General features: G+C 45.4%; 1 long non-coding RNA gene across 1 annotated transcript; it reads right to left on the reverse strand.

Moving 5' to 3' along the window:
* Positions 1–52,658: 52,658 nt before the first annotated feature.
* LOC146855409 (uncharacterized) lies at positions 52,659–179,429 on the reverse strand. Its single transcript, XR_014980833.1, has 3 exons — positions 179,345–179,429; positions 167,293–167,396; positions 52,659–52,767 (listed from the first exon to the last, which is right to left on the reverse strand). It is a non-coding gene; the product is annotated as an uncharacterized LOC146855409 (long non-coding RNA).
* Positions 179,430–288,358: the final 108,929 nt, after the last annotated feature.

Raw genomic sequence — 288,358 nt, forward strand, 5'->3', positions numbered from 1 at the left:
TATAGCGGTAACTCGACCGGAAGGTATGGACTCTTTACATGAGCACCAATTAAGTTACACAACCACATTAATTTTTGGGTAGACACGGGGAGATTAAGTGATTTGCCCAGAATCACAGAACATTGAGCAGACGCCGAGACTCGTACGTGCTTCCCAGCTCCAAAGTCGGCCGCTCTGGCTGGAAAGCCACATCCGCTCGTCTATGCCTTTCCTAATAACCCACATACCCAAGAAGTGGTGCTTGAGTGAGTAGCACTTCTAGACTAGCCTGTCCAGATAACGCTCACGCTCGGGGCCGAGAGCCCGACGGCAGTGGAGCGCTTCGAGCCCCCTCATTCTGCTCCAGTTCCCGCACAGACCAGAGCTGAGCACCGACCGAGTCGCACTCTCAAGCCTGCCGCACACACTCCATAAACCCTGGGTCTTCTCCGTCACGTGGCTAAGCAGATGTCTCCAGTAATCAGCCTCACGCCGTGACAGAACAGTAATGGTTTTAGACCAGCCCCTCGCTCGGAGAACCGTACAGTGCCATCATCTCGCTGAAACAAGGCGGCTTTAAGCCCAGCTACCGAAGCTTGACTTGGCTTCTGGAAGCAAAAGGATTTTTTGTAATTTCTGTTGAGCATAGCTTCATCACAGCTGAGACTTTAACCCTCCACTCACTGAGAGCACCGCTCAAGTACGAAGGCTCACCCGAACAGATACAATAAATATACAGGAAGCAGGGTACAGCACCTCTTGCAAGTTAGGTGGCATGCTTCACTATGGCGAGGTGTGCTTCTGCCCCAGCACCTGTTGGTGTCTTTTGTATGTGTAAAGGGTCAGGGAGAATCAGCAATCTCAGTCTAAGTTTCATTAAGGACCCGGACTCAGAGGTACAGCGCTTTCCACAAGTAAGCAGCAATATTGTGTCTGGGTCCTTGTAAAACCGCTGGAGACTGGTCACACGAGTCCCACAGAGTCGCTTCTAATAGGCCGAGATGTATAGCCAATCAATGCATTCTCGATTCTGATTGGTCTTCCTGATTTTACCTCAAACTGACAAACTGCGGTGGAGGTGTAGTTTAAACTAGCTCGTAATATAATGTGCAGGCGCTGCTCTACCCGCACACCTGCTCCCTATCCACCCTCTCGGCAATGAATAACGCGCCATTGCTCATATTCACCAAGAAGGGCTGCTTCCTGTCCCCGGACACGAGCTTCAGCCCCCAGGAGTTCAGCTGAACGAGGTGGAGTCCGAGGTCCTTGGCGAGGTGTGTGCGCGCGTTAGGCAGCCGGGGATGTGGTGAGGGGGATCGGCAGCGGTGAGGTGTGTGCGCACGCACGCGTGTGTGTCTGTGCGCGTCTCAGAAGCACGTCCACAGACCCCGATCGCTGCGCGTGCCCTGGTCTGTCTCCCTTGGGAGTAAACACGGCGACAATAAGTCTCATTGGCGGCAGCGCTTCGCGCTGCAACGCCAGCGAGACCTAAAAAGGGTAATTTTTAGGTCGAGCCTAGAGGCAGCCCACATGAGCTGATCTGCGAGGCATTTTTGTAATTCCTCTGTAGCATGAAACATGCCCACCACCTTTTGATTGGTTGCTTGGTGTGCCTTTATAAATTCCATTGTTTTGGTTGGTGTACAGGGTACATTTGTCCCGCCTTATGGGTGTTTTGTCCCAGCCCTAGCTATTGCCCCTGCCACATGGATCCTTTCAGTTTGGTTCACGTATTTGCTTTCACTGCACTACTTTTTCTTTATTTTTTGCACTTTGTGCAGGCCAACATAGCCTCACATGTACGCTCCACTTCATCTTTAACAAAGTGTGTCGTATGTGTGATCAGTCTCGGCCACATACAGCTGCTGTGCGAAAGTAGAACATAAAAAATATTAACATGAAGCGTACCAGCCGTCCGTGAAACGGGCGCAGTGCAACAAAAGAAAGTTTGTTTACACAGGCTGTGGGTTGGAAAATGCACCTTCACGGACGGGTGCCGGGCTTCATGTTCATTTTTTTTTTCCTTTAGCACAGCGGCTGTACATGGCCGAGACAGCCTCACACATACGCCACACTCAATCTTTAATAATGCTTGTTTTAAGTGGGGCCTATTTCATGAGATTGTTGTCAAGTTTTTTTGGGACCAATTGTAATTCCTTTTGGTGTGGTCATCAGATGCAGATTAGATTCTTTGAAACTTGAAGACTCAATGGATTTAATAAAAGCATTAGAAACTCTACAATTAGTGTGTTAACCAAATTCTCTATCTGATTGAAATCTCTGTCTATGAAATGGCCCTCTATGAAGGAAACCTAAACATCACCACAATAATATGAGTTAGTGGACTATAAATCTTGTTGCTCAGAGGCGTGTCCCGGAACGTTCAGCCTCATTGGGTGCCTGCATGTTTTATGGATTGTTGTATGCTATTAATGTTGCCTCAGCATCGGCAAGTAGTTAATAACAAACTTTGGAAATGCCAGTCTGTCACACTTCCCTTTATATACAAAGTGAGACAGATTGCCATTGCCAATGCTTTTCTTCCAAACGTTTATCCGTGCTGCACAGCAGTCACATTACTGTCTACAGGGCTAGGAGCCATTGGCAAAGCTAATAGCTCTCACAGAGGTAAGACCTATTGGCTTTGCCATTGCTTGTTAAAGCCTTCACAGTGTACAAACTTGGCCTTCTATAAGACAGGTCCTAAATAACTGCACAAAAGGATGGTTGAACACTGCCCTAAAAGATCTCTGTGCTCTCTGTCTGCTCAGCTGCTGATCATTCCCTACACCAAACGGTAGAAGCAGGCGGTTCAGCCTGCTCAGTTCTGACAGTCAAGTACTCCCCCTCCCATTCAGATGTATTCCGGATAAAAAAAAAGTGTCAAAGGCAACTGAAAACTCATGTATTTAAATTGTAGGGTGGTTGTTATCCTCCTTGTCGATATCTGCCTCTGTGAAGGAACACTCTTGCAGTAGCTGAGCACTCTAGAAATCCTTTCATTCATGTATTCATTCATCTCTCCCATAGGCTTACACTGGGTTACCTTATTTGAATTATTAAATGCTAACTTCATATTGGGAGCAGCTAGAGAAATACTGTTTACACTTACATAATCTTTAATGGTAAAGTTGGAGTTTAGATTAGATTTTTGAAAATGTTACTATTAGAAAGTTGGCAATTTCCTGCCCCAAGGTTTATGAAACCTTACTTGGAGTTGCAAGGCATCTGGGCCTTTTAATGGTTCCTCTATCAAGAATGTGTAATGGGCCCAGTCAGTAAGAAATGGGACCCGAGTATAGCTGGGAGAGGGCCTTCCTGGCAAAATGGCTGCAAAGGAGCTGTACTCTGCCATGAGTACATTTCAAAGGACCTTGCCCACAGCACACACAAAGGTACCTGACACCAGGCCTGCCCTTGCCTTTGTCACCCTAGACAGACTGGAGCCAGGGAGGGGAATAACTGCCCAGAACAGGTTTTAGGGGAAGGTCATAGAATTCCCCCACACACAGGTTGGCACCAGGAATAAAAAAGAGGACCTTCAGACCTACTCATCAGTAAACTCATGGACCTGTGGAAGATTCAGAAGAAGGACTGCCCTGCTGCTAGAAAGACTGTCTTTCTCCTTGCATGACTGCCTTGCTGTCTGAAGAAGAAAGTCTTGGCCTGGTTGCCTTGACTCCAGGATACCTAGAGTGACTCCAAGGGTCAGTGGCTGACCTCCATGTGAGCTACAGGGACACAACAAGCTTCCAGAGGCCTCCCTGCAACTGTCCAGCTGACAGCTGCAACTGGACCTGCCTCAACCTGCTTGCACCTGCCTGAGCCCTGCTGCTGGACTCTGCTGGAGTGAGTCCTGATCCCCAAGAGGTGCCCCACAGGTCCAATACCCTTGGCTAACATCAGTGTGAACTCCTCCACAAGACAAAGCTGAAAGTTCTGAAGTTTGGACTCCTCGTGACTGCGAACAGCCACCATTCACACCATGAACCTGCCGCCTGTGATGACCATCAGCATGAAGCTCTGGCAAGACCCGTTCTTTGTGCCGACAGTGACCATCTGGGACGATCGGCAACACAAGACCTACACTTTGGACTAAACCAAAGACAGCCCGTGGTGACTAACCTGGTCCCTTTATGCAACTGTCCTGCATGCATTAGTATAATATGAAAGTCCTGCCATGTACAACAAGAGATACCACAGTCACAGTCTTATTCAGAAGCAGTCACAATGCAAGCACAGTAGCTTTTAGAAACGGCCCTTTGTGAGCTCAGAAATAACTTCTCTTGATTCCATCTGTCCCGTGAGTGTTTTGTGCTGCTTCTTCTAGTAGTTTATTGTGCAATTGGTTTTCTGTTATACTGAAAAATAGACGTTTCCTATTTAGACCAATCCATGTATGTTTAGAGGTCTGTATCAGTGGTGTAACGACCCCCCCTCCAAGCACTTTAGCAGCTTACGTGGGGGTGGCCACAGTCATTGGTGTCCCAGTGAAAGTTGATTCCTTTAACATTAGGCCAATTCTGGAGGCCGGCAGACAATGTGCCATAAAACATTCTAAGGCAAGACCAGGGCAGTGCTAAGAGGTGGAGGTCAAGTGCTGTGAATTGAGCCCCAGGAAAGGTAAAGGAAATGATGCACACATTTAAAAAGAACAAATAAAGAAGCAAATAGAATGAGTGAGGGATGAAGGACAAAGGAGCAAAAATACGAGAAATTGAAAAGAAATTATGGTAGATAGAATTTGAAAACAAAAGGTAAAGGACTGAAGATTGAAAACAAAAGAATGATGCATGGATAGAGGGCTGGAAAGAGAAAAATTTGGATGGAGAGGTGAAAGAAATGATTAGTGAAAGATTGGAAGGGTGGATGAAAGGCTGGACGAAAGGATTTCAGGACAAATGAATGGAAATGTGAAAAGATGGACCAATGTGTGAAGGAAATGGTCATTGGATGAATGGAATGATGAAAGGATGTATGGATGCATAGATGGAAAAGTGAAAGGGTGGGTTTGTGAGTGATAGGATAGAAGACTGAATCAGTGAACGGATGAATGGCTGGAATATCAATGGGTTGTTGGAATAACGAAAGGACAGGTTGGAGGATCAAAGAATGGGTGAATGTAAGGGTGGATAGATAGGAAGGTGTACACCTGATGAGAACAATTCTAGGCAGTGTCAGGCTTACCTGCTTCACAAACTCACTGTCATTAAAGATTTGGTTCAAAGTGGGGATTATTTTAATTTTCTGGCTACTCTGCTGGTCTGCAGTTTGCTGCATTTCTGTTTGTAGTGGTCAGTGCTGTTTTGTGAAAGATGTTTTTTTGGGTGTTGTGTTGCTGCAGATGAAAATAGCACCACTAATTTATGAGGCCACATAACAGTACCAAAAAGGAATTAAAGCATAATGGACCATTAAAATAAGTAATATGGTGCTATGCAGCATCTCCCTACAACCCACCACCACTGACCTGACAATTAATATACTTCCTTATTTACAATAGATTGTTTCCAATTGTCTATAGTCGATAGTAGTTGTGGTTATGCTACCTCCGCTCTTTGGAACTAAATGCCTTTTCATCTTAGGTCACAGGCAAACCTCACGACTTTCAGAAAGCAGCAAAAAACTTAGCTGCTTTCATTGACCTTGTAAACTGCTATTGTATTGTTCTATTATCATTTCTCTGATAGGCAAGTCGTGCAGACCTAGCGCCAAGACACCTTAGAGTACACGCCGTGCTGTCAAAATATAAATCAAATCAAATCTATAGTCAAGACCTAAGCTCTGAGCATTACTGACTACTAATAGGATATTAGCATATCAAATTCTGACTAATGAAACTTCTTTTTCTTATTCAATATATCAACTAAATCGGCTATACATCTCGAAAGTTCTAATGTGAATACTGTTTTAATCAAAAGGACTCTTCCTCTTTCAATATTTAGTTATATTTACTCCACAGTGGCACCTTGCTATAAAAATGTAGCGTAACTACTATTTGCATGTTAAAACTCAAATAGTTATTTGAACACACACTTCAGGTTTGAGGGTATCATTAAGAGAACAAAGGTAAGGGAGTTAAAAGTAATTCCATAAACTCAACCCTTTGAATGTCTGGTCATGGGCCTGAAGCAGATGCTCCTGCACATCCATGGGTGACCTATATGTATTAAAGTACTTTGTGGCACTTTCTCTTATACTCCAACCTTCCTAAACTTAAGAACACATATGTCAAACAGAGGTCTAAGAGGCAGATATCTCCTTCTTGTAGATTGTGATTATCTTATTGAAATATCTTGATCATTCAACCCTGATACAGCCATCCTGGATGTTGGACCCCTAGTTTAGAATCAACAATTCCAGTTTGCTTAAGGTGAGGAAGGTCATAGTTTCAAAAATGAAGCTTCTCCGTTCTCTGTGCTCACATGAGTGTTAGAGGTTAACGTCTCCTCAAGTGCTGGCTTTTCTGAACAATGAAACCAACATGGTCAATGTATCATCTGAAATTCACTGTGCAACTGAGGGAGACACTGCTGTGTGCCAATGGGTGGACTTGATAATTTAGACAACCCCAAGGTAGAATTTTTTATATTCTCTGCCACTTCTGAACCTTAAAACGACTGTAATGAGCAGAAGAGGTTGAAAATCAGGCATGTGTGCATAATACTGCCAATGTAAGGCCGAGCTAGGAAAATGCTCATCTGAGGTTACGTTGAAGATGGGTTTTAAAAATCTGTATCTAGACAGGAATTCTGGTTGTACAGAAGGAAGGATGAGCTTGAAAGGTAATGACAAGTGGAAGATAAAGCACCTCCTCAGAAGGAAAAAGGGGAATAGCTTGTATGCCATGGCCTAAGTGTTAACTGCAATCCAGGGTGCATCATTACGATCCTTAACTTCCTCTTTGTGACTGTCAATTTTTCCACAGTACGTCTATAAGCAATTGTCTAACAAAGCCTTGTCAAGCTAAATGCTTCACATCATTGAAGCCATGTTACTGCCCATAACCTATTTTTTGTATCAATCAATCAGTCATTTGTAAAGCGCACTACATACCCGCGAGGGTCTCAAGGGGCTGGGGGGGGGGTGGGGGGGGGCACTACTGATCGAACAGCCAGGTCTTGAGAATCCTGCTGAAGGTCAGCAGGTCTTGGGTCTGTCGTAGGTTCAGTGGGAGGGTGTTCCATGTCTTGGCAGCGAGGTGGGAGAAGGATCTACCGCCGGTGGTTGTTCTTCAGATTCGCGGGACTGTGGCAAGTGAGAGGTCGGCGGAGCGTAGCTGGCGGTTGGGGATTTAGAAGGAGAGCCGTCTGTTGAGGTAGGCTGGAACGGTCTTGTGGAGTGCCTTGTGTGCGTGGATGAGGAGCTTGAAGGATATCCTCTTGCTGACAGGGAGCCAGTGCAGGTCCCTCAGGTGGGGGGTGATGTGGCCGTTGCGTGGTACGTCGAGGATCAGTCATGCCGAGGCGTTTTGGATGCCTTTTAGTCGTTTGATGAGCTTGGTCGGGGCTCCCGCGTAGAGAGCGTTTCCGTAGTCGAGTCTGCTGCTGACGAGGGCCTGGGTGACTGTCTTTCTTGTATCTGTCGGGATTCATCTGTAGATCTTGCGGAGCATGCGGAGGGTGTTGATGCCGGAGGAGGAGACGAGGTTGACCTGCTTGGTCATTGAGAGAGTTGAGTCGAGGATGATTCCCAGTTTGCGTGCGTGGTCGGTATGAGAAATCTTACTGGGATGGACATTAAAACTTCTGTTCTCTGTTCCACTAGAACCTGTCAGGTAGGCCCCATGCACATTTGCCATAGCTAAAACTATCATGGCAGTAGTTGTAAAACCTGGAAAAGTACACATTTGAATGACTATTCCACTCTTTATTTATAGGTCTTTGCGTTAGGAATGGGGTTCAGACTCTGTGCGTTTCTTGCCAGATTCACCACTTTACCTAAAAAATATTACTTGCTGCCAATTGTTGAGATTTCCTAACTTGTAAATACAATGAAAAGGACAGCAGTTGTAATCGACTGGAGGTAAGAAGAGGCCGAAAAATGTTTTTTAACCCGTGCAAGTTACACCCCAGGTAATACACCTATGACATAACAAGCCACCGAGGCCACATCTCATCTGTGCTATAAAGGTCCCAATTACTCATTAACAGGGTGATCATGTGATGGAGGTAAATGTAAGATTCTATTTTCAAGTAGGTAATCTACAAGGAAAGCAGACAGCAATATATGCAGTACACTGTCAGGTTCATTGAGTTTTTTAAATCGTTCTTGGCAATGACATGACAGAATTTGCTAATGACAATATTTTACCTTTTACACCACAAAGTACAAGTAGTACTGTTAATTATATAACTTAGAATCACAGCCAATATTTACCCAGTGCAGTCATTTCAAGTAAGAAGTCTAAATAGGAAAGATTCATGATAAAAGTATTAATGAAAGACTGTAGGAATCTTAACACACTGTTCCAAAAGAAGAGTGATTACTCGGTTAGAGAAAAGAGATTGTGCCAAAGTGAACTAACATAAAGATGGTCATTGTGGGACCAGAGTAATTTTGAATTCTACAAACAGATGACTACACTCTCAGATAAATGCAATAGGCAAGAGTTTGAAATGACACATCACACAGTTTTATACTACTTGTCCTCTATTGTACAACTCTATGAATCAAAGCAAGTTAGATGCCCATATTCAGAGAACCACCAATTAAATCAATTGCTGTAACCCATGTCAGAATAGAGCCAGACCACACTGAACCCGTTCAAGAGAAATGTAGACAACTTCTATTTAAAGACTGGTGGCAGACAAAAGAAAGGAGGCAAGGTAAATCCTCCTTACAAGACACCTAAACAATGTATTTGTTGCAAAGAATTACCCAATTTAGTTTTGTGTGGGCTACTGCAGGCATGCACAATGTGAATGCAGAATCTCTAAAAGTTAAAACACTCTACTGGTTGACTTGCAGCCGGAGTGCGTTTCTATATGACTTCGAATTAATGCAGGAAATTATAAAATAACATTTGTGGCAATATATTGAATTAATTCAGAGGAGACTGTCACATTACGTTTTGCAAACTCCAAAAAAGAATGGAATGATGTTGGCCTACTGGGTGACGATGAATACGGTTATCTTAAGATAGAACATTTAATCAGACCAACACAATACTTTTTAACAAAGGTGCAATAGAATATAAGAACCCTCCAGGCCAACCTTATTGTGAGCAAAAGTGGCTCATTTTTAGAGAACACCGCTAGGTTCATTGACATTTTAGATTTTTCCCATGTACGTAACCTGCTATCATATCTAAGAGATTCCATGTATTTTTTTAACTTGAATCAATGGAATCCCCTAGAAGTCAAACTTCCTTATGGCAAAAATATACGTTGCTTTCCTGTACATGTCAATACAACACTCAGATGGAATGAAGGCATGTAGGCACTTTCTTAGATCACTCTGAAATGTTGATGGAGATGATGAACCTCTGCCTCACATACAGTGTTTTTGTTAATTTGATGATGACTAATATTTACAAAAGCAAGGAACCGCAATAGGTACATCCTATACCCCCACATTTGCAAACCTGACAATGGGGTTGATGAGTACAGGCCCCAGCCAGGCCCGCAAAGCACAAGGGTTCGCTCTCCTGTAACAAAAGCTAGAAGGAAGTTGGCACGGAAACTGCAAATACAAAGACAGAGTTTATTAACCCTTAAGGGTGGTCCTACAACCTACACAACACTCTTCAGTATTGTATAGAGTAGCACAAAGAACTTGCATACACAGTCCCCTTTTATAAACAACAGAGGGGCTCATAAGTGGGTGGATACAACATAGAGCAAAATTCATTACCATTTATGGACATTTTCGATACAGGATCAATATATGGGCGGAGTTACCAATTTCCTGAGCCCGCGAAAACATGGTCAAACAAGGACTAACTGATAACAGATGTGGTCAAGTCTGGACATGCGCCAGACGGACAAAGGAGCTATTTATAGACTGTTACTAGGCAGATTACAAGAGCAACTAGCGAAAAGGTAGGACTCTTCTCGTGCAAAGCACGTGGAGACATGACAATACAAAATGGAGTCCAGACATTAGTCAACATAAGACAAGAAACATGTTTTAACTAGAGAGAATTCATGTCTTTAGTGAATGCTTAATCATATCGCTGTTTTAGTTTTTAACAGACGACCCTTTCAGCATTTACTGAAGACATTCGGCTTATTAGGATAATCATCATATATGTCAATTTTCATCATCTCTTCCACCTCTTTGTTTAAATGTTTCTGATAGAGAAGTGTGGCTCACTGGTTAGAGCAGGCAGACCCTGAAGCAGAGGTCAGACCCGGGACCAGGGTTCAATTCCCGACGCGGCAGGGTCTTGAGCTCAAATGTCCATGGACTCGATAATTCTCGCTTCGGTGCCTGACCTAATCATGGGTTCACACTCTGCAACTCTGGGCATTAAGCTTGCTTAATCTCCACAACGGCCCCCCGCGGCGGGATGCCTGGCTTTCACCTTGGGGATGCCCTGTAGGGGCTATCTCACAGGGAAAAGCCAGGACGGGTTCCCAAGGCAGTAGTACGAAAAACAATGGTCCTGGACCATGAATCAAGGTAGGCCGTAGTTCCTAACTTAGTGATATCATTCACATATTCTGTGCTACCTATAATCTATTTTGGTAGCTCTTAGTATCCAATACAATATTATTCATACGGTCAACCATGCAATAAACCAATATCAATAATTAAATAAAGCATTTTATTTTTTTAATTTCCATTATCAATTTTTTCAAGGTTGTTCCAAGGGGAACGTGCAAATAGTAAAGGTGCTTTAAGTAAGGAAGAGTGAAAAGGAGAGAAGAAGATAGTTTGGAGGTTGTGACATAGAAAACTTAAACAAGTTGAGCAATGGATTGGTTGTCATTCACCATCCAAGTGCATAGACCTGGTCACGTGTATCAGTTTATGCGATAAATAAATCAGGCAGATATACATTCATTAGAAGTCAATTCTTAATAGGCACGTGGGTAAGTAAACGTATCCCAGGTTCATGTATGGGGGCGTCGACGTTTCGATCCGTCTTAATGGCCTAATGCGGAAGTTTGAACCTTGGCCGTGCGGATCTTCATCAGGACTTAGGGAACAACCTGGAGGTGGTATAGGGCCTGGTAGATTGCCTAAAATTAATAAGAATAAGGTAAGGTGTTGCATGGGACTATGATTAACAACCCAATTAATGGGCCTATAAATGGCTAATAAGGGCTTACCCGCTGCGATGTATGAAGCGAGTTCCTGCTTATGAATATTCAGTGGTGTACATCATATGGCTGGCCTCCGTATGTGGGGTGCCACACAGTAGTACTGGTGGGGGCTGTAAAATTAAGGAGCCTGCTATCAATTTACAGAACCATTCAGGTAGAGTATAGAGTACACGTATGAGGAGTAAAAGAGGATTACCTCAATTGCGTGGTGCCACCCACTTGCGATCAGAATCTTTTTCCAGTGGAGTCAATCCAAATCTAAAAGGGGTATGATGGAGTGTAGTTAAAGGACAAGTGTGACCAGATATTAAAAAAACGCGGGTAAAAAGCTCTCTCATACAGGCTAATTACCTTATGCCGCTCAAAATCCGGCATCCATCCGTAACGCGTGTGTTTGTTTTCTGGACACCGCGCACCGCGAGGACGTCTATTTGAGAAGGCGTCGACGTAGGGGCTACGGTACCGGAGCGTGTAGAAGAAATAGTTAAAAGACTCAGACCGGGTTGTCGGTTTCGAGTCAACCTGATGTTTGTTCAATTATTGATATTTAGAACGCGGGAACCTTTACATAGTTAAAGGTAATACTTACAAACGCACCGAGCTATCGGTATTACACCTCAGATATAATTACTTCAAAAAAGGGAGGCGTCCCTTACACTTCTGTCGAGAGTGTGGGCCAACATGGATTAGGGCACTCAGGGAAGATTGCAATTTATTTACAGTTTTTTATATATATATTACAAACCAACAATTAGACGAAAAAATGATAATAATAATGAAACAAACTAAGACATAAAGGTTAGCCAATTAGGTCAACATCATCTACGTACATAGAGCAGTGTTGTACATGGTAGTTACAATTATTGGTGGAGCATTATGTACAACAAGAATTGTCAAGAACGTACAATAACCAGAATTACAAGGTGTACAGCAGGGGTAAGTTAGCATGGCAGTTGTGTAATAAGGGTTTCGGTCATGACTACCGTTGGTGTGTGTTACACGGTTATTATGAGGCATACTACAGTGATACTTGTCAGTAAACGGAGTAATGTTTTAATATAACTCAATAGTTTACAGAAAGTATATGCTCCACTACGGCCCTAGTGACTTCATAACCGGTTGTACATGTATGTCACAGTGTTGGATTCATCCGATCTGCATAATCGAGATCTGCTTGCTAATTTCTTCAAATTCGTTCAGGCCCTTGGCGATCGTGTCCAGAGAATGTATCCACCTGCACTCTCGTTTACTGAGTATACTGTTGAAATCACCACCTCTTGGGTTGGGTTTAACCTTCTCAATTACCCACCATTTCAGGCTATCTGCAGTGTGTTCGAATGTAGAGAAATGTTCCACAAGGGGGGCGCCTGGTGTCTTGCAGCGTATGCGGCTACAATGTTGCAAAATGCGGCACTTGACTTTCTGGATAGTCTGACCCACATACATAAAGTCGCATGGGCAGACAATGGCATAAATGACTCCCGTAGTATTACAGTTGCTGTGTTCGTTGAGTTGGTATGTCTGATTATTATGTGAAAATTCCGTTATATCTTTTGTCAGTCTACAGGCCTTGCATGATCCACATTTATGATGACCTCTGATTGGTGGAATTCCCCAAAGTGTGTTTTGGCTTCCTGTGCGTGGTGTAGGGAGTAGAGATTTTACTACATGATCTCTTATATTCTTGCCTTTCCTGAAAGCATGTAGGGGTGGTGGTAAATTACCCAAGTCTTCTGCTATTAAGTGCCAGTGTTGGTTGATAGCTTTTTTGATAGCACTGCTTTTCGTGTTAAATGTCGTGACACATACTAGGCGTTCTTCCTTGATGTTTGATCTGGGTTGTGGGATTAGTAAAAACTCTCTATGGTTGTGCCATGCTCGTTTACGTGCCTGTTTCAATAGTCTGATGGGGTATCCACGTTCTAATAATCTAGCTAGGAGGCTAGCAGATTCATCAAAGTAATCCTCTTTTTTTGAACAGTTCCTACGTAACCTCAGGAATTGACCAAAGGGTAAGTTATCCCTGAGGTTACGTGGATGGTGACTAGTGTAACGTAGTAGTGTATTCCGTTCACTGTCTTTCCTATAGAGACTCGTGTGCAGTTTGCCTGATTGTGACTTGATGATAATGTCTAGGAAGTGCACCGTTTCTCTATTGAATTCTAGAGTGAATTGGATGTTATCGGAGCATGTATTAAGCCAGTGATGGAACGTTACCAATTGTTCATCATTGCCTTGCCAAATGATTAGTACATCATCGATGTAACGACGCCAGAGTGCTATATTGGCCCTATATGGGTTGAGGTCACTGAGGACAAAGTGATGTTCATACTCGTTCATATAGATAATAGCCAGATTGGGAGCAAAGCTTGCTCCCATCGCTACGCCCTTCGTCTGGTTGTAGAAGCTACCCTGAAATGTAAAGTAATTCCTAGTCATTGCAATCCTAAGTAGTGAGATTATGAATTCAGTGGGAACTTCATGTGGAGCAGGTCTGGTGTTAAGTGCTGATTCCATGCTGGTAAGTGCTAAATGTTGTGGAATATTAGTGTAGAGGGACGTTATGTCCATAGTGGCCAATAAATGTGTATTGGAGTCAAAAGGGCGCTCGTCCACTAATTGGATTGTTTGCATTGTATCCCTGAGATACAGCCCCCACCAGTACTACTGTGTGGCACCCCACATACGGAGGCCAGCCATATGATGTACACCACTGAATATTCATAAGCTGGAACTCGCTTCATACATCGCAGCGGGTAAGCCCTTATTAGCCATTTATAGGCCCATTAATTGGGTTGTTAATCATAGTCCCATGCAACACCTTACCTTATTCTTATTAATTTTAGGCAATCTACCAGGCCCTATACCACCTCCAGGTTGTTCCCTAAGTCCTGATGAAGATCCGCACGGCCAAGGTTCAAACTTCCGCATTAGGCCATTAAGACGGATCGAAACGTCGACGCCCCCATACATGAACCTGGGATACGTTTACTTACCCACGTGCCTATTAAGAATTGACTTCTAATGAATGTATATCTGCCTGATTTATTTATCGCATAAACTGATACACGTGACCAGGTCTATGCACTTGGATGGTGAATGACAACCAATCCATTGCTCAACTTGTTTAAGTTTTCTATGTCACAACCTCCAAACTATCTTCTTCTCTCCTTTTCACTCTTCCTTACTTAAAGCACCTTTACTATTTGCACGTTCCCCTTGGAACAACCTTGAAAAAATTGATAATGGAAATTAAAAAAATAAAATGCTTTATTTAATTATTGATATTGGTTTATTGCATGGTTGACCGTATGAATAATATTGTATTGGATACTAAGAGCTACCAAAATAGATTATAGGTAGCACAGAATATGTGAATGATATCACTAAGTTAGGAACTACGGCCTACCTTGATTCATGGTCCAGGACCATTGTTTTTCGTACTACATTGCACCCAGGTCCTTGACCTTTTTTGGGTTACCCCATTGTTTGTAAGGGTTCCCAAGGTAAGCGCGGAGATACCCCTTCGGGGGTCGATTCAGGCGCTATATAAGAAACATAATAATAATAATAATAATAGGTGACATTGGCAATAGCTTTCTTATCAGGAATACAAAATGACACACATAAAGAACAGAGTAAAGGACCACACTGAACACAGATGCAACAGGAAAACAAAACTGCTACAATAATACAGAGACCAGTTAAAACTTTCCATCCCCATGTAGTGATCAATGCCCAAAACCATCCAGAAAAGGTGCCATTTTCTGTATGAATCTCAGCTGCGATTTTATGCAATTTATTAATAGCGTTATAGACTGATGGCGTGTGGTCAAGAATAAATACACAACAGCTACTTCCGATAATCCTACATGCTCCACCTCTGTCTGCTAACATAACATCTAATACCATACGATTCTGTAACGCAACAATTCTAGTGATTTGCAATTCTTCCGTAAGATTCCCAAGAGCAGCAGCAGCTTGATTTGTTACAGCCTCAACAACTCTCGTTAATCGTCGAACCTTCCTACTATTCAGAGCAGCTCCAACAAAGAAAAACAATCCTAAGTTAAAATCAACATACTGCTGTAAGCTAGTGTCAGTTTGGTCAACATCATCAATAGATAGAGTACGTTTATACCTATTTACAGTTACATTGTTCAATAACTTCAAGTCTTTATGATAGGATGCAGGCGCTAAGAATACAGGGGGTAATAAGAACGCTACATAACATACTCCGGACCAGCCGGCTGGTAAGCGATAATAGCCCTTATTCCCACATACGAAATACGTATTATGGGAAGCTAAGAAAGTACTATTATTTAATCCATCTATATTCAAAACAATAATACAGTCACTAACACCAACAGGAATATGACCCACACACTGGACACACAGGTCCGCTTGAGCTTGTGCCACTTGAATCACAAATTGTTCATTCCCAGCAGTGTCTCTGGTGTTCGTGAAGATGTAGGGGATCGATTCATTATCTGGTCGATATTCTTCCCACTCCCAAATTGTCCCATTCGCTTGTGGATAGCCTTCTTTATCTTGATGACATTCCCTATTAAGTCTAAAAAGTAGTCGTCCCACTGTAGGTTTCCGTGTGGCAAAAAGCAAAGTGTACCATGCTCTACAAGAGCCATTGTGAGAGAAAGGAAGAGATATAAACGGCGTTCCTCCTTTCTTCTGATGAGCTGGCATCATACCACATATCCAACAGTTCGTAGCATTTGTAGCAACATGGGTATGATACAACATCTGAATAAAAGTATTATTCAAATAAGACTGGCGATGCTTCAATTCTTGATACGGAAGGGTGTAAAAGTAGTGCTCCTCAGGCACTGGAGTAGTCAAAACAAGTAACTCACGGGCAGGAGTCACATCCTCAACAAACCACGTGGTTATACCAACAATAGCTACAATGATAATAAAACTTGTCGCACAAAAAATCTTCTTCTTCTCCATTTTATAGTAAAAGTCAATATCTTCCTGAAACTAAAAGGTTGTCAGAACTCTTCCCCTTCACCAGCGGGCCAAGACGGGTGTCACTACACTAATGCAGGGCTGATCCCCCCCCCCTTGCCTCATTGGCTCTCCGTTTCACTAACCTAAGGGCCGTCCTGACAACGTGTCCTGATACAGAAAGAAATCACTTCCTTGGTCTGAGATGATATCTTCTGCCTCCAGGAATCGCTTGGTCCGGGAAGAGCTCCTTAGTGTCGTTTGGTTCCACAGCACGGCTTGTCTCTGCAGTCAGGATTTCTCGATGGTCGGTCAATACAGCAGGCTCCACTAATCCAGGCGGCACTTTGCGACAGTGCAAGGAGTGGATCCAGTTCTTCCGATTGGAGACTCGCACAGCTGTCCTCATTGCGAGCAAGACTTGCTCAGGACCAACCCATCTCGGCTCCAGACTGTTCGTCCTTTCAAACACCTTGATCATAACATGGTCTCCAGGCCGGAGGTTATGTCCTTCACCTGTGGACCGATCAGGGAGCGCTTCTCGAACCTGTTGATGAATAGAAACCAAATTATCCGTTAACTGTGCCAGATAATCATTCATCATTACACAAGGTACATCATACACTGACTTCGGTTTCGGTGGACCCCAAATATTCATTGGGCGTCCAAACACGATCTCGTATGGTGTGAGACCGGTCCGAGAGTGCGGTATCGATCTAATTGACAATAATGCCAGCGGTAAAGCGTCTGGCCAAGTCAAAGAAGTCGAAGCTTGGATCTTAGCGATCTTAAGCTTCAAAGTACCGTTATATTTCTCAACCAATCCCGCAGACTGAGGGTGAAACACTGCATGGAATTTCTGGGTAATTCCCAGTCCTTTCAGGACATACTTGATAACGTCTGCTATAAAATGAGGTCCGTTATCACTCCACAACAATCTACAAACACCATATCGAGGGAAGAACTCCTTCAATAGCATCTTGGCCGTAGTCATTGCAGTATTGTCTTTTGTAGGGTATGCCTCAACCCATTTGCTGAAGGCACAAACCACTACTGGAACATACTTCAGATTGTTACAGCGCTCAAGCTGAATGTAATCCATCTGCAAAACCTCAAAGGGTGCAGTAGGTGTTGCAAATCCTCCTGCTGGAGTTCGTGTACCCTTTCCTGGGTTATACCTCAGGCAAATCATGCAAGTCTGCACTACCCTCTTTGCCGTACTAGCAATCTCCGGATGCTCCCAAACTCGTGTGAGTAATTTGACAATTGCGGAAGCTCCGACATGCGCTAGTCCATGTGCCATCTGAACCATAGGTTGTACGAAAGCTGTGGGTAACTTCCATTTATCCATCTGCTTACTTCTCCAACACCCTTCATCATCTAATTCTCCATCATTGGACCATTGCTCCCGTTCCTTATCGGAAGCGGTCCTCTGTATCTCCAGCACTTCTCTCCTAGCATCGTGCCATCTTTCTGCCTGTGACTTCACAACATACATTACAGTAGAGCCAGGCTGCATCGCAGTCTCTCGTGCCACCCGGTCTGCCAAAGCATTCCCTTCTCCAACTTTATCAACCACCTTTTTATGGGCACTACATTTAACTATAGCAATCTTCTTTGGATATGTTAATGCAGTCAAAAGGTTGTGAACTAACTCTCCGTACATTATCTGTGCTCCATGTGACGTTAGGAACCCTCTCTCCTTCCAGAGTAGGCCAAAATCGTGCGCTACTCCGAAGGCATAGCGGCTATCTGTATAAACATTCACACACAATCCTGCACTGAGCTCACATGCTCGTGTTAATGCTATCAGTTCCGGTGCTTGAGCTGATTTCTGCGGTATGCGTGCTGTCTCCACTATTGTTTGTAATGTGGTAATTGCATACGCTGCTGAAGTCATACCATCTGGTAGCTTCAGGCATGATCCATCCACCCATAGTTCTCCATCTACATCTGTAAAGGGCGTATCCTGGAGATCAATACGACCCTTTGTCTGTTCCTCAGTCACAAGAATACAGTCGTGTGCTTGTCGTGCTTCAGACTGAGTTTCCGGGAACGGCAACAATGTGGCTGGATTTAACGTTGCACACCTCTTTAACGTAATATGAGGAGCCAAAAGAGTCAATTCATATCCCGTTAAACAAGCACTGGTCAAATGCTGCGTCTTTGTCTGATTAAGCAGAGCATCAACAGCATGGGGAACTAATACCAACAGCTGATGAGATAACACAATTCCCTCGCTTTGGCGTATTGACACAGCTGTCGCCGCAACCGAGCGAAAACAACCAGGCAATGCTCGGGCAACAGGATCAAGTACGGCCGAAAAATATGCACAAGGGCGCTGCTTGTCGCCGTGCATCTGCACTAAAACTGATAATGCACATCCATCTTTCTCATGCACATACAGTGTAAAAGGCTTCGTATAATCAGGGGTCCCTAATACTGGTGCTGAACAAAGGGCTTGTCGCCATTGCTGAAAGGCAATTTCACACTCATTTGACCAGGGAAGAGGAATTGGGGTATCTTTTGTCAAAAGTGCTAACAATGGCTTAGCTATGTGTGAAAACCCCAATATCCATTGCCTACAGAAAGAAGCAAGACCCAAAAATGCACGCACATCCTTCTGTGTGGAGGGTACTGGCGTGTCCAAAATTGCTTGAATACGATCTGGTGTGAGTGCACGCCCCTCCTTAGACAAAAGGTGACCCAAGTAAGTCACCTTTGGTCTACAAAATTGCAATTTCTTCTTCGACACTTTGTGATTGTGAGATGCCAAAAAGGAAAGCAAGGATAACGTGCACGTCTCACACAGCTCAGGAGTGTCGGCCGCTAACAAGATGTCATCGACATATTGTATAAGGGCTACACCATCAGGCAGAACAAAGGAATCCAATTGTCGTTTCAATGCTTGACTGTAAATACTAGGACTCTCTGTATAACCCTGAGGGACTCTACAAAATCTATAAGACCGATTATTCAAAGTGAAGCCGAAGAGGTATCGGCTATCAGGATGAATAGGAATCGAAAAGAAAGCATTTTTCAAATCGATAACCGAAAATGTGGTCGCCGTTGGTGGGACCAGAGTAAGCAAGTTGTGATATCAGAAACCACTGGATACTGAGGTATCACTATCTTATTCACCTCTCGTAAGTCAATAATAAAACGATAAACCCTAGTATCAGTATCTTTCTTCAAAATGGGTAAAATAGGACTGTTGCAGACGTTGTAGGGAACTTCCTCCACTACTCCCACCTTGATCAAATCCTGCACAATCTGTATGAGTGCCTCCTCCCCCTTCTGAGAAATACGATACTGAGAAAGGCGTGGTAACACAGCACCCTCCTGGACACTAATGTGGACAGGCGGAATCACCATCTGTCCCACATCAGTATCCGAAGTGGCCCATAAAGTACGAGGAAGAGAAGCTAATACAGTATCCTCTGCAACCACACACATCCGTTCTGACATAGGGTGATTGTCATTTAATATCACACGTACCCCAGTAGGGGAGCAGCGGATCGTAGCTCTGAAGTGCTTAAGCATATCAAGACCCATAATGTTGTCAGACGTGTTCGGAACAAGCAAAAACGGACAGGGTGCAGAAAATTGGTCAACATGAAATGCAAGGGGTCGGGCTAGAGGGCTTCGAGAGAGTGTACCATCAAACCCTACCGATGTAACCATGAAGCCAGATGGGGGAGCCCTCGGAACCAATTGTTTGGACAGCGCACTGCGAGTAGCTCCTGTATCAACTAGAAACCGATCAGTAGAACCCAGAACATTTGCTGTAACAGAAGGACCCTTCTGATCAACTGGCACTTCGACTGATTCCAACCCCCACCCAACGCAATCCTATGCATGCTGCGAATCATGGTACCCAGGGCGATCATTCCCAGACATTTGATACTGATTTTGCCGATCAAATACATTAGGTCTATCTCGTTGCTGCACGTTAGGCTCAAATCGAGCACGATCATTGGAATTCCCTCTAAAATTCGAAAAGCCCCCTCTACCTCTCGGCGGTCCCTGACCACGTCCCTGACGGGGTGCATATAGTACCGGACAATCCCTGGCTCAATGACCCAACTGTTTACAATACGCACATTGATTTCTATTAACATCCGACCGACCCGAAGGGGGACCATAAAATCCTCCTCTACCTCTCTCAACACCCCGACGAGGCGGACCATACACTGGTGCTAACATCACCTTAGTTTTCAAATCTTTCGATTTCTTCTCCTCATTCCCCTTCGCTTCTTGTTCCTGACGCTCATAATACTGAGCTATAGTCAGGAGGGATGCCGGAGACGAGGTGGACCAAGAACTTTCACTCGCTTTTAAACGAGCTGCTATTCCCGGTAATAAATTCGCCACATATTTATCAACAAAAAGATGTCGACCCGTGTCATCTGTAAGTGACTGACCACTGAAATCATGAAATGTTTCCTCAAAGCGCGTAAAGAAATCTGAAAGTGATTCATCAACCTTCTGTTTACACGAGGCTAGCATATTCCAGTCAATCTTTTTAGGGGGGATAATCGTTTTCAACTTGGTCAAGATAGCAGCAGGGAGATCTAAAATAATCTGGGGCGGTTTTTGCGCGGGTTTTCTCTCCCTATCCTCATCCTCAATCTCAGACCACTTAGCCTTAAAAGCGGCTTGATCATCCACCTTCTGCACAGATCGCCACATATCCGGTGGTAAAATGAGCCCAAAGAACAAATCTCTATCCGCTAAAGTCATAGTACAAGAATTCAAGGCCCCTTCGACCTCTTCATAAAAGGCCGCTGGATTCTTGCGGGGGTCAGGCAATGCATTCTTTAATGCCATAACATCAGTCCTATGCCAGGGAATATAGACCCAATTGTACACAAAATATCCCCTAGCATCGGGGGAAGACATGTCTGAACTAGTTCCTGCTTCTTTAGGAGGAACATACAAAGGTGCCGCCTCTCGCATCGGTTTAGCATGCACTAGTTCGCTCTTATCTGAATGGGGGGTAGACGATTGTTTCCCGCCGACGTGTGAATCCGATTGCTCCTTCTCCCCTGTCTTTTGGCGCGCTCTCTCTTTAAGTTCAAACGCCGCGTCCCGCAATGCAAACAGCCGTCGGACCGCATCGGGTACCTTAGAGGGAGAAAAGACACTATTACGTAATGCTTTAGAATCTGATACTACATCATCAGGCTCAAAAACATCAGAATATTTCCGAAAGGCAGTAATCACTTCATCGGAAAAAGTTTCGACAAAATGCAACTTTTCTCTATCCTGCCAACTTTCCAAAAATTCCAATAATTCAGTAAGAGATAGCTTGCCTTTAAGCGCACAAAAAGAAATTTTCCGAAGCTCACCCATACGATCAGTTGATAACACGGACCGTGTGTCTACCTTATCCGAAACCGATCCAGAATCCCGTGACCTCGGGGCAGACGCACCAACATAAGGGGGCGGAGAGCGATCTAATAAATGAAAATCATCTTCAAGATTAGTAAGGACAGGATAAAGTGGCTGGCGAACAGCATATTGACCCGAGACTTGCAACCTACGCTCTTTCTCTTGTCTCTCCGCCAGTTCTCTTTCCTCCCGACGCTTCGCTTCCTGTGCTCTCACATGATCATTTTTCCGTTGCTCTTTATCAATCAGCGCTGTCTCACGTTTCTCTCGCTCACGCACTTCCTTCACCCATAACCGTACACATTCAAACATGTCTTGCCGAGCACACCGTTTACACATACACTGTTCCACATACTCAATCTTACGCATATCAAACGATCCATACAAAGGCCATCGTAACTCAGGATCCTTTTTGGTGTATTTCCTCCACACTGTGCTGTACATTATAGAGGAAATACCATGCTTCACATATATATCCCTATTAGGAGTCCCCTCTGGGGGGGCTGGAGCGGATTCCTCAAGATTTAACCGGTTTCCAAAGCAGCAGCAGCACCACTTACGGAGTGCGCTAAAAGCAGGCATGCTCAAAAATAATGCAAAGTATGCAGTATTATCAAAAATGGCACTTAAACTTTGCGCCGTTCAAATTTAAACAACTCCGGAGAAATATTTCCACATTACCTGCCTATATGTGTTGCAACGCATATATTCTCACAGTAATCAATACAAAATATGACCGGTCATCACAAATCATACTCAAATAGCCAACCCAGGCTTCAAAACTCGGAGCAAGTACCGTACAACGGTTCTTACCAATCAAGAGCGTCCAGATTCCAACTGCCAAGTTCCAAAATTCGCCCAAACGGCTATCACACGGCAAACCGACAGAAGAGGTCTCAGTCGAGGACCGGCGCCACCCAGATGGTCAGCTCGGAAGGGAAGGAAGAAACCTAGGGATGCCAGGACTAAAAGATGCCGCTGGCAGTGATCACATCCCCGGCCAAATTCCTCACCTTCGTCACGACCAGTCCTTCGAGCATCCGAGTCGCCGATGAGCCCCACGTGACGGGCGCCAATTGATGAGTACAGGCCCCAGCCAGGCCCGCAAAGCACAAGGGTTCGCTCTCCTGTAACAAAAGCTAGAAGGAAGTTGGCACGGAAACTGCAAATACAAAGACAGAGTTTATTAACCCTTAAGGGTGGTCCTACAACCTACACAACACTCTTCAGTATTGTATAGAGTAGCACAAAGAACTTGCGTACACGGTCCCCTTTTATACACAACAGAGGGGCTCATAAGTGGGTGGATACAACATAGAGGAAAATTCATTACCATTTATGGACATTTTCGATACAGGATCAATATATGGGCGGAGTTAACAATTTCCTGAGCCCGCGAAAACATGGTCAAACAAGGACTAGCTGATAACAGATGTGGTCAAGTCTGGACATGCGCCAGACGGACAAAGGAGCTATATATAGACTGTTACTAGGCAGATTACAAGAGCAACTAGCGAAAAGGTAGGACTCTTCTCGTGCAAAGCACGTGGAGACATGACAATACAAAATGGAGTCCGGACATTAGTCAACATAAGACAAAAAACATGTTTTAACTAGAGAGAATTCATGTCTTTAGTGAATGCTTAATCATATAGCTGTTTTAGTTTTCAACAGGGTGTGGAAAATGGGTGGACTGAACAAAATTCAGAAATGCTACAGCAGATAATATGTTGGGTCTACTATATAGGTGATTTATTTGTAATACGGGAATGCAACAAAGAGGACCTTGAGGAATTTATCAAATCATTGGACATGAATCCACAAATATTGCAGTTTACTTGCAAAATCAATGCAACAGAAATTAATTTTCTGGACACAGGAATATACATTGTTGACAAAAAGATTTGTACCAAGATCCATAGAAACCCTAAAAGGTGCAATAGCATATTACATGCTAAGAGTGGACACCCCCAGACATTAAAACGGAGTGTAGCATATGGTGAGTTCCTTAGGGAGAGACGCAAATGTTCTGAAAATGATGGCTCTGATCAACAAGCCAATTAAATGTACAAAAGATTAATAAACAGGGGCTATCCAACTATGGTGCTAGATGACACACTGAAAAGAGAGAGGATCTCCTGCCAGCAAAAAAGAAAGGTCCACAAAATACAACGAGCCAGGAGGAAATAAGATACATTATGGACTAAAATATGTCTCATCAAGACATGATGGTACTCCTAAAAAGTAACTAAAAAATATAAAAAAATTGATGAAATCCTAAAGAAGTTGTTGCCATATGTTCCTAATGTCATATGCAAAACACTGCCATAGTGGGAGACTGACTCACAAGAAGATTTATGATTTATTATAAACTGGAAACATCTTGTTGGGTAACAAAGAAAAAGAATGGCTTCTGCAAGTGTTCAAAATGCAAGGCATACCTGCATAGCTAAATGAAACAACCTTGGAGCTTCAATATGGCCAAACAAAGGAGTCCACGAAGTGGAATACCTGTGGGACAACACATGTGGTCTATGTGCCCGAATATGGATGTGGGAAGAAATATGTTGGCAGCACTGCAAACAAGTTAAGGCTCCATATTTTACAACACTTATGAGCTACCATAAATAAAGATTTCACCTGTACAGTGGCCAAACACATTTGGAAAATTTGTGAGGGATATAAAGGGGATCTGAGATTTTATGGCATTCACTATGTGCTGAAAATGCCCGGAGGTGGTGCCTTTGAATTTCTACTTAGAAGATTAGAGTCAAAATTGATTATTTTAATGGAAACAGTAAACTCATTTGGACTGAATTCAGACGCTGAACTCAATATCTTTTTATAGACCTCCCCAGACTGAATCCATGGAATGTTTTATGAAAGCATTAATACAGATGTGAAATTTTACATGCGTCTCCCTTAGAAATTGCACCAGTTTATAGCGATTTGCCTGGGTGCTATGGTTTGCACATTCTTGGAATGCATACTCTAAGGCAAGAAGTTCACCTGAGAGTTATTTATGCACTTTATATTTTTGGCGTGTTTGAGTAACGGGGATTGTTATTCACCGTAAGTTTTCCCCGTTTGTCTTCACATTATAGCTGTTCTGGAGTCCCGCCACCCACCGTTTTGCCTAAGGAGCGGGATTACTTTTTTGTACACGTACGCCCTGTCTTTCTCTTCTTTCTCTTATTTGGAAGTGTGTACCACTTTGTTGTAAGTGTGTTCCCAGCATTGCTGGTTTGCCTAGCTTTAGCGTATTTGTAGTCAAGTCCTAGGAATCGTTTCCGTCAGTTTACATTCGATAAACTGTTGAATCGAGTAGATTTACTCATTTTCTGTGACGAATCTGAAGATTAGCATATAGAATTTTTGTGTTTCTTCTGATTGCGTCCAGTTTTGGCAGATATGGAGTAATGTCTGCTTGTATGCCCAAATAATGAGCTTATCATAGATTGGAATTTTTGCCTATGACATTTCTTCCATTTTTCTTACGTAGTAATCAAACATATGGATTAATGGTTTGCAAATATATATCTATATGCCTCCTGACATGTATGTTTTTATACAGACATCTTATGGCTTTTGTGAAGTGCTTGAAGGCCTCTTCAAAACCGTGAGTTTATTCGGTTCTTTTGCACCTGAGGTCAGGGTAAGCCTTAGCGAGCTTATACCGCCAAGGTGCCCCCTTTTTTGTAGGTCCTAAAGAAAGCTTTGTGTAATTACGTCCAGAAGCTGAAACATGTCGACCAATACAGTGATCAATACATAGGATGTACCTGATCAATTTACGTCAGTGTTTACCATCCATTTTTGCACTTGTTTTTATACAGTGCCAGGTTCACCGCCATTAAAACTGTTTCGGACGAATCCCGTGTACTTTTTAACCAGCACAATTATTTTTATTTTTTGCACTTATCACACATAAAAAAATTCTAGTCTGATATTTGCGCTCCGCTATAAGTAAGCGTCGAAGCACACCAGAGGTGCAGTAGGCATCCCTGGTGGAACCCTATGATGAAGCATGTCACCAACCAGGTTGGTGAGTGAGGGTTCTTTATCTACATTTGATTGATTTGTCATTGGCACATTATTACACACAGATACTTTTTTGCTTTGTATATATTTGTATTTCTTTGTACTTACACACTCTTTTGTTGTTTAACTACTGTTTAGGGGGATCAAGAGTGTGTCTCTACCCACTCTCTCTGGTTGTTTTTTCATATGCGCTTTATTAGACTGTAATAGTTCTGGTTATGCACTTTTTTACATTGTACTGTATATAGCTATGAATAAGTGGCAACAAGTGCCCCTGATAATCTGTCTTGATAATGCAGTTTATCTAAATGCAATGTGCATTGATAAGAATAGTTGGATACTGATATGCATGGAATTATTGTCTATCTGCTTTAAGTTCGGGCTCCAATCATGATCTGGTGTCAATGATTTAGCACTTTATATAAAATAATAGATATGGATTTTATTTTGGACATATTTCATAATGGTTATCACGTACTTCACCATTTTTATGACACATCAAAGAGAGCTCTTTTAAAACAACCTCTGTACTTGAAAAAGTAGTTGAACGCGGATTGTACCCAGATTGTACAGAATTATGGACCAGGAAATGTAATACAGGATGGAACCCGAGAACGAATGTTGATACCATAAGATATAATGCATATGCACTTTAGACCTAATAGATAACGTGATTCCCAATAGGTGAACACTATGGGGTTCTAAAGATCTTGCAACTTAATAGATCAGTCATGCATTTTATATACAAAACACTTTACCATGACTGGGTCGGAATATATGAGGACATATCACACAACCAAATGGGACAAATAATAAAGTGTAAGCACTTTAAGATTGGATTGATTAAGAGAGCTTGTAATAAATGGAGGTCTGTAGTTGGGAGAGGATTGGCTAAATACTTAACATCCAGCAAAATGCACTTTAGTATGGATGCACTTTATTATGAATGCTGTGTACTTTACAGGGTGCAGACTGTCTAGAAAACCATTACTCTTTAATTTGGGAAATGGGGATCTGTAGAATGGATTATATAGTACAGTTTATTAACCCCCAAGGGCAATTTGGGGCAGTATAAAACATCAAGCACATGCACTATATAAATTAAAAAAAGATGAAATAGAACAGACTCCCTAATCCTTTGATCTGCTAAACAACATTCAGAACATAAAATATTAGTAATAGCCATAAAAGGTTAAAAAGAAAAAACAGGGAGTCGTACGTTGTGGTTGGAGATGGAATATATGGTGTTGAATACAATATCATGGTTGAAACAATCTCATTTTTGCCTTCAAGTCCATCACTGTATGTTTATTTTGAAAGTCCTGTTGTGTTACTTTAAAGAATATATATATATGTGTGTGTGTGTGTGTGTGTGTGTGTGTATATATATATATATTTATTTATTTTTACCATAATCTAAAGGAAGAGAGCAGCACTCCTAGATTGAGGTTGTAAGTTGACAACCAAAACACATTGACTCTTGCTTAGGCCTTGTTTAAGCCACCTTTGGGTTTACAGAGATGAAAATTGTTTCATGTGTGAGGTTCTCAGAGACTCCTCAGGCCAGCGGCATAACAAGTGCCTTGGCAGCACTCCAGCACCTGCGTAGTGGTGATATAAAGTGTCTCTGTTTTCTCTCGTATTCTCATTTCTCCTTCTATTAACCAATATATTGTGTATTGATGGTGATAGATGTGAAGATAGCCTGAATAGTGAATTGCTGCTTTTGGATCTGGAATATATTGTTAACCCGATCTCATCATCCTTAAAGGTGCTCATATTAAACACCTAAAAAAGACGATGCTCTCAGAAAAAATACATAGTCTTCCCTTAGGGGTGAGTGGCAATGCTATAAATAAACTGAAACATATCTCTGTGGTGGAATATTCCTTTAATAAAATGTTATAATACCTTCTCACATGACTATCAAGGCTCTCAAAAACTTAAATTACTTATTTCTGGACAAGGTGCACAATAACCAAACTGAAGTTGATTTGTCCTCAAGGATATAAAACACAATTCTGCCCTTTCCACCAATACTTATACCTCTTTCTCTCTCTCTTGCAACAAATGCCTATTTCAAATGATCAGACAAAATACTTATTCTTCAAGGTCTGGATCTCACAAATACCTGATCATACCATGTCTACAAATGTGATCAAAGAGTATGCATGCTTATTGTCTGTTCCAGTTAACAGAATGAATGTAGATATATGTGTGGTATTTCTATAGCACAACCTCGCCAGAAAGCAATGGAGCGCTGTATAGGTCAAAGACAAGCATAAAGTCAAGAAGTGATACAAGAGGTAGCTGATTTGTGGACTAATAACATAAATAACAATACCTTCCTTCTTTTAGGTATTGTTGTGTGCACCTTTACACACTTTTCTTTACTATAAATATGTTGTCACTTTTTTGGGAAATGGTTTGGTGCACAAATATTCTAGTAAACATGGTCATCGTGAATTTTTATATCTTGAATCCCACTATATTCTCAACAACTGCCAATTAATAATATTCTTAGCCCAAGAGACAGAACAATTTTGGTTGCACTCTAAAAAGATAGCCTCACTGGGGTCAATGAGGACAACTTTTTGATACTTATGTTTCTGTGATGTTGACATTAGGCCAAGTAGGCACAGGTAATATCGGTGGGGTGGTGGGGCAGGGTCGGGGAAGTCCACAGACAACGGGATAGGGAAAGGAAAATACAAAAAATTATGAAACCACTTACCTTGCGCTCGCTGCATCGCCGAGTCGGCGATGCGGCGAGAGCAAGGTAAGTGGTTTAATTTATTTTATTTTACTTTTCCTATTCCATCATCTGTCAACTTCCCCACCTCCCGCCTCACCACTGTTAACTGTGCCGGCCACGTCTAGTAGACATCATAACACAACGGCATCCAATGAATTGCAGAGGCATAGATCCAGTGGCCTAAGGCAATACTTCGAGTTGCATGAGCACTTTTCTTATCTAAAACTCATGGCTAGCAAATCTCTCCCCACACCAGAAATAAAAATTGAAGCAGTCTGTGAGAAAGTGGGTTGTTGGTTGACTGAGATGTGAGCCCTGGTCAAGAGTCACTAAAGTAACCTGTGCTTATCCCTGGGTAGCTTGGCACAAAAAGCATTCAGGTTTGACTTAGAGGCAATTAGTGAAGTACTTATGCAGAACACAAACAGTAATACATTGAAAACACAACACAAGAAAAATCCCAAACCAATTTAGTGAAATACAGCAAATTTTAATAAATTATTTGACACCAAAACAAAATAAAATCAATCAGTATAACCACAGTTCTGAATATTTAAGTTTTTAGTTAAAAAAAACTAGTGCCTAAATGATCAAAGTGCCAACTGCAGACCTCTAGTCATGCAAGACCAGGTCAAATGCAAAAAATATGGCTGACCGCAATGCAGTATGGTTTGGATACAAGAAGTGGGTTGGGCCCGGTCAGCGCTTACTTTTGGGCTTAGAAGAAATTCTAAGAAAAAGTGCCTGTGAAGGTAAAGTTCAGCGGGGCAAGGTGTCCGAGGAGGGAGATTCGTTGTTGGATTCCCTTGGCTGGAAGCCGCGTTGAAGATTTCTAAGTTCGGACTTAGTCGCTGAAATAGAAGTCGACAATCTCCAGTGGGATGAGGCAAAGGGCTGTGGTTGAGACAGTTTCACAAGGCCGGAAACCCCTTTAGCAAAGGCCTGCTGAAAAGAATTTGCTACTGCGGAGGAGAACATAGAGAGAGAAGCTGCAAAGTCAATCTTACTGCCGATGCACAAGTTTAGCCTCAGGCTCCTCCTGGTCCTCGGAGCAGTTTTAGGCCAAAACGTTTACTAAGTACTCAGTTTTGGGACTTGTCCCACTGGGCACTTTTAGCACCACAACCAAGAGTCCAGGATTGGTGGGACACCTCTTGGGTTTTCCAGACTCACTCAGGCTGCCTTTTCAAACAAAAGAGGTTGAGAGCACACTGCCTCACATTCCAGCGCTCAGTTTGCCCCAAAGCATTATGGTAAATGAAGTGCATAATAGCACTTACTTTAGTGACAGTCTTTAGTTTTTCACCCTTGTTGGTGCAGTCAGTACGTACTGTGTTAGTCTAGATATGTGTTTCTGGATTTTATTTTTATTTTAATTTTAAGTTTTATATAGTGTGAACCAATACCCTAAGGCATTTTAGCGCTAAGTAACCAGGTAACGGAAAGACCACAGTTATTGTTTAATAAAAAGCCAGGATTTTAAAGACTTGCGAAAGCTCAAAAGGGAGGAAGCAAATTTTATTTCCAGAGGAATCCAAGTTCCAGTTCCGAGTAGTGCAAACTGCAAAACTCCTACATCCCCAAGAGGAAAGTTAGTAGGATGGCACCACTAAATTTCTAGCTGCACTGGAACGAAGAGTCCTATCAGGGACATACTTTCTACATTTTTTTCTTGCAAAAGCTTGTCCTAGTCCCTGAAGTGCTTTGTAGGTGATATAAAGAATTTGGAACACTATCCTCTTGTGAACAGGGAGCCAGTGTAGACTCACCAAGGCTTGGGAGGCAGAATGGAATCTCAGGCTTTTCATCAACATCCTGGCCACTAAGTTTTGAATAATCTGAAGTTTTTTCAGGGGAGCTTTTTGGCTAATTTAGATATAGTCCATTGCAATAGTCCACCCTGGACATTACAAGGGCCAAAACAAGAAGAAGGAAGTAGAAATTACCTTATTTACTTGATTGTTATAAGTAAGCTTGGCATTTATAAGTATCCTAGATTTTTCACCTTTTTTATTAGCACTGGAAGCAAATCTATTTAGTCTGGCCACCATGAAGGGTTCTAGAACAAAGTTTTGTTTCCAAATAGAATAACCTCTGTTTTTGAGGTTTGGTTAGGATAGCTGTCCTCATTAGTAAACTTTGGGGGTGCTGGAAATGCTGCCCCAAAGTCTTCTCAGGTCTCTGTACCCCTCACTGGGCACAGGTGCATCAGTCAGAGCTCGCTAGCTCATTAGATCAAGGGAGCCTTTTCAAACAAAAAGCGGGCGGGAGCACAGTTCCTAACATACCAGCACTCAATTTGCCCCAATGAATCCTGGTAAATGCAGGCTGGATCCAGGTTCAGGTTCAAGGTATTGGGAGCTACTTATGTCCCTGTAGCTCTGCACAGGAAGCCAGCAGACTAGCCCTTGGACTCACTTCTGGTAGTCATGGGTGAAGATGAAGACATATGACTCAACTGCAGGGATGGCCTTTGAGGGTTTAGGAGAGGCTCCAGGTAGCATAGCAGTCCTTCTAGGTACAGCGGTAGTCTGGCAGAGTACACAGCGGGCCACAGTGCTCTGAGAGTCCTACCGCAGGTCCAATAGTAAACTGAAGAGTGAGTTTGAGGGTCCTATTTTTATAGCTTGGTGCCCTTCTTCTGGAAGGTGGGAGAAACATCTGGAAAAATTATTTGAAGTGCATGGATTTCCTGACTCCCCTGCCCTGGCTCTAAGCTGGCTGCAGTGGAAATGCAGGGTCACTTTGCCTTTTGTGTGGCGGCACAACACAGGGATTTCAGTAGTAAATGAAACTGTGCTCAGCTTTGCTCCCCATCCTGCCAGCAGATAGCCCGTTGAGGCACACCTAATCCCTTTATTGTGTGATTGTCTGGAAGAAATTCACAGAGTATAATTATCAGCTACACCCAGCCATGGGACTCAAAACAAGCTGCAGGCACAAAGGGCTGAGGACAGGAAAATGACAACTTTTTAATAGTGGAATTTTCAAAATTGTAATGAAAAAACTGACTTTACCATTAAAGAAGGTTTATCATTACAATTTCATAGATACCAAACATGCTGGCCTCTATTGCAGACGTGATCAATCCAGCAGTGAACCTCGTCCTGAATTTGTCTCTATCTGAGGGCTTGATGCCTGAATGTTGGAAGCATGGACAAATCTTGCCACTTCTCAAAATACCTTTGGCAGACCCCGATATAGTCAGCAACTACAGGCCAATAACATTGCTACCATACTTCTCCAATGTTTTGGAGAAGTCTGTGAATACTGTGTTCACTGATTTTATTGAGACTACCCATGCACTGCACCCCAGCCAATCTGGGTTCAGGTCAAAATATAGTGCGGAGACAGCATTACTGGAAGTCTCTGACACCATTGAAACCACTCTGGACAGTGGTGGGAAAGCGGTATTGATACAGCTGGACCTTTCGGCGGCTTTTGATACCGTGCCCCACGAACGACTTTTGCACAGGGTTCAGGACTGTGGTATCGGGGGCACCTTCCCTTTCTCCTTTCTCGAAACTCGCCAGCAAACCATATGGTCCTCCCCTTTTACCGCCCGTATCCCTCCTATGAGGGTTGGAGTGTCACATGGTTCGGTCCTGAGCCCAACTTTGTTCAATCTATATATGGCTCCCTTGGCACTCCTGGCAGAGCATCATGGGGCCAAAATCATATGTTACGCTGATGACACGCTGCTGCTGTTCACCTATGAGAAAAATGTGGTGTTTAGAACAGATGATATCAACAATTGCTTGTCCAAGGTGTTCTCCTGGTTCAGACAAAACCAACTGTTGTGTAATTACGATAAGTCCAAAATTATCTGTTTCAGCCATAGTCCCGGAGTGGAATTGTGAAATTGGTGGCCTCAGGACATGTCCCCCCCACCTGTCCAGTCACCACCGTAAACAATCACGGGGTAAAAATGGATGCGTACATGTCCATGAAGGCACAAGTTCAATCTGTGGCCGCCACCTGTTTCGGGCTACTGAAAATGATGAGGAACTTTCTCCCTCTCCTCTCAGTTCCCAATAGGAAAACAGCGGTCCAAGCTTTGATAACATCTAGGCTTGACTACGCCAACGTTCTGTATCTCGGCTTTCCTGACTACCTACTTGGTCGTTTACAGGTGGTACAGAACACGGCAGCAAGGGCCGTCTTGTTTGCTGACCTTAGAACTCATATGATGCCTCTCTTGATGTCCCTGCACTGGCTTCCGGTGTGGAAAAGGGTGATCTTTAAGGCCCTGGTACTAGTCTTCAAAGCCTTTCATAATTTTGGAGCCACCTACATTAGGACAAAATCCAGCCTTATGCCCCTATCAGAACTCTGCGATCCTCAACCCAGAAGTTGACGGCCGTGCCAAAATTTGCACGTTCTCAGTTGGGTGGTCGCTCGTTTCAGGTGACCGCAACTAAGCTGTGGAATAGCCTATCACCTCTTCTGAGACAGGAACAAGTTCTCCTCAGTTTTAGAAAAAAGTTAAAAACCTGGTTGTTTCAATGAGAGTGGAGCCACCCGTAGTCGCTTCTGATCGTTCTGTTAACAGGGTCTAGTTAGTGCCGGGACACTCTTAGGAGTAGCCGTGCGCTCTACAAATACCCTTCATAACATAACATAGCTACCAGCTCCCAATTTGAAATTACTGCTTATTAAATGTAATAAATAATTCTAAATGTTATCCAATGTGAGGGGTAGGCATCACAGTCGTGAAAAATAAATGTAGGAGTTTTTCCACACCAGGACATGTAAAACCTAAGAGAGCATGTCCAACCATTTAATTAACAGCACCCTATGGGTTACTTAGGGTCTACCTTAGAGGTGACTTATATGTAATAAAAGGGGATGTTAACGCTTGGCAAGGGGGTTTAAATGCTAATTTAACATGGTAGTTTAAAACTGCACATAGGGTGCAATGGCAGGCCGTTGACATGTTTTAGATTGCTACTTAAGTGTGTGACACAATAAGTGCTGCAGGCCCATTGGTAAAAGGCACACAGATGATGGATGGAATGCAGAGCATATCAAACATTCACGCCCAGTCAAGAGATCAGGGTTAAATCCATAATTCTTTTGCTCATCATGCCACCCCAGTTCAGACCCAGCCATATGCAAATCAGTCTTGACCCTCTGCCTCAGGAGAACAGTCCAGTCCGAATTGCCAAGCCAGGTCCTCCTTGGACCAGAAACAAGCATCCTGGGACCGGTTTCGGGGCATCAACCCTCATCAGCCAGGCTAGCTTGAATCCAATGGCACAGTGAGCCCGGGACCCACATCCGGACATACCCAGCGCACTTAGGGCGAGAAAGCGAAAGACACACAGATTGTGGACGGAATGCAGAGAGAATCAAACATTTAACCCCACTCAAGAGATATGGGTTAAATCCATTGGGTCTGGTTCACAGAACCAGTCTGAGACAAAATCCTAAACTTACTACTCATGGTATTCACAGAATGCACTTACGACTGTCCTAAGTTTGCGTCCGCACTCGGGACGGAATTTCCGCACCCGGAGTAGAAGCTCCGCATCCAGAGTGGAAGCACCACCCCCAGAGTGGAATTTCCACCATAGGGCCGGAATCTCCGCTTCCGGGCCGGAATACCCACAATGCAATGTCGATCCTCTTCTCCGGCAATGAGCCGCAACAGGCCCTGCAACACGCTTCCCGGAGATGCGGCGGCGTCTGCTGCGATGTCGATCCTCTTCTCCGACGATGAGCCGCGACAAGCCCTGCGACACGCTTCCCAGTGATGCGGCGGCGTCTGCTGTGACGTTGATCCTCTCCCCTGGCGATGCGAGGTGCTCCGGTGGCCCTGCGATGACTCAACGATTCTTCTGCGACATGCTTCCCGGTGATGCGGTGGCATCTGCTGTGATGTCGATCCTCTTGTCTAACAGTGGCACTGTGAGGTAGCTGGTCTCTAGGACAACATAACTTACGGGGGTGCCTGGAATCAGTCTAGTCACCTCACCTAATGTTGTCCACAAACGTGCAGATCCGACAGATTAATGGGAACTACACAACAGTGTGACTTGCCCTGGGTCCTCGGGAACATCCACAAACATGGAAATTTGTCGGTTTTCCCAAACCACAATCTGGTCCATTCCCATCCTTGAACAGGACAGGACTGGCATATCTCTCTTTCCAGATTGAGCACCCCACATTTGGGTGGGAGTGTAGTGGAAAGACTCACTCCACGGGGAAAAATATTTTCCCTGTGGATAAAAATAAATAAAAGAAAAGTGCATTTGCAGGGGGGACCCCATTCCCTTGTACAGAACAACAGGGGCAATGGAAAAAAAAAGTTTTGAGTCACATGATTCCCAAAGGAATATGCGTGAAAACCTGTGCTAGGTGCAGATTTCCATTTTGATTCCAATTAGAATTGCTGAACTCCAGAAAATAGTACATCTGCACCTGCACGTTGAAGTAAAGTTGCCGGGGCAGATTTCCTGCATCTTTTGTAAATATGGCCCCTATTTTCAAGATTGCCTCACAAACCTGTGTTGTACAAAGAGGTGTATACTCTTTCCTGTGGCTTCTTGTATTTTTTGTACACTTTTTAGAGCTTGTTGGTTTACTTACACAAACACTTGTTGTTGAAAAGGTTTTTCGCCACATTTGCTTTTCCACCTGAAGATTCACTGAATGGTCTAGCCTGCCGAGAAACACAAAACACATTTCAAAATTCCATTTGAACCTCCCTTTCTCATGCATAACTGTTTAATTGTTGTTACGCGAAGCGGCAAGAAAACAATTATTTTCCTCTCTCTTAACTGGAACTGAAAGGCACAAACCAGATTGCCTATTAAAACTGAAAATTAGCACCTACTGGGTCATTTTCTCCATCAGACGGAAGTACACCCGAGGCTTTGTATGCCTACTTAAAGCTCTGCATTTTAAACAAGATTTTAGAAAAATTGTATGCAAATATATCATTAATACTTCAATAGCTTTATGATGACCTTTAACATTGTTTATGTAAACCAATAGTGAAGTCAGACATTACTTTTCAAAGCTGGACAAATCATAACATTTTTTTTAACAAGTAAAAATGTACATTGTTGATTTTATCTTTAAGGCTACTATATAAAACAAAGACAGCAAAGATTGATTTCATCACATTTAACTCAGTGGGAACAAAGCAAGCAGGGCCCATCATCCCTGCCACAGAGGCCTTTCCTAGGACATGGTCAGTAGTGCAAAGCAATAGCTGTAAACAACAAACTGCCCTGTACATGCTAACTGCCTTTTTTAGGTCTCGCCTAGGCAGCGCTTGCGCTGTCTCGTTGAGACATGCAGTATACACTATAGTGTATATAAGCTCCACCCACTCTCCACCCATCATTTTCATTGGCTGGTGTCCTAAATGGTGTCTTTCGATTGGTTGTAGGCTTGTTAGTCCCTCCTTATGATGGACATGTCTTCATTTGTGTCCTTCCACAGCTATTGGCCCCTTTACTGCACAGACTACTTTCTTCCAATGCCTTCTCACACCCCCATTGCATTGCCAATGCTTGTTTTATTTGTCTCTGCCAATGCTTGTTTTATTTGTCTCTGCCAATGCTTGCTTTATTTGTCTCTGCCAATGCTTGTTTTAATTGTCTCTGCCACTGCTTGTTTTATTTGTCTCCCCACAATGCTTATTTTATCTGAGATCTCTGTTTAATTATTTAGGATTAATACAGCCCACGCCACGGACCTTTTCTTTAATTATTTATAATTAATACAGCCCAAGTCTAGGATCGAACTCTGCTCTCCAGCTCCAACGTCGGCAGCTTTATATGTTACGCCACTGCCGCTCGCTTCAAGACAAGCTCCCTTAAAGGGGTTTATCTTTGTTTCCATTGCGCGCACTTTACAGTGCCCCTGGGGCAAAAGCAGGGACCAACTAGAGTGCTTCTCTATCAGAATGCACTTTGCGGTCCCCCCGGGGTACAAGCAGGCATCCACTTCAGCATGCCTAAGCAAGCGTGTGATGAATGAATGTGTGTGTGTGCGTGCGCATGCGAGGCTGCAGGAGTGGACGGATGGCGAATTTCACGCCAACCAGGATGTTTTAATTTTTCTGCTGTCATTAGTGCATTACATGTATCCCATTACTCAGTCGCCCTCGCAGCAGCTTCAGATCTGCACCATGACTCATCCATTTTGAATGCTTCGTGAGATTTGCACTTAGAAACATGTTGAAACGTGGAACATGTGGTTTAATGTACAAAAGCCACTTGATTGCCTTTGTGGAAGCCTGTTTAAATTGTGACTGAGTGCAGAATAAAAGAGTTTGTATTATATTACAAGATCACCTACGCCGCACCCTAATTCTCGGGAGTAGTGCTTAGTGTGGGAAGCTGCAGCTCCTGACATCAGATTAAGAATGTGGAAAAACACAAATCTAATACTCGTCCTACTCAGTAACCTGCCATACCTGCCTCGAAGGTAGGTTTAAGGTTACAATGGTGACGAGTGTGCCTAAATGTGTTATCAACTCCAGGCATGCAGTGTCAGTCATGAGCCGTCACTTCAAAAATAAGAACAGAACAGGCCGTACTGTCCAAAACATGACGAATCTGACTGAGACTGTACCCTGATTCTCTAGATTTAGGCTTCTGGCATTGCTAAGGAAAGATGGCCGGCGACACTGGTTTCTGGAAACACCATTCTTAGAACGCCATTCTTTCTTAAAAATACATTCTTTCCAGCATTAACCAGCAGGTTGCATTGAAGTCAAAACACAAAACCATACGTAGAATTTTACTGGCTAAGTAGAAACGTAGTGTCAACTCACAGGCGCCTCCACATAACCCTCCCACCCCTTTTTTTTGTGTGTTGTATTTTTGCATATTTATATAGCGCAAACTCGACCCGAAGGTATTGGAGCGCTTTACATAGCACCATATTTACATTACACATTCAGGCACGGGGAGATTAAGTGATTTGCCCAGAATCAAAGGATGAAGAAGCGACCTCGAGGATCGAACCCTGGTTTCCTGCACCAGAGGCGGCAGCGCAGCCGACGGACCACATCCTCTCCCTCCTTCGCCGCTGCTACACCCACACACAAACACGTTTTCAGAGAGCACGTCCCATTTAGCCTTTCCTAAGGTATCTGAATAGTATATCTGTCCTCAAATCTCCATGGTATATTCTTGTCTTCGCGCACATTCTGAAACAGGCTGGTAAAGAAGAAACCCATCGACAATCGATCTCATTGTATGGGAACTGCATTAGGATTCTAAGGTCACTATTCTCTTGCATACCAATCGATCCTTTCCTACAGGCCACAGTGCCCGACGTACTCCAAGACAAAGATGGATGCATCGAATGCCGCCGCTGAAAGCCACGAACCGACTTATTGTTTTGAGTGGCATTGGAGGCACGCAGCAATTGGGGTAGAAAAAGACGAGCACAGTATTAAAATTGATAGGGACAAAAATAGGTGTTCTTGAAAGACAAGAGGAGACACTCATAATAGCTGGGAGAAAAGTAGGTGTATGCTGGACGAATGTGTCAGGAAATTGAGCACAATTAACTCTTGCATTCAAAAAATTATAAATGAATGTTTTTTTGCCGAGTGCGCATCAAAGATAAGAGACACTGTTCCATTTACAACATTTGATTTCTCGAAAATGCATTTGTCCAGTGGTCCTTTCAATAGGGAAATACAAATGTACGCTGTCTTCTAGGAGTTCCCATAATAGTATATCATGGTGGTGGCTTGTTTAGTGCTGACACCCTCAGGCCATTTCATAATGCCCAGGGAGACAAAAAAGTAGATAGGTGTGTAATGCAGTCCCAGGACTTTTACTGGGCCTGGTCTTACTGTGCTGAGTACTGGCAGTTTTTTAAAGGGGGCCTCGATATGTGACTCTATCTGGCTTTGTTTTGTACCCTGGCATAGGCCGTCTGTTTTTTTCGTTAATCTGTGAGGGGGATTTCATGGTAATTCGAAACCTGGATTACCAATCCATGCCTTTCTGCTCCATTTCATCCACCTTGCTTTTTTCTGTTTTGCTCTGCTTTGATTTGTTATTTTCTTCTCCTGTTTCTATTTATTCTTCTCTATTTCCTCCTTTATTTACTTTGTTAATCTTTGGACATTTTTGCTTTCTTTATTTCTCTTTTTCATCATTCTATCTTAATTGTGCCGTTTCTATTTTCCGCCCTATTTTCTTTTCACTCAATTTATCCCATTTCCTCAGTTTCATTCCATTTCTGTTACATTTTCCTCCTTTCTCTAGCATCCTTTCTGTATCAAGATCTCCATTTGCGAATCTCAATTAGCGATTTTTTGAGAATCGCTATTTGAGAATTGCAAAACGGGATGTATTTAAAAATTCGCACAAATTTTGAGAATTCTTAATATTCCTTAATTGCGATTAGCAAATTGTGAAATCGCTATTAAGAAATACCTTCCCATTCATTCCTATGGGCCAGGAGGCCCATAGGAATGAACGGGAAGTCATTCTCAAATTGCGAATCGCAATTTGCTAATCGCAAATTGAGAATAATTTCAAAGGTGCAAGGGTGTCATGATGACACCCTGATGCACCCCTGAAATGAGCATGTGTGCGCATATGGCGCACATACATGCCCTAAGGGCATGTATGTGCGCCACATGGCACTTTGAAAATGCCAAAAAGTGCATTTTTCAAAGTTGGTGGTAATTTGCGATTTCTTAAGGAGAAATCGCACAACTCGGGTGCGTGTTACATAGCATTTAAGGAATCGCAATTTGCGATTCCTTAAATGCTTACGCAAAATTAAGGAATCGCAAAACTAGCGATTCCTTAATAATGCGATGCGAAAATGGCTCATACATCTCATTTTGCGATTTTGTATTCGCAAATGCTGGTTTTTTGCGAATCGCAGCGTTTGCGATTACAAAATCGTTTGATACATATGCCCCATTGTCATTTACAAAGCCAATACCTCTAACTCTCACAAATGCGAGACCAATTTGCATTGCAAATGCTTGTTTAATTTTATCGCTGCCTGTTTTGCCCTGCTTGTTTTTATATGCAGATCTGAAACCGATCAATAAAAAGATTTCATAAATAAATAACTAGAGAGGGTGCCACAGTGACTGAATGTAGGGCCCTGTGGGTGAATGAATGCACGCCAGTTCCTGCTTGTGGTCTCATTTATGCATCAAGGCAAGTTATATACTAAAACTCTACCTTGTAGATACCACTTGTGCATTGTTTTGCCACCTCATATTGCATTTTTAACTATTAATGGGGAATAGTAAGTAAGTGGTTGTGCCTATTTTACTCTCCCTTATGCCGGTAGTGGTAAATCGAAATTGTTGTAGCTTAGCATGTAAGTGAATACTCTTTGAGAGTGCATTTAACCAGGGTACGGTACCTGTATTCTGAGTGTGTTTGTGTGTTTTGTATGCTTTCAGATGGGGAATATTCTAGTGCCCCCAGACCAAAGAGACACTGTTACCATCCTAGAATGTTGGGCTAGTGATGACTGGTTTTTGAATGTGTGTTAGATGAGATGAGAAAAAAGGCTTGGTGTTACAACCATGGTGGGTACTAGGACAGGAGCTGTGTTTATTCACCTGTCCTGAAAATGTGTTCTATCAAATAACTAATGTGGTTGCTCATAATTTAGAGTGCTACCCAGGGCACCTCTCAGGCTTATGCCAGAAGAAGCACCAGACTTTCTACAACACCAGCTGTGTCAGTAGAGTTGAACCCGCAGCAAAGCGCAAAGCTGTGGTATTGAGGAACACACTGTTGCAATAAGGACCAGGCAAATCATCAGGTTACTCTATGACGTTGTTGAAAAGAATGGAGATATGTTTATGAATAATGTAGTGCTCTGTTTGCTGTAAGATCATCTGTTATTGATTACTCAGAAGAAAATGAGCTAAAACACTGATCAGAGATGAAAGTACACAGTTAGTAGTTTAGTGACATCAGAATTCTATTTAAGGAAAATAGACGCAGGTTATCCCTTCTTTTTTCACTTTATTAACTCCAGCAGTCAACATTAACAACACCATATTTCCCAACAGCCACTAGGAACACAGTAGTTTAAAAATCAGAAATCACAGTCCATAGCTATTCACATAATCCTGTTTCTTTCACCCTTCCAGCGACGGTCCATGCAGGTAAACGTGGTGAGGCGGGCGGGTGTGGGTGGGTGGGATCGGGGGAAGTCAACAGATGATGGAATAGAGAAAATTAAATAAAGAAATAAATCCTATTCTGTCATCTGTCGACATCCCCCTGTCCCACCACACGTACCTGCACGGACAGCTGCAGCGCTCTTCATCTTTCTTCACTGCTCTCACAAAAGATAAGTAGGCCTCCCCTTCTGGGTCTCCCTATTTCTGTATTGCTGATTGGCGAATGAGATTTTTTTATTGGATTGTTGTACTTTTGGCAGGTGCAAACAAGCGGCTTTCCTTCCCCTGTGGGTGTGACTTTATTTGGCCACCTGCTGATGATAGTGTGCTCTGCCGACCACAAGAGGTAGCCGGTGAGCTCTTGTTCTCAGTACCATAAAGCTCCACATTGTAAGCCGCTGTGCTCTAAGTGACAGCCATGTGTAGTTCTTTACCAGGTGGTGAGTGGGGCTTGTGGAGTGTCATTGGGCTTTGTGTGTTTTATGCTCCAGAGGCTCTGTTTGGTATTTACCCTCCATAAGTTATATAAGCCTGCATTGTGAAACCCCTGAAGGGGTCTGTACTAGACCTACATAGGATCCCTGTGTAGGAACCCAGCTCAGGCCAACTACTATTGGTAAACTGCTGTACTCTGGTTGCAGTGTCCCTTCTTGTTGTGTGTCCTCCTGGTGTCATGATACTGGGCAGCTTGTTGAGGCATTTTTTATCTTAGTTCTTAGGCTCCATGCAGAGAAGTCAACATGTCTCCTTTCAGGAGGAGGAAGGGTTCCTCCCCTGGGATGAAATCCACTGAAGGTTGTAGATGCCTCCATTCATAAAGCAGTGTCCTGTGCCCTGGAGCCTTCGGGAAGACGTTATTGACATGGGCAGATGCCCAACTTGAACAAACTCCTCCCTAAGAGAGAAAGACTGATCTTAACTGTTGGAGTTGATGAACCCTATAGGCCAGAAGGTTAGACTCATGCGAAAGCCAAGGTCAAACACAAAGATTTTGGATGGGGCAGAGGAGGCTTCAGGAACTCTGATTTCCCAGAGGTCCTGTCTTGGTGGGCTCAGAGAGTTGTTATTTTCATGAGCAATGCCTATTCAGGGTCTGGGAAAGGAAGAGGACACTCTTTCCACTGCTTTTCCAACCAAGGCCTTCAGTGGCAGACTCATGACCAATTAGTTCTTTTCTGGGGAGCTAGAAGAACCCACAGAGGATGAATCTCCAGCAGAGGAACTATCAATCCGTCAAATGGATAGTCAGGTAAGTCTTATACCTTCTTTCCAGGGGGAAGATTTGCCATGTATGTACAGTAATGGCAACATACCGACAATGCTTGGATTCTCCAGACGTTCCATGGTTGTCAGATAGAGGTTTACGACTTGCTGAATTAGATTACATTCTCTGACTAACACTCAGACTTAATAGACGAGGAGGTGTTTGCCTTGGAAGACAAATGGGCCATGAAACCTACAGTGGTCCATCCCAGAGACTTTTTGATCAACATTTTCCTTCTCCAGCGGGACCAAGCAGCAGGCTGTGGAGGACAGGGTTCCACTAGGCCCGATAACCCTTCTGAGAGGACCAGCTGAACAGGATTTGCTGCTGCAGAGTAGATTGTAGGCCGACCAACGATGCAACTTGGGCGGATCAGCAAGCAGGTAGGTCCCAGTCTTCTGTTGGTTCTCAGGCCACTTTACTACTTGGGTGGGTCAGGACTCACTACAGGCAGATTTCAGGTGCAGGGTTCAAGGTCTCTGGAACTTGTTATATCCCTGTAGCTCACACAGGTGGACAGCCAACTAGCCCAAGCAGCAAGGCAGGCCACAAGTAGGCAAGGCATGCCTCAACGAGCTGAGCAGTCCCTTGAGGGTACAAGGCAGGCTTTAAGCAGCAGGGCAGTCATCTGGTAGCAGCAGGGCCATCCGCTGAGGTACAAAGCAGGCCTCAAGCAGTGGGGCAGTCCTCTGAAGTATGAGGCAGTCCTTCTTGGGGCCCTCCACAGGTGTACTGTAGAGTTGGTCTGAGAGTCCAATATTTACACCTGGTGTCAGTCTTTGAAGTGGGAGAAACGTTTAGGCTGTCCCCCCATCTGGTTCTGGAAATTTCATTCCATCCCCTGCCTAGGCTCCAAGTGGTCTGGGGTAACAAAAGAATTATGTCAAGTTAATTTGTGTGCGTGCCAGAGGCAGCCCCTTAAAATGTAAATGGGACAGCAAACAGCTCCACCCCACCTATACTGGAAGGCAGTCCCCCTTTTTCACACTGTCTGGGAAGAATTCACAACGGCCAACTGCCAAATATTAACTGTCATGTGACCCAGGACAGTCTGCAGGCACTAAAGTTTAAGGACATGAAAATGTCAAACTTTCTAAAAGTGGTATTTTCAGAATTGTGACATTACACAAGATTTTAAATTACAATTCTTTTAAAACCAAGCATGACATTTCTACCTGTTCCCAATCAAACATTAGCACTTATAAAAAATGTAATAGATAACCAAATGTTATCCTATGGTAGAAGTAGACTTCACAGTAATGAAAAACGCATTTGAGAATTTATCGCAATCAGGACAGGTAAAACTTAAAAGCCCATGTCCTGCCCTTTAAAGACTATACAAACTACCCAATGGGATGGTTAGGCCCTATCTTAGGGACGACTGATGTGTATTAAAAAGGTAGGTTTAGGACTGGTAAAAGGTTTGGTTTGCCAGGTCTAATTTTGCCAGGTCAAATTGGCAGTTTAAAACTGCATACAGGCTGCAATGGCAGGCCTGTGGCATGCTTAAAAGGGCTACCTACATGAGTGGAACAATGAGTGCTGCAGGCCCACTAGTAGCATTTAATCTCCATCCCGTGGGTACATGAATTACCACTTTACTAGGGACTTATAAGTATATTGAAAGTGTCTCTTTAGCACTGCTTAACACTGAGTCCTATAGCCATCAAAAAGGAAATTCAGCAATTAGAAGGGGAGAAGGCAAAATGTTTGGGGAAAGCTGTCAGATCTAACAGACCCAGGGCAGGCGACTCTAAGACTTCCTCAGTCAAAGATCACAAATATCAAGAAGGAGCATAGACATTACTTCCTGAGGACCACAGTTTTGCTATGCCAGACTATTGGCGTTATTCATCCAAGTGATATTTCTAGAGTTACTCCATTATTGTACCATTACAGCAGATGAAAGTGTCACATTTGAGAAGAGGTCTGACATACTTGGAGAAAGTGATCTTCACACTCAAAGCCAGTGAAGGAATACAATGGTGGACATAGCACATGGAGGCCGAGAATAGCAGAGCTATCTTCGGACCAACTCAAGACATCATACTAAAGTCAGACACCAGTAGCTCAGGATAGGAGATCAGGTGCAGAGAGTTGTTACCAAAGTCAAATGGTCATGAAATGAACTCGCAATACGTGTTGTTTAAGAGGGACAACATCTCTGTGGTTTTCTACATACACTACTTGGGGAGAAGCCACTTAATGATGCTCACAGAGCAGGTCACAAATTTCTGTCATTCCTTCCTGATGAGTCAAGTTAAAGAAATGGCAGAATATCTCCAAGAGTGGTAGAATGCTACAACGTATTGGCAGTCAAGACACTTCCAGGAATCTAGTGCATGTGCTTAGCACCCAGAAGTGTTCAGGCATGCATTAATAGATTGGGACTATGTATGAAAGATCTGTTACCCTCCCTGCTGAAACATCAACTACTGTAATATTACAGCTGGGGACCAGATCCAGAAGTGGCCCCACCAGATAATCAACTGTGGTAGATGAAGGACAACTATGTATTCCAGTCATTTGCCATGATAGCAAGTGTGGTGGCTCAGGTAAGGAGACAGAAAGTGAAAAAGGCCCAAGCATGCCAATTTGGAGGTGCATGTGTGGTCGCAAGTTCTAATGACAGTTTCATGGGATTTACCAATCTTTCTCTCCCACCATCAGAACATTGTAATGGATTCACAAGGATCTTGTCACCACCTTGTGTTGGAGGGACCTCTCCAGCCAATGGCATGGAGAGTTATAGAGAACACTGACAATCCCAGGACTTTTGGCATAGGCTGAAGGTCTCATCAGGTATGCCTTGGACGACAGCAGTATCAAGATATACGAGTCGGCTTGTGAAAGATGAACCCATTGGTGTGTGCAACAGGATCTCAATTCCATGGGGTCTCCTAGAGCATGTTCTAATTTTTTAGTCAGCCTTGGCATCTAGGGGAAGAGCTTACATGTCAGTGAATGCTTTTAGGTATGCCATTCAAGAAAGCCATGCCCCTGTGTGCGAAGTATCGATTGGGAAGCACCTGATGGTGTGTAGATTTTGAGGGGTGTCAGCTAACAGCTCCCCCAGAACCCAAGTATTTGGGCCAGTGGGACATAATCCTAGTCTTGAATTTGTTCCTGTCTAGCCAACAGAATGGAATCCTGTCTCAAGAAGGAGTTAGCCGGTATGTTTGCCATGCTTCTTTCCTTGATTTCATGTAAGAGAGTTTCTGATGTGAAGGCACTGGATTCGTCAGAAGGGATATTTACTCCTCATGGGGTTACGTTTTCCATCTCAAAACATACAAAATGTAATACCAGTGTGATACTTTATCCAGAGTTCAAGAGTTTTCCAAAGTTATATGTGTTGAATTAAATCAAGTCATATGAGATGATGAGGGAGGAGTTCTGGCCCCTTGGGGTGACCCAACTATTAATGGCCACTAGGAAGCTTTTTGTGGCTGTCTTATCTCCTACCATAGCGAGATGGGTAAAGTGGGTCATGTAGGAAGCAGGGATCAGTATGTCAAGATTTGAGTCTCACTCAGGGGAGTTATGGCCTAAAAAAACTTTACATTGGGTGCCCACTTGTAGAATATTATAAAGGCAGCGGATTGGTCACCTGCCTCAACCGTTACACATTTCTACTTCACACCAGTGGGAGATACGGCTTCAGCGGTGGAGAGCAAGCTTTTCACTAATGTAATCCTTAACTCTGATATCAAATAAAATAGTTCCTAGCTAACATGAAGGACATTTTTTATTCTATTAAGGACACTTAAGTGAAATTATCTCACCCGGCACATGTATGAAAGAACACATATACTTAGTAGATGACGCTACCCCTTGACGTCTCATTGATTAAGTAAGGTTGAATATTTAGACACTAAATAATATATATGATTATGTCCAGATTAATGTGGGGAAAATTCTTGCATTTCTATAAAGGCGATCAGTACTAGAGCTCAATGGTTCATTTTATTTTGCAAAAGGTACGGAGTACAAACAGGAATGACTATGGGGTTGACAGAGGTGGCTAAGGATTCATGAACAAAACGAGAGATGGGCTCAAAAAACAGGGTTGCATACATAGCGATGGAATGTGATTGGTTGGTTTTAAACTAGTGTATTACTAGTGAATCTTGGGAACTACAGTGTTTTTAATGTTGGCTGCTGGAGTTGTAAAAACTAGTGAAAAAAGAATGTATGAACCTTTTCATTTTACACTAAGGTCTAGTGTTTCCAATTGATTAAGTAGGTGTGTCTTCTCTGTGCCAGGAGGCAATGAATGTCAATAAGGAGATATGTAAAAGCAAGCCCATGCGCTATTGCTGCATGTTGGCATGCAACACTGATCCTTGTTTTAAAATGTGTCATACATAAGCCAAATCACTTGTTTGCCTGGGGCGACCTGGAATTAGGGACTTTTAATGAAGTTGACAAACTTGGCACTGACTAGGATTATTTTTGGCATCTCTGCAGCAGTTGAAATCATTCCATGACTCTAGGGTATAACTTACTTCCTGTGTTAAAATGCATTATTTATATTTCCAAGGTATTAAGTAAGTAAAAGTATTGAAGGGCATGTATAAGCACAGTGCAAATACTCGAGATACTACAGAGACCAATATTGTTGGGATGACCGTTGTGAAGAACAGGATGTCCAGCCAAATATGGCACCCCCTTGTGTCCTCACCATAAATCCTTTTACCCTCTCCACATTCTGGCACTACATCATGCTTTGTTTTATTGACCCAGGAAACAAGACTGAGGCTCATTTCACTTCTCCCTTTTTCTCTTTCACAGGCACGCTCAATCTAACACGCAAACACCTTCTATCCAGTCACACTGATCAAGTGTGTTTTTGAGTTAGTCATATTCTTGATTTCTTATATATGTCCTTCTTCTTAGGTACTATTGTAACTGGCACAAGACAATACACAGTTCACCCAGTGACACGTGGAAAGTCCAAACATACTCTCATTACTTTCACTTGCTTTTCCACATCCCAGGGATTCATTTGAGCCGGTCTTTGCTGGTGGGGCCCGCTGGCGGTCATTTTTGGGGACAGGCACTTATTTTTACTCATCTGATGTTGACAGAGAGCAAGATAGGGAAAAAGAAACAACAGGGAAAAAGAGTAAGAGAAATAAAGAAAATCTATCAGAAAAGGAGAAAGCAGGGACCCTCAAGTGTGAAATAAAGGGGCAGCCACTGTCTGGTAGTACATGAAAAGGGCCTGAGGTGAATTAAAGACTACCCAGCTTTGGTTTTCAGCATGCCGGCATTTATTGGCACTGGTTGTGGGCTTCTGAGAACAGCTTTGGACACTAGCACTCATTATTTCATAAATTAAGCACTGCCACATCCAGATTCTGTTTTCCTGCATTTCAGGCACAGACCTCATGCTTGGTAAAAGATGCCCATAGGCCCCCATTTAATAAACAGCATTAGCTAATTGCTGTGCTCCTTGTAAGCTAACCCATGCAACGATCTGTCATAACCTATACCTATAACCCCTTAAAATGGCCCACATTTAGAAAGGTTTCTTGTCAGGTTTGTGTTACTTTTGTAACACGGACCAGATGCAAAATCCTGTTTGGGATTAATAAACCACTGCAAATGGACGATTTGCGTTGGTTTGTAACACAACACAACTGTGTTACTTTGCATCAGGGGGTCGTTCCATTCGTGAGGCATGGTCCTTCTGACGAGTCCACCCATGGATTTTGAAACAAACCCATATATACAAAGACTTGTAGACATTTACGCCAAAATTATGCGCCTGGAGCAAGGGTGCGTACATTGGTGCATGGCTGTACAAAGTGCGCCAGCACATGGAGAGACCAGAACTTCACCATTTCTTCAAATTATGGCACGGTTCTGCTCTCTTCAATTCATTAAACTGAGTGCGGCAACTTTGCTTGCTATTCTGCCAGCCGCGTAGCTAGGGGGGTGCGGTGGGGGCGGTCCGCCCCAGGCGGCACTATTTTGGGGGTGGCCGCAGCCGTGCGGCACTGGTGGCTGGCTCTACTATAGTAGTATCTGTATTGGTCTATTGGATGGCGGCCGCGGAAGTAAAAAGAAGTGCGTCCTGGCGTTGCGCGCGCGCGCGCGAGAAGTGTGACTAAGGGGGATAGGCCTCACACTGCACCAGAGTGAAGGCGGGCAAGGTAGGAGACAGAGAACCGGATACATCTGCCGAAGGCAAAGCAGGGGCCTGTGATCTTGCACTGCTTTCACCGCAGTAGAGGGAAAATAAGAGGTGAGATCTGGAAGTGAGAACAAGAGCTGTTCTGCAAAGCAGGCGCCGGGGGATGGAAACAAAGGCACTGTGTTTTCTTTGTCACGTCGTGTTTGGGGCGATGGCAGAAAGTCAGCGGCCTGTCCTGGCACTGCACGCACTGTCATAGAGGGGATCGGATATATTTGGCACTGCGTGATTTGGCGTCAAGGGGGAGCAAGGAAGGATGTGTATTGGAACTGCAGGCACTATAGTGAAGGGAAATGTAGGGGGGCGTGTTGTGGCACTGCCGTACAGTAGGGTGAGGTGGACAAGCCAGGCAATGCGGGTTAGGGGGGACAAGGGAGATGTGTTCTGTACTGCTGCATGCCCTGGGTGTAGGTAGAGGCCGTAGAGCAAGATGGATGTGTTCTGACACCCCCTAAAGTGAAGGGCGGTGCTCTCGTGCTGACACGTGACGGCATGGATTGGTGTCAAGGGTGTTAAGGGAGATGTGCTCTGCCCGCATCGTGTCATGGAAACATGGGGGCGTGTTCATATTTGGCATACACCGTTTTATTTTCAATTTCTGTGTTTGATTTCAGGAGCCTTTCTGCTGCGGCTCTGCATCCTGATGGGTGGGGTGGGTTGGGGCACCGCAGGACATGCACACGATCCTGGCCGATAGCGCCTGCGGTGGTCCGTGTTTGAAGTGGGCCTCTTTGGGCGCCCATTACACATCATGTTGCAGGTCCTCCCACGTTTTGTCCCTTCTTACTCTATCAGGGTGTCCAACATAGACCCAGGAGAGCAGGATGCATGTCAGATGACCACTGGCTATGCAAATATTTTATTTTAGAGTACTGTGGCTAAACTTGTCTTATGGGATCTTCGAGAAAGACGGGCAAGGATCCAACCATCCTGAACACATTTTGGACACCTTTAAATCCATCGCGCCAGAGTGGCTCTCTTCGAAAATGCCCTTTTCGTGCTCATTGAGCCAAGGGGCGTAGCTTCCGGTAGTGCCTGGGGCCCAGAGACACGAGGAGCCCTCTGCATCATGGTTATTCCTGTATTTTTTCATTCAAACAGCTTGGGAAGGGGGTCATTCCCTTTCTTGCCCCAGGCCCCATGACACACTGACTACGAGGCTGATTCAGCCCTTTCTTTCTCAAGGGAAATCCTGCACTCCCCACTCCCACCTCCTCCTGTGGCACTCTGGGCAGCATCCTTGGCACAGCGACAACGAGAGCCATACATCATTATTACACATACGACCACTAGCCGGCCTCAACACTTTGTACAGGTGCAGCGCCTAGGATGGGACTACACAGAGCCTGATGTGCACAATTCAAAACCTTTTTGAAGAGGTTGGCACCTGAGTGTCCGTCATACTTAGGCTGTGTCGTGGTGAGGCTGCTGCAAATAACGCTGCCCTGCCAGGTTACTGCAATTTCTCAATAAATGGAAAACAAAGGAATTAAAACAAACACTGGGTCTCTGAGTGATGGCAGCAGGATTTTCAGAATGCTGACGTGGAGCACCTAAATGAGAATGGCGTGAGAACTCGCACATTCACTCACATCCTCCTATACTCCTCTGAGTGAGTTAAGCACTCCATACCTGCCAACTTGCAGACCAATCTCACTGTGTGAATAGGGGGCAGGGCCTTGAAGGGGGCTCCTGGCGAGAAATACCTACAAGGCAATTTTTAACCCACCCTGCACCCAAGCCCCCATCCACCCCAAAAAAAGGTTGTTGACATTGATGCTGATGGCCTGGGGTGTTTTCACACTCCTTAATTGATGTCGGCAGTTCAAAGCCTCCAAAAACGAGCTGAAAACCACTATTTACAGTGGTTTTCAGCTAGTTTTCCCAGCCAACGTGTGATATAGGCTCCTCACCGGGAGACAGTGTGATGCTAGCCAATATCGTGTGTCAAACGGTGGCACCGTGTGAGTTGGCAGGTATGGCACTCGTTCTAGAGATCTTTCTTTAAGCTACATACCACTCACACCTTAAATGTACATGTTCTGTGGGCGATCAAAGCTTGTACAACTCTGCCCTGCTCGATCTGTTCTGCAGGAAATGGAAGACTGCACTTTCTGCCTTCTGTGAAAGAGGGAAGCTTGCTTTGCAACTGCCATCCTTTCCCTGTTGTGTGAGGCAGTGAAGCTTGCACTGCAGTTGCTTTATTTGTACTGTCCTGTGATGGGAAAAGCTTGTGCTGATGCTACCACTGGGGTAGCTAGGGGGTGGTCTGCCCCAGGTGGCACTATTTTGGGGGCAGCGGCCGCGCGGCACTGGTGGCCTGTTGCAGCGGTCTTTATCCTTTATTTGGGGATACTCACTGACACCACTGTCAGTCATTACAGTAGTGTCAGTGTCCCCAAATAAATTATAAAGGCCACCGCAACGGGCCACCAGTGCCGCGCGCGTCGCCCCGTTTAAAGTGCAAGCGCCCCTTTTTGCAACTGCTTCCTGCAGCGCACGCATCACCACCTAGCATAGTCGTGGTGTTGTGGTGCGCGACCGGAGCGAGGTCAGAGGGGAAAGACTCCAATCAGCCAATGAGCTCTCTCAGCTCGGAGATCCAGCCAACGAGCCCTCCCCTTCGTAGGGTGCAGGCAATTGAACGGAGGCGCGCAAGGGTCTGTATTGGTACAGCAGGCTTTGAATTTCTCTGTGATTATTGCCGCCCCGACGTACCGCGTTTGTTGTGGTTGCTTGTGGGTCCATCCCAGGGCCCAGTGTAGGACCACAGCCAACCCGAGAGGAACTTCTACAGTGCATCACAGGTATCTCCACAGTTGTTTGTTTGGAACGTCTGAAGACGGGAAAGAAAAGAGAGGAGCAGACAGGTAAGTCCATCCGGCAAGCGTGTTGAAAATTATGCAAATGTCAGTTTTGCCCCTCAATACCACACATGATGGTTGGCGCCTGAAAGGATACAAGCATCCATGAACATGGGTCCCAGTATGCTATTTTCTAGTTTTCTTTACCATTAAGGCATTTTCGAGATTTACTATGATATGGATCGGTGATCCCACAAACATCCTTTTATTTATAAGACATGTCCCTGTCATGAGTGTAAAATCATTTTGGGGAAGCAACAGTGTGGAGATTTTAGTAGCAAAGCATTTATTGTGGCATTGATAATGCATTGTTGGGGAAAGCTAATACTACCTGGAATCCGAAAGCACTGATAAGGCATTAGTGGAGTAAGATCATGCGTACCTCAACACTGATAAGGCCCTTCTGTGGTAAGGCCATACTGCTGAGGTCCTGTAGCAATGAGGCGGTGCTGGTAAGGCAAGTTGGCGTGCCTGGGATTCTCAAGGAATGAGAACACATCAGTTAAGAAGCTGGCACTGTTGATAGGCCTGGATGCTTTGGTGGATGGTGATGCTGTAACCCTGCAGGGTCGGACTTTGTTGGTGCTATAGTGGCTTTAGTGGCTTGCTGCTGTGGTGGGCCAGCAGTGCGGCTCTCAATTAATGCAGGCAGGTGCTAGGTTGGTGACAAGATAGTCAGATCTTAGAAATCTCCCTTGACTTGAATTGAACTTAGCTGTTGCACACTCCAACTTAGATCGGCACCAAGCAGTAGGCACTAGGAGTTTGGCAGAAACTCTCTGGCTGCAATGGTGTGGGTCTGACTGATGAGACTGGTGTGACTCTGTTCTAAGGCCAGGCTATATGTGTACCACCCCGCCCCCACCTCCCCTCAGTAGTTCATGCTGTTCTGAGTTTGTCATTGCATTATTGTACCTCAAGTCAGAGCACACCACGTTGGTGCACGTCCCCACTGCTTTAATGGGGGACCATGATGCTTGGTCATTTAATGTCAGCTGTAGATGATAGATCCCCGAACAGTGTCATGTATGTGCATGTTTCCATTGTGCTGATTACCAGGTGATCGTTCACGCAGCTCTCTGATGGATGCCACATGCGGTTTTTCTGAGTCCCCAGAAAGAGCATGCAGTCTGGGTGTTCTCCTTTGTACTGCCGGTCACCTTTGTATTCAACTGTGTAGCCTTGGACCGTGTCATGTATGTGCATGTAACTTGCATGATCAAGGTACCCATTAGCGACGAGACTACGTGTCTCTCGGACCTCTTTCAAGTGCTCACCGTCCTTTTTCCTCAGCACCCCTCCACCCCCCCCCCCCCCCGGGGCGGCAACCTGAGGGATAGCCCCGGGCGCCACAAGCTCTAGCTACGCCTCTGTATTCTGCATTGTTTGAACTCTTAGTAAATCTGGGACATGATATGTATTCGCACCCATGTCACTCTTTTGCTGTCTGTTTCTCAAGTGTATTTGCTGATCTGAACCCTACATTCATGCATACGTGGTGATCCCCTTTGAAACTACATACCTTTAAGAAATGAATAACTTTCTTAATGCTGTATGGCTACATCTCTCAGAGGGGAAATTCTGTCCGAGAGGCCAAACCAATGTTCGTTACAATGTATCATTTTTTAAACTTTCTGAACCCCACACTTCAAGATGCAAAGGTTTGACGAGTTATTTTCCAAACCCAGAGTTGAGAGGTTAAACAAACATTTGCAAGTGTGATTAGAGTTATAGAAAAGCATGTATGTTTACCTTTTAGAAGAATTCCTACAGGAAGCCATTTTTGGTGATCCGCTCTTTTTACAGCCAGTAGATGAATGTGTTCTCTGATTAGAACAAGACATGGCGTTTGTTATTCTATAAATCCTATCTGACATCTCACCTCCTAAAAACATAAACAGTTGTTTCACACACAAATCTAAAAATACATTGTTTTAAAAATAAATGTTTACATTTCTAAAGTTGTAAACGTATTCAAACTAACCCTGGGCGTAGTTCGCGAAGTAGCACTACGCGAAGCTACGCAAAGTGCACTTCGTACTGCGCGAACTACGCATAGCACTTTGCGAACTGCGTAGTATCCTGTTCGCACTGTGCAAGATGCCGTTTTCAATGATTGCACAGTGAGGACAAGCATCCGGCACTGTGCAATCATTGAAAACGGCATCTTGCACAGTGCGAGCTGTAGCTTTCTGCCGCTCGAGTAGATTTTTACTCGAGCGGCAGCTTTCTCAACGCGGACTGGTAGTTTCTCATCGCGAGCGGTCGCGAGCATACGCATCCACTCACAATGAGAAACCTGACCTCCCCGCATTGAGAATCTCGCCGGGATGTTTATTTTCCACGCTTGCGATCGGGAACTTGATGTTGCCGATCGCGAACAAGGAAAAAGTCTCGCCGGGATGCCATTTTGCTTGCTCGCGGTCGACAACTTGATGATGTTGAGGACCGTGAGCAAGCAAAAAATGACCGCTGCACTACGCAACGCTACGCTACGCATGTTTGCACTGTGCTACATGCAATTCGCGTAGTGCAAAGTAGCGCAAACTTCGCAAACTACGCAAGCGTAGCGCAGTGCTTTGCCCAGGCTTCATTCAAACACAAAATTAAAGGACACCCTAATCAGAACACAAGAAACTTTTTCATTGATCTCCATGTGAATTTAAGTTTGAATATCTGCTGCATTTTGGACAAGGAGTACATTTACTAGAGAACAAGCATTTAGAAAACCAATCAGTCCTGCTTTGCCTGTGCATGTTTGCTACTAGTACTCGCGAGTCCAGTGCTTGTATGATTTTTGGCACAGCTAACAGCAGTTGAGCATCTTCAAATAATATTTTGTTACTTCGAAGATATCCATCACATTGCACCTAGATGCAACGTGACCGCCATCTTGGAATTATACAAAATATTATTCCGTAATGGATGCCTGCATTATTAACTATCCTAAAGCTTGCGCTGTAATTCAACAAACAATCGCAAATCCAATACTGGGAACGGCAGGTCTGGAGTACGGGGTTAGCACTAGAGGTGAAGGGAGAGAGAGGCAGGGAAAGGGGACAGAGAGCTACCTGGCAGTAGCAATGCTCAGTGTCAGCAATATAAGCTGGGAGGTAGGTAGATGGGGCAGTAGATAGGGCCAGAGAGAGCAATGTGAAGGCAATATGCAGAGGGTAGTTATTGAGGTTGGCTGGGGCGCTGAGGTTGAGGAGAAAGAATGAGAAGGACATGCATTCCCATCTACAGGATGAAGCCAAAATCCTTCAGGGACCGGAAACAGTAATATTAGCGAGGAGAACCATCAAATCAAGAGCAGAAATGTGAATTAAAAAAATAAGCCATCCAATCATGCAGACCCAATTTAAATTCCAGGAATGTGATAAAGCATTGTTTACAGTGCTGTCTGTGACAGACAGCTAAAGCTTTTTGTAGGGAAGGCACAAAAACCTAGGAAGAGAACAAACTGATGAAATGTGGAATGATTGAATCTCTGACACTCGTAATTACTAGGGGGCACATTCCTCTCCATCCTTTTTTTGCTTACTACGTCACTTTAAACAGAGACCAGCCTTATGCAAAGCAGCGTTGGTCCTACTTCAGCGATGGTCCGGCTCCAATAGGTCAGCCTGAACTGCCAGACTATATCCCTTTCAGAGGAGAATACAATCAACCCTGGACCAATTTCAACCTATTTTAGACTCATCAGTAATGTGTAGCTTGGTTTCTATGGTACAGTGAGCACAGACCCACATCTGGGCATACCCTTCTCAACTTAGGACTTTGTGCGGAATGAAAAAGAGGTGATGAGTGAAATGCTGGAATTGATCGCAGCCTCTGGTAATTACAACACACATCTAGTACAAGACAAGGAATGAACTCAAGATCTGAGAGTTGGAAAGTAAGCTTCCATTTTCCTCTATCAAAATGTATACTGTAAAGGACTGATTTAGGGTTTGGCAGACAGGCATTCCATCACAAAAGTAACAGAGTACTCCATCACAAAAGTTACAGCCATACCGTTTGCTGTTTTAAAAGTTAATTTGGATATAATGTACTCATAATAAGACAGATGGGAAAGCTGCCAATTTTGTGATGCAGTACCCATCCACCCAACTCTAAGCCAGACCTAAAATCTTCTACTAAGTATGTGTGTGAGAACAACCTATAAAGCTGCAAATATAACATGGAGATTTGCCATAATAAATCATTTTCTAACCCTGCTTTGAGCAAGATTTTAAACTAGAAATATTCTTTCAAAGCTGTTTGTAATAAGAAACCAGAAATCTAGTAGATGAGACAAGAGATGAACTTATAAGATTGTTGGTTAAAATAGGGCCCACATTACCATTGGACTCAAAGTACGGCCCGGGGCCGCTTGCAGCCCTCTGGACCCTTACATGAGGCCCTCAAGGTGAACAGCAGCCGAGCTGCTGTTCTGTTGCAGAACACTCATACTTAGGAAAAAATGTTAAATAAACGTGCAAGCATTTATTAACCTGCAAATAAATGCTTGCCTGTTTATTAAACTTTTGTTTAGACCTCCTCACACAATCCCTGGCCTACCCAGGCCCCCTTTCGCCACCCTGCTGGCATCAGTGCGGCCGTCGGTCACACCACAGACCGGACTTTGTGGCCCCTGGGCCAATGTTTGTAATTTTCGAACCCTGCTGTATGCAGTATTGCCAATTAAACAGGCTATTCATGGTAAAAACGCAGTCTGTCTGCCAATATTAATGCATACATCTCCTTTCCTGGGTCATTAAAAAAAAAAGGCACCACCATTCAATCCTTTTTCAAACCATGCCAACGAAACAGATTGCAGCTGAGGCAGAGATTCTTTGTGAAGTATTTGCATGTGTGGAAAATATTTAGTGCTCTTCCATATCTTCTTTCTTTCCCCACCTAATCTGTATATTCTAGTACCCCTTGTTTGTTACTGCATTCTACTGCTTTTGCATTTCTGATGGATGGTCGCAGTTGTTGTTTCATTCCCTAGAGCCACATGCTGCCAGCACCCACTGTCCTTTATATCTGTCTCTTCCCTGATCATATCATACCAGGGCCACAGATATGCAGGTATTCTCACCTGCGATCACCACACAAGATTTTCACCGCTTGTTCAGGTACCCCAATGTGTAGATCCTCCCTTCATTGTTTTTTTTTATTAAACCCATTGTATTTTCCTTCACTCACTTTTTCTGAGCTTTCTTCCTCCCCTCTGTCTGAAACTTTGGATGCCAACAAAAATAAAAAGTCAACTGATTTCTACTATAAATACCGATAGATTTACAGAAGCAAAGAGTCATGCATGTCAATTCAATTCAATTCAGCTTTATTCGGTACAAATTAATGTCCATAAAAGCATACATAATCACAATTACAAAATATGAACAGCTTATAGCAGACATGATTACACATCGTTAAACAGTATTAATAATTAATAAAAACCAATAATTTACACCTTAAAAATGACAACCACATCTAAAAACACATGCTTTTCCTAACATTGATGCATTTGTTTAAAAAGGTAGCAGTATAAAAACAAATATCAGCCGATTGTAAATTAAAAATCAGTTTCATAGCTTGCTCGACCGTACGTGTACCATATTTAACAAACATGGGTTTTAGCAGAATAATACGAAAGTTAGAGTAGAGCTTGCAGAATAATATAAAGTGCATTGTGCTCTGCTTGGAAATCCCGTCACAACTACAAGGACCTACAGGGTATTTCCTCATTACAGGTTGTGCCACCAGATGATGCACTGTTCCAAATCTCAATCTGGTCAGCACAAATTTATGTGTCGGCCTGGTGACAAGAGTTAAATAGACAGGGAATCCATCCATGGACAAATATCTGTTATAAAACATTACAGTGGACAGAGTACCAGCAATAACAGTTCTTTTCCTCTCGACAAAGGCAAGAAAGACCCTTTTTAACTCGATCTTAGGGATTAATAGGACAGCGTTCGGATCAGTTACAATATTCAGGTTAAAAATGTCCGAAAAACACATAATAATGTATTTAATCCAGGGTATTGCTAAAGCGTTATCTAATCGCATACAATCCTGGATAATAACCCTACTAAAAGATTTTTCTTCATTCAACCAAATAGACCGCCAGACCATCAAAGGTCTAAGTGACAAAAGATCGGATAGATAGTTCATATTTAATTCTTGGTGACATAATGCATTAGAGGCCGAAGTGGGTAAACACAAAACTTTTTTAAGGAAAGAATTCTGTTCCAGTTGCAATTCACATACATCACTGTAACCCCAAATTCCTGCCCCATATAATGCAATCGAAGCACATCTTGCCTGATAAATTTTTGTCATATCTCTGGTCCTACGATCCCCAATTTTCTGGGCAAATCTAAAAATTCCATGTGCATTTCTAGCCATTTTATTGCGTATATTATTAAATTCATGTTTCCACTTTTTATCTTCAGCAAAAGTTATGCCTAAATAACAGAATTTGTCCACCTGCTGTACTTTTTCTTTATCAATAAAAAACCCTTTCGCTGTATGTTTACGTTTCTTTGGGCCACATATCATTGTATAAGTTTTGCTTTTGTTGATAACAAGTTTTTTATCATTAATAAAAGAAGCAAAACTATCCATTAGTCGTTGTAACCCTATCGGGGTTCTTGATAACAATACAGCGTCGTCAGCATATAGTAACACTGGTACTGGGACACCGTTAATCATAGGAGCATCCGCAGGTACTTCTTTTAAAATTGCATCGATGTTATTTATAAATAAGATAAATAAAAGTGGTGCTAAAACACAACCCTGCCTTATACCTCGTTTAACGCTAAAGTTCCGGGTACATTCGCCCTTCTTACCAAAACGTACACATGTTTTTAATCTCTCATACATCCTGGCGAGAAAATAGATTATGCCCTTTGGCGCCCCTAATTCCAACAAGGTTGACCACAGAATAGAGTGGTCAACCATGTCGAAAGCGCTACTTAAATCTGCAAAGCACATATAAATATGGCCAGATTTGGCTTCGCTATATTTCCCGATCAATAGTTCTAGATTAATGCATTGATCGAGTGTACCCCTGCCTTTCCTAAAGCCATATTGGCTGTCTGACAGAATACAGTCCTGTTCTACCCATTCTTCGAGCCTAACTAGCATAATCCTACTCATAATTTTTACCGAGGCATCCAGTAATGAAACTGGTCTATAATTTTTTGCATCTGACCTGGAACCTTTCTTATATATTGGTACAATTATAGACTCCTCCCATGTTAACGGAGGGTTATACAAACCGCGGCATTAAAAACAACAGCCAACAAAGGGCCCCATACATCTGGGGCATCCTTATATACATCACTAGGGACCCCGTCTGGGCCTTGGGCCTTCCCACCTTTACTTGCCCTAATCCCCATTTCCACTTCTTCCACACTGATCTCCAGTGGTATAATCGGCCAGCTATCTGTCCCGACATTAGTGTTTTTATCTGAGTCAAAAATATTTGAGAAGTGGGTAATCCAACCTTCACAGGAAACATTTGATGTTAACTCAGGCATATTTGTTTCCTTAAGGAATGGGGAGTTGACTGTTGCCCAAAATAATACGGAATTAGAAAGTTCTGCCGCCTGGTTAAGAGAATCCCAGGCCTGAAGCTGTAGAACCTTCTTCCTTGCTTTAATAGCACTTTTATATTCTAGCCTCAGAGTAGTTACTAGTTTTTTATCTCTAGGTCTAATTGCAAGGGCCTGTTTAAGATCAGTCAGGGCAGTAGAGCAGGTTTTGTCAAACCAGACCAAACCAGGTTTTTTACTACCCCTACCACTGCTTGTAAACTTAGCGTTAATGGCATTGTTGATTTCTTTAAAACTAGATAAGACCCGCTCATGATCTAATCTATTCTCTAAAATAAAAACCATGTCTGCTAAATTCTTTGTAATGATAGATTCCCTTAGTTCTGATGCTTTTGCACCTATCCACCTCAACCTTACCCCATTAACCCGGTGTGCCTCAATGTTTCCAATCGTAGATCCTGTCTCTCTATCATTCCCTTCCCACAAGGACATGGGCACAATAATACAATTATGGTCACTAGTGCCCATTGTTTCCATTTCCAATGGGGCAAAACAGTCAGCAATAGTGGAGGATACCAACACATGATCGATTACAGAGTTGGCACGCCAATTCCTGAATGTAGGGATGGGTGAACCATTACTATCCCTGCAGCAATCCAAAATTTCCAGGTCAAGGCACCCCATTAATGCATTCAAGTTTTCCCCATACATATCATGCATAAAGTGTGGGGCCTCCCAACCAGCATTATTTGTGACCCCACACGCTTTTGTGGATAGTAATTCACATAATGAGACATTGAAATCCCCACACCAGATAATATCAAATACCTCATTAGAGTTCAAACTTAGATTCTCAATTGCATTGGCCAATTCAGTTACGATTCTTCCCCTGGTGCTATCAAAAATATTGTTATAATAATTGATCAGAAGGATATTACGGCTTTTGCCTTCTCGGATCCAAACCATCTGTATTAGATCACCTACCGGCACATACTTTATAACCATCATCTGTCGATGGACCGATACAAGGGTGAGTAAACCCCCCTTAGCTCTTCCCGGTCCCTCTCCATATGCTGGTAGGTTATATGAAACAAACCCCTCAAAATCAATATTATCTTTGCACCAGGTTTCCTGAAAACATAGGATATCGTACCTATTAATAAAGGAGTTCCAACCCGGGTCTCTGCTTTTGGATTTCAGACCAGCTACATTCCAGCACACCAGCCTGGAGCATATACCTGTTCTGATAATAATCCCACCAGTAGGACCTCGAGCGTTTCCCTCCGTTATGCTTTCCTCATAGGTTTGGCCCGTTTCACCTGTATTCGTACTACCCTCTTGTGTGATCTCCGCCTCATTCAGTTTAGACACAAATCCAGGAACCAAGGTTGTTACTACAGAAATTACAGATCGACATTCCTCTCTACAGTTCTCCAAATTGGGTCCTTCTTTCCAGCTTGCACATATCCCCGTCTCTTTTGTGCGTCAATCATTAGAGTCCAAGGTACTAAGTGCAAGAAATCTGTTCTGTGTAGGAATATCATTATGGGGTTTACAAGTGAGTGGATAAGTACTTCTAGTATTGCTTCTAGTATTGTCCCTCCAATTATCATTAAGGTGATTATAAAAGTATCCTAGTGCTCGGGCGCATACATTGCCATCTGAGAGTGGGAGAGATGCCGCTCTCAGTAGGACTGTAGTAACATGCTGTGGGTATTTAAAATTAATAATTACACAGTCCCCCTTTAATCTTTTCCTATCGCTCCCAATCCAGTTGGCTCTCCTTACTGTCAGAATATTATCTGAGAAATTCAATGGGAAACCACATTGTCTATTTAGCCATGACAGGCATTTATTTTTTAGGGAATCATGGCTTTCTTGAAAACCCCTGTCATCTAGCGGTGGCACATTAGTAAGTACCACCACATAAGGGGCACACTCAGGTGGGAGATTTACAGCGCCCTTAGCGTTCTTTTCCTTCCACTCATTTATGTTATTCTTAACAGGCAGAGTATTGCTAATTGAAGGCGTGCTCATTTGGGTCGTTATCAGAATAGCACTATCATTCCCTTTATTCCCTGTGCCTTCCTTAGCAGTGCCTCCCTGTGCTTGGATCTTATCTTGATTGTTAGTGGTGTCAGTTACAACAGTTGTAGCAGTAGTAGCAACAGACACGTCTCTTTGTTTGTCTAAGACCCTATTTAGCAAACCACCCAATCTCCCTACTTCCTTTGTTAACTCCTCTATTTTTGAGACCAATGGGTTTATGATATCCCTAATCTTGATACCGATAATCTTCTCAATGTTAATAGTAGTACTATCCTCAGTCATCCCCTCATAAATTTCCCTCTGGACCGAACTTTCCGTATCTGGTGAGTCAGCCGGTTTCTGCCTTTTACGCAGTGTCCCCTTTTTAATCGGGAGTTTTCTACATTTTCTGACTACCCGTCCCTTTGGGGAAGATATACATTGCTCCACCATGTCAGGGCCGTCATCTATTATAGACTCATTGGGGATGGTTTGTATGTTCTCGGAGTGTCCCCTCTCTGTTGACTCTGCCACTTCCCAGGTACTAGTGTCGGAGTGATTATTCGCACCCTCCGTACTAGGTGTTGATAGACCTCCTAGACGACTCTCTAGATGCGGAGTACTACTTTTCCCCAGCGATTGTCGTCTTTCTGAGTTAATTTTACTGACCTTTTGGACCAAGTAATTATCCATTGTACGTGGCCCCATAGAGGGTTTAGATCTAGACATATTGTATATTATAAATCGTACCACCCCCCGTCTGAAACTAGCTGAATAGAAATAACGTGCAATCCGTTACTCTTTCACTTGAATTTTTAAAATAATTAACAATAACAAAACATTGGCTGCAGTTAGCAGGTATCTCTATATCACCCCCGCAGCTTTGTGCCACTTATCCTCGCAGAACCAGCGTCCCTGGCCCAGTCCAGTCTCCTCAGGCCTTAGCCCGGCGCCGCCCGCGCGCGTCCGCGACGCGGAGGGAGCCTCGCAGCTTTAAGCGCCTCCGGGCGCGCAGGGGCTCTCAAACAGGAAGTGCCGCTAGGGCTTCTGGGGGCTGTAGTCCCCACGCGGCGTCCAGCAAGGTCTTGGCGGTAAATGTGGAGAGCAGAACACCACCGGACCCCCGGGCTATGCAGAGTGCGCAGCGGAGCGTCCACCAGCCAGGTAAGCTCTTTGTTGTGCCCCCGCTCCACCGAGGGAGCCTCGCAGCTTTAAGCGCCTCCGGGCGCGCAGGGGCTCTCAAACAGGAAGTGCCGCTAGGGCTTCTGGGGGCTGTAGTCCCCACGCGGCGTCCAGCAAGGTCTTGGCGGTAAATGTGGAGAGCAGAACACCACCGGACCCCCGGGCTATGCAGAGTGCGCAGCGGAGCGTCCACCAGCCAGGTAAGCTCTTTGTTGTGCCCCCGCTCCACCGAGGGAGCCTCGCAGCTTTAAGCGCCTCCGGGCGCGCAGGGGCTCTCAAACAGGAAGTGCCGCTAGGGCTTCTGGGGGCTGTAGTCCCCACGCGGCGTCCAGCAAGGTCTTGGCGGTAAATGTGGAGAGCAGAACACCACCGGACCCCCGGGCTATGCAGAGTGCGCAGCGGAGCGTCCACCAGCCAGGTAAGCTCTTTGTTGTGCCCCCGCTCCACCGAGGGAGCCTCGCAGCTTTAAGCGCCTCCGGGCGCGCAGGGGCTCTCAAACAGGAAGTGCCGCTAGGGCTTCTGGGGGCTGTAGTCCCCACGCGGCGTCCAGCAAGGTCTTGGCGGTAAATGTGGAGAGCAGAACACCACCGGACCCCCGGGCTATGCAGAGTGCGCAGCGGAGCGTCCACCAGCCAGGTAAGCTCTTTGTTGTGCCCGTCATGCATGTCTTTGTGGATACTAAAGCACGGAAGGCCATTGGCTTAATAGCAAAGTAATTGACATTTAATGACAATATCATACATGACACATCAAATCTAGGCTTTAGAGAAACAAGTAGAGCTTCAACAAGAAAAGATAAAATGAATAGATTTGAAAAATCGATGTTGATAATCAGACATGGTTCAGATTAATGCTGGAAGAAAATGAGAGGAACAAAAGCAGGGATGACTCCTTGGATAGCATAATTAAAAAACACAATCCATAAAGAGATACCCTGCCCTCTCCGGGGGTGAATCCAAAAGAACTGATTGTATTGATATTTTATTAGTGTGCGTTGTTGAGAGGTTTGAGACAATAGCAATGTGGTAACTGAATTGAAGATTTTGTTTTCAGACTAGGAGCTGAAGGGAGTACACAGCACTCCAGCACGCATGATTCATCATCTTAAGAAATGGGATATTTTAGGCTATGAACATGAGGCTACTGGATGGAAGTAAGAAGCATTTGTACAGAAATGTAAATAATGAATAACTGAAGGGAATGGAATGGAATGAGACGAGCAGAAGTTTCTAAACCAAAACATCTCCTTTGCATTCCCTAGCCCCTTTTTCTGTTTTTCTCTCTCTCTTTACTAGATATTCAGAGACACCGAGATACTGTGAAAGGATGCATTGACATTAAGAAAATAACTTTTCAGTCTGCAGGCTACTGTAATCCCAAGAAGGACTCCGTGTCCTGGAAGGAAGGCATCCGTAGAATTCCAAAAGGCTGTACTATGTAAGATCGGTATGTTTAGGTTTCACCTAGTTCAATAGGAGGAATGAATCATGGAGAGGCTGGATTCGGTGAAGGGGAGTGTGAAACATAAATGGCTTTGAAATTACAAAGAAATTAAAGGAAAAGGAACAAGCATTTGCAATGCAATAGGTCTCGCAGTAACACGAGTTAAAGCTATTGGCATTGTAAATGACAATGCCAATAGGCATTGTTATTTGCAATGTCAATAGCTCAAACTCGCGTAAATGCGAGACCTAATGCATTGCAAATGCTTGTTCATCTTGCAGCAGATTTGTAAAGAGCAACTTATCACCTGGAGAAACTGAGCGATTTGCCTAGACTCACAGGATGTTAAGCTGTTTAGACTCAAAACAGGATCCCCAGCTCTCAAATCAGCAGCTCTGTCCCCTACGCCACATCCTTTCCACTCCTGAGATACTTGCCAGGAGCTCTTGTCTTCGTCCTGGTAGGTGATTGATAAAAACAGCTTATTAATTCATCATAGGCGAAACCGATGCATTACCAATGCTTGTTTAGATCTGCTTTGTCGTGCAGAATAAAGCTCATTGCCAAGCTAAATCGCATACTCTAGTTCAGTGATTAGTACTTTTTATTTCTTTTAATTGCTGTTGATTTACTCTAAAAACAAGCATGCCTGGAATTGAAAGAATTCCAACCGTTCAGAAATGGACCTCAACGAGGTGGCCATTTTTGAAGGGACTAAGCAATGCCATCACTATATATTCAAAGCAAGCGTTACTATGCCAATTAATTTTCTTTCCTCTATTATCCCAATAAAAGTATACTAATCTATGTTTTTATCTTTCTCTCACAAAGAATACACATTTTCATACGTTTACACTTACACACAGCGATACACATTCAGGTGTATTTTCTCAAACTGCATATTCATATTGATCTTTCTTAAACCTCGTACATAGATAGCACATTTGTCGATCTTTTTGAAAATAGGCAGTCTATCCACCCGCGCTGTTAATTGGAGAATGAACACGCTACGTTTCAATATGGCAGTCATTTCTCTCAATACAACACTACATCGCCTCGCTTGTGCTCTTTCATTCTAGTTCCGCTGTTTCTATGGCGCTTGCCGCATGGTTACCATGGAGACCCATCAACAAACTTTCTGCGGCACGAGAGTATCGGTGTGCACTGAGAGAGGGGAAACGGGAAAGTGACAGAGGAAAGCAAACCAGCCTAAGCTATGGTAAGATGTGTTTGTGGATGTAAGGTATACCGGTATGGACGCGACAGGCATCGAGGAAGTTCGTAGTTTCAAGCTCGGATCAGCGCAAGCGCTGAATCAGGCGAGACCTAAAAAATCACGGCGAGTAACGGGTTACTCGGCTGTTGTCAAGAAAACCGTACAGCTGCAGCATCCCCCCTCCCATAAATGTGAAACTGCAGTCGCGCCTTTTCGCAGCGTATGGCTAACCATAATATTACGCAGTGTGTATATGTTATGAAACACACGTTCTTCACGTGACCCTCTCAAGGCAGAGCAGATAACAGATCCACTGACTGCATGATCGGTTTGTGTATTGTTGTCAGTCATAGAAAAACAAAGTGAAACAAAAACGTACCAGATGGGCGGGAGGCGGCCGCTGCTGTCCTCTGGGCAGTGGGAAAACGCAATGCTTCATCTTTAATTGGCATGGCACCTCGCGAGGGCGGAGCCAACGGGAAGTCGCGAGCAGCTCTTACGTACACACAACATCGCCCTGTTTACTGGGGGAGTTCCACGCTTTCACGTCACCCGAAAACGCAGTTATCTGAAAGAAAAATATTCGCGGCCGCCTCTCATTCCGCAGTGCGGTGGCTGACGCTACTCTGACACACTAGCAACGTCTTAAAAATAGAAAGGAAAAATCCTTCCCTTGTTGGTTCATGGAGTTTTTGGAATGTTTTCAGTTCAAGCTCTCCTATCACTGGCACTTTCCATTCTACGGGGTATGAAGTCATCTGTTTTTCTTACCGAAAGTGAAAGTGATCGCAATCGGGATTACGATCGCGTGCAACGGAGGGCGCGCGTGCACGTTCACGTGCACTGTAGCTTTAGGCCAGGCAGCACTTTGAAAAAGCCTCTTTACAAAATGTCTCGGCCAGATCAGCGCAAGCGCTGAATCAGGCGAGACCTAAAAAGGGAGAAATAAAGCCTAACTGGAAAGGGAAAGGAGGAATGAGCAGGAAAGTAAAACATGTCTGTTCAGTTAGTGGGATAAATTCAAATGGTCCAGATGTACAACGCTATTTAGCATTTCTTAAGGGGCCGAATCCCTATTTCGAACCGTTAAAACATGCTAAATAGGTTTTTGGCATGAACAAAGGCCGTTTGGGAATCGCAAAATGTGATTTGTCCCCAGGAGAAATCAAATTATGCAACACCTAAATAGAAAATTGAACATAGGGATTTCCTATTTGTGATTTCCTATGCACATGTAAAAAACATTGCCCAAATGTGAATTGGACATTTAGGAAATGCTATTGCCATTGACTCAAAGTCGAGGGTAACCATGTGCAATTTAAAAAAAGCATTCTAAAATGCTTTTTTTTAAGTTCAATAAAGCGCACACATGCTCTAGGGTATATGTACATTTCACATGTGCACCACTTTTTTCAGGGTGCTGCCAGGGGACACTTAGGCTGAATGTCATCCTTGCTTTAACATTTCCTAATTTTGGATTTCCTATTTGGAAATCGTAAATTAGGAAATGCATAACCATTCATACCTATGGGCCTTTAAGAACAAATGGTTTGGTATAACCTAAATAGCGATTTCCTAATAGCGATTCCTACTCTGTAGGAATCGAAATTAGGGAATCTCTATTTTTGTACATGCCATTTGCATTTCCTAAATAGCGAATTCTAAGGAGTAGCTATTTAGGAAATGCAAAATAGGTATTTTGTACATCTGGCCCAATATGAATAAGCTCCTCTGCCATTGTTTGTCTTACTTACTTGGGGAGAGGATGTTGTCCGCCGGCTAGACTGCCGACTTTGGTGCTGGAAACCAGGGTTCGAGCCTCGGGGTCGCGTCCACATCCTGTGATTCTAGGCAAATCACTTAATCTCCCCGTGCCTGAATGTGTAATGTAAATACGGTGCTCATGTTAAGCGCTCCAATACCTTCGGGTTGAGTTCGCGCTATATAAATATGCAAAAAAAAATAAAAAAAATTCACATAATGGCATGAGGGTGTGAGTGCCACTGACTCCGTATTGGCAACTGAACTATTTAATAGATTGGGGGATAAAATCTAACCTATTGTTTATTTTACGTTATATTCATGAATGGTAAACAAAACCTGAATATTCCAGTTCCAATCAGTGTCCATTGTTAGGCACTCCTTGCAGAGACCAGTCACAACAATATTTCCATTCTAAAGAACGATTGTGTTTTGATATAGCTAGGGTATTTTCTATAATCCAACATTTGCAAATTCACAAGTATGTAATTAAGGTGCCGATTCCGATCCTGTAAAACCCGGGTACGAATGGTCGTACGGAGCGTATTCTCCGTACGACTGGTACCCGGGAAATCCTCCTTACAAACCAGCAAGTACGATTCGTACAGAAATACCATTTCCGTACGAATCGTACAAAACTCCGTGCGGCTAAAAAATACCAACAATTCCGATCCGGGACATCGCGTACGTGACGTCCGGACGGAGTCAGGCAGCGTTTTACGGACCAGCAAGTATGATTCGTGCCTACGTCACTCCGCACGGCTAATATTTTACGGCAGCCAAAAACTCCCGGGAAATTGAGGACGACGCGAAGAAGGAGCACATGTACGCGACGTACAGCCATGGACCCCATCCCACGTGTAATCCCGGCCCTCCTAGCCTACGACCTGGTGCACAGAAACCGACGTAGACGCCGCAGAAGGTCAGAACAACACCCATGGTCAAAGGGGGGGGGCGAGGGGCATGCAACTTAACCCCTACCCATATTATACCACATATATCATGTACATACTGTGCCTCCAGGGACTGGTCACTTCGGGGGGCGTGTCCACCAAGGCCTGCGTCCCGCCACATCGGAAGTGGACGTGGACGCGTCCTGTCACCACAACAATGGTGGTACGGGCCGTACCCATGCCCTCAGAGCGTGGGTACGGACCGCATCACGCGTACCCCTAGGGCACCAGTACATCAGTGATACAAGTTGACACACGCAACAAATGTTGTCATAGGGCCTGGTGCAGCATCTAACCAGTATATTGGGGAGTGTGTATGCCCAGAAGAGCAGTGTACTGCACCAAGGGTGCAGGCGGGTGGGTGGGTGTCTGCCTAGGATTCACATCAGTGGACAGAGACATGTGAGGGGTGGGTGCATATCACTCCCAGCAGTGCTCAGAGACATGGGGGTGGGTGCATATCACTCCCAGTAGTGGACAGAGACATGGGGATGGGTGCAGAGGAATACCAGCAGTGGACAGAGACATATGAGGGGTGGGTGCCTATCACTCCCAGCAGTGGACAGAGACATGGGGGTGGGTGCAGAGGAATACCAGCAGTGGACAGAGACATATGAGGGGTGGGTGCATATCACTCCCAGCAGTGCCCAGAGATATGTGAGGGGTGGGTGCCTATCACTCCCAGCAGTGGACAGAGATATGTGAGGGGTGGGTGCATATCACTCCCAGCAGTGCCCAGAGATATGTGAGGGGTGGGTGCCTTTCACTCCCAGCAGTGGACAGAAATATGTGAGGGGTGGGTGCATATCACTCCCAGCAGTGCCCAGAAATATGTGAGGGGTGGGTACCAATCACTCCCAGCAGTGGACAGAGACATGGGGGTGGGTGCAGAGGAATACCAGCAGTGGGCAGAGACATATGAGGGGTGGGTGCATATCACTACCAGCAGTGGACAGAGACATGGGGGTGGGTGCACAGGAATACCAGCAGTGGACAGAGACATATGAGGGGTGGGTGCCTATCACTCCCAGCAGTGGACAGAGATATGTGAGGGGTGGGTGCATATCACTCCCAGCAGTGGCCAGACATATGAGGGGTGGGTGCATATCACTCCCAGCAGTGGCCAGACATATGAGGGGTGGGTGCATATCACTCCCAGCAGTGCCTTGAGATATGTGAGGGGTGGGTGCCAATCACTTCCAGCAGTGGACAGAGACATGGGGGTGGGTGCAGAGGAATACCAGCAGTGGACAGAGACATATGAGGTGTGGGTGCATACCACTCCCAGCAGTGGACAGAGACATGGGGGTGGGTGCAGAGGAATACAAGCAGTGGACAGAGACATATGAGGGGTGGGTGCATATCACTCCCAGCAGTGGCCAGACATCTGAGGGGTGGGTGCATATCACTCCCAGCAGTGCCCAGAGATATGTGAGGGGTGGGTGCCTATCACTCCCAGCAGTGGACAGAGATATGTGAGGGGTGGGTGCATATCACTCCCAGCAGTGCCCAGAGATATGTGAGGGGTGGGTGCCAATCACTCCCAGCAGTGGACAGAGACATGGGGGTGGGTGCAGAGGAATACCAGCAGTGGACAGAGACATATGAGGGGTGGGTGCATATCACTCCCAGCAGTGGAAAGAGACATGGGGGTGGGTGCAGAGGAATACCAGCAGTGGACAGAGACATATGAGGGGTGGGTGCCTATCACTCCCAGCAGTGGACAGAGATATGTGAGCGGTGGGTGCATATCACTCCCAGCAGTGCCCAGAGATATGTGAGGGGTGGGTACCAATCACTCCCTGCAGTGGACAGAGACATGGGGGTGGGTGCAGAGGAATACCAGCAGTGGACAGAGACATGGGGGTGCGTGCCTATCACACCCAGCAGTGGACAGAGACATGGGGGTGGGTGCAGAGGAATACCAGCAGTGGACAGAGACATGGGGGTGGGTGCCTATCACTCCCAGCAGTGGACAGAGACATGGGGGTGGTTGTAGAGGAATACCAGCAGTGGACAGAGACATGGGGGTGTGTACATCATCTTCAGATGACCACAACTCCATGGGTGTATGAACGCATCCACAATGTGCGACTATGTTGAGAGTGCCATAACAACACATCACTGACAGCAGTGTCCCACTCCCATGAGGATGGATGTCCTTCCCCCACTACATGACACACCATATGTGTGTGTGATGACAAATGACACATGCATACCCACCCCGGGCGGATGCAGCACAATACACACACTGAGATCATGCCACAAGACTGTATAGTTATGTTAAAGCCTACTAAACTAAGAGAGCCAAAGGGAACACACACTGTCACGCACATTCCAGGACTGATAGGAATGTACAGGTGCTGGGGCAACCACCAAGTTGTTGTCTCCCATGGAAGGAATAGGGTAGAGTTCCCACAGATTTGTGAGTCAGGTGCCCAAATCCCCTGCAGAACAAGTAACATATGTGTGCTAGGCTGGGAGTACACACATGCATAGTGCGCAAAAGGGACCATTTCTACATGAAGGCATGGCAACATACTCCATACGCAAGTACAGTGACTACCAAAGATGGCACAGACGATGCAGGCGGAGACATTGCTCAGCAGGCATGGCCATAGTTGAAGGGATCCGTCACCCACCAAGGAAATGTAGACACAGGTCAGCACAACAATTGTGCAACTCCCTACAGGGAAGATGTCAGGTGCCACAGAGGAAGGAACACTCCTTGGGACAATGTTTCCAAACACAAAGAGCATACATTACCAAAGATTATTTGCAGAGACCTTGTGATGGCACGCAGATACCAGGGTCCACCCCATGAGCAGCACACTACAACATTTCCCAGTCACCTAACACATTATCACCACCCCAACTCAGGGAGCATCAGCACCAACATCAATACCAGAAAAGAAATAGTGTGCAAAGGAAAAACAAAATGCTTTATTCAGCATTAAATTAAAATGTATAAAAGGACACTATTTACAAAGGCCATAGGCCAACCAGATGCGAAGTCCTGGGGGGGGGGACACATGGCCATGCGTCTCCCCTAGCTTGCCTGCACATTTGACACTTCATGTTCATCCACTGGGGGGGGGGCATCATAAGGGGAAGGACCAGGCACCGCAGGGACAGGAGGGGGAAGGGTAGGTGTTGTGGGTGCAGGGACGGACGACTCCATCACAGGGGGTGGGGCAGCGCCAAAGGTGGTGGTTAGCAGGCCGCTGTACACGTCCGCAAGCTCGGCCCGCGTCTCCCCTGCACCCGAAGAAACCCCAGGCCCCATGGAGGGGGGGGGTCGGAGGGATGAGTTGCAGCACTACTGGGGGAGGTGGTGGACAGGGGGGGGGCTCAACTCCCCTACCCATGGAGTGCCTTGCCCGTTTGCGGGCTGGTGAACCAGTGGGGCTAAGGCCCAGCACAGCCAAGTAGGTGTCCTTCTCAGATTGTGGGGCAGGGGAGCCAGGGTAGTGACATTGGAGGGACTGGGGAGTGAGGAATGCGGACTCCAACTGTGGCTGCGTGTCTGCCTGTGTGCCCCAGACCCAGTGGGTGTGCCTTCTTCCCCCTGAGTGTGCGTGACAGGAGGTGTGCGCTTGCCCTTCCGTGTTGGTGTGCTGCCTGTGTCTGGTGGGGTGCGTGCCTGGGAACGTCTGGGTGTGCTTGGGACAGGCATGGGAGTGGGAAGTGTGGATGGTGCAGGGATAGGGCGGGGATGAAGCGCTGCAGGAGACTCACTGCCGCCGTCAGTGAAGAGTCCATGGACCTCAGCAACATCCGTTGGTCAGACATCGCTGATGACATGCCCTCCATGTACGACACCATCTGTGTCAGCAGTCTGGTGTGGCCATGGAGGACACTCAGCAGCGATGTCTGGCCAACCTGCAACTGCTGCTGAATGTCCACAGACTCGGCAGTGAGGGCAGCAGGGGAGACAGGGGCAGGGGGTGCGGTGCCTGGCACGAAGGAGACATGTTGTTGCCCTACACGGACAGAAGGGACCGGAGCAACTGGGAGGGCGGTGATGGGAATGGAGGGGGTTGATGTAGTGCTGCTGCCAGCTGTTGGAGCAGCCTCCGCACCCTCTGGGAGTTCAGCCTCGGACCCGTCAGCGTCGTAGTCGGTGTTGGTACTAGACAGGTCCTCCGCCTGCCTCCCCTCGCCCTCCGTGCCACTTGCTGCGCCAGACTCGCCAGCACTGGTGGCACCGGTGCTGGATCCCTCCTCCACGTCCGTGCAGGTGTCTCCCTCGGTGTTCCCCGACTATGCTGTGGGCAAGGTGAAGAGACAGGAAATAATCAGACACCTGTATACATATGACACATGAGTCCAAACAAAATAGGTCACAGTGCATATCATGAAAAGCATCATGAGTAACATCTACAATACTCCGCACATATGTAAGCCCTGCACTCCCCAGTTGGTTGACCCATCATGCCCCTTGGAAACAATGAAAATCCGGACACAACAGCTAATAACTCGATATCCTATTAGACAGAGGATATGGTGTCTGGGAATTGTTGAGCACAGCCAGACTGTGAAGGCATGCCACCTCTTGTTCACTGTCAAAGAAACAGTATTGGTGCACCCAAGGGCAAATAACTGACGCCAATGCTGAATGTGTCCCCACACTCAGAGACCTGTGAGTAATTAGGAAAGCCAAAATAAATACATTGTGAACCCTTGGGAATCACAACACTTTACACAATCAACGTGTTTGGAATGTGTGAATGTGCCACTTTTTTATCACAACACACATGTGCCTGTATAACAGAAGTCACACAAGGAGGTGCACAGAAAACTACTTTACACAGTCATTGTATGAGCTGGCAGCCCAAATCAAATAAGCCACAGTAAAGAAGAAATGGGGTATCAGTAAGTATATATACATGGCACCATGGTGGTCTGGATGACTTGACACTTGTAAGTTGGTATCATCAACAACCAAGGACTTACCCAAATGCAACCACACAGTGGGAACATGTATATGTATAATCTCTAAACAAATATTTTTCGAAACTGTGCCTTCGTTTTTAATGTGCCAGCGTGTCCAAGACAAGGACAGAAGGGACCGGAGCAACTGGGAGGGCGGTGATGGAAATGGAGGGGGCGGTGATAGATGTAGTGCTGCTGCCAGCTGTTGGAGCAGCCTCCGCCCCCTCTGGGAGTTCAGCCTCGGACCCGTCAGCGTCGTAGTCGGTGTTGGTACTAGACAGGTCCTCCGCCTGACTCCCCTTGCCCTCCGTGCCACTTGCTGCGCCAGACTCGCCAGCACTGGTGGCACTGGTGCTGGATCCCTCCTCCACGTCCGTGCAGGTGTCTCCCTCGGTGTCCCCCGACGATGCTGTGGGCAAGGTGAAGAGACAGGAAATAATCAGACACCTGTATACATATGACACATTCGTCCAAACAAAATAGGTCACAGTGCATATCATGAAAAGCATCATGAGTAACATCTACAATACTCCGCACATATGTAAGCCCTGCACTCCCCAGTTGGTTGACCCATCATGCCCCTTGGAAACAATGAAAATCCGGACACAACAGCTAATAACTCGATATCCAATTAGACAGAGGATGTGGTGTCTGGGAATTGTTGAGCACAGCCAGACTATGAAGACATGCTACCTCTTGTTCACTGTGAAAGAAACAGTATTGGTGCACCCAAGGGCAAATAGCTGACGCCAATGCTGAAGGTGTCCCCACACTCAGAGACCTGTGAGTAATTAGGATGCCAAAATAAATACATTGTGAACCCTTGGGAATCACAACACTTTACCCAATCAACGTGTTTGGAATGTGTGAATGTGCCACTTTTTGATCAGAACACACATGTGCCTGTATAACAGAAGTCACACAAGGAGGTGCACAGAAAACTATATTTACACAGTCATTGTATAAGCTGGCAGCCCAAATCAAATAAGCCACAGTAAAGAAGAAATGGGGTATCAGTAAGTACATATACATGGCACCATGGTGGTCTGGATGACTTGACACTCGTAAGTTGGTATCATCAACAACCAAGGACTTACCCAAATGCAACCACACAGTGGGAACATGTATATGTATAATCTGTAAACAAATATTTTTCAAAACTGTGCCTTCATTTTTAATGTGCCAGCGTGTCCAAGAAAAGTGTAAAGGTGGTGTTGGACAGGCCACACAGAGGGCTTGCTCCCTCCCCGCACGACAGGGCCCGAGCTCCGGCCCACCAGGCATACCCCCGCGACAAGCACCTGTACCCCGTCTCCCGACGGATCTCCTGCCCTCGGACCACTACTCCTCACGGGGTCCAGCCCCACCGGCTTCCCCGGCCGGGTCAAGCCTCCATCTTGGGCCCTGCACCACGCGGCCGCGTGGCCTCACCCCGACCCCAACCCCGGGCCTGGCCGGCCCCGACATCCCGGCACCACCATCCACCCAGGAGGTGAGCGGACCACTTGGCAGGTCAATGGGAGGACGAGGTGTCAAAGGCTCTCCCCCGCCAGGTGCCGATCCCCCAGGCACTGGCTCCACCCCCTGCTGGGTGTCTGGACACCTTCATCCCGGACCCTCCGACCTCCAAGTGCGAGGGTCCGGACATCAAAGGGCACCAGCCCTATAACTGGGGCAGCTCCGGAGCAGGAAGGCAGTTGTATCCTGGAGTCGAGAGACACCGAGTGAACTCAGCCTTGACGGTCTACTGGCGCTGCCGTAGCCCGCTCTTGTGACCCATCGTTCTGCTTGCTGGCGCTGCCGTGGCCTTCTGCAATCTCCATCCTCACCGGGACCTGCTGGCGCTGCCGCGGACCGTACATCGACCATCTTCCTGGGACCTGCTGGCGCTGCCGCGGCCCGTTGTACCAACCATCTTCACCGGGACCTGCTGGCGCTGCCGCGGACCGTACATCGACCATCTTCCTGGGACCTGCTGGCGCTGCCGCGGCCCGTTGTACCAACCATCTTCACCGGGACCTGCTGGCGCTGCCGCGGACCGTACATCGACCATCTTCCTGGGACCTGCTGGCGCTGCCGCGGCCCGTTGTAACGACCATCATCACCGGGACCTGCTGGCGCTGCCGCGGCCCGTACCCCCTAACCACCAAGCTCGAGGATTGTGAGCTCATCATCTCATCCGAACTACCTGACTGGTAAACAGACTGTCCCGCTACCCCCTTTCCTACCTTGCGAGACTCGAATCGAGGGGACCCCTGAGTCCAGACCTCCTTGTACCATTCAACCGTACCTTAAGAAGTGCTTATAAAGAACACTGAACCTTATCCGTGTGTGGTATCTGTCTGTGGGGGGGAAGTTACTTGTCTGTACGATCGCTGGAGACGGTTCTCCCCGGAGACCTCTCCTCCTGACCCCGGCCGACCCTCCCGGTCCGTCTACCTTTTCTAACATTGGTGGCCAGCGGCGCGATCCGAATCAACGCGTAATCGTACAGAGAGTAGCTCACCCCACGACAAAAACACGATGTCGACCAAAGATAGCAGCCCCACCGAGAAATTCCAAATGGAGAAATTAGAAGAATACAACCACCGCGAACTAAGACAATTTTGCATAGAACTTGGCATTGCTACCACCGGCCTAAGTACCAAGGATGATCTAAAGCGCGCCCTTGAGTCATGGACAGAAACTGGGGTCGCAGGACCCTCCGACCAAAGCAGCGTCACACCAGACCAAAACAGCATCACACCAGAGGGGAACGCCACGGCTCCCGAGGAGCGGGGAACGGGCCTCTCACAAGAGGAGATCCGAGAAAGAGACAGAATCCGATTACACGAGTTGGAGATGGCACGACTCAAGATGGATGGGGAACTCAAGTTAGCTGAACAGAAACTCAACCTCGAGCACATGCGGCTCCGAGATGAACGAGAAGAGAAGCAGAGACAGAGAGAGCTGGAGGAGAAAAAAATAACGCTCGAGCACGAGCGCCGACTAGCGGAGATAGAACTGCGAAAACAGAATAAGGAACTGGGGGTGCCTGAGCGACCACACACCCCAGGGCCAATTGAGAAAAAAGTCCATATCCCCAAGGATGTTGTCCGCGAGTATGTCCGAGAAGACGACATACAGCAATGGTTTAAAGCCTATGAGATCGCCATGACCTCCCACCGGATCGACCGGAGTGATTGGGGAGCCGGACTTTGGGGGAGGTTTATCAACGAGGGTCGCGATGCCCTACTGCAGCTCCCAGATCACCAAATGTCGTCCTACGACCACATGAAGGCTGCCCTCCTCACCCGCTACGGCCTCACACCCGAGATGTACCGCCAGAGGTTCAGAGATTGCACCCGGATCCCAGGTACAACTTGGGTAGAATACGTGAACTATTTCAGCCGTGCCTTCGAGGGTTGGATCAAGGGGAGTCAGGTCACCACCTACGAACAACTCTTCAACCTTATGGTATGGGAGCACCTGTCAAACAACTGTTTCGTCGAGCTCAGGCAGCACCTCCTCGACAGTAAGCTGACTGACCCCCGGCAGCTCGCCGCCGAAGCTGACCGATGGGAAAGCACCCGAGTGGGCCGGAAGGGGCCACACGACCAGAACAGAAGCAGCCAAGGCCAGCACCGTCCTCGGGGAGGAGGAGGGGGCCAGGGTCGAGGGAGAGACGCCTTGCCAGCAACCCCCGTGGCCAGCACCCCGCCTCCGGCCGGCCGGGGCAACCCCCCGTTGCGGCCCGGGTTCCGAGCCAACGTCACGTGCCACCGGTGCCAGCGACTAGGCCACTACGCCAATGACCCGAGCTGCCCGCTAAACCAAACACCCAAGCCCCGCCAGGTAGCGGCCGCCGCCCTGGGGGAAGAGCGATTATCGGAGGAACCCGAAGAGTATGAGCCGGCCCAGCAAGGGTGGGAACCGGCCGCCATGGTCCTGGCGTGCCTAGGGGGAAGAGACATGGTCCCGCGGGCTCCCCTACCCGCCAACACCAGGAAATACGGTCAGTGGGTGACCATTAATGGACAGAGGGCCGAGGCCCTGCGTGACACCGGCGCCAGTGTGACGGCCGTCCGCTGTCACCTGGTGAAGCCCGAGCAGATCCTGCCGAACATTCTCTGCCCCGTCCGCTCGGCAGATAACTCTGAGAGTATGTGTAAAATGGCCTGCGTCCCATTCGAATGGGGAGGGGTCTCCGGCCTGCTGAAAGTGACGGTCCGGGACGATGCCCCCGTGGACTGCCTCCTGGGGAATGATCTCGAGAGTTCCCCGTGGGCCACCGTCGAGAGAAGAGAGCACCAGGGGATGCTGGGCCTCCCGGACTGGGCCTGCATAACCACCCGGTCCATGGCCGCCCGTGCCGCCCCCCGATCAGAAGAACCCGAATGGCCAGCACCTCCGCCCCCGGTCGCCCCAGGAGAGGGCAACGGCAAGGCCGGCCTCCCGGACCCGACGACCGAAGAGGACGCGCAACCCCAGGACCTTCCGGATCTGGCTCAGTGGCGTCAAGAAGGGGGGCCCACCCAAGAACAGTTCCGCCAGGAACAAAAGACCTGTCCCTCCCTCGAGGGACTCCGCCAACAAGCCAGCGCCCAAAACGCAGGGGACGCCACCGGAACTCACTGGGTCTACTGGGATAACGACCTGCTCTACAGCGAACAAAGAATCGCCGAGCTGGGGGCCGGTCGAGTTCTGGTGGTACCTCTCCGCTTCAGAGACTTTCTGCTCAACTTAGCCCACGATGTCCCCCTGGCTGGACACCTGGGCCAGGACAAAACGTACAGTCGCCTAGTGACCCACTTTTTCTGGCCAAAAATGAGGAATGACGTCCTGAACCACTGCCGATCTTGCCCCACATGCCAAGCCAGCGGGAAGAGTGGTCGGAAGCTGAAAGCCCCTCTGCAACCCTTCCCTGTGGTCACCACCCCGTTCGAGAGGGTGGGGATAGACATTGTGGGGCCTCTGGACCCCCGCACGGCACAAGGACACAGGTTCATCTTAGTGCTAGTGGACCATGCCACCCGCTATCCCGAGGCGGTGCCCCTACGGACCGTGACAGCTCCGGTGGTTGGCCGGGCCCTAATGGGGATCTTCTCCCGGGTAGGCTTCCCCCGAGAAGTCGTCAGCGACCGAGGCACAAATTTCATATCCAAATACATGAAGTCCCTCTGGCAACAATGCGGGGTCACCTACAGATTCACGACCCCCTATCACCCCCAAGGGAACGGACTAGTGGAGCGTTTTAACCGCACTCTCAAGGGGATGATTGGGGGATTGGAAGAGCCCCTCCATCGCCAGTGGGATGTACTACTCCCGTGCCTCCTCTTCGCCTACCGGGAAGTTCCCCAGAAGTCCCTCGGTTTTAGCCCTTTCGAACTCCTGTACGGGCACCCTGTGCGAGGGCCCCTCAGCCTAGTCAAGGAAGGTTGGGAGATGGCCCCCCTAACAACCCCTCCAGACGTCTTCAAATACATCCTGGCCCTACGAAACCAGACCCGGCACTTCAGGGAGATGGCCAAGGCGAACCTCGAGGCCAGCCAGGAGGACATGAAGAGGTGGTATGATCACAATGCCTCCTCCGTTGAATTCGAGCCTGGTCAGCAGGTATGGGTGATGTCCCCCACCGAACCATGTGCCTTGCAAGATAAGTGGACGGGGCCCTTCAAAGTGGTCGAGCGCAAAAGCCCCGTCACTTACCTCATCGACATGGGGACCTCCCGGAACCCCCTTCGGGTCCTCCACACCAACCGACTCAAACCACACTTTGTGCGCTCAGAACTCAGCCTCCTGATGGCTACGGACAGTGGGGCAGAGGAAGACTCCGAACCCCTCCCGGATCTTCTGAAGACTCAGGAAAATGACGGCTCCGTGGATGGGGTCCGGCTCTCTGACGCCCTCACTTCGGAGCAACGCCAGGACTGCCGGAACCTCCTGCTGCAGTTCGCTGCCCTGTTCTCCCTCACCCCCGGGGTCACCCCTTGGTGTTTGCACGACGTAGACACCGGGGACAGTCCCCCTGTTCGACACCGGGCCTACCGCGTACCAGATCGGGTACGGGCCTGCATACAAGAGGAAGTGGCCAAGATGCTCACGATCGGGGTCATCGAGCCCTCGGACAGTCCCTGGGCCAGTCCGGTTGTATTGGTTCCCAAAGCCGCTGCCCCCGGCACCGCACCTGAACTGAGATTCTGCGTCGACTACCGGGGCTTGAACGCTGTCACCCGGACCGACGCTCATCCCATCCCCCGAGCAGACGAGCTGATCGACCGGCTGGGGGCCGCCCGCTACCTTAGTATCTTCGACCTAACAGCGGGCTACTGGCAGATCGGCCTCACACCCAGGGCTCAGGAACGGTCAGCCTTCTCTACCCCCGATGGCCACTATCAATTCAAGGTCATGCCCTTTGGCATGAAGAATGCCCCCGCCACGTTTCAACGCCTTGTGAACCAGGTCTTGGCGGGGCTCGAAGAGTTCAGCGCTGCCTACCTGGACGATATCGCTGTATACAGCCGCCACTGGTCCGACCACCTCCGTCACCTCCAAGAGGTCCTACAAGCCCTCCAGCGGGCCGGCCTCACCATTAAGGCCGGCAAGTGCCAAATTGGCCAAGGGTCTGTGACCTACCTTGGGCACCAAGTGGGGAGCGGGCTGGTGGCCCCGCTACAACTTAAGATTGCTGCCATCCAGTCCTGGCAGCCCCCCGTCACCCAGACCGAGGTCCGAGCCTTCTTGGGGCTCACCGGCTACTACCGGCGGTTCGTGAAGGACTACGGCAGCATCGTGGGGCCCCTCACGGGTCTCACGTCCAAGAACCAACCGAAGCGGATTAACTGGACTCCTGATTGTCAAGCGGCCTTCGAGAAGCTGAAGGCCGCCCTGTGCACCGCCCCTGTGCTCCAGGCCCCCGATTACAGTCGGGAATTTGTGGTGCAGACCGACGCCTCCGACCACGGCATCGGGGCCGTCCTCTCTCAGTTGAACCCCGAAGGTCATGACCAGCCGGTGGCCTTCATCAGTCGACGTCTCCTGGCCCGAGAACAGCGTTGGAGCACCATCGAGAGGGAGGCATTTGCAGTAGTGTGGGCCCTCAAAAAGCTCCGACCCTATCTCTTCGGTACCCACTTCCGGGTACAAACCGACCATCGACCCCTGCAATGGCTGATGCAGATGCGGGGGGAGAACCCAAAACTCTTGCGCTGGTCCATTTCCCTGCAGGGAATGGACTTCACCGTGGAGCACCGACCAGGCCAAGACCACGCCAACGCGGATGGCCTGTCCCGCTTTTTCCGCCTCGACGAAGAGAGTCCCCAAGGAGATGGGTGACTCTCCCCACCTTCAGCTGGGGGGGACGCATGTTGGACAGGCCACACAGAGGGCTTGCTCCCTCCCCGCACGACAGGGCCCGAGCTCCGGCCCACCAGGCATACCCCCGCGACAAGCACCTGTACCCCGTCTCCCGACGGATCTCCTGCCCTCGGACCACTACTCCTCACGGGGTCCAGCCCCACCGGCTTCCCCGGCCGGGTCAAGCCTCCATCTTGGGCCCTGCACCACGCGGCCGCGTGGCCTCACCCCGACCCCAACCCCGGGCCTGGCCGGCCCCGACATCCCGGCACCACCATCCACCCAGGAGGTGAGCGGACCACTTGGCAGGTCAATGGGAGGACGAGGTGTCAAAGGCTCTCCCCCGCCAGGTGCCGATCGCCCCCAGCTCCCCCAGGCACTGGCTCCACCCCCTGCTGGGTGTCTGGACACCTTCATCCCGGACCCTCCGACCTCCAAGTGCGAGGGTCCGGACATCAAAGGGCACCAGCCCTATAACTGGGGCAGCTCCGGAGCAGGAAGGCAGTTGTATCCTGGAGTCGAGAGACACCGAGTGAACTCAGCCTTGACGGTCTACTGGCGCTGCCGTAGCCCGCTCTTGTGACCCATCGTTCTGCCTGCTGGCGCTGCCGCGGCCTTCTGCAATCTCCATCCTCACCGGGACCTGCTGGCGCTGCCGCGGACCGTACATCGACCATCTTCCTGGGACCTGCTGGCGCTGCCGCGGCCCGTTGTACCAACCATCTTCACCGGGACCTGCTGGCGCTGCCGCGGACCGTACATCGACCATCTTCCTGGGACCTGCTGGCGCTGCCGCGGCCCGTTGTACCAACCATCTTCACCGGGACCTGCTGGCGCTGCCGCGGACCGTACATCGACCATCTTCCTGGGACCTGCTGGCGCTGCCGCGGCCCGTTGTAACGACCATCATCACCGGGACCTGCTGGCGCTGCCGCGGCCCGTACCCCCTAACCACCAAGCTCGAGGATTGTGAGCTCATCATCTCATCCGAACTACCTGACTGGTAAACAGACTGTCCCGCTACCCCCTTTCCTACCTTGCGAGACTCGAATCGAGGGGACCCCTGAGTCCAGACCTCCTTGTACCATTCAACCGTACCTTAAGAAGTGCTTATAAAGAACACTGAACCTTATCCGTGTGTGGTATCTGTCTGTGGGGGGGAAGTTACTTGTCTGTACGATCGCTGGAGACGGTTCTCCCCGGAGACCTCTCCTCCTGACCCCGGCCGACCCTCCCGGTCCGTCTACCTTTTCTAACAGGTGGTGTCTTGTGCACTTCCTTGGGAGACATCTGTCATGCAGGCACATTATTGTCATTCACCACAAAACATCAAAGTCACGCATATCAACTATTGAGACATGTTGACAAGTGTAGTGAGTGCCAACGTCCAAGACTGCTTGACTAACAACTTGAATCATGCCACCTGTCACATGGCCATCCGTAACATCATGACACATTTGGCAACACATCTGACCCACTACCTGTCATGTGGAGTGGCACACTTGTCCAAACACAGGACAATACATTGGCTAATGGCCCTGCAATTGTGTCGGAACAAGGAGCACCTGCACTGAGGAGACACCCTCATGGGAACCAAGATTGTCCACACAGATGTCAGCACACACAGACCAAACTACGTAGCATCTAAACCACACACCGTTGCCAAAAATGGATGAACAGGAACCATGTCTTTTAACTTTTGACACATGCTGCAAAGCACAAACATTAAACCCTGCACAATATGACTGGGTCACTGCATGTTGAGCGTCTGTCCAGACAATTATCACACACAGGTCAGACCTGGCAAGGAGACATAAGGTTTGGACATGTAGGCCTTGCCCACACAAACCCCCCATACCTGAGACAATGTGATTGAGACAGATCAAGAAGTTACACCTCTTAATCTGGGTTTACTAAAACGTGCATCAAGAACTCCTAAATGTACTCAACATCACCTTGTGAGGCTGACCACACATATTAATGACAAACAACCATCATCAGATAGTTGTACATAGACACACAGGCACTGGCCAGTGTGAGTATGCACAAGCCAAATGGGGTCACCCTGTACAGTGGACACATGTAGCACACTTTACGTAAATACAAATGAGGCCAGGGAACAATGCCACAGAGGCCAACCTATGCTGAACACACCGAGAATGTCCACAGTGTTGGATGACATACATGATTCCTAGGAAAAGGTGTCTCAGGGGACTGTAGTGGGCACACTGCTCCATGGTCCTGGAATGATCTGACTGCAACAGGAGCAACCGTCCCGGCACTATGCATATCTCCCACTCATGCACATCATGTCTGAGGCCAATACATCGGTCATGCATGCTGCAAGTCTGTTCATTTTAAGCCTCACACTCCTATGTTGAGACTCAGCATCAGTGCCAACAATTATGGACCCCCAAATGACTGAATAGGACAGGGCACAGGCAAGGTATCAAGACATGTCACAGACCACCCCCACACATGATGCAGCAAGCATTGTGCACTTGGATTAAAAGAGTGATTACACACAGACCAGGGAACACATGTCAAGGAGGGTAAGGGAGGAAGAACAGCACCGGTTGACTTGGGGGAACAGGATATGCACTGCACATATAAACCCTGGCAGTGTATCCAGGTGACTGAGCACTTCCAAAAGCTGGTGACACACAACAAACACACATGTACCTACCCCCTCCTTGCTGCTGTCTCTCCTGTAACTGCCTATCCATGTCAGGGAAGACCACCGCCAGGACACGCTTCATTTGGTGGGTCAGTTGTCGACGCCCGCCATGGGGGTGTGGAGGTGAGTCCCCCAGCAGGACCCGGGCGATCCTCCTGGTCCAGCACAGGATGTCCTGCCAGCACTTCCTCACTTGGGGTAGGCGCCGACACCGACCCTCCACCGACATCACGACCCTGACGGCCCGCTTACAAATTCTCCCCTTCTCGTAGGCGGTTACCTGTGAGGATGACAAAGTGAGACAACATCACTACACCTGCTCCATGTCACAGAGACACACATTTGAACATCTTTGTTTTTTTGAGCAGGGCAAAATTTGAGCATCATGTCAAGTCAACAACCACTTTGCAACATTGTATATTGTCTCCAACCGACTTTTGCTGGCCACCTGATGAAAAAATTTGAACTGGAAACTCGGTCTCCATGACAACCAGCATGCATTTAGGCCATAATACTTGTCCCTCATGTGTCCCCTATGTAATTTGACAATCCACACACAGGTACGGTGCGTTTGACATGTACCCCTACTGCACCAGTTGCACAGTGCGCTTGACACGTACGTGTACACACTGGTCGTACACGTACGTGTACGACCAGTGTGTAAAAGTACATGTACTACCGTAGTACACGTCCGTGTACACACTGGTCGTACATGTCCGTGTACACACTGGTCGTACACGTACGTGTACACACTCGTCGTACACACTCGTCGTACACGTATGTATACACACTGGTTGTACACGTACGTGTACGACCAGTGTGTACACGTACGTGTACTACCGTAGTACACGTCCGTGTACACACTGGACGTACACGTATGTGTACACACTGGTCGTACAAGTCCGTGTACACACTGGTCGTACACGTACGTGTACGACCAGTGTGTACACGGGCGTGTACGACCAGTGTGTACACGGATGTGTACGACCAGTGTGTACAGGTATGTGTACGACCAGTGTGTACATGTACGTGTACGACCAGTGTGTACACGGACGTGTACGACCAGTGTGTACACGGACGTGTACTACCGTAGTACACGTACGTGTACACACTGGTCGTACACGTCCGTTTATCACTGGTCGGACACGTACGTGTGTACGGTCCTTACACACACGCGTACTCCTATGCCAACACCAATATAGTGATATGTACCGTACACATGCCCTCAGAGCGTGTGTACGGTGTGTTTCACATCTTCCACTGGTGATAGGAGGTGCACAGGACAGGAATGGAGGTCTCACTCTCGTACAAGGCTGAACATCAAGTCATTGTCAGTGCAGTCCTTCTTGTGCAGGGCCTATGTGTGTCAGGCAGTGATATGGCACTTTTCTCCTCATGTTTTTGCACAATAGATGTGTGATGACCTGTGGACAGATGGCGTGTGTGATGAGGCACTATGTGGCACACTTCCCCATCACATTTTGCACATGTGTGCATGTAGTACAAACGTGTCAAGCACTGCATCACTGGTATGGCACAGTCACCAACACCCACAACTGTCCCCTGATGCCAGGGACAGAGACACTGACACCTGACATCTGACTACCAGCGTGGCCCGATGTGACTATGTCGTGTGTGTCATGTGTTCCCATGAGCTTGCTGTTGGTGTTCCGTCAACTGCATCTGCTGTTGCTGCATCCAACATGTGTCTGTGCGTAGATGGCCATGGCACACATATATGCACACCATGCCACATGTGGATTCACACGTTACGTGTGTCTGGATGCTTCGAACATGTTCTTTTGACATGAGGACATATCTGCGTCGTCTCCATGTCTGTGTTTTCTTTTTTCACGTGTACCCCTTCATCGCAATGTGTGTGAGCTGCTAATTTTTAATGGCATGTGCCCTGTGCGCCTAGCTTGCCGCCAGCTGTCTGTATGAGATGACATCCTTCAAATGCAGATATGTGGATGTATGTCACTCCTGTGATGTCTCTGGCTGTTCACTTACACTGGCCCACAGCTTGTTTCAGGGCATGTAATGTAGAACTTGACAATCAACGGTTGTAGCTGGCTCTTCGTAGGAGTCTCATCTGGCTGGCATACGTGTCCTGGATGTATTGCACAGACCAGACTCTGTATTTTGCAGATGTGTATTAGCAGTTGAACATGTGCTCAGTTTATTGACATTGGTGTTGTGATGTACTCACTCTTCGTTATTCCTTCCAAATTTCTGCAGGGCACCGCCTCTCCCCCGACCAATGCCAGACTTGGGTGCCATGAGGGAACGTGACTGCATACGCCGTTACAGATTCACCCAACAGTTAATTGAGGACCTGACAAACAGACTGGCACCACTCCTTCAACCGCGACACAGTTATCCTACTGCGCTGACCCCCAAGATGAAGGTGATGGCAGCCCTACATTTTTTTGCCACCGGTACTTTTCAATTCACCATAGCTGATGTGGGTGGCATGTCCCAGACCATGTTCAGCCGTGTCCTGCATGATGTTTTAGAAGCCATGTTGGAGCACCTGGATGAATTCATCCATTTTCCGACTCGTGAGCAGTTGATGGGTGTCAAGGGTGAGTTCTATGCCCTGGGAGGGATGCCCCATGTAATTGGGTCCATTGATGGGACACATGTGGCTTTGGTGCCACCACAGGCACAGGAGGTAGCCTATCGAAACCGAAAACATTATCACTCCATTAATGCCCTTGTGGTGTGTCTTGCTAACATGCCGATGTCCCATGTCTGTGCATGTTTTCCAGGGTCAGCACACGATGCCTACATCATGAGGCGTAGTAGGGTGCCAGAAATGATGCTGCAGCTGCACAACGAACGAGGATGTCTTGTTGGTGAGTATACTCTGTTTGTCCTGTATTTAGCGGTATCTTTGTATCTTACAGCATCTCCTGACCCACTTCTGTACATGATGTTTCCATGAGGGGACTCTGGTTATCCCAACATGCCATGGCTGATGACGCCTCTCCGCAAACCCAGAACAGCTGCAGATCACCGTTACAACAACACCCATGGGCAGAGCAGGCGGGTGATTGAGAGGACATTTGGCCTCCTGAAGAGCCGATTCCGGTGCCTTCATAAGACAGGCGGATCCCTCCCATATGCACCGGTCAAGGTCTGCAAAATCTTCATCGTGTGCTGCATGCTGCACAACATGGCAGTGGAGAAAGCTGTGCCACTCATCCTGGATCCGGATGAGCAGGAACATCCACCCGTGGAGGATGAAGGGCTTGGTCACGAGGCAAGTGAGGAGGAGGAGGATGAGGAGGAGGACATCCGGAGTCAGCTCATACACAACTTCTTCTCATAATGGTGAGTCCCTGGGTCTGAGTGTGCACGCTTTTAGACTTGTGTGGCATGTGTTGCGATGTGTGTGTCCAGCTGACTGTATGCTAAGTTACTTAGAGGTGTGTTCTGATGTGTCACTCGAGTGATGATGTAATTCCACACATTGTGGATGAGACAGTAAATTTAAAACTAGCATGGTGACAACCTTATTCCTGTAAAGTCAATGACCATGCATGCGGTTGAGTATCTTTTCAGTGACTTCTTGTGTGTCTGTCATCCCCAGGTATTTGCGCATGCTGTCTGCTCGTGGCATCATCTCTGTCAATGCAGGTCTCTTGCCACTGTGCATGCGGCATCTCTGGCATAGTTGTCAAAGATTGTGCATATGAGTCTATGTGTAGTTTGGCTACATGCATGCAGTTCTTCATGGGTTAGAATCTCGATTGTGCCTGAAGTCCATGGTTGTGTATGTATTTGGCCATGTTGGTCCCCACAACGGGCCCTCCACACCTGCTGAGGGTGTGTTTCCTGTGCGCAGCTCGGCCTTCAGTTTCATGATCCGGTGTCAGTCATCTTTGGTGATTGTGCATCCTTTGTCTCTCGGTGTGCCATTGAAAACCGGACATTCCTTCCTTTACATACACCTGTTGCAGTTGGACTTTCTGACATCCTTGTCTTTGTGTGCAACTTGTGGCATATTTTCTAGGACATGCCGCCTGCTGCTGCAGCCCCTGCAGCAAGGGCACACAGAGTTTCTGGATGTGGCAACACACACGCCTCAAAGATGCTCCTCCCTTCCTCCCTCCACCCATTCATTTGGCTGGCATCAGCTTGTCTGTGCCACTGTTGCGGCCACGCGGTGGCAAAGGCTGGACCGTCTGCACATGCAACGTACACATTGCACGACCCTCATGTCCTTGCATGACCCACATCACACTACAGTCTGATGTTGCAGCCTCCCTCCATGCAATGTCCATCCGCATATCTACCGGCTCCTCTCAGGCATACACTAAGCGCACACACAACACCTTTGCATGATGAGTGTGCAACTTCGACTGCCTACACAGTGCTGCCACGCCTTCCAGGCCCTGTTACACCAAACAGGTCATGTCCCTCCTACTCCCCACCGGCTCTGTACCCCAGCAAGGCCATGTGCGTGGGACTCAAGGCTTCTGCATGTAGTATGGTGTCGTCATCTGGCACATGGCACAGGTATCATCTCTCAGCGTGTCAATCTACAATGTGTCCAGGACCCCCCTCACCACCATCACATGCGCACAGCACCTCATCATCAGCTCGTATGCCATTGACAGCCAGGTGCTCCTCACCCTCACCAAAGACGCTGATATTGCCAGTTCAAATAATCAAGAATGCATGAGATCCATTGATGGATGGCTGAACATCAGCCACCTGAGGCTGGACTTGTACAGGACTGAGGTAATCATCTGCGGATTGGCCCCTTACAGCTGGGTCAACTGCTTGTGTCCCACCCACAAGAGCCCTGCACAGGCACCCAGTGGGCACGCACACAAGATGGTGTGCATCATGTATTGCTCGCTCACATTTGCCATGGTAATCACCAGCATCTGTACCTCAGGCTGCAACACCCTCTGCATTATGCACATGATCCACAGATAGATCCACTCCAAGGAAAGACAGACCATCCCCCAGGTCCACGACAACATCCGTGTTAAATACTGCCCTGCCCTCTACGGAGCTAGTACATCCACACTCCCTGCTAGTACACATCCAGGGTGCATCTGCACACCTCTGCTTCAACATCCGGCGCCCCAGCCACATCACCTTCCAGCAGAGATAGCTGCAATGGATCACTGTGTACTGCAGGATGACATTCAGACTCCCCACCCACACTCAGGAAGCAGGCCACAACCCCGACCCAAAACCAACCTTGTACCACTGTCATCCGAGACCCCGTTGTGCCATCTCCGTGCATCCAACCTTGCCCTGGCCACCATTCTTCACATCCACCGTACTCCAGCATGCAGGACATAGTTATCCCACCTGGGAAAACATACCTGGCAATCCCTCCCCGGGAACCTCCAAATGAGGCATGACCTCTACGCCTTAATGATACTCTTCCAAACAGGTGAGTATTGTGCTCCATGTCTGCATTGAATGATACATTGTGACCCATGTGTGTCCTGTACCAGACTCAGATCCAAGGGTATGGATGGGTGGAGGTAGTTCAACACTGAGGCATAGTTTGACATTTACACACACATATGTTGTGGACTAATGCTAAATGACTGCAACATCTCATGATACAAAATAAATCTTTTTATTTGCGGTGGGGTACGTGTTTTGGCGTGTTGCTCTGCCTGCAGGTTCTTCATCTCGTCGAGGGTCCCCTTCATCTCTGTGAGGCTCCCCACTACCTGGCTGATGCCCCTGGTGTCACGCCGGTATGTGTCCAGGATGTGGCGTATGTGTGACATACCGGTTCCCTCAGCTGGCTGGTCAGGTTCGCGCCTCAGCCTGCCTCCACTCCCACCACCCCTGCCCACACGAGCCTGGCCTGCCGTTGTGGGCACATCGGGTCTACGGGACCCCTGAGGGATGGCATTTGCGGGGTTGCCTGCTTCCTTCTGGTTGCCCGGAGAACCTTGTCCCTCCTGGTCAGACTGGCTGTGTTGTTCAGTGCGAGCAGGGCTCCTGGGTGTCTCCTGGGATGTGGCAGGAATGGGGGTGGTGGTTGGCACAGATGTACCTGAAGCAGGTGCTGCAGGGGCTTGGGCACCAGAGGGGCCAGGTTGGTCGGGGTCATCCACGGAGTGGTGAGAGTCGTCGCTGCCGGTGGGATCATCTTCACGCCGAGCCTGGGACTGTGATTGTTCCCCCTCATTGTTGGGGGGAGATCCATGACGTTGCCCTGTGTGTAAGAGAGAGACAATGTCAATGCTGTTTCATGCGACATCCATGTTTCAGACATATTCAAGTTGGCACAGTTCCTCCAGGTAGTTGGATGTGCCTAGCATTCCTCTCAATGTCCACTTGTGGATGGGTATGTTGCGGGGGACAGATTGATATGTTCTCCTGAGTGTTTGACCTGTAGAATTGTGGCTAGAATGCTTATTTGGCTATGGATTGATCTTGTTGTGTCACATGTCCATTGTGAGAGTGGATGAATCCGTTGCCTGCCCCAGGGGTGTGTGCTTGTGTAAGGGGGGGGGTTGTGACCGGGCCTGCTGTTGTGTGTAGTGTGATTTGTCATTGGGTCTCCCAGGTGATGTGTCTGTCCCCTCATGGTGCATGCTGGCATGACAGTGAGTGTGAGTTCCTGTGCTAGATATCTGAGCTAGTGGAGTTGGTGTTTGAGTGTACAGAGGGGCCAAGTGTCAGCTACCTTGTCAGTACTTTGCCAGTCCCTGTGCCTTGGGCATGGTGCATGGGTATGTACCTAGGCCATATGGGCTGAGGGCATTGGTGTCTGCTTCTGAGTGTCACGATGTGTTTTGTGAGGCCCACCCTCCCAGCATCCCGGACATCCAGTCTTGGGTTTGTGGTTCGTGTAGCCTGGGACATGGCATGGCCTTGCTTAGTGAATGGGGCATGGACATGTTAGTGGCATGAGCGTGGTTTTTGAGTGTGGTTGTGTCCGGGGAGGGCTTGGGGCTAGTTGCGTGGATTTGGTGTATTTGGGGTGTGGATGCCATTGCCCCCATGTTACGTAAGTAGTTTGTGTACTCACCAGGCTCTCAAACTCCTCCCAGGGATGGTAATGTACGGGTCTGCGGGGCAGCCCACCTCCAGGTATGTTGCTCTGGGCGTATTCCTCGTTCATTTTCCGCGTGACTGCCCTGCGCAGATCGTACCACCTGGCTTGGCATTCATGTCTGGTCCTTCGGATGGGCGCAACAGCATCACCTTATCGACGATCCTCTGCCACAGGCTAGTTTTTTGGGCTATGCTGGTCTGTCTGACCAATGTTCCAAACAGCTGTGGCTCGACTCTGATGACTTAGTTGACAAGGAGGTCCAGCTCCACCCTTGTGAACTTTGGATTCTTGTCTGTGGACATGGTGTGGGGTGTGGGTGTGGGGGTGTGAATGTGACAGTGTGTGTGTGAATGTGAAGAGGGGGTGTTTGTGAAGGAGGTTGTGTGAAGGTGTGTAAGTTAAGGTGTAGTTAAGGTGTAAGTAAGGTGCAGTTGTTTGTCTGTGGGGTCTGGCAGCAGTGGGTCTGTTGCAAAGGCTCATGGGTTGTGTGTGTGGGCCCTTTTTATTGGTCCATTTGTGGGTATGGCTGGGTTTCAATTTGTGGTGGGTATGTTATAAGAGGTGGTTGTGATTTAGGGCCTCTGTTTGCCTGTTTGGATGTGCCAGGTCAGTCATTGAGATGTATTTTGTCATGTAGACGTGTTTTGTGGTGTTGTGCGAGTCAAATTGACCCTCCTTGTGCTGTTTTACAGTGTCCTGGTTCTGTATGAGTCTTTTTCGCGTAGGTAAGATCCGTACATACGCGATGCTGAGGGTGCTGGGGTACGGTGTTGGGGTACAGTGCGTACAGGTACGGGCTGGGGTACGGGCCTGGGGTGCTGCGCATACAGGTGGGGGGCTGGGGTATGGTGTTGGGGTACGGTGCATACAGGTGCGGGGCTGGGGTACGGTGTTGGGGTACGGTGCGTACAGGTACGGGGCTGGGGTACGGGTCTGGGGTGCAGCACGTACAGATGGGAGGCTGGGGTACGGTGTTGGGGTACGGTGCATACAGGTACGGGGCTGGGGTACGGGCCTGGGGTGCGGTGCGTACAGGCACTACAGTCCTGGGGTATGGTGCGTACAGGTACGGGTCTGGGATAGGGGCCTGGGGTGCGGCACGTACAGGTGGGGGGCTGGGGTACGGGCCTGGGGTGCGGCGCGTACAGGCACTACGGTCCTGGGGTACGGTGCGTACAGGTGCGGGCTGGGGCACGGTGTTGGTGTATGGTGCGTACAGGTACGGGGCTGGGGCACAGGTCTAGGGTGCAGCGCGTACATGTGGGGGGCTGGGGTCCGGTGTTGTGGTACGGTGCGTACAGGTACGGGGCTGGGGTACGATGTTGGGGTACGGTGCGTACAGGTGCGGGGCTGGGGTACGGTGTTGGTGTACGGTGCGTACAGGTACGGGGCTGGGGTACGGGCCTGGGGTGCGGCACGTACAGGTGGGGGCTGGGGTACGGTCCTGGGGTACGGTGCGTACAGGTACGGGGCTGGGATACGGGCCTGGGGTGCGTCGCGTACAGGTGGGGGGCTGGGGTACGGGCCTGGGGTACGGTGCATACAGGTACGGGGCTGGGAGACGGGCCTGTGGTGCGGCACGTACAGGTGCGGGGCTGGGGTACGGTCCTGGGGTACGGTGCTTACAGGTACGGGGCTGGGGTACGTGCCTGGGGTGCGGCGCTTACAGGTGGGGGGCTGGAGTATGGGCCTGGGGTACGGTGCGTACAGGTGCGGGGCTGGGAGACAGGCCTGGGGTGCGGCGCGTACAGGTGCGGGGCTGGGGTACGGTCCTGGGGTACGGTGCGGAGGGGGGTACGGTGCTGACATACTGGGGTACGGTGCCGACATATGCGGGGGGAGGGGGGACTGTACGAGTCGTATCCGGGCTCAAGTTTACCCGTGTACATGTGTGCTACAGCGTTCGCTCCGTACGGGGCCTTTTACATGCGGTTGTGTATTCGGACGGGCAGTACGGATCGTACTTGCGCGCTCGGACTTCTGTTTTACGATTTGCACATAAAAATGTCCTGCTCCCTCTCGTACACTTTTCCCGATGCTATTCGTATGTATTTTTCACGTACGAATCGTACTTCGCCGTTTGTACGGTACTTGTACGATTCGTACGTAAAAAAATACGGATACGAGTCGGACGGTAACAAATTTTAACGGATCGGAATCGGCACCTAAGTGTTTTTCTTATCTCGTATCTACCTATACATCAGGGAGGGAAATATTTACTTAGAGAAGAGTGATAAAAGCCAGACAGTGCTTGGCTACAGATACATTTGAAGATGTTTGTATACTTCATATGAGTTTATGTACGTTAGTGAGGGTTGCAGAGTGGAGTGAGGGGTAGGGCATCAAACTGGAAAGATTATTTCAATTTGCTGAACGAGGTTTCAAGTTTCCTTCTGAATTATTGCAAAGTGAAATAGTCAGCTGGTTCTCTTAAGCATCTTCCGCTTGACGCTTAGAGTGTGTTCCCCACTGATAAAGAACAGGCTCTGGTAGTTGCCTCAGGTGAAAGATGTTTGATGGCTGTTAATGCTTAATTGGTAGAAAGGACTTTGATCTGGGCAAAGGTAAGCGGCTATTGAGTTGAGCGGAGCAAAGATGGGTCTGTATGTGAGGCTGAACTGTTTTGTTGTGTTGTAGAAGACAGCTGTATGTCTCAACCATAAAGACTCAAAATCAATACACTCTCTAACTAGGAGCCAGTGCAAGAAGATCAAAGCTTGTGAGACATGATCTCTTTGCCTTAAAACCCAAGGCCAGGTGTGACGTATAATTTTGTATCATCTGCACTTTCTGGAAGAGGTATTCTGGAAGATCTAGTTAGTGCGCATCACAATAATCTTACCTTGCAGGCAAAAATGCATTAAGAATCAGCCCTTTCTATGGAAAGACAAAGAGGCCTAGCATCCCATTTGATGTTCTGAATCAAAATAAATAGGCATTTACCACAGACTTAAGCTGTGATAGATTGCCATCCATTTTCACTTCCAGGTTAATACACAATAGACTGGCGCCAGATTAGGATCAATGAACTAGGCCACAAAGGTAAATTCCAGAATTTTTTAAAGGACCGAGAAACTCAGTTTTATTTCCACCAAATTTCAGATGATGTCCTGCATCTATTTATTGACCTGGGCCACACAATTGGAGAATTGGAGGGTTGTGGCTTTAGGATCCTTCGAGATTTTTAATATAATTTGTGTTTTATCTGCATACATATAAAGCTTCAGACCATAGGAGTGAATCAACTCAGCCAATGGCGCCATAAATGGTTAAATAAAAGAGGGAACAAAATTGATTCCTGACGAACTCCACTGCTTATAGGCTGGGTTGAAGCAGTAAACTCTCCTGTGTTTACCACAAAAGACCTCCCCATCACAAAAACATGGATCCATTCCCATGTCAAGCTTTCGATGCTAATGATCCTTAAATAGTCCTTTAGGGTCTTATGGTTCATGGCAGCGAAGACTGCAGAAAGGTCTAGCAACACTTAGGCTGCAAGATGTTCTCATCTTGTCCAGGCCAACTTACCTGCTGATCCTATGCAGGGTTCTATACTCAGGTAAATTGCTGCCCTAAAAGGTTGAAACACAAATTTCCATGTAAAATTATTCAAACCTGTTGAGAACCGCCAAAGCCAACCTCCACGAAGGAATGAAGGCTGTCGCCGACTGGATGAAGACCAGCCGACTGAAGCTGAACACAGACAAAACGAAGGTCCTGATCCTCGGCTCCAACCCATCAGCCTGGGACGACTCCTGGTGGCCGATGGCACTGGGGGCAGCCCCGACACCCACCGACCACGCACGCAACCTGGGAATCATCCTCGACTCAACGCTCTCCATGACAAAGCAAGTAAACGCCGTCTCTTCCTCCTGCTTCAACACCCTCCGCATGGTCCGCAAAATCTACAGGTGTATCCTGACAGATACAAGAATTACAGTCACCCAGGCCCTCGTCAGCAGCAGACTCGACTACGGAAACGCCCTCAATGCGGGAGCCCCAACCAAGCTCATCAAACGACTGCAACCCATCCAAAACGCCTCGGGACGACTGACCCTCGACGTACCACGCCACGGCCACATCACCCCCCACCTGAGAAACCTGCACTGGCTGCCCGTCAATAGGAGGATATCCTTCAAGCTCCTCATCCACGCACACAAGGCACTCCACAAGACCGGCCTAGCCTACCTCAACAAACGGCTTTCTTTCCACATCCCCAACCACCAGCTCCGCTCCGCCGACCTCTCACTCGCCACCGTCCCACGCACCCGAAGAACAACCACCGGCGGGAGGTGCTTCTCCCACCTCGCCGCCAAGACCTGGAACACCCTCCCACTGAGCCTATGACAGACCCAAAACCTGCTGACCTTCAGGAGGCTACTCAAGACCTGGCTGTTCGATCAGTAGCGGCCGCCCCCCAGCGCCTTGAGACCCTCACGGGTATGTCGTGCACTCTACAAATGTTTGATTGATTGATTATATTTGAAAAAAAATGTATGTTTACCAACTTTTGCATTATATAAAATAAAAAATATTGACTAATTATTGTGTTTAACCTCTTCAGCGCTGCGCGGATTCCCGCGCAGTGCTGAAAGATCTGAGCGCGGGCGGGGCCATGACGGAACGGTTCCGTCATAAGCACAGCCCAACCGGCGTGCATGACGGAACCGTTCCGTCATCGGCATCGAAGAGGTTAAAAACACTATCTGTGTTTAAATATTTACAAAATATGTTACATTAAAAAAATTAAAAGATTTATTATTATGTTACTTTTTAAAAATGCATGCAAAATATTGTACATACAATAAAGTGCACTAAATGTATTTTCTTCAATCTTTGAATAAAAATAAATTGAAAAGTAAAATATAAAACTTTTTATTTATTTACTTTCTATTTTAATTTTCATATATTATACTTTCAATAAAATCATGTACTAAAATTGAATACCTGTTATAAATATTTATTTTAATAAACATACATAATCTACTATTACCACTAAAACCTACTATTTACCTAAAACCTTAACTCAAAGATGGTGCTCAACACTAAACATGTAAAATGTACTATTCCCACTCCAAACTACATAAACACAGGGAAAATACTGGACACGAAACACATATAATTTACTATTCCCACTCCAAACTACATTAATGCAGGGAAAGTGCTGGACACTAAACACACATAATTTACTATTCCCACTCCAAACTACATTAAATCAGCAAAGGTGCTGGACAACACTAAGGGGCTTATTTATGAGCCCTTGTGTCACTTTTGTGCCGCCGGTGCGTCACGTTTTGTGACGCACCAGCGGCATAATAATTGCATCATGTTGCATCATATTTACAAAGTGACGCATCTAGGTAGATGCGTCACTTTGTAAACCCCTGAGCCACATCATACCTGCGCCAGGTATAATGTATGCAGGGTGGGCGTTCCGACGCAAGTAAGCCTCGTAGAAGTGACGCAGTGAAATCTATGAGATTTCACTGCGCCACCTCTAGGACGCAAATGCGTCAATATCTTACGCCTGCCTCACAGCAGGCGTAAGACTGACACAGAGACATTTGAAATGGGACTTGCCCATGTGAAATGACCCATTGCTGACGCGGTGTCACTTTTGTGACACGCTCCAGCAAATGCGTCATTTTTGCGCTTACAGATACGTCAGAAATACTGACGTATCTGTAACTCCTTGCGACATGATGCGTCAAACTGTAAATATGACGCATCATTGGAGTCGTAAGGAGGGCGCAATGAAAAGTGACGCATCGCTGTTTTCACCCAGCGAAGCGTCACTTTTCATAAATGAGGCCCTAAACATATATAATTGACTATTCCCACTCCAAACTACATTAACGCAGGTAAGGTGCTGTACACTAAACAGATATAATTTACAATTCCCACTCCAAACTACATTAACTCAGGGAAGGTGCTGGACACTAGGGTCCCGATAATGATGCAGCCCGCATCGTGATAAGCTGGTCGGATTTCTTTCTGACCAAGCCATTTCGATGGGCTCAATCTGAATGGCATCTGAATAGGTCTTCCGAATGGTTTCCGACGGGCTCCGTCTGCAGTAATCCCTTTGCCGGCTCTTTCCGGCTGAGGGATTATGATGTCAGCTTCCCACTGCCTTTCAGTTCCTGCCTTTCCAACACAGAAAAGCATTGGGAATCTGTCTTTGGGGGCCTCCAGCAGGACCCCCATGGGTGCAAGTGCCAAATGGCAGCCTAGGGGGCACCTATGGTACCCCACTGTTGATCCCTGCACTCGTTGGCAGGCACCTTAAGGTGCCTGCCACGGGGTGCAGGGATGAACTGCACCTCTGCTCTTTACAATGAGAGCATGCATTCCGTTGGAAAAATACATATAAACATATATCTACGATCTTAAACACAGTAAAAATGTTCAATTCATTTTCCTGTACAACCATAAATATTGGTCCATCATAGATACAATTAGTACAGTAATACCTCTCCCCTGTAAAGTCTTTGCAATTTGGGGTGCCACAAGGGTCGGCCCTAAGTCCGACCCTATTCAACATCTATGTGGCCCCACTTGCTAGACTAGTAAGATCTCAGGGGATGGAGGTAGTGTCGTATGCAGATGACACTCAGATCATGGTGTCCCTGTCACGGTCTGTCAGCACCACATCGTTCAGTTTCAGGAATTGTATGCAATCGGTTGCCGACTGGATGACCCTCAATTCCCTGAAGCTGAATGGCGATAAGACCGAGGTGCTGATTTTCGGAAAGGACAGGGACGCCTGGTCGAGTGAATGGTGGCCGACATCACTGGGGACCTGTCCGATCCCTTCACAGTCGGCAAGAAATTTGGGGGTCATCTTTGATGTTGAGCTGGCCATGAATCTACAGATTAATAGAACGGTAGCTACCTGCTGGGGAGTCCTAAAAATCCTTCGTAGAATAGCTCATTACTTATCACCACAGGCAAGAAAACAAACAGTCGTAGCATTGGTTGGATCTCGCCTAGATTATTGTAATGCTCTATATACTGAGATTAACAAGGGATTGTTACTTCGTTTGCAGGTAACACAGAATGCAGCAGCGAGATTTGTTCTGGACCTTCCCTGTTCTGCCTCTGCCACATTAGCAAGGAAGAATCTCCATTGGCTGCCTATTGAGCAACGTATCTCTTTTAAAATCATCAGCCTAGTCCATAAGGCCCTTACAGCAGGATCGGCCGATGGACTGGGATCTTTACTCTTTAAGTATGCACCCAGCAGATGTCTTAGATCTTCTCAACAGAACCTCCTTGTTATCCCCTTCATTAAGAAGACAAGATGGGGAGGTAGAGCCTTTGCTTCAGTGGCCCCCCGACTATGGAATGTTCTTCCTTCTGAACTCAAGGCTCTATCATCCTTGCCCCTCTTTAAGAGAGCTCTTAAGACCTGGTTTTTCGGGAAAGCCTATTACTAAGCTGTGCACGGTGATTCAATTATATTATGTTAGGCGCCTTGATGCCCTTTGGGCTGAGTTTGCGCGTTATAAATTTATTTTCATTCATTCATTCAGCCCAAAGTGTGAGACCTCAAAAGTAAATACACAATACAATACAAACATTTTAAGACTCCTTCCCTTGGATACACCCTGATGTCAGTTCGCCATATAGTCAATCATTGCCCCCCAGACAAGGATACCAGTCTTTCATTTTCTGGACCCTTTAACAGAATAAAGACTAACTCCTTATTAAAGGTGTTAAAAAACTTGGCCCGCCACATTTCAAAAGATGGAACATCCCGCTATAGCCATATGGATGCTATAGATATCCGTGCCACTGCTGTGGCCATAAAAATCAAATAGCGGAATTTATACATTGGCATCCCTTGACATAGATTCCCCCCAATCTCTAACATCATCATGGAAACGGATATTTTTATAGAAATTCCAGTAACTTCTGATAAGAACTTTTCCATACATCCTATCAAAGTAGTCAGGGAGGAACACAAATAAAATAGGTGAAGGATATCAGCATTATCTGCACCACACCGAAAACACTTACCATCATTTTTAACCCCCCCCATTTTGCCATCTTCGCGGGGGTGTGATATAGATTAAATAAACTTTTATAATGTTGGGTTTTTAAGTTAGCTGCCAGGAGAATCTCCCCTGCAGTATCTACTGATTCCTCTAAAGAGATAGATTGGTCCCCCAACCAACTTCCCCATTTAGAGTTATACTTCTCTAATCTTACTGCTAACAATATTTCATAAAGAGAGCCAGTGTTTTCCTGACGTCTGATAGCTTCTACAATCTCATAAGATGTCATAGTGATTGGGTGTTTACCTAACAATTCCCTTATTTGTAGGAATTTAAAGAATTGAGTTTTAGGTAAATGGTATTTATCCTCAGTGTGGGAGAGAGGAGCACTCAGTTCTGTTTCCTGCTCTTTTGACTGGTACGCAGTATTAAATAAATGCTCACTAGATCTTATTTTATTATTGATCAAAGAATTAGCAGTAGTGATTCAAGAAAGAAATTTCAGTTATCCGGACAGATTTAAAAGCAAGAATGGACACGGAAGATTGGAATAAGGTCCTCGATGAAAATAATACCAAACTGGATGTGTATTCCAAGGAATTACAGGAAGGCAAGTTGAGAAAGTAAAAAAGAGACACCCTGGACTACAAACTCAAAGAGGTGTATACCTGGGCTGAGGTATATGCCCAAAGAAGAGTATTTTTCAAGAGAAACACTAACACATCGTCAGAGGAAAGTGTGGCAACGGAGGGGGACACAAACATTAACAGAGCACTCCCAAGGATTGAAAAATTTAGTGATAGAGCACGAGTCGAAACAGGAGATTTGGCAGCACATGCTTCCACATCTAAGGCTTTTTTAGCCCATGAGACGGACACCAGCCAACCACCAGGCAAACCCGGAGGAAAACCAGGAGAAGTAAAAGAAAAATTAAGACAACATTTGAGAGGCCAGAAAATGACTTAATAGTCAGAATCAGAATCAGAAAATGCTTTATTCGATTTTCGACAATTGATAAAATCATAAAAGCAGAGTTTAAAAAACAATTCATACAAAAAGGCATTATAAATACAATATAAAGACAGCTCACCCGACGTTGCATAATTTACAATTTAAAATCTAGTCAGTTATGCTTTCCTTTTCCTCAAGATGCTTTTCAAAAGTCCAATCATAATGCCAATGCAATACACGTTATCCAATAATTGTAGGAATAGGAAAGCCGGGCGACATTGCAGCGAAGCCTCCTGCTTCAAAAAAGGCTTAATCCATCTAGCACGTTCTGTAGAATAATATTTGCAAAAAAGGATCACATACATTGTTGATTCAGAGGATATATTATCACATGGACAAAGACTGAGATCCCTGGACCAGTCATTGACAGCTGGAAATGTAACCAAACGATGGAAACTGTCAAACCTAAACCTAGTCAGGATATATCTGTCAAATCCCCCCATGCACCACGCTAGATAGGGTTGGATAGAGTAGCTGGCCAGGGTCAGTTGGTGCCGGATCACCGAACTTTTATTGAATTTCACTGCCATTCTAAGAGAATCAAGATGGGTCAGGCATAAGACTTTGAGCTCTTTCTTGGAAATAGAGCACATGGTTTCTGGGAATGGTAAACAGTCATAATATTGAGAAAAAAAATACCGACTGGACAGAATATCGAGTTTTTAATATAGAATTGACAGAATATCGAATTGCCAAAATATAGTGGTGAAGAACATCGAAAATCAGGTCAGAAATATCGATTTACATAATATAGAAATAGGTAATATCGACAGTCATAATATAGTTGTTAAAAATATTGAATTTTTTTATAGTGTTTTAAGTGTTAGTATATGTGTTAAAAGTATGTATTAATTTTGGAATGTATGTTTGAATATTTTTACAGTAATGAATATTATGTTATTTAATTTTTGTGTAATTTAATTCCGTAGCGGGTTGTGGGTTTATAGGGGATTAGGGTGGGAAGTAATTTAATTATAGTACATTAAGGTGCCGATTCCGATCCTGTAACCCGGAGCGTTTTCTCCGTACGACTCGTACCCGGGAAATCCTCCTTACAAACCAGCAAGTACGAATCGCACAGAAATGCCATTTCTGTACGATTCGTACAAAAGTACGTGCGGCGAAAAAATACCCACAATTCCGATCCGGTACATCACGTACGTGATGTCCGGACGGAGTCAGGCAGCGTTTTACGGACCAGCAAGTACGATTCGTGCCTACGTCACTCCGCACGGACCATTTTTTATGGCAGCCAAAATCTGCCGGGAAATTGAGGACGAAGCGAAGAAGGAGCACCGGCACGCGATGGACAGCCATAGACCCCATCCTACGTGTCATCCCGGCCCTCCTAGCCTACGACCTGGTGCACAGAAACCCACGCAGACACCGCAGAAGGTCAGAACAACACCCAGGGGCAAAGGGGGGGGGGGCATGGGCAGGAAACATATCCCCCACCCAAGTTAAATTGTAAACATGTCCAGTACATACATGACCTCCTGGCTCTTGTCACTTCGGGGGGGCGTGTCCACCACTCCCTACGTACCGTCACAACGGAAGTGGATGTGGACGCGTACCCGTCACCACAACAATGGTGGTACGGACCGTACCCACGCTGTGGGGGCGTGGGTACGGCCCGTACCACCATTGGAGTGGTGATGGAAGTGTACGCGCCGTACCCACGCTGTGGGGGCGTGGGTACGGCCCGTAGCACCATTGTTGTGGTGATGGAGTGGTACGCGCCGTACCCACGCCCTCAGAGCATGGGTACGGTGCGTACCCCTCCATCACCACTCCAATGGTGGTACGGGCCGTACCCATGCCCCCACAGCGTGGGTATGGCGCGTACACCTCCATCACCACTCCAATGGTGGTACGGGCCGTAACCACGCCCCCACAGCGTGGGTACAGCGCGTACACCTCCATCACCACTCCAATGGTGGTACGGGCCATACCCACGCCCCCACAGCGTGGGTACGGCGCGTACACCTCCATCACCACAACAATGGTGGTACCGGCTGTACCCACGCCCCCACAGCGTGGGTACGGCTCGTACCACCATTGGAGTGGTGATGGAGGGGTATGCGCCGTACCCACGCCCTCAGAGCATGGGTACGGCCCGTACCACCATTGGAGAGGTGACGGAGGGGTACGCGCCGTACCCACGCCCTCAGTGCGTGGGTACGGCCCGTACACCCTATGAATGCAGGGTTAGGGTCCGTCCCACCCGTACCCCTACGGCACCAGTACAGAATGGATACAAGGCGTACACACGCCACGAATGTTGGCATAGGGCCTGGTGCAGCATATAAGCAGTATATTGGTGTGTGTGTATGCACAGGACAGCAGTGTACTGCAATAAGGGGGCGGGTGGGTGGGTGGGTGGCTGCAGAGGACTCCCAGCAGTGGACAGAGACATGGGGGTGGGTGCCCAGGACTCCCAGCAGTGGACAGAGACATGGGGGAGGGTGCAGAGGCCTCCCAGCAGTGCCCAGACATATGAGGGGTGGGTGCATATCACTCCCAGCAGTGCCCAGACATATGAGGGGTGGGTGCATAGGCCTCCCAGCAGTGCCCAGACATATGAGGGGTGGGTGCATATCACTCCCAGCAGTGCCCAGACATATGAGGGGTGGGTGCAGAGGCCTCCCAGCAGTGCCCAGACATATGAGGGGTGGGTGCATATCACTCCCAGCAGTGCCCAGACATATGAGGGGTGGGTGCAGAGGCCTCCCAGCAGTGCCCAGACATATGAGGGGTGGGTGCAGAGGACTCCCAGCAGTGCCCAGACATATGAGGAGTGGGTGCAGAGGCTTCCCAGCAGTGCCCAGACATATGAGGGGTGGGTGCATATCACTCCCAGCAGTGCCCAGACATATGAGGGGTGGGTGCAGAGGCCTCCCAGCAGTGCCCAGACATATGAGGGGTGGGTGCAGAGGACTCCCAGCAGTGCCCAGACATATGAGGAGTGGGTGCAGAGGCTTCCCAGCAGTGCCCAGACATATGAGGGGTGGGTGCATCATCCTCAGATGACCACAACTCCATGGGTCCATGAACGAATCCCCAATGTGCGACTATGTTGAGAGTGCCATATCAACACATCACTGACAGCAGTGTCCCACTCCCATGAGGATGGATGTCATTCCCCCACTGCATGACACACCACATGTGGGTGCGATGACAAATGACACATGCATACCCACCCCTGGCGGATGCAGCACAATACACACACTGAGATCATGTCACAAGACGGTATAGTTATGTGAAACCCACTAAACTAAGAGAGCCAAAGGGAACACACACTGTCACGCACATTCCAGGACTGATAGGAATGTACAGGTGCAGGCACAGCCACCAAGTTGTTGTCTCCCATGGAAGGAATAGGGTGGACTTCCCACATATACAATGCCCACAATTGTCAGTCAGGTGACCAAATACCCTGCAGAACAAGTACCATATGTGTGCTAGGCTGGGAGTACACACATGCATAGTGCGGAAAAGGGACCATTTCCCCATGGAGGCATGGCAACATACTCTATACACATGTACAGTGACTACCAAGGATAGCACAGACGATGCAGCCGGACACATTGCTGAGCAGGCATGGACATAGTTGAAGGGATCCATCAGCCACCAAGGGAATGTAGACACAGGTCAGCACAACAATTGTGCAACTCCCTGCAGGGAAGATGTCAGGTGCCACAGAGGAAGGAACACTCCTTGGGACAATGTCTCAAAACACAAAAAGCATATACGACCAAAGAATCATTGCAGAGACCTTGTGATGCCACGCAGATACCAGGGTCCACCCCATGAGCAGCAGACTACAACAATTCCCACTATTTAGAAAGGCCATAGGCTAGTCCAGACACGAAGTCCTGGGGGGGGGACACATGGCCACGCATCTCCCCTAACTTGCCTGCACATTAGATACCTCTGGTTGATCGACTGGGGTGGGGGCATCATGTGGGGAAGGACCAGGCACCGCAGGGACAGGAGGGGGTAGGGCAGGTGTTGGGAGTGCAGGGACAGACGATTCCACCACAGGGGGTGGGGCAGCGCCAAAGGTGGAGGTCAGTATCGCGCTGCGCATGTCCCCAAGCTCTTGCAGCGTCTCCCCTGCACCCGAAGGAACCACAGGCCCCAAGGAGGGGGGGGTCAGAGGGATGGGTTGCAGCGCTACTGGGGGAGGTGGTGGACAGGGGGGGACTCAACTCCCCTACCCGTGGAGTGCCTTGCCGTTTGCGCGCAGGTGAAACAGTGGGGCTGAGGCCCAGCACAGCCAAGTAGGTCTCCTTCTCAGACTGTGGGGCAGGGGAGCCGAGGGGAGTGACATTGGAGGGACTGGGGAGTGAGGCATGCGGACTCCGACTGTGGCTGCGTGTCTGCCTGTGTGCCCTAGACCCAGTGGGTGTGCCTTCTTCCCCCTGAGTGTGCGTGACAGGAGGTGTGCGCTTGCCCTTCCCTGTTGGCGTGCTGCCTGTGTCTTGTGTGGTGCCTGCCTGGGAAGGTGTGTGTGTGCGTGGGACAGGAATGGGAGTGGGAAGTGTGGATGGGGCAGGGGTAGGTGGGGGGAGCAAGCGCTGCAGGACACTCACTGCTGCCGTCAGTGACGAGTCCATGGACCTCAGCAACATCCGTTGGTCAGATATCGCTGATGACATGCCCTCCATGTACGACACCATCTGTGTCAGCAGTCTGGTGTGGCCATGGAGGACAGTCAGGATCGATGTCTGCCCAACCTGCAACTGCCGCTGAATGTCCACAGACTCGGCAGTGAGGGCAGCAGGGGAGACAGGGGCAGGGGGTGCGGTGCCTGGCATGAAGGAGACACGTTGTTGCCCTACACGGACATAAGGGACCCGAGCAACTGGGAGGGCGGTGATGGGAATGGAGGGGGCGATTACAGTTGTAGTGCTGCTGCCAGCTGTTGGAGCAGCCTCCGCCCCCTCAGGGAGTTCAGCCTCGGACCCGTCTGCGTCGTAGTCGGTGGTGGTACTACCCAGGTCCTCCGCCGCACTCCCCTCGCCCTCCGTGCCACTTGATGCTGCCGACTCGCCAGGAGTGGTGGCACTGGTGCTGGATCCCTCCTCCACGTCCGTGCAGGTGTCTCCCTCGGTGTCCCCCGATGATGCTGTGGGCAAGGTGAAGAGACAGGAAATAATCAGTCACCTGTGTACATCTGACACATGAGTCCAAAGTAAATAGGTCACAGTGCATATCATGAAAAGCATCATGAGGAACATCTAGAATACCCAGCACATATGTAAGCCCTGCACTCCCCAGTTGGTTCACCCAACATACCCACTGAAATAATGAAAATCAGGACACCACAGCAAATAACTGGATATCCAATTATACAGAGAAGCTAGGGTCTGTGAACAGTGGAGCACAGGCAGACCATGACGGCATGCCACCTCCTGGTCACTGTGAACGAAATAGTATTGGTGCACCCAATGCCAAATAAGAGACGCCAATGCTGAAGGGGTCCCCACACTCATAGACCTGTGAGTACTGTAGAAAAGCAAAAGTAATACTATCTGATCCATTGGGAAGCACAAAACTTTACACAATTGACATTTTTGGAATGTGTGAATGTCCCACCTGTGGAACAGAACACACATGTGCATGAATATCACACAAGGAGGTGCACACAAAACTACATTTACACAGTCATTGTATGAGCTGCCCGCCTAATGCCAAGAAGCCAATGTTAAGAAAAAAAGTGGTATCAGGAAGTACATATACATGGCACCACGGTGGTCGGGATGACTTGACACAGGTAAGTTGGCATCAGCAACAACCAAGGACTAACCCAAATGCTAACACACTGTGGGAACATGGATATGTATAATTCCTAAACTTTTGGACAGAAATGTGCCCATGTTCTAATTGTGCCAGCGTGTTCCACAAAAGTGTAAAAGTGGTACTTGTGCAGTCCCTTGGGAGACGTCTGTCATGCAGGCACATCATTGTCCTTCACAAAAATCAAAGCGAAGCATATAAACTATTGGGACATGTTGACAAGTGTAGTGAGTGCCAGGGCACATGACTTCTTGAATAACAACTTAAAACATGCCACCTGTCACATGGCCATCCGTACCATGATGACACAGTTGGCAACACATCTGACACACTACCTGTCATGTGGAGTGGCACACATGTCCAGACACAGGACAATGCATTAGCAAAGGGCCCTGAAATTGTGTTGAAATAAGGAGCACCTGCACTGAGGAGACACCCTGATGTGAACGAAGAATGTCCACACAGATGTCAGCACACACAGACCAAACCACATAGCATCTGGACCACACACCTGTGCCAATCATGGATGAGCAGGAAACATGTTTTTTAACTTGTGACACATGCTGCAAAGCACAAACATGACACCCTGCACAACATGCCTGGGTCCCTGCACGTTGAGTGCCTGTCCAGACAATCATCACACATTGGTCAGACCTGGCAAGGAGACATAAGGTTTGGACATGTAGTCCTTGTCCGCAAAAACACCCCACACCTGAGACAATGTGAGTGAGACAGTTCAAGAAGTGACACCTCTCAATCTGGGTTTACTAAAAAGTGCATCAGGAAATCCTAAATGTACTCCACATCACCTCGTGAGGCTGCCAACACATATTTGTGACAGAAGACCTCAACAGATTGTTGTACATAGACACACAATGGGCCCGATTCACAGAACTAACTTAAGACAAAATCCTAAACTTACTACCATTTTGGTATTCACAGAAGGCACTTACTCATTTTGGTATTCACAGAAGGCACTTACTCATTTCGGTATTCACAGAAGTTAGGAGTCCTAACTTTAGGACTCCTAAATTCCTTCTGTGAGTACCGAAAGTCTTAAAATTAGGATTTTTCTCAGTTTAGTAGTAGTATAGTTAGGACTCCTAACTTTAGGACACCCAAATGCCTTCTGTGAATACCGAAAGTCTTAAAATTAGGATTTTTCTCAATTTAGTAGTCCTAAATTTAGGACTCCTAAGTTTAGGACTCCTAAATGCCTTCTGTGAATACCGAAAGTCTTAAAATTAGGATTTTTCTCAGTTTAGTAGTCCTAAATTTAGACTTAGGACTACTAAATTGAGAAAAATCCTAAATACCGAAATGAGTAAGTGCCTTCTGTGAATACCAAAATGAGTAAGTGCCTTCTGTGAATACCAAAATGGTAGTAAGTTTAGGATTTTGTCTTAAGTTAGTTCTGTGAATCGGGCCCAGGCACTGGCCAGTGTGAGGATGCAGAAGCAAAATGGGGTCAGCCTGTACAATGGGCACATGTAGCACACTTTAGATCAATACAAATGAGGCCAGGGAACAATGCCACAGAGGCAAAACTATACTGAACACATTGAGAATGGGCACAGTGTTGGATGACACACATGATACCGAGGCAAGGGTGTCTTAGGGTACTGTAGTGGGCACACTGCTCCATGGTCCTGGAATTATCTGACTGTAACATGAGCTACCGTCCCGGCACTATGCATATCTCCCACTCATGCACATCATGTCAGAGGCCACAACATCGGTCATGCATGCTGCAAGTCTGTTCATTTGAACACTCACACTCCTATGTTGAGACTCAGCATCAGTGCCAACTGAAATGGACCCCCAAATGACTGAACAGGACAGGGCACAGGCAAGGTAACAACACATGTCTCCGACCCCACCCCCACATGATGCAGACAGCACTGTGCTCTTGGATTAACTGCCAGCCTAGATGACCATGTGCAATAGTGATTACACACAGACCAGGGAACACATGTCAAGGAGGGGAAAGGAGGAAGAACAGCAGCGGATGACTTTGGGGAACAGAAAATGCAATGCACATATTAACCCTGGCAGTGTATCCATGCGACTGAGCACTTCCCAAAGCTGGTGACACACAACAAACACACATGTACCTACCCCCTTGCTGCTGCTGCTTCGCCTGTAACCGCCTATCCATGTCAGGAAAGACCTCCGCCAGGACACGCTTCATTTGGTGGGTCAGGCGCCCGCGCCCGTGGTTCTTGCCTTCTGGTGAGTCCCCCAGCAGGACCCGGGCGATCCTCCTGGTCCAGCACCGGCTGTCCTGCCAGCGTTTCCTCACCTGTGCCAGGCGCCGACTGCGACCCTCCACGGAGATCACGGCCCTGACGGCCCGCTTCCATATCTTCCCCTTCTCGTAGAAGGTTACCTGTGAGGATGCCAAAGTGAGAATAGATCACTACACCTGCTCCATGTCACAGAGACACACATTAGAACATCTTTGAGTTGTTGAACAGGGCATAGTATGCTGCAAAATAATAGCACCTTTGTCATAGGGACATTGGCCTCTGTGTAAGGCCCACTGCACTACATGGCATTGGAAGTACACAGGTGGCATGAGGGGTGCGACACACTCCCTGATCATGGCACACACTGTACATCACAGCAACACAAAGCTGATGGCCAGCACCTCCAAGCAGTCACATGCCCCAGGCCACTGACCCAACATCAGCAGACTACACAGACTCACACAGGCACAGATCATTCACCTGCCAGTGGCAACAGCCGATACAAACCTCACTCTGCACATGTGCCACTTGCCTGGGGGGTGTCACAGGCGTGGGGCTAGCCCAGCAAGTCAGACACACAGCACGGATCACTTCTCACATCAAATGGGTAGAGCTGTTGCCTCCTCCATGCAGTTGTGGTGCAACACTCCACATAGACACTCACCCACATGACAAGGAACATTCACACACATCAATGTCCAGATCATTTGGACACTCTCACCACAGCTCCACTCAACTCACACACATCTGTGGGTACAGTCACCTGTCACACGGGGGGAACACTGAATCACCTCAGGACTATAGAACAAGAAGGGCCAAGAGGATTAGCTATGCTGAATGTGCCATGCAGCATGCAGTGAATGTCACAGTAAGCACAATGCAAGTGAGGAGTGCACACATGAACCACATCATACTCTGCATAACAGACATGAGCCATTACCCCCCCCCCCCTTACCCCCCCCCTGGGACCCACTCTAAACAACATTTCATGTCTGTCACACCTGGACACAATGCCAGAAGTGCCCAGTCACAAAAAGAAGGGGCACAGTCAAAGGTAGCAGAGTCAGCACTCACCTGCACCCCTGGTCTACCATACAGGCTGGGGAACTGTGGGAGGATGACGTCCAGCAACGCCTCATTCTCTTCCTGTGTGAATGGCTGGGCCCTCTCCACAGTCCTCGACATGGTGCCAGAGGAATCACAAGCAGCAGCAGTGGTGTTGAATCAAAGGTTGTGCAGGCAAGTGCCCTCTCATGGGTTCTGGCTGACTTATATCTGCCTTGCTGGGCTATTTCAGTAACAGGAGTACAGAGTGATTGGTCAGACTCATTTGCATCCTACGTTTCCTCCAATCCCTTTAAACAAACACCAGTGACAGCATTAGCATTTTTTCAAATTTGAAGCATCATGTCAAGTCAACAACCACTTTGCAACAATGTATAATGTGGCCAACTGCTTTTTCCAGGCCACATGATGTAAAAATGTGATCTTTAAACTGGGTATCCATGACAACCAGCATGCATGTAGGCACTAATACTTGTCCCTTATGTGTCCCCATTGTAATTTTCAAATCCCCACACAGGTACGGTGCGTTTCACACGTACCCCTAGGGCACCACTACTCTAGCGATACGGCCCGTACCCGCGTGTGTACGGCCCATAGCACTATGGCATACACCTACGCCAACACTACGATAGTGCTACGGGTCATACACACGCGGGTACGGCCCGTAGCACTATGACGTACGCCTACGGCAACACTACCACAGTGCTGCGGGCCGTACCCGCGTGTGTAGGGCCCGTTAGCACTATGGTAGTGTTGGCGTAGGCGTACGCCATAGTGCTACGGGCTGTACCCGCGTGTGTACGGCCCGTAGCACTATGGTAGTGTTGGCGTACGCCATAGTGCTACGTGCCGTACCCGCGTGTGTAGGGCCCGTAGCACTATGGTAGTGTTGGCGTAGGCGTACGCCATAGTGCTACGGGCCGTACCCACGCGGGTACGGCCCGTAGCACTATGGCGTATGCCTACGGCAACACTACCATAGTGCTACGGGCCGTACCCGTGTGTGTAGGGCCCGTAGCACTATGGTAGTGTTGGCGTAGGCGTACGCCATAGTGCTACAGGCCGTACCCGCGTGAGTACGGCCCGTAGCACTATGGTAGTGTTGGCGTAGGCGTACACCATAGTGCTACGGGCCGTACCCGCGTGTGTACGGGCCGTATCTCTATGGCGTACGCCTACGGCGACACTCCAATAGGGATAGGACCACTGTGTACACGTACGTGTGTACGGTCTGTACACACACGCGTACTCCTACCCAAACCCCATATAGTGATACGACAGTATACATGCCCTCAGAGCGTGTGCACGGTGCGTTTCACAGCTTACACTGGTGATAAGAGGCGCACAGGAAAGGAATGGAGGTGTCTGACTCGCACAAGGATGGACATCAAGGGGCGCTAGAGGGCGCGCACGCAGTATGGCCGCACTCCTGTGAGGCTCCTGCAGCCTGGATGGCTAATCCGACATTTATCCTTCTTCCCTGACCGCCTTCCTTGCACTGATCGGGGATAGATGTGCCTGTTCCCCTCTTGAAGTTTGGAGGCTGTACGCCGCGGGAGAACGCAGTTATCGACATCGCGAGGTGGCCGGCGCCCTTGCCCGCAGTCCTGTGGAGCGCTCGACCGGACCGCTGTTCTACGTTACGCCGAGGCATGCCATGCGGCGGGTGGGCCCCGGCGCGGGAGCCAACGCAGCGGAGCCCAGGTGAACGGGCCCCGTGGAGGCTGCATCTGTGCAAGGCTTAACGCGAGCTGCCTAGCTTGGAGACGCGTCCTGTGCCTGGCGGGATCCCGGTGAAGCTCAGCAGCCGTAAGGACCGAGGATTGCTGGGGACTGGTGACCGTGGCGGGTGACCCCTCGACTGGCTGTGTGGCGGCCGGGGCCTGCGACGCTGCGTGGGACCATCCGGGAGGTGGGTTTTCCGGACCCCCTCCGCACCACTCATTCTAGAGGGAGCTTGCGGGGCGACAACTGGGGGTTGTCTGGCCCCCCCTCTCCCCCCCCCTATCACCGTGGCTGACCGCAACACACATCTCTACGAGGCTGCTGCTGGACGCCGAGGACTGTCCCGCTGGGTGCTGCGACCTTGCTGGTTATTGTGCCCCGTGACCTAAGGGCTACTCACCTGGACTGTTGGCGCGCAGCGCATGTGGCGCTGCTGCACGATCGCCGGATTACGTGCGCCTGTGGCCTGGGTGCTGGCGCTTGGGCGCGAGTTTGGTGGAGAGAGACCTAGGAACATTTGCAGAGGGGCTCCTGGTAGCTGTTGCCTCCCGGTGGAGGGCTCCGCTCCTGCCGCGCGTCTGCAGGCGCTGACCCGGGGGCCCCTGGCTCTTTTGTGGTGATGGTGGCCTGCCCTGGGGCCTTTCCCTCCCGCTTGCGGCGCTGCTGGCGGCTGTGGGAAGGTGCAGACTGGCGTGGCCCCGAGGGGGCCCTCGCTGCCGCCCTTTGCATCGGAGGGATTGCCTGGGCCCTCTTTCCGGCAAGCACCGGCTGCGCTCACTCCGCGCCCTGAGATTTGCCACTCAAGTGCATCCCACGGAGGGTCGCCCTCGCTCTCTCGCGCCCGGCGCTGGCCCCCCGCCGCAGGCCCAGGATGGGTAAACAAGATAACAAGCAGCCGAAACTTACATTTGCTGCCCCGACGGGTAAGGTGGGACTGCGAACTGCGCCGGATGCAGAGGCCCCGCGGGGCCCGGATGTGGACGCGGCCTCTCCACCGTCGGACCTCCAACAGATGATGCGGGAGAAGAGACAAGGCTTTGCCACCATAGTGGACAAGGTGGACCGCCTCTCGTCACACATGGATGCGTTTGCGCAGAAGTTAGATGCCCACGAGGACCGTCTGACTGAGGCTGAGCGGCGGATCTCCGATAACGATGACACCACGGCCTCTCACACCACGCAGCTGTCCAGAATGGACAATGTGCTTAAAATTATAGCGGCCAAGAACGAGGAGTTGGAGGCCCGCAGCCGGCGCAATAACATCCGCGTGGTAGGTGTGCCCGAATCCACCAACACTGGCCGCATGGAGGAGTACGTGGAAAAGATCCTCCTGGCCTCCATCGGCCCTGAGACATTCTCGAAGCAGTTTATTGTTGAGAGGGGGCACCGTTCCCTGGGGCCGCGGCCTCGTCCTGGGGCCCCGCCTAGGCCCATCATCGCCCGGCTCTTGAACTATCGGGATCGAGATGCTGCACTGCGAGCCGCACGCATGAATCAAAATCTTTCCTGCGAGGGTGTCAACTTCACCGTCTACCCAGATTTTACGCCTGTAGTCCAGGAACAGCGGCGTAAATTCGTGGAGGTCAAGAAAAAACTCCGTGCCCTCCAAATTGACTACGCGCTGCTCTATCCGGCGAAGCTGAGAGTCACTCATCAAGCAAAGCAACATTTTTTTACGAACCCGCAACAAGTGGAGGACTACTTGAAGACCCTTCGGAGGGCTAAGGCGGCGCAACCAGACGTGGAGGATGCTGATCTGAGGGATGAACAATAACTGTGGGTTTGCTTTTCTCCGGGGCCTGTCCCCTGCACGCGAGAGGGGTGCTGCTGACATCTCTTCTAGTGTTTCTCCATCCGTGCCCCCCTCTGTGACAGTGCTGTGACTGATCGTGACTGCCTGGATCGGTTGCTGGTCAGCGGTTGGTGAAGTATTCCAGGCAACATCCTCTCCCCTTCCCGTACTGCTGTTCGGGAGTGGGTGGCAGAGGGTGAATCTGTGCGCCCCTGGAAGTCCCCTAGTGGGTGTACCCCTATGCAAGATCGGACTCTGTTGCTCCTGTTGAGCTTTGTGTGGGCAGTGTTGGGGAGGGGGGGGGAGTATCTTCTGGCAAGTTGGGGCTGCTTCAGTGGGTGGGGGGTGGGGGGGCCCTTTCGAGTCCTCTCTGGGCTTTTTTGTGGCCTACCTGGGTGTTGTGGTTTTAATGTTTACAGTGCTAGCCGCGACCTGCCGGACGACGGCACTGGGGTCACTGATGACCTGTCTCTGTTATAGGGGTGGAGGATGCACTAGGGTACTGGCTAGGCCCCGGGCTCCCATTCCTGGGTGGGTATGCGAGTCTCTGTTTTCGAATGCTGTAGTGGGGATTGTATTAGGCCTATATATAGAGTTGCAATTTCAATTGATGCAGGATACAAGGCAGGGGTGTCTTTGGGGTGGGGCGGTGGGGCAATGATGTTTGACAATAATGGTACAATGCTGGGCGATGCCAACATTACAGGGATGTTACTCGCTCAGTTGGCATGGGTTTTTGCCATAGGATTAGGTAGTGGCCCCTTGGAGAGCTCTCTAACGTGCGTAGTTATTGGAGATGGATGCTATTGTGCCCAGAGCTTTGAGTTTGCTCGCAGGGAGCGCTGCCTCTGCTCGGGAGGAGTAGGGTTGCAGACGGGTATGACCGGAGGGAGGAGACTGTTGGTGGTCCCTTTACCAGTGCACGCTATTTCTTGTTTGTATCTGCCCGCTTATGGGAGACAATGATTTGAACATACTCACTTGGAACGTCAGAGGCCTGGGGGACCCTAGGAAGCGTGGACAAATCCTTTCTTATCTGGATCGCCATGCTGTACACATAGCGTTTCTTCAGGAGACACACTTCAAGGCACAGGCCGCTCCTACTTTTGCCGCCAGGTGGGCGCAATATACTGCCTTTTCTTCCTATTCTTCGTACGCTCGTGGTGTTGCAATACTGGTGAAAAAGGGGACCCCCTTTATTTTGTCAGGCACCAAGAGTGATAGTCAGGGCAGGTATTGCCTGATGTGGGGAAGGTTAGGACATAGGACAGTCACCTTGGTCTGCTGTTATGGCCCCAATGTGGACGACCCACGCTTCTTTGCAGACCTTGGCGCCCTCATAGTGGGCATAGGCTCACAGCGCCTCATATGGGGAGGGGATTTCCACACCACCCTCCATCCTCCAATGGACAGGTCCCACCCAGCCTCACACCACTACACCCAGTCCCGAAAGGCGCTTTTAGAGATAGTAGAGGAGCATCACTTGATTGACACGTGGAGACACTTACACGCTGCGGACCGTGAAGGTACACACTTCACAGCGCAGGCGAAATCCTGGGCACGGCTGGACTACGTCTTCCTGGCCCCACATTTTCATGCGGCGCTGGCTCGAGCACATCACCTCCCGATAACCTTTTCGGATCATACGCCGGTGCGTGTCAGCTTACGGGTGGCTGACTTAGCCCCCCCGCGGACGGCCTGGCGTCTACAACCCACGATGCTGCTGGATGCTGTTTTCCAGGAGGAACTTAGGGAAGAATGCTTAGATTTCTTTCAGCGCAATAAGGACTCTGTGAAAGATGTGGAAACTATCTGGGATGCGTTCAAGGTGACGTTGCGGGGTATCTGCATCGCCAAGGGGTCCGGGGTACTGAAGAGTATCACCACACGACTTCGCACCCTGGAAACTGACCTGAAGACGCTAGAGGCGTCGGTGGCTGACAACCCTAATGATGCGGTGTTGGCTAGTATTCGGGAGAAGCTCTCGGAGTATATGGCCGAAGCCGCTAGGGAAACTAAATTTAGAGGCAAGCATTGGACCGCCCGTCGGTACGGCGAGGGCGAGAGGCCGGGGAAGGCTCTGGCGGCAACAGTACGTTTGCTGCGGCCGAATAACACTATCATGGAGGTGGTAGGGGACGCCGGTGCCCTATATGGAGATACCGCGGACATACTCAACGCGTTCGTTATCCACTATCGCAACTTGTACACTTCGGTCAGGTCGGAGGAACTGCGCTTGCACGAATATCTTGAGGACGTATCACTGGGGTGGCTTAGCGACGTGCAAAGATAGTTTCTGAGCTCTCCCTTCGAGTTGGACGAGGTGTGCGAGGCTATCATGCATATGAGCTCGGGCAAAGCTGCTGGACTGGACGGGATACCTATTGAATTTTATAAGACGTACATCGAATTTATGGCGCCGGTCTTGCGCGAGGTGTATGAAGACGCATTGGAGGTGGGCCACCTTCCCCCCTCAATGCGCGTGGCCCTCATCACGTCCCTTCTTAAGCCAGGGAAGGCAGCTAATGACTGCGACTCTTACCGACCCCTGTCCTTGCTGAATTGTGATGCAAAAATTCTAGCTAAACTTATAGCTGCTCGCATTAATCTGCTTCTACCTAACCTGATCTTACCTGATCAGGCCGGGTTTGTGCCTGGTCGGGCTACATCCCATAACCTGCGCACTTTCTTTTCGATTCTGAATTCGGTGCACGACGACCAGCCAATGGCGGCAGTTTTCCTTGACGCCACGAAGGCTTTCGACTCCTTAGAGTGGGACTATTTGTTCCAAGTGCTGGCACGCATGGGGTTTCCGGACATTTTTATCTCGTGGATCAAGTTGTTATACACTGCTCCTACAGCCAAAGTTCTGGTGAACGGTCAGCTTTCCGCTTCTTTCCCCATCACCAGGGGCACCAGGCAGGGGTGTCCTCTGTCACCCTTGCTGTTTGCCCTGGCCATGGAGCCTCTGGCGGCGAAACTGCGGCAACATCACAAAGAGAAGGCGCTGAGATGTTTCCAGAGACAAATATTGATATCTCTGTACGCGGATGACATCACTCTCTATATACGCGACCCAAAGGATAATCTCAACCCGATTCTTAGGGAATTCATCCGATTTGATAGGATTTCCGGGGTCCAGATAAATTGGAGTAGGTCGTGTTTGTTCCCCCTCACGGCCTCCACTGGGCGGTTCGGGTTGGACTTCCCCCTCGCCTGGTGCGAGGGGGATTTTAAATACTTGGGTATACACATAGAAAAAAATAGGGAGGAGCTCATGCGGGCTAACTATGGCACATCAATTACCCGCATTGCGGACTACGTTACTCGCTGGATCGCCTTGCCCTCGTCCATGGCAGGCAGAGCATCGTTGATTAAAATTATAATTCTACCGCAATTGCTGTATCTGTTTTTGAATATTCCATTCCATCCTGGTGCCTTTTTTTTTAAGCGACTCCGCACCGAGCTCATCAGACTAGTTTGGGGCGGTAAGTCGCCCCGGCTCAAGTGGGAAATTTTTACCAGGCCGTACGATCAGGGCGGTTTTGTGTCCCCAATTTTGAGCTGTATTATCGGGCAGCCCAGGCGCATTTCGCATACTTCTGGATACGCCAGCCCAGATATATGCCACAGCTCGCAGCTGAGCATTGGCTGGCTCACCCAATCCCCGTGGAGGGCGCATTTTATATCCCAGTGCTGGGAAGAGATAAAACGCCGACAACGGTGCTCAGCACAGTGTCAGCATGGAATCACTTAGCTGCCTCATTGGGGCACGACTTGTTGTATGCACCGCTTCTGCCCCTTACTTACCACCCAAGTATGCCCCTGCTGCAGGAGGCGGGATTCCGGAAGCTGCTTCACACCATCCATGTCGCGACTTGGGGGGACCTGTATCACAATGGCGCATTTCGCTCTTTGGAACACCTCTATGAGGGCTTGGACCCCTCTCCGCTTGACGTTTTTTTCTATATCCGGCTTAGGCAGGGGATACGGGCGCTCACGCCCAGTTTTCCACGGGAGCCCCCGCAGATGGCACCGTTACAGCGCATCCTAACCGACGACGCCCAAACTAAATTGGTTTCCAAAATATATGGGTCGGTACATTTGTGAATGCCAGTGCCGCAGCTTGCAGCTAGGGAAAAATGGGACAGGGAGTTACAGGCCCCGCTGACGGATAAACAATGGCGATTCTGCTTGTTACAGACGGAGCGTATTTCCTCCAGTAGCCGGTTCCGAATCATACATTACAAATACATTCACAGACTATACCACACACCTGTCAGGCTTCACAGCTATGGGCTCCGTGACAACGACTGCTGCGATAGATGCCGGGCCCCGGGAGCGGATTTCCTTCACCTGGCCAGGGCCTGCGAAGAAGTACATCGGTATTGGTGTCAGGTGTTTGAAGCGCTCTCTAAAATGATCAGCACAGATGTAGTGCCCTCCCCTCTTCTGGCCCTGCTGGGGTATGTGGAGCCAATACAGGCGGCAAATCGCAAATTCATCGCGCTCGCTTTTTTGCTGGCTAAGAGGAGAGTTGCGTGTCGCTGGGGCAGGGCCCCGAAATTCAAGGACTGGGTGCGGGATCTTACCTACTGCCAAGAACTTAACTGCACGTTCTCTGAGCTTATGCCGCCAACGTCCCGGCCTAGGGACATCTGGGCTCCGCTGAGATGCTTTCTTTTGGCGGGGGAGGCCGAGGCGGGCAAATAGGCCACTGCATAGAGCCCGATGGGCGTGGGGCTCCAGGGGCTGCGGACGGAGGGTGGCCCGGATCATGGCTGCAGGTCCTCTGCTGGGTGTGCTATGGGTCTGGTGTGTCTCCACTCGGCTCTGCCGGGCGTAATATTGTTGCTGGAAATACCAAGAGGGAGACCCCCGAGGAGAGGTCGGCATGATAGTAGCTTCTGGGAGTGTCCACCTGTGGGGGTTGCTGCTGTGCCTGGTTGGGACTGTTATATTTTGCACTGTCTGCCATGTCATCTCTGTTTCTCCTCACTGCCTCCTCTGTATTTACGTTGCTGAAAATGTGAACTCCTGGTCGAACTTGGTATACAGCTCTATGTTCACTGTAAAGTTTCAATATAAAGTAAAAAAAAAAAAAAAAGGATGGGCATCAAGTCATTGTCAGTGCAGTCCTTCATGTGTAGGGCCTAGGTGTGTCAGGCAGTGAAGTGGCACATGTCTCCTCATGTTTTAACCCAATAGTTGTGTGATGACCTGTGTACACATGTCATGTGTGATGGGGCACTATGTGACGCACTTCCCCTTCACACCTTTTACATGTGTGCATGTAGTTCAAACTTGTCAAGCACTGCATCACTGTCATGGCACAGTCACCAACACCCGCAACTGTCCCCTGATGCCAGGTACACGGATGATGACACCTGACATCTCACTACCAGCGAGCCACGATGTGACTATGTCATGTGTGTGTCATGTGTTCCCATGATCTTGCTGTTGGTGTTCCGTCAACGGCATCTGCTGTAGCTGCATCCAACATGTGTCTGTGTGTAGATGCCCATGTCACACTATTACGTACACCAGGACACATGTGGAATAACACGTAACGTGTGTCTGTATGCATCGAACAGGGACTTGCGAGTTTAGCACATATCTGCATAGTCTCAATGTCTGTGTGATCATTTTTGACATGTACCCCTTCATGGCAAGGTGTGTGGTCTGTCCTTTTTCCATGACATGTGACCTGTGCGTCTAGCTTGCCGGCAGCTGTCTGTATGAGATAACATCCTTCAAATGCACATATGTGGATGTATGTCAAACCTGTAATGTGTCTGGCTGTTCACTCACACTGGCCCACAGCTACTTTCATGGCATGTCATGTAGACCTTGACAATCCACATTTGTAGCTGGCTCTTGGTAGGAGTATCACCTGGCTGGCATACGTGTGCAGGATGTATTGCACAGGCCAGACTCTGTATGTAGCATATGTGTTTTAGCTGTTGAACATGTGCTCAGTTCATTGACATTGGTGTAGTAATGTACTCAATCTTGGTTATTCCTTCCAAATTTCTGCAGGGCACCGCCTCTCCCCCGACCAATGCCAGACTTAGCTGCCATGAGGGAACGTGACTGCATACGCCGCTACAGATTCCCCCAACAGTTAATTGAGGACCTGACAAACAGGCTGGCACCACACCACCAACCGCGACACAGTTATCTGACTGCGCTGACCCCCAAGATGAAGGTGATGTCAGCCCTACATTTCTTTGCCACCGGTACGTTTCAATTCATCATAGCTGATGTGGGTGGCATGTCCCAGACCATGTTCAGCCATGTCCTGCATGATGTTTTAGAAGCCATGTTGGAGCACCTGGATGAATTCATCCATTTTCCAACTCGTGAGCAGTTGACAGGTATCAAGGGTGAGTTCTATGCCCTGGGAGCAATGCCCCATGTAATTGGGTCCATTGATGGGACACATGTGGCTTTGGTAGCACCACAGGCACAGGAGGTAGCCTATAGAAACCGTAAACATTATCACTCCATTAATGCCCTTGTGGTGTGTCTTGCTAACATGCTGATTTCCCATGTCTGTGCACGTTCCAGGGTCAGCACACGATGCCTACATCATGAGGCGTAGCAGGGTGCCAGAAATGATGCTGCAGCTGCACAACGAACAAGCATGTCTTGTTGGTGGGTAGAGTCTGTTTGTCCAGTTTTCAGCGGTATCTTAGTATGTGACGGCATCTCCTGACCCACTTCTTTACATGATGTTTCCATGTAGGGGACTCTGGCTATCCCAACATGCCATGGCTGGTGACGCCTCTCCGCAACCCGAGAACAGCTGCAGATCACCGTTACAGCAACGCCCATGGGCAGACCAGGCGAGTGATTGAGAGGACGTTTGGCCTCCTGAAGAGCCGATTCCGTTGCCTCCACAAGACCGGCGGGTCCCTCCCATATGCACCGGTGAAGGTCTGCAAAATTTTCCTTGTGTGCTGCATGCTGCACAACATGGCAGTGGAGAAAGCTGTGCCACTCATCCTGGATCCCGATGAGCAGGAACATCCACCCGTGGAGGATGACAGCCTTGGTCACGAGGCAAGTGAGGAGGAGGAGGAGGAGGAGGAGGAGGAGGAGGAGGAGGAGGATATCCGGAGTCAGCTCATACGCAACTTCTTCTCATAATGGTGAGTACCTGGGTCTGAGTGTGCACGCTTAGAGCCTTGTGTGGCATGTGTTGCAATGTGTGTGTCCAGCTGACTGTATGCTAAGTGACTTTGAGGTGTGTGCTGAAGTGTCACTCGAGTGCTGATGTCATTCCACACATTTTAGCTGACACTCAATTGACAACTAGCATGGTGTCAACCTTATTCATGTAGAGTATATGACCATGCATGCGGATGACTATGTTTTTCCTGACTTCTTGTGTGTCTCTCATCCCCAGGTAGTTGCGCATGCTGTCTACTCGTGGCATCGTTGTGCTCCTGCTATTCCTCATGAGTAATGCAACGTGTGCTGAATCAGCGTTACATGCACGGACATGGTGAAAAGTCTCCTTTGGGTAAGGATTGCAGCAAGGCTTTTTGGGTGTGGTAGTTGTTTGTAATGTGTGGGCACTGCTCCTGTGTAGGTTTTGTTACTATGCATACATGTCGACTCACCATGGGGCACATGACATGAAGCATGACTCACATGAATTGATAGTCACACTTCGTGACAGTCATCTGTTATGGGATTGTGGTTTTTGATGGGACATCCCCATAAGAGGCTCAATGGGGAATTGCAGCCTCTCCGTGTGCAGCAGGGGATGTTTGGCTCACTCCCTTCACTTGTGTGCCACTCCCATGGATTTACAGCATCTGTGGTGCGAAGGGGGTGTCCAGTGTAGGTCCCACATGTTAATCCAAAAGACCTGTGAGTCTGTTAATATTGATGCATTTCCATAGGTGTGAGCCTGAGTAATAAAGGTGTTCCTCAGCCTCCAAGGTGCCTCATCTCTGTCAATGCAGGTCTCTTGCCACTGTGCATGCGCCATCTCTGGCATGGTTGTCAAGGATTGTGCATATGAGTCTATGTGTAGATTAGCAACCTGTATGCTGTTCTACATGTATTTGATTCTCTATTGTGCATGAAGTCCATGGCTGTGTATGTGTTTTGGTATGTTGGTCCCCACAACGGGCCGTCAACACCTTCTGGGGTGTGTTTCCTGTGCGCAGCTTGGCCTTCAGTTTCATGATCCGGTGTCAGTCATCTTTGGGGATTGTGCATCCTTTGTCTCTGGGTGTGCCGTCTAAAACCGGTCATTCCTTCCTTGACATACACCTGTTGCAGTAGTCCTTTCTGACATCCTAGTCTTTGTGTGGAAATTGTGTCATAGTTCCCAGGACATGCCGCCTGCTGTTGCAGCCACTGCAGCAAGGGCACACAAAGTTTCCTGATTTCGGCAACACACACACATCAAAGATGCTCCTCCCTTCCTCCATCAACCCATTCATTTGGCTGTCATCAGCTTGTCTGTGCCACAGTTGCGGCCACGCGGTGCCAAAGGCTGGACCGTCTGCACATGCAACGTGCACATTGCACGAGCCTCATGTCCTTGCATGACCCACATCACACTACAGTCTGATGTTGCAGCCACCCTCCAAGCAATGTCCATCCACACATCTGCCGCCAGCTCTCAGGCATACACTAAGTGCACACACAACACCTTTGCATGATGAGTGTGCAACTCTGACTGCCTACACAGCGCTGCCACACCTTCCAGGCCCTGTCACAGCCACCAGGTCATGTCCCTCCTACTCCCCACCGGCTCTGTACCCCGGCAAGGCCATGGGAGTGGGACTCAAGGCTTCTGCATGTAGTATGGTGTTGTTGTGAGGCACATGGCACAGGTATCATCTCTCAGCGTGTCAATCTACAATGTGTCCAGGACCCCCCTCTCCACCATCACATGCGCACACAACCTCATCATCAACTCGTATGCCATTGACAGCCAGGTGCTCCTCACCCTCACCAAGGACGCAGACATTGCCAGTTCCAATATTCTAGATTGCATGAGATCCATTGATGAATGGCAGAACAGCAGCCACCTGAGGCTGGACTTGTACAGGACTGAGGTCAACATCTGAGGATTGTCCCCTTACAGCTGGGTCAACTGCTTGTGTCCCACCCGCAGAAGCCCCGCACAAGCACCCAGTGTCCATGCACACAAGATGGTGTGCATCATAGATTGCTTGCTCACATTTGCCATGGTAATCACCAGCATCTGTGCCTCAGACTGCAACACCCTCTGCATTATGCACATGATCTCCAGATAGATCCACTCCAAGGAAAGACAGACCATCCCCCAGGTCCACGACAACATCTGTGTCAAATACTGCCCTGCCCTCTACGGGGCAGCCACATCCAAACTCCCAGGACACTTGTCCACATCCAGGCTGCATCTGCACACCTCAGCTGCAACATCCCGTGCCCCAGCCACATCACCGTCCAGCAGAGATAGCTGCAGTGGATCACTGTGTGCTGCAGGATGACCTTCAGACTCCCCACCCACACTCAGGAGGCAGGCCACAACCCAACCCAACACCAACCTTGTACCACTGTCATCCAAGAACCCGTAGTGCCATCTCCGTGCATCCATACTTGACCTGGCCACCATTCTTCAGATCCACCGTACTCCAGCATGCAGGACATAGTTCTCCCACCTGGGAACACATACCTGGGACTCCCTCCCCGGGAACCTCCGAATGAGGCATGACCTCTACGCCTTAATGATACTCTTCAAAAAAGGTCTGTCGGCACAGTATTGCATGCACCCCCTCAGCAGCTTGAGGCCATCACAGGTGAGTATTGTGCTCCATGTCTGCATTGAATGATACATTATGACCCATGATTGTCCTGTACCAGACTCCGATCCCAGGGTATGGATGTGTGGAGTCAGTTCAACACTCAGGCATAGTTTGACATTTACACACACATATGTTGGGGAATAATGCCAAATGACAGCAATATCTCATGACAAAATAAAGTTTTTTTTTTTGGTGGGGTAAGTCTTTTAGTAGATGAAGTAAGGTGCTCTACCGGGTGCATAGAATCCAAAGTTCACAGGGGGAGATGGCATCCTTGTCAGTTGGAATCATCAGAGTCCAGACCACAGTGTTGGTCATCATTGGTCAGACTGTGACCAGCAAGTCCATGTGGCAGAGAATGTCATTGGGTGGGGTGGTGCTGTTGCGCCAGAGGGCCAGGTGCCAGGCCAGGTGACCTGGGAGATGTGGATGGTCCGCTGACTCTCACGGTCTTTTCCGTGGACGACCCACCTTCCTGGGGGGACCCTCAGATGCAGGCCTTGACGATGTCTGTGATGCTCCGTCGGACGAATCCTCCTCCTCCTCCCTCCCTGTGGCTGGTGGTGGTCTTCGCCTGGTGGCACAGGGAGGGTTGCCCATGTTGTCGGCGATCCGACGGAGTGAACGGCTCATGTCCGTTTGCACCGCCAGGAGCTCAGCCAGTCTTGCCTCCATCCGTCCTTGGTGTTGTTGTTGACTGGCATGTTGCTCGGCCTGCAGGTTCTTCATCTCGTCGAGGGTCCCCTTCATCTCTGTGAGGCTCGACACTACCTGGCTGATGCCCCTGGTGTCACGCCGGTATGTGTCCAAGATGTGGCGTATGTGTGACATACCGGTTCCCTCAGCTGCCTGGTCAGGTTCTCGCCTCCGCCTGCCTCCTCTCCCACCACCCCTGCCCACACGAGCCTGGCCTGCCGTTGTGGGAACATCGGGTCTACGGGACCCCTGAGGGATGGCATTAACTGGGTTCTCTGCCTCCTCCTGGGTGCCCGGAGAACCTTGTCCCTCCTGGTCAGACTGGCTGTGTTGTTCAGTGCGAGCAGGGCTCCTGGGTGTCTCCTGGGATGTGGCAGGAATGGGGGTGGGGGTTGGCACAGATGTACCTGACGCAGGTGCTGCAGGGGCTTGGGCACCAGAGGGGTCAGGTTGGTCGGGGTCATCCACGGAGTGGTGAGAGTCATCGCTGCCGGTGGGATCATCTTCACGCTGAGCCTAGGACTGTGATTGTTCCCCCCCATTGTTGGGGGGAGGTCGATGACGTTGCCCTGTGTGTGAGAGAGAGACAATGTTAATGCTGTTTCATGCCACATCCATGTTTCATACATATTCAAGTTGTCACAGTTCCCCCAGGTAGTTGGATGTGCCTAGAATTCGTCTCAATGTACACTTGGGGATGGGTATGTTGCGGGGGACAAATTGATATGTTCTCCTGAGTGTTTGACCAGTAGATTTTGGGCTAGGATGCGTATTTGGCCATGGATTGGTCTTGTAGTGTCACATGTCCATTGTGGGAGTGGGTAGATCCGTTGCCTGCCTCGGGGGTGTGTGCTTGTGTGAGGGGGAGTGTGTGACCAGGCCTGCTGTTGTGTGTAGTGTGATTTGTCATTGGGTCTCCCAGGTGATGTATCTGTCCCCTCATGGTGCATGCTGGCATGACAGTGAGTGTGAGTTCCTGTGCTAGATATCTGAGCTTGTGGAGTTGGTGTTTGAGTGTACAGTGGTCACAGGAGGGCCTTGTGCTGCATACAGCAGGGCCAAGTGTCAGCTACCTTGTCAGTACTTTGCCAGTCCCTGTGCCTTGGGCATGGTGCATGGGTATGTACCTAGGCCATATGAACTGAGGGCATTGGTGTCTGCTTCTGAGTTGCACAATGTGTTGTGTGAGCCCCACCCTCCCAGCATCCCGGACATCCAGTCTTGGGTTTGTGGTTGGTGTGGCCTGGGACATGGCATTGCCTTGTGAATGGGGCATGGAGACGTTAGTGGCATGAGCGTGGTTTTTGAGTGTGGTTGTGTGCGGTGAGGGCTTGGGGGAAGTTGCATGCATTTGGTGTGTTTGTGGTGTGGATGGCATTCCCCCCATGTTACGTGAGTTGTTTGTGTACTCACCAGGCGCTGCGACTCCTTCGACTCCATGTACTCCCACCGGCAGAAGCATGGCCATCATATTCTCCTCCCAGGGATGGTAATGTACGGGTCTGCAGGGCAGCCCACCTCCAGTGATGTTACTCTGGGCGTATTCCTCGTTCATTTTCCTCTTGACTGCCCTGCGCAGATCTTACCACCTGGCTTGGCATTCATGCCTGGTCCTTCGGATGGGCGCAACAGCATTCACCGTATCGACAATCGTCTGCCACAGACTTGTTTTTTGGGGTATGCTGGTCTGTCTGACCAATGTTCCAAACAGCTGTGGCTCGACTCTGATGACTTCGTTGACGAGGAGGTCCAGCTCCGCCCTTGTGAACTTTGGATTCTTGTCTGTGGGCATGGTGTGGGGTGTGGGTGTGGATGGTTGTGGGTGTGTGGGTGTGAATGTGACGGTGTGTGTGTGAATGTGAAGAGCGGGTGTTTGTGAATGAGGTTGTGTGAAGGTGCGTAAGTTAAGGTGTAGTTAAGGTGTAAGTAAGGTGCAGTTGTTTGTCTGTGGGGTCTGTCAGCAGTGGGTCTGTTGCAAATGCTCATGGGTTGTGTTTGTGTTTGTGGGCCCTTTTTATTGGTCCATTTGTGGGTGTGGCTGGGTTTGAATTTGTGGTGGGTGTGTTATAAGAGGTGGTTGTGATTTAGGGCCTGTGTTTGCCTGTTTGGATATGCCAGGTCAGTCATAGAGATGTATTTTGTCATGTTGACGTGTTTTGTGGTGTTGAGCGAATCGAATTGACCCTCCTTGTGCTGTTTTACAGTGTCCTGGTTCTGTACGAGTATCTTTCGCGTAGGTAAGATCCGTACATACGCGATGCTGGGTGAGGGTGCTGGGGTACGGTGTTGGGGTACGGTGCGTACAGGTACGGGGCTGGGGTACGAGCCTGGGGTGCGTCGCGTACAGGTGGGGGCTGTGCTACGGTGTTGGGGTACGGTGCGTACAGGTGCGGGGCTGTGCTACGGTGTTGGGGTATGGTGCATACAGGTGCGGGGCTGTGCTATGGTGTTGGGGTACAGAGCGTACAGGTGCGGGGATGTGCTAGGGTGTTGGGGTACGGTGCGTACAGGTGCGGGGCTGTGCTATGGTGTTGGGGTATGGTGCGTAGAGGTACGGGGCTGGGCTATGGTGTTGGGGTACGGTGAGTACAGGTACGGGGCTGGGAGACGGGCCTGGGGTGCGGCGCATACAGGTGGGGGGCTGGGGTACGGTCCTGGGGTACGGGGCGTACAGGTGCGGGGCTGGGAGATGGGCCTGGGGTGCGGCGCATACAGGTGCGGGGCTGTGCTACGGTGTTGGGGTACGGTGCGGAGGGGGGTACGGTGCTGACATACGGGGGTACGGTGCTGACATGTGCGGGGTGAGGGGGGGGCTGTATGACTCGTATCCGGGCATAAGTTTACCCGTGTACATGTGTGCTACAGCGTTCGCTCCGTACGGGGCCTTTTACATGCGGTTGTGTATTCGGACGGGCGGTACGGATCGTACTTGCACGCTCGGACTTCTGTTTTACGATTTGCACGTAAAAATGTCCGGCTCCCTATCGGACACTTTTCCCGACGCTATTCGGACGTAAAAATTTACGGCTCCCTCTCGGACCATTTTCCCGACGCACTTTGTATGTATTTTTCACGTACGAATCGTACTTCGCAGTTTGTACTGTACTTGTATGATTCGTACGTGAAAATTTTTTTTTTACCCGGATCAGAATCGGCACCTAAATAATAATTTTTAGGAATTATTAATTATTTTTAATTTAATTTTGCGTTTTACTTCTGTAGCGAGTTGTGGGTTTATAGGGGAATAGGGTGGGAATTAATTTAATTGTTATTAAGTAATTATTAATTGGTATTGAAAATTAATTGGTCTTTGATTAATTATTAATTGGTAAATAATTTGTATTAATTGGTAATTAATTTGTATTAATTGTTTAATTGATAATTATGTTAATTGTATTAATTTAATATTTGTAGCGGGTTGTGGGTTTATAGGGGAATATGGTGGGAAGTAATTTAATTGTAAATAATTAATTATTGAAATAATTTTTGTATATTGATAAATAATTTATTATTAATTAATTATTAATTGGTATTATTTGTACTTATTAATTTTTGGTATTGAAAATTAATTATTAATAGGTAATTAATTAAAAAAATGTTGGCATTTATAATTATTTAATTATTTAATATTGTGTGATTGGTAATTAATTTTAATACTTTTTTTGGTTGGTATTAATAATTAATTTATTTTTAATAAAATATAAAATTATTAGTTTCCCTACTATTGCACTCACTGGAGTGGGAATAGTAATTTTTACCCGTACACTATCCAACGCTTTCCCTACTATTCCACTCACTGGAGTGGGAATAATAATTTTTACCCCTACGCTATCCAACGCTTTCCCTACTGTTGCACTCTTTGGAGTGGGAATAGTAATTTTTACCCCTACGCCATCTGACGTTTTCCCTACTGTTGCACTCACTGGAGTGGGAATAGTAAATTTTGCGCTCCAGCTATCCAACGCTTTCCCTACTTTTGCACTCTCTGGAGTGGGAATAGTAATTTTTACCCTTACGTTATCCAACGCTTTCCCTACTGTTGCAGTCTCTGGAGTGGGAATAGTAATTTTTACCCCTACTCTATCCAATGATTTCCCTACTGTTGCACTCTTTGGAGTGGGAATAGGAATTTTTACCCCTACGCTATCCAACGCTTTTCCTACTGTTGCATTCACTGAAGTGGGAATAGTAAATTTTACCCTCCCGCTATCCAACACTTTCCCTACTGTTGCACTCTCTGGAGTGGGAACAGTAATTTTTACCCCTACGCTATCCAATGCTTTCCCTAATATTGCACTCCCTGGAGTGGGAATAGTAATTTTTACCCTCCCGCTATCCAACACTTTCCCTACTGTTGCACTCTCTGGAGTGGGAATAGTAATTTTTACCCTCCCGCTATCCAACGCTTTCCCAACTATTGCACTTACTGGAGTGGTAATAGTAAATTTTATCCGGCCGCTATCCTACGCAAAAAATATTGAATATTTTTAATGAATATTACGTTAATATATATGTATTACATTTTTTGTACTTACTTTAATTATTTATTAATTTTAAAGTTATTTAAGTATTTAGGTGTACATACACGGGTGGGGGTACGACTCGAATGTACACGGGTGTACATACACGGGGGGGTTTGACACGTACAAGGGTGTACATACACAGGGGGTTCGACACGTACAAGGGTGTACATACACGGGGGGTTCGACACGTACACGGGTGTACATACACGGGGGGTTCGACACGTACACGGGTGTACATACACGGGGGGTTCAACATGTACAAGGGTGTACATACACGGGGGTTCGACACGTACACAGGTGTACATACACGGGGGGGTTCGACACGTACAAGGGTGTACATACACGGGGGGGTTCGACACATACACGGGTGTACATACACGGGGGGGTTCGACACGTACACAGGTGTACATACACGGGGGGTTCGACACGTACAAGGGTGTTCATACACGGGGGGTTCGACACGTACACAGGTGTACATACACGGGGGGTTCGACACGTACAAGGGTGTACATACACGGGGGGTACGACACATACACGGGTGTACATACACGGGTGGGGGTACGACTCGAATGTACACGGGTGTACATACACGGGGGGTTCGACACGTACAAGGGTGTACATACATGGGGGGTTTGACACGTACACGGGTGTACATACACGGGTGGGGGTACGACTCGAACGTACACGGGTGTACATACACGGGGGGGTTCGACACGTACAAGGGTGTACATACACGGGGGGTTCGACACGTACACGGGTGTACATACACGGGTGGGGGTACGACTCGAACGCACACGGGTGTACATACACGGGGGTTCGACACGTACACGGGTGTACATACACGGGGGGTTCGACACGTACACGGGTGTACATACACGGGTGGGGGTATGACTCGAACGTACGGGGGCAGGGGGGGTCGGCGCGTACATACGGGGGCTGGGGGGGGTCGGCACATATGCGGGCACATGTCTCCATGGTTGCTATGGGAGTTCGGTGCGGACGGTGTTTTTTCCATACGGTTGTAACATCGGATGCACGGGATGGATCGTAATTCCGCGGTCGGACTTCACTTTTCACATTTGTACGGTAAATCGTCCGTGGACGTGTCGGACACATTTTCCGACCCGAGGACGTGTGGGGAATAATTCCCAATACGATTCGTATGGACCTTTTACCATGCGAATCGTACTTGGCAGTTTGTACGGCACTTTTACGATTCGTACGGTAAAAAGACCGGATACGAGTCGTACGGGGAAATTTTTTCCAGGATCCTAATCGGCACCTAAGTGTTTGTGTTGGAGATGTTACACTTTTTTCTACACCACAGCTATTTTGAATGGGGAAATCAATACTATTTACAACTGAAAGGATCTTCGATGGCCTTTGCTGGGGCCCAAGTGTATGCAAATACCTATATAGCAAGGTTTGAAGACGAATATATCTACAATGACAAAGAATGGACAGAGAACTTGTTGTTATATTGTAGATATGTAGACAACATCTTTCTACTATGGAACAACAGTTGGGAATTACTGAAAACCAAGATCACCCAATTGAACTTGTACGATGAGTATATTCAGTTCACAAGCACTATGAACAGACAGTCATTATCATTTTTAGATGTATTAGTAACGATAGACGAAGGCATCATACGGACGGAGGTATATCATAAAACGACTGATAAGAACAACGCATTATATTCACCAGTTTCCATCCTCAAAATTTGATCTATAACCTTCCATACTCACAGTTTTTAAGAGCAAAAAGGATTTGTTCAGATGACACAACTCTATAAAAAAACATCAGTCTTCTTAAAGAAAGATACAGGTCCAAGGGTTATCCAGAGAGCGTCTTGAATAATGCCATTTTAAGGATGGAAAGCAGAATGCGTGATAGCCTTCTAGAAAATCGACCCAAAACAAAAATGACCAGACAAGTTTTTGTATCAAAGTATTCCACCTGTTCTAGACATTTATAAAGGATCATTAATGACCGATGGGAAATTTTGGAAAATGAAAGTGATTTCAAAGATCTATTTAAGGAGAAACCTTTATTTGCAAATAGAATGTTAACATATAAATCAGCAGAAACCATCAAAGAATTCAAGGGCACTAGACGATGCCAAAACTACGATGCCAAAACTATGTACATTGCAATAACGTGATCTGTGGAGATGGCATCCAACACCCACTGACAGGCGTGACAATAAAATTAGAAGGCTTCAGGTGGTCACTCACCCAGCTTCAATATGGCACCCATAGTAGAAGCGTTGCTGGCGCGAGCTGTCCGTTTTCGATAGTTCTATTTTTGATAAGACATCACACGCCAAGGTAGTGGTACGTATTTCTCTGTTAGAGAGCTACGGAGCCAGTGGACTGTCGAGTGTTGGACGTGAGGTTGTTTCCTGATTCAGAGAGGTGAGACGAATACACTTCAGGAATATTCTAGTCAGCAACATGTTGGTTCATTGTGCAGGCAGTAATTACGGCTATTTACCGTGATTGCAGGTTCCGGATCACACGAGTCTTCGAGCGGTTGTTGATCAGTTAGAACTCTAAGAGGTCGGTTAATTTTCTTTGGCATTTATATCGGGTGGCACGAGCATGATCTTATGGTTCTTATATTTGTTGTATATTTTTTCCAGGATTTTTAAACTGCATGGATACAACTATGATCCTGATTTCCAGTGAGTTTTTGTTTGGGCAAAACACAGTTTGGATTTTTTGACACTTGACTTGATTCGGTGATGGTTTCTCTCTTCGCTTTCACACAGTCTTTTTCACTTGATTACTCTCAGTTTACTGTTCGTCTTTTTTTCTTTTTCTGTTCCTTCAAGTATGACAGGGCAGTAACATTGTCATGGAAATTTTTCTCCAAATGTATTATCTTTTTACAAAGTATAAAGTTTGGAATTGCTTGTAAATTTGAATATTTGCTTCTCTGCATGCTGTATTATAAGAGCATATTGTTTGTATTGTTCACAGAAATAAGTCCCTGAAGAAGGGCCAGTGTGGCCCGAAATGCATTGGGTGGGCATTTAAAGGAATGATCTTGTGGATTGAACGAAACAAAGAAAGAAGTTTCTAAGATGTTTTAGCTGTGATTGTAACAGATTAAATATTTCTTTGTATTAAGAACACATGCTTATGTTCTATGGCGTTTTAATTTAATGGTGTTTTCAACATCAGATTACGTGTTGATTATCTAAATATTATAAGTACTTGGTTTTAAAGTGAATACAGCAACAGCCTTCAGGCTACTGTGCACAGAGGTCAAGTTCTTTGACTTGAGTTATGTTGAAATGGTATCTATCCGCGAAACATGAGAAGGACAAGCAGACCCCGCCAGCTTGATAGAAATCACCAATTCGACTAATTCCTTTCGATCTCCAGTTAGCTGCCACATAATCCTACAGCGGCCGTGGGTGTATACACAGATATCCCTGGAATCTGTAAGTTCTTTTGAACAGTATTCCAAACTTTAAAAACAGCTCCCAGAACCTTAAACCGGATTCTTTTATAGTAGCTGCCATCAATTCTCCTAAATAGACAGTAATTAACCTCTGAACCCAAGACCATCTAATAGATTGAGTGGCCCTCAGCCGGATTATTTACCGCCTCTCCGGTCAATGAAACACTCCCCACCCTTATCCGTTATAATCCCAACATCCCACTCCCCACAAATAATTTTAAAATATTTAGTTTTACATTTTGCTTTTTTTTTTAAAATTAACAAATATTTTTAAACACTCCCCACTCTTATCCTCTATAAACCCAACATCCCATTCCTAAAAAATAAAAAACTACTTTAAAAAAAATATATTTCCAATTTTGTTTACATAATTTAAAACACACCCCACACTTATCTTCTATAATCCCAACATCCCACTCCCCAAAAATAATTTTAAAATATTTAGTTTTACATTTTACTTTTTTTTAAAAATTAACAAGTATTTTTAAACTCTCCCCACTCTTATCCCCTATAAACCCAACATCCCACTCCTAAAAAATAAAAAACTACTTAAAAAAAATATTTCCAATTTTGTTTACATAATTTAAAACACTTCCCACACTTAAAAAATTAATTAAAAAACATATACAAATTATGAAAAAATAAAAATAAATATAAAAAATAAATTACTATACAAAAAATGTAATTACATGAAATAAACGACATTTTAAACAATGACATTTTCAACATTTCTATTTTTAACATTGATAGTTAATAAAACACCTAAAATCGATATTCTTGACCTCGATATTACATACCACGATATTTTTAAATGACAATATTAAAAACACGATATTTTAAACTCAATATTTTGTCTAAATACCCTCCTAAACACCTGCAAAGCAACAGGAAGGAGATTTTCCAGTGGCTCAGCCAGACCTCCAACTTCAGAGTATTCTTTTCGGTGTGCATGTGATATGTTACATTTACAATGCAGCCTTTACCACACAGTACCTTCTCCACACAATCTTTACAATGCAGGTAAGTACCATGCAAGTCATTTTCAGGTACCTTATAATGTGGCACTTTACCATGCAAGCAAGTTATTTTTTTTAATGATATAAACACTCATTTAAGTGTATATCTCTATATCAATATCTAGCTCAGTTTTTTTTAAACAAAGGTTGCAGGGATGTTATGGTTATGTTCACTGCTTATGACCTCACATATTAAATCAGTCATGACATTGTCAGTGACCTTACTGATGACATTGCTGATGACATCTCAAATGATGTCACTGATATCATCCAGTAAGTGTTAGTGTTTGTTTTTCTAAGAGTTTATGAGTGTTAAACACATACAAACCTTCGACAAAAGTTAAATTAGTATACTAGGTGTACTACTAATGAGTGATACTATTTCTAACATATGTGATCTGAGTGGCTGTGCGACTGTTTTTATCAATGTGTGAGTGGGTGTCTGAGTGGCTGTATGGGTGAGTGAGTGAGTTTCTGACTAGCTTTGTGGGTGTAAGTGGTTGTGTGAGTGGTTGTATGGGTGTGTGAGTAATTGTATGGATATGTAAGTGGGTGTGTCAGTGACTGTATGGGTGAGTGAGTAGCTGTGTGGGTGGGTGAGTAGGTGTGTCAGTGACTTTATGGGTGAGTGAATCAGAGTTTGAATGGCTGTATGACTGAGTGGCTGAGTGTATAAGTGGGTTTATGGGTAAGTGAATGGCTGCTTGAGTGGGTGTTTGGTTAAGGGAGTTGGTGTGTAAGTGGCTGTATTAAAGAGGGAGTGCATGAGTGAATGGCTGTATGGGTGAGTGACCAGATGTGGGAGTGGTTGTATGGATGTGTGAATGGGTATGTAAGTGGTTGTATGGGTGTATGAGTGAGTGTGTGAGTGTTTGTATGGTTGAGTGAGTGGCTGTGTTGAAAGGCTGTATGGGTGAGTGTGTGGCTGTGTGCGTAGCAATATGAGTGAGTGACTAGTTGTATTAGTGGCTGTATGGGTGAGTGCATGGTTGTGTGAGTAGCTATATGAGTGATTGAGTGGTGTGTAAGTGGCTCTATGGATGGGTGAGTGGCTGTGTGAAAACTTATATGGGTCTGTGAATGGGTAGGTGAGAGGTTGTGTGAGTGTTTGAGTAGGATATGAGAGGTCGTATGGGGTGTGAGTGGAGCTGTGGATGATGTCATTAGGGGTGTCATATGAGATGCCATCAGAAATTACAAATATGTTTTTAATAAAAAATACAATTTCATTTATTTTAAAAGTGATAGATTTTCATGATGTCTTACTCCTTCACAAATGTGCATGTAAAGCAGTTTTTTGGTTGAAAAATGTATATGATGAGGATGCGCGCGGCGGCGAAGCAAGATGGCCGCCTCCTGAAGAGCTCCGTCAAATCGAGCTCCGATCGCTGATGAAGGGACCCCTCCTACGCAGCGCCTCGTCACCGAAATTGCGGATTCCGGCATCGGAAATGTAAACAAGCAAAACGGCAAGTTTTTAGACCTCTGGAGGGTCTTTTATTCTCCTAAAAAGCTCCGTATGTCTCTGCTTCACAGCGGCCGCCATTTTGTGCTCCTCTGTAACAGCACTTCACCTGACGAGGATGTTCTCCACACAATTACTTCAGAACTTTCTCTTTCTCTTATGAATTGGCCAGGTTACGCCTAATATTTATCAGAATCAGACTAGTTTGGTGGAATTTTCTTATTTTGTTGGAGGCACTGGAATTTATTTGGATGGAAACCTTTTACTCATAGGGTTCAGCTTCTATTCACAATTTTGGCGGTATTATCATCTATTTAGTGATGCAGCGTGTGTCCTTCCTTTTTTTTTCTTCTCTTCTTCAGAGGGAAATTTTAGGGCACACTTATTTTTAATTACCTTACGACTGCTCGTTATTGCTGCATTTTGCTGTCTACTTATCGCTCTCATCTGGTGTTATATCGCAGTGCATTCTCTTTTTGGCTTTTCCTCATCATACCACATCAACAACGTTGTCTCTTTGGCAGGTTTTTTTTTTTTTTAAATATAATTTACAGCTGCTTCCTCTCTGTTGCCACCATGGATTCTCATCCTCCAAATAAATCTCAGGGGGCTTCTTCTGGTGGACGGAAAGATGCTGTTTCTTGCCCTGGTAAACGTAGTAAGAAGGAGCCCCCCTCTCCTTCTAAATCACCGCTACCCCTCACGCTGGAAGATATAATGGAGGAACTACGCCTCATTCGTCCTTTTATGTCTGACACAGCTGCCACTCTACAAAGGTTGGATGACAAGTGGTCTGGCCTGGATTCGAGGCTTTCAGAGGTGGAACAAAAACTCAGTGATGCTCAAGATGTTCTTGCTAAAGTTGATTGCCTCACCAAGGAAGTCAGTCTTCTCAAGAAGTCTACAGAGGATTTGGAAAATCAAAATCGGCGTAATAATTTACGCATTTATGGTATTCCGGAAGGTTCCGAGGGATCAGATATGATCATATTTTTGAAAACTCAAGTTCTTCAGATAGTTGGTCTCCCAAAATCCATTGACTTCAATATCCAAAGAGCCCACCGGTTGGGACCACAGAGCGCATCCTCTTCATCTAAGCCAAGAGGTATAAATGCCTATTTTCTTCTCTACTCGGGTCTCATGGCAATTTTAAATTCAGCTAAACAACACAAACAGATGCTTTGGTCCGGCCATAAAGTCTTCTTCAGTCAAGATGTCTCCAAGCTAACTGCCAACCGGCGAAAGGAATTCCTTGACCTTCGGCCCGCCTTGAGATCTATGAATGCTCGCTATGGTCTAATACATCCTTGTTTCTTCAAAGTAACATATAAAGAAAGAACTCTGAGCTTTGATGATCCTGCCGACCTCCGGAAGTTCATTCATGCACATACAGGCGAACTTATGGAACTGAGCAAGCCTTAATTGTTTATGTTGTTTCCCTTTTGGTCTGTTTTTTGATGTTTCTATTATGTGATTTGTTCTTTCTAACCATGTCTCTATTCGTTTCCAGGCCTCCCCTCTATGGATTTGATGTTGATGTTCCTCACCTTGATTGGCTCCCTTGTTTGTAAAGTGCGATTCACCTTGCTGCAATTCCTCTCTACTCTTTGGTAAGTTCCCTTCCTTTTGTTTCACTGTTTACCTTTGTCTCTAGTTTTACTCTCATTAATTTTGTTATAATTAATAGGTAACCTTGTTTTCTTTTCTCTCGATGTCTCTTTATCTGCGTGGTTGTCTTGTTCCCGTCGCCCCCCCCCTCCACAAGTCAATGTTCTTCTCCACAGTGTTTCTTATGACTAAAGCCCTTGGGCTTATTGTAATTTTATTTGCTATCTTTTCTTGGGAGACTATGTTCTCCTCTCCCCCTTTCTTTCACTCCCTTTTTCCCCATTCGCAAGTCATTTTTTTCTCTTTCTTGTTTTCTTTTATTTTGCAACTATCCTTTTTCTCCATATTTTCTTTACTCTATCCCTCCTCTCTCCTTCTTTCTTTTCTTCCTTGGTCTTTCCCCGCACTGATTTTTTTTGTTGATCTTTTATTCTTTCAAAATGGCATTTCTCTATTCTTATTTTCACTAACCTTTTTTGGCAAATCAAGTGTTTTTATACATTCTTCCTCTTCTTTCATAATCTCTTTCTTCATTCTCTTTCTTTTTTCACACTGGTATCCTCCTTGGTCTTCTTATACTTTAACCTATGTCTTTCCTGTAGCTGTTACACTTAGAAATTGTCTATTAATTTACGAAATTTACCTATGACAGGTCTCCGTATCATTTCACGGAATGTAAAAGGTATGCGTAATCCTGTTAAGAAGCAGAGAGTGTTGTCCCACCTGGCTAAATTGAAATGTCATATTGCTTTGCTACAAGAATCACTCCTCAGATTACAAGATTTGCCTTAATTACGTAAACATTGGGTGGGTGAAATATTTTGCTCTCCAGCTGACAATAATAAGAACGGTGTTGTTATTCTGTTCCATAAATCATTGTCTGTGCTTTTACAAAATAAATCTAATGAACGGAAGATGGCTTCTCTTAAATGTTACAGTTAATAGCACTCCTGTTTCTTTTTGCAATGTATATGGCCCGAATGGTGTTGATTCATCTTTTTGGTCGGATTTTTCCACTCTCCTCTCCTCACATGCTACTAACAACTTGATTGTGGGTGGTGACAGTAAACAGCTCATGGATCCCTTTTTGGACCGAAAATCTCAAGTCAAATATGTCCCTAACAAGATGCAAAAAACCTTTCATAAAGCAATTACTGCAAGAGGATTAGTTGATGCTTGGCGAACTTCACATCCCGATGTTCTAGATTATTCCTTTTTTTCCCCTGCCCACAGATCCCACTCCCGGATAGATTATATCTTCCTCACTCAACACACCCTACAATTGATGAATAATATTGAGATTGGCTCCATTCTTATCTCTGATCATGCCCCCATCATCTTAGATATAGATCATCCTTTTCCTTTGCCCTCATCTAGGTGCTGGCGCTTTAATAATTCTCTTCTTTTAGAGTCTCAATTTCTGGAAACTTTCTCGCTATTTGCCCAATAATTTTTTCTCCATTATATATCTTCTGTCTCCCACTTTCACTTCACTTGGGATGCCTTTAAGGCTTCTGCCAGAGGTTTTATCATTGACTTTGTTTCCCAGAAAAAGAAGAAAGCTCTCTTAGAATCTTCGTCCCTCCTTAAACAAATTAAATCATTGGAACATCAATATTTTTCCGCTAATTGCCCTGACACACTATCCAGGCTTATTAAAGCAAAAATGCAGTACAACAAACAATCTTTGGTCTCGGCCTGTAATAACCTTTTTAAATTCAACGCAAAAATGTATTGCGGACGCAACAAAGCTGGCAAATCTCTTGCTAATTATCTTAAAATTAAAAAGCAAAAATCTAAAATAGCTGACATTAAGGATTCTTCTGGAATTTAGCATCTTTCAGATTCTAAGATTCTCGACTGCTTTACTGATTACTATACCTCTCTGTATACCCCAGAAACCTATTCTTCTACTGATCTCATTGATTCCTTTTTTCAACGATTTCCTAAGTCTTCTGAGAATCAAGTTGACCTTACTTCTTTGAATTCCCCCATCTCCGAAAAAGAACTCATCGATGCCATCTATCTTTTGCCTAAAGATAAGACTCCTGGTCCAGATGGATTCTCTGTTCGATTCTTTCTCCAATTTAAGTCCCTTTTGATTCCTCACCTTCTCTCTTTAATTAATCACTTTCTTACTTCTGGTACGGCGCACGGTACTTTTACTCAGGCTATGCTCTGTTTGACACCTAAAAAAGATAAAGACCCGTCCCTTTGCAAAAATTATAGGCCCATTTCTTTGATTAACACAGATTGTAAGATCTTTGCAAAACTACTCGCCATACGCATTAATAAAGTCATTCCTGATCTTGTTAATATTTATCAATCCGGTTTTGTCAAAGGTCGTTCCATTACAGATAACTCGCGTACCTTTCTTAATATCATTCATTTGGCCGTTAAATTAAACTCTCCTTTAGCCGCCATAACACTGGATGCTGAGAAAGCGTTCGATAGGGTTAATTCGGAGTTCGTTTTTGATGCCCTTAAATGGCATGGTTTTGGCCCCCCCATCCTCAAATACATCCAACTCCTCTACTCAGCGCCGACCACTTCTGTTTGGGTAAATGGTTGTCAGTCCCGTTACTTCCCTCTACTCAGAGGGACTAGACAGGGATGCCCCCTTTCCCCTCTTCTTTTTATCCTCGTGTTGGAACCCTTTCTTGAATCAATCAGACGCTCTCCTCACTATACGGGTCTCCAAATCAAATCACTTGAAATTAAATTTACTGCTTATGCAGATGATATTCTTCTGTACATTTCTAACCCTTCCACTTCCTTGCCAGCTTTCTTTTCACTTCTAAAAGAATACTCAAGAGTCTCTGGATATAAACTGAATATAGATAAGTCTGAGATCCTACTTCTTAATAAATTCTGCCTTCCTTCTATGTTTTCTACTACGGGCTTTGAATGGACTTCTAAACATATCAAATGTCTTGGTATCCTTTATGCTAACACTATCAAGGAAACTATTAAAATAAATCTTGCAAATATCCTTAAGAAATTGTCCGCTTTGATTGACGGTTGGTCTCCACTTTTTCTCTCATGGTGGGGTAGATTAGCTACCATCAAAATGATGCTTCTTCCTATTATTAATTTTCACTCTTCTATGCTTCCTATTTCTCTTCCCAATTCTTTCTTTCGTGTTATCAATAGTTCTCTCTCCAAGTTTCTCTGGAACAATCGCAAACCCAGGATCTCATTGGCCCGCCTCCAATCATCTAAAGAAATGGGAGGTGTCAATTTTCCTACTATTCGCCGGTATCACTCTGCCTTTACTTTAAAACAAATCTGGACTTCTTTATCTGAAACTTCGGATCCGCCTCTAACAGCTTGGAGCTCGTTGGAACAAGCGCAGTATTCTCCTTTTTCTTTTCTCTCTGCTGTTTGTTTGTCTCATCCTCCTAATAGTTTCTCGTCTCCTATCTTTACCCACTCCAAAGCAATTACTACCTCTCTGCTTCATTTTCACTTACCTTCTTCTGACCCTTTTTTACACACTCCAATTTGGTATCACAAGTCCATTAAGATTAACAAATGCTCTTTATTTTGGAAAGAGTGGATTGACAAGGGTATTGTTACACCTCAACATTTAATGAAAGATGGTTCTTTTATGGATTTTTCAGATCTCCAAACTTCCTATAATGTCTCTCATTCTCACGCCCTTCACTAACCTCTTCTTAAGGAATCTCTCATTCGCCTTTCTCTTCAGAGCTCCCTCACGATCACATCTGATCAAACTTGCCCTCCCTCCATCGATTTCTCTACTCAATTCAAAGCTTCTACCATATATAAAATATTATCTTACTCTTCGATAATTAGGACCAAATCCAATTTGGAGCTGGTTTGGGAAAAGGATCTAGACCTAACAATCCCTTTAGACACATGGAATTTCCTTTGGACAAAAATTCACACCTCCTCACGTTCCGCTAGCACGACACAGACCTTATATTATTTTTATAACAGACTTTTTCTCACTCCTTGTGACATGTATACATTTAAGTTAATAAATTCCCTGAAATGTTGGTCCTGTCCTAATAATAACAGTGATTTCCTTCATATTTCCTTTGCCCGCTTGTTAAAGCTCTTTGGTCCCAGGTTTGGTCAAAGTTGAATGATATTCTATCAACTAATGTTATTTTTGAGATATCACATGTTTTTTTGGGCAGTTGTTCACCTGTTTGGAATGTACATGGCACTGAGGATAAATTCATTGATTTATTTTTTGCTATTACTTTTCAAATTATAACTACAAACTGGAAAGACACTTCAAAAATTACCTTTCAAGCTTGGTGGAACTTATTATGTCATCATCACAGACTCGACCGTGCTTTTGCTAACTCTACTGCTTTGTTGATCAAAAAGGATTTGTTTTGGTTGCCTCTAACTTCTTTTCTTTCCAGGTCAAACAGTTAATACTTGTACATGCACTCTTTTTTGGTTTTCTCTTGTTCTGCATATAATTCCTGTTATATATCTTTCTTTTCTTCTCGTGTTTGAATTTTTTGTTGAATTTTTTTTTTTTATTCTCCTCCTCTTCTTCCTCTCTTCTCCTCCTTCTTTCTCCTCTTTTCTTTCCTTCTCTTTCTACTTAAAATCCTAAAAAGCATTTGACTCTGTATCTTCTTTTTTTTCTTCATCTGAGGTGTGATTCATTCCTTATTTTTTTTTATCTTATCGTTACATTTATTCTGGGATTGCCACACCTCATCATATAACCTGTATTGATGTTCTACTATGTTTATTACTTCAATAAAGCTTTCTAAACTAAAAAATGTATATGATAGGCATACATTTTCTAAGCAAACTAACAGGAATGCGAACACATTGGTGACAGAGTAACACATACCCAAAAACATTATTTTGATGTCCTTTGTTATGTCCAGATGATAAATCAATAATGAACAAAAATAGATTACTTAAAGGGACTTTCACAGATGAAATGATCCGTCACATATATATTGGAGTATTTTATCTTGAAAACACAAAATCAGGCACAAAAAATGACTCATTAGGAAATTTTAGAAATGCATCAAGGTTTAATCTTTTTCATATTGCATTGTGTATTTTTTTATTTTTAAATATATATGAATCCCTGTATTTAAAAACCTATTTGTAAGATGTTTTTAATAAAAAATGTAACCATTTAATCTAACGTTTCTAGTTATTTTGGCTCATGTGCTCACTATTCTTTGTTTATAATACTAACTTACAAATGTGATGTTTGGAACATCCACTGTACCATAACTGCATTTTATGCTATGTCACCTGTAATAGGTTTAAGTTAACATCCTTCACAATTGGGATGGATCATCATACCTGGCACAATTAAAAAACGTTGCCTGTTTGGTACAACTGTCCCTTATAACATCAAACAAACTCATGTATAATTTTGTTTAGGCAGGCATGTTTCTGCTCAAAACAGTCCTTTCGTAGTGATCAGAAATATATTGGCATCATTTTCCACAGATTAATATACAAAAACGCATCATCATAAATCTTGTGCAAAACGTACACCTTAAAGAACTCTTCTTATGCGTTGGACTTGTGTCGACCTTTATGTTGATGCCATAATTTGTTGCTATAACCAAAAATTGTTATTTAAAATGAAAAAATCAAAAAAAGTTACTCACTTGCTGCTAGTGTCTTGCTCTCAATTGCCCATCAAGCTGGGGATAGGCCACTGCAAGTATGCGGATCATTGGAGAGTCAGGGTGTGGCACATGATTGGCATGGTGGAAGGACTGGCAGAATTAGACTTCTGCTGACTTCTTGGTTCACCTTCGTAGGTTCTCCCATCGCTTCCTATAGTAAATGCTGCATTGCTTGTAGACCTCCCGGGTGCGCATCTTCTTCTGTTGGGAGTCGAACACCTGTTTGAGTTAAAGAAATGCAAAACAATGTGACTTTTAGTTTTTTGGTATTGATGTAATACAATTTTGAGAAAACAATCACATATTCTAGTCTGCGTTTACATTTAAAAAAAAGGAAGTCAGAATTACATTTTTATGAGCCATCAGCTGGATGTACAGGGACAGGGTCTTAGTAGCCAGCACCCCAAGTTCCTCTGGCGAGAAGTTTGGTGCCCTGTCTCCTGCTTTTCCTGGCAGTGTGGCTCCCAGAGGCCAGAAACAGCAACGAATGTTGAGGAGGTCTTCTTGGTTTCACTGTTAGGAGGTAAGTGAGCTTTTTTTAAACACCACACACATCTACATGACGTGCAAGATCATCAACGGAGATGGACACATCCATTGGCTTTCACACTTTGCTTTCACACACATTAGCCAATGGCTGTGTCTGTTGTAGACATTCACACCCAGTATCTGGTCAACTTACTCCAACTTATGTCTAATTGGAACTGTCCTGATGGAGAGGTCAGGCGTCAACAATTGTAGAATGTGAAATAGTGTGTTTGTGAATGTTAAGCGTGTCACCACCACTAAAAATGGTGGCTGGCCTGTTATTCGTTTGTTTTGACAGAAAAGTAATGTGTAGTCTGTTACTGCTGTTAAATGCAATAGTTGCATGGTGTTGTTTATACTTCCGTTGCCAGAATTTTTGATGAATAAAAAATACAAAGGTCTGAATAATACATTCAAAATGTATTATGTACACATTTTATTTCTAAAAATACACGTCAAAAATGTCATTAAAAGATGTAAAAAATGTATTAATGTGTAAAATTATGTTAAAACAATATTTTGGGTAGAATAAATTGAAATGTGGGTTTTATTTTATAAATATGTTTGAAAAAATACACAATTTGTTTTCTTTTCCCTGCAGACATTTGAACCCAGGGAGAGTGAGAAGATGACCGCCTCAAGTTATGAGACCAGTTCCAGACCTTGCCACCATGTAAGAACTGAATATAATCAAAAAGTTCAGAATAAGTATTCTTGATTTATGTCATTAGGTAGAGCCTGATCTTCTACCTCACAATAAGAATCTCACAGCAATAACACCAATAGTGAAATTAATGGCAGCACTCCATTTGGTGGCCACAGGTTCATTCCAATACACTGTTGAAGTATCTGGTGGAATGTCACAACCAACTTTCAGTGGTCTGCTACAGGAAGTTCTTTCTTCAAAGTTGAGACACATCAATAGCTTTATACAGTTTTCACTAAATGAGGATTTTGCCAATGTGAGGAGAGATTTTTATGCTTTGGGTTGCCTACCACATGTGGTTGGAGCAATTGATGGCACACATATTGCCTTGGTGCCATCACATGACAGAGAACAAGCCTACCACATTTGGAAAACTTTTTTTTTTGAAACCGTTTATTGCAGTTTGAAAAAGTTACAGGTATGGGCCTACAACCACCCGGCCGGCCGCTAGAGTGACAAAAGCATATTACATACATACAGTAAGAGTCTCTTGGCGGTGCAGATTGGGGAAGCAGGAGACATCAATAGCGCAGGCCGCATAACTCCAAGCCCACAATACGGTTTCCTTTTATCAAAACAAAACAACACAAAAAAACCACACCCGCAAGGCAACCCGCAATCCAAAATGACGGCACGAGCTCTGTAAGTGGGGGATCCCAACCAGCAGCAAAACTCTGAAGAGGGGAATGGGAGTAGATCAGGGACTGGGGAACCGCGTGCCCACGGCTGAGGGGGGGGGGGGTCAGCTAGGGAGACGGGGCTGGCGAGGCAGCCGGTAGCAGTGGCGGCTCACAAATACCCCCGCGGTGGGCGTTCCAGGGGCCCCAGATTTTCACCCATGCCCCAGGCTTACCCCTCGCCACATACACCACCTTTTCACGAAACATACACCAATCCATATGTTCTTTCCAGGCCAACACCGCCGGGGGCCTCTGGGATCCCCACAATTGAGCAATGTCACGCTTAGCTATCATGTATCCCAGAGTCACCCACCGCGTCTGCGGGACCGAGTAGTCATTTGGCTCCCACACATTCAGCAAGCATCTCCTCGCTTCCGGCAACAACGCGACACGCGTAACCACACGCAGGACCTCATGCACACCACGCCAGAATCGCTCCACCTTAGGGCACTCCCACAGACATTTGGAAAACTTACATTAAATCAATGTGCAAGTTGTAGGCTTACCAGATTTGTACATCACGCATGCATTATTGTGCACATTTTCCAAGATTAACACATATTCTTTCTACTACGTAACAGCACCATACCAATGCAAATGTCAGATCTTGGACCTGAGAAGGCCTAACTTGTTGGAAAGTACAATCTGTCAGAGAAGGCCTAACTTGTTGGTAAGTACCATCTGTCAATATATTTGTGCTTAATTTCAAGTTTAATGATTAAAAATATTATGTAATTTTTGGCTCTTTCTTTCATTTCATATAGGAGAGTCAGCTTGTCCTAACTGACCATAGTTGTTAGCACTGCTGAGGAATCTAACAGCACCAGGGGAAGTCGCTTCAATGAGGTCCGTGGAAGAACACGGAGGCCAGTGGAGTGGGATTTTGGGTTCTTAAAGGCCAGTTTTGAAGTCTGGATAAGACTGGTGGATCCCTCCTCTACTAACCCGAAAAGGTGTGCAAAATCAGAATGGCATGCTGCATGTTACACAACATAGCCCTGCAATGGAACATCCCTTACATTGCAGAGGAAGAGTACCATGATTTTTCACCGGGTGAGGATGTTGAAATGCCAAATGAAAATGATAGTGGTGAAGAGGAAGGAATAGACTTACATCAAGATGTTATTGACAACATCTTTACATGTGTGTAAGTATGTATTCACATATTGTTACATTACATTTAAATCCAACTTTTAATATAATGAGAATAAAAGTCAGTGCTAGATGTTTTTGTGAAAGGGCAAATTAAGGTATATTCAGGGCAAAAATGTTTGTTTATTTACGTTGTTTATCTTTGATTGTTTTTAGAAATGTGTCCTTAAAATTTGGCATTTGTAATGTGTGTATTGTGTAATGTCATAAATTTGTTTTTTTTGTTTTAATCTGTTTAAGATTCCTTCACCATGTCATCTTCATTTGGTAATTTCAATGTTCCGACATTGGCAGTTATATGCTGCTGTTGCAAAGTACAAAGGGAACATGGGTTCATCCTGTGAAAAACACAGACACTTTGGATGTGCAGATCTTGTGCAAAGACAACTTGCTCAGGGATTGAATTGTATTTATTAGGATTGCATTAGACTTGTTTTCAGCTGCTTGTTGCCTCCATGGCAATTTTTACTGCTTAATCTGCCCTAACCACATGTGGTAGGCCACCCAAAGCATACAAATATCCCTTTACATAGGCAAAATCCACATTTTGGGGTCAATTAGGATGGCTGTTGGAAAATCACCCCGACCGCCATGGTAGCGGAAATCAACCGTCCGCTGGTACCGCGGCAAAACCGGTGGTTTGATTAAGATCAACTGCCCCAAAAATCCGACCACGGCAGAACGAGGCCACCAAAGACCGCCCATAGCAGGCGGAGCGGGCGGAAATCCATCCGTGGTGGTCTGATTCATGGCGGAAGCACACTAAACCGTCGCCAGGCCAGCGGAGAAACCGCACAGAAAATTAGGATTCTCCCGATGTGACAGCGGGATGTTCTGCTGTTTACGACCGCCGCGGTCGCAAACAGTGATGAATGTGAGATCCGGCGGAAGGGCTGTAGCATAGCCATCGCTGCAGACGCTCCATGAAAAATATGTCGGTCGACAAAAAAGAACTCACAACAAGACCACCAAGTGCACACAGCAAACTAGCCCCGCCCCCAAAAACACCAAACATATCCCAATAACACACCCCCATGGCAACTTCTAATATACAAATCCCAGCACAACCCACACAACACACCTGACAGCAATACTCCATATTGACACACCCACATAGCTGAGCATAAAACCAGCCCCTTCCCTGACCAGAATCCTTTGCAGTACTCAACACCTGAAGGCCCCAACACCAGAGCACAAAGGAGAGGCAAACCTGCACACTTCGCACCAGCACAACAACACACACACACACACACACACACACACCACCTACACCACCCCCACCACCCTCACAACTGTACCTCAAAACATTAGCACATCACACACCATGGCACCACAGAAAATGCCCAAATTCACAAAGAGTGAGTTGTCAGTCATGATAGATGAGATAATCAGAGTAGAACCACAAGTGTTTGGTAGCCACAAGAGCACAAATGTGGGCAAGGATAGTCGACAAGGTCAATGCAGTAGGGACCACCCAGCACTCCAAAAATGAAATCATGAAGTGGTGGCATGACCTGGAGAGGGTTGTGAAAGAAAAGAGGAACAAGACCCGTGAGCTGGCTCAGAGGACTGGCGGTGGCCCTCCCATCCCACCAAAAACATTCACTGCGTGGGAGGAGAAGGTGCTTGCCATACTGCATCCAGAGAGTCTCACAGGAATAGTCGGGGGAGTGCAGGTTGGTAAGGACAAACTAATGTAAACCATCACACTGCAATGTACTGTCTTGCACAACTACAAAGCCACACCTCCCAGGCCAAAGTCCATTCATATGCACCACAATACCCAACAAAGGCCCCACAGATGTAACATCCACTCCATTTAAATCACCCCAAAGGTAGCCTGCAAGATTCCCAGGGTTGCATGTGTGCAGGCAGCCAGCACCACAACTCCCACCAGACAGCCCTGTCCCACCCCTGAGCAGGATGGAACACTCCCTCCCACCCAGAAGCATGTGGCAGCCTTTGTAGTCTTCACCTTCACCTAACAGGTAAGTCGCCATCTTCCCAGTTTGTGCTGTTTGGGGTGGAAGGCCTGCACTACTACTCCCACCATGCCCCCTTTTTCCCCAGCTTAGCAAGATGGAGTACTCCCTCCCACCCTGAAGCATGTGGCAGCCATTGCATTGTTCACCTTCATCTAACAAGTAGGTAGCCATCTTAACAGGGAGGGGTGTGTGTGTGTGTGTGTGTGAGGCCAGCACAACAACACCCAACAGTCCCCCTTGTCCCACCCCTGAGCAGGATGGAGCACCCCCTCCCACCCAGGAGCATGAGGCAGGCATTGCATTGTCCACCTTCACCTAACAGGTAGGTAGCCATTGTATGCTCTCTTGTCCCACCCCTGAGCCTGATGGAGCACTCCACCACACACCCAGAGAGATGTGTCACAAATTCCACCCAAATGTGACAACAGAACAGGTAAGGAGACAGTGTATGCACCCCGCCATTCCTCTCAAAAAGCATGGAGCCAAATGACAACACCAGCCCTCACATCCCAACAAAATTGACACAGATACAATTTCCACTTACAGTGTGCAGACAGCTAAGTGTATGTAACTGTCACAGAAAGAGAAGTGTGAGTCACCAAATCCCATCTCAAAGCAAATGAGGGCACACACATGCACAGCACTGAATGCTATCTGGAAGTTACATGGGGGCAGAGCTTGAAGGACCATATGAAAACAAACCAAGCATGGTCTGTCAAACCTAAAAATCTAAGCCCAGGACATGACAAAGGTATGCATTAGATGACAATGCCTAGTACATGTGCAGATGTAACGCCTGACAGGCAGAGTAATAAGCAAAGATGCATCACATCAAGCTGTATTGCATAATTTGTCAGATGACAACATGTCCCCGTAATCAAATAATCGACATGTGGGGCATGGTATCCATCGACATGTCACACCATGTAAATTTAATGTATGTACCTCCAAATCATGTCATGAGGAACGTTACTGTGCAGACATATAATGTGTGAAATAGTCAACTGTGTGTTGCCTAACCAGCAATATAAGATACATCGAACACAAAGCTTGAGGGGTGTACGTCAATTACCATTTCCCCTCTGTTCCACAGGTGACCAAGAACTGACTGCAGAGGACGACAACATCAGCCTGTAGATCCAGTCTCCACCCCCGGAACATGGACTCTCGGTTGAGGACTCCCTGGATTTGGAGGACGCGGAGCTCGAAGCCGGCCCATAGTTTGTGCCAGGGTGCCACAGGTCCCAGGACACCATTGTCCCCCTTACCACCTCTGCAGCAACAACAACATCTACGCTGACCCCTGCCGTAATGACCTGTGTGGCCTTCACCACTACCACCAGTGCTGCCTGCAATACTCTCCCTGCCCCAGAGGATTACCACCCCACCCCACCAACTGAGGAGGGCAGGGAGAGTAGGTGGCTGCCTACAGTGGTGAGGCAACAGGTCCGTAGCAGCAGGGCAGGTGGGAGGGCAAGTGTCAGTCGAAGCCAACAGGACACTGGGACCAAAGCCTTGGACAACATCACCAGAGTCCTTGGGGCCTATGAACGGGCCCAGGGACGAACAGGCCGGGCTGAGGAAGATTCATGTGAACTCCGCCTGCTGCTGAGGTCCACGGACACCCGCATGGGCCATATTGTGGACTTCTTGGGCCAGCTAGTGGCGGTTTTGAGGGACAGGCCTGCCTCACAACCAACACCTCCACCTCCCTCTTGTGTCCCGCAGGATGACAGTTCCACATCCTCCCTTGCAGGCACAGAGAGGGGAGATTCCTCAGACCCCACTGGCCCTGCGGCAGAGGCCCCCCCTACCAAAAGACCATGGGGCCGTCCGAAGAAATCTTAGGGAGGAACCTGTGGCAAAGCACCTGCCAAATGCCAGTCAAGGAGCCAGCCATGATGGCAACCCTCTTCACGATTGCATTTACTTTGTTGACTGTCCTTCCCCACGCTGCCTTGTTAATGGCATCTGTCTGTTGGACTGGGTCACCACATCAATGTGGTGACTACTCGATTGTGTCATCTACGATCACTGACAACTCCCAGCTTCACTATTCACCTTTTTTTAAATATTCACTCCCCTGTCACATGTACCCATTGTAAATAAACACTCCTTACACACACGTTGTTGTGTCTGCTCCGTGTTTAATCCAGGATGTGCAGTCTTCACCATGATTACAATGTACCTGGAGTATGGATTGTTTGTAGGCAATGAGAGGCTGAAGGGACCTAGGAAAACACAACAGAACAATATTCACTAGTCAGGTGGTGGCATCACAGCCATCACACAACACTTCAGGGTACTCCAATCTGCAAACATTACAATGAGCAACAGTACCGACATAAACATTCTGTATCTGTGCCAAACTACCCTGTCCCAGATACATTGGCAGACAGCACTGAGTCAAAAACAGGCTGCAGTCAAATAGCTCACATACACTTTTCGAACAACAATGACCTCAGCAGCCAATAGCACCGCTCTACATTGTCACTCATCTTCAAGTGAAGTAGCAGTTGATGAGCTGTTGACGCAGGTCGACAACTTCCTCCTCTCCACTGTCTTCGTCACTGGACATGGGTTGGTTTGCAGGCAGGGGCCTTGGATGCTCATCAGCATCCAGGAGCAGGGGGATCTCCTTGCGCAAGGCCAGGTTGTGTAGCATGCAGCATGCAAATACAATCTGACACACCTTTTTGGGCGAGTACATCAGTGCACCTCCGGTCTTGATATGAAAAGAACATATAGGAAACCATGCTAAAAAAGTGGACTAACTATACCTACAACCATTGACAACCACAAACCAATATATATCAATTAAAATACAAAGGGCCTCATGTAGGTAACATACTATTTACCGATTCATAAATACCGAATTTTACCGATTCGGTATTTATGAATCGGTAAATAGTATGTAGGTAAATAATCGGTAATTATTACCGATTCGGTAAATATCGGTATTTATGAATCGGTATTTACCGAATCGGTAATAATGCATCCCTTCCCATTCATTCCTAGCGGCCTGGAGGCCCATAGGAATGAATGGGAAGCCAGTTACTATTACCGATTCGGTAAATACCGAATCGGTAATAGGGGAGGCATTATCATGGGTGGCAGGGTGTCACATTGACACCCTGTTGCACCCCTCATTCGTGCATGTGTGCACATGTGGCGCACATACATGCCCTAAGGGCATGTATGTCTGCCACATGGCACTTTACAAATAGAACAAAAATGCTTTTTGTAAGGTATTCGTCATTTACCATCAACTTGTAGTTGGTGGTAAATAACGAATCCAGACACCAATAATGCACTCACTTGAGTGCCCACTACATTGCATTTCTGGATTCGGTATTTACCGAATCGGTATTTTACCGATTTCTTAAAATTCCGATTCGGTGAATACCGAATCCAGAAATCAGCCACCTACATCTCAAGTGCCTCAATACCGGTCGGTAACAGGATATTTACCGATTTTCGGCCGTTACCGACCGGTATTGAGGTACCTACATGAGGCCCAAAATGTATTATCATATTTTTCCAATTTGACAAAAGTAGAAAACAATTAATGGGGGAAAATCATTTTATGTTGTACAATAAATATTAACCAAAAACACAATATAAATAAGGGTCACAGGGGAATGAATTATGAACTGAACCACCTCCAATCCCCAATCAATACCTAACAACTAACAGGAGATGCTCAGTCCGTTCGGGGAGAACAGAAAACCACTGAACACTGTGAAAGATGCTAAGAAACCCCTTCAGATAGTTTGCCCATTACCTGGCCAGAGTTAAGAGTCCATTGGCAAACCCTAACTGGCGGAGCTTCGTCATATGGAACTCTAGGAGATCTAGATCTAGGGCCACAGTCTTAAGCCACCAGTCCCTGCTGGGTACCTGACCTTAAGCTCCTGAGAAGAACTCTTGCCAAGGTGTATGCTCAAACTACATGAACTCTATTGACGTGCAGTGCTCTAGTGTAAGTAAAAATTAAAAATGGCTACCTGGGCAAAAAATTTGTTTATTAAGAATTGTCCAAGTGTCATGCTTAAAATAACCTAATAGTCTTGAAATTTGTTTTGACTATTTCCTAGCTAAGTCTAGTACAGTCAAACCGTACTAGACTTAGCTAGGAAATAGCACTGCACGTCACTAGAGTTCATGTAGTTTGAGCATACACCTTGGCAAGAGTTCTTCTCAGGAGCATAAGGTCAGGTACCCAGCAGGGCCTGGTGGCTTAAGACTGTGGCCCTAGATCTAGATCTCCTAGAGTTCCATATGACGAAGCTCCGCCAGTTAGGGTTGGCCGATGGACTCTTAACTCTAGCCTGGTGATGGGCAAACTATCTGAAGGGGTTTCTTAGCATCTTTCACAGCGTTCAGTGGTTTTCTGTTCTCCGCGAACGGACTGAGCATCTCCTGTTAGTTGTTAGGTACAATAAAAATTGTCTGAATATTTGTGACAATGATTGTCTCTGGATATAATTATATATTGATAATTTGTGTATACACAAAATTCAGCTATATGTACATCAACATAATGTCAATAACCATTTATGTAGATATCAAAAAACAGAAAAGACAGAGAGGAGGAAGAAAAAAAAGGACATATCCACATGACTTTCATGGCTAATGGTAAATTCTACGCACGTTTCGGCCTTGTGCCTTTATCAGGTAGCCATGGGGTTATACAATCTGAAAAATAAAAACGGGAAAAGGGAAAAAAGAAGAATAAAACACACAAGTACAGTTGTGTGTGGGTTGTTGGTTGGTAGTCCTACTAATACACATTGTGTACATATTACATATCTAATACCATATTACTATGTATTTACAAATTAACAATTTACATATGTCACAGGTAAAATAAAGGAATAAAAAGGAAAAGAGAAAAAGAAGAGAAAGATGTAGAATTTTCAAAGTAAAAAGATAATAGCAAACAGAAAAGTATAAATATAACAGTGGACATACCACATAGAGCTTCAGTGGTAGAGATGAGTCAAAAGATGTATGGCTCATTGTTCATAGGTGGTGAAGTGAATCGAAAGAAGTATATAGGCACCATACAGTGTATAAACATGCCTTAATAAATGTGCATATATCCCACATTTAAAAGTGCTGACCAGATCTCAGAAATAAAAGTCAAATTATTACCTGTAGAGGGGGGCACTCTGTATATATTCATATTTTAATGGAAGTCAGAAATAGAATTGCAGCTGAAATGATGCACACATTCTATAAAGGAATACATGTCCAAAGAGTACAGTGACTGATATGTAGTTATAATTAAATAATGTGATATAATAATAGATTAATAGGAAGTCTACATACCCTTCCAAGGCTAGAAGCAGTCTTGGAGGAGTACTCTGTTTTTTAAAATATATATGTTCTTCCTGTAATAGTAATGATAACACAAAAAAATGTTGTGTGTTAATCAGAGTGTGTGACAAAGCTTCCTCAAGATAAAAACAGAGGCTATAGAGTTTGAAATACCCTTATGTAGGATAATTGTAAACTATGTTCAAACCCCTAAAGCAACGTCCACTAGGGCTATGCTATCCCATATTAAGGATAGACTACTAATAATAAATGAATGACGGAGCTAAAAAGCACAAGTCGCCGACAAATGACGTGTGGAGTGCTAACGAGGATGATAACCCCCAGAGCAATACAACCGATCTAGGATCTACATGAAAGGCTTTTTATCAATTCGACAATTAGATAATGGGGGCACTCGATATCATAACGTACCTAGGATTAGGTGTATACTGCAAAACGCGGTGACTACATGAAAGTCCGTGCGTCTACCGCTTCTGAAAACTGTAGCTCAGCCGAGCTACTTGGACGAAAGCCTTCGTCTACTAGCGATAAATGCTGGGTAAAGAGATTGCTCACATGCAACCTTCGTGTCCCGTCCCAAAGAAATGGCAATAAAGAATCCCGGTCTCGCACGGAATTTGAATCGCACCCTGCCGGATTGCACAGGTGCGGTACATAACCCAGAAGTGTGTCAGCAAAGTGAGTCTTGATAAATAGAGACGGCAACAAGCGCCATCTTAAAAGGGTCATTGTAGCGTTGCTCTATCCAAAAAGTTGAGACAACCAATGAGACTAGACAAAAACGTGAAGACTCACTTGGGAATGGTATAACGGACAAGGAATGTATTAATGTAAAATAAAAATGAAAAATAATGCATATTAAAAATCAATCAATTACAGATTAATATTAACTAAATCCATAATGTGATGAATTTGAATCAATGAATACAAATGAAACCAATTTCATTTTGTTACTCATAGAAGAAAGCAAAAACAGTTATTAAGGTAGTTAGTAATAGGGAAACTAGAACTCCAATATTCATCTATGTATTGCTGTATCTTATTGCTTGGCTCCAGGGAATTTCACTATTCAACCCTCTCTTATAAGTATCAAGGGTGAAAATCCAAAAAACTTCCCTGCGTTTTCAGATTTCTGTCCCAACTGGGCCAGTCATATGGATTTTCTCAAGATTGAGCCATTGAATGTCCTTTGTAGTATGGTTCAGTTCCATATAGTGTTGAACTAAGGGAGCATAGATTTTTTTAGTCCTAATGGCTGACCTGTGTTCAGACGGACATGTGATAGATTAGACTATATTGGTTGTTTTACAATTTGTTAGAGATTGGAGACTATGTGCATTCCATTTATAACATGTTTTTTAGTCTCTATTGCAAATTGACATGCTGCGCATGACAGGCACTTATAATTACCTACCAAAGGGGTGGTTCCATCAAGTGTACTTTGTCTAAGTTCTTTTACTGGAGTCGTCATACGTGACCGTGTGATCAAGTCTTTTAGGTTTTTATTTTTCCGATGTGCAAATAAAGGTTTTGGTATTTGCACAGTTCTGTCCCTTGTTGCATTTAAGATATGCCAATTTGAATTAACAATATGGCGGATCTTCTCATTCAGGGTTGAGTGACAAGGGTCAAACACTAACTGATCGTTCTTTTTAGGTTCTTTAGGTGTAAGCAAGTGTTGTCGATCAAAGTATTGTGCTCTTTTATAGGAGTCACGTACGAGTCTATTGGGATAGCCTCTATTTATGAACTTTGATTTCATTTCAATGGCCCTATTGTCATAATTAGTCAAGTTAGTGCAGTTCCTGCGTAATCGCAAGAACTGGCCAAATGGTATGCTTATTTTCTGTGATTTAGGATGGTAGCTATTAAAATGTAGCAGTGTATTGCGTACAGTGGGTTTTGTATATAAATCAACTGATAATTTTTGCTCATGTACTTTTATCATAATGTCCAAAAATTCAACATTACTACTACTACTGGTAGCTTTAAAAATGATATTAGTATCACAAAGATTCAGCCATGAAATGAATTCAGTGAGTTCATCAGAAGCCCCGGTCCAGATAAAAAAGACGTCCTCTATATACCTGGACCAGCTACTGATGGACTCACTGAATGGTGCTATTTCATTGTATATGAATTTGTGTTCATAGAATGCCATGAATATGTTAGCCACTGTGGGGGCACAAGAGGCCCCCATGCTAACGCCTTTACTCTGCTTGAAAAATAATCCATTGAATTCAAAAGTATTTTCATTTAGGACTATTGTTAAGCATGACATTATAAATCTTTGGGGCAATCCACATTGAAGTACTCAATGAACCAAGCAACCGATTCCAAGGCACCAGATTGTGGGATATTACTACAAACGGCCTCAATATCCATTGTGACCGGGGTCTGTGTATTATCATTAAAGTTAAGATTTTCTACTTTATTGATGATATCTCTGGTATCACGTATATATGATTACATTTTAGGGATATGAGGTCGCAAAATTGCATCCACATATTTAGACAAAGTCTCTGTAGCTGACCCTATAGTGGTTTATATTGGTCTGTAGGGGGGGTTTGTGCTGTTTTTGTGTATTTTGGGAACCCCATATATGGATGCCATTCTGGGTTTGGTTACATTGAGGTATTGCCATTCCTTGTCACATATCAGATTCTCCTCTAACGCTTTGGATGTTCTCTCAAGAATTACTTTAGAGACCCTCTTTGTAGGATCATTTGTAATTGGAGTATAGTGTGTTATATTAGATAGCATCTGTCCCATATTGGTAATATACTGGTCAGTGTCTATCAACACAATGCCACCACCCTTGTCACATCCTTTGACTGTGATGTTTTTAATTCGAATAAGATTGTGAAGGGATTTATGTTCATTCTAAGTCAAATTGTAAGTGGGCATGGGGATATATTTCAGTGCTGCTGTTAGTTTGTTATACACTGCATGCTCAAAAATGGTGACTTCTGGGCCCACTTGTTCTAATGAGGGCAAAAAGGTGGACATAGGTGAAATACCTGATCTATTCTGTGTTGGTGGACTTTGGTTTGTCTGTCCTTCAAAGAATACATGCAATCTTATTTTATGAAAGAACCATAATAGATCTTGAAAAATGTCAAATCTATTAGATGTTGCATGTGGGACATAAGACAGACCTTTGGTTAAAAGAGATTCAGTATTGGGATCGATAATTTGGTTGCTGAGATTAAAGATAGGTATTTCACTTACTCGCGCCAATATTGGGCATGTCTTGTTACTAAGAACTGATTGTCGTCCTGATAGTAATTCTGTCCTTGCTGGAAATTCTGAGGTGGTTGGTAGTTCCCTTGAAATCGCGGTTGATATCGTGACCGCAATCTGGTTTCTTGTGCTCCTCGTCTGGCTAAAAAAGGAGGCCGGTCTCCTCTTGTATTGCCTGACATATTACGTCCCTGATTATGGAGTTGGAACTGGTTACATCCTTCCCCCATCAGAATCAGATGTATCGGAGATGGTAATGACTTTCCTTGGGAAAGTATTATTTGTGGGCAGATAATGATCCTCCTGTATGGGTTCCTGTTGATAAAAATTATCAGACAAATAGGAATAGGTCTTTTCTTGGCTGTAGAACCCTATATCTTTTTTTAGTTTTTCTGTCTTCATTTTTAGCAGATATTCACTATATGAAGCCATCTCCTTTTCAGCCTCTTCTAGTTCCTTTTTAGCATCTTCAACTGCTTGGCTACTTTTAATTTCAGTCTCCAACTCCTGTATTTCATCCAACAAAGTTTGTACCAGTTCCTTAGCTGTTTCTACTATTAAAATCATTAAGTCACGGGGAGCGTCTGTTAGCAATAAATGACCAGCGTTCAAGAAATTTTCGGATTTGTACAAATAAGCCAGGAATGTTTTTCACTCTCAACCCCTGTGGAATTACACCTGCTTTTAAATATTCCAGCATAACATGCCCATGGAATTCAATTCATTTCACTTTTTTCTTAAGGGCCATAAGTTTATTAACGTCTTCATTGCCTGTCGTGCTGGTAGTATTAAATATATTGTTACCCCGTGATGATTCGCCTAGTAATGAGGCGAAATCTTCATCGGTGAAACCAAAAGTTTGTAATTTGTCCATGATGAAAATGAATATAATCATGGACAAATTACAAACTTTTGGTTTCACCGATGAAAATTTGTGTTATCATTACTATTACAGGAAGAACATATATATTTTAAAAAACAGAGTACTCCTCCAAGACTGCTTCTAGCCTTGGAAGGGTAAGAAGACTTCCTATCAATGGATTATTATATCACATTATTTAATTATAACTACATATCAGTCACTGTACTCTTAGGAAATGTGTTCCTTTATGGAATTTGTGCATCATTTCAGCTGCAATTCTATTTCTGACTTCCATTAAAATATGAATATATACAGAGTGCCCCCCCTCTACAGGTAATCATTTGACTTTTATTTCTGAGATCTGGTCAGCACTTTTAAATGTGGGATATATGCACATTTATTAAGGCATGTTTATACACTGTATGGTGCCTATATACTTCTTTCGATTCACTTCACCACCTATGAACAATGAGCCATACATCTTTTGACTCATCTCTACCACTGAAGCTCTATGTGGTATGTCCAATGTTATATTTATAGTTTTAAGTTTGCTATTATCTTTTTACTTTGACAATTCTACATCTTTCTCTTCTTTTTCTCTTTTCCTTTGTTTTTCCTTTATTCTACCTGTGACATATGTAAATTGTTAATTTGTAAATACATAGTAATATGGCATTAGATATGTAATATGTACAAAATGTTTATTAGTAGGACTACCAACCGACAACACACACACAACTGTACTTGTGTGTTTTATTCTTCTTTTTTCCCTTTTTCCATTTTTATTTTTCAGATTGTATAACCCCATGGCTACCTGATAAAGGCACAAGGCCGAAACGTGCGTAGAATTTACCATTAGCCATGAAAGTCATATGAATATGTCCTTTTTTTTCCTCCTCCCCTCTGTCTTTTCTGTTTTTTGATGTCTATATAAATGGTTATTGACAGTATGTTGATGTACATATAGCTAACATTTGTGTATACACAAATTATCAATATATAATTATATCCAGAGACAATCATTGTCATAAATATTCAGACTATTTTAATTGTAAAACATAATATGATTTTCCCCCATAATTGTTTTCTACTTTTGTCAAATTGGAAAAATATGATAATACATTTTGTATTTTAATTGATATGTATTGGTTTGTGGTTGTCAATGGTTGTATGTATAGTTAGTCCACTTTTTTAGAATGGTTTCCTATATGTTCTTTTCATATTGTGATATAGACCCTGATGTAGGAAACAATATTAGGGGTACCCTTTTTGCTACAAACCCACCTCCGGTCTTGTCCAGGCAGCGAAATCTTGACTTCAAGAGATCGAAAGTACTCTCCACCACACAATGTGTCTTCCCATGGCCATCATTGTAGCGGACTTCAGCTGGGGTCCTGGGTTTCTGAAGTGGGTTCAGCAACCAAGGACGGTTGGGATATGCTGAATCACCTAGGTGTGAGATACATAGAGCAACTTTGTAACTCACAACTTTGTAATGTAACTGTGGCAGAGGACAGCATGTCACACACACACAGCATGCTACATGACTCTTTGTACTCAACCACAATCCATGCATGCTTCGGAAGCAGATTATCCATCAGTTGGGGCAGAATGCTGTAACGCATGTTGTACAAGTCTTGTTCCGAGCCAGGGAATTTGGCACAGACGTGTGAGATCTTATCCACCTGGCACACCACTTGCACATTGATGGAATGGAAATGCTTCCTGTTCCTGTAGATGTGCTCACGTGGCTGTGGTGGAACCAGGCCAACATGTGTGCAGTCAATGGCACCACCAACATTATGGATGTGCCCAAGTGCATAAAAATCCCCCTTCACAGCTGCCAATTCATGCCTCCTGGGGAAATAGATATATCTGTCCTTGTAGATCATCATAGCGGACAGGACATCATGTAGCACCATGCTGAACATAGCTTGCGACATCCCACCTGCGCTGGACACCGTGTACTGGAATTATAAAAATGCAGGGCCGCCATCACCTTAGACGTTGGTATGAAAGCTGTCGGATATGTCCTGGAAGGCTGCAGGTGGGGCTTCAACATAGCACATAGGTCTTGGAGGGTGTCTCGATCATGACAGAATTTCTGTATGACCTCCTTATCCTCCATGTCTGCCAGCACTGTGAAGGAATGATGCACATTTGGTCTCCTCCTAGGTGAGATGAGAGCGGACACATGTCAATGCAATCCACCAGGAGATGTGTCCGACATCTTACGTTTTGACTGACACAATGCCAACAATGACTAGCATCACAGGTCAGCTTACAGCACAACTTACATGTAGGGACACCTTCAGCTACAACATAAGTACACCTGTCCACTTTTCACACAGCTAGCACCTCCCAAACAATATCCAACTAAAAGGGATATGGTCTCATCTTGCATGAGCAGCCCTGGGAGTAGTTCCAACAGCATATGTGTGAAACAGCAACACTATTGTCTCCTACCTAGCTGCTGTACCTGCCACACCTTCTTGTATAAGTCAAACCGGGCACACATCAACAACACAATGACCCCAGTCTATGCATAAACAACAAGTCTGTGCATGAGCCACGAAAAGTAGACAGTCAAATATGCACATTGGGTAGTCAGACATTCATCACTGTGAGTTGCTCTGCTCTTTCACACATTAACATGTGTACCCATTATAGAGTCCATCACAACACTGTTCAGTGTACATGCCAAGCAATATCACAAGTGACATGTGAGGAAGTACATGCCATATGTTTAAAATCATATACACAAACATGGCATGTGTAGTCAGCAGTGGGGTGAATGTTACATTGGCATTCTGTGCGCAATCATGTGCCATGAATTATGTGGCCACTCTGCACTGTTGAGAACTGCTCAGTGGCCATTGACACAGCATGATATGTCCATAGGTGCTGTCAAAGTGCTCCGCCACCCAAATCACGGTCACTGGCTCAAATGTATGGCAGCAATATCACAGTGCCTACTGCCTGGCCCCAGTGGTGTGTCACTGCCAATGCCAAAGCCACACTTGCGGTAGTGACAGGCATATACCCATGGTCAAATGGCAGTTGGAATACTCCGCCAGCCAAATAGCAGTCATACTTAGCAATGTCTGGCAGCCATATCGCGGTAGCTACCGCCTGGCCCCAGCGGTGTGTCACTGCCAATGCCAATGCCACACTCGTGGTAGTGATAGTGATATGTGTATTGCCAAAAGGCGGTTGGCATGCTCCGCCACCCAAATCACGGTAATTCTTAGCACTGTATGTCAGCCACATCGCGGTAGCTCCCGCCTGGCCCCAGCAGAGTGTCACTGCCAATGGCAATGCCACACTCACGGTAGTGATAGTGATATGTGTATTGCCAAATGGCAGTTGGCATGCTCCGCCACCCAAATCACAGTCATTCTTAGCAATGTATGGCAGCCATATCGCGCTAGCTACCGCCTGGCCCCAGCAGTGTGTCACTGCTAATGCCCAAGCCCTTACAGCCAATGGGAACCGCAAATGCGGTAGACTAATGCAATTTTGAAAATCGCGGTAGGCGTGCTCTGTCACCGCAGGGCCGGTCATTGGATGCAATTGAAAGATGCACGACTGCGGTAGCGACCGTCTGGCCCCTGCGGTGTGTCACCGCCAATTCCCAAGCCCTTATTGCCAAGGGGAACCACAATCGCGGTAGACTAATGCAATTTTAAAAAACGCGGTAGGTGTGCTCTGCCACCACGGAGCTGGTCATTGGATGCATTTGAAAAAGGCTGACCTGGAGCACCAATTGCAGCAGCTTAGAACCACTGAAACTACCCCAGGGGGCTATATATGTGTGGGAGAGAGCCTCACATTTCCACTGCCTACGGAGCCTGCTGCCTGACACCCCTCACCACCAACTGCTGCTTCTCCTGTCTCTAGAGCCTGCTGCCTGACACCCCTCACCACCAACAGCTGATGCCCCTGTCTCCGGAACCTGCTGCCTGACACCTCTCACCACCAACTGCTGCTGCTCCTGTCTCCATAGCCAGCTGCCTGACGCCCCTCACCACCAACTGCTTCTGCTCCTGTCTCCAGAGCCTGCTGCCTGACACCCCTCACCACCAACTGCTGCTGCTCCTGTCTCCAGAGCCTGCTGCCTGACACCCCTCATCACCAACTGCTGCTGCTCCTGTCTCCTGGACCCAGTGATAGCGAGGACTGAGAAGATCCGGGTCTGTCCCTTCACCACTGAGGAGCTGGAGGTCCTGGTGGACGAGGTACTCACACAGTATAGGAGGCTATATGGTGCTCCAAATGTCAGTGTTTCAGAATTGAAATGAGAGTGCAGGGACTGCTCACATGACGTTGATCTGCTGCAGTATGTGCCTTAGAGTGTGGGGTTGTGTCATGCACAGCCTAGCATGCTGTCTCCAGGGGAAAGGGATTTGTAGCCTATTTCACACATTTTCCTTCCTGCACATCAAAATTGGAGGGACGTGTATTGTCTTGTCAGCGTTACAGTGACACAGCAAGTTGGTAATGCAGGAGTCAGGACAAAAATTGCCTGTGTGACTGGATGTGTGGGTCGCTGATGTTCTTCACAGGCTCATCTGTGGCCTTAGCAAGGGTTTATGTACAGAGGGTACTGATAGAACTGTGTCTGACTCAAAATTTGCATCATGTATAGGTCATCACCATGCTCAGGACTTTAATGCCAGAGGGTGACCCTCTTGGTGGTAATTCACCTATGACACAGCAGATTGTTGTACTTTTGTGCACAGCCAATTCCATTTCCACCAGCATGTGTACTGACTCGCATGTGAAGGCACTGTTTACACTCTCAATTTGTCCCTTAATGTGACATTTCTGATGCCCCTCAGTGTGACTCCACCTGGCCTGCACAGTCACTGCCCAATCTGACAAGGACACATCACTGAATGTACAGAGTGAAACATGTGTGTTGTTTGCTAGACTATCCATCAAAGAGCCATCTCAGCCCTGTAGATTGCAAACGACAGGCCTTGTGAGGAGGATGTGAGATAGTGAGATCATGTCCCTCAATGTGACCTCCATGACACAGTGAGCCATTCACAGGGCAAGGGCATTGATGGCTGCGCAGTGTTGGACACAGTGAGTCTGCCACTAAACATATCTTGAAATATAATGTATGTCTTTCTCACCCTCAAACTGGATAGTAGATGTGGGTAGCTTACACATAGCGTTCTGTGCTGGCATCCTACATGTGTATGAGATGGGCAGGTACTGTGTCCACCCTCATACCTGCATGCATTTTCGTATGATTCTCCCATGCTAATGTACTATGTGAGATGCTGCATTGTCTCTGCTAGACATATCTGTGAAGTTGTGCTGAGTTAGTATCATGCTCCTGTACTGAGAAATAGGGGTACATAACACTGTGTAACTGATTTTTTGCCCTCTTGTCTCCCATGCCTGCAGCTCAAAGTCCACCTGCATAAGGCCCTGTGGAGGGTCATTGCACGCATGGTGCGAGCTCTGGGTGTCTCCAACCAACAGCACACACACTGTCACAAGAGGTGGGATAATATCAGCCAGTTGAGCAAAAACGTGGCAGAGATGACGCTAGGGCTGCTCCCTCGGACTGGCAGGTTGGCGCGCAGGAGCATGACACAACTAATGGCCCACATCCTAGCTGTGACACAGCCTGAGCTGGATGCACGATTGATGGAGTATCAGCAGCAAGCTGGGGGTGAGTATTCTGGGAAGGGTGACTTTGGTTGTGAGTGGCTGAATGTGTTCACAGCCTGGGCCAGCGCTGGGCTCTGTGATGTTGTTAATGTGATGTAATGGCTTGTAAGTGGCCTCTGTGTTGGGTGCAGCTGTCATGCATTGCCCTACCTGTACTTTCTCATGTCATTGGAGGAATGGCCCTTGACATTGCATTTTGAGTCGTGGCCTTCTGGCAACGTCTGCATTGGGGTAGTCAGGGGACATCCCATGGAAGGGAATGACAGTGTGCATCATCTGAGTGTGCTTTCTTCAATGTGTGCATTGCCTGACGTCAGAATTGTGAGGGCTACACATCTGACACCAATGTGCAACTGTAGTTGTGCCCCAGAGTACGACATGGTGGATGGCATGAGTGCATGGCCCTTGTGGACTGTTATGCTGGAGTCTGTATCTGTGTTGTCCACTTCTGCTGCCTCCAGATGTGACTGTGGCAACATGTTGGGAAGTACATCTTTCCCCCCCTCAGGGCCCTAGGTGTGCTCAGAGGGATCTGTGTGTCTGGTTACAGGCTATTTGGCTGTGTGGTCATCACATGGGTCACTTATGCCTCGTTTGCATGATAACACGCAAAAATCGACTTTTGAATTGAGGTTGCACGATGTTACTGCACAGGGTGGTGTGCAACATGTGGATACAATCATCTTGTTTTGTGCTTTGCTTGCATATGTTGTTTGTGAGACACCAACCTCAATGTCATGTGACGCCAGCAGTGACACATCTATGTTGGCCGGCACAGGGAGCGGGAACGCTGCCTCCTCTTCCACTACACAGCGTCCAGTGCCCACCCTCCCAGCTACTTCCACTAGTGCTGCCCGTGTTCGCACCAGTAAGAAGGGAAGAGTGTCCTTCACCCCAGGCACCGCTGCCCCTGCCCCTGTCTCCCCTGCTGCCATCAGTGTTGAGTCTGTGGACCTCGTGCACCAGCTGTGTGTGGGCCAGACAACTCTCATCAACGCCTTCCTAGACCACGACAAAAAGTTGGCACAAGTAGTTGCTTTCATGGAGGGCATTCATTCAGATGTGGGTGGGCTACATCAGACTGTTCAGTCTTTGTCCTCCACAGTGACAGCAACCATTCAACTGGCACAATCTCAGAGTCCAGCTCCAGTCCCTTTGGCCACCCCCCTGCCAGTGGCTACACCTGATGATAGTGACCATATACCACAGACTTCAAGCTCAAGATACAGCACACACAGCACACCACAGCAGCAGCCCAAGTGGTCCAGAGCGCAGAAACCATCTCCCCAAAAATGAAAGCCACCCCAGAGCGCAAAGGCAAAAGCCCTTCAGGTGACACTCAGGGGCAGAAAGCCAAGAAGCCAGCGTCAGGCTCACATGCCTCAGAGGCATCCCCAGCCAAGGGCTCTCCTGTCCCAAAAGCGTCTCGTAGCTGGTGCCTGCTAAGAGTCCACATAAAAAGAGCTCCATGGCAGATTCACCCGCAACCTAAAGCTCCCATCCACACCCCTGTGAAGTAGGGAAAGGAGGGCACTGTAGGGGGTACACCTGGTAAACAGGGAATGGAGGGACAAAGGCAAGGCCAGGCCAAGCATTCCGCAGGATCCAGCATGTCCCAAGAGGGAGGGCCACTGGCTGCACCTGATGCAGCTTTGGTGGAGAGTGTGCCTGTTGTGTCCACCACACACCTCCCACTCCTACCAAGACAGGGAAGCCATTTAGACTTCCCAAGAAGTGGAAAGGCACCCCTCCTCATTCTCCCACCCACACTGTATCTCGCGGCAGCATGACTCCACCTCCACGTGCCACCACACCACCCGGTCCAAGCAGCCCCCTGGCTTCCAAAGCCGCTGATACTCCTACCTCAGCAGGGCCTCTCTCGCCCCGGTCCAGTCCTCCAACTGGCCTGACACTCAGTCACCTCCCAGTCCGACTGACAGCCAAGTCTGAGTGTAAGTCCCCCTCACATACCTGTCTCTCCCACAGCGGTGCCTGGACTGCCCATTGGTATCCCCCTAACTGTGTTGCTGACCATGGTAGGGTACAGTCTCACCCATTCCCTGTGCAGGATCTAATGCACACATGTGCCTTCTCTGCACTTTGGACTTACCACTGACCTTGATGTTCACTGCTGTTTGCTCATTCCCTGCCTGTGCAGCTTCTCATGTACTTACTCTGTACTTTGGACTGGCCACTGGCCTTGATGTTCACTGTTGTTTGGCCATTCCCTGTGCAGGATCTCATGTACCTACTCTGCACCTTGGACGGGCCACTGGCCTTGATGTTCACTGCTGTTTGCCCATTCCCTGTGCAGGATCTCATGTACCTACTTTGCACTTTGTACTGCCACTGGCCTTGCTGTTTGCCCATTCCCTGTGCAGCTTCTCATGTACTTACTCTGCACTTTGGACTGGCCTTCTACATTGTACGCATATTTTCCCACGTCTTCACTGCTGCAGTGACGTTACCGGGACATTGCATTGATATCGCGGTTGGTGGGTGACCTGGATGCGGAGGTGTGGTTTGGGGACAGGTAGGACATGGGTGGGTACACTTGTGGATGTGTTCCTGTCCCCACCAGGGTGTCTGATGTGGACAGCAACTCTGTATCAGTCCATGAGTTGTGTGTTGTGGTTGTGTGCAGAGTTGTGTGATTGCGTACCTGCGGCAGCATCCACGACGGTACATACCTTGCTGGTAGTGTATCAGGTACAGCACCGGGAAGATGTGTACAGCTGGATCCATTGCGGTTTGGACCGGGTGGAAGGGACCGGGAATCTGGTTCTGCGCTCCGCTGTCATGCTTCCGCTGTCTCTGGCTTGGCGGTTTCTCCTCTGGCATCCTGATTTTACAGTGGTAGGGACGTCATTGCACACAGCGGTGGGTCTCCATTGGCTCCCACCACTGCGGTGGAGGGCCCATTTTGATGGCGGTTTGCGTCGCACTGCAGCGGACGGGAGATGGGCTATGTTTGGCCATACTAATATGGCGGGCGTGAGGACCGCTGCTGGCGTGCGGAAAATGGCACCAAATCCCAGACACACAATCCGTGGACCAAGATCTTCCTGCCAAATTTGGTGTCATTCCGTTTTTGCGGTAGTGATCTTAAAGAAGTCTATGGAAAATACATGGAGATTTTGTGTTTTGGGACTCCCCTTTTTTATCTGCCCCCCCCCCCCCCCCCTTGACAGGTCACCCTGATACTTTCCATGCACAAACTAGGCAAAAAGAGCACTTTAAAAAAAAAGTTTAGTGGAAGAGTTATTAGCCATACAAAAAAGCATTTACTATGGAAATGCTGACCTAACTATAACTAGCCAGTAACAACCGTCACTGGGTAATATACCTCTCTGTACCTGTGCCGCTGTATCATGAGTTGCGGAGTTGATGGTGTGATGACTACAGAAGGTAGTTATAGTTAGGATGCAGTTTCCATAGGAAGAGTGTTTTTTGATTTGACAATAACTTTGGCGCTGTGGGCCGAATCTTCGTGAAATTTTCAAAACTATCGGGGCAGTCACCTCAGCTGCTGTCATTAAAATTTCAGGGTGATCCGTCAAGCAGGGGCCATGAAAAAGGGGGGCCCAAAAATGTTTTTCCTCCATGTTAATTTCCATAGGAAACTTTGGACATGGCCACAGCCTGAACTGCAGAACGGAATTACACCGAATTTGGCAGAAAGGCAATCTTGGTCGAGAAAGCTCTCTTTTTCTTCAATGGTGTAAATCCGTGCAGTAGTTGCTGAGAAATTTAAAGATCAACTGAGGCCATGGTTGATTCGCGATACCTCCTGATCTCGTGCTTATCAAACCAGGAAGCTTTGGCAGCCATCTTGTTACTTGGTTGAAGCGAACCACAAGAAAAAGCATTAAATGTGCATTCAAAGTGTTAAAAAAAGATAAGAGGGTAGCGTAGAAACACCCTGACACCCTAGGGCTCTTGGGGGGGTGTTTCACAGAGACCCTCTAGGGCCACAAAAACATTTTTTTTAAATCAATTAGACTGGATTTGTGTTGGATCTGTGACTCCCGCTGATTTAAAAAAAAAGCACGGTCTCCTGCGTTTCATTAAAAAAAGGCCCCCAGGTAGGCCAGGTCCCGGGGACAGTTTATTAAAGTGGTGGTGCATATGTGGCACCCTGCTCCCCAGGGACCACCACCTCCCCAGTGCAAACATAATTAAAGAGCTACAGGGGGGCCGCACGTCCCCCATAGCCCTGGGGGCTACCACCTCCCTGTGGCTCATTGTTCATAAAAAGGTGTGGGGAGGCTGTGTGACCTCCCCTGCAGCCCTGGGGATCACCACCTTCCCGTGGCTAATGAAATGGGTGGGCCTCAAGGACCCCACCTTCCCTATAGGCCACCACTACCCTTTGGGATGGCCTCACAGACCCCCGGCACCAGAGATCACCACCTCCCGGGGGCTTTAAAATTTTAATATGGGGGGGCCTCACAGACCCCACCAGCCCTGGTGACTACCACCACCCTGGGGCAAAACTATATTTAAGAAAAGGGAGGCCCCATGGCCCCCCTACCGGGTGTTCTGGGCCCCAGGGACCGCCACCTCCCCGGGCAGTCTCCTACTCAAGGAAGCCCCCCTCCAGAAGCCTTGGGGGGTGGCGTCCCCAGGGCTGGGTCCAGCAATGTCCCTGGGTGCCCACCCCAAGGCATTGCAGTTTGCTATGGTGTGGTGATAGCACTGCTCCCGCCATGCCATAGCAAACAAGTGCTCCGGTTTCAGAAAGCAAGAGCATTTTGCTGAAAGTGGATTACCTTGCTTTTTACACCCTTGAGCTGCACACCAGCAGCTCCCTGTGTGTTAAAAGAAATTCCGGTTCCCGATGGAAGCAGGGAGCTGCCGAGACCGCGGGGGCCGCCAGGTTTCCCCCACAGTCCCCAACAAGGTGGCCTGGCTCCAGGGGATTTAAAAAAAAAAGAAAAGGCCTTGTCCCGGGACCCTTAGGAAATTGCAAATTAGCAATAGCAAGTGCTCTAGGGAATCATATAATCACTAACACGCATAAGACACCAGATATATACAACAAAAAAAATGCCTTTCCATTTAATGACAACAGTCATAATCATTCCAGACTCCAGTCTATGGTCCCTTTTTGTCTAGCATTTATGCAAGTACCAAATCAATAAATCGCTGCAAAAATGGGGAGAGAATGTAGCCTATCGGCCAGGGCAGTTGACCTCGGATCTGAGGAACCGGGTTTGAGTCTCGGCAGGGATGCTCAACATTCTGTGATTCTGGGCAAATCACTTCATCTCCCCGTGCCTAACAAAAATGAATGTGTTCATCTGTAAAGTAACTGGTTCTCAAGTAAAGCACTCTCCTACCTTCAGGTCTAGTTTGCACTATATAAAACTCTACAAAAAAAAGAAAATTATTTGGTTATATGCTAAAGTATAATGAATTTTGAGCGCAAGGCAAATCACCACCTCAGATTTATTTGCAGTGTTTTTATTCTTCTAATAATACACATCAACTGTCCCAGGTTAATCTCTGTTTCCTATGTGTGGCTGCACCATTCAGGTAGCTTCTAATTCTTAAAGTTGGGTGGTAGTATCCTGTTGGGTCACTGTGGTATTATCAACAAAGGATAGTTTATAGTCTACCTCTTCTGCCACTTGGGATATTCATTACTAAATTATTTCAATATAAAGACTTTTTTCTTCCCTTTGAACATTTTACCAGGGTCTATGATATGTATATCTGTTTCCCTCAAAATATTTATTTCCCTTTCCGTATGTGCTTCTTATGCTTCCTCTGCCTCACCGCATGTAACAGATATGGGCAAATTTCCATTCCTATTGATAATGTTGGTTTCTATTTCCTCATCACTCGTATACAGTTAAGTTTCACTACTGCTATGCATGTAGGTAGTTACACCCCTACTAACAAGCATGATGTTTCACTTAAGTTGTTGACATTCTTTTGACATTCTTTTGCTACAGGATGTGCAGTATCTTGATGAGGGTCCACTGGCTTACTTTCCTACACCCATTTTTCTGGCATGCAGACTGGTGGTGCACTGGGCCATGATGCACTCTTAGTGAATGGGTGTTTAAGTAGACATTGAGTTGCGAAATAGATGGATGATTATTCCCTCTATGTTTCAGTTTAACTTTAGATAGGTTGAAAGCCCAGTGGAATTCTGACAAGCAAATCATCCCACGAATCAGATAGTGAGTAATCTAATGATTCGTCGATTAAGATAGTTTGGTCAAGCGCAGGCTTCACAAATGTTTATTGTTTTCTGTCTGTTCTTACTGCAGGTTAGTCAGATGGCTTTGGGTATGATTACGACCCTGGCAGTCCATGAACTGCCTTTGCTTTTTGGTGGTCAGACCGCCCGCATAACTGGTGGTCCAACCACTGGATTACAAACACGGCGGGGGATTGCCTCAGGACCGCCACCTTCGACACCATTAATGTTAGTGCAGTGGAAGAAGCAGAGGTAGACAATGGTGGCGGTCTCTGCTCCTTCATCTCTGACCACATTAGGACCTGCCTTTTCACCGACCTTTTCATGATATATCAGCATGAAAAGTTTGGCAGAAGGGGAGCGATTGGACCACATCCAAATAGGCCCTTAAGGACTGTGGCCTGGGCCCATGTTGTGCCCCCTATGCCAGCAAAGTCAGTGTGCGCACTGTTAGCCATGCACGATATGGTGCATGGAAACAGTGCACCCGACTTGCAGTAGGCGCAGCAGTGTGGCCGGCATTGCCTCAGGCTCTCTCCTAGAGCCACAGCATGCTGCTGCCTTGGCTACACCGCCAACACACCGTCAGCCCCGCAATTATCTCGTAATGCGGCGGCCGGGATGCTACCATCTTGGCGGCCTGTTCCCGATCGATGTTGCAGCGGGCTAGCAGTGTGACCCCCATTGTCGTCATCAAGCCCTATGTCTTGATAAGACCCTCCCATTCATATATGGTTGAAAGATAGATAACATCTCCGTTGGTTTGCCATTATAATCTAAAAGGGATGGTAAAATGATTCATGCAACCTTGCCATGATTCTTCTCAATTATTATAGACAACCATTGGGAATTGTACCCTGTCTTATTTTGTAAATATATTTACTATTTATTGGAGCACTGAGTCCTCTGCACTATGATCACTCACTTCAGTGTTTGTGAAATCTGACTGTAGGCAACATATTTCAAACGGAAACTAAGGGCCTGATTACAATCTTGGCGGATGAGATACTTCCTCACAAATGCGATGGATATCCCGCCATAGGATATCATGGAATTTGTAATATGGCGGAAGGGATATCCGTCTCATTTGTGATGGAATATACCATCTGACAAGCTTATGATCAGAGCCTTTATGTGTCCCATGCTTTGTTGTTTTAAAAAAATTAATTTCTGGTTTGGATAATACATTTATTTAATTCAGGGTTCTCTCCCAGAAACATACGGGGTTCCCACAACAAATGACAATTGTTTTACTAATAAATATATGCCCTTATCTACATGTGCTGATTTACCTACTTACACACACTTATTACAGTGAGCCTCATCATGAGTTTGGCGGTCTCAAGACTGCTGACCTCGTAGTTGCGATCCAACCTCTACGACCTCAACGGTCGAACCACTGTATTATGAATGCGGTTGTCGGAAAGCAGCCAGCCTGCTACAACACTGCCCACACCATCAGGATCCTGGATTCCTGTTCAGAATCCATATTAGGACTTACCCATCCTGAACCCTTTTCATGGCAGTGAAACTGCCATGAAAAAGCTGGTAGAAAGGCAAGGAGGGGGCCCCAAACAAGGAACCTGGACGTTGTTGCCCATTTAGTAATGTGACTGGGGACACATGCTGTGCCCCCTTACGCCTGCATTGTCGTGATTGCACTGTGTGGCCTTCACAACATGGTGCATGCCAGCAGTGCGCACACAACAGTAGAGGTGCTGCTGGGCTGCTGCATTGGCTTCAGGCTCACCCAGTAAGCCGAAGCATGCAGAAAGCGCAAGACTGTGGACGGCATACCGCCGGCCTGTGGTCTAATCAGAATACAGCGGTCTTAAGACCGCTGGCTCAGTGGTGTTGCATCATACACAGCTTTGGGGGTCCAGCCGTCAGTCCCTGAAGTCGTAATAAGGCCCTTAAACATGATTGATAACCGGGCAACAAAAGCAGCTTAAAAAGATCCCCAAATTCAAATTATGAATTTGCGCTGATTACCTGATGATAAAGTTGTTCTCCTGAGTGATGTTAGGGAAGTTGGAAGGAATAATGATTCATTGATTTCCAGGACTGTGTGAGGGACATTTAAAGATAACAAGAACCTAAAAAAAATGGACAAAAAAGAAGTTATCATTTTCAGAATTAAATAAATGACTCTGCTTGTCACTGTGTAACACTCGTCATTTCACAAGTTTTTTTTCTTCTTATGAATGGTAGCTGCTTACAACATATCAACAGATGGCAGCCTCCTTTCTTAAGTTATTTGATTATTGTGCTCAGTTGCTATTACAGATGCTGCTGTGTAAACACCCACAAACAAAAGGGCACCTACACATATACCTGTACAGACACATATACATTCACAAACACACACACATGCACACACACACTCACGCACACACACACTCACACACACACACACACACACACACACAAACAAAATGAACCATACTTTGTTGGACACCTTTTGTTTTCATTGCCAAGTGACCCTGTCAGTTAGTCAGCAAATTGAACAGTTGAATTTTGGTGTTGTATTGAAGAATAATAAAGAGAATTGTTTTGAGACTTCATACCACGGCTCCCATGTTATTTTGATATTGGAGAAGAGTACATTGATACTGACACCATTGAACTATATGTATTTCATGAAAGGAGGAGCAGAATAATGAAACAGAACACAAGCACCATTGTATATTATAAATACAAAAAATGTTTGATAGCTACACCCAAACTCTAACTTTACCAGTAATCAGAAATGAGTGAATTCAGTTGGAACTGATTCAATTGCAACAGTTTCCTCTATGTACCAGGACAATAAAATCACTGAAGAGAGATAGACACTTTAAGGCTAATTGGACACCCACAACTATCACCATCCAGAGATATCACCTTTAAAGAACACTTGTGTGATGTTTATTCATCCTACACTAATTAATCCATTTCCCTATCAGCCAACTGTAACTAGAAACTTACGTGAAATGTAAATATAATATTTACACCAAATGTCATTCAGCCTTTCAGTCAATGTCTTTGCTCACCAACCTCTCATGAAATAGCTGCCTGTCTCTTCAACAGCATTAGAAAATTACCTGGATTACTACAAGTAATGCACAATTTGAAAAGTAGTTGCCTGGGTCTTTCACTCCCACTGAGAGTGAGTTACCAGAAATCATTATAGGGATCACTGCTCTTGGGATCTGTTCATTCATCAACCTGTTCCTGACAGCAATTCATCACCAGCAATCCAAATAGAAACAACTGCCTCTCAATCAAGATGCATGACATTGTTCTATTGGTAAATCTGGCCCAATCCCTCGACATGCAATACCCACCAATTGGACTTTGAGTAAAATACACTTAGAAGGCTGCCACTACTTCTCTGTTGAGGTCCAAGCCTAAGGAAAACGAGCACTGTAGATGGGTAGAAGGTATATTTTAAGTTAGAGGTTCCAAGCGCAGCTAGAGCAAAACCTGAGTTGTCTAGAATACCACTCAGAACCCCAATGTAAAAAACATTTTTATTGCTGACATCTACCCATTTATAATGTAATGCAATTTATGGATATCATACATCAGGTGTATCATTCATGGAAAGAAGTATGTTCAAATTTATTTTTGTTCTGATAAGTGTCTACCAGGCACTTTTACCAAACAAAAATTACTTTGAGAGGTGAGGCTTCATTAAAAACAGCAATGGGTTGGAGCCAGCTGAGAATCATGAAGGAAGCCTCCCTAATGAGTGCCTGTGCACGGTTCCAGCAGCTATGTTGCAGCTCCTGATGAGACAATTATCCACCATGATCATGCAACCTTTGACTTTGTTTGTGGGATGAGCCAAGAGGTGAAGCAGAGAGCTAGGGGAATGAACTAACATCACTAAGATAGGCTGTTCCTTTCACTATTCACTGGAAAACAAGAAGAAGTCACACAACTGGCAGTGATGGCCATCAAGCCATAAAAAAGCCTGTGCAAATAGTACTGGAGAAGTAAGGAAGAATGGACCCCACATCATGATATGATGAACCTTAATTGCTGGCAGACCCTAATTGCTGTGACGGCATGCACAGCTAGGACCATGAAGAGAGTTCACAAGAATGAAGACCCACTGAGACTGTCCTTTGGAAGCCCTTGAGGCACAATCTGCAGATAATCAAAGCATGATATACTGGGTTTACTCATCACAAGACTGAGGAGGAATTAAAGTGCTTTACGTGCTAAGATGATCAGATCAGGAAAGAAAGGTATGGATGTCCACTACCGGCCAGCTGTGTATGAGAGTGAGAAATATGTAGGATATTGTGATACCACTAGTGTAAGGCATTGTGTTGTTGGTTGACTGGGGTGTGAATCCTGGTCAAGCAGCAACCACAATCATTGTAAGGGTGAGGAACAAACCAGCCCTAAATTAACCTGTACTAAACCCCCTGGCTGCATGGCACAGAGCAATCAGGCTTAACTTCGAGACAATGTGCAAGGTATTTGTGGAATACTTCACATAGCAATAAAGTGAAAACACGACACAAAAAGTATCTCAAACCAAAATGAAAACTGTTATTTTTAGTATATAAAACAAGCCAAAAATGACAAAAAATCCAATAAGTAGAACAGTAGATATGCAATTTTAAAGATTTCAGTTAAAATAGTGCCAAAAAGCACAAAACTGTGGATATCTGGTCACGCCAGACAGGGACAAAGCCACAAGTTCAGGCTGACCACGATGGAGTGCGGGACGGTTAACAGAATACTTTAAATCCTGGTGTGCGAAGCATTGCGAGGACCCGCTTCGGAGGTGTTTTGTGCAGCGGAATCGATGCACCGGTTATGAGATGCAATAAGACTGCTATGCGATATCCAATATCATCGTTGACGATCCCATCAATGAGGGCCTGCAACGGTTCTGAGGGGGTGATGGGTTGTGATGTGATGTGGGTCTTTGCCACTGTACTGTTCCACGCAGTAACGGCAATCCGTTGGTTCTACTCAGGGTTGTGCCGAGCAGCAGAGAAAATGCTTCAGTTCTGCTTGATTCACAGAGACTTGCAGAGTGCCTTAGGTCCACTTTCAAAGGTACAGGGACCACTTGACAGGGTAGAATCTCCGATGCTGAGTTCAGGTTCTGAGTTAGAGGATGTTGGAGCCTTCTGTCCCTGAAGCTCAAATCAGGAGGCCAGCCAACTAGCGCTTATAGTCACTCTGATGGTGCTAGGTTCAACAGATGCAGGTCCAGTCCTTCATACCCAGGCAAGAGGCCAGAAAGTCAACACAGCAGGGCAGCAGTTATTCAAAGCAGTAGTCCAGCAGAGTGGCAATCCTTTCAGCAGCACAGCAGTGCTTCTTTTTTGCAGAGTATCCACAGGTCCAGAAGTGTAATGAAAACTTAGCTTCCGAGGTCCAGTATGTATACCCAGTATGCCTTTGAAGCAGGGAGAACCTTTTAAGGGCATGCTTTTGAAGTGCACAGTTGTCCTGCCTTCCTTTTCCTGGCTCCAGACTAACTACAGGGGGTTTGGCAGCATTTGTGTGGAGGCAAGACACAGCCAATTCAAGTCTGAATGGGGCATCTTCAGGCTCCTCCCTCCCATTTTACAAGTGATGGCCCATCAAGGCACACCTACCCTACCTATTGAGTGTGGCTATCTGGGAAGAACACAAAGCTGAACTGGCAACTACCCCAGTCACATGTCCCTGAGACTGGCTGTAGGCACCAAAAATGGCTAAGGAAGGAAAATGTTAACTTTACAATTGTTCATTACAATTACAAAGACACCAAACATGTAACAGTTACCTCCACCCATTTGGTCATTAAAGGTAATAAGGTACCTCCACTGTTCTCCTATGGGAGATTTGGGCCTTGCAATAGTGATAAACAAATGTAAGAACCTTTCATTATCAGGACATGTAAAACTAAAAAGTACATTTCCAACTTTTTTAATGCATTACATTCTACCCTCTGATCTGTCCACACCCTACCACAAAGGTGATTGATATGTACTAAAAAGGAAGGTCCTGTCCTGGAAAAATTATTTTGTTGAGTTGAAATGCCAGTTTAAGTGCACAAACAGACTGCAATGGCAGGCCTGGGGCATATTTGAAGTGCTAGTTAATTGGGTGGCGCAACCAGTGTTGCAGGCCCACCCGTAGCAGTTCATTTATGGATCCAACAGGAGAGCATTCCTAATTCAGAAAGGCCCAGCTTCATAAGAATTGTACAAGCTAACAGGGAAGAAACAACTTGGGAAAAGTAGTCAATAGAAAGGATTTTCGAAGAGCATGAAACCCAAAACGTCATCATCCACTTGATTTAGTTACGACGGAGGAGCAGGAAGTGAATGAAGGATCAAGAAACATAGTTTTCTTAGATCCAAAGGAGACAGATGTGTTCTAAAAGAGACATTAAGTTAATGTTTGAATATGAATTTATCTTGAAGTACTTTCCACATCTGTCTTGAAGAAGTTGTAGGTTGTTAAAATATTACGCCTACTGTAAGCCCTTCTATTTCATGTGAGTAACGGTTCTGCAGATATATAGTGAGAGGATGTGGCCTAATGGCTAGGGCGGTCGACCTCGAAGCTGGGGAACTGGGTTCCAGTCTGGGCAGGGACACTCAACATCCTGTGACTCTGGGCCTATCACTTAATCTTCCTGTGCCTAACAAAAATTGAATGTGTCCGTCTGTAACACAACTGGTGCTAAAGTAATGTGCTCTGATACCTTTGGGTCATTCATGGAAGAAAGGATATATAAAAATTCAAACTGCCCATTTTGGTAAAACATATTCACAAAAAGAGGTCCCTTTGTTACAATTCAAATGTAAATGATATGTTTTAAAAATCTGCTTTGTACAAATATCACCAAAAGTGTGCATATGTGATTTTAAATAACTTTAATTCTTTAGAGTAGGTCACAGAAGTTCTTGATCCACATTATATTCCACTACAATATTCAACACATTCTGTATCATGATGTGGTCTGCTTTGTGACAAATGTCTCTCAGTATTGATTGTAGCTAGTCATAGGACACTTTGTTTATCAGTATTTTCTCTCAATTCTGTTCACAGTTCATTTCCTTTTCGTGAATTTATTATATTGAAAATATTTATCATAATGTACCAGTGTCACTGCTTCTGAATATATGTCATAAAACGTGTCAATAATTTGATTGTAGTTTTGATTAAAAAGTTGCAATTCAAGATATACCCATGTATATTTCCATATTCTTTGAAATATATGTCAGAACTAACCAGAGTTGTGTATTGAAGTGCCCATTCTTTAAAAATCTGTCTTAAAAAAAATACATTTTTATTATGACCCAAAACCGCAACCTCAAGTTTTTTTTTTGTAATTCTTTTTATTAAACCAATTCGACAGTCATTCCACAAATGTTGAGTTACAGGCGAGAGCAAGGTACAAATGGCCACATAATACACATAGCAAGACATTTTAACAGCAATTTTCCCTAGCGGTCAGGGGGATGCACAAGCCTCATCTACCGTCTGTCTGTTTGGTGGGGGACATATATCGCCTCTATAGTGGTTCCAAGCACCCCATACCTTGACCCACTTTCCGGGGCAGCCCCTGGCAACAAACACCGACTTCTCCCTCCACATGCACCAATCGAGATCCTCTCTCCACTTCCCAAGCCCGGGTGACTGTGCCGCACCCCACAACTGCGCGATGTTCCTCTTCTCTACCATAAACGCCAGCGTAGCCCACTGCTGAGTGTACGCGTTGAGGTCAGTCGGCTCCCAGACATTTAGCAGGCACCTTCGCGCCTCTGGGTGGATGTCTACGCCCAGCACGGTCCGCATAACCCGGTGCACATCTCTCCAATATGCTTCTATCCGCCGACAACCCCAAAGGATACGAAAGAAAGTCCCAGTTTCACCGCACCCCCTCCTACACAACTCGCTATCCGCTCGCCCCATGCGAACCAGCCCGGGACCCGTTACATACGTCCTGTGGAGAATATCAAGCTGTACCAGCCGAAGTCTGGCCTGAGTCGCCACCACCATGGGGGAGGAGACCGCCTCCTGCCAGTCTTCATCATCGAGCTCTAGACCTTCACTGTTCCAGTTGCCCCTAAGGCGCACCAACAGATCCGAGGCCTCCGGCAGCGATTCCCCCCCAGGGACCCGTGCCCGCAACGCATGTCGGACCTGCAGATAACGGAAGTACTCGGCGTCCGCCATATCGTACTGCTCCTTAAGGGTGGTGAACGGCAACACCCCGCCCTGACCCCACACATCCTTAATCTGAGTGATCCCTATAAAGTCCCACTTATCGAAGCCCTTGGATTTCCAGAGGCTCCCTAACTGTTCGGAATTCCAGAGAGGCGTTGCCCGCGTCAGTCTGCCGTCCCACCCCAAATGCTTAATAACTGCGTGCCATACTTGGACGGCATGTGCCTTGGGGCCGGTGAGTGGGAATCTACCCTGCCTGGCATACAGCGCTCTAGTATATTCTCCCCCGGGAAGCAGCCACCTGTCCATGGCGTAGCCGGGATCTCTCGGGTCACAGTATATCCCATGATTAATCGCTGCCAGCTGGGCCGCCCAGTAGTATTTCCTAATATCATGGAGGCTGATACCCCCATCATACCAATTCAGGGTCAGCTTAGAGAATGCGATCCGGGGTCTGCCATCCCATAGGAGCTTCCTCTGGAGGCCTTCAACCTCCTTAAAGTAGGAGCCAGGTACCGGGTCCATCGTGTTGTGAAGTGCATAAAGAAAACGCGGAAGGGCCATCATCTTAAAGAGGACCGCCCTCCCCAGCATAGAAAGAGGAAGAGATTTCCAACGCACTACGTCTGCTCTAAGGCGCTGCAAGGGCGGGTCTAAGTTACCGGCAAAACGCCGCCTCGGGTCCAAGGAGACATAAATCCCGAGGTATCGGAAGCGCAAATTGCATTTACTTTTAAATTTGTTGTATTAACTGTATTTTTATCTACTCACTTCCCCCTCCTGGGCACTTGCACTTTAACTATTTACGCTCTGGGCAGTCCCGCGCAGCTGATTGCATAGCTGCAGCGGGCCACAACATCTTCGCCGCCATTCCCCAGAGGCCACTGGCCACGCCCCCCTCCAACAGGCCACGCCCCCGCCAAAGTCATTTAAACGCGCTGAATGCGAGCGCGAGGCAGAGGCATATCGAACTCCTGAGGCTGAAGCCGGGAGAAAGCGCAAATTGCATTTACTTTTAAATTTGTTGTATTAACTGTATTTTTATCTACTCACTTCCCCCTCCTGGGCACTTGCACTTTAACTATTTACGCTCTGGGCAGTCCCGCGCAGCTGATTGCATAGCTGCAGCGGGCCACAACATCTTCGCCGCCATTCCCCAGAGGCCACTGGCCACGCCCCCTCCAACAGGCCACGCCCCTTCCATCTCCCTTCCTAATAATAATGTGCTTTCCCCGTTCGCGCAGCGGATGGGCGCAGCTGGCGCGTCGTCAGCGCACCGAAGGCAAGCCCGTCTGCGCCCGTCTGCACCCTTTCGGGCCCAGGGGCCATACTCCCTGGTCAAATTGTGTGCCCTCGATTATGCTATGATGCTGATCAGATCCTCGCTCTTCGACCTACAAGGGATCATCCGACAGCTACTTTTAATATGCTAGATCAGTTTCCACAATTCTGCCCTCATTGCTCCTTCCATCTAGATACTCCACAACGATGTTGTAGCCTAGCTTCCCTTTAAGTTACACCTTCCTCAGCTTGAACTGCCGTTCCCTGCCCAAACATAAACGTGAGATTTTCGATCTCCTCACAGATGAATCCCCTGACGCACTTTTTATTACAGAAACGTGGCTTCGCGATAGTTCCGGACCAGACATGGCAGAAGCCCTCCCTGCTTAATATGCGATTGTAAGGCACGATCGCCCCAGGAAAATTGGAGGCGGTGTGGCAATAATATTTAAAAATATTTATCAATGCCATCTTGATCCTGCTCCGTTAAACGGCTGTGAGGCAGCGTATTTTAAGCTGGCTCTCCAACCTAAAACCACCCTTTCGGGCCTACTAGTATATCGCCCTCCAGGTCTTGCTAACACATGGCAGTTACAACTTTCTGAACTCATAGCCTCGGCTCTATCTACATCTAGTAACTTTTTCGTCGTCGGTGATCTGAATGTTCATTTGGACGACCGTAATGACAGTCTGGCCTGCAACCTCATTGCGGACCTTGCTTCCATGAATCTCTTTTTATATAACAAGGGCTCCACCCCCAAGGGCGGACATCTCCTAGACCCAATCTTTTCTAATAGTATCCATGTTAAGTGTTCCGCGGCGGTGCCAGTCATCTGGTCTGATCATTTCTTAATTAAATTTACCGTCACTAACAATGAGAACACACCTACTCACAAACCTGATACTAACACACAGAAAAGGGACTGGAAAAAGTTCGACTCTGCTTCTTTTAATAAAATCCTAACTGATCTCAAGCCTGAAAATATATTCGCATCCAATGATATGGATGTGATGGCCAGTGCCGCTAATGATTGGCTTTTTGAAGCCATAAATACCTGTCTTCCCACTACCCACAAGAAAGGGATAATCCATAAAGCCCCCGCTCCTTGGTACAATGATACGCTCCAAATGCACAAATCTAAATGTAAGAAATTTGCATGCTTATGGAGGAAAGACTACTCCCTTATATCTGATACCTCCTATAAAACAGAGCTCACATGCTATCATAAGGCGTGTGCTACAACCAGGGCTATTCACGTCAATAAGACTATCAACGAAGCAATAAATAAATCAAAAACTCTGTTTAACGTGGTAAAGGAGCTCGCTTGTTCACAGACCACGGCAACACCTCCCCAGTTATCCAACACGAAATGCGATGAGCTTGCCCAGTACTTTATTTCCAAAATTACGAATATACATCAGGACATTTTTGCTCAAAGCAACTTAAATGTTTCCGCGATTTCTCCTCAGACTAGGGAAGAGGCTGTCAACTCGTTGGTGTCATCTTCGCCTCAACTGTTGTCCTGGCCTGATCTCTGCCCGGAAACTCTCTCAGAAACATTGAGCAAAGTCAAGTCAGGATCCCTGCAGGACCCTTTGCCCGCCCCGATACTACGCTCTCTGAATTCTTCACATCTTTCCACTATTTGTAAAATGTTAAACCACTCGCTTGATACTGCAACCGTTCCCAGTTGTTGGAAGCATGCTATGGTCACCCCGCTCTTGAAAAAGCCGCTGGCAGATCCTAAGGTGACCGCCAACTACCGTCCCATTTCTTTACTACCGGTATTTTCGAAACTTTTGGAACGACACATCCATGTTCATCTCTCAAAATTTGTAACAGACAATAGCCTTTTGCATCCATCCCAGTCTGGATTTCGCCCCGGCTTCTCTATGGAGACGACCCTTTTGGGCATTACAGACAATCTGCGCTTGCTCTTGGATCGAGGAGATACAGTTGCGCTGCTCTTACTTGATCTCAGCGCAGCTTTTGATACTGTGTTACACAGTATCCTTCTCAAATCCCTCGCTGCCATCGGCATTGGCAATAAAGCCTTGGACTGGCTCGCATCCTTTTTGTCTGATCGTACCTTTCAAATCTTTTCTAAGTCATCCTCCTCAAAGAGCTATTCCTCCCCCCATGGTGTACCCCAGGGGTCAATCCTTAGTCCACTTCTTTTTAATTTATATGTCACACCTTTGGCTTATGTTGCACAATGTTCTGGCTTTACTCTTACGCTGATGATTCACAAATTGTTTTCTCACTATCTCAAATTGATCCCACGGTTCCTTCTCCTTTGCAAGCAGGACTCAGCAAAATATCTGGATTGATGAACAGCAACTTACTCAAATTAAATGGCGGAAAGACTGAGGTCCTGGTCCTTGGTAACAAACCCGACCTCTGGAACTTAAGACATTGGCCTACTACCATGGGTCCCCTACCAACTCCATCTGAACAAGTGCGAAACCTGGGAGTAATTATGGATAGGGGACTATCCATGAAAGATCAGGTCAACAAAGTCTCAGCCACCTGTTTTACCATCCTACGATGGCTACGTAAAATCTTTTGGATACTCCCCAAAAACACCCAGAGATCTGTTGTGAATGCCTTGGTAACCTCGAGATTAGATTACGGCAACGTGCTCTACCTGGGGTCTACCAAGGCCGTCACACGGTGCCTTCAGCTGGTACAAAATGCCGCAGCTCGGCTTCTCTGTGGCTGTCGGAAATGTGATCATATTACAGAACGCCTGAGAGAGCTGCACTGGCTTCATGTTGAAAATCGTATAAAGTTTAAAGCTTTGAGCTTTATGCATAAGATCAAAATCGGATCAGCTCCCCTCTACCTTCAGGCCCTTGTCAGCCCCTACCTTCCTGCTCGCTCACTTCGTTCCTCATCCCATCATCTCTTCAATGTACCAAAGTTTAAACTCATCAGAATGGGCGGTGGTTCCTTTGCGAACTTAGGACCCAGACTGTGGAACTCACTTCCTTTGGCCATTCGGATGGAAAACTGTCATATGCGATTTCGCAGAGCGGTGAAAACCTGGCTCTTTGATCTCTAAATCTTCTGCCTGATGTTGTTGATCTGTCTCTTAGCGCCGGGAAACCCTCATGGGTAGCTGTCGCGCTCAATAAATTCAATTAATAAACAAATAAATAAGCCGTCAGTAGTGACCGCTATTGGGCAGCCCGGGGGTATCCTTGGCGGCGCACCGGCCAGAGCAACCTCAAGTTTAAACCTAGTCAGGGTTGTCTATTCCAAAAGATGAGGTAAGGACCCCCCAGACTATTGGTGCCATTTAGTGATGTGCTAACTTACAGCAAACTGCGTGAGAAAATTCCCTTTTTTCAGAGGTTCCCAAAAGGAATACCTTTATTTTGACTGTAGTGTTGAAACCCTCGTATCTTGATTGATCCTATTCCTATCCTTACCCATTAATGTATACTCATCCTACTTGTAGGAGATCCCACCGAATGGGTTTAATCCAAGATTGTCTTGCTTTTCTGTAGCTGCATTCAACACCAGTTAAAGATCCTGGCCTATATACTTGAAAATACATAGACAAATAGTGGTCTATATTACCTAGGGTTGAATAGAATTTGCCACATAACCTCTGCCAGAACAAAAGTCTTACAATGTTACAAGTATACCTTATCACTATAATAGAGCATCAGATCCTTAGACTACCATCATCCTCAGGGTTAGAGGGTATGCAGGACTACTGGCTATGTGTGCAGAGCCTCACTCCATACTAAAGTTCTCTTTCAATAAACAGAGCTGGAAACTTCAACAATAGCATCCACAGAGTTGATTTAACTTTCTATGGACACTGCCTCTAATCCCCTTATGCCTAAGGGAAACTTGATCCAGAAATGTATATGTGAGAGAACCAGCTCTGGAAAAGGCATTATGTTGATTCCATTGCCACATGTCTTGCTTGATTGTCTAGACAGGCCTTTTCCCACCTAAAAACCTTTTCTTCAATTCAAGACCCTTTCACTAAAAATGCTCATTGACCTGATTCAGAGACATGAAACCCACTTTGAACTTCCACTGCAGGTCTCTGTGGGCCACTGCCATTCAGTCTGCACCTAAATCCCATTCTTCCACCAAAAATATCCTTTGCAAGACTTGGGACATTTCTGAACTTGTTTGTCTTTTTCTAGATGTTAGTTATCCTCTAGTATAAACTGTATTATAGTAATGGTATATCTAACCACAATCAATTATTTAGTCTATTTATAGCATAGCCATTTTTACTTTCTTTGCATCCAACTTTGCATAAAAAATAATTTATTAAGCGGTTGTCTTTCCACGTTGTCATTATTGGTTCCTATATATTTATCCAAGGGCATTTTCCAATTTTATGTTTTTTTAGCATGGCCATGCTAATGTAAAGAAATCCATGGATTACATTAGCCAGCATTTTGCCCAACTTCTGTTTCAATAGTTGGGCAAGGGTATACAAGTGTATCAGTATCTAGATTTTATTTCATCTAACTCCTGCCGCTTACTTCCTCACAGGAACCATAATCGATTAATGTTGCTTTTATCCAACTTGTGAATCTAAAAAAAACCACTTACTTGTTATGAAATTCTTCAATTTTTGGACTTTTAAAATCTTTCACATCCAAGAAATTATAAGCATCATAGCGCATTTGAAGAGCCTAGGACAGGAAAAAAAACAACATCAGTATGTAACGGAAAGGATCTCTCAAAAACAATTACATGAAAATAAACTTCAAGTGGTCCAATAAAAACTTTACTTTGAAAAGCCTGGGCCTACATTATTAACTTCACTTAAACTCGTCACTTAAACTCTTTCCTTTCAATTTGCTTTGCTTAGACTTAGAGATGGAATCTTACCCAGTGGCTCAGAACATGTGAGGCACTATTCGTTTTCTGGTCAATATTATCTGTGAGCTATATAATTGAGAGAAGCAATCTTTCAAAGATTCCCAAATTATTCCAGTTCTCAGGATCCAGAGTGAAAAGGCATCTCTATTTTGATTCCAGCATTTGCATAAAATTCTCCGTGAGCATTCCAAAACATTCAATATATGTTGATTTTAAATATTTTACAGGATCAAATCACTAAGTGAGTCAGCTGTATCAAAATTGCATGCTTTTCCTTTCACTGTAACATGATAAGAAGAAGGTATGCAAATTACCAAGACAGAATTTGCATGATTATGTGGGACCTGTTAATAGTATATTTCACAAAATGTTCATAATGCCAGACACATCCTTGTTGTTCCACTCATTTATCATTACACCTTGTGATTTTGGCAATCACAGCATCTTTGTAAAAACCTTTTAAATAAAATGCTATCATTGGGCTATCCCAGAGCAGAACTGAACTAACATTCAACAACGTTCTTTCTCCGTTGATTTAATAAAAAGCATTTATTTTTTGTGAACTTTAAACTGTGCCACTTTTTATCGTTAACTGTATTTAATTGACATACAATATATACAACAGGTCTCACTCATACAGTTTGCTTTGCATCAGCAAAAATACTCTATCATAATCTAAAAAGGTCTTTTCGGCCTCGGTGCAAGGGCTACTTGATATCTAGAGTGGTTGAGGTATTGTCTCCCCTGCCCTAGCCACAGCTTATCTGTCATATTAGGAGTTGTCCACTAGCAGAGATGTTATACTCAAAATGTAGCATGGTGGGAATTCCCACAATACCAGCTAGTTCAGGATTTTCTTTTCCAAAGGCAACCCCCCCCAAAAAGAGTTTATTTATTTATATATTTTTAATGAAAAATCATTGTCCCTGATAATATGAGAGTTTTCTCTGGGGCAAAAAATACACAGGAGACATGGTATCAATGGGGCATTCCATTAAAATGGTTAGTCTTTCCACTGTCGAGTCAGGCGTCAGATATCTGTGATTGCCCTGCAGTGAGTGTTTTCCCAATGGTTGAGTCAGCGGCCACCCTCCCATTGAGAAAATAACTATCTCCTTTACTCAAAAGCAGTCAGTGGATAGTAGAGGTTTGAGGGTAGCACATCAACTATTATGCACTTGATGGATCCCAGCTTATCAGGTTGGGCCTGCCACATCCCAAAGCATTCCAAGCCAACCATCATCCCTAATACCCCCGGTACTGCAGTAGCTTCATTTTGTACACTACTGTGAGTGTGGGTTGCTGCATCAGCATGGCTTTTCTCTTTCTATTTTACTGTCCAAGGATATCCCAAAGCATGAAGTGTGATTCATTTATCAATGCATGCATAGTCATTGTGAATAGGGCAAACTTTGTGTACTACTCTTATCCAAATTGTTTCCCACTTTTGAAAGCTATATAAGCATAGCATAAAATTGCGCACAACCCTACCTCGATGTCCCATTCACAATTTGCATGTTCCAATCATGAATAGACATCATAATGTTATGATTCAAAGATCTGAGAACAAAAAACATGATGGTGTACAACATACTAAATGTTAAATGAAAATGTAATATTTTGTCGTGTAAACATACGTTGTACAATATTTCAAATTGAGAGAGTAGAAAACCAGCCATAACACTCACCAGGAAGCAATCACACAACCAAACACATAAATAGCTGTTTTTAACCCTCTTCCACTTCAGCAGCACTTTGTTCCAGGGGCACACTCCCAAGATGGAGTCATATTTATAAGAGAAAGAGGAACTTCACATAGGCAGATTTTGGGACCATGGAAGTGATAGATGTGCCTTCACACAACTATATTGCAACTAGTAAGTAGGCCATGTGGTAAGAGGTCAATGGCATGGTGTATTCCATGGAGTAGAGAGATACAACATGGGGGACGTAAGTAGAAATGGCAGGAATAGTTGAGATATGTGAAAGAGAAGTACATCATTATACTGGTGACGTGTCTATACCTGGAAACAGATCTGAATCAGGTCTCAGACAATTACACCTCACAGATCAATGTGCAATCAACATAATGCAATCCCACATTCTGCATGTTTTTCTGATCTGGAGACCGTGGTCATAAGACAAGGGAAGGATCAACATATAATGCAAATATTCACCCATGTATGTTCCTTTCACAGTATCAAAGTATCATGACATAATCACATGTCTAACTGCTGCTTCCACTTATTCTTAAAACACTAAACTGTTTGCACTCGTTTGAAAATGCACATGTCGTCTCATCATAACCCTAATAGGCCATGTTCATTAACTATCAACATTAACTTTGGAGGATCTTTGGCACCACAGCTAAACTTCACTCTAATAACAAGAATCAGGTGTATCCTAATGATGTAACATGGTCTGATCATATGGCTCATCTTTTGGTTATTTTTGTGACACAGCCAGGTAGGCATGTTGGTCTAATGGCATTTCCCACACTGTTTCCTGTATGCATTCTTTCTCATGTTGAATTCTTGCAAAGCCACTTCACATGTGTTTGAAGCCACACAATTCAGGTACACATCCCAGCTAACCTATATTCACATTTGACTCTATTCACCCAGCCTGGATCTCAGATGCTCCATTTGCCTGCCTGTGCCCAAGTTGCAATTCTAGTGGTGAGTCCAGCATGGCCTATACTTGACTCCCCAACACAAGTCTGCCCATTGCATTCTGAGACCCTCCACCCTGTATGGCTTTCCACCTGTTCATCCCTAACTCCTACCTGGCACACAGAAATCATCCATGTATGCAGGCTGAATGGAAAGTGGAGAAGGAAATCCCCTTGAAAGAATTCTCAGTAAATTCAAAACCAGTAACATAAGACCTGCAGACTACAGAGTGGGGCCTCAACTCCACTTCTTCACAATTAACTACATGTACTAACATGTACAACTGTAAGCTGGAGCAAAATACGATCCTAGGGGCATCAATGGGTCTGAAATGGGACAAGTGTGAAAGACACCAGATGGCACAATAAGGTCCTGCAGTCTTGCCCTGCATATCGTCAGAAGCCAAATGGCCACAGGCAGCAAACTCCAGCTGTTGAGCAACATTAAGGCCCTTACTCTGATTTCAGTGGGCCTGCCACCGACAGGCCGTCGCTGACGGGCCCACCGACATCCATTGAAGCGGTCTGACTGCCGGATTCGTATCCGATGGTCGGTGATACCTGTACCTTCGCTATGAGACCTGGGAGGCACCTGTGGTGGCCCCCAAACATACATGCACCGTGTGGCAGGCACCGCATGGTGCCTGGCACAAGGTGCATGGAAGTTTGAATACATCCATTTTTCTATTGCCGCTTGTGCTGCGACCCATTTCCGGCTGCCGCACAAGTTGCAATGGAAAAATTGATGTTTCCCGACAGCTCCTAGGGTGGTTGCATCCTAATTCGGCAGGTGAAACGTCAACTAATAGTCAGGCAGATTCCATCCCGGTATGGTGTCGATCAGACACTCATTTAACATACATTCTGATAGGCCCCTAAGTGTCTGAAGGTCTGACTCAAGGTGTCCTCCCATTGCAAAGTTCCACCTCAGCATCTCCAGGTGAAATTTGCAGTTCCTACCAACAACCCGGCAAGTGTTTTGTTTAGGAAAGTGTGGGAGAGAAATTCCGCACTGCACATACATCACTGTTACACTTTCTTTACATGCTTCTAGGTGTAAAATCTTTCAGTGAGTAAATATTTTACGAGTGAAAAACGGCAGGTTCGGAAAGGCAAAAGGAGCTTTGCCTTTCATAGAAAAAGCTATTTGTAATCTGAATTTATAAATGCAAATGACTGTGGATTTGGCCTCAAGAATATTCCCCGAAGAAATGGTGTAAAGCAACCTGTAGAGATCGGGTGACATTAGGTCTGAAAACATTTTGGGTTTTTTCCGAATTGCCTTTACTATCATCTTGGAAGTGCAGAAGATGGCAAGAACCACATATGTGGTTAAAGGCAATATAAATAATCATAGTGAGGATTCTTGCACAGCATTAAAACAGAGATTACAACGGGAAATTATTAGCTTGGAAACTTTAAATGGTGATAATTGCAATACAATCCCAGATTTTTAGTAACTATGTGAGCCAAAGGATATTTCTAGTGCATTTTTATATTTCAATCAGGAAACCTTGAAGCTTTTATCAAATTAATACAAATGAAATTGTGAGACAGTTGCTGAACATATGAACACTGCAGATGAGATATTAATGTGAATATGTATTATTATATCTCAGATCTTACTGAGCAATTGTTTTATTTGACCCAGATAAGAAAACCCTGTTTAGTTGGGTATTATGACGTTTCATTGACTTATTGAGGAAATTCTGCTTTTGATGACAGTGGATATGGTCAATGCCTTTGACTCCCTGGTGGTGGGCATACCTCATTTGCTCTATCTACATTTGTTTTCATCATAGATATATTTTTAGAGCTAAACCTAGCAATATGGGGTATAAATAACAATCCCCATTGGTGGCACTAATGAATGGCACCAGACAAAGAAGTCCCTTCTTGCTCCACTATTAGCCTTATTGATAGAAACCATGGGTCTTGGTTATGAATGTATTAGTACTTGAGTGCTATTTATCATGCTCTGGAAATCGTTATATAGCAAATGCAATAAATACTGGCAATTTCGAGTTTTGTCCTGAAAAAAGGGCATCATAAGGTATTTTCATGTTCATTGCTCCAAGATCTGCATATCCAGGTATGTACAAGTTCTTTTTCACCTGTTATATTTTTGCCAGTTGGGCCTACTGATATGTATCTGACAAAAAATCTGACACAGTGGTTTGGGTGGATGTTAGATTTTTAAGTGGCACTCATACTTGAGAGCTCAGATTTGGATAGTGATAGAAAATCAGTTATCACTGCAATATTATGTGATTAGGTTCTTTAAAACAGCAAATAATGAGATTATAAGATGCTTATCACTTTATTGTTGTATTCAATAAACAAATGACTCAGGAACCATCTTCTACATAAATAGCATATTTCCCAATCTACTGGACAAGATCATTAGGAAATTTCCTTCTCTGGCCACCACTGGACCTCTCGCCTGGTGATGGAAAGTAATTATCTTAGAATGATTTGTCTCGATCAATTCCTGCTCAATGGATAGTGTTATACTAATACATACTTAAGAAACATCACTAACAGTGTGATTTTTACATCGTAAAAGAATGCAGAGCGGTTGCAAATCAATTTGAGATGAAAATGTATTCATGAGAGAGAGAAAATGTATAATGTTAATGAATTCACAATACACACGTTCAAATGTGTGACGTAATAATGTCGTTTTAAACCAAATGATTAGAAAAATTAAGAAAAAGTACTCATTTAGTAGAAAAAGTGGATTAGCATAAGTTGTTGAAAATGAAACAAGAAATTACTTTTGTTCATGTAGCACTACGATCATGAAAACCTGCAATTTCAAAATGTCGAGAGAAAATGTGTTTGCTCACTTCTAAATGATTTTGCAAATGAGTTAATGCTTGATGGGATACACAATGGTATTTGATTATTAATTTTTGTGAAGAGTATTAATCACAAATGAAACAGCTTTATCTATCTTCAATTAAATGTTTGAAAGGTTAATACCTTTCCAGTAAATAATAATGACGTAGTAGGTTTTCATGTAGGCCTTAACATGCATTTTCATTTTTTCCTTCGAATAAGACTAGAATGTACTGACATGACTTCACTACCAGTTATGAGAACTTTTGCTACAGTTTCTCTTTCTCTAGTTTTGAATAAAGGACACTCTCTCCTAGTGCAAAACAGTGTTGACTTTGTTGCAAGCTCAGAAGTGAGTGCTTTGGAATGCACATGATATGATACAAATTAATTCTTAGTTCTGAGGAGAAACGAAATGGAACTTTTAATAAAAGGATGAACATAGGGCGAATGGTATTACGTATAAATTCTGGATCATTTGGGTAAAAGTAATGATCACACCATGGACAGACCATAGACTTTGAATAATGGAAATCATGCAAACTGAGTAAAGAATACTTTTGTGTGAAGGAACTATGCACAATTGGAAGAATAACTGCCTTTTGGGAAAATGGTCCTGGCTGGCTATCTTTGACATTTTCTATATGCCTGGCATACTGTCGGACTGAACTCTGATTTTCCCTGAACGGACCTTTCCTGATTACCTGCACTTTGCCATCTGGTTAAGTCAAGCAGGCAAACCTTTTCGGCTAACGGGTTAAATGACTCCGGCTATTGCACATTGTGCTCTAGCATCTCTTTGGGCTCACCTTGAGTCTCAGTATTCCTGACAATCTGCAACCGATTCTTGGTTTGTATGATTCATAGCTGTTTTTCTGAAATTGCATTTATATTCTCTCTCTCATTCTCACCAGGTATTTGAATTGAAATGTATTTGAATCTGAACTGTGATGTGTTGTGATTTTACCTGTACTAAAACGATAATCAAAATTAAATGATTCTAAATGTATTTTTTGTGCTTTGACCATTCAATCTGAAGTTTAGATAAATATTTGCTTGTTATAATCATACATGTGTGTGTTATTCTTATTTGTCTAGTCCTTGAATATGTTATAAGATTTATGCTTATTAGGAAGGCACTTCTTTATTCCAGGTCCTCAGGAGAAGTGGCCATTTGTCTCCAAGTCCCTTTTATCTTGATTAGAAGATCTATTGGAGGGCGTAGATGGTTTGTATATGTATAGACCTTGGTGTTGTAGAGTTTCTATGGGCCAAACTCTGTGATATCATAGTTTAATGGTAGCTGAGGAGAATATAACATATATCAGTGGTGAGTAGTTAATAAAGTAAGTATCCATAAAACCTGTTATCAGTTCCGCTGCATCACTGGCTGTAAGGACCAATATGATTAAAATGAAACTTTTACCAACGCACTGTATAGATTCTGTAAAATACTGTGTGATAGATCTCAAGAAGCATTTTGAACCTTGAAAAATTCTACATGAAATGTTAAAAGTAAATTAAAGCTAGTACGTGAAATCACAGAAGCAAAAAAGGCCACAGGATAAATGGGGACTTGGCATAAAGAGGAACTCATCATTGTTTCTGAGGATGACTGACCTGGATAGGTGTCGAGTTAGGTCTTGTACTCAGCTGGGATAAAATGGTGATGTAAAGTTTCACCAGGGTAGCATGATTTCCCATCCACCATGTTGATTTAAATGTTTGTATTTTCCTCACCTGTATATGGGACATTTTACAGTGTGGATGTGAGGGATGTAGATGGGCATGACACCTACACAGTAGAAGAAAAAATACATTTTGTGGCCTTCACTCAATACCAATATCATGAGCAGTACTCAGTGGTAATACACAGTCCGGTACAGAAAAATAATAATTTGGTAGTGGATAATAAAGATCACCAATCCCTACCCCACCTCAAGATGACAAGCATGATGTGGTTTAGAAGTTAAGCAAAGCATTTAATGGGTTGGGTCATAATATATGAAGATTGAGCAAACTACACACTTGTTTTTGGTTGATCTCACTGTGAGATCAATCCCAAAAGATAGCTTTATTGTGTAGGCTATACATTACCTTTCCATGTACAGGTCTATGTGTGATTAAAATGTTAATTCTATAGCTCTGCATGGGAAAATACTAGAGAAATAAGGACGTTATTTCACACTTTTTTTTATAAGCTGATTTGATGATGAAATCAGAAGTTTCATAAATTTAGTGGAAAACAACTTTGCAAAACTCTACTTTGTGCAGCGTGAGACAAAAATGACAACCCACTTTCCACACATCTCCCCTCTAGAGACCAACGCACATCCCTGGCTCAGAAGACACTGGCCTGCATCTGAGCCAAGGAACATCAGGGTGGTATTAACTATTGTTAGCAACCTGCCACTTAGCAAGGATTAGCCATCTGGAGGACACAAATAGTTGGCAGAACAAAGGACAGCCTTAGATCTACAGTTGTGACTTGGAGATGCAAAGGAGGGCTTTTCCTATTCACATCCAGGACCCCCCTAGACAGCCTGCCTCCAGCTACAATGGAGCAGACACCTAGTCTGGACTTTATCAGTTAAGAAGAGAGCTCCTATAATTAGGGCAGTAGACATAGAGCTGAAGAGAGTGCTGTTAAGTGGCAGAAGTGTTCTGTAATCTTGAAGCAGGAGCTCCTGGGTACTCTAATAGTAAGGCGAAGAAGAAGTACTACAAAGGAGGTGGGGGACTGTGAAAAAAATTGTTTGGAATGGGTGACAGAATTTCTCCAGTCACTGGCTAGTGCCCTGGATCAATCTGCCCCCTCAACCACCACCTCTATGAACATTTCTGATCCTGGGAAGACTATAGAGAGAAGTCCTGATGAAAGAAAGAAGATTCCTGACTCTTTCTGGAAGAAAAGTACACTAGGACTCCTGCTGGCACCAAGGGACTGGAATTGCTCTCTAAGAGTCAAGTGGATGGCCTACTGTTTGCTTGCTTCAAGTACAAACACAATCAGAAGGACTCCAGACTCCAAGACGGCCCAACTGACCACAGATTACCGGAGCCTGAAGAAGACCTGGTTGTAAAGACTCCTGGGCCCGTATTACAAATAGGGTGAACTGTCTCGGCATGTGCCATGGCGCATCTTCAAATTGGAGCAACAGGCTCAAACAGGAACGTTGCACCTGATTGCTAATAATGACCTCAGGGCAACGCATTGTTGAAAGATGGAGCTTGGAGCATCTGCTTGGTCTACACCTGCCTGTACTTCAAAGGGGGGCCCAGAGGTTCTCCTACAGAAAGAGCGCATGAGTGACTGCACAAGCCTACTAGGGGATGTCTGTGGGTACATTTCTCCCCAATGAGCTGCCCTCCACAGTCACACTGACTTCCCTCTCTTTTTGTGGCAGTCAGTGCGCCTTCTGACAGCCTCTTTTCCTATGTGACAGCATCCATAATACGGCTCGGGTGCAGAGGAATGAATGAATGAGAGAATATTTATAGAGTGCATGGTTACCCGGAGGCATCCCCGCGCTGACAGACACTCGGCGGGAAACGAGAGAATTACTGAATAAGAAAGGTTTTCACCAATTTTCTGAACGTAAGACGATCTGGTTCAGAGCGTAGATGCAATGGAATACTGTTCCATAATTTGGCCCCATTATATGAAAACATTCGGCCACCAGTGCGAGCACGTTTGATCTTCGGTACAACAATTAAGCCTTTGCTCCCTGACCTAAGATTACGATTAGGGACATATTGTTGATTCCAAGCGCGGATCAGGGGCGGGCCCTTTCCTGCCAAGGATTTATGGATAATACAAAGTGCCTTGAATTGTACTCTTTTCTGGACAGGAAGCCAGTGAAGAGAATCGAGGGCCGGCTTAGCTGAGGACCGTTTCGGGATGTTCAACAGCATCCGGACTGCGCAGTTCTGTACAATTTGGAGTCTTTTAATTGTATCCAGTGGGGCTCCAAGGTAGATCACGTTCGCATTATCCAGCCGTGACAATACAATAGCTTGTACAAGTAGACGTCTTGCCGGAAAAGGCAACAATGGCAATACCTTTCTGAATCTCCTAAGCAATCCATAGCAATTCGCTGCTACTTTACGCGATTGTACCTTAAAGTCCAGATTATTATCCATCCAAGCCATTCAACTTCAGGAAGGAGCTGCTCATCCAATCAAAGAACACCTGAAGGCAGGCTGCAAGATTGGGGTCTGAGTGATTTGGCTGATTCAACAAGACGATCAGTCATATAAAAGTTAAACAACGTGGGGCTAAGGGAGGATCCCTGAGGCACCCCACATGTCAACGGAATGGCCTTTGATGAGCAGTCTCCTTCAAATACCGAGAAAACCTTATCTTGCAGAAATGATTGGAGCCACCTAAGAGCCAGCCCTGTCACTCCCACAGCCCTTAATCTATGACCCATAAGAAGCGGCAAAGTGCTTCCCTCATTTCTATGGGGTCATAGCTCTGCCAAAATGAGGGGACCCTCCCTTAACCCTTTCGATGCGCATGACGGAGCGGTTCCGTCATGGGCGTCGGTTGCGCTGTGCGCATGACGGAACCGCTCCGTCATGGCCCCGCCTGTGCACAGAACCTTCAGCACAGCGCGGAAATCCGCGCTGCGCTGAAGGGGTTAAGATAGCTCCTGTGCTATATTTGCACTGGCACATTCTAAACTACAGGAGGGTTTGCATAAGTATCTGCTCACAAGCATTTGAGACCTGTTCTGTTACACTACATTGCCTTGGGTGCACAGAAAACAAGTGCACAGCAGTTGGATGAAAGTGTGATGTAGTCATTTTCTCTGCCTCTGTAGGACCAGGACAAGGTGCTGAGGCTAGCCGAACCAGATTGCTCTCAATGCAGGCAAGTATACCAGATATTTCTCACTCAGAGCTGTTTTCCATACTGAAAATATGTTCAGCTGAATATCATGGTAAAGGTATTCTGCCTCTTTGAAGCCCTGCCCGACCCAACTACAGTGAACCAAGAAAGCAACTAAGTCAGTAAAATCTTCTACAGAGACGAGGTTGCAAATATATTTGACATGTGACTACACACCAGCAGCTCCAAAATCCAGCTTTGCCTCACCAAAACAAACAGCTTCAGTCGGAGCTCGACTTATCCCACTTACAAGGACTCCTCACCAGTTTCTTCCTTGGACCTTGCTTTCTTGAAAAATATTGACTTATATTTCAAAGATTAAATCTGAAGGTAAAATGTTTGACGTATCCATTTCAGTCATCCTGAAATTGCAACTACATCTCGGTCAACCACAAATTGTTGTTTTCCAGTGGTACTTTACTTTTTTGCAGGCACTTTTTGCAATCAATGTAAAAAATATTTATATATATCTCCAGTTTCCTTTATCTAATGTTCTGATCTCGGTGTCTGTTTGCTCAGTAAATGTGTCTCTATGTTTTTGCAGTGTATTGGGAATTATATTGTTGTGCATTATAATTGTTTGGACTTTGATGCTTGAACTTAAGATACACTTCTGTGAGGATTTGCCTGCTGCTTGTACATACTACTATCAGGAGTTGAACATTACTGTTTTCTATAAATTGTGTTTACCCTAACCATAATTTGTTTATCAAGTTGGTAGGGGCAACCCATACCAAGTTAATAGCCCCATTTCTTAAAATCGCCTTGCTGCTCATACCATGTTACCAAAGATAAACAAGCATTGGCATAGCCAATAGGTCTCGCTTTTGGGACCTTCTAAGTACTTAGTTATGCAGCACAATATCCTTGGTGCAACCACATCAACTGTCAAATGGCTAAACACTTATAAGGTCCCAAAGGCGAGACCTATTGGCTATGCCAATGCTTGGCGTGGTTGTGTGTGTGGTTGTGTGTGGTTGTGTGTGTGTGTGTGTGTGGTTGTGTGTGTGTAGTTGTGTGTGTGGTTGTGTATGTGGTTGTGTGTGTGTGGTTGTTTGTGTGGTTGTGTGTGGTTGTGTGTGTGTGGTTGTGTGTGTGGTTGTTTGTGTGGTTGTGTGTGTGTGGTTGTATGTGTGGTTGTATGTGTGGTTGTGTGTGTGGTTGTGGTTGTGTGTGTGGTTGTGTGTGTGTGGTTATGTGTGTGTGTGGTTGTGTGTGTGTGGTTGTGTGTGGTTGTGGTTGTGTGTTGTTGAGTGTGTGGTTGTGGTTGTTGGTGTGTATGGTTGTGGTTGTGTGTGTCTGTGGTTGTGGATGTTTGTGTGTGTGTGTGGTTGTGTTTGTGTGTGTGGTTGTGTGTGGCTGTGTGTGTGTATGTATGTGGCTGTGGTTGTGTGTGTGGTTGTGTGTGGTTGTGTGTGTGGTTGTGGTTGTGTGTGTGGTTGTGTGTGTGGTTGTGGTTGTGTGTGTATGTGTGTGTGTGGTTGTGTGTGTGTGTGGTTGTGTGTGTGGTTGTGTGTGTGTGTGGTTGTGTGTGTGTGGTTGTGTGTTGTGTGTGTGGTTGTGGTTGTGTGTGTGGGTGTGTGTGTGGCTGTGTGTGGTTGTGGTTGTGGTTGTGTGTGTGTGGTTGTGTGTGTGTGTGGTTGTGTGTGTGTGTGGTTGTGGGTGTGGTTGTGGGTGTGGTTGTGGGTGTGATTGTGGGTGTGGTTGTGTGTGAGTGGTTGTTTGTGTGGTTGTGTGTGTGTGGTTGTGGTTGTGTGTGTGGTTGTGTTTGTGGTTGTGTGTGGTTGTGTGTGTGTGTGGTTGTGTGTATGGTTATGGTTGTGTGTGTGGTTGTGTGTGGTTGTGTGTGTGTGTGGTTGTGTGTGTGGTTGTGTGGTTGTGTGTGGTTGTGTGTGGTTGTGTGTGTGGTTGTGTGTGTGGTTGTGCATGTGGTTGTGTGTGTGGTTATGGTTGTGTGTGTGGTTGTGTGTAGGGTTGTGTGTGGGGTTGTGTGTGTGGTTGTGTGTGGTTGTGTGTGTGTGGTTGTATGTGTGGTTGTGTGGTTGTTGCGTGTGGTTCTGTGTGTGGTTGTGTGTGTGGTTGTGTGTGTGTGTGTGTGGTTGTGTGTGTGGTTGTGTGTGTGGTTGTGTGTGGGGTTGTGTGTGGGGTTGTGTGTGGGGTTGTGTGTGGTTGTGTGTGTGTGGTTGTATGTGTGGTTGTGTGGTTGTTGCATGTGTGTGTGTGGTTGTGTGTATTTGTGTGGTTGTGTGTGTGTGTGGTTGTATGTGTGTGTTCACAAGAATGTGGTGCAGCCTTACGTTTCCCCCTGCGATGGCGCTAAGTTTAACAACTTACCGCCAACGCAGGCACCCCTGCACCATGGTGCAAGGGTGTCTGCTTGCAGGGGAGGATTGTTTATGTGTAGGAAGGTGTCACTTCCTGCACATAAACAATCCTAAAATGCCATTCTGTCTCTTTCATATGTGCTGCTTCATGCAGCACACATGAAAGTGACAAAATTGAATTTTTAAAAAAGTTTCTTTATGTACAGGAAGGGACACCTTCCTGAAAATAAACAAACAATGGCATTTTGCTTTTTCCATGTGTGCTGCACAAGGTAGCACACATGGAAAAAGCAAAAAGGAGGAGAAATAATGCATTTCTCCTCGTTTCGCCAACTTAAGACCAGTTTTTACGTGGTCTTAATTTTGGTGCTGCCTCCTATGTACGCCACCTTTGTACATAGGGGCACCGCAACACACACCGCCCACCCTTTTCATACTAACCATAGCGTGAAAGGGTGCCTTTTGTACAAGGCAGCGTTAAGCCACGTTAAGTGGCTCAACGCTGCCTTGTACATAAGGCGCAGCCCCTATTGCCACCACAATGTTACTATACGTGACGTTGTGGTGGCGATAGGGGCTTGTACATATGCCCTGTAGTCCTTTTATGGCCTTTCTGTTCAGGCAATGCGGGAGCACAGTCACAGCTCACATTAATTCTCGCACCTCTAGCTCCCATTGTTGTGCTGTAAGAATCCCTGCAAATATAGGGGCTTATTCACAAGCCGTACGTCACTTTTCCCATGTTAAAAATGATGCAAAATTGGTGTAAGGGGCTTGTAAATATGCCTCATAGTGTGGAAGGATGTGGCCCTCGGTGTGGTGTTGACAAGAGCCACATATTAAAGACTTTGGCATGACATTTCACCTGCATAAGAGAAAGGAAAGTAGTTGTCCTTTCCTCTTTTATATTTTAGTTACTGTGCTGCAGAGGATAAGATTCAAAATTTCAGATTTTTATCAAATAATTGTAAAAGAGTAGATACAGTAATTTAATATCAAAATGTTGTTTATATTGTCAAGTTAACCTCTAAAATATATTGAAATGCAGCAGATAAGGAGCCACCCACGTCTTAAACAACACGATGTACTGATAAAGATGCCATACGTTAGTTACATCCCATATCAAATCGCGCATTATTTTTATGTATCACATCACATATGACGTCATGAATTGCTTTCTCAAACACATCACTGATCAAAAGACAAATTGAACTCCTTGTCTAGCCGCACATAGAAGCAATTTCCGAACGCAGGAATAGGAACTTTATTATTAATTACTTTTTTTACGAACAATATATCTGGAACATCATGTGTTTTAAATTAGACAATTGAGTGACATAACTTAACAAATAGTTCAGAACTTCAGGATAATCTAGGGTGAAAGAATTTCAAAGTTGTGAACATACTGGTACCTTTTGATGGTCGTCTTTTATTTCAGTCCATGTCCCATTTTCGAACCTAGGACTATTCTTGATGGCTCCCCTTAAGATCAAAGCACACACATGCCTGGGGCTCAGTCTCAGACCAAATGTTAAATCTTCCATAGCTTTTTTCTCTTCTCGCAGTGTGCTCCAGATCAAAGCACGGATACAGTAGACATCCTGTGGAATGTAAAATACAGTAGTATGACTATATGTTTTTTCTCTTCTTTGATGGGGCTGATATCAGGAGTCTCACCGGCCAATTGTAACGAGGCCACGTGAGTTAAAGCATATTTAGATTTACAAGAAATGCCACGTCCACACTCTGAAAAGAGCATAGCATGCTACAACAATTTCTTTCATCCCACCATTCAGCTTTATTCCCTTTAAACACACATCACCACTTGTTCTTCTTTGGGGATCAGTTCCAATGCACTCCCTATTACGCAAGAGGAATGTTTAAAACCATAATCGGGATCTGCCAACATAATAAATGCTAACTGTATGCTGTACAAATTGTGTACGAGTAACATATGATCTGCAAGAGGAGATAATGGATAAAATTGACCTAGATGTTTGGCATGAATTGGGGTAAAAGTGCTTTGTGGGCAAAAATGGAAGGTGTGGTACGTGGTTAAAACTCAGAAAGATGTTTCATATCGATGGTTGGGGCAACAACACCATCCAACATTCTGTTTTACTTACTATGGGGCAATAGGAAAAATACACGCGCAAGAACAAACCAGGTTATAGTTCGGACCCTCTTCATACTCTATATACATATGTAAGAAAGTGGGTTATTAGTAGGTGGAGGTATGCACCTTCCTCTAGCATGAATACCACAATCAATAATAAGGTCCAACCAAGTCTCAATAAATTAATCGTTGCTCAACCTTTGGTAGCTTGGTAAACAAGCAGTCAAGCTGAACTTAGGAGACAGGTGTGTAAAGCATTTAGGGACCAGTTGTAAAAAAATCTTATTTTGCATTTCCAAAGTAGCAATTCCTATGGAATCTCTATTTAGGAAATGCAAAATGGTATGTACAAAGTTTGCGATTTCCTAATAGAGATTCCTAGGTAGAAGGAATCACTATTAGAAACTCTCAAATAGGAAATGCTATTGCATTCCCACGTATAGGCCAAATAGGAAATGGTTTGCATTTCCTAAATTGCAATTTCCTACTAGGAAATCGCAGTTTAGGAAATCCAAACCCAAGGGTGCCTCTGGGCTTAAGGCCCCCCTGGAGCTCCCCAAAATTCATAGTGCGCATGTAAGGGGCAAATGTGCACTTCATGTCACATTAAAAATTACATTTTTAAATGCATTTTTTAATTTTGCACTTGGTTACAATCGACTTTGAGAGAATGGTAATAGCATTTCCTTAAAGCCCAATTCACATTTAGGAAATGCTTTGTACATGGGCTCTAGGAATTGCTAATAGGTAATCCCTATTTGTGTTTTCTAAATAGCTGTCACAATTTGCGATTTCTACTGTGAAGAAATCGCAATTTGTGACTGTTTTTTGGCCTTTGTACATATAAAAAGGCTCTTTTACATTTCTTAATAGGCCGAAATTGCGATTTGACACATTAAATGCAAAAGCTTTTGTACATCTGGCCCTTTATATCAACAGAACAGTAAATAAGTTATAGACAAAATTCAATAAACTTCAATATCACTTTATATACATAGAGAATATTTGTATCTTTAAAATGACACCAAAACGACAATAATGCAATGGAGGGAACTGTAGATATGAATTTCTTTAGATGAAATAAAACAAATAGCCTTCTAGTGCCATAAAGCTTAACGTGCTTGTTCCCAGTCAATCGATCAATCAATATTTTTTATTTGATCCATTAAATTACAGATCATAAAAGTAAAGATAAAAAAATCGATGATAGACATAATGAATCCAATTCATTTCATAAAAGACTCCTTATCTGACTCTTATAGTTTACCCATCTACAAACTAAAAATTGCCTGTATAATTCACAAACATTCATATTATACACCTACATATTGTTCCAGTAAAGATTTTCCCTTCAGACTTAGCCTTTTTCTTGGAGTTTTTCTTTCAACTTTGAGATCTCGGGTTCCTCGGGTCCAGTGTTCACTTTGAAGATGGCAGCCTTCTGTAGTGTGATGCCTCGGTGAGACCCTGGAAGTCTTTGTCCTCGGCATCGATAGCAAGGAGCTCCGGAGCCTTCAGCGGGACAAACCAGTGTGTTAAGGCTGATTCTTGAGTCGACACGGCGGCTTGACTCTAGATATTAAGCCAGCCTTCTTCTACAGCTTTTAAACAAAACTTTGTAAAAAGTTCCCAAACTTTCAGAACTTCTTCTGAGTGGTTCCCTTTGTGTTGCAGAGTATCCAACAGCACCAGCCAAGGGTTGAGAAGCTTTGCATTGCCTCTAGGGGTCTGGTACTCAATCTCCCAAAAAGCACCTGGGAGTCCAGGGAAATCCTGTTGTAGCTGGTCAGATGGAGTAGTCCTCTCTTTGTCTGCTGCAGGTGACTTCTTCCAGCACTTTTCTATCTGTTGCTGATTAGGGAGTCCACTCCTTTTCTTTTTGTTGAAGGCACAGTCCTTACTTGGTGGAGTCTTAAGAGTGAAGCAGGCACAGTCCTTCTGAGTGCAAGCCTTCTGGGGTTAAAGTTGCCACCATGTGCCATGACCACTTCCTGTAAACTGTGGTATATTTTCGACCCAGAATGCACTGTTCTTATAAAAATCAAAAAGGGGAAATTCTTCTTGGAGTGTGTGTCAGTGTAACCCAACCCAGAGGGGTGCCTAACTTTTGGCAACACACCCCTTCCAGCCCCTCTCTTCATCTAATCACTGGGGCTTCCATCTGGCTGGGGATCAAGGAAGTGTGGGTTAGCCTGAGTCCTGTGACATCTGTTCTGCTGCCTCTGAAGTCCATCTTACCGCCCCAACCCCATTCATCTCCCTGACTTCTACAGGCCAGGAAGCAGTTCTCCTCCCACCAAATGGCTTTATCGTAGCAGTTCAATGTAGGATACCGCGCACACCTAGGATTAATCCAATGGTTTAAAAGGTTGATATTTTTAGGCGTGCTGAAGAGGAGTCGTCCTCTAAACCAAGACGTGGAAATGCTAGTGTCAGTTGCACCAATCGGAATTGAGTGGTATCCCTCTTATAGCACAGCCTATAGAGGCAACGATGTTGCAATGATATAATCAAAGTGGAGGCTGTGATTTGAAAATAAACAATTTATTGATGATAATCCATCCGTATTATAATCTTCATTGTATTCATGAGATTATCAGTTTTCAAAATTCGAGTGATTAAAGGCTACTGAGAAAATATAATCCCCAATGCATTTCGGGTACGAAGTTACCCTTCATCAGGAGGAGTCCTGTAAAAACATGATACATAGGAGTGATTTATAATGACCTATTCAGTGGGATAATAGTTAGTCAAAACGTGTCCAAGTGAACTATAGTAACGTTGAAGTGAAAAACATTGTGTGTTAGCGATGTTCCAAAAAATGAAACGAACGACGAAAATAAGATAAACTGTCCGCATTAAGGAATGGTTAAAAAAGTTAGAGAAGGTGATACCAGTGAATCACAAAATAACGTGGTGTATCTACGTAAAAAACGTGCTCTGGAGCGGTAAAATTTGTCACCCCGTGATTGAATAGACAATATACGTGTGAACCAGTGTGGAATAATCTGTAACGGAAGAAAAGACATACCTCGGTGAAGTTTAACAAGAAAGTTCAGCGTGTTCCCGTGAATCAGGCACATGAAAGGCATAGCCGGTTATGGTAGTAAAGAGTGAAAAAGGATCTGTTGAATGTGAGCGGTCGGCGTGGCGGCCATGTTGGTAGGGAGAACCATGTTAATAAAGTTGGCGGCTGAAACAATGTGAAAAAATCCTATATAGTAAGTGCAGATGACAGATGCCTAAATCAATCAGTAGTAACGATTTGTGAACAATGACATTGCCAATGCGTGAGAAAAACATTAACCATGAGTGAACGATGTAAATTGACGTTCAATGGCAACCGATAAACAGAAAGTTATGAGGCTAATAGACAGACAGCTCAATGTAGAAAAATACAAGGAAAATGAAGTAACAAGTGAATGTTAAATGATAAAAAACCAGACAATAAATGAGTTTGAAACGGATGAAAAGAAAACATGAAAAAGTATGAAGGTGAAAGGTAAAAGAAAGTGTGAATTGGTGTGTTATGAGACCATTGATAGAAAAATAAAATAGAGTGAATATGAATTAAGCCCAGACAAGAATTGCGTTAGAGGTGGATGAAAAGAAAAATAGAAAAGTGTGAGAGTGAAAAATTGAAGACGAAAGGGTAAAGGAAAGTGATTCGTTGAAAACAAAAATTTACTGAGGTTCACAATGATGAAAGATTGAAGAAAACAGGAACATTGCAAAAAGAACATTGGTTGTTTACAAGAAACAACTAAATTCAACGCGGTCATTGAGTCCGTGCGGCACCAATGAGTTCATTTTATAAATCCATGCAGTCTCTCTTTGGAGTAAAAATTTTCGGTTGTCTCTACCATCTTTGATGGGTACAATTTCGCATACCAAGAATCTCAATTGGCTGATGTTGTGATTTTGAGCTTGAAAATGCGCAGCCACTGTGGATTTCATATTTTTGTTACGAATGTTACTCTTATGTTCATTTAATCGAACTTTGATTTTTCTCTCTGTTTTGCCTATGTAGGCAAGGCCACAGGGGCACTTGAGCATGTATATGAGGTTCTTGGAGTCACAAGTGGCAGTGACATGTAGTTTGACATTAAACCCACGTGTTGGATGTTGGGTACAGTTCCCCTTGATAATATTGTTGCAATTGCCACAGTTATGGCAAGGTACAGTGCCTTTATGTGACAAAACTACGTTGGAAACAGGTTTGGAATTCAGTAGCTCCAACAAATTCTTGCTTCTTTCATACGCAAAGAGGGGTCTTACCACAAAAATGTTCTTGAAGTCAGGTTCCACCTGTAGCATTGGCCAGTGTTTTAAAATGGTTTTCTTGATGTTAAAACTTTTAGTGGAAAATTTGGAGACCATTACTGATCTGGATGATGATTTAATGCTGCTTTTTGTGCCCAACAATTGAGATCTGGATTTGATGGATGCTCGTTTGATGGAAGTTGTGAGTATTTCTTTGGGATATCCACGATCAGCGAAACGGTTTTCCATGATTGAAATATGTTGTGTTAGTTGAGTGGGTTCTGAAATGATTCTCTTGATTCTTAGAAGTTGCGAATATGGAAGAGGATTTTTGAGAGCTGGTTGATGGAAGCTGGAAAAATGTAGCAAATTGTTCCTGTCAGTGTCTTTCCTGGACACATTTGTTTCGATCCGATCGTCCTTGATGTATAATAATACATCCAAATAGTTGATTTCAGTTTTATGGATGTTAAAAGTGAATTTTAATCGCTCATCGATTTGATTGAGTTGATCAATTGCTTGAATTAACAGTTGTTGTGAACCATTCCAAATCAAAAAAATGTCATCAATGTAGCGGAGAAATAAAAGTGAATGTGATTTCCATGGGTCCGTGTTGATAATGAGATCAAGTTCAAACTTGTGCATAAACAAATTCGCGTAGCTGGGAGCTGCACAATTTCCCATGGAAGTGCCATTGAGTTGCAAATAAAAATGGTTATTGTAACAAAAATAGCTGTGATATAAGGTGAAGTGAAGTAATTCAAGTAAAAATATTTTGTGATCCTCAGGTGTTTGTGATTGTAGTAGAAAAAATTCAATGGCTTCCTTTCCAAGATTGTGTGGAATGGAGGTGTACAAAGATGTGACATCGATGGTGCAAAAATGCATGTCTGTACCCCATTTCATATTGAATTCCTGGATTGTGTTAAAAAAATGAGTAGTGTCTCTGATGTAGGTAGACATTTTCTGTACCAATGGCTGAAGGTGTGTGTCAATATATTTACCCACGGGTTCATGGAGAGAACCCCAGGTAGAAACAATCGGTCTCATTGGTGGATCAGTGAGATTTTTATGAATCTTTGGTAACATTTTCAACGTGGGACATGTCGGAAAGTCTTGTGTGAAGAATTTGCGTTCTTTCTCACCAATGATGCCTTGACGGACTGCTTTGTCCACGATGTTGTGTAATGTCAGCTGTATTTGAGATGTAGGATCAAAATCAAGTATGGAATAGATTGTGGTGTCTCGTACATGTTCCTCCAATTTGCAGTTGTAATGGGCTGAATTCATTATAACAAGAGCTCCCCCTTTATCCGCATTGAGGAATATAATGTCAGGATTGTCGGGCAAATTTTTTAAAAGTGCTTTATCTTTGACTGTCAAATTCGGTTGAGATATTTTGTGTTGTCTGAAAATCTTTTGTAAATCACATTTGACGAGAGTTTCAAAAGTATCAAGGACTTTGTGGCTCACTGGGGCCATATACAAACTTTTGGGTTTTAAGCCAGCCAAGGTGTTGTCGGGTTGCGAATGTGGTTCAGTAAGAACATTGTCAAAAAAATGTCTTAGTCTTAAAGAGCGCATAAATCTGTGAAAACTGACTTCAGCCTCCAAATGATTGGAGGAATAGGTAGGAACAAACGAAGAACCTTTTTGGAGGAGTTTAGTTTGTAGATGATCCAAAGAGATTGAGGAGATGTTAATAACTAGATTATCAGAATCTGTTAACGTTGACTCCTTGTGACCCCCTTGTCCATAGGAAGTTCGATCGATGTTCCTTTTCTTGCCCCTCCTGGGTCTGCGCTGTCTGGATGGCCTGTTCCTAAAAAAGGAACCACAGATGCCGAAGCTGAAGTGGAAGTAGATGGAAACTCAGAAATTTGAGTCGGATCTATGGGTGGTTTCTCCCTCTGAGTGCTGTACTTGGGTCTGTTCCTAGTGTTGTCTGAATCACTGCTGGCGGGTGAAGTGTCAGTGTCAGATGGTTTCCCAAATGGTTTGTTCTGTCGACTGCGTGCATAAATTTCAGCCCAGTTGTAAACTTCTCCCAACTTGTAGTCTATGGTGTCCCTGCGAAACTTCCGAAGTTTCCTTTCATTGATTTCTTGCGAATGTTTTTTGAGTTGTTCATTTATGTCTGACAGTGTTTGTGTAAGCTCTTCAGGCATTAATTTGGAAGACAATTCGCGTTTAAGTTGAATGATTTCAGTGTTGAGCTCCTCCAATATATTCGATAATTCTTCAATTATTAGAAGGATAAGATCCAATGAACATTTATTTAGTATGCCATACCACCTCTCAATAAATTTGGGATCGTTTTTGCACAATGAAGGTTTCAATGAGATTCTAAGACCCCTAGGGATACGTTGTGCGCGATGATATTGTATGAGAGTGCTGGCGTGTAGTCTTTGATTGATTTCGCGTTTAGTGAGGTAGATTAGTTGTTTGATGTTGCTTTGTGCAGTGCCTGTCCCTGTTGTGGTTGTTTCCATCTCTCCTATTAGTGAGTAAATCCGTTGTACTTCTTCATCGCCGTAGGCAAAAGTATCAGCACGTTTGTCTGTTAGATTGGTGATGTCTTGATAAGCCATGTTGATGTGGGTGCTGTGGTAGTGGTTTAGTGAAATGAATAGTTCAATGTAGGATACCACGCACACCTAGGATTAATCCAATGGTTTAAAAGGTTGATATTTTTAGGCGTGCTGAAGAGGAGTCATCCTCTAAACCAAGACGTGGAAATACTAGTGTCAGTTGCACCAAACGGAATTGAGTGGTGTCCGTTGAATTTAGTTGTTTCTGGTAAACAACCAATGTTCTTTGTGCAATGTTCCTGTTTTCTTCAATCTTTCATCATTGTGAACCTCAGTAACTTTTTGTTTTCAACTAATCACTTTCCTTTACCCTTTCGTCTTCAATTTTTCACTCTCACACTTTTCTATTTTTCTTTTCATCCACCTCTAATGCAATTCTTGTCTGGGCTTAATTCATATTCACTCTATTTTATTTTTCTATCAATAGTCTCATAACACACCAATTCACACTTTCTTTTACCTTTCACCTTCATACTTTTTCATGTTTTCTTTTCATCCGTTTCAAACTCATTTATTGTCTGGTTTTTTATCATTTAACATTCACTTGTTACTTCATTTTCCTTGTATTTTTCTACATTGAGCTGTCTGTCTATTAGCCTCATAACTTTCTGTTTATCGGTTGCCATTGAACGTCAATTTACATCGTTCACTCATGGTTAATGTTTTTCTCACGCATTGGCAATGTCATTGTTCACAAATCGTTACTACTGATTGATTTAGGCATCTGTCATCTGCACTTACTATATAGGATTTTTTCACATTGTTTCAGCCGCCAACTTTATTAACATGGTTCTCCCTACCAACATGGCCGCCACGCCGACCGCTCACATTCAACAGATCCTTTTTCACTCTTTACTACCATAACCGGCTACGCCTTTCATGTGCCTGATTCACGGGAACACGCTGAACTTTTTGTTAAACTTCACCGAGGTATGTCTTTTCTTCTGTTACAGATTATTCCACACTGGTTCACACGTATATTGTCTATTCAATCACGGGGTGACAAATTTTACCGCTCCAGAGCACGTTTTTTTACGTGGATACACCACGTTATTTTGTGATTCACTGGTATCACCTTCTCTAACTTTTTTAACCGTTCCTTAATGCGGACAGTTTATCTTATTTTCGTCGTTCGTTTCATTTTTTGGAACATCGCTAACACACAATGTTTTTCACTTCAACGTTACTATAGTTCACTTGGACACATTTTGACTAACTATTATCCCACTGAATAGGTCGTTATAAATCACTCCTATGTAGCATGTTTTTACAGGACTCCTCCTGATGAAGGGTAACTTCGTACCCGAAATGCATTGAGGATTATATTTTCTCAGTAGCCTTTAATCACTCGAATTTTGAAAACTGATGATCTCATGAACACAATGAAGATTATAATACGGATGGATTATCATCAATAAATTGTTTATTTTCAAATCACAGCCTCCACTTTGATTATATCATTGCAACATCGTTGCCTCTATAGGCTGTGCTATAAGAGGGACGCCACTCAATTCCGATTGGTGCAACTGACACTAGCATTTATTGTAGCAGTCCCATTCTTCTTCACATCTATATGGTAGCCTGGCTCAGGCTAAGAAAGGCTGACCAATCAGAAGACGCTGATACAGGGCTTCTTTAGGTAACTTCAGGAAAACAGTTGGAAAACTACTTTCCTGTAATAGTTTTAATAAATTCAATGTTGGCAAGTTATTGGATTCTAGTAACCATTATTTTGATACTTTGAATCATTTTGCTAGCTAACTCCAATCAAAAGGTACACTGTATTAAGTTTAATACAGCCTTCCTATGTTAGCCTATGGGGCTAGCAGCACTACAATGGGGAAAATACTTTGGCTGTTTTCCACTACCATGGCATATAAAACATCTTTCATATGGTCCCTGCTTTTTATAATGATGCACTCTACCCTGAGGGCACCTAGGGCAGACCTTAGGGGTAACATACATGTCATAGAAAGGTAGCTTTGGACTTTGGAAGTATTTTTAATTGCAAAGTCGAATTTGGGTGTAGTTTTATTTTACAGCCAGCCTTTAAATTATACCAGACACCACAGCAGTGCACACTTAGGGCATTATGTCCACTGGGATCTCTAAACCTGCATGCCCTACCATATACTAGAGACTTATCAGTAGGGTGTCCTGGCCAAGGAATGAGTACTGGCCCTGGGCCTGGTTAGCAGAGCTCAGGGCACTTTCAGAGTCAGTAACCATCAGCATCAGTCAATAAATGGGGGTGATAAAGGCAAAAAGGATGACTTTCCTACAACATGTCCTCCTAAAAGGGGACTGTAAACTCAGACATGAGCACTTGTCCATTAGGGAATATCATGTGGTACAGCTGCAAGTCACGACTCCCTATAGAGAAGAATTTGTTTTAAATTCCAGAGCATGTTTGGGTTTTTATTTCTATGAGGTGTTCTGTGGTCCAGTATTGGATGCCACATTTCTGGTACACTTATAGGATTCATGCAGTCTACGAGTCATTTATTTTATGTATTTATTTCCGTGATTGTTCACAATGTAAACCTGGCCCATGAGGTTGGTAGTGGTCTAAGAACAGGGGGGTGAGTATATGGTACAGTTACGACCAATGGTCTATAACGCAGGCATATTGTCAGGCCTCTTGGAGTCATACTGCGAGTGCAATTATAAAATATCACCAAACTGATTTGTTTGATAGCATTGAAGTCAGAAGCAGGCTACTGATCCTGGCTAAGGTTGATGTAAGCCAGTAGGGGGTAAGGGAGTCAAAGTACCACAGGAGTACACTTGGTAAAGCCTGCCAGGACCTCAGGGGACGCACTTAGAGACTCACAGGGTATCAGGCAGAGTCCAGTCCAGGTCCAGTTACCACTGATAAGCTGGGCAGCTTCACTAAAGGCCTCTTGTAGCTTGTTGTATCTCTGTATCTTGAACATAAGGAAAGCCTTATGACCCTTGAAGTCCACTTCTTTGTCCTGGGTACAAGAGAAAGAGCAGGCCAGTCCTCCAAGCCTCTTCTCAGGAAGAATGAGTCCTCTTCTGATCTTCCTAAGGTCCAGGAGTTCTCTGAAGTGGGTGCCTGGAGATGCCACATTTATGCCTGGCACAAGTTAGTGGGTGGGAATAGCCGGTGGGCACGCCCTAACCAATGAAGTAAATATTACTGGGGCTACCCAAACCCACGTTGTGCCTTTTCAAGGTGGTGGCTGTCTTTGGCTACACTAAACTTGATCTCTGATGGTCAGGGTTGTGTGTGGTGAATATACTACGGTAATTCCAGTGTCCTCCTACATCTAACACCATAATCCAGTGTGAGGCAGTCCTTGTACTAGGGGTGGACATAAATTGTGCAATTTGCTTTAGTGTAAGTATGCAAAATGACTGCAAAATTGTGCAAGATTTCATGAGGAGCATAATCCAACATTTAGTGCTATTTTCTTAGTGCAAAATGCACCCTTGCATCCAAAATGGACTCAAAGATTCAATTTGAACTAAGAAAATAGCGCTAAATGGAACTGAACATGAACAGAAGCCTCTCACACAGTTCCTGTGCTGTTGCAGCATGCACCTTTGCCCCCAGATTACTCTAAATGATGGCATCAGGTGCTATGTCATTTTCAATAATTTTGTGTCAGAGAAGTGATGCAAAATTATAGAAATTATTCCAGTTACTCAGAAGGAATTAAAATTCCAAGCAGGCATACCCTTTATCCCAAAGAAACCCAGCGACAGTCATTTATTAGAACATAGCAGGGTTCATCAGCAACCAGACAGTGGGATACACAAGAATTGTTTTGGCATCCAGCTCTCACTCTTTGAAGTGTGACCCAGGTGTGATATATAAAACTCCAGAAGACCTGTCAAGCAGGTGTTGACAATCCAGCAGGACTTGACACTATGATGTCAACAAGATGTCCATTATGATTGTCCTTAGAAGATTTTCATGCATGCCTGCGGGACATAGCAACTTGGCGTAGGGAGAACTCTCTTCAGTTTAACTCTGCGAAGACAGAGATTCTACACTATGCAGTAGGTAGAATCCCTCCAACACTTCCGCTTGAGTTTTGGCCAACATCCCCTGCTACTCCATTGGCTCCCAGTAGCGTAGTAGGTAATCTGGGAGTCATGTTTGACAGCAAATTGACATTAGTAAACCATGTCAACAAAATAGTTGGAAGTGGTTTCACTCTGATCAGAGTATTTCGGAAAATCTTACAGATGTTCTCTAAACAGAACAGAGCGCTGATAGTCCGGAGCACTATCCTCAGTAGACTGGACTATTGTAATGCCCTGCTACTAGAATCCCTGCAATATCTGATTGAGAGATTGCAGAGAGTACAGACCATGGCGGCCAAAATAGTACTACTGCAACCATGCCGTTTCTCCGCCTCCCGAGCACTCTCAGATTTACACAGGCTGCCAGTCCCACAGAAGATACGATTCAAGGCACTGTGTATAGTATTCAAGGCTCTAAATGGGCACAGGCCCACATCTCTGCAGGAGAAACTGACATGGTATGTCCCTCTGCGAGTGCTTCGTTCCTCATCGGCTAATCTGGTGAGGATGCCTAGAGTTAGGAAAGTCAAATCAGGAGGTAGCGCCTTCAGTGCGGCAGCGTTCCGCCTCTGGAATACTCTTCGATCTGATATGAGACGAATAGACAACATCCTGCAGTTTAGAAAAAGGTTAAAAACCTGGCTCTACCCTCGAGTATGCTCCTTGGCCTCCTGATAACTCTTCCCTGGCAGGGGACACAGTCTCTCAACCTAAGCTAGACGCCTGTATCACAGCGCCAGGTTACACGTAGGGTGTCAGTTGCGCTTTACAAATAATGATAAATAAAATTTAAAAAAATACATAAAATAAATTGCAACGGGTCTGGTAGGGGGACAAAAAGAGGGGCAGGCCTCAGTGCTAGTTACATCTTCTGGTGACAGTGTAGGCCTTTTTGAAGTTAATCAAGTTCCTGGGCCAAGCCCACAGGTCAGCCCATAAAGGGCACAAGAACTCTTTCCCACACATTCAAGCCTTATGTCACAGTCCTGCCAACTTGGGAGCAAGATCACACCTCGTTCACACCTGTTCAAATGCTAATTACCAGCTAGCAGAAGTGGGAGAGCAGACTGCATATTAGCTTCCAGTGACTTCAGGCAGGATAAAGGTAACTTTATAAAAGTACTTTCTCTCTTCAGAACGTACCATCACACCGGGTGTCCCAAAGGGTGCATCACTTAGCCCACTTCTCTTCAATATTTATATGGCCCCACTTATTTTCCTCATTTCGTCTTATGGGATCGAAACAACGTCTTATGCTGATGACACTCAGCTGATCCTGTTTCTTGAAAAAAATTGCACGAAGGCGGAGGAAAATTTTAAATCCTGTCTCACTGTGATCAAATGGATGAAAAGCAACCACCTCCATTGTAATACGGATAAAATAGAAATTCTATTGATAGGGAAAAATAATCCATTTCAACCTAAGGATTGGTGGCCGACAGAAGCTGCAGCCCCTCCATCCACCATGGAAGTGGCAAAAAATCTGGGGGTATGGTTTGATTCCTCCCTCTCTTTTAAACCCTACGTACTAAAGGTGGCGGGTACATGCTTCGGCCTAATTAGGACACTGAGAAAATTCTTCAATCTGCTTCCACTTGCAGCCAGGATAACAGTGGCAATGGCTTTAATACTCTCACGCCTAGACTACTGCATTAGCCTCCTGGTAAGGGTCAATAAATCTACACTGAAGGAACTGCAGGTAGTGCAACATGCAGCAGCTAAATTGGTCTTATAGCTCCCCCGCAGGGCGTCAGCCTCAGCAGCCCTGAAAACTCTTCACTGGCTCCCGCTACACAAAAGAATTTTGTTCAAGCTTCTCCTAACGGCTTTTAGAGCAGTGCGCCGATTAGGGCAAGTATATCTCTCCACAAGATGTATGCCATACACAACAAGGAGGACAGTTAGATCCACTTCCTCAAACCTCCTTAAAGTACCAGACTTCAAACTTAAAACAAGGGGTGGGAAGTCGGCGACTGTGTTAGGAGCAAAGGCCTGGAATTTCATGCCAAGCAAATTAAGATCAATGGAATCTGAAGAACAGTTCAGGAAGGCCCTAAAGACATGGATCTATGGAACAGCTGATGAATCATGCCTCGCACTTATCTAGATCCTAATCCGTTTTCTGCTGTAGCACGTTATCTGATAGCGCCAGGAGGCTCCTTTGGGAGCGACAGTCTGCGCTTTACAAAAGCCACATTACATTACATTACATTACATTACATTACATTACATTTACATTACATACAGAATGTGATTCCACCATTAAATTGTATTTTTGAATAGCTGTTAAAGAGAGAACTGAAAATAGCATTTTAGATGTATTAAGGGAATCCAATTTTTACATGTCTTACTTTTAATTATCATGCACCCCACCTTATGGGCAATAAGGACTACATAGAGACATATTCATATTTTAAAGTAAGATTTCAACCTCTCTAAAAGCTTTTATTTTGATTGGTCAAATTGGCAGTTTACACTTACACATTCAGGCTATGATGGTAGGTCTGGAGACAGTTTTGCTGGGTCACTGCAGTTGGTGGCACAATGGGGGCTCCAGCCCACTAGTGACATTTCATTTGCAGACCTTGGGTACACTCTATAACATAGAACAATCTAGGGACTTATAGGTAAGTTGAATATGCCAATCAGGTGTATACTAACTTGAACATGTTAAAAGTTGGGGTACAATCACTTTACTATTAGTTAGCAAGAATAATGTGTACAGAGTTCTATGGCCAACACAATGTTTTCAAGCAAAAACCTGAGGGTACACCATGTAAAAGAGGGTAATTTCTAACAAATATAAAGAGGGATAAGTATGCCTCTCCTACACTATTTGCTTAGCTTCTTTCTACACAGGAGGCCTAACTCTAAGAAGACAAACTTGAATTGCAGCCACTTTTATACTCAATAATGTGGTTGGCCACAGTGTATGAAAGGCAGATTGGCGTTGTATGATCTAAAGTAACCAAAACGATATTAGACAATATGAGAGTGTATTGTATTTCAATGGTTCTCTATATTTTGTGTCTGGAAACAAAAATAAACTTACAGGATTGAAACTATCCATTACTACAGCCCAGTGAGCATCTTGCCTTGCCTCCTTCATCTCACCTAAAGAAAAAAAAGGAAAGTAACACAATGTCAGCATGCCCATATCACACAGGCTGACAAGTATGTATTTAAATATACTCTGACATGCAATATGACCTCTTCATGATGACTGTGCATAATATTGTAAAGAGAGAGAAAATGAGAAACAAGAACATTTATGTAAAAAATACATACACTTTTTCATTACTGGAGGCATTATACATGTTACAACTGTTACTACTACTAACAGTACTGCTCATGTCTCTAGAACCCCTCATATGCACCCTATCATTGCTTTTACTACTAATAGGAAAACGAGGGGCATGAAAGAGGTAAATGTAGAGGTAGTTGGCATGGATGGGAAACATCATATCAGAAACAGGGAGATGCAAAGGAGCAGAGAGTAGGAAATGGAGAATGAATAGAACATATAGGCTAGTACAGAGTGAAAAGAGGTGGTGTACGGGGAAAACAGAACTTCATGGTAAAGGCAATGGAGAAAAGGTAAGAGCAGTAGCCAGAAAGTAAAAATAGAGGGGCAAAGAAAGGAAAGGAGGGAGGGGCAAATAGGTGGAGAAACAGTGAGGGGAAGGTGAGAAGAGGAAGAGACAAAGTTCAGGGAATGCTGAGAGACAGAAGGTGAAGATAGAGAAGCGAAGTATAAAGTGATAAGAGAGGGTGATAGGTAGATGACAGGAGATTGAGGAGAAAACAGAACAATGTGATGCTCATGGAGAAACAGGACATCACCCGCCACTGATAGTCACAATACCCCCCTCATTAGTTAAGTAGAGGAAGGGAGTGGACTGGTGTGCTCATCATGCACACCCCATATATGAGGCTTGAGGACGCCCGCAAGAGGAAAGAGATTTGGTGGAAATGGTGGGCTTACTATGGACTTGACCTTAGATTGGAGTCCAAGTTTTCGCCAAAGATTCATTCTCATTTTCATTCTGATCAAGAAGTTATACTCCTAGTCTTCCACACAGATACTTAACTCTGATGCTCCCTTGGGATAAGATGTTAGGAGGACACTCCTAATCTACTTAGAAAGAACAAAAGACGTTAGGAACACAGATTCTCACTTTGTATTTTATGGGCTGGGTAGCAAGGGAAAACATAGCTACATCAACATTAAGTAGGTGGGTGAGGGAAACTATTGTCCAAGGTTACTTTTCCTACTATCCTTAGGGGTCCCTGTGCCTAGTAACGTACAGGACAGATCCACAAGAGGGATTGCTGCTTCATGGGCAGAGGTGATTTGGGTTCCTCTATAGGAATGCTGCAGGGCGGCAACATAATCCAGTGTCAGTGTAATACATATTACATGCTTAGGAGAAGGGGAATGGGAGGAAAGGATTAAAGGAGACCTTCGACCAGGGAATATACCATGCTGCCTGGCTCATTGTCTTGGTGGAAAAATAAAGATGGAAAGCACTGGATCCTGACGCAAACAGATCCAATTATGGGTGACTGAAGGTTGCTGTGATCTGTTTCAACGCCTCTTTCTCCAGCTAGTAAGTGACCAAAGACAATTTTGGGTTTTGGCTTGGAACTTGTCTCCTCCCCATATATATACTGCCTTTATAGATGAGAGGTATATTTTCTCACAGCTGAAGATTTTCTGAACCACTATGGAATGGGTCCTCCTTCTCATACTCACTTGGTGATTTATGTAGCTTCTGGTGACCTGGTCGCCTGTCCTTTCTACAATCCCTTTTCTACTCTATGAGTGAAAAACTCAAGAAGAGCTTTTAACAAAGCTGTCAATTCTCTACAATTCAATGCCTGGAGAGATTCTGCTTGTGAACAGGACCCTTGTGTCTCCTTTCCTTCTAGGGTAGCTCCCATCCTTTTTAGCTTGTATCTGTGGTTATGACCCAGGGGGAAGGAAAAGTCAGACAAATGCCTTTCAGATGTTTTTCTCATGTTAACCACCAGTAGAGATTGGGAACTACTGATTCTGAAATTAAAATAATCCTGTGTCTCTGAGGCCCCGAGGTCTAGCAAATGACAAACAAGTGGCTTCAGATGAAAGCAAGCCATAATGATTACTGCCATTGATGCTGCCATCAACCCTTGTGATGTGTTCTCTGGGTGTACCCCTATCCAGAGTTGCAGGGGTTGGATTTCCAACTCAGGGGTGCAAGAAATTGGCCAATGTGCCAATATGAATTAGAAATCCAGTTGGACTGCAACCCATACACAACCCACTGAGCAATACAGTGTTAAACATTATTCTTGGTGACAATCAGTCCCACAAGATAGGTTCAGGGATACAGTGGAACTCGAAACTCCCTTTCGTTAATTAATAAAACACGATGGCTCTGATAAATGGGACATCTATTTTAAATCATTTATAACCTAGTGAAAACAATACAAATGGTAACCATGCTGAATTTAAAATTAATACCGCAAAATATATGATAATAAATGAAATCAGCAAGATAAACTCTAACATTGTTATTGATTTAATATTGTCCTACACCCTCAAGTTATTTCTAAGTATAGCTAAAGTAATAAATAATAAACCTGTTTTTGAGTTTCAGAGATGTTTCATACAGCATACTTGTGTTGTCATTATGAAATAGCAAGCTAGCTGGTTCCTATTGCAACGTTTTTTAGGCTGGAACATAAAAAGTGAATGACCAAAGGCCATTTCTTTCCGTTGACCCCTCAATGTGAAGTAGACACTGCAAACCAGCATGACCTCTGCCTCAACAACACCTGCATGAAGTCCCTCTCTAAACTATGTTATGATTTCTGGGTTTTTATAGCATCTGATAATCAATCTTTTGATATATTTTGAAAATAATGACGGAACTAACAGACACTAAACCAGCAATAAGACAAAACAGTTATGGTGACTAAATGTGGTGCATAGGGTGGCTGACATTGCTAGCATTTCTTTTTTTTTTAAATCTCCAAACTTTCTATGAAGGTTATAGACAGGTCTGAACAGGGCAATGAATGAATGTAGTTTAGTCTGAAAGCACAGAATGATGGAAATAGAAAAGTCTGAACAGGAACTGTAACAGTATTCACAACATTTGAACTTTCAGCCAGAACCTGGCAGGATCTTAAGGCAGTGAAAGAAGATAACATAGATTGTCTTGAAGAGATACTGTCCTGTTGTCTGGGAGGAATATTTTGTATTGGTCTGTTTAGAACAAGGCTCCTATGAAGATATGAAGACAGTTGCACATTCTCTCCAAACCAGTCTGAGCTTTAGAAAATGACAGTGCAGAAATTGACCATTGTCAAGGCAGAGATAGATTGATTACCTTCCAAATTCAATAAAGGCCTGCTGGAGCTAATGCCTTCATACATACTCTCAGAACTGAGACAAGTGTGAAGGATAGAGCTTTGAATTGATTGTGGGCTCTTCCAGTGAATGGAGATATGAAAATGTGAATCTTGCACAATTATGGTAGCAAGGAGGTCCCCTTTCTTGATCAATGGAATAGCTGCTTGCATTGTTGTCATTTTACAAGTTTGGTTTGTGAAATATTGATTCACAAAGTTTAGGTACATTACTACACAGAACCTCCAGCTTTGGCACCAGAAAAAAAGTATTGAATAAATTCCTCTGATCCACTGAAAAAAAAATATTCATTTGGAAAACTGAGAGAACCCATGCATGTTTTTACCAGCTTATTCCAGTCGTCTTAAATGTTTTTTTATTGTGCCTCCTACCTGTCTCCTTGCAGTCATGGTTTTGGCTGCTTATGCTGAAGTTGTTGATGCTGGAATTTTTCAACAAGCATGGTCCCTCTGGCCACGGGCTCAGCCAGAAAATGATTTTCATATTTCTTGTATGCTTTGTGTTGGACTTGACCTTCTCTGCAAGGTCACCCCCAAACATTTTGACTTCTCCCCCTCAATTCAATTCTTTATTTATGGTCTGCAACTCAAAAGAGGCCCACATAAAACAAGACAAGAAAATGAATATAAGATCCAGAAAATCACACACTATAAAGAAAATAAATAAATAGATATGAACGTTTTAAAACATTTGTACCTATAAACTCATTTTCTGTAGCAAAAACTTGGATGTGAATTGATAAAAATTCGTAACACCTGTGAGAAGTTGGCCTGGCATGTGCTGTCCACTAGTTATAGTGGGCACCTTGCAACAGTCCAAACAACCCTTATTGATGATAGGTTAAAGACAACCTTATTTGAAAGCTATCCTAGTGGTAGATATGGAGAGCAGCCTTCAGGCTAAGTCTTGGAGGAATTTAAAACAGCTTGTTTTACCAGTCTATAATCTCTTGAATGACCAAATGAAAGGAGAACTACACCAGGTATATATATAAAATATATGTATTTATTACTAAACACACCCTGCTAGTCTCTTTATGAGGCTAGAGGTCAAAGAACATATGTTATAATTAAAATATCACAGTAAATTAGAACAATATACGATAGGCCCTAGGGGCGAACCAAACCATATATTAAGAAAATGGCATAAGAACCACGACTTGACTAGACACAAGGCCTAGAGTCTGTAGAATCGCTGGGACCCCAAGGAACCACCCAAGGTAGTGACGCAGGGGACACGTGGTGGACGTGTGCACTGTGAGAACACAGCCGCGAGCTCCGTTAGCTTCTATAGGGAAAGTTGCAGTTGGAATTTTAAAGGTTAAGGACACTTAGAGGTGGACTAGGAACACACCCTTTTGGACTTAGAAGGTTCTAGGGCCAACACCCACGGAAGTACCGGAGTACTCTTGTTACCTCACCCAGAGAAGCCGGGTGCATAGGTGTCAAATGCTGCAGTGTCGGTGCCCGGATTGGACACAACAAGCCTTGGCAACAGCAACCCACGCAGGAAGAGGAAAGATGCTTCGGTGCGGACCAGCTTCTGGGGACTCCCCAGCTGATGGAGAGTCAGGGCACATCTGGAGCAACCAGGGAAGCCCAATTAAAGTTAGAGTTGCCTTCACAGGGAACCAACAGTCAACGGACCAGGGATCACAAAGGGACTTCGAGAGAAAACACAAAGGGCCAGCTCACGGAACACTTGTGGAGTGTAGGCGGGCAATCTTCAGTGCTGCTCAGGGTCAGGGCTACAAGTAACCCAAAGTTCAGCTGCAGAGGTCGCCTCAAAGCTGATGCTTCTGCAAATCGTCGTGGTGTCCAGGGGTTCGGGATGCACGGTCTCCACGAGGGCGACAGGCCTCAGAGTTGCTGAGCGCACAGATCAACCTCAGAGATGACGGTAACCCACCTCCTGTGTTGCAAAATTCTTCGGAGTCCTCAGGAGCTTCGGAGATGCAAACCGGACGGGTGTGTCTTTGGTGCCTGCCAAGCAGGGGAGTAACTCCTTTACTCCAAGGGAGATTCTTCAGTCATCTAGCCTCGTGTAGATCGTCGAAGTTCCAGGATTCAGTTTCAGAGTTTCGTTCAGGGATATCTAAAATCCTATAGTCAGGGGTTCCTTCTTTATATCCAAGGAAGGGGTTGGACATACTCTGGGGACCCACCTATGGGAGGGTCAGGAAAGAGGGGTGGCTACACCCATTTCCTTTGTCCAGTTTCGCACCAAAGCAGGGGCTGGTAGCCCCTGCAACCGGTTTGAGCTGGACTACGCACAGGGACACCAAATGTGCCCCAGTGCAGACTTCAAAGCACTCTTGGAGTGCACCCACCTAGCCCCAATCCACTAAAGCCTGTCTGGGAGGTGATAACACCTCCCTGTGACAGGAAACCTATTGTCCAGGCCTCCCCTGCCAGAGTTTCGGTCAGCAGCAGGAGGCCAGACTTGTGTTTGTGGCTGACAGCATCCCTTTTGTGATGCCAGTGCTCTTTTATCTGACACCGGGTATAGCGGTGCTGTCATGTCTCTCCCTCTAGAAGGGTGGGATCATACTCCCACACCAGTTACTGGTGTGGGGGTATGATTCCAAGATGTTTGACACCAAACACTACATGTTTCCGGGCAGCCATCCCAAAGTTAGCATTAACCGTTTGGTTATAATGCACTTAAGAGTATATGGTTTGGCTGCATCACAAACATCCCCGGAATAAAGGTTCCGAAGACTGCAGAGGGGCTTTGCTCATGCATGGGCACCATCTCACATAAAACCCAGCACCCTGCCTTCAGGATTAGTAAGGCCTGCCATTGGGGTGACTGATAGGTTTATATGTGCAGTGATATGGGGAGATATAGTGAACCTATATTTCAGTAAGGGGTGCATGCACCACCTTACCCAAGCTGTAGTAGCAGTCCTGTGGTGTCATTTTGGAAGGCTTCCCAGGGGTGGCAAAATACATGCTGCAACCCCTGTTAGGCCTCTGGGGTACCTATGCCCTGGGTACATAGTATACCATATACTAGGGACTTATAAGGGTACCCCAGAATCCAATCTGGAGTGTACCTAGAGTTACGGGAATCATTTTAAGCGAGAAAGCATATAGGCTGGGGTCCTGATTAGTGGGATCCCAGCCAAACTAATTCAAAAACCAGCAAAACACCAGAAAAAAAGTGGGGGCAACCATGCAGTCAGATTCCACCTTCTTACAAAACCTTAAGCCATTTAAACTTTGTGCAAATTACCCTGGTTTTGAACAGTCAAAATTCACATAGCCTAGCAGCAATCCTGATTACGAGTTAACATATTCATAAAACCTTTAAAATATAAAAAAAACTTTGGATGGAAATAAAATGTGCATGCCACCTCAGCTGATTTGATAATATTCTTTAAGAAAATGGGCCTTAAGAGGTAGCAATGCCAAAGAGACAATGGGGAGCAAACAAAAAGTACATGATTAAAATTCTGGATCCCTGAGTTCCACAAGTTACACTCTCTCCCTGTTTTTCCCGAATAGGACCAGTTTGCCGTTAGCGCATTTAGCGGAAGCAAGTTCATTCAAAATAGTATCCAAAAATGGCAGAGACAATGGAAATAATTCCAGGCCAAGTACTGCTGAGCTACCTTGGGGCAGGACAAAATTACCGCCTCCAGTCTTTTCTGTGACATTCAGGACAGAACATCTGTCTGATAGCTAGTGGTAGCTAGTGGAGGCATCCTTCAGGCAGCTTTTAAATTGTATGGAAGAGAGGGAAGCCAGAACCTCTTCCTGCCATTCAAGATAGCTTAGAACTAGTCTGTAGTCCTGAGAAAATGTATATTGTCCTTGTTCTGAGCAAAACATTTCATGATTCAAATAATCCCTTATAGAATCCTTTTCACTGTTCTTGAGCTCATCTTGTTTTCTGCAATCGAAGGGAGCTAATAATGCCAGCCGGGTCAAATTTGTGACTAAGATTCATATTGTGATCAAAGAAGTAGACATGTGGGGTGATAGCCTCGACTTCTTCATCAAGCAGTGACTTTGGAAACCCTGGCCCATACAGATGGACACCTGGAAGATACTTCCATAGTTATGGTTGTATAAATTCTACACGAATGAGGATTGGCATATGAAGTCTCCGACTTAATAGCGGGGTACATTTTACTCCCTCCACACCTTTTTAGGTGGGATACGTAAGAAATTACCTCTTGTGGAAAACCATAAGAGTCTTTCAATTAGGATTGACTGCAGTTGAGAACAGTAGGGAAAACTGGGAATACTGATCTCACCTATATAAATTAGGCAAATCTCCTAGAGCATTTAGTTAAGAGGGATGGATACTTTATTTTTCTGAGGAAGGTGGCTTTATCCTGCTTTGTAACACCGAAACGAGTCGGCGCTTCTTATTTATGATTACATTTGAGGAACGATGTGTTGCATGTAGATAATAAAATAATGCAAATACTCTGATTGATTCCTTCAAATTAACCGTTTTTAATGACAAATGTATATTTCTGATATTGTGTCTCTCTTGGATATTTTTAATATTGTTTTTAATATTATACTTGTTACTGCTGCTCCAAACTGGACCGTCTTAAATTTCCTGCTGTCGTGAACAAAAAATATCAGGTTGAGGTAGACAACCTGCATGGCTAATAGAATAAGGGCAAGAAGTAGCATAAAACTCGAAGAATCGTTTTTTGTTTTTTTGTAATGTTTTTAATTGTCCCATTGTGATTTTGTATACATATGTATGACCAAACATTCCTATGATTTAATATTAAATGTCAAATTATTTAGAATTGTTTTGGCCTTCCCTTTCAAGACTAGTGAGTGGTGAATTTGAGTGTCTCAAGGTGTGTGAGTTGAGCATTTGAGTGTTTCAATACAAGTTCTCCAAGAGTTATTGATTTTTTAAGCCTTGAGCTGAAAGCCCCATCGAATCACACTGGCCAGCCCTAGTATGCAGGAGCTTATCAGACCAAATTACACTCTCATTGCTGGCATAGAAACAGATGAATTAAAATCACCCCGTTTACCTGAAATTTGCCCTTTCATTTTCTCTAAAAAGTCAAATTTTGTTACATTTATAGACTCTATGGCATATAATAGGGTCGGAGGCATTTTCGCCAAAAATACAGATAGCAAATGAATAAAATGTCTTCGTCCCATCGCATTGTGAAAAGCATGTAACCTATTGGCATGGGAGGAAGCCTTAGAGGAACAATATTCAATATGTGTTCTTTTACTAGCATGTTACATGCTACAATTTTCCCTAGATAGAGATATGTGCTTAAAGATCTCCAACTTCTCTGGGCCTATACCCCAGATATATTTATTGCTCTTCCCAGTCTTTCTGCTTCTTAAAATGAATACCTTACTCTTTCAGATGTTGATCTTCAAGTAATGTAGGGAGGTATACTGTTGTAAAGATACCAGGCTATTACTCACGTCCTTAGAAGTTAGGTCCAGAATTGCAATCTCATCCGCATATATCAAGCAAGGGAAGGAACGACAACTTATCTAACTAGCATCTTCCTTGTTAGAGATGAAGCAGTCAGAAAAGTCCTAAACATACAATGATAAAAGTAGTGGGTCCAGCAGAGCCGTTTCAGGTCATTTTTTGTTGGAATCATAGAAGATACCATTGAACTCCCCCTAATAACAGCTGATACCATGTGGAGGAATGGAGGGCAATTATAAATGAAAAGAGAATGTCAGGTATACCTAGTTTGTTTATTTTTTTCCATAATGTCAGACAGTCCACCATATTGAAGGCCATAGAAATATCTATCAATGCCACATGTATATTAAGCCCTCGGATTGAGGTATTATTTTCCACTATCAATTTCAGCATACAATTTTTATCAAGTGTACAATGTTTCTTTCTAGAACCTTCTTGGGCAATATGGAGTATTAATTCCTCCTCTACCCACTTTGTAAGGTGTTCCAAGATGCTCCTAGCGGATATTTTCCCTACTGCATCCTGCAATGCTATTTGGTGATAGTTGCTGGGGAGATGTCTTGGACCCTTTTTATGTAGCAAAATTAGAATACTTCCAACCAGGAAGGAGGAGAAACACCATACGGATAAAGGGGAGTGAAGTAGGAGGTCCACAACATGGGCTCCTTTTCTAATAACAGTAATGGGCACTTCATCCAGGCCTATTGCCCCTGATGACCTTGTTTCCATAATAATACCCACAATATCTTTCATAGGGGGAGCACAGCAAACTGGGGAGAGGAAGAGGATACAACAAAAGGAGAGTGATGCCACACAGAATCATCGGCGTTGTCTGATTAAAGTTCTTCCAAATAGGCGCTCCAATCTATTTTCTTTATTGGAACTGGGAGGGATTTTACTCTGGTACCCCAGCTAGTAAAAATAATTTCTCAGTAACTTTTAGCATCTTTACAAGAGGCTGCTTCTTTTAGCTGGACCCAAATATAATCTGCTTTTCCTTTCCATAAGGAGCATTTTTTCCTATACCTTCTCCTTTTCAGAAGATTGATTTGTTTGCTTAGTTCAGCGGAAAAAGCCTGGTAATGTATTCTCACTAGCCTGTTTACCTCCCTGCTTAATCCAGTAACCGGGTTGAGACGTGGCCACAGAGAAAGGGGTAAGTTGGTTATTTTAGAGGCAGAGACCAAAGGTTTTTAGATAGATTCCATGCTTAGTTACTGGATCAGGGAGAAAAAGCTGTGGATCGTCTAGTAATACTAACAAAGTTTCTTTAAGTTTTGCGGATGCTTTGTAGTTCCAATAAATTCTACCATTAGAGCTCTTGAACCCCACTGATACATCTTAAAAATTTCAGGTTCTTACTTCCATTAAGTATATGTCTAACTCACAGGAGATCACCATATGATCACTACAAGAATTATCTAGAACTTCCATATGAGATATCATATTGAACATGGAAAAAGGAGCAAGTACATAATCGTTAATGGAACAGATAGAGAGAGACACATTTGCGGGAGTATCATTCTCTATCCTTCCATTTACTATTAAAAATGTAATGTTCCTTAGACTTTCAAACAAAAGCAATCCTCTTTAATCAGCTCCAAAGTTAGAAAGGAAAATTGCTGTTGGAATTCGGAACACTTCCTCTTGGGTGTCATTTGCGAATTACTTTAAAGCGTGATTAGAATATAAAATAAGCATTTCAACCAATAAGGACTCATTACTTTCTAGTTTCCGATTGAAGCTTATTTTTACAGCTTCAATTAATTTTGAGTCATGGTTATAATCTTTATACGTCCAGCTATAATTGGTGCTAAGCAGCACTGCTATGCATGACCCCTCTTAGTGGGAATTACTGGGCAACTTAACACAATATATCCCTAAAATAACCAGTTATTTGTGATCCAGGTTTCTTGAATGCACACTGTATCGGCCTCCAAGCTATTTCAAAAATTATAGTTTGTTACTATCGATAAATAATCCCGCTACATTACACAAAACCAGTTTAAGTTTACCACTAGGACCAATTTTGATAATTTAGCCTAGAAGAGCTGTTGGAGACAATTACACCCGCCACCCACCTGCAGCTCATAACTTTCTCATCTCAAACCTGGAGCCAGCTTCTCTTTCTCAGAAAGAAGTTGGATCCTCCTGTCTCCTTTTTCCAATGAGACCCTCAACTTTCCTTCACAATTGAGTATGAGTCTGGGAAAGAAGAATATGGGAGGTAATTACCCAAACCCAGAAAGTTATGCAGTAGGTTTTAATAATCTTCCCCTCCTGCAGGGTGGAAAACAAAAATACCGCAACAGCACAGCTTGTCACTATTTAGTGTTACTAAGTTAGATACCACTTTGGAATTAAGGTTACTCTAGCCCCACAGTTTATCCCAAACTTAGTAATTTGAACCAATGAGAGATAACTACTTTGAACCATATGTAAGTCTGGTATGTTTGCAAACCATCCTAATAGAAAGGACCTAACATCTCCTGGTCAAAGATGGCAATAAATTCTACAGTCAAAGGAACGGTTAATGGAATACAAACAATGTTATCCCCAACAAGCTTTGTCACATTCGGATTAAAAACAACATTATACACCAAATTAGAAATAAACATCTTAGCAAGGGGGTTCAATATACAGGAAGAGGCCACCATTGGGGCGGACAAGATGGGTACACATGATGCATTTTCTCCTCATGAGTTTGATGGTGGCTCAGAAGATGTCCTTGGAGTTAATTGAAAGAGTGATGGCCCTGAACTTTCCTTTTAAGAAACACCCTCCTCTTTTTCTAGTGTCAAAGTTGGGACACATTTGGATCAAAACAGATGCTCCTGGATCGTTTTACTAGTTCTGCAAAGTTTCCTCCTGCTTGCGATCTTTTGCCCATTCTTTCCCTTATCCTTCTTGCTTTCCTCCTCTAAGTGAGGCTGTGATGCTGTGGCCTCTTTACTTTGAAATATGAAAAAGATACTGTTTTTTTCTTTTCTCTTACTTACAGGCAGAAAGGTTGGTGGTAGAGGTATTCCTTAATTGGCACAAAAAGATTCTGCAGGGAGAAGATCTGCAATATCTAAGCCGGGCTCTGGCTCTCCATACACTTTGTACCACATTTTGGCAGACCAGCCTGTGTACCCAAATCCTTACAACAGTGTTAAGGTACCGCATTCACTCTGTGAGATTTACTTGACAAGGGACTGAATTAAAGAGTCTGAAGCAGGGACTCAATCATAGACTCACGGAATCAGAAATTTGGTTAAGAGAAAGAGTGAGTGCAAAATATGATCAGAGTTAATCACTGATTCCTCCATGAGAGCCAGAATCAACAACAGGGCTCTTTCTAAACAAAGTAGAGAATCAGACAGCTGTCCTTGGTTCTCAGGAAAGGTACACGAGGAATGTAGGTTCTGATGGAGTTCTGGAGAACCAGAAACTCTTAGGCTGGTTAGAAAACTTCCACTAGGTGTACTGCTGAAGATCTGCATCCTGGAAGGAGAACCCAGGGCAGTACCCGCTATATTTTCCACTGCTCAATGATGTGAGGGAGGATCAGAAGTTACTTGCAAGGGTTGGTCTTGGTTTGGAACCATCTCAATATCAGGGAGAATAACATCTTCATAAATATATACCTTTTCCCTAGTTGGTGAAATTGCTTGTTCCATATGCCTTCCAAATTATTGGCCAGAGGGTAGGGGAGGACTGCTACCAGTGATTCATGGTTAGTATCTGGATTTATCTCAATCATAGCCAGCTTATTAGATCTAGCCTCCCATTTGGAAAAGAAGGATGAGATTACATTAAAGCCTTTCCGGTCATAAACTTGCAGAGACTTATTTCTCAAAGGGTTGGCTCTGGTATTTTACAAGTTCTTGAAAAGAAGAGTCTCCTGTAGTAGAGTTTCATAGCTGTCATGGCTTAGCCCTCTACTGGGGAGGCGGGCTTCCTGTCAAGAGCTTTATGGGGAGAGGATATCAAAATCTGGGCACACAGCAGTGACTGACTAAGTGCACTCTAAAAAACAACCCACAAACTACACCCGGACTGCCAGCCACCTGCCCCAGTGCTGTATCACACCCCCTTCCCCTACTTCTTCTTTCCTGTGCAAATCACCACTGGTCAGTTATTGTGGGACTCACATGTGTGCACATTGCTGCAAGAAACCAGAGGTCCTCCTTGAGTCTTCCCTGCCTAAAGGTGAATCAGATAGATCACAATGCCTTTGCAGACATATCAATTTGCGAAGAACAATGAATTGTTTGAGGCACTCTGGATTAAGCTGGTTTCAAGACTGTTGTGTGAGGGGGAGATGAGGAGTTGGGGGAGCAAACACTGTGCACACAACCCACACCCTAAACTAGCAGGGCTGCTTACGCATATCCAGGCTCAAACCAATGAGGTGCTACAAAGTTATCACCCAATGACACTCCTGTTAAGTCTTTTGTCTTGTGCCCCAAACTGGCATATTAGGGGGGCAAAGTTGCCCAGGTTTTAAATTATTAGATTATTAGCCCCCCTATTTGCCCCTCCTCCAGGGATCTCCTGTAGTTTGTGGGTGTGGTGAAGAACCAGAACCTTTTGGACCTGGCGGCGCAGGGTACGCCTTAATCTCCTGGGTTCTCCTGCTTAGCTACACAGAGACACGGGGACACTCTGTCGGTGTAAAAGATCAGATTTATTAGCTGCAGCTAGTACAGTTGTCCTAGAAGTACACACAGTATGTTCTCAGGAGACTGCCACTTCACTACGTGGCGCACAATCTTATATAGTACATAGGTGACATATACATTAACTAAGAGCACACCTAAAACATATAAAAGGAGCCAATAAGAAAAGTTGGAAAACAGAACAGAACCAATAGGAAAGGTTTGAAAATAAAGTATCGAGTAACTCGAAGAAGCCTCTCCTCTAACTGTGTTTGTCACCCCTCCCCACGAGCTAATTCATTAACTGACTTGTAGCTGTCTTGCAGGTGACGAGATACTTTGTGTGTTTTGGAGGACAGTTGTGAAACAAGAGAATACGAGCAGAGGACAGCGAAGGCCAGACGATAAGATAAAATCAGAAGAGAATAGTGTGAACCAACAGATAGTTGAGACAGGGATAAGGAAAACCAGACAGGGATTAGTGTACTCAGCCAGTCTCTAACACCAGCTTTTGTAAACAGAGGCACTAGGTTATTTCGACACACTATTGCAGGAAAAGCAGAAAAAGACTTCGATCGTCGTGCTGCCTGAGTGAGGGCAACACAAAATGGCGGCGGAGCACAAAATGGCGGGTCGATGCGATCACGATCGAAAATCGAAGTTCCTCAGACTATCCTTTTGCCGGAACTCAGGCAAGATACACAGACTCACATTAATCTGAGTCAATGTCGATGGCCATGAGGTGTTGCTGTAGCATCATTCTGATATTCTCTGTTCTTTGTGACTTGGGTTTAGGGATGCACATAGTAGCACAAAGGTCGCAAATGGCGGGGCCACAGTGTATACAAAGGCAACAGGAGAATACGATGGCTAAAATTACTCCAAGGAATGTCAATACCTTCCAACCCCATTTGGACAGTAGTCTCCAAAACCACTCCAATAATGACCAATCTCCTTCGTCCTGATGAATCGACTCAGAGATTATATGTAACTTAGAGATAGCTTGGTATACTGTCGGAGCGTCATCAGGTATGAAAACACAGCAACTTGACCCGATCAATTTGCACACTCCACCACGGTTTGCAAGAACAAAGTCTAAGGCAACTCGGTTTTGTAAAGTCATAAGACGATCTGCCTGTAGTTCTGCCGTGATATTACTTAAGGCTCCTACAGTGATGTCTATGGTGGTTTCTACGACACTGTCATGGTTCCCGGCTCGCGCAGCGCTCTGCCTCCTTGGCGCATGTGGGTTCGGGTGGTGGTGCAGTTTCCCGGCTTGCGCAGCTCGTTACCTCTTTGGCACATGCGGGATCGGGTAAGTTGCAAGACACGCAGCAAGCGGTTAGCGGTCTAGCTTCCGACCGGAACCACTGCTGCATCACCCAAGTGCTTCCGGGGGACGCCGCATATACTACGGCGATTCCCGCCGGTCAGCGCTTCGAATTAACGCTGCCAGTTCCAGTAGCCTCGCCTTCACGGACTGCTTCAGGTTGGCGCACTTCTGGAGTCTTTGTATACGCTCCGATGAGCGTTTCCAGGGGGCATTTCTGGAGCGCTTGTCGTTTTCCTTGCACAGCGCCTGAACTTATCTGGGGGCACATTGCTGACACGTGCTGGAGAGCATACAGACCAGTTTCACCGCGCAGGAGCGCTTGCCTTTTGTTTTCACCGCGCAGGAGCGCTTGCCTTTTGTTTTCACCGCACAGGAGCGCTTGCCTTTTGTTTTCACCGCGCAGGAGCGCTTGCCTTTTGTTATCATCACGCAGGAGCGCCTGCCTTTGTTTTTCACCGCGCAGGAGCGCTATGTTGTACTTTACGCTTTGGCGCCAAGACGCTTGTTGTTAATACTCCTCATTTCCGTTGGAGGGAAGTGAGACGCGCAGGAGCGCTTAACATTGTGGTTTCTTTCCTCCAGCTGTCTTTCACCAGGTAATTATTCGAGCCCCATGGCACCTGGGAGGTAACATAGATAGGGGGTTGCGCGTCCCTGCTCTAACAGGTCTCCCTTGTTTCTTTCTCACATGCAGCCACAAGGTGGTCAGATTCCTGGGAGATCCCCTCCACACATCATTTTGATTTTCCTTGGCTGCCTTCCCCTATCCATCTCTATCCCCGTTGGTGTCAGTTCCCTGCTGGGGTGAGGTGGGTACGGGGGCGAGAGCTCATGTCGTCTCTGCGAGAGAACTCCACAAGCCACAGGTGAGCCTTGTGGGGTACTTGACAGACACGAACCAGTTGCCTTATATTTCTGCTGTTGGCCATTGGACCCCAAAAAGGAAGAAATCCTTTGAGGAAATCTCCTCCCTCTTGTCCTGCTGTGTCCTTGGAATTAATAATCACTCTGCCATATCTGTTTCGATGATGATTGCAGAAGCGGTGTATGTAGGGGGAAGAAGGAAAGCTATATAACAGGTACCAGAAAAACCAGTTGGCAACCATGTGTAAGCCCTATTATAACAGATGAAATATGTACCCTGAGATGGTACTAGAGGCGGCGAATTCTGAGAGGAGTAAACGTATGTGTGGGAACAGCTATTTCTTTGTACGGTGTCAGCAGACTGACCATTTATCTGTAGACAGAAATTGCCCTGATGTGGTATAGTCCAAATCGGTGGAGATTTTCCTTGTTTAACTTTATCACTAAGGCTAGTGACATAATGGGTGACGTTCCAGTTAGTGTACGCTTTTCTTTCATCAACGGAGATCTTACTATTTTCCATGATTTTAGCCATAGCTACCATTCCCTTTATCAATGAACTATGACTAAAATCCGGACCACCAATATATGAACTAACAGATCGTCTGAATTTGCTTTGATAGGCATTAGAGAAGATAACAAAATAAGCCCAAGCAGAACCTTCATAGGAGAACGGAAGAACTAAATACGGCATTCCTTTTTCTACGGTATGTGGCATAAGTCCACACACCCAACAGTTTGTTGTATTTATCACTAATTGATGTTGATGTAATAACTGGACAAATTAATTGTTGTAATATTCGGTTCTTCTAATGAGTTCAAGTTGAGGAAGGGTATGAAATAGATGTGGAGAAACAGTAGAAGAAGACAAAGAGGTAGAAGGAGAGACAACTTTTTGCTGCAGAGCATAAATAATCCAACTTATACACGCCAAAAGGATACACAATAATATAATAATACATAAAGTAATACCACAACGACTATATATTTCTTTACAATGATTCATTTTATCTTTACTTTCTCTTTTGCCTAATGTAGTCTCCATCTTTCTAAGTGGATGCTCACGGCAATCTTCCTCAATCACTTAGTCACGATTGTCTGCCGTCCTATGACACTGCAAGTCCTGCAGGCCTATTGCCACTACTCAGGTCGCAATCAAGACTCCTACCGTGACCCTGCAACCGGGATAGAATACTACATAGGAGAGAAAAATCTTAAGTGTTCTTTAGTCTAGGTCTTAGGTTATAGTGTTCTTTATCAGGTACAGGTTGGTCTCGGAACAATGTTCGCGGATTTGTCGTATTCAAGCGACGATGTGGTGTTATCGCTTCCTGAAGAATGTCGTCGTCCTCTTTCTCAGACAATGTTCCACTCAGGCGTGCATCACTAAAAGGTACAAATCGTGGAACCTTTTCGCTCTCAGAGTCTCTAATGGCCTTACGCACCCACTGATCAAACGGAAGAGGCAGAGGCACTTTCTTGCAATGCACACCGTGAATCCAATTTTTCTTTCCTTCGACTTTCACTGCTGTTCTCGTGGTGAGAAAAACCATTCGGGGCTCTCTCCACCTGGGTTCCAAATTTTCGTCCTTTGGAAGTTCTTTATGCAAACCCAATCACCTGGCCGGATGGAATGACCTGGGTCTGTGGAAACCTCCGGCAAAGCACTCTGAACCTGTTGATGGAGAACACGCAATTTAGTCGTAAGGTCATGCAAGTAATCAATTACCATTGGATATGGTACGAGAGTGTACTGCATTTCTGGTGGATAGAAGATCCAATGGTAAAGCATGGGGCCAATTAAGTCCTGTACTAGCCTGAACTTTCGCTAGTTTTAGCTTTAAAGTTCCATTGTAACATTCTACTAAACCCGCTGACGGTGGATGATTTGCCGCATGGAACTTTTGCTTGATACCAAGACCCGCACAAACTTTTTGCATGACTTGGCCCACAAATTCGCTCCCATTGTCACTCCAGACAATGCGCGGCAAACCAAACCTGGGGAAAAATTCTTTTAGTAGAGCTTTAGCTGTGGATAAGGCTGTATTGTCTTTTAGAGGGTATGCTTCTATCCATCTAGAAAAGGTGCATAATACCACCAGAACATATTTGAGGTTGTTGCATCGCTCCATATGAATGTAATCGATCTGCAACACCTCAAAAGGATATGTCGGAGGAGCAAAGTGACCTGCCGGAGTTGGGTTTCCCTTTCCCGGATTGTACATCAAACAAACAATACAATGTTTCACTACATTGTCTGCACACTTTGGGATTCCTTAATTCTGCCACACTGGAGCCAGAAGTTTGCATATTCCTTTTGCACTTAAGTGGGCTGGACCATGCGTCATAGTAACTACTGGCAGTACATAAGCGTCTGGTAACAGCCAACGTTAGTGCTCAGACAATTCCACCCAACATCCCATCTCATCCAACATTCCCGTACTTTCTTTCCACTTGCTCAATTCTTTCTCTGTAGCCTCTTTCTGAATCGACCTTACACTTTCTACTGTATCCTCATACATTCCTCTCTCTCTACCCCAATTCGCAGGACCCGCAACATACATTCGACTTGTAGCATCTCTCGCTGTCTTTTTCGCTACTTCATCCGCAAATGCATTTCCTCGACCAACATCGTCAGTAATCTTTATGTGCGGACTACACTTCACAATTGCTATTTGGGCAGGTAAAGAAAGTGACTCAAGAAGATCAGTCACCAATTGACCATGTTGTATCTTAGTGCCATGGGAAGTAAGGAATCCCCTCTCTTTCCAAAGATGCCCAAAATTGAACGCCACACCAAAAGCATACTGACTGTCAGTGTACACATTCACTCTTCTTCCTTTTGACAGCACACATGCTCTCGTTAAAGCTATCAGTTCTGCTGCTTGAGCTGAATTGTGTCCAATGCGTGCTGTTTCTACAACTGCATGTAAAGTAGTAACAGCATAGGCTGAAACTGTATCTCCATTAGGAAGCTTGAAACATGAACCATCCACCCATAGAATTCCATCCGGATTTTCTAGCGGCGTATCTTTCAAGTCAATTCTTCCTTTTGTCTCTTCCTCAGTACGGAGGAAACAATCATGTTGTTCTTGAACACATTTCTCTACTGGAAGAGGCAACAAAGTAGCTGGATTTAAAGTATTACATCGTTTGATATGCACGTGACTAGCCAAAAGCGTAAGCTCATATCCCGACAAACGAGCACTCGTAAGATGTTGTGTTTTTGTTCGGTTTAATAAGGTATCCACTGCATGCGGCACCATAACAATAAGTGTATTTTCTAGCACTACTCCAGCAGACTGTCGAATAGAAATTGCTGCTGCTGCTGTTGCTTTAAGACAACTAGGCAATGCTTTAGCTACTGGATCTAACGTAGCCGTAGTTAAAACTGACAACGCACAACCTTCTCTTTCATGAACGTAGAGCATGAACGGCTTACTGTAATCGGAAGTTCCCAATTCAGGAGCAGAACATAGCGCAGTACGCAAGTCAGTGAAACTCTTCTGACATTTGTCAGTCCATGGAAGGGGCTGAGGGGTATCTTTCAAAGTGAGTGCCAACAGAGGTTTAGCCAACAGAGAAAAGCTCAGAATCCACTGCCTACAATAAGAAGTAATACCCAGAAAGGCACGTATCTCCCTTTGTGTGGATGGCACAGATATTTGCGCAATCGCCTGAATTCGTTCTGGGGTTAATCGTCGTCCCTCCTTTGATAGGAGATGACCCAAGTAGGTAACCTCTTGACGAACATATTGTAGTTTAGAAGGTGAAACCTTATGATTTAGATTAAACAGATGGCGTAACAATGCAACAGTCACATTTTTGCAAATATCTTCTGAATCAGCAGCTATCATCAAGTCGTCCATGTATTGAATAAGAGCAGCACCAGACGACAAATGAAAAGCATCAAGATGACATTTTAAAGCTTGACTGTAAATAGAGGGACTTTGACAATAGCCCTGAGGTGCGCGCTTAAACCGGAAACTTCGGCCTCCAAGAGAGAAGCCAAAAATATCCCTACTTTCTTCTGCAATGGGAATACTAAAGAAGGCATTCTTTAGATCGATAACAGAAAACCAAGTCGCTGTGGAAGGGATCATCGTCAACAGAGCAGTGATATCTGGGACTACAGGAAATTGTGGTACAACAATTTTGTTTACCTCCCGAAGATCAATTACGAAACGATATACAGGAGGCTGAGAAGGATCAGTGCGTTTAAGAACAGGAAGAATAGGACTATTGCATATGTTACCTCTCGTTTCCTCAACCACACCCTTCTGAATCAAATCATGAATGATTTCCAAAAGCGCTTTTTCACCTTCAGTGGAAATTCTATATTGCGGAATACGTGGCAATTCAACATTAGGCTTAAGAGTGACAACATAAGGTGGAATCTCCAGACAGCCCACATTGTTCGGACCCGTGGCCCAAAGCGTTGCCGGAAGAGAAAGCAATTCAGGTGGAAACTGATCTTTGGACAAATACATTGGAGAAGTCAGTTTCTGTCCTAAAGTAAGATGTACACCAGAAGGAGAACAAGATATCGTAGCATGCATTCTTTTCAATAAGTCCAAACCCAACAGATTTTCACCGCAACCATTCGTCAAAAGAAGCGGAGCTTCCAAACCATAAGGGCCAACTGAAATAGGCAAAGGGCAAGAAACCGGATTACGAACAGGGGCGCCAGAAATCCTACAGAAACATTCGTTAAGCCAGACAAAGGTGCCCCAGGGAGTTTGGAATGAATGATAGAACTTCTCATCGCACCAGTATCTAGGAGAAATGGCTCTGAAACACCCATTGTAATGACATTAACATAGGGTCCATTCTGATCTACTGGAATCGACACAACTCCCTTACTTTGTCCATGGCTGTCCTAGTTAGTATGAAGACTTTCATTCTCGCCTTCAACATAACAATCCTCATTGTAATACTGTGTAGACCTAACATTTTGCTGATCAAAATAATTCACGGAATTAGGAAGAGGAAGGGAATGCTGTTCTTGAGTCGACATACCTCGACCTCTACCTCTGTTTGTTGACTGGAGGCCACCACGACCTCGTGGAGCAGATAATGCTCCATTGCGCTGCAATAAAATCGGACAACTATTCTTAAAATGACCTTCCTCTCTACAATAGGCACATTGATTAGGTCCTAATAAAGGTCGCGGAATATATGACTCAGGTTTTTGATACTACCTCTGAAACTGCGGAGGCTGTTGAAACTGAGGCTGAACATAGTGAGGAGGATAAGCTTGTTGCAAGAGAACCTTCGTTTTCAATTCTCTCGTCTTTTTCTCTTGCTTTTCTCTTTCTTCTTTATCTCTATTTTCATAATATTGTGCAGTAGCCAATATCTGGGCAGAAGAAGAAACAGCCCATGAACTTTCAGAATCTTTCAATTTGTGTGACAACTCGGGAAGCAAATTAAATACAAAATTGTCCACAAATAATCGCTGACCACCCTCTGTAGCCATATCTTGACCACTGTGATCAATAAATGTCTCCTCGAAACGAGTAAAGAAATCAGAGACACTCTCATCTTTCTTCTGTTTGCATGCTGCTAATTTATCCCAGTTAACTCTCAAGGCAGGCATCATCGTTTTCATTAATGTAATAATCCTACCAGGAAGTTCTGAAACCAAAACATCAGGCTTAGCACCACCCACTTGAGCTGCATCCGCAGCAATTATAGCAGCCCAATCACCACCTAATGCTTGAACATGATTCTCTCTACGAATCTTAGCCCATAATGCTTGTGGAACTAGATTTCCCATCAACATATCGATATCATCTAGATTCATGATGCAAGCATCAACCGTCTGTGATAATTCATTATAATAACCCGCAGGATTCTTACGAGGATCCGGTAGAGTCTGCTTAAGGGCTACAACTTCAGATCGTTTCCAAGGGACATGTACCCATATACGTTGGAAATGAGCAGGAATAGCAGGATTATTACCTTGAGCCGCAACTTCTTCCTTCCAAACTGGAGGAACCTCTCTCATGGGATAATTTTTCAGTGTCAGTCTAACCGACGGATCGGAATCAGAGAAAGTCTGAGAGGACAACAAGGATCTAAAGGAAATAAGTGTCCTTACAGCTGTCTCAACCTTAGAACCCACAACAAGTCCTTTATCGAAATCAGTCTGAACATCTAACAGACCCTGTGGAATCGAACTCAAATTCACATCCTCCCATTCTTTAATGAGAGTATCACACATTACATTAAAAACATATCTTTGCGTAGGCGCATTCCATTGTGAGAAGGTAGACATAATATCAGGCACACTATACTGGGGACCCCTCTTGAGCCATTTACGTGCGAGAGAGTCCAACCTTTCTCATTCTTCAGAATCTGGGAACTGACTACGAGACTGTCTTCGAACAAAAGCCGGAGACACATTTAAGGCTTCAAAGAAAGGAGATAGAATACCAGTGACGGTGTCCGTGAGGCGCTTACGCACAGATGGAGAATTGGACATAAGAATAGGGGACAAGGTATTAGGCAAACTAACGGAAGGAGAACCGGTAATTGCAGAAGGAGCAGAAGGCAAAGGAGATCAAAGATCAGGAGATGAGGGCAAAGAAGTTGAAGTTAAAGGCAAAACTGGTGGAGGCAGAGATACTAAAAGGGGCAAAGGCGGAAGAGCCGGAACAGGCGGAGGTTCTGCTGGCGGCTGAACAGGCTGTAACAACTGGGGTGCATTAGCACCTTGTGCATAGGGCGGAGGCAATCTCAATAAATGGGATATTAGGGGATCTTCTTCTAAATCTTTCTTGTTATCGGAAGGGGAAACAGGCAACACCAGACCTCATTTATCTATCGCCATACGATGCTGTCTTTCTGAAATTTCCATCACATTATTAATTTCATCATCTTTGAATTGTTGGGTAGCCTGTATAATTGTCATACCCTATGCTTTCCTATCTCGTTTTTCTTGTTTGATTTCTCTCTGTTTGGCTTCCTTACACCAAAGGCGGAAAGAGTCAAACATTGCCGGCCGGGCTTTTCTTTTGAATAAAACTGCTTCCAAATTATCTAGCACATCAGAATCGAAACTACCATTTTCTGGCCATTTTAAAACCCCATCTTTCTTCGTGTATCGGGTCCATGTCTCGTTAAAGGCAATGGGGCCAACACCATGTTTAGAATAGAGCTCATATGTGGAAGTTCCAACCGAAGGAATCGGACAAGAGTCCTCAAGCCGGGAATCCCTATTACAACCAAAGCAACAAAGTTTTCCAAACTTAGTCAGACCAGGCATCTCGTGATTTCACCGGACTGTTCACAAACTTCAAGGGGGTAAAACTCAGTTTACGCAGCACAAATGCACTTACACTCGGCTTCGGCTATTGCAATAGTCGAATCCAAGGACCAAAGGAACTAAGAACCAAAATTGTGGGCGCGACCCGCCAAACACTTAACTAAGGACGTCTTCTTACGCCAACAGAGGCCCGACTTTCGTCTCGCCTTACCATACATCACCAAAGGAAGGGCCAAAGCAGGGCGTCAGTCAGGGCAGCAGTCGTTAGTAGCCGTCAGGAAGGAGTAACCGCGCTGAAAAAGACCTTCGGACCACTTTCAACATACAGGGGTCGCTTGACGTGGCTCGCGATTCCTCCAGAATTTTCTTGCGGGGTTCCTCACGACCTTCAGGCAGAACCGGTACCACTGAAGCCGCCCCACGTTGGGCGCCAGTTGAAGAACCAGAACCTTTTGGACCTGGTGGCGCAGGGTACGCCTTAATCTCCTGGGTTCTCTTGCTTAGCTACACAGAGACACGGGGTCACTCTGTCGGCGTAAAAGATCAGATTTATTAGCTGCAGCTAGTACATTTGTCCTAGAAGTACACACGGTATGTTCTCAGGAGACTGCCACTTCACTCCGTGGCGCACAATCTTATGTAGTACATAGGTGACATATACATTAACTAAGAACACACCTAAAACATATAAAAGGAGCCAATAAGAAAAGTTGGAAAACAGAACAGAACCAATAGGAAAGGTTTGAAAATAAAGTATCGAGTAACTCGAAGAAGCCTCTCCTCTAACTGTGTTTGTTACCCCTCCCCACGAGCTAATTCATTAACTGACTTGTAGCTGTCTTGCAGGTGACGAGATACGTTTGTGTGTTTTAACAAGAGAATACGAGCAGAGGACAGCAAAGGCCAGACGATAAGATAAAATCAGAAGAGAATAGTGTGAACCAACAGATAGTTGAGACAAAACCAGACAGGGATTAGTGTACTCGGCCAGTCTCTAACACCAGCTTTTGTAAACAGAGGCACAAGGTTATTTCGACACACTATTGCAGGAAAAGCAGAAAAAGACTTCGATCGTCGTGCTGCCTGAGTGAGGGCAACACAAAATGGCGGCGGAGCACAAAATGGCGGGTCGATACAATTACGATCGAAAATCGAAGTTCCTCAGAGGTCACGTGCTCCCCCACTCCCTGGGGCCAGAGGTATTCAGGAGAGGAGGGAACAGGCATATTCTGGCATGGGGGTTTGCCAGTTTGGCTTCTGCTTATGATTTGATGAGTTTTCCAGGCTTTTATGAGCCCACACACGGTACTCACAGCAATGATATGCAAGAGGTAGAAGGCGGGAAGGTTATGGGGCTTACTGCAGGTGCCTTTTGCCACTCAAGATCTTCACCCGCCATTGGCAATTGGCAATGAGCGGGCCGTATGAAAGGAAGTGGGCACAAGGCACTGTCAAGCCCCTTCAGACCCCCCTTTTCCCTTTGTGGTCTCCTGCATGTCTCCTGCGCATATCGTCCAGCATCTCCTCCGGCTTCCAACAAATTTTCCTGCTGCGGCTTGGCCCCACCTTCTCAGCGTTATGGTGTCTCAGCTGCTCAGTGCTAGATTTGCTAGTAAAACAGGGCCTACCTTCTCCCCTCTTGTTTTGCTGTGGACCTTACCACTGCTAACCAGTGCTAAAGTGCTTGCATTCACTCCCTTAAAATATGGTAAAATTTACTTACACTTGATTGGTACATTTAATTCACTAATACGTCTCTTGCAAAATGGTATACCATATTCCCAGGGCTAGTAAACTAAATGCTGCTAGTAGGCCTGCAACACTTATTGTGCTACCCACTTAAGTCGCCCATCAAAACATGTTCCAGACTTGTCATTGCAGCCTATATTCAGTGTTCAATCAAGCTGGCAAAATAAAACCCTTGCTCGGCCGTAAACTTAGTTTTTCTTACATATAACTCACCCTTAAGTAGGCCCTAAACAGCCCATAGAGCAGGGTGCATTGTATTTAAAAATCAGACTAGTACTCATGGGCAGCTCCTCGTGACACTCCTGCTCGGGTGGAGGAGTGTCACCCCACTGCTTTCTCGCAGTGCGAGAAGCAGAAACTTAAAATGGTAATAACTACTATGTTATGTTTCTGCTTTTTTTGCTGCGAGAAAGCAGAACATAAGGGTTTGGTTGCGGGGTGGGAGGGGAGGGGCTGCTCTGCAAGCAGTGCTGGGCAGGGGAGGAGTGGTGTGCCCACTCTTGAGCGCTCATGACTGGTTTGGTCGGCCCTCTGGGTCCGCACAAACCAGTCATGCGCACTCTTCCTTTTCTCCATGCAGGCTGCAATGCAGCCTACATGGAGAAAATGGCTGCCCCGTAAGCCCCTGGCTGGGCGGTATACCAACAAATCACAACGGTGCCATTGCAGCATTGTGACTGGCTTAGGGGAGGGGAGGGGGGCTACCTGCTGCCTGTTCCTGGCAGGAGAGCAGGAGCAGGCGCCGTGCAGGACTGGCGCCGAGAAAACATGGGACCTTGCAGGTGGACAGGTACGTTTTTTCTTTATTATTAACTCCCTCCTTCCCGCACGACCCCCACCCCCCATGCACGATTAATGCCGGCCCGACTGTATGTACTTTTAAGTTTTACATGTCCTGGTAGTGAAAAACTCACACATTTGTTCTTTACTACTGTAAGGCCAACCTCTCCAATCGGATAACATTAGGTTAGTGTATTACATTAGTGATGGCTTGTGTTTGAGAACAAGTTGGAATGTCATGTTTGGTATCTGACAAATTGTAATTTAAAATCCTCTTTAATTGTAGAGTCGCTTTTTAAGTCACAATTCCAAAGAGGACATTTTTTGGACTAACTATTTGGTGCCACAGCCTGTCTCCTAACTCACATGACTAGGTGTAGTTGGCAGTTGGCCTTTGTGTATTCCTCCTAGATAGTCACACAATAGAGGGACTGGGTGTTGGGAGAATGAGAAATCCAAGCAGGATGGGGGACAGAGCTGTGCACAGCCCTACTTACCCGTCAAAGATCCTGTCTCAGCTCATACACAAAGAACTCCACATTATCTTATTGTCCCCCCAGGCAGGTTACAACCAGAGCAGGGAAGCAGGAAATTCCAGTTACTTTTGTGGTGAAAAAAATCCAAAAGATTTTTCCAATTCAAAGCTGGCATCAGGTTTAAAGATAGGACCCTCACATCCACTCTTCCGTTCACTCCAGGACTTGTGGTAGATTCAGAAGGACTGACTGTTGCCCTGCTGCCAGAATGACTGTCCTGCTTCTTGAAGTCTGACTTGCTTCCCTGCTGACTTAACAAGGACTAGACCTGCACCTTGAACCTAGGACCACTAGAGTGACTCCAAGGGCTAGTTGGCTGGCCTCCCGTTCTGAGCTACAGGGACATACAATCTGCAACGCCCTTGAGCCCTGCACATGGACTCTGCCTGCAGTGAGTCCTGACCCCTCCCCCCTAAGTGGTGCCTTCTAGTCCTGGAGCCTTGGAAGTAGAGCTAAAATTATGTACAAGTCTAACTGTGGCTCCATCAGAGTTGATGCAGCGTGACACAACTTGATGCAGGACCTTGCATCACAGCTCTTGCAGCTCCTCATTGAAAACAACACAACACGATGCAACGCCTCTCATCAAGGAAATAATTTACAATTCTCAGCAGGACTAACCTGGTCCCTGTATCCATCAGGCGCTCCATGGTGCTCCGTCACGCTGGGCTGGGACTTTGTCCCGGTCCCGCATGACCAGATGACCACAGTTGGCGCTTTATGCTTTTTGATACTGTTTTCACCAAAAACTTTAAACTTGCATAACTACAGTTCTACTAATAGGATTTTTGTTGTTTTGCTGTCAAATAATTTATTGAATAATACTTTTTTTTCTAAAATGGCATGGGACTTTTCTTGCGTTGTGTTTTCATTTTATTACTCTTCGAAGTGCTGCATAAACACTTTACACACTGCGTCTAAGTTAAGCCTGACTGCCATTTCATAAACACCTGGGTGTTTCTGTATTCCTTTCTCTACGTGAGTGGGACTGCGCTTAGAGGGAAAAGTAGTATGCCCCTCTGCCAAAGACATCTGTGCAGCCTGACCTGCCTCCTCAAATGCTCTCTGTCCCATCCCTGCACATGGGTGAGGAGCCACAACACAATCCACAGCACCAAGCTTAGCTCCCTACAGCAAAACAGTTTAATTGAAAGAATCATTGAAAAAAGCTTACCTTTCATTAATACAGTTCCAACAGAAAGAGGGGGGATAATAAATACTTGCCAATCACACTGTCTTTGGGGGTGCGGGGTACCTAATTTAGAAAAGGCTTTGACTGGAATGACTGGTGAAGGGTAAAGAATAAGAGACCAAAGTAACATATTTTATAATGTATGTCAGGGACAGATATCCTGATTAAGCACCGGTCACACTGGGCTGCAGGTTTCAGTGCAGAAGTAGCAGAGTATTTGTGATGGGAGTGGAAGGTAAAAGTAACTGGAGTTTTGGAACAGGGAGACGTTTGGAAAGGAGATTTCACCCAAACGACAAGACCATCAACGCCCATCTTTCATTACTCAGACAGAATACTAATAGGATGAGACTATTGTCCCTGCAGATGCATTCTGGTACTTGTGGTTTTACTTTCATCAGCCTACATATGGACTTAGAAATGCAAAGTGTTGCTGGCAAAAATTTCATAACTGGCTGAAGGTGTGATCGCAAACATAGGGTCAGCTATGTTTATGACCTTACTGATTTTTACCCCTTGAGTGCCGAGGACTTAATGGTCACATCCTCAGCTGTGGCACTGGTGTGCCAAGGACATAACCGTTACATCCTTGGCACACCACTACCTAAACCCTCTGCTGCAACTAGCAGAGTGATTTCCTTTTTTTGGGGGGGGCGTGGAATGTGGGGAAGTGCTTCCCCACCTCCTGAGGTATTTTCTTTTTAATGTATCGCGCTCATGACGCTCTGACACCATTACATTGAAACTGAAATGAGCCAATGGCACATGCTAATAAGGGTACCCACAGAAACAGAGATGCACAAATAACCACTGATTCTTAACTCCATATCTTGTTCCCATTTCAGATATACACAGGTTTCCTTGATACCTATTTTTCACTCTTTAAATGTTACCAAATAAATTACTTTATACTCGGTACACAATGAAAAACCATTGCAAGGCGCAACTCAGTTATTGGCTCTGGATACCTCAGGTTCTTAGTGAACCGACAAGTCTCATATATCTCCGCAACCAAAAGGGTCCTGTGGCTGTAATGGTATACAGCTTTCAAAAATCTATTATAATTAGAAGAAGTTACAGGTGAAAATGTAGGTACAAATAGCTATTTTGTCCAACTAAATTTCAATATTCTTTTATTTCAACTGTTATTTTCTATAGAAAACCTTGAAAGATCTTCCCATATTACCCCTTGCTGAATTCAGAATTGTGTCTACTTTTGCAAAAATATATAGGTATCCAGGATCTATTATTGGTTCCCTACCCATTCCTTTCACTAACTGGAAGGAGGTTGAAAACACAAAAAACAGTAAAAATAGGCTATGTCCGAGTAAAATTCCAAAACTCTGTAAAAAAAATGTTGCTTTTCTGACAAAAGTCTGCCTGTTCCTGAAAGCATGGAAGATGGGGATTTTAGCACCACAAACCCTTCATTGATACCATTTGCAGGGGAAAAAACAGACGCTTTCTTATGCAGCACTTGTTTCCCACTTTTCCTCAAAAACCCCAAATGTTGCTCTATTTTGCCTAATTTCTCCATCCCCTCCAGGGAAATCTGCAAACCCTGGGTACCTTTAGAATCCTCAGTATGTTGGACGAAAAAGACGCCAATTTAGTGTGGATACCTTATGTAAAGAAAACGTTTTGGGGGCCTAAGCGCGAACTACCCCAGTAGGCAAAAAAACGCTAGCCGTAGGGGGAGAAAAGGCCTGGCAGTGAAGGGGTTAAAGTTCATGAACCACCACCAGTCATGAAAGTGATACCTGAACTTGATAACATTTATTGCGCAGATGGTGAATGAAGAGCAGCAGCTTAGACACACCCTTTTACAACAGACATATGATGCCTATGTGTTTTAGATGCGCAAGTCGCTGAAATGTATCTTTCCCCCGTCACTGATTTTGAGCTATCTCTGAAGTCAATCTGAATACATTACAAACACATGGTTTTATCCAGGTTTAACAATCTACTTCAGTGTTGTTTAGTTCATGTGGTCCAGACTGGATGCATTTAACCCCTGCAACCCGTATGGCGTTTTCATTAGGACACCCGCCTAAAAGTGCCATCGTTACAATTAGCCAAGAGTGCAGCAGGTCATCTTACCATATTTCGCATATGCATACGCTCTTCTTGCAAGTGCTGGCGTATGGAAACAGCTCCTTGAAGAACAAGCAGCCGAACAGCCGTTCTAAAAGAAATAAAAATAAGCATTTACTAAACCATTTAAATTTAACTTTGGTGCAAGGCATGCCCACAGAATCATAAACATTCACACATTAACACACCAAGACATTGGTCACTTGTATACTAATTTGCAATTGGATGTGTATAGTGCTTCATACGAGTGATGAAGCACTGAAGCGCTTTGGGTAAAGGAGAGGCACATGACTCCGAGTATATTGGACCATAAGAGACAGCTCAGCTGGATGAATATTGGATTTGATTTTCTTTGCTGAGTGGCATGCAGATATGAATGACACATACATCCAAATATACAGTCCAACATACCCATATTCAAAATCATATGTGCCTACACATCTACAGCCACCAGTATACAGACTAGCAGAAACACTAGTACCCATGCACACAGACCATCTGACATGCAGCTGCTCATACACACATACTGAGAAACATTGCCGTGTTTGTTGTTTGTCTAGTGCTTTATGCTACCCTAAAGCCATCTTAAAATGCTAGAAGTGATGGGAGAATGGAAAGGAAGAAACTAGAGAGAAAAAAATTAGGAAGGGACCCTCTGAGTGTGAATGAGTTGATCTTCTCCAAAAACAGAGTGACTGTTGATAGCAGACTTAGGCGTCTAATTGGCAAGAACGATGAAGGAGAGGAAAATGCTGCTAAAGTTGTAAGGAAGGGGAGGAGATGTTAAGAGGCATACATCAAGAAAGGGGCACACAGTTTAAGGAAATGGGGTTTGTCAGAGAGTGAGGAATGATAGACTATGAGATGCCAGGGAGATCAAGGAACTCGTATCCACAAACCAATGTTCAGAGTCTAACAAACACATTAAACAATACTAACAATCTCACATTACACAGAAAAGAATGAACAGAAAGAAAGAGGGAGGAATAGAAATATGGATACTGGATTTATGTCCACTTAACTTTCAGGTCATTTGCTGTCAAAATCAAGTGTGAGGTAGAAGAAGGTTTGGTGTAAATCTCTGTTCAATGCTTGATCTCTCCATAGAGAAGTCATTTCCACCGGTTGATGGAATACTTCACGCTACATGCCCATTAAATCATTGTGCAATTTGGAATGATCACCTATCATAGACAATGCAATGCTCTCTGTATGCCCCTTCCATCATTGCATTCTGTGTAATGAACGAATAGATGCAGCACTGCAATTCAGTACATTAGTTTCCTTCACACTAGCATATAACAGACTTACGTTTGCCACAGCTCTCTATTTACACCCAACAAGCCTCTGGACCTCCCCTTTACAAATCATTGTCATCGAATGCTATAGTTAGTTGGATCAAATGAAGACTGCAACTTCCAGATTGCACTGATCTTATAAATGAAATCCCATTGTAAGAAACTGGATAATTATTTTGTGTGGGTGACTGCCCACCTCAAGGAGTAATCGCAAATTTTGCCACGGTGAAGCCTTAAAGACACTAAATTGACCTGAGCTTAACCCCCTGGTAGCTATGGCACAGAACATACAAGCGTAATTTAGGACAATGTGTAAAGTATTTATGTGGTATCAAAAGAGTAAAAAAGCACTTAAATGTTTTAAGTATAAATATTGCCACAAAAGAGTGATGGAGCAGGGTTTTGCGTAAATAAAAACCTGCACGGATTAAACCCTCGGTAACATTGTTAACAGTGTGTTGTGAAGAAAATTAAATAAAATGCTAACATGGGGAAATGCCTTTGTGCATGTGTAAGATTAACGTGTGTACTAATGCATGAAAACTAGACCACATTTTGCTCACAAGTATTGAAATAAAATAAAAAGACTAATACTGTTTTAGTGCATGTAAATAATATCCTGCTAGGAATAACACAGGTTGAGCGTGGGTTAGTGCAATGCTGGGATGGTGTGCTTTGAAATCACATTTTCATGAAAATAATAGATGTTTGTGTTTTGCTTATCGTAGTGAAACAAGCATGGGCCTACACTTCTGCATGCCAGTATAGGGTTAACTCTTGTGAATGGGAAAAAATAAAGAAAAAGAAATAAAACTCTGAACGAGGGATGGAAATGAAAAGGCACAAAGTGTCCCTTGAGTCGTCCTGACTGACTGCCAAACTGTGGAAGAACAAAAAGAGATATCAGTGGAAGCAAAGCAACTTCCTTATGAAATGGCAGAGGCAAAACAAAGGGAGCGTGAAGGACTTGCTACATTCGTTCCATGTATTGCTCTTCAGGAAATACGTGCTGAGATTATGACCAGAAATGTTTAGTGGGTAAAGGATGTTATAATATTGAAAGTTTGAACAATAAGCCAGTGAATAACAAAGGTCATGCTGAAAGTGGTGTTATAGAGACACCCCCGTTCTTAGCCAATGAGAGTCGAAGATTTCATGAACTCTGAAACAAATATGGGATGGACATTTAGGTTTTAGGGTATAATTGTGGTGCCCTGGGGGGTGTGGTTTGTAGGCGTTACCCAGAGCTACTGGGAGATCGTCGTTGTCGTCAGTTGGCCTACCTATTTCCCTGACTTAATCTTTGCCGTTCGACTCTTCTCGAAGGCCTTGCTGCTCTTCTTGGCCTATGGGGTAGTTTTCCAGTATTTCCCTTTGGGTTAGTATAATAATCCGAGTTTGCATAAACTTTGCAAATGTATTTTTGTCTCTGAAACTTTTCTCTCTTCGCCTAGCCACTCCTTCAATGCATTTTATTTGATATGAGTTGGCTTTCTTCAATTGCAATTATATGTTCACTGTGACAATTTGTGACTTGCATTGTGTGGCTGTACTTGATGAGCATTCATTTTATTATTTCGATAAACATTTAACATTATATATATTGAGTCTGTTATTTTGTAGTAGTATAGATGAGTGCATAATTATTTACCACCAACTGCTCAACTACAGTATTCAACACCACAGATGTACTGTAAAGGGAAATGCAGGTTCTAAGTGTGTAATTGGTAAGTTAGGTATAAACTTGCATCACGCTGAACCCCAGCGTGAAGGGATTAGTTGGGTAGTGTAAATGGGCCTATGTATATGAAAAATTATTGACCTCTGATCGCTGGATCAAGAGTAAAGTGCCAATGTTAGGTAATGATCCTGGTAGGCTCGGACTAAGGTGTGATTTGGAGCCCTGGTCGGACACACCAAGCAGATTGCTCACAGAGGAAGTCTGGCATTAAGAAAGTTAGACAAGGTTTCTACATCCCACTGGTCTGGAGGAAGTTTTTTAAAGTTTCTAAACTTTCTTCTGGTGCCCAAGCAATTACAGAAGTACAATTCTAAATACCCCAAGACCCTCATGGTAGGCACGTAGAAACTGACAGGGTGTCAGGCAGAGGCCAATATCAGGGTCCAGTCAGGCCCAGTTGCCACTGGTCAGTAGTGAGCTTCCAGGAAAATACCTCTTACCGTTTTTTTTCTCCCTGTAGCCAAGGTGGGGGTCAGCCAAATGAACTTATGAGTAAACATCTTTGTCCTTGGTTCAAGAGGAAGCAGTTCCAGTCCTTTAGGGGTCCAATCATGTCACAGAAAGCATGTCTAATTCTTTACTGATCTTCTGCAGGACCAGAAAGAATCCTGAAGGGGGTGCCTGGAGGTGCCATATTTATGCCTGTGTGGTTCATCCCTAACCAGAGGAGTAAATGTTTTTAGGGGTATTCTTACCCACTTTTGTAGCAATTTCTGTTTGTTGAACTGGATGGATGGGATGCGGCCCAAGTAATTACCAGTGGCTGAGATTATTTCAAGCATTCCATCCACCACTTTTTTGTATACTTCAGTGTGATACCCTATGTAGGCTAGGTATGCCCAGACATAGGTCAAATGCGCACTGTGAAACTGGATCCAAGCTCAACCTCAATGATGATCCTTAATAAGGGCGAAACCAGTCCTGGGTTGCTTGTCTTCCAGTTGAGGGAGGACCTGGCCTGGCAGTTTGGGCTGGACTGTTCCCATTGGAATAGCAACTCTTGTCAGGGTGAGCCCTTAAAGTTACTCAATTAATCTGAGATCAACCCCCTAGCAACTAGGCACAGAGGAGAAAGTGTAAGGTATTTATGCAGTACCAAAATATTGATAACGCAAAAATACAAAACAATAAAAATCTCAACCGGACTTGAAAGAATGCAATTTAATAAATAAAATGATACCAAAATCACAAAAATACATTAAGGAGAACCCAAAATATGAATTTGTTAATTTTAAGCAAACATAGCACTGCTGGTAAATGGACCTCTCTGCATGGTCACCCCCAAAGGTTTTTCCTTCCATCTCCACTTTTTCTGACCTTGCTTTGTTGGCTTTAGGACTTTGCCAGTTCAACCTAGCAAATTAAACTTTTTGCCAGGCCAGCTCCTTACCTTTTTATGCATATAAGTGACCTCTAATGTAGGCCCTGGCAACGGAGAGGGCAGGGTGCAAAGTATTTAAAATGCATGACATGTATTTTTAAGTCTCACATGTCCTGGTAGTGAAAAACATTTACATTTGTTTTCCCTACTGCAAGGTCATTCTCTACCATAGGATAACATTGGGATTACCTTATTACATTTTATAAGTATAGTTCCCAACTGGGAAGAGGTTGACATTTCAAGTCTGGTGTCTCTGGATTCACAATTTAAAATCACAACTTATGATGAAGTCGGACTGTAAATTGTAATTCTGAAAATGCCACTTTTAGAAAGGTGTTAATAACGGAAGGCTTGGCTCCTTGACACAAACTAGATTTGACATCCTTTAACTTTTTTAACTGACAAAATATCAAGTTGCCACAATTATTTTAAATCATAAGGGCTAATGAAATAGGAATGTTGGTCCCTTTGTTTCAAGTGGGTACAAAAAGTGTGGTAGCTAGATATTTTGTCAGCTAATAAAACTTACAAACAGGTGGCATTTTCTTACTTAGGCCAGTTGGTGTCTGCTGCCTGTCTCTGATCACATGTCTGGGGTTGATGATAGTTTGGCTTTGTCCATTACCCCTAGACAGTCACACACAATGGGAGCTTAGGTGTGACTTGATGGGCCATCCGGGTAAGATGGTAGGGAGGAGCTATACCCAGCCTCACTGACATCTGAATAGGCTGTGTCCTTTCCCCCTGTAGTAAGCTTGGAGCCAGGGCAGAAAGAGAGGACCTCTGTGCACTTCAAAGGCATTTCTTCGTAAGTCTCCACCACTTCAAAGGCACAACTGGAGATAAGTGCTGGACCTCCGATGCCACCACTTCAGTACACTTCTAGATTTTTCTAGACTCTGCCAGGAAGAACACTCTGGTACTGCTGAAGGACTACCACTCTGCTGGACTGCTGCTTTGCTGGACTCCTGCCTTTTTGTGCTACCCTGCTGCCTGCTGTTCCTCTACCTGGGTGAGAAGGACTGGACCAGCATTACTTGAACCCAGAGTCGCTGTAAGGGCTAGCTCCTGTTCTGAAGTCTCAGGGACATAAAAGACTTCCAAACACCCTGCTTTTGCACCTGGACTTTGCTATCTGTGAGTCTTCCCTGCCAAGTGGTGTCATCCCAGTCCTGGACCCTTGGAAGTGGGTCTAAGGTTTTTGCTCGGGAAGAACCCACACATTTTCTGTTGAACCGACGCATCGCTGCTGCTGCACAGATCAGAACCTGTGCACTGCCCCTGTTGAGTGAATCAGAACTGGCGCATTGCCTCTGTTGTGTGGATCAACACTGATACATCACTGCCATTGCATGGACGAAAACCGACGCATCGCCTCTGCTGCGTGGATCGGACCCAACGCATTGCCTTTGGAAACTCCACTGCACAATGCTCTTCCCGACGCAAGGTCTTCGCTTCCCCGTCAATTTCTGCCTCGACAATGATGCAAACCTCTGCACTGCAGCTCACCAGTCATCCGAGTTGATGCATCACAGCTGCTGCATAGATCAGAACTGGTGCATCACCACCTCTACGTGGATAGCACCAACGCATCACCTCGGCTGCACCCTGCATCCTCAATGCCGACGCAACTGTGGATAAGGTACTTTTGTTCAGCGGGCCTCACCAGGTCCCTGTATCCAGCCAGCATTATATCATGGTATTTATTAAATCAAGTTCTATTTTTTTAACCTGGTCTGCCATCTTTTTGGGTGGTGTTTTCACTGTTCAACTGTTTGAAGTGTTGCACGAACACTTTACACATTGCCTCCAAGTTAAGCCTGACTGCTCTGTGCCAAGCTACCAGAGTGTGAGCACAGTTAATTAGGGTTTACCTGCTTCTTACCCTGACTAGGATTGTGATTAATGCTTGACTAGATCTTATACCCCAGCCAACCTCCAATCCAATTTCTAGCAAGCACCAAGAAAATGAAAAACACCAGTGATAGTCAATGGTTGTCGTAACCCGGAGCAAGGTGCAATTTCAGGCTGACTGCTAAAGAGACTTGGTTGGATGTATGATGGAACCCCTCAGGTATTTCTCATGTATGCCTTTACTCCACAGTCAAGACCCTGACTGCGATGTTATCACGTGTTCCTTCACCAAGCAAGTCGGTACACCGACTTGCCTTAGGGGGTGCTGGACTTTGGAACAGTAAAATTACTAGTAAGTGTGTAAGTAGGAACAGTGTTAGACTTAAAATCCAACACCAGTCCAACAACGTGCCCCATAAAGCAAATCCTTGTAACAACTTGCATGGTAAAGGAACACGTCGGGGTAGTGACTATGGAATAAAGGCAGGTCGTGGCGTTCTGCCTGCGGGGTAAAGGGTGTTTCCTCCTGGGTTAGACACGCCAAGTGGATTGGTCCCAGTGACAGTCTGGAAGTAAGAAAGTTTGAAAAAATTTCTAAGTCCTACTGAAGGAAAATATTTGAAACGTTTCTGAATATTCTTCTGGCACCCAAACAATCAAAGTAGTACACTTTTAAAGTCGCCTACGACCTCAGTGGAGGTATTTAGAGATTCACAGGGTATCATGAAGAGGTCTACAGCAGGGTCCAGTCCAGGTCCTGTTGACACTAGTCATTCGCGTATAAACTGGAGAAGTTTTATTGCAAACTATTGTCTCCATGTAGCCACATAGGAGGTCAGCCAACTGACCCTTGGGGTCCAGTTCTCTGTCCTGGATACAAGGGGGAGCATATCTAGTCCTTCAGGGCTCCTCTCAGACTGCAGGCCCAGTACGATCTTCAGTACGTCCAGAAAGTGCTCTAAAGAGGATGCCTGAAAGTTACTCATTTAGGCCTGGAACCAGCTAGTGGGTGAGGAAGACTACTGGCTTCTCCCTAACCAATGACATAAAAGTCCCCTGAAGTAACCTTACACACTTTTGCAGCAGTACCTGTTTACCCTAATGTAAATTATATCTTCAGCCACACAAAACCTGGTCTCTAGGGAGCAGTGTGTGCATGTGGGGAGTTTACTATAATCATCCCAGTGTTCTCCCACACATAACACTAATCTCCAGTTGAAGCAGGCCCTGTTCACACAACAATCCCAAACACAGAAGTCCGGTAGGACAAAAGCACGGCCCTTCAGCAACCAGACAGGGTATACATAAGAATTGTCTTAGCATCCTGTTCTCCCTTTCAAGTGTGTCCAAAGTGTTTCATGTGGCTCAACAGAGCTGTTATGCAGGCTTGACAGTGTGGTGTCACAGGATGCCCTCAGGCCTCACTCTGAACATTCTGTGAAGTTCATAGAAGTCATCCCTGCCTGTTCAGACCAACCTATTGTTTGCTTCTGGGAGGCATTCCACACCTCATTCACACACAATACAGGCTCAGAGTTGCTGAAGAGTTAACCCAAATTAGTCCCCAGGAAATAATGAGCTTGATAATATGCCCTTGAGAATTCCAATAGAAGCACAGGTTCACACCAGAACATAAGCTTCTATTGGAATTCTCAAGGGCATATTATCAAGCCCCTTATCGCCGCTTTAGCGGCAGTTTCCTGCCGCTAAAGCGGCGATAATGTTAACGCCGTTCTTGTTAATATGACCCAAGGTGTTTTCAAATTAAGCCAAGCCTTCACTTTCAAACTATGACTTCAATTCCACGCATATTTATGCTGTTAAAAAGTCTGTAGGTCCTGCTATTTAAAGCGTGTATTATTTTAGCAGCCTGCTGCTGTGTTGCCTGAACTGCTGCTGTATGCTTCTGGTGACATCGCCTTTAGATACAAGCCCAATGTGCATTAATGTTAGAGTTTCTAAAAGGGTGTTCAGGAGCATAACAATCATGACTACATCATGGATTCTCTGGTGTTTTGTTTTATCGCCCTTCTGAGCTGTCGGCTTAAACTGCATAGTTGTCTCATTCGTTCCACGCTGCTGCTGGTGTTTGCCCCAGCAGGGCCCTACGCCATTACTCTCCGAGCTCGCGCCACTCCTAGGGGACGATTTATGTCATAACTCCAGTGTAATGTTACCATAATTGGACAGAGTTTAAAACCCATCGGCAGCCACAGGGACTAGAGAGAAGCTATCAAAGGAGCAGCATGCTCATATAAATTAATTTTGTTCCTGAGAGAAGAATGAAAGAAGGTCTTAATGAGAAAGTGATCGAGTTCTTGGCTATTGTGCACTTACCATTAAGTATGTTACTCAAAACATAAAACATCTCAGACCATACTTTGTAATTCAAAAAAGAGCTCGCGTTCTTCTCTGCGCAAAGGACAATTTTAGTAGTGCTTGCTTCATGCACTGTGCCTAGTGATTTAAGTAGGTTCGTTTCCAGAGCATGTGCGTCAATTATTTCTGTGCAATTAAGCATGTGACGATTCAAAACCACATTTTGTAATAAAGCATTATGCCTTGTCCTAGGTCAGCTCTGGAACTGTGCACGCCAACCACCACAAGCTCTCAGCTGTTTCTGCTGTGGTGGCCGCTTCTAAAGACGCTGACTGATACGTGCTGTACTGTGCCTCCTAGATTCAATATATGATATATTAATGGTTTATTATCATAGGAAACGAATACCAGCTACATTTTTTAAAAATACGTTCATTGGGTTTTTCCTCACTTTTACAGATGAATGTAGTGTAACGTAAAACGGGTCTCTCAGGTAAGTACATTATGCCTTATATGCGATCTCATATATATATCCAGAATTATATGACGTCCCAGTAATAGGACACCCCCGCAAGGCATAATAGGTTGGGATAAACTAGTACAATACATGCTATTCATAAAATACAGAACATACCCACAAACATTAACCCTAACCAAACGTTGTGGGGGCTCCTCCGCTAAGACGTACCAGCGTCACCCCACTGCTCAAAAGGAAAAATAAATGATAAGAATGTATTGTTATTATCATTTTATTTTCCTATTGCAGTCAGTGGCGGGCGGGGCTGGCCAGAGCATGGGGAGGAGTAGTTTGCACTCCCTAAGTGGCATGACTGTTTGGCCGGTCTTCCTGGGCCGGCCAATCAGTCATGCGCACTTTGCATGTTCCCCACCAGGCTGCATTACACAGCCTGTTGAGGAACATGCACAGGCTCCCCATCCCCACCAGAGTGCCGAACCACGGTGCTCAGACCAATCACAACGCTGCAGCATTGTGATTGGCTCAGGGAAGCCTGTGTGCCTGGGTGTTTCCTGCTACTGGCCAAGACTGGAGACAGGAAGAAGGAAGATGTAAGAGGACTGAGGAGTTCCAGGTAAGTCCTTTTCTTTTTCATTCCCCCTACCCTGTCTCATCACCCCCGCCCAGTAGCAGCTGCTACTGGGGTCAGTAACAATCCAATATTTCAGACAGCGCACACAAGCTTCGGGAACCAGGTCGGGGATCCACCCCTTACATTCAGGAAGGTGAAATGGGCCCAAACCCTCAGAGATAGTCGCATCTGGCAGTAACCAGCGCATTAGGTGGACAACGGTCTCCCACATGTCTGCGGCTGTAGAGCAGCAGCCAAACTATCCACAAGTACTATGAGCAGTAAGTTACCTCCCACTACTGGGTCTGAAGATTTGGGGCAGGGTGTATCCCAGTCTCTAGGATTTTCGAACGCATCCAGCCCCTCGGTTCACAGTGACGCGATAGGTCTCCTCCTTCTGTAATGTTGACTCCTCCTTTTATCCCACTCCTTGACAGGATTCCCATCTAGACACCAGTGCTTCTGCCGCTGACTTCCATGTCATGACAATCTGTCTCTTAGCTAATATCGGTGCTAGGTTAGGAAAGCGGTAGCCTGAGATGGATATATTTGAGGCACATATTCTGGAAACTCTTTGTGGGTAGGGTAACATTTTTGCCCAATCACTGTCCGATATGTCCCTGCTATAGAACCACTTCACCAAATGGCTTCCTGCTCCCATGGGCAGTAACAGTTAGAGTGCCGCATGGGTCTGTGGTTCATCCACCCCCGGTTCCCAAAGGGCTGCAAACGTCCAGACAAGTGAATCATAGCAGAGGAATTGCCCTGGCGGCAAACCATGGGCCTCAACCAGGGCCACCAGGTGCTTTAATGTGGAGTTCTCATAGCAGTCGCCCACTGTATTCAGACCTGCCTCCATTCAGTGCGACACCTGGGTCACGAAAAAAACCCGTTGGTGGATCCCCATGGTGCAATCTTATCAGTGGAATGGCCAGGGCACAGAGGGGGCAGTTTCTCATGTGGCGCACACATCGCCACCAACAGCAGAGTACTGTGGATAGCAGCAGGCCATCACTTCCTCTCCCCGATGACCTACGCAGGAGCCGTGTCAGGAGTTCCCCCTGGTCAGTCCCTAGTCCCAGGGACAGCAGTACGCTAGAGGAGCCTCGACCCACCTTTTTCAATTGACGGATGTGAGCATTACTCTAAGCAAATCCCTTCAGATTGCTCTGGTAAGATTGTTCTATTTGGTTTGGACACAGACCAAACTTTTGAAAAGCTGCTATTCCGGTGTCTGTGACCTGAAAGTTTTTAATTCTTCTTGTGATTATCCTGGTTCAACAAATCAGTTGTTTGACCAGACATAAGGGTCAATGAAAACTATCTCCTCATCATCCTGAAGATGGTCTAGCGGACATATATGCCATTAAGACCGAAAAGTCGACAAGTTCATCTATTTCCCCAGTGATTTATTTTTTCAAGGAATTGTTTTCTGATTTCATCAGAGTCATTTTCCGTAGTGATATTATTCTGGAATAGATGCTCACACTAATGACCCTGAGGTCTCAATCTCTATACATCATTTATCAACCTAGGTCATTGTGTTTTGTTATAATCCTTTGTACCCTCTTTGTTTGTTCACATGAAATAATTTTATACCTTGAAAAATTCACACCCGTTCTGAAATTATTTGGCGTAGATTTATTATGATATAAATGAACAAATTGATGTATTGATTGTTCAATTGTTAGCCACCGGTGGGGGCTTAACAACACAGTTATTCGTTTAAATGGTCTAATTCAGTCTATTGCATGAAATCCCTTGTAGGCACAGTTACCTGGGCCATTATGAGCGAGGTCCACATGTTCAAGTGGCCTCGCTCACAACTTTCACTTTTTAGCCACCATCTTGGGATTTGCCAAGGACTACTCCATTCCTCGGCTAGTCTTTCTCCTCTCTCCCCATTTCAGAATGCCCACTGCGTGGACTCGCCAAGGCAGGTAGGGTGTCTCTTGGGCACTGCAACTTTTTTCCACAAATTCACATTTGTTTCCAAGTGAGTGCTGAAAATCTTTGGGGGAACCAGGGCCTTTTAAAAGTTTTAATTGATTTTTCACAGCTTGTGCTGCTAGATTCATTGGGGGAAACTAGGGCCATTTGACTGCTTTTGGCATTTGTTTGGCTCATTGTGAATGAGGCACACATGTTCAACTGGCCTGGTTCGCAACTTTTGATTTTTAGCCACCATCTTGGGGTTGCAAGGGGCTGCTTAGTTAGCGAGCTAGTCTTTCTCCTCTCTCCTCTATTTCAGGATGCCCACAGCACTGACTGCTTTTGGCATTTGTTTATGGCATTATGAGCAACGCACATGTGTTCAAGTGGCCTCGCTCACAACGTTTGCTTTAGCTGTCATCTTGTGGTTGCGAAAGACTGTTTGGGGGCTAGACTTACTCCTCACTCCTCTATATCTGGATGCCTACAGCACCGAGGCAGGTAGTGTGTCTCTTGGACACCTCTACTTTTTCCCACAAATTCTCATTTGTTTCCAAGTGTGTGCTGCTAAAATCTTTTGGGGGAACCGGGACATTTTAACTTTTTAAACTATTTTAATTGTTTTTCACAACTGGTGCTGCTAAATTCATTGGGGGGAACCAGGGCCGTTTGGCTGCTTTTGGCATTTGTTTAGGGCATTACAGGAGTGGCACACATTTTCATGTGGCCACGCTTGCAACTTTTACTTTTTAGCCACTATCTTGGGGTTTTGAATTTGAATTTGAATATGTTTCCAAGTGTGTTTTATTTATTTTGTAGTTTTTCACAACTTGTGCTGCTATATTCATTGGGGGGGAACAGGGGCCTTTTGATTGTTTTTGGCATATTTGTTTGGGGCATTACGAGAGTGGCACACTTGCTTTTTAGCCACCAACTTGGGGATCCTAGGGACTGATTGGTTAGTGACTAGTTTTACACCTCTCCCCCCTATTTCAGGATACATACAGCCCAAGGCGCACCAAAGGCAAGCCCATGTGTGCCCGTCCGCACCTGAATGAGGCTAGGGTCTCTGCCCGTTTTGGGCTAGATTTGAGAATTTTCTCAGCTAAACAACTGAGAGCACTCTGGCCTATCTACCCAGAAGCCTGTCAAGCCTCACTTGATCCATCTAAGAGTGCACATGCTGGCACCTCTTGCAATATCTCATTTCATTCACAAGCTATTCAGATACAATTCACCACATAGTATGCTCCCCCTGTATGCTTGCCAGGAAGCATTGAGGCTCTATCACCACGTTCTGGGTCTAACACAAATTTCCACTTTTACAGCCTCAGCATATGCTCTTTATTAGTCATCAGTAAGATCTCCGAGACTTTATGGTGGACCACGCCCCAAATGCAAAGTTCCTTACAAAAACCTGGCTTTACACAGCTTCTATGCAGGATGTTATAGTAGCCCTTCCCCAAGGCTACTCCATTCTAGAGGAGGGATAGATCCAAAATTCAGGATCACTATTATGTTTAGAAACATACACAAATGCAAAATTCAAGACCTACGTGTTCCAGCCTGTGAAGCAGTCCCCTTCTCACTGAGACTTACCGCTAAATTTACTATATTTGGCACTTTTATATACTGCCTTCCGGGGTATGGAGGGACCTGCTGCACGCTGATACCCAATTTACTGCTCCACTTATTCTTAAATCTGCCTACTTTATGCTTTAATCAGACTTGAACATTCATCTAGAGGAACATTTCTGCAGTCCTGGTTAGACCGTGACTGAGGACCTTAGAGCCATAAACTTGACACTTATCAATCCACCCTAACCAATTTGGCAAGTCACATCCTAGACCCGATCTTTTCTCATCTTGCCACTTCTCCCATGGTGCCACTATTGTGGTTGGATCACCATACTGTACCTTTCGCTGTTTGGCTCGGTCTTGCTTCATGTAGAGAGATGGGCAGACCACTGATTAAGACCAGGGCCCAGTCAAGGCTGGACACCTCATCTCTCAGCCCCCAACTGAGGAATATGATGCCTAAACTCGCTCAAGTGACATTGCTTTTTTTAAAAACTTTTTTTTAAATTGATTTTCATATAGTCTCATACAGTGCACATGTGAGGCATTGATAAAGCATGACAATGTGAAAGAAAATGGACATTACAATCAAACAATTTGTTGCCATCATTTACACACACAGAGGGTATACTCTAGTTCTGGCAGTACAATAGCAAATATCATATATTGCATGCTTTGATATTGAGCTTCAATTACACAGTCACAGTTTCAGGGGTATCAGGCGGTATAATCGTGTGTAGGTAGATCAATAGAGGCTCCCAAATATCATTCGGCCGGGAGGCCGTCGGCAGCTCCTCCGCGTATAACACTAAATTCTCCCTGCAGTACGTCAGATCCCTGAGCCATAATTCAACTGTAGGACTCCGCTTGCTATTCCACACTATCTCCACTCTCCGCTTGGCAATAAGTAGCGCCACACTTGCCAGCTTACCCCCAACACCTTTCAGGAAAGGGAGTAGTCCCAATAGACACACTTGTGGTGAACAACTCGGTGCAGCCCCAATGATTTTGGACAATTTAGCAACCACCTCAGTCCAATATTCTCTCACCCGCCCACAGGCCCAGGCCAAGTGCCAAAAATCCACCCAAAGGCACCACACCGTGTACATGTGTCCGTTTCTCTGAGACCGTATTTAAAAAGCCTGTGAGGTATGTGGTAAACCTGATGGAGGTATTTGAAATGTATAATACGCAAATTCCCATTAGAGGTGAGGGTGCCAGTCAGATTACAACAGTGTTCCCAGTCCTCCCGGGACAGTGGTGGGTTCAAGTATTCGTTCCATTTGTCCAGGCTCTTATTATCGGAGAGGGCCCTATCCTCCCTGGCAGCTCGGTACAATTTAGTGACAAGCTTGTGTCGGGTGGGGCTGTTAAGGAGAGTGTGCAACGCCAGGGACATCGGGGGCTCTGCAGGGAACGTTGGGAAGTGGGCCTGTGATGCTTTTTTTAGTCTGTGAAGTGAAAAAGTAAACAGAAGGGTTTTATGCTGAATATTTTCAATGTCAGTGGGTGTCCAAAAAGTGCCATTAGGGTATATGTCCTGTATTTTATCAATGCCCGCCAGTTTCAGTGTATGCATGGTTCCCACCTCATGGGTTACTGAGATGTCCGCATGGTAAGCAATAGGAAGTAGTGGAGAGTATAACGGCAACTTCCCAGCCACGTGACCAGTGCCTGCCAGGCTGTGATCGTTGAGTTGATAATGTTGATTTCCCCACGGCGTGTGAGGCGACGTCTATGTGTTAGCATGGAGCTCAACGGGATGGGATGTGCGTCCCAGTGTTCCACCACCACATGCGGAATGAAATCGTGAGACGCAAACAAAAAATGCGCGTATTGCGCATGTGCGTACAGGTGATACAAATAGATGTCAGGCACACTAAATATCCCATGTTTGTAGTCAAGGGTGAGAGTCCGCCAACCCACCCGAGCCTGCTTTCCACCCCAGACTAGGCAAAGAAGCAGCGAGCGCACTGTCCTAAAAAAATGGTGGGAGAGAGGCATCGGTAGGTTATTAAAAAGATATAAAAATTTAGGCAACACCACCATCTTAATAAGCGCAATACGATCCGCCAGAGAAAGTGGAAGCCAAACCCATCTGTCTATTTGCTGCTCCAACAACGTGGCAGCAGTGCCATAATTCTCCCGGATAACTCTGTCGGGATCACGGTGGACCCAGACTCCCAAATACTTAACCGACTCCGACGCCCACACAAGGGGGAATTCTGGCTCATGCGATGTGTGCAGGGGGTTAGTGGCATCACTACCAACTTGGACCAGTTATTATGTAACCCAGAGAACCGAGCAAAATGAATATACTCCCACAGAACAGGCGCCAGATGAGAGCGGGGTTCCCGAATAAAAAGCAACAAGTCATCCGTGTATAATGAGATAATGAGCGGGCAGTGATGTAAGTTGAGAGCTGCATATTTGTGACATTGTCGGATAAGACATGCCAGCGGCTCCAAAGTTAGGGCAAACAATAGCGGCGAGAGGGAGCACCCCTGCCCGGTGCCTCTAGTGATGGAGAACGGTTCCGAGGTATGGCCTCCCACTCTGACCCGCGCCATCGGGCGTGCATAAAGTAATTTTACCCAGTTAATAAAGAAGAGGGAGAAGCCCATCCGCTGGAGTACAAAAAATAGATAACCCCATTCAATTGAATCGAACGCCTTGGCAGCGTCGAGCATGACACGTATCACGCCAGTAGGTCAGGAGAGAGAGTGTGGAACAGAGAGAACAGTGTACGAAGATTATGGGAGGTGGACCGCGTGGGTATAAATCCCGATTGGTCTGGAACCACCAAAGTCTGCGTAAGTGGCTGGAGGCGGGTGGCTCGTATCTTCGCTAACATTTTTACATCCAAATTAATGAGCGATAGGGGTCTGTATAAATTGCAGTAAGCAGGCGGTTTGTCCTTTTTCAATAAGGTGATAATTCGCGCCTCACGAAGAGATGGGGGGAGTATGCCCGATTCATAGGCTTCTGCATACATTTCTAACAAAAAGGGGGCAAGCTCCTCGGCATAAGCCTTGTAGAACCAAGAGGAAAATCCGTCTGTGCCAGGCGCTTTGTTGTTAGGGAGGGAGGCTATGGCCATACGAATGTACTCCACTGTGATAGGCTGCCCCAGATAGTCCCTCTGACCCTCCGATAGCCATGCTATGTCCACCTGTGATAAATAGGCATCCAATTCTGCAGTGTCTGCCTTGCCCTGCGAGGTGTATAGTGTTGTGTACATCTGTCGAAACTGCTCTGTTATGTCTGTGGTACTAAAGTGATCATGCCCTGCATTGTTCGTGATCTTAGTGATTGTGTCCTGGCTCAGGCAATGTTTAATTTTTGTGGCTAAGTGATGTACCGGTCTCCCACCATCCCCATAGGAGCGAGCTACATGACGCTTAGAGACATAGCGCAACTCTTCTTCCGCTAGTTTTGTATGCTTGAGTATGGCTTCTTTGATGGACGCTAGGGTCGCCTCACAGGGTGTGCGCTCTTAGTCACGCTCAAGGTTGGTCAGCTTACTCTCCACCCTTGCTAACTGGCCCCGCAAATCCTTCAAGATGCCAGCCGATGTATCTATGCAGGCGCCCCGAATGGTAGCCTTGAATCCCTCCCAGAGGACTCCTGCACTATCTACGGATCCCTTATTGTGATCAAAATATTGGATAATGGCCTCGCGAACAGTTTCCAAGTAGGGGGGATCCAGCAGCACCTCGGGTCTGAAGCGCCAAGTGAAGGACCGGGGCTCATCTGATGAATACAGAGAGTGAGTCGAACAGGACAGTGATCAGAGAGAGTACGTGGAAGGCTCCCTACCTCAATCACCCAGCCCACCACCCCCTCACTCACCAACCAATAATCAAGGTAAGACCAGCTGCCATGCACTGTGGAGATAAGCGTGCCCTCAAGTGTTTCTACATGTCTGTGCCGCCATATATCAAGTAATCCAAATTCCACCATACCAGCATTGATCACATGAGCTGCTCCTGGTGACTGCCCCACTCTACCATTAGATTTATCTCTGCTGGGGTCCAGGTGCGTATTAAGATCCCCTTCCCAAAGGATAACTGCGTCTGGCTAATCTCGCAGCACTGTAATGAGACTCTCATACAGACTGAGGTCATCTATATTTGGTCCATAAGAATTTACAACGGTGACCAATGTGCCTGCCGGAGTACCGTGCACCATAGCATACCAACCAGCAGAGTCAATACGAGTTTGGTGGACCATAAACGAGAGGCCCTTCTTTACAGGTGTGGGCACCCCCTGGCTATAGGAGGAATAGGAAGAGGCCAGGCGGTAACCAGCCCAAAGGATCCCAACCAGTTTATCTGTGTGCTGTGTAAGGTGCGTTTCTTGCAGGAGGGCGATGCCAATTCTATGGCGTTCCAAATGAGCTATCACCTGACAAATGTTTTGGGGGGAGTTGAGCCCCCACACTTTCCATGTTAGACAAGAAATTGTTATACCATTACTGTGCATGCTAGATACAAAATATACAGACAGCGGAATCTACCCTGCACCCATCCTGTGAACAAAAAGCGTGAGCAGCATTCAGCACAATAATAAACTATACAGCCACATGAACAATTCCCATAGACCCCCCTCCCCAACACCCCCCACCGACTTCAGCAACCCCAACATGCTAAAGCCATTCAGAACTCCCAGCAACAAATACCAAGTACAGCGCCAAGGGAGCCACCAAATAAGGGGAACACCCATAAAGGGGGGCGCCGGAGCACAAACTCCCTTCCGGTGATAGTAGGAGGTGGCCGAGCTAACGTGTTATTCCTTCCCCAGCCTCCCCAACCATACACTGTACATTAACATAGGGGCAAACCCCCAGCATTTTGCTATGAATAGTACACTTAGGGAGAAAAATCGGGGTTACTGTAATTAAACAGACATTAAGTACTCCCCACACTCATGCCATACCGTCGAATATCCACGACCTTTCTAAGATCAAACTATGTCACCAGGCCCAATAGCTTTGTCACCCTCTGCATGCCTGGGGGAAACAGATTTGGCAAAATCCAAAGCCGATTTCGGGCAGGTGCAAAATTTGTATTTTCCATTGTCCTCCACACGCAATCTCGCCGGGTAGAGCATGGCGTATGGTCTGCGCACAGCAAGAAGCAGTTTCTTGGCAGGCTGGTATTCCCTGCGGGCTTCCTGTACTGCCAGAGTGAAGTCCAGGTAAAAGGCAAGAGTATTCCCTTCATAGGTGATGGTACCCTTCTCCCTCGCCAAACGGAACACAACATCCAGGTCTCTATAGTTTAAAAGGCAAGCAATTATGGGGCGAGGTGGGTCGCCCAGAGGGGGGCATGCAACCAGGGAAAGATAAGCTTGCTCCACTATGGGAACTTGGGATAACTGTTCTGCTCCGAAGATGTCCCGCAAAAGCTTCCCCACAAAGGTCTCAAGGCGGTCTGTGTTCGTCGATTCTGGCAGACCCGTGATGCGCACATTGTTGCGCCATGATCTGGCTTCAAAATCTTCATTATGAGCCTGTATGACAACTAGGACTTTCTCCATAAAGGCCACCTTGTTCGTGACCTGCTGTAAACCATTCTCAGCATCTCAGCATCCGAAAGGCGCGTCTCAGCCTCCCCCACCCGCAGCGCATGTTTGTCTAATTTCCATGCGAAGGTTAAGATGGTTGATTTTTCCATCAATGGACTGCAAGATGGCCTGCACAGCAAGAAGGGTTTTGTCGATGTTAATGAGGTGCTCATTTGGAGGGTCCGCCTCAGAGTCCGAGGCCGCGTGCTGAGTGGCTCTGCCGGTTTTCCGGAGTTCAAATGTGAGGCGCGGTTGGCTACGCTCGATTTTCCCCATGTCGTAAGCATAGGCCAGTATGTCTCAGTGCACAAGTGTAGCAGCGCAACACAGGCCCCCTCAGTGCCACAATTGGGAAGCAGCCCCTCGCTGAGTGAAAAAGGAGTTAGCGTCTTCGCTGTTTAGCTCCACATGGATGATAGCTAGGCCAACCCAGCCACAGTGCGAACAAGGCCCAGACTTCAAGAGCATCAAAGCAATTCAGGGCTCACACTAAATGTCTGCGCAGTAGCAAGGATTGGTCACCAAGTGGGCCCAGGAGGATGGTTTGGTACCCGTAGGCCCGCAAGGCTATGGTGTCATTGCGCCTGGGGGGAAGGGATCGCCACTAGGCAGAGGTCCAGCTAGTCAGTTCAGCAATGAGTCACCCACACTCAAGAAGCCAAGACAAGGGAGAAGAGCAGGCCCAGTTGCAGTCAGGAGATATACAGCAATAAAAGGCACCGTTAGGGCACCCCAGAGGACACGATCAAGCAGGCATCATCGCGCCCCCACAGTAGGAGCTACAAGATCAGGTTAACGCCACAGCCACACACCGTCTCCAGGCGCAACCTGAAGGGACGATGGCGGCCAAGCGCTGATACGAGGGGGGGTCGTGCCATCAATGAAGGTCCCTGGAGGGTCGCTGGGAGAACCAGACTGCCGCGGACAGCAACAGCAGAGAAGCGAGGGTCCCAGCGCCACAGGTGCGCTGTATGGAGCTCAGCAGGGAGGCCCTCCCTGGTAGTACAGAGGCCCGTCGCCGTAGGAGGCAGCAAGCAGGTCAGCCTATAGGGTGAGTGCGAAGTGCACAGGCACACGGGAATGCAGCCTAGGACACAGCGGCCACATCAAGCAGGCCTGCTCCAGCTCACCAGCTGACCGCAAGGCCAGAGCACACAACTCAGCCCCCTACGCGAGCCCGGCATCGATAGGCCACACAGACTGAGATCTGGAGGCGGCGCGGCCCTCCAACCACCGCAGCGATAAAAAGGAGGGCATTCACCAGTCCCCCAGGTCCCACCGCACTGCCCACGAAACACCAGGCCCGGGGAGCCAAGCACATCCCCCGGCACTCCCAGCCCGCCACCAGCGCCAGCCGTGGCCTACCTTAGTCACTCAATTCAAGCGCATCCCGAACCGCCATGCTGTCGGTCCCGGTCCAGAGCCTCCCAGCATGCGTTCTCGGTAGCGGTGATCTTCCGGCCCACAGCGCTCATCCAGGTCAGTCCGCAGTTCTTTAAGACTCCGTAGCTGTCGGTTTCAGCATGATTCGGGGCAGGCTGGCAAAGATAATTGACGGATTTTAAGCTCGGCCGGCGGAGCAGCTATACAGAGCGGCCATCTTGCCTTGGGCCCCCTAGCGCCCCCCTCAAGTGGCCTTGCTTGATCAGTCCAGGATTGATGCCTGTCTGCAGGATTCACTAGACATTGTCCTGCCTTCTAAATTCACCTGTCCTGCTAGCACCCATCATCCAGCCTCATGATTTACTGAGGCACTTTGTTCTGAGAAAACATGATATAAGGGCCTCGAGAAAGCCTGGAGACTCACATATGAAGAAGGCGCTAAACTTGTGCGTTGAAAAATTACCATGCAGAACTGTTAGTGCCACATTTTACTCTAACCAAACCACCTCAGCTCAAAACGAGTGCAAGAACTCTCTGACCCTAATAATGTGACACCCTATCCAATACTGTCGCCAGTGAAGCTTAATACCCAGGACCCTAATATTTTGAGACTGCTGGACCCTAACATTTTGAGACTGCTGTGGGCCTTCTCATTTCCTCCTTACAGGCAGAGTACATTCCTCAACCTTGGAAACATGCCATGGTCTTCCCCCTCCTGAAGAAACCCAATCTGGTTCCCTCAAATTGGTCTAATTACAGACCAATCTCCATGATTCCCATTATTGCCAAAATCATGGAAAAGCATGTCAACAGACAACTCTCTCCTTTTGTGGAAACACAGAACCTGCTTCACCCCTTACAGTCAGAGTTCAGAGAGGGTCACAGTACTGAATCTGCCCTTCTAGGAGTCACAGAACATCTTAGGCTGCTACTGGACGATTGCAAGATGGCAGCATCGATTTTACTTGACTTTAGGGCTGCTTTTGACACTGTGTCACATGCCTCCCTGTTGGAGAGACTGGTCAGCTTAGGTCTACAAAGAACGGCCTTGTCCAGGATGGCATCTTTCCTTAGTAACCGAAATGTTCAGGTCTCCTCAGCGAATGTCTCCCCCTCACAACATGCCCTTACATCAGGGTTTCCTCAAGGGTCAGACTTAAGCCGGCCTTATTCAATATCTATATCCGTCGTCTGGCTGACCTGGTCGAAAGCTTCAGCCTGACCTTATTCTTCTACGCAAATGACACACAAATCATCTTCTCCTTGATTTCAGCTCAGGACCATAACTCAGAGTCCCTGAATTCCTGTTTGGCTGGGGTTGCCTCATGGATGAAAATGAATTCTATGAAACTTAACGGAGAAAAGCTGGTGCTGGGAAAGAATCCAACCCCTTGGTGTCCACAGCACTGGCTTAAAAACCTGGGCATTCCTCCTATGCAGGCCTAAAAGGTGAAGGACCTTGGTTTCCTGCTGGATGAAAAGCTACCAATGAAGCCCCAGGTTGCGAAGGTGACTGATACCTGTTGCCATCCTGAAATGGCTACAGAAAACCTTTTGGATACTCCCGTTTCCAGCCAAAAGGACAGGTTTTCAGGCACTCATACTAGGATTCTTGTTTCTGGTCCAGGGAGGACCTGGCCTGGCAGTTCGAGCTGGACTTTTCCCATGAGAAGCAGGGTCAAACTGGTTTGCATATAGCTGGGTCCAAACTAGGGTGGCATAGTAAAGAAAAGAACAATGGATTCAACCCAGATCTCTTGACTGGGGGAGAATGGTGGAAAAGTTTCAGCCCCCTCCTCTTGTTGTGTTTGCTATGTTCATCCTATCTAGACTGGACTATGGCAATGTCCTCTATCTGGGAGCTGATAAAGTCTTTACAAGAAGGCTGCAAGTAGTCCAAATCTCTGTGATCAAGCTGCTCTACAGACTCCCAAAAAGTCCATCCGCTCCTCTATTCTGCAGGAGTTGCACTGGCTTCAGGTGGAAAAACAGATCCAATTCAAACCCCTGTGCTTTGTGCACAGAGCTAGAGCAGGAGCTGGCACCTGATACCTCCAGGGAATAGTGAGACCTTGGGCCTGATTTAGATCTTGATGGTAGTCCCATCGTCCCCGTATGAATACTGCCCTGCACTCCTGTTGTTACGAAAGTGAATTGTATCAGTATAAAGAAGTGATCAGCATGAACAAGCAATTATTTAATGTTGGCGTGCAAACTCACTGAAGGTGTAAGCCCTAACACCCTGGTTAAATACTGCCATGAAAAAGACCCGGTTGCCCAGACCTGTGAGATGCACTGCCGTGTCCTATAAGGTTTCAACAATCGCAACCCTTTTTTTCAGATTTTGAATTCAAAATTGCTAAGACTTTATAAAGAATGTTAGACAAACAGATTTATAAATGAGATTATATTTTCTCTTTTAAACAAATAAATCAAATTAATTCAAACAAGTTGCCTCTGTATAATATTCACAGCAGGAAAATCCAAAAACACATGTTGTGCATTACAATTGATGCTTTGGACAATGCAATGTTTGTATATCAAGCAAACAATTTATGTTACAATGTGACTCCCAATGCATTTCGGGTTTGAAAACCCTTCTTCAGGGTCATGTCTTTATACATTGTTGAATGGATCTAGAAAAAGTATCCGCTTCGTGCTACAACAGAAACACAGAAGAAAAACAATCTTTGTTGCATCTGCAATTGTAATTGAACAGTACATAAACGTAAGGAGATAGGATTTGCATATGTCGTGGCAAGGGTGCAAAATTAATAAAAGAAAAGTAGGAAAAAGTCACCCGTGTAAAGAGTTACCGGTTGAAGCTGTCTGAAGATTAAGCAACGAAAGAGCTGTGATCTTCTTACCCCCATAATAGTTAAGGTGTGCCGACGTTAGAAAAGCTTCAATGTATTCCAAAACATGCGTCCAAGCGTGTGTTTCCAAATGTTATAAAAACGACTAAGTAGATGATCTATGGTGTAAAGTGGCTCACCTAATTCCTGAATGCTGAATAACAAACTTGTCAAACGGCACATCCGGGTCGTTACTTGAGTTACAACGACCTTTGGTGTAGAGACATGGAGTCGTGAATTTCAAGTCTGTAAATGTAAACCCGAAATATTATTGTGGTCTCTATCAACCGCCCAATTGTGGGTTAAATAGTCCCCGTGCACCAAAGGCTTACCGTTTGAATCCAACAGAGAGCTCGTGCCTACGAGGGAACAAATGTAACGGGATGTCAAACGTGATCGCGATGCTAGTTCAGAAGTTATTTTTGAGAAAAAATTGAGCTGGTGGAATATCAACAAGTTTAACTCCGAATGTCTTACCGGGTATGATTTGACAGAAATGAGTTCAGTGCCGAAGCTGCAGGAAGTTTGCTGAATCGAGTGAAAGACGTCTCGCGTGAGGACGTCAGTGCGTTAGCAAAGACGGAAAACGCCGGTCTTTTAAAGAGCCCGCATCTATGATAGTACCATTTTTTTGGCAACTTTACTTATTGTGTGCTCTTCTGTGAACAGCGAACAATAAGAGAGAGTTTATCAGGGAAGAGGTGTGCGAATGTGTAGAACTAAAAAGTGTGTGAGAAAAAGGCTGAAATCAGGGCCGGACTGACTACCGGGCGTTTTGGAATGCTGCTGAGCTGGGGGCTGATTTCGTTGATGGGGACCTGCGTGTAATGAACGAAATTCGTTTTGCTTTAGTTATTTCGAAGTACACGCAGGTCTCCATGAACGAAATCAGCCCCCACTGCAGTGAAATCAGCCCCCTGCTCTGCAGAATTCCAAAACGCCCGGTAGTCAGTCCGGCCCTGGCTGAAATAAATAAACATGAGGCTACAGCTGACATAACAAATCCTGTACAATCAGATATCAGACATAATTGAAAGGCTATTGAAAAGTCATCATACAGTGATAATGTGTTTCAAAGGAAACATAATAATTCATAATGATCATTGAGCCCACCCGGATTTAGGGAGCCTAAATACTGTATCCAAAATGTTTCTCTGCATGCTAAGCTGGTATGGTATTCAATCCCAGGAACCTGTGTGACTTTTTCTAATACTGTAAATCTGATTTGTGGAATTGAATGTGAGTGATTTACCCAGTGTAAGGCTAAACTGGAGTTTAAATTCTTGTTACGGATAGTGCTCTTGTGTTCAATGATGCGAGTTTTTATTTTGCGAGAAGTTCTCCCAACGTATACCAAACCACACGTACATTGTATGGCATAAACAACCCCTTCGGTAATCACTAGGTTTGTTTCTTGGGGTATCTCTGGGGTCTCCCACTTTCTGTGAATTTTTTTGATTTGTTCCCTCCGGACGCATTTTCTTATGGGGGGACAGTTTTGTCCGGTGGTACGTTGTCCACTGAGCTTGATGCTAAAAAAGATTGATTTTCAATGTTGGTGTTGTCATTAGAAGTGTTTGAGGGTGCTGGTGGTCTTTGCAAAGATGAGTCTTGTTCAGTGGCTACACTTTCCTCCGAAGACGTGTTGCCTGGTTTTCTTGTAAATGATCTATGGGCGTATACTTCAGCCCAGGTGTAGACTTCATCTAACTTATAATCCATTGTGTCTCGGCGGAATATCCTTATTTTACGTTCATGCACTTCTCTGGCATGTATGGCCAGTTTGCTGTTAATGTCCTCCAGAACCTTCTGCCAATCCTCCTGTTCCATTTTGTCAGAAATTTCATTTTTCAGTTTTGCGATGTCGTGGGAAAGCTCATTTAAGATAGATGATAGTTCTTCAATTATTAGTAAGATTAGATCCAATGAACACTTGTTCAATATTGCGTACCACCGTGACATAAATGTTGTATTGTTATTGAACAGCATGGGTTTTAATGCTATCCTTAGGCCCCTCGGTATGCGTCCAAAACTCTGTGGCCAAGCTGCTCTACAGACTCCCAAAAAGTCCATCCGCTCCTCTCTTCTGCAGGAGTTGCACTGGCTTCAGGTGGAAAAACAGATCCAATTCAAACCCCTGTGCTTTGTGCACAGAGCTAGAGCAGGAGCTGGCACCTGATACCTCCAGGGAATAGTGAGACCTTGGGCCTGATTTAGATCTCGATGGTAGTCCCATCGTCCCGCCACGGCAGCGGTCCCAAGTACTCCATCAAGCTGAGAGCTAACCATCAGCTGGATTTAGACATAAGCGGGCTGATTAGCAGCTGCCATCGATGGAGTGGTTCCATGTGGCAAGTGTGGTGCACCGCAGCCGACATGGCTGGCTCCAATGTTGGTGATTAGTACTCTGTTGCCGTCAGGGCGGTGGTTTTGTGCCAAGATAATTTAGATAATACAGATGGCATGGGTGTCTCATAGCGGCGGTCTGCCAATGGAGTGAGTCAGTGTTAGGATGCAGTGAGCACTGTAATGCTTCCGTGGCTGTAGTGGTGATACTAGCATCACACACCTGATGTCAATTGCACAATTGTGAATACTTGCCGACTCCACTATAAAACACACCCACTTTCAGACCATGATCCTTTGCCATTCCACAGCACCACCCTCCATTGTGTTCATCTGAAATAATTTAAGTATATAGGGGCATATTATCAAGGACTGCGTTAAAATTATCACCGGTTTAGCGGCAGAAAACTGCCGCTAAAACGTCGATAATGGGCTTGATAATATGCCCTGGAGAATTCCAATAGAAGCCCATGTTCACACCAGAACATGGACTTCTATTGGAATTCTCAAGGGCATATTATCAAGCCCATTATCGCTGTTTTTACTGCAGTTTTCTGCTGCTAAAACAGCGATAAATTTTAAGGCCGTCCTTGATAATATGCCCCATAGTTTCTCCATACTGCCTGGCACCAAAAATCCCTGTTTTACAGAGGGAGAATTGTCAGTCATGTGGATGAAATCATAAAAGTAGAGCTACAATTGTTTAGAGCACAAGTCCAAAATACACCCCTGTCTCAGAAAGGATAATGTGAACTAGAATAGTTCACAGAGTGAATCCTGCCGCTAACAATCTGCGCGCACAGTATGATATTAGGAAGTGGTAGAACAACCTATGGTTGAGAGTGCGTTCCTTTGCCTCCAAGTAGCACATGCTGACATGAGGACTGGTGGTGGTTCTCCCAGCCCCCCATTACATCTCATGCTCTTCAAGGGGATGGTCTTGTCCATACTACATCCTGAAGGCTTGACAGGAATCCCCAGTGCAGTGGAGACTGTTAAGTAATACCTTGCAATGTGTCACCAAACACAAATCTCCTATTTGCTTTGACATTAGCAGTTGTTAATGTGTCATGCCCTAATGTTTGTGACATAGAAACCTAAATATATCAGTAACATCTTCATTGGCTTGTTTGCTTGAATGTAATCAGTTGTATTTAAGATAACAGCTTTCAATAGCCATCATATTGCACATGATAGTAAGGTGCTTGTAAATATTTATACTCCAAAATAAATAGATATGTTCCCCATAGTAAATCTCTTTTCTCTTACCACTGCAGATTTCCACAAGGTGAGTACAAGTTACAAGTTTTGCAAGTGTTGTGAATGTTGTGTTGAAAAAACTTCAACTACCATGAAGCATTGTTTCTATGTAGGGACATTTTTTGCCATTGAATATAGCTCATTCTCCCCTTTTTTAACAAATGTACCCATATGCCAAAGTGTCATTCATTCATCAATCCCAATTTAATGCTCTTTTTTGGAAATTGTTTGTGGTGTTGGTAGGATCATGCCATTTTCTTGTAATGTGAGTGAACTGAGGTCATTATTACCACAAAATAACGTTTGTTGACCTTAAGAATATATGTCAGTTTTATGTGGAATACACGTGGCATATCTTAAAACGGAACCATGCACTGTCCATATGAGAAGTAATGCTCAACATCTCTCTGAGTTGTGTAAATGTTGGTCTCTCAGCCTGCTAGGTGCAGGGTCCAGAAACATAGAAGTCACTCCAGGTGCCCACCTCGTTTTCCTGGGTGTCCGCAGGTCTCCATAGTGAATGGTGAATTTCACATTTCTCCTCTGTACTGTGTTGTGCTGAATGGTTGCTACATTGCAGGTATACTTACTAATGCTTCTTTTTTCATTTTTAGGACATCTACTTACCTGTTAATTACAAGTACTTTTGTAGGAAACAGAAACTGTGTGTGTACTAAAGAAAGTTTTACACTGAAAGATTCAATCATGAAATGCAAGTCTTTTTCCCTTTTAGGTGCCTATATTATAGTTGCGCAAAACTCATTGGATGTGTAATTTACACTTTTGCTGACGCATTTTCCTTTACATTCCTGATAGGTCCAACTGCCACAGTATGTGGCCAAACAGCTGCCACTCCAGGTAACTTCACTCCAGCCAACGAGCAAGCCTCCAGGGACATTTCCAATGCAGACAGTTCAAATGAACATGACACGCCTGGTCCATCGCATCAGCCTGGCCAAACCACTCCAGTGAGTCTCACTAGGCCCACAACTACACCTACCACTCCAGCTGTAACAACACCACAGCCAACAGATCCCTTCGCTTCCTGTGGACGCAGTGTAAGAAGCACTGTCTTGTGCCCCCAGTCCTGTCTGGTGGTCAGACATCACCACCACCACCATCACCTCCGGTCCAGGCAGGAACTAGTGGGATGGGGCACACTGTGCCAAAGCCACAGGTTAGCGGGATCAGGGGTAGTGAGAATGGCTCTGGGGGCCAGCATAGTGGAGCCACTAGGTGTCAGTATCACCCAGGCCATCACCACCCAGCTCATGGGATCTTTACAGCAGTCCCAAATCATTATGGGCCAGGACCTGTCCGGAGTGCAGGAGATAACGCAGTTGCAGAGGAAGAACAATGTACAGATGCAGAATCTGAACTGTAATATGGACTGCCTTAGTGGGGTGCTGCAGGACATTTATACCTATCTGTGCAGGGCTTTTCCTGCACCATCTTCCCCTTTCTGTGGGTCAACTCCAGCAGCCTCAGCCACAGAAAGGAGGCCCTGCCACCAGAGGCAACACCTGCAGCCACCTCAGTCCCTGCAACTGTTGATCCACCAATCATCCACAGGCACATATATTCATCCAGACCACCAGGAGAAAATGACAAGACCCACACCACTTGCAAGAAACCGCAATCCGAATTTCATCCAGTATTTGACTACCATTCACTCTGTGGACTATTTCTGGTCACATTTGCCTTTGTGAGGACAGGTGTATTTTGGACATTGGACTACAAATAATGTTGGCTCTACCATTATGGTTACATTCATCATGACTGACTTCATATTATTTTGTTTGCTTCATCTCCATGTTTCATTCATTTCCCTTTGTGCAATAAAAGAAGAAATTACAAAATAGAAGACTGGTATTGAAGTAATTTTTTTGTATGCATGCTATTGTTATACATCCCATCATACTATTCAAATTCTGTGCAACAAAAGGTTTGATTATTAATATACGATTTGCAAGTAGGTTAGGCTTTACAATAATTTCTACCATGACAACAAAGTACAAATATCAAAACTCTCAAACTAGTATTTCTGTAAATGTGTAATGGATTGTTCTGGCAAATCTTTATTAAACATTACAGACCATACATAACACAAATACAAACGTTTGAACCCTGGAAAAGTTAGGAGACGACAGCCTCAAGTGCACCGGCCATTTCCAGACCCAGCCATCATGAAGGAAGGGATATTTAAAAAAAAAATACAGATTGAATAGGTAAACAATACTGGGTTAATGTCATCAGTTGGAGCCTGATCTTCTGCTCTGTACCAGAAATACCACAGCTATTACACCAATTGTCAAAGTCATGGCAGTACTACATTTTGTGGCCAAAGGATCGTTCAAATATACTGTGGCAGTATGTGGTGGGATGTCACAACCAACTTTCGGTGGTGTGCTACATAAAGTTCTTGCTTCAATGATGATACACATTAGCAGCTTCATCCAGTTACCGCAACGTGAGGATTTGGCTAATGTGAAGGGGGACACTACTCTTTGGGGCGGCTGCCACATGTGGTTGAAGCTAATGATGGCATACATATTGCCTTAGTGAAACCAAGCGCCAGAGAACAAGAATACTGCAATCGTAAGCACTACCATTTAATCAATGTGCAAGTTGTCTGCTTACCTGATTTATACATCTCAAATGTCAGTGCTCGCTTCCCCGATCCTGCCCACAATTCAATTGTACTACAGAACAGCAGCATACCCCAGCAAATGTCCCACTTTGGACCTGAGAGGTCCTGGTTTGTTGGCAAGTACAATCAGACATGACATTGTTTGGGTAATCACAAGGTGAATCATCAGTGATTGTGTCATTTTCCAGTTAAGTGACTTAGGGTTCAAATGTCTGCAATTGATAAAAGTAATGACATTTGCAGAACATATTAAACATATACATTTGTGCTAATTCACACAAATATCATGGTGTACACAATATGTACATATAAACAGATAAGTTTTATGTAAAAACATTGTGTTTGTCACTTAACATCAGAATGTCCTTTTTAATATTTCAAAATGTAAGCAAGATATGAATTGGAAAATTATACATTTGTTATGTATAATTTACACATCCTATTTCCCCCCCAGTCTGTTTTCCTTAAATAACATCAATGGAGGTGTTAACACCTCGCTACTACCGCATTTCACTACACTAATGCTATACACATACATTTCATTTTAAACCAGACATGACTATCCTACGATGGTTTTAAATGTTTAAAGATAAAAGCCATCTCCTTGAGTCAAGGCGATGCACTTACCCATCACCATAACACTATTTGAAGTCCTAAAATGGCTGCTGCATGACCTTGCCATCAGGACATTTGTAGGAGCAGGTCTGTGGCGGGACTTGAGCACCTAGTGCTGCTCAGTCCTGACACCAGACAACAGGGTGATCTCTGGGTGCGGCGATGCAGGTCTGATGCATCCGAGTCACTGCTAGGGGAATCCAAGTGCCGACCGGATGATGCCTGATGCACACTTGAGATGCAGCACTAAAACTAGGCCGCAGTCCTTCTCCCTGCTCGCCCGGGTGCTGCCGCCATCACTTGAGCAGCCTGTGCAGGGTCCAGAAACATAGAAGTCACTCCAGGTGCCCACCTCATTTTCCTGAGTGTCCTCAGGTCTCCATATTCCTTAGACCAATTGAAAATGAAGGGTAATAGCAATCCCTCAACAGGGATGAGCCGCACTTCTAGTGAATAAAACCTGTCAATATTAACATAGATAATAACGCGCTTAAATAGTTACTGGAAAAGGGGTGCTGTACAGACTGAGGCACCGATTACCCAACAGTGCTAATAACAGATCATAAAACTGCATATATAAGTAGAAGTTGTTCAGCAATAGCACTCCCTGTCACAATTACATTTGGCGATCTTCGCCCAAAGTACAGAGTAATTAATGCTTGAGTTCTCAGTAAAAAATGTCCGTTAGTGATGTATATTCATCTTCTTTTTATTATTTTGTAAGGAATTTCTCAGCAGCAAATAATTGAGATCAGGCCAACACGTGTTTTGTCTGTACCACAATACATATGCAGACTTTATCAAGGCTGGAAAAGATAAAAGTATGTATAATATGTGAGACTGCACAAACAAGTTCTCAACATTATATAATAGTACAGATTTGGTATTGTCTCATTGTTGTGTTAAACTCAACATGAATTATTAGGTTGAAAGGAGGAAGAGAATAGAACTAGAGCCAAAAGCAAAAAGACCATTTAACACCGTGAAAAAAAGAAGTCAAATGCAAGGAGAGCATCACCCAATATCAGCAGTCAAAAATGAAGCTGCACCCTGTGCATGAAGTAAGTAAAGAATCAGTGGCGATCCTCATGTGTTTAGAGATTATCTAGGTAGCGCCCAAAACCAAAAGATGGCCAAATGCGGAGCGTTTATAAGATTGAGAACACCTAAAAAGGTGTAGAATAGTAATGGATAAAGAGCACTGAGACACACCCACCAATAACACAGATCAAAGTCAATCGCAGTGATCCTAAGGATGTCGAGTTCACAGAGCGTACAAGGAACTGGAGAAAAAAGAAGTGTAAAGAGAAAAAAAAGGGAGTTAATAGTAAACACAGGCCAATGAGGTTAGCCTGATTTAAGCACCAAGTTTAAAAAGTAAAGATGAATCTATTACAATGGCTAATAGTAATTAATGTATCGTATATATCAAACCGACAGTGCCAAAAATATGCTAGTAAAGTGGCACTGAGAGTGACGTCAAGTGAAGACAGTGACCAGTATGTCCGTCAAATGACCTGCATTCTAAATAGTGTGTTGTTGAAATCCCCCGAATTGGACAAAGTATCAGCATCGTAAAAGATATACCTCAAAGGTAATCCCTACAAAAAGTAAAGTATCCAACATGGCAATGTAAAATAAAGGGGTCTATTGCGAGCATGAGAAAAAGCCAAATATTTAGTATCAGTCAGAAAAAGAGTTGGTGGAGGAAAAAATATGTTCACAACACTCAACCAAGTCACACTAATTAAGTTGAGAGTCCTAACATCGTATAAATGAACCTCAAGCGATGACCGATAGTGTCTTCTGTATTTAAAGACTCAAAACAGAGCAAGAACCTGCATAGTGTGAAAAAACTGAAGTAAACGACCAAAGTGGCCACAAAATATACAGGTATAAGTACACAGAAAAGTATAAGACACTCACCCAAGAAAGTCAAAATTCGGTATGTGTCAGGTAATGTAAAAAGTAGAATCACGTTGTCAATTTCTTATCTGAAGCCGGACATATTGCAGCCCCGCCTTGATAAGCCGGCTCCCTATAAATGTAAGTATAAAAGACCCCTGTAACTAGGAATAATAAACTGGACTAAAGATACGATGATAGAGTTTAACATAAAGGGGAAAATTACACGGTCTAAAAAGTGGCACCAAATGGGGGTGTCTGTCAAGTATCATAAAGGTTGCATACCTAGTACCGGTGTTGTCACCACTCGAACAGTGCATCCAATAGAGTCCCGAGGTAGTAAATCATCGGCGCGAGCCTCCCTCTATTTAAAAGAGAACGTGAAGTCGTCACGTAGTCACGTGAGAGCACGTGATCAAACCATAAGTGAGTTAGCTAGATATATAAGGTTAGTGGGGACGTATGACCGCCATCTTCTAGTGGAAGTCGACGTGTATGATAGAAGTGGTAAATCAAACAATAAAGAGTCACATGCGTCCCCAATAAAGATAAATAACGAAACTGCACTGATAAACATAATAAGTGCAGAAAGTGATATGTAGCACAGCCTATACTATGGATAGCTTGTAGGAACCATAGTGGTTACTCGAGTAGCAAGTATCTGACCTCATTAATGAGAGACGAAAAGATTTGTCTGCAGCACTAGTGTCTAAAACAAATCATAATTGATTAAATAAGTAGAACTATCATAGTAATGGCGATACGATAGTGAGCGATAATGAAAAAGCACGCATGGTCATGTGATCAACCGAACGAATATGATGTTCAAGTTAGTTAGCTAACTCGGTAAATATGACCGCCATCTTGTAGTGTATATTAACACAACTCATAAGAATTGGAAAGAATATGCAAGAGAGCGACGAGATGACTCATAACAAACAAAAATATGAATATATGTAAAAAGAAAATATGGAGTAAAAACGGCCCTGTTATAGTATAAGAGGCTCGGGCATAAAGAGTAGGGGGAGCAAAGAGGAAGATGAGGATAGTAGCTAGGCAGAAAGTGAAATAAGGTCTCAGGGTAGGTACATCATATACCGTAACAAATGTGAAAATGATAAAGCTACACATTGGCAATATACAAATGCGATAAACAACCTTACAAATTAAAACATTATTACATATACATTGTCCATGGTTGCATATAAAAGAGGCAGAACACTGAGGAACATCTTTAGCTCAGCCATCATTGACACAGCTACACCAATACAACGCAACTGGCTACCAGAAAAACCCAATGGCTTTTACAAATGCTCAATGTGTAATGTTTGTCAATTTGCTTGTGACAAAATCAAGAGTTTCATATATAACACCAAACAATCACACAATACCATGAATTTCATTAACTGCAATACAAAATTTGTAGTTTATTTTATAGTTTGTCAGTGTGACCTTGTATATGTGGGGAGCACCATCAGACCCCTCAAGGAAGGTATTCAAGAACATATTAGGGCGATTCGCAACAAAAACTGCGATTACCCTCTGGCAGTTCATTACAACACCATACATTCATCTGTTGAGAAACTTAAACTCAAATTCCATGGTATTGCCAAGGCATTGGAAGATACTCGAGGGGGCGATAGGGTCTCTAGATTAAGAAAACTTGAAGCTCAATGGCTAATCAAACTTAGAACTGTTGACATGAGACTCAATGTTGACAGAGATTTACATGTTTTCTTAAGAGACTGATGACAACTTTCTAGGGATTGCGTATATGATTTTACTGGCTCCTTGCATTTTATCATTCTCTGCATTGCTTTCATATCAATCATAATTCTGTGCCACAGTCATTTATAATTATCTATGCGACCTTCCAATAACAAGTATGTGCTCTTGACAACAACTGATTGTTCATGTACGAGTATTTGGGTTCGTCTGTTATTATATGTACTTGACCGTCAACACCAGTGATCATATTGACAATGTATATGTAATAATGTTTTAATTTGTAAGGTTGTTTATCGCATTTGTATATTGCCAATGTGTAGCTTTATCATTTTCACATTTGTTACGGTATATGATGTACCTACCCTGAGACCTTATTTCACTTTCTGCCTAGCTACTATCCTCATCTTCCTCTTTGCTCCCCCTACTCTTTATGCCCGAGCCTCTTATACTATAACAGGGCCGTTTTTACTCCATATTTTCTTTTTACATATATTCATATTTTTGTTTGTTATGAGTCATCTCGTCGCTCTCTTGCATATTCTTTCCAATTCTTATGAGTTGTGTTAATATACACTACAAGATGGCGGTCATATTTACCGAGTTAGCTAACTAACTTGAACATCATATTCGTTCGGTTGATCACATGACCATGCGTGCTTTTTCATTATCGCTCGCTATCGTGTCGCCATTACTATGATAGTTCTACTTATTTAATCAATTATGATTTGTTTTATACACTACTGCTGCAGACAAATCTTTTCGTCTCTCATTAATGAGGTCAGATACTTGCTACTCGAGTAACCGCTATGGTTCCTACAAGCTATCCATAGTATAGGCTGTGCTACATATCACTTTCAGCACTTATTATGTTTATCAGTGCAGTTTCGTTATTTATCTTTATTGGGGACGCATGTGACTCTTTATTGTTTGATTTACCACTTCTATCATACACGTCGACTTCCACTAGAAGATGGCGGTCATACGTCCCCACTAACCTTATATATCTAGCTAACTCACTTATGGTTTGATCACGTGCTCTCACGTGACTACGTGATGACTTCACGTTCTCTTTTAAATAGAGGGAGGCTCACAGAGATGATTTACTACCTCGGGACTCTATTGGACGCACTGTTCGAGTGGTGACAACACCGGTACTAGGTATGCAACCTTTATGATACTTGACAGACACCCCCTTTTGGTGCCACTTTTTAGACCGTGTAATTTTCCCCTTTATGTTAAACTCTATCATCGTATCTTTAGTCCAGTTTATTATTCCTAGTAACAGGGGTCTTTTATACTTACGTTTATAGGGAGCCGGCTTATCAAGGCGGAGCTGCCATATGTCTGGTTTCAGATAAGAAATTGACAACGTGATTCTACTTTTTACATTACCTGACACATACCCGAATTTTGACTTTCTTCGGTGAGTGTCTTATACTTTTCTGTGTACTTATATCTGTATATTTTGTGGCCACTTTGGTCGTTTACTTCAGTCTTTTCACACTATGCAGGTTCTTGTTCTGTTTTGAGTCTTTAAACACCGAAGACACTATCAGTCATCGCTTGAGGTTCATTTATACGATGTTAGGACTCTCAACTTAATTAGTGTGACTTGGGTGAGTGTTGTGAACATATTTTTTCTTCCACTAACTCTTTTTCTGACTGATACTAAATATTTGGCTTTTTTTCATGCTCGCAATAGACCCCTTTATTTTACATTGCCATGTTGGATACTTTACTTTTTGTAGGGATTACCTTTGAGGTATATCTTTTACGATGCTGATACTTTGTCCAATTCGGGGGATTTCAACAACACACTATTTAGTATGCGGGTCATTTGACGGACATACTGGTCACTGTCTTCACTTGACGTCACTCTCAGTACCACTTTACTAGCATATTTTTGGCACTGTCGGTTTGATATATACGATACATTACTTACTATTAGCCATTGTAATAGATTCATCTTTACTTTTTAAACTTGGTGCTTAAATCAGGCTAACCTCATTGGCCTGTATTTACTATTAACTCCCTTTTTTTTCTCTTTACAGTTCTTTTTCCTCCAGTTCCTTGTACGCTCTGTGAACTCGACATCCTTAGGATCACTACGATTGACTTTGATCTGTGTTATTGGTGGGTGTGTCTCAGTGCTCTTTATCCATTACTATTCTACACCTTTTTAGGTGTTCTCAATCTTATAAACGCTCCACATTTGGCCATCTTTTGGTTTTGGGCGCTACCTAGATAATCTCTAAACACTTGAGGGTCGCCACTGATTCTTCACTTACTTCATGCACAGGGTGCAGCTTCATTTTTGGCTGCTGATATTGGGTGATTCTCTCCTTTCATTTGACTTCTTTTTTTTATTGTGTTACATGGTCTTTTTGCTTTTGGCTCTAGTTCTATTCTCTTCCTCCTTTCAACTTAATAATTCATGTGGAGTTTAACACAACAATGAGACAACACCAAATCTGTACTATTATATAATGTTGATAACTTGTTAGTTCAGTCTCACACATTATACATACTTTTATCTTTTCCAGCCTTGATAAAGTCTGCATACGTATTGTGGTACAGACGAAACACATGTTGGTCTGATCTCAATTATTTGCTGCTGGGAAATTCCTTACAAAAGAATAAAAAGAAGATGAATTTACATCACTAGCGGACATTTTTTACTGAGAACGCAAGCATTCATTACTCTGTACTTTGGGCGAAGATCGCCAAATGTAAATGTGACAGGGAGTGCTATTGCTGAACAACTTCTACTTATATTCCTTAGACCAGCTGCCCGTCTTCCAGAAGGGGCCACACACGCCGAGGGCTGATGAGCACATGCCTCCCACGCATATGTATGAGGCTCCACTGCACTGCGCCTATCTCATCACGTGCATCTTTGGTGCCCCCAAGGCCAGGATCTGGGCACAGATGGCCCGCAGTTTCCCTGGGTTGGAAAAAGAAATCAAGTGGATCCACCTTGCTCACTGGCCAAACCACGCCCCCGAATACCAGCTGCATAAGCACAATCTAATATGTTGTGGCATATTTTGTTAAATATTGCACCCCAAAGATCCTGCTATCATTGATATGCAAACACCATCTACCACATTCCTGTATTTTTTACCGTTACGGCTTTCCATACATTGTAACCTGTTTGTTTGCAATGAACCTGAATATTACTATGCAAGGATTAATTGAGGGTAGAGGTAGAGTGAAAGAAGCATTAAAACCCAAGTGAAGATCTACACAGCAGAGTCAAAAAATCAAGAAATGACATAAACATATTGCAAATAAAAACGTTCTGGAAAGAATGTCAGTTTTTTCACTCTAATCAGCTCAACATGACACAGCCTATTGTACAAATAGCACATTCTTTAGGCTTGTTGGCTCAGAATGTTAATATCGTTGACATTTTGACCCTGTAGGTATGTGTTTCTGTAAAATCATCAATCATTTGTTGATTTTTGTTGTTAGATTTACGTGTTCACTTTGTGTCACCTTGTCACAAAGTCACTTGTTTGTTACTTTTGTATGACCGCCATATATGAGACTTCAGGTCTCAATCTTTTGTATAACTTTGATATATAAATATGAATATACTGAGTTATAGCATACTTATGTGTGTGGTGTCAAATCATTAACTAATCTCTTTCAAAGTCAATTGGCATGAACCCTGATTCGTAGATGTTGTATTAATAATCTATGGATCTGTATGAAGGTGTATGACATGAGCACCATAATTACGCAAAGAAATTGCACTTCCCATTAGAACTCACTGTTGCATTATTCTACGGCCGGGAAGCGTGCCATGGGTGGTGCATGGGTGTTCCCATGCATCCACCCATGGATTGCTACACATTTCCATAATTACCTGCATTGGCAGACCTGGGCATGCATCAGAATTGTATGCTACCCCACTAGAGAAATATCTTTATGTCTCCTTGTTGATTACTCTTTCTAAGTGTCTTACATTCTGCAGCACACTTAGAAAGAGGAAAATGCCTCAGAGGATTGTTTTTGTGCAGGAAGGTGCCCGAAGCCTTAAAACACCTTTATTTCTATGTATGAAATTTAGATACCACAAATGCAGCCGCAGCCCACACAGGTAAGAGCGGTGGGGCCGGGTGAGGGGGATTTCAACAGATGACAACAAGGAAAAATTAATTATTTATTTAATTTTCCCTCATCAGTGTCCCTCAAAATCACCCCCGCACCACTGCTTTTACCTGCATGGGCCGCGGCTGCACAAATGCAAAGAAAGGCATGCTACTGTGCTATGCCAGTGCAGCTCTTCATGAAACGCCACCTGAAATATTGCCATGACTGACGTTGCCAATACAAACATCATTCTTATATCAAAAATTTGCTCTACCATGTGCTAGTAATAATCTGAAGAAGAATTTGTGTCCTCTATGTATGAATCCTCCTAATTTTCTTTGGGAGTAATGCAAAGCTAAGGACACAAAAGGATCAATATTTCATAAAGGCATGTTTCAGATGCATATATTGCAGAGTACTAATAGATTCTGTGATGGGCTGCTGATCTCTCCGTAAATGGACATCTCAGAATGATTAGCCCTCTGAAATGACAGCCTAGCTGTTAGGTGGAGAGAAACAAAGGCAGCTGTAGAACACTATGGGCCTCATATATGGGAAGTGTTGCATCGCTGCATGAAAGCAGCGATGCAACACTTCTCAGTGCGCGCTCCTTGCGGCATGATGGATGCGCCATATTTCACTGTCTGATGCATCATGTCGCAAAGAATGACAGATACGTCAGTATTACTGACGTATCTGTTGGTGCAAAAGTGGCGCATTGCTGGCGTGTGGCTGAAAACAGACACAACTCCAGCAATGTGTCTTTTCACTTGGGGCAAGTCCCATGTAAATGGGCCAGCATCACCCTTACACCTGCCATGAGGCAGGCGTAAGGTTTTGACGCATTGGTGTCTTAGAAGTGGTGCAGTGAAATCTTAAAGATTTCACTGCACCACCCCTACAACCCTTTCTTGCGGGGAAATGCCCACCCTGCATACATTATACCTGACGCAGGTATAATGTAGCACAGGGGTTTACGAAGTGATGCATCTGCCTAGGTGCGTCACTTTGTAAATATGGCGCAGCATGGCACATTATTTACGCCACCGCAGCATCACAAAAAGTGATGCAACAGCAGCGTAATTGTGACTCAGGCCTTCATAAATAAGGCCCTCTATGTACTATACTACGGTTGGAAAGTGTAATAATTACCAAACCAATTAAATTGCTTCCTCGTGGATTCAGAGTAATTTGGATGATTTAGACATAGTTTTGACATCATGCTTTAGTTTAAATTTCCCGCTTGTGTCTATATTGGGTCGAGTAATACAATTTCAGTCTCCATTCTACAATGTTTCCGATAAGCAATTAGGCTGGATTCGGATTTCTTTAGCTCCTATTCACAAATTCTGCCACAAATCAATATTTTTACTAGTGCTTGTGTGCCATTAATCCTTAAAGGAGAATGATTGACACATGTAACCCAAATGATGCCATCCTTTGAGAACACAAATCAACATTCTGGGCCTCTTTTTTTTTACCATAATCCCTATGCTGTTTACAAATATGCAACATTATGCATCAGAATTAAGCTATTACAATCACATTTGTCTACTAATAAAGAAAACATCAAGAAACATACAGCCCTACGTATAAGACAGGTCTGGTCTCATTCTGTTGGCAATTTACTGAGGTCATAAACTTAGGATAGATATTTTTTAAGCTGATGTTAAGACAATGTCCACCTAAAGTGGTCCTTTTTCTGTTTAACACAGAATTATTTATAGGACCATTAAGTTATAATGTTCTCAGTATTCTCAACCCTTATTTCAGACCTTCTTGTTACAATGACATCTTAAAGATTTTGGGGGCCCCGGATAAGATATATTTTGGGGCCCTTGTAATGAGTAAATTTGAATGGTATTACCCATTTCCTGCTAATTCAAGCCTGTATGATGTCAAACAATTCTAAATAAGTTATTAAACGTTAACAGGATAACAAAACAACAGTTGAAATATGTCATGCCCAGGATACTGGGTAGAGAGAGAGAGACCGAGTCAGTGATAGAAGTACATAGGAAGGGAGAGAGGTTTAGAGAGAGACATATAATATACAGAGATCTAAGACAGAGAAAGTTCACTTTTCCAGGGAGGTGTGGGGCCTTGGAAGGTGGGTATCAGGGCAATTGCCAACTTTGCCCATGCCTTAAAACGTCTCTGCTTTGTTTGGACATGGACCATGAGTGATAAAGATCAAAAGGCCAGGTTTTGCCCCTGCTTGTGTTTTAAATCGCACATGTAAGATATTAGATTCTATTAGGAAAAGTTGATGTCCTTGCTAAACTCTTTTACAAGTTAGATATTTTTCAATACAATTTGTTGATAGGTAAGTAAAAGTGTCAATTAAATAAGCACATGAATATTGAGGTAATAGCGACATAAAAAATTGCAAAGAGAGGAAAGAAGGAAGTACACCAATGTTAAAATTGAAACAAATGTATAATTCTCAAATTATTAACACTTGTATCTAGAGCAGCGTAATTTAGACTCCACTCTTACATGTCACAGAAATGCAATTATATATGTGCACCTGACATTACATTCATTGTGTGCCTTAACTTTATTATCTTGTGTGAAGCATTTAACACATTACTGAAATGCATTCTCTTTAGAAACTATTGATTTATATGCATGTGCACTAATGTTCACTATAAACATGCAACATTAATTCTTTATTCACATTTTACATTTCGTTTCAAGTTATACTTGCATATGTAAACACATCCTTTTGCTCACAGCAGTTCTTTTAAAGTTATACTTGTGCATGTATATCCATGTATTCGAAGTGCACATTAAATGCTCATTTAAGTTAGCCTGATAACAAGCCTCAGTTGAAATGTAATTTGCTTCCCAGCATGCTTTTCCGTTCCTTGCAGGTTTATTATTTTGTTAGCTAGAGAAAGGCTTATTGTCTGTAGTAGACGACTGACAGAGAGGCCTGAGAGAGACTTGGCAGTGAACCTTAAGAAGCAATGGTCAAAAAAAGCTTTCTGTTCATAGTGTAACAGGAAGGCAAGATGTTCAAGGCTGAGAACAGCCGCCTTCGTTTGCTGCTTTGGCAGTTCAGAGCTATGCTGCAGATACACTTGAGTGGTGCTCTGATTGGTTCCTGGAAGTGTGAGGGAGATAAGATATTTCAGAATCTCTGGTTACTTTTATATTGGTCTTCCCACAGTTGGAGTTCATAGTCAATTGAATTGTACAGTTAATTAAAACCTTTACAAACAAACAAGCAGGTAAAATATACCACATACCAAGTGGAAATCCATGTGATGGGAACAAACATGGCTGAATACAGGCAGATATGATTCATCTGAACTATATTTACAAAAAATAGACAAAAGAGCAAACAGTGCACATAAAAAGAGCAAACCTTTGAGCATAAGTTTAGAAACAATGTGCAAAATACACAAAGCACAGACCTATTGTGAGGGAACACATCTGCAATAGTACTAAACAGAAACAGGAGAAAAAGTTCTCTTACTCTCAGACTGACGTGATACAGGACAAGCAGTGTCTTTTTGGAGCAAACCTATGAAAGAAAGTGGTGATAAGCAAAACAAATATTGTAAAACTTCTAAGCTGCACCCAGTCCCAGAGAGATAGTTTAAGAAAATGTGCAATAAAATACAGTCGTGGGGCCGACTCCAGATAATGGGAGCAGGTATAGACACTAAAGTGCATTGTGCAGAGTGTGCTGATGCCATAGCTGAACCCGGCCCGTTTGCAGCGAGCTGTGCTAGCCGCAATATAATTGATCTTAGATCCGTAGCGTGAAATGCATTGCACTATTTTAGCAGGTTCAGGCTTGCTTGATATTGAGCATGCAATATTGAGTGGCACAAGGAAACAAGCAGATGGGAAAGAATTACAACATTTATGAGCATGTTGCTACAGCACTGTTGGAGTTAGGATAGATTCCCTTTAAACTTAGAGAGGTACTGACCTCTTTGCTTGCCCTATTCTTGCGAGTATGAAGCTTTATGCTAAACACTTATTTCCTTTTGCTTTCAGACTTTTACTGAAGTCTGAACATGCTGACACATTCTTCTTCTATGCTCCCGAATTTGAGACCCTTGATAGATGAATCCATATTTGACTCATGTTTAAAGTAGAGAAGGAAAGTTTCTGTATAACTTGTGCTCACTTACTTATCTCTGTTACTGCATAATTGTGACTGTCAAAATTCTGTATCTCATTCTGTTGCATCTCAACCAACTGAGATCTTTCACTTTGCCAATAGTACTAATGCACTTATTTAATTTGTATTTTGCTTGCATATTTACTAGATTGATTGGTAATCCAAATAAAACTCTTTCATCACTCATTGAAATAGCTTTATTTCGGCACAAAGCCATTAATGCAGAATAAAACAATTCATAAAATAGAATAATAAAACATCTTAAACAAAACGTGCATTAAAAGGAGACAATTAATTAATCTAAATATTAATTCCACTAGATCTCCCAAACATAATAACACTTTGCTTGATAGAATAACAAAAACAAATATACTCTCCTTAAATCTATTAGTACTGAGTGCATATTCAGATCTCAACAGCAATTTATTCGGAGGCCTTAAATATTTAATTATATGTACGCATCACAACATAAAGTGACTTGTGGAGTTCCAACAATTACTACCTGTTCCTTGTGTCTATGCTTGAGGGAATGATACTTTACTAAATATAAATGATAACTAAATTCACCCTGTTTCTCACATCACTGTTACAATGTATGTGCAGTAGTAGAGGTATAGGACTAAACAGAATGACTCTGAGCGCCCCATTTGTCTGTCTCCACATTCCCAACAGGAACCTGCTAACACCAAAACAAATTAAATGATTGTCATCTTATTTAAGCTTCCTAGTGGCCTCTGTGAGTTTTCTATCTCTCCCAGTCTCCGAGAGAATGGAATGATCCATCTTTTCCTGCAATTACCATAGAAGGGACAAAAAAACAGAGCGTGTTCAACAGTTCCTTTGGCAGCAGCACACATTAAACACTGAGTGACATTAGTTCCCTTGTTTTGGGCCCAACTAGCTATGAACGAGCGTATAGGCAAGGTTTCATGCCGAAGTAGCAAATACAGGGGCTTAGCTAGTGGTGGATGCATTATCGTCCAGAAATTCCTCCTCCCTGAAGGAGTTTTTAACAGAAAGGAATGTTTTTGTCAAGGATCCAAAGCACCGCCTACAGAGTTGCGCAGAGACTTTGGTTTGCCAATACACTGATTTGAGCAGTAACTTAGGTATGGCCCTTACAGAGCCATGAGAGCTCCACAAGCTCTCTAACCCTATCTCCATTAAAGTAGCCTAAATATACCTTAACCATCTAAGGAACCAGGAATAGACAGAATTTCTTCCAGGCCCTTGCGATAGGAAGTGAGCTTTGGGGTAAGCCAGATTCTCCTACCAATAGAGCAGGGGCCATAACCCTATTTTGTCAGAGATTGGTCTCAACCCCTGGCCCAACCTGAGCTGCACCAAAGGGGTGATAACAGGAAACCCTATCAGCTGCCGCATAAAGCGGTTTTCAACAGCTGAGAGAAAGTCCACTTTAAGATGACCCTATAACTCAGCTCCATAACACGTTGTCCCCAATGCTTGAGAATTATATATTTCTGAGGCAGGGCTGATGGGTCAAAACTGGGGCCTTAATATCATCTTAATTATCCCACCAGCTGCCTGTTCCAACTTAAGCCTACGGCACATGAGGTGAGTGAGCCACCCCATGTGCTCTTGCAAGGTTCCACACAGGGGGGGCGTGGCTTGGACGCCGAAGAAAGATGGTGGAACGGCTGTAAGCTCTGCACGGACGCAGAGCTTATTTTACCATCAGTGCCTCGTAACGTGGAATTTCTCCAGCCCTGACATTGGCTTCAGCAGAAGAATGTGGCTGTGAGTCTGCAGGCTGCGTTTGGCGCCTCCAGCATCTCTGTGGAACCGGGGAGCCGCAACGGTGATTTATTTCTCCTCAGAAACGCAAGCGCCCGCCATTTCAGGTTGCGGCACTCGCGCTCCATTTTTGTTCATCACGGGCTTTTCACAAAGTTTTCATTAACATGAAGCCCTTCTCTATTATTAGGACCTTGATTTTTAAACGGTTGTTGGACTTGGCCCTTCTGGCAGGTTCACCCCTGAACTTTTTTGCTTTTTACTGATGACTTGGTGTGGTGATATTTTGGTTTCCTGCGCACTTTCCCTGTGTCCCAGGGTAAAGTGCGTGCGTGCTCTGAGTGCATGTGGTGAGATAGGCCTGCCCTCCCATAGGAATGCATGGGGAATGTATGTGTCCCTAGTAGTTCCTGATGCGTGGGGTGTGCAGGCCCGAGTTTGGTATGTGTGGACTCGTGGGAGTGAATGCTGCGCGATGATGTGTGCGGCGTGCATGTACCTAGTGTGGAAGTGCCACTTCTAGAGGTGGGCACTTCTGTGTGCAGTGTGTCTGTCGCGTGATTGGCTGGTCATGTCATGTGACGGGCTAGGGATTCCCCAGAGTCAGGATGAGTCACCCAGTGGTGAATGGGGAGATCAGCAGCTAGATGGGTGGGAGGAGTACACCTGGGTCCTGAATAGGACAGGGTTTTCCACACACAATGCTGGCCCCGCCCCCTGTGGTGCGACTGACGACCCTAGCCCTGCCAATGAATAGAGTGAGGGGCTGAGCACATCAAGGGTGCTCCCCAACCAGCTGCGACTGGTTTTCCCCCTCACCCTGAACCCAGAACAAAGGGGTTTGCTGTATAAAAATGGGGCTGTGTCCCCACAGAAACTGTTCTCTTCCAGGATCCTGAGGGGGCTGCTGCTGCTGGAGACCAGGAGGAACTGCCACTTTGGACTGCCTTCCTGCCTGGAGGGCCCAGTGAGCTGGCCCCCGGCCCAGCCTTGCCCCCCTGCCTACCTTCCTAAAACTTTGCCAGGACTCTTGTTGCTGGACTTTGGTATTCTCCCCTGGAGCGCCTGGAGGTGCTTCTATGTGACTTGTAGCGCTGGGAGCGCTTTGTTTGGGACCCCAGCGTCGAGGAGCGCATTCCTTGGCGCTTCACTGAAGCCTCCAGCGCCTGGAAGCGCCGGACTTGCCTTTAGCGCAGGGAACGCTTTCCCCTGTGCCCCCGGCGCCAGGAGCGCTTTGTTTCCGATGGCGGGTGGCCACCCCGCTTAATTAATTCATTCTATAGCGGGTGCCCACCCTGCTTATTTCCACCTATTTGTGCTTTAATACGAAGGCGGGAGCCCACCCCGCGCTTCGGAAAAAGTCGGGAAGATCACCGCCGCGGCCGGGCTCAAGGGAAGTCAGGCAGCCACAGAGGGGACGGGGGCGTGGCCAAGTACAGGAAGCGGACAGGAGCCTACCCCGCGCTCCTGCAGCCGGACGAGGGAAGCCCCACGGAAGGAGAGTCTGCGCCGGGACCAAGAAGTGAAGACGGACGGCGGCTTCACCAGCGGGGCTCCCGTGTGTGGTGAGAGCCCCGCGGGTGTGTGTAGAGTCCGGAGGAGTCCCTGCCGAGTCTCGGGTCCCAGGAGGGGGCCGGGTGACTCTCCAGTCACCGCTGCAGAGGGGACACCGCCTCCCAGACAGACGGTGAGTGCGGGCGTCCCTGTTCCGGGCATTGGGTGATTAAGAGCCCCGAGAGGGCTCCAACTGCGAGGGGGCATTTCTATCATGCCTGCACAAGGCACGGGGGGCAGTACGAGTGTTGGGTGGCCCCAGAAGGCAGCGGGCCGCCCCAACGTGTTCCCGAGCCCCGAGGCTCCAACGTGGGGGCATGAATGTTTAGAGCGCGAGGCGCTCCAATTTGGGCATAAATGTTCTCGAGTGCGAGTAGCATTGGGGGCATATTTGTTTAGAGTCTAGAGGACTCCAACGCGGGGCATATTTATTTTGAGCCCAGTGAGGCCCCAATGAGGCGCGCATTGTTGTTGTGAGCCCAGAGAGGCTTCCACCTAGGCCATATTCGTTTGTTTCGAGCCCAGGGAGGCTCCAACAACTGCCCTACTTGTCCTAAGAAGGCCCAGTGGTGCCCACGCTCGTTTTCTCCAGCTGACCAGCACTTAGTGGGCAGCTGCATCCTTTAGGTTGTGCCCCTGTGCATTGTGCGCCTGGCTTGCGCAGCCTGCGCAGTCGCGCCCTGACAGTATTGGATATTGGTCATTTCTACACCCCTGCGAGGCCAGTTGGCCTGGGGACAGTTCTGCTGTGTTGTGCCCTCCCCTAGGGTACCTGGTGATTTTCAGATATGTACTTTTGCGCCTGCGCAATGCCTTCATGTTATTTTCTTTCCTACATTGTGTTTACACCTCTGAATGTTTTTATGAGTCATGTGTAATGTGCGTTTACCCCTACAGGTATTGTGATACTTAGGTGGTTGGTTGTTTTCTCCTAGTACAGGTGGTGCTAGTGAGGTCCTGGTTCCCTGCGTGACATTTTCCTAAGGTGGTTAGGGTTGCGTAGGTGGTACTTACCTGTTACCAGTAATTACTGGTCGTGTGCTACATTTGCTATTTTGTACTACAGAATTATTCCTACGTTCTAAGTGCTATTTCTACAAAGTGCTAATTCCTGACAGTGGTCCATGTGGCCCTGTCCCCTGTATATATAATCCCTTGTAAATTCTGCCCGTGCCTGTTGGCACATTGTAAAGTGTGTGTTTTTATCTAATGTGTTGTGTATAATACAAAGGTTATTTTTATATAATACCTTGTGTGGAGTTTCCTTTGTGGTGGGCCTTGGGTGTTGTTGCTGGGTGCGCGCGCAAACGCTTTACACATCGCCTCAGGGATAAGCCTGTCTGCTCGTGCCAAGCTACCAAGGGGGTGAGCAGGGGTTATCTTTGGCGTGTAACTTCCTTGCCCTGACTAGAGTGGTGGTTTCTGCCTGACTTTGGCGCAAGCCTTAGCCAACCAGAAATCCCATTTCTAACATTGGTGATCAGCGGTGGGATTTGGACTTGCGTTTGCGCTGTACCGCAGCGGCAACTGGCCGCACTACAAAACTCTGCATTTAGATAAATCACATGGTATAGGGATTATTGTTCTAAGTTTGTTTTTAATTGTCATTTCTTTGGAAATGTGTTTTTGTGCACTGTGAGTTAGGTGTCCCTAGCTCGGGAGGGTAGATCATCCCCCTTAGTGCATTGTGTTTCTGGATTCACCAGAGGGTGGGATCCAGTGGTGGCAGCGTATTAGTGTCTTGTACATTTGTCCCCCGCCCTGCGCCCAGAGTTGGTACCTGTGTCACGTGGTGGTCAGGTTGAGGAATCAGGGGTGGTAGAAACTAACTTACCAGTCCGAGGGGAGGGTTGTGTGTGGATGAATGGTGTGTGGCACTAGGCAAGTGAGTGTGAGTTCTCTGGGATAGAGAGCTTGCCGAATCCTTTGTGAATTGTGTACTCCTGTGTTAAACTCAGACCTCTAGGTTCCCTGTGTGATCTTTTCTCTAGAACATCTGCCAGAATGGAGCCTGCTTTTGATCTCAGTGATCTAGTTTATTACAGTATGCAGGAGTTGGAAAGGTTCTGTAGAGAAAGAAACATAGGGGTGAGAGAGTCAGACACTGTGTACGAATTGAGGAACTACATGATTGGATGGCAAGCAGATGAATGGAAACGTGAGCACAGTGAGGAAGACAGGGCCCGGGCCTTGCACCTGGAGGGTGGTGGGTCTGTGGGGAGCCCTGAAGATTCAGAAGGAGATGACAGTACCTGGACGCCAGTAGAGAGTGAGGACCCCGTAGGTAGGGAGTCCCTTGCTGGGTCCAGCGTAGGAGATAGCGCCTCATCCCTTTCCCTGTCCCCTGAGCGCAGTGGTAGTTTTCTGGATTCCCCAGTGAGGGTGGAGTCCAGTGGTGGCAGCGATATAAAGTGCAGTATAGAGAGTCCCAGTTCCCCGAGTGTGGTACCTTGTTCCCGAGAGGAGGAATGTAGGTTGAAGTTCAGGGGCAGTAAGAAGCTGTCTCACCAGTCTTGGGAGGAGGCTGTGGAGGAATGTCATGATGCCCTGGTGGACTGGTTGGTGTTTAACCCGGAGCAGGATTTGGATGGAGTACTAAATATGATTATCAAAGAGCAGATGCTCAGTAGTTGTTCTCCAGGGTTGCGCCAACACCTGTTGAGGTATAACTCTTTTTGTCCATTTGAACTTGCAGAGGAAGCAGACCGCTGGGAAAGGGCCAGAGGTTCTCTAGTGTCATTAGTGAGTGATTCCAACAATAGTGGGTCAGAGATCCTCCAGCCCAGCGTGGTGGAGGAGGCTCAGTGTAGCCCAGCTAGGTCCCAGGATAGCGAGGAGGGTGTAGGGGCTCACTGCCTGGCTCAGTGGAGCAGGAGTGAGGGGGTGACCGAGGGTCCCCAGATGCCCGAAACCCTGCCTCAGGACTTGGATGGTTTCAGGAGGGAACACCAAGTTGGGGACCTAGGCTGTCCTGTTAGTCCACTTGAGGAAGATCTCTTAGTGAGTAGAGGACCTGGAGCGCCTGTAAACAGGGCTCCTGTGGTTCTGGAGTCTGGCAGTACCGCTCCGGTAGGGAGGGTACAGGAGTCCAGCGTGGGGGATTGGGGGATGAGTTCCCCAGTGGAAGAGCCGGTGGGTCAGGGACTTCCCAGTTGGGCTAGGATCCCGTGTAGTGACCAGGGTGACACCACTTCTGTTCTGGGGGATCTCCGCTCACTGTCAGGTGGACAGGGGACGGGAGATCAGCGCCAGACAGACAGTCGCTCGACATATGTGTCATTTGATAGCCTCAGGGGGATGGAGTGTAAATCCCCCAAAGTCCTGGAGTGCCAGGCGATTATTCCACCAAAGATTCTAGGCCGGAGGTTGGAAGGCCAGGTTCGGGATCAGCCTGACCTGAAGGGTGGGACGTCTGTAATCAGCGTCCCGACCGGTTCTTCTTCCAGAGGTACCGCCCCAGTTGGTAGGGAGCAGGGCTCTGGAAGGGGGTGCAGAGGGTGGGAGAGCCCACCTATGGCCCCAGTACAACCTGAGGGGTTAAACCCTGGGTTGGAATGGCGTTCTAGGTGTACCCCTCGCCAGAGGAGGAGGAACCCTAGGAGAAGAGGTAGGGGGAGGAGAGCCTTCCCTGAGACTCCTGGTCCGCCTGAGGGTGTAGACCCTAGGCTGGAGAACCAGTGGCAGTCTAGTCCTGTCTTTCAGAGAGGAAGAGTGGAGAATGGCCGCTATGTGCCAGGGGTTACTACCCCCCACTCTGTGATTAGGCAAGGACCGGTGGCACCTGGGTGGCCTAGGGCCTGGTCTTGGCCGCGGACAGCTTGGGAGTACCAGTGGGGTAGCCCAGTTGGTCCAGACAGTGGTGTTAGAAAGAATTCCATGGGTTCACCGTGGCGTAGAACCGGAGGGTGTCCCTGCAGTTGCGGGCCCGCGTCCGTGTTCTATCGCCCCAAGCAGGGAAGTCCATCACGGTGGTGATTGGTCTGCCCTGCGTTTTGGCTGGAAGGGGGTTGTGTTGGACTTGGCCCTTCTGGCAGGTTCACCCCTGAACTTTTTTGCTTTTTACTGATGACTTGGTGTGGTGATTTTTTGGTTTCCTGCGTATCTTTCCCTGTGTCCCAGGGTAAAGTGCGTGCGTGCTCTGAGTGCATGTGGTGAGATAGGCCTGCCCTCCCATAGGAATGCATGGGGAATGTATGTGTTCCTAGTAGTTCCTGATGCGTGGGGTGTGCAGGCCCGAGTTTGGTATGTGCGGACTCGTGGGAGTGAATGCTGCGCGATGATGTGTGCGGCGTGCATGTACCTAGTGTGGAAGTGCCACTTCTAGAGGTGGGCACTTCTGTGTGCAGTGTGTCTGTCGCGTGATTGGCTGGTCATGTCATGTGACGGGCTAGGGATTCCCCAGAGTCAGGATGAGTCACCCAGTGGTGAATGGGGAGATCAGCAGCTAGATGGGTGGGAGGAGTACACCTGGGTCCTGAATAGGACAGGGTTTTCCACACACAATGCTGGCCCCGCCCCCTGTGGTGCGACTGATGACCCTAGCCCTGCCAATGAATAGAGTGAGGGGCTGAGCACATCAAGGGTGCTCCCCAACCAGCTGCGACTGGTTTTCCCCCTCACCCTGAACCCAGAACAAAGGGGTTTGCTGTATAAAAATGGGGCTGTGTCCCCACAGAAACTGTTCTCTTCCAGGATCCTGAGGGGGGCTGCTGCTGCTGGAGGCCAGGAGGAACCGCCACTTTGGACTGCGTTCCTGCCTGGAGGGCCCAGTGAGCTGGCCCCCGGCCCAGCCTTGCCCCCCTGCCTACCTTCCTAAAACTTTGCCAGGACTCTTGTTGCTGGACTTTGGTATTCTCCCCTGGAGCGCCTGGAGGTGCTTCTATGTGACTTGTAGCGCTGGGAGCGCTTTGTTTGGGACCCCAGCGTCGAGGAGCGCATTCCTTGGCGCTTCACTGAAGCCTCCAGCGCCTGGAAGTGCCGGACTTGCCTTTAGCGCAGGGAACGCTTTCCCCTGTGCCCCCGGCGCCAGGAGCGCTTTGTTTCCGATGGCAGGTGGCCACCCCGCTTAATTAATTCATTCTATAGCGGGTGCCCACCCTGCTTATTTCCACCTATTTGTGCTTTAATACGAAGACGGGAGCCCACCCCGCGCTTCGGAAAAAGTCGGGAAGATCACCGCCGCGGCCGGGCTCAAGGGAAGTCAGGCGGCCACAGAGGGGACGGGGGCGTGGCCAAGTACAGGAAGCGGACGGGAGCCTACCCCGCGCTCCTGCAGCCGGACGAGGGAAGCCCCGCGGAAGGAGAGTCTGCGCCGGGACCAAGAAGTGAAGACGGACGGCGGCTTCACCAGCGGGGCTCCCGTGTGTGGTGAGAGCCCCGCGGGTGTGTGTAGAGTCCGGAGGAGTCCCTGCCGAGTCCCAGGTCCCAGGAGGGGGCCGGGTGACTCTCCAGTCACCGCTGCAGAGGGGACACCGCCTCCCAGACAGACGGTGAGTGCGGGTGTCCCTGTTCCGGGCATTGGGTGATTAAGAGCCCCGAGAGGGCTCCAACTGCGAGGGGGCATTTCTATCGTGCCTGCACAAGGCACGGGGGGCAGTACGAGTGTCGGGCGGCCCCGG

This window comes from Triturus cristatus, chromosome 4_1 (genome assembly GCF_964204655.1).
Source record: "Triturus cristatus chromosome 4_1, aTriCri1.1, whole genome shotgun sequence".
Lineage (NCBI taxonomy): Eukaryota > Metazoa > Chordata > Amphibia > Caudata > Salamandridae > Triturus > Triturus cristatus.